Source organism: Sus scrofa, chromosome 1 (genome assembly GCF_000003025.6).
Source record: "Sus scrofa isolate TJ Tabasco breed Duroc chromosome 1, Sscrofa11.1, whole genome shotgun sequence".
NCBI lineage: Eukaryota > Metazoa > Chordata > Mammalia > Artiodactyla > Suidae > Sus > Sus scrofa.
In genome coordinates this window covers 23,702,224-23,990,581 of record NC_010443.5, presented here as the reverse complement: position 1 = coordinate 23,990,581, position 288,358 = coordinate 23,702,224, and the positions used below count along the sequence as shown (strand labels likewise).

Below are 288,358 nucleotides of genomic sequence, written 5' to 3'. Positions count from 1 at the left end.
TCTCACTAGATAGAGAAAAATATTTAATTTTAACACTCATTTACTATTACACATACACACACTCATAACATGCACATGCCAACACCAAAAATTAAGTAACAGAAATCTCATAGGGAACTGAAAACAGAAAAGGACCGCTTCCTAGTAATGGGCTCTCATCAAAACCTACAGCAAAGCAATATACTTAAAAGTAAGATAGAAGCATCATGGTTTTATATTAAGAAAGTAAAGAATACTACTATTACATACACTGTTAATGAGTACTAAATAAAGGCATATAGAAGATAGCTATGAGAAAGGAAGAAATAAAATTTTGTACTCATAAACCACTTACACAGAAAATTCAGTGTAGCTGTAGGTCTAATAGATCATGTTAGAAAATTCAACAATGTGGCTGGATAAAACTTAAATGAGTAAGAAATCAAGTGTACACCAGCTTAGACTATTTCTAAGATACCTTTTTTAAAATAAAGACTTAATAATACTAGCAAAATATACAGTACTCATGGGGGGGGGTGGTTAATGTGATTAGGAATCTTAAGAAAGAACATGATAAAAATTTAATGAAGGGTGCAAGTCAATGCAAATGGATTTAAAATTTTGAGGCAGTTTCCATTGTAATCACTATAAAGATTTCTGCAGAAACAGACATTTTTAAAACAAAGTGTGTGAGGACAAATAAAGAGAAAAAGGGAAGCAGAAAGACTACATTACAAGATCTTCCCATTTAAAATATTTTAATTGTTAACTATGGACCCAGTGTTGTAGAGCAGATCACTAGAGCTTATTCATCTGCATTCCTAAAACTTTATACCTCTTGATTAGCAGCTTAGTGTCTTAATCAGGTGGTTGTGGACTGCCAAATAAGTTGGAACTAAAATTTAAAGAATCCTCTTCCTAATATAGTTCTAGATTAGAGTCAAGAAAGAGAGAGATTAGGCTAGATCTGGAAGGTGGAATTGAAGTAGCAGCCACTGTATCATGAAGGCTATCTTAGGGCATGAGGCATGGTTTCAGGGATTGTGGACATGCTGCCTCTGCTCTTGAAGCTCTTGCCAGCTGGTAAACCAAAGTACAAATGGGGAGAATATATGCTAAATCTTATATAATGAAATGTGAATGTGGAGAAAATCTAGAAAATGTACAAAGTAGATTTCAACAAAAATTTCTCAGTTATAAAGCAAAAATGGCAAAATGTTTATATTTCATGTATCTCTGTGGTGAGATAAATACATTGTACTATTCTCTACATTTCTATGCTTAACAGTTCTTTATTTCAACAAATTATTGAAATAGAGAGATGTGAAAGAATATGAAAGTATATAATGGCATGAAACTAAAGTTATAAAAAGAAAATAGTTACGAAATTTGAATTCATACAAAATATGTCAGACAAATCTTCACAGTATTAAGTACTACTATCGCACATCTCTTGTATTTAAATTTATAAGCAATATATAGCCTAGATGTTTTTTATTCTTTAGCTATTAAATTGAAAATTGTATTATCTGTATATTATACCTTGTTAGCTTGCTCATATTCCATTAGAATTTTCCATCAATACATCAAGTAAACAAGAGTTTGGGATCTCTGTTATTGGAGTGTTGATTTTAACCACAAATGAAATGCATTTACTAAAGCCTATTCGTATACTGTAATTTTTTTTTTTCTTTTTAAGGCCACACTTGTGGTATATGGAAATTCCCAGCCAGGGGTTGAATAGGAGCTGTGGCCAACACCATAGCTTATGGCAACACTGGACCTTAACCCACTGAGCAAGGCCAGAGATCAAACTTACATCCTTACAGAGAAAACGTTCGGTCCTCAACTCACTGAGCCACAACAAGAATTCCAAGAACTGTAATTTTTTTTTAGGGCTGCAGCCACGGCATATGTAAGTTCTCAGGCTAGGGGTTGAATCAAAGCTACAGCTGCCGGCTTGTGCCACAGCTACAGCAATGTAGAATGCAAGCCACATCTGTGAACTATACCACAGCTCACGGCAATGCCAGATCCTTAACCCACTGAGTGAGGTCAGAGATCAAACCCGCATCCTCATGGATTCTAGTCAGGTTCATTATCATTGAGCCATGACAGGAACTCCCAGGCACTGTAATTTTTAATATAGATTCACAATATTATTTTATTTAACTTATTTGCATTTAATAGTAATTCATTAACTAAATAAGGTATGTATGTATTTTTATAAAATATATGTTTCAATATTTATTTTTACAATGTTATATCTGTCAAGTCCTGAGATGATTAGAGTTACTTAATAATTTGATGATATAATTCTATATTAAATATTTAAACTCCACTCAATTTAAGTGGAGTTTAAATAACTATAGCAACAATTTACAACTTGTAAGTTATGCTTTATATAGTCATTTCACATTTGTTTATAAACACTGAAACTAATATAAGATTATAATTGGCTTAGAAAAATCCTCAAACACCTGTGCTTTGTGTAGATTTTTGCCCAAAGCAAAAATCCTAGGAAAGTCAAGTCATCAAATGATCTTACTTCAGTTTTAGAAAGATGAAAATACCTCTGAAAGATCTGAGGGTTTTTAATTCATGGTATTTGGCATCCATTGCCTAGGTCATTCTCACCATTAAATATCATCTCGAGTTCATTATATACAACTTAGAATGCAGATAATCAACCTATTTAGAATCCATGACAGTGGTCCCCAAGTGCAAAGTTGGTGATGAAAAAACCTACCATGTATCTGAAGAAATGTGAGCTAAAGGACACAGTCCTCATGGAAAAGTTTAACATGTAAGATAAGCACTAGAAAGTAGCTGATCTGGAAACATCTTAGGACCTATGATATGAAGAGTAAACTCAAGAATAGCTGGAAAATCAGTAGCATCAGTAAGGAGTTGGTTAGCTATAATCTCTGAGCTAAGGCTGCCTGGTTTTTCCCTTTACTTACTCTCTTCCTATTAATGTACTGAGTTTGGTGGCTTGCACTCAAATCCTGACAATTTCTGCACATCTAGGAGGAGGTCTATGCACTTCAATAAAGTTCTAGAGTACTTTTAGAAATTTTGTTCAAATGTCTTCAATTTCAAGGAAATAATAAGATAACCCCCTCATCCATTAGTCTCTTTTTTAGGCATTTAAAGCATATCTACTTAATTGATGATGAAAAGGATATTATTAAAACACAACTTCAGTGTCTATGTAGGATGATTCTTTCTAGGATGGAAATTGCATGGTGAGTTGAACTTTGCATAGAACTTTGATGCAAAAAACCCTTAAAGTGTGGAGTTCCCACTGAGGCTCAGCAGTAATGAACCCAGCTAGTATCCATGAGGACACAGGGATGCAGCTCAAATCCGGCATTGCTGTGGCTGTGGTGTAGGCTGGCAGTTGTAGCTCTGATTCCACCACTAGCCTGGGAACTTCCATATGTGGGGGGTGTGGCACTAAAAAAAAAAAAAAACAAAAAAAAACCTTAAACTGTATTATAAAAACTATATAATGTACAGGCATTTAGTCAAGCCAGTACTAATCTTAAAAAAAAAAATTATTTAAAGAACTTGAATTATTTCCAACCTAAAATTTTTTTACATTTATTTTATTGTGGTTAGACTATAGTATTAGATCTTCCCTCTTAAAATATTTTAGTTGTTAACTATGGACACAGTGTTGCAGAGAAGATCACTAGTGCTTATTCATCTTACATTCCTAAAACGTTATACCTATTAATTAGCAGCTTATCATTTCCCCTATCTCCCCCTCCTATAACTACCATTCTGTTCTCTGATTCCATAGTTTGATGATTTTGGCTATCTCATATAAGTCAATTATTTTAGATATAAAATTAAGCTGATCCAGTGCTCTCCTAGTAAAAGGAATTAGCTCTCTTGACTTTAATATATATGGAGTATAATGGTGGGGTGATAAATTCAGTGCCCAATTAAAATTCCTTTAAATTTGCATTTTTCCAAAATGGTAGAGTCTGAATTCATTGAAATGGTCAACTTTTCCCTGGTTGTCTGCTTTGTATTTTCATTTTGGAACATTCCTATGGCAAAGGCATTTTAAAAAAATGGGAGTGTTTTGATTTCAAGTGAATAGAATTAGTGACTAGAAACTGTGCCTAAGAGTTACTGGCCTCAAATAAACTTATGATTGAATTCATTCATAATCTTTAGCCTAGTCCAACATTGAAATTTGGGGGTATTAGTCCTTGACATCTTTGGCCTCTTCACCATGCTGTCCTTCCTTGGGTACCTAACAATTTAATAATCTTTCTTTTCCCCCTCTTTACCTGGTATCCTATGTTCTCAGAAAAAAAAAATTAATTTATACTACATTGCAAAAGACTCATTTGAACTTGTTGTGTTATCCTCCTCAGGGAGATGCGCATTTCATGAAGTTCATGGAATAGAGCTTTAACAGTGGCATCAGTAGTTGGATAAGGCATTACTTTGAAGCAATGATGGCTTTTCTAGTGCCTCAGCAATAATGGCTTTTCTAGTGCAGTATGTCCAGACCTGGGGTCTATTCATGAGGTGAGTGTTTCTTAGCATATACAAAACTATTGGACAGAAAAAGACATGTGGGAGAGTAAGAGGAAAAAAATAAAAGCATATACATGATTATGATGGAAACACATACATTAAAAGGGTTGCAACACAATGGAAAAGGGTTTTTTTCAGTCTCAAAATGTTTCCTTTCTACCTAAATATTAACAATAGCATGTCTTGAGTCAAAATGCAAGATTTACATTACAATTGTCATTTTAGGAGTTCCCGTCGTGGCGCAGTGGTTAACGAATCCGACTAGGAACCATGAGGTTGCAGGTTCGGTCCCTGCCCTTGCTCAGTGGGTCAAGGTTCCGGCGTTGCTGTGGTGTAGGTCGCAGACGCGGCTGGGATCCTGCGTTGCTGTGGCTCTGGCATAGGCTGGCAGCTACAGCTCCGATTCGACCCCTAGCCTGGGAACCTCCATATGCCGTGGGAACGGCCCAAGAAATGGCAAAAAGACAAAAAACAAAACAAAACAAAACAAAAAAACAATTGTCATTTTAAACCTCAATTGTTTCTTTTCAACACTCTCATATAAAATAATAAAGTATTGGTTTTCAACTTTGTAAAAGAGTATTCAAATAAAATTTTCTCAAAGCACTGCTATTTAAAACATGGATTTCCTTTGCAGAAGGTCCTTGCACTGTCACAATTTTAGAGCAGTTCTAACAAATCTTTCCTTGTTTTCACACAATTTCAGAGCTCTGTGGAAATTGCACATCTGGCTCTTTGCCTGTGCACCTGATGTTATCTCAAGAGAAATCATATAAATTAAAGACAGACATTAAAAGTTTTTTTTTTGACTCAAAGCAATTTAATATATATCAAAGACAACAAAAAAAGTTAGAAAAAAAAGTCAAAGGACATTACCAGTATTAAGCTAGGAACTAACAAAATGATAACAATGTAAAATGAATGTTGTTGAAAAGAACAATTAAAACTATATAAATTAGAGTGATAAAATACTTTGTATGGGCCAAAAATAATATTAAAAACATTTTCTTCCATCCATATGTGAAATTTAGCTCATTAGCTTTTTCCTATCTTATTTTAACTTTTAAAAACAGTGAGAACTTGGCACATTTGCCAAAATTGTTATCTTTGTTTTATTTCTACTGTTTATGTATTCTGCATAATCATGCTTTGTCCTGCAGATTTAGGCTTACTCACAAATTTCTGAACTGACTATAAGTGTCAGGCAGATATACAGATAGATGTAGATATGGATATAGATATATAGATACAGATATGGATATCTTCTCCCATGTCATTTCCGCTTTCCTATCACTTGACCCACTTTCTCTAGATCTTTTTGGAGCTAAAATTGAAATTATTACTTCACTGCAAGAACCATACCTTCTGATGCGCCATGCTATAAGCTACTTGACAATAAACAGCAGATCAGGATCCAATACGAAAGGTATACCAAAGTGGAAAGCTACAATTATGAATCTTGGACATCACACTTTTATCATACCAGGGGATATGCAGGTTATCTCTTAACCATGAATACTGAAGTGAATAAATTAGGCCATAGGCTGGGATTCTGCTATCTTATATTGCTTTGGGATCCCAGTATCCATGATGCCAGGTAAGGGTAGTGTTCCTTAATCACGCAACCTAAAAGCCTCATAACCAAGGTCAGAGTCTTTCCAGGGTCTAATACCCAAGCCTGCTAGACTCTGAGAGCTACATCAGAATACAGTGGCAATGAAGAGCCCACACATCTCCCGTATGTATGTTGTTTGGTTATTTACACTGACTGCTTCATTCCCCTCAATAAAGTAGCCTCCTCTCCCGATTACACTAAAGGTATAATTACACATAAATCCTTTAAGTGACATTATTTTCTATTGTCTCAACTTTCCATTACTTCATTCCACAGTATGATAAAGAGATATGTTTGCTTATTTCAAAAAGTTCATAATCATAAGGACCCAACAGTTGAAATATCTGTATTCCAAGAGTCTTATAATGTAATACCTGTAAGGACTGGAAAATCATTTAGTTCCCAGTCATATTAACAGTGAGAGGTACCAAATAGGAGAAGCTCAAAATGTGTCCCACTCACTGTTGTGTGTACTTCTAGCAGAGACAAAAAAATTTATCTATTGAATTAATGATGAATGTGAATATTTCTATCTTAATTGAAAGGTGACCTTCTCAATAAAGACCTTAAAATGCATAATGCCCAAATGTTCTTATATGCTTACTTGGTATGAAACTGTATTTCTCCTAAAAATTATCTTATTGTTAGACCTTGGTCCTCTTCAAAACATGATAGATGCTTAATTAATGTTCAGTATTAACTGAATCCCAATACTTTGCTCACCATTTTGTTTGCTTTCTGATTATCCACTTTCTACATCTTCACTCACATCCCTAGTGTTCATAATGACCATCTCACCACCAGTAGTTTAAAACAACACAGTCTATGGAATAAAAATATTCTCAGTAATCATTATTTTTTGTCATTTTTTTATTGCCTACACTCAATCTATTACCAAATTCTCTATATTCTATATACAAAGTGCTACATGAATCCATCTACGTCTTTGTAATTCCAAGATACAATATTATAGCTTTGTGTTTTTTATTGTTTTGTTTTGTTTTGTTTTTCTTTTTATGGCCCACACCCATGGCATATGGAAGTTCCCAGGCCAGGGGTCAAATCAGAGCTATGGCTGCCACAATGTGGGATCCAAGCCATGTCTGCAACCTACACCACAGCTCATGGCAATGCCAGATCCTTAACCCACTGAGTGAGACCAGGAATTGAACCTGCAACCTCATGGAGACTAGTTTCATTTCTGCTGTGCTGCAATGGGAACTCCCTATAGTTTTGGTATGATCAATTCATGTTACCTTTACAACATCACTTAACTGACCTTTCTGACTAGACTCTTGAACTAACCCCAGAATACAACCCATTTTAAAAGTTTTTCTTTTTATGGTAAACTATTTGCATTTAACTATAATACACACATTGCAAATAAAGTGCAAATATTTTAAGTCCACACTTTCATGATTTTAGCCAAGTGAATTCTTGATATTCTTGGTATCTATTACATAGATCACAAAGTAAAGTATTTGTATTTTCAAATAGTTGAGTTAATGGCCTAAAAACAAATTTCTCCATGTAGCATCCACAAACTACAGAGATCAACCAAAAGAACAAAAGAAACAAAATGCATTCTACACCTGCAGCACAATTAAAAAAGAGAAAACACTAAATACTTAAAATTAATTTCAGTAGAAAATGTGATACTGAAACCTGATAGAGATAGCACAAAAACAAAATCACAGATCAGCATCATTTACGAAAATTTATACAAAAATATACTGAAAGATATAAGCAAAAAAATTAAAACACATTTTAAAAAGGTGTGCCATCCAAAGTGGATTTATTTCTAAACTGCAAGCTGATTGGATGTTAGGATATCTAGTAATATTATACTCTGCTCTAATAGATGTAAGCACAAAAAATATCCATAGATACAAAATCTCATGGGAACCACAAACCAAAAAACTACAATAGACATATTCATTAAAAAAAAAAAAAGAAAGAAAGAAAAAAGAAATCTGGGCATTCCAGTTGTGGCTCAGCAGGTTCCATTGCTACTAGCATTCATGAGGATTCGGGTTTGACCCCTGGCCTCGCTCAGTGGGTTAAGGAGCCAGCATTGCCATGAGCTGTGGTGTAGTTCACAGATACAGATTGAATCTGGCATTGTTGTGGTCCTGGTATAGGTCGACAGCTGCAGCTCCAATTCGACCCCTAGCCTGGGAATTTCCATATGCCACAGGTGCAGCCCTAAATAGGAAAAAAAGAAAAAGAAATCCAAACACATAAATATAACCATCAAATCACAAGAGAAGAGAACAGAAAGGGAAGAGAAGAAAAAAGCCCAACATTAACAAACCCAAAACAATTAAGAAAATGTCGATAAGTACATATGCATAAATAATTACTGTTAATGTAAATGGATTAAACGCTCCAAGCAAAAGACAGAGACTGGATGAATGGATACAAAGATGAGACTATTTACAAGAGATCCAGTTCAGATCTAGGGACACACACAGACTGAAAGTAAGGGGATGGAAGAAAATATTCCACGCAAATGGAAATCAAAAGAAAGCTGGAGTAGCAATCTTCATACCAGTCAAAAAAGACTTTAAAATAAAGAATGTTGCAAGAGAAAAAGAAGGATACTACTTAATGATCAAGGGATCAAACCAAAAAGACAAAACAATTGTAAATATATATGTACCCAACATAGGAGTATCAGAACATAAGGAAATTGCTAATAGCCATAAAGGAGAAATTGACAATAACACAATAATAGTGGGGAAGTTTAACACCTCACTTACATCAATACAGAGCATTCAAATATAAAACCAATGAAGAAACACAGGCCTGAAATGACACATTAGGCCAGATAAACTTCATTCGTATCAATAGAACATTGCATCCAAAAGCAGCAGAATATACTTTCTTATCAAGTGTACATTCTTCAGGATTGATCACATTCTGGGCCACAAATCAAGTGTCAGTAAATTTAAGGAAATTGAAATCATACTAAGCATTTTTTCTGATCACAATGATATGAGACTAGAAATCAACTACAAGAAAAGAACTTCAAAAAACACAAACACATGAAGACTAAACAATATCCTACTAAACAACTAGGTCACTGAAGAAATCTAAGAGGAAATCAAAAAATACCTAGACACAAATGACAATTTTTAAAATATTTAATAAACAAGAATTAATGGATACATTCTTTTTTTGGAATATATATCCTAGTCATAAATCCATTATCTTACTTATAGGGAATTTTAGAGGTATGGCCACAAAAGTTAGAAAAAGAGCAAGATGTCCACTATCTCCACTACTTTTCAACACTGTACTGCTTATTTTAGCCAAGCAATCAACATAAGGGAATTAGAATCATAAGAATAGGAAAGGAAGATCTAAAAAGATCTCTCACTGAATGTTGCCCTAGATTGTTTTTTTAGAAGTTAAACATAGATGAGATTTGTATTTAGGATGTTTTGGAGGGAGTGTCTTTGGGATCAAAACCTATCAGGAAGCACAATACATAGGACTGTGTAGAGAGAAGTATGGAATTATGAAGCAACATAGTCCTTGGCTGATCCTATTTCTGTAGGGAGACCTAGAGCTGAAGTGGTGCTTCAGAGATGGCCTTTAAGCAAAGGGTACTGAGGCCTCATTAACCACATGCCACAGTCTTCTAATATGGGGTATCACCAAAGAGAGTGTGACTTAGGATAAGGCTTTTCCCTTTGGATGAAAGGAATTCATGGAGCAGGAGCATCTGCCAACACTCCCAGCAACTGGAGTAATGGATCCTGAAGGGATAAATCTGAGAGGTGTGCCAAGTATCCGCCTCATAGATAGTATGATGGTATACCTAGAAAATTCCAGAGAATGAGTGGCTTAAATTTTTTTTAAATAATATATTTTAGTAAGGTAGCAGGATATGAAATAAACATTTTAAAATGGTGCAATGCGTTAAGGATCCAGGGGTTGTCACAGCTGTGTGTCTCAGGTTACTTCTATGGCATGGTTCAATCCCTGGCCCAGCTCAGGGGCAGAAAAGAAAAAAAGGATGATGATATTCATCATTATGGAAGTTCCCTTGTGATGCAGTGGGTTAAGGACCTGGCTTGGCCTCAGCTGTGGAACAGGTCACAACTGCAGCAGTTTTGATCCCTGGCCTCAAGAACTTCTACATGCTGTGGGCACAGCTAAAAAAAAAAAAAAAAAAAAAAAAAATCAATGGATCTTTCTATACGTAAAAGTGAGATAGAGAATATGATGTAGAGAATTCCTCATATGAAGTAGCAATGGAACTAAAATTTTGGAAGTAAATTTAAAAAGAAATGTGAAAAACTACATAAGTATGGCTATAAACACTCCTGAAAGATACAAAATAGACTGGAACAAATTAGAAGACTCCCTTGTTCCTGAGTGGGATGACTCAACATCACAAAGATATCTGTTATCCCTAAGTAGATTTGCACAGTCAACATACTCTCAATAGAAATAACAAGTCTTTATGGAGATATAAAAATAAAATAAGCTTAGAAAAATAAATTATCAAAAATAGCAAGGAGAACTTTGATGAAGAAAAGCTAGGAATATTAATACTGCCAGAAATTAAAATATTACATAAAGCTTCTATAATTAAAATAAACTGATATTGACATGCTGATCAGAAGAAAATAATAGAGGTTTATTAGAAAGTTTTTAAAGGAATCATAATTATTGGGGTCAAAATAGAATTTTAAAATAAATAGTGCTGGGAAAAACAGAAGGATATTGGATTAAAAAAGACAAAATTTGTATACATGTTACACAATACACAGAAACCCCAAATTGATAAGAGCTATGAATGTAGTCATACAAATTCTAAAAGAAAACAGAATGAATCCCTCCATAAATAAGATATTAAATAAGAAAAGCTTGGGAGTTCCCGTCGTGGCTCAGTGGTTAATGAATCCAACTAGGAACCATGAGGTTGCGGGTTCGGTCCCTGGCCTTGCTAGGTGGGTTAAGGATCCGGCGTTGCTGTGAGCTGTGGTGTAGGTTGCAGACGCGTCTCGGATCCCGCATTGCTGTGGCTCTGGCATAGGCTGGTGGCTACAGCTCCAATTCGACCCCTAGCCTGGGAACCTCCATATGCCGTGGGAGCAGCCCAAGAAATGGCAAAAAAAAAAGACAAAAAAATAAAAAAATAATAAATAATAAAAACTGGATACAATGTATTAGTGAAAAAACTGATACATTGAAATATGCAATTAAGATTGCATATAAAACAAAATACCATAAATCAAAAGACAAGTTGGAGAAAAGTATTTGAAATATAAACCACAAATAAAGGAATGGCAAAAATAACCTATAAAGAACTCTTAAAAAGTGAGGAAAATTTTTTAAATTCATGATTGAAAAATTGCTAATTACAGGAAAATGATTAATAAAAATAATAAAATTGTAAAATTTAAAAAAAATGTTAAATATCAGTAATAATAAGAGAAATGTACAACACAATGGAACTGAGATATTATTTCTCCCCCATCAGATTGGCAAAATTGCAACTTTCACAAACATTTTGTTGGTAAGGCTATGAAAAAAACAGGTACTCCCATTCTGATGAGAATGCAAATTGGTATAACCATATGGAGAAGAATTTGGCAGTATATAAGAAAAATCACATTTTATCATTTTTTTTTTATTTAGCAACCTGCTTCTAGGAGTCCAGCTGATATAAGAATACATATGCACAAATTTATTCACTAGGGCATTATTTGCAATTACAAAACATTGAAGAAAAAAAAAACCCTAAATGCTTATAAATAGATGACACCTTGGAAAAACTATGGTTCACCTACTCAACTGTATACTATGCAGATGTTAAATTAAGAAAGGGGGTTTTCTTTATGAACATATATGGAGTGATATCAAAAAAAGCAAAATGCAAGACATTTCTCTAGTTTTCTAGTTTTTGTGTAAAAATAAAAGAAAAATATAAAAATATACATGTAATGGCTTATTTTGCCTAAAGAAACACAGGAAGCAAAGACCAGAGATTAAGAAGATTAATTTGGGAAGGATGTTGAAGGAATCAGGAAAGCAACTACTAAGTATTTTATTTTTTAGTGTGACTTTAATTTTTAGAACTATTTTAATGTTTAAAAAATAATATAAAGAGGTTTTAATATAGAATATGAACATAAATACATATATTTCAAATGAATGAGAACAGAACTAATCCAAATATCTTTGTATACTTATTTTGACTATAGAAGAGACTAAAGACTAAAAGAACTGTAAATAATATTAAACTCTAACTAGTGTGTTCATTTTTCACCATGGTATCAGCTTGTCCTTGAAACTGTTTGCTGTGTGTGCTAAGAAATAGACAATAAAACCTGAGAGCCATACATTTTAACCATTTGAGAAGTGAAATTATATGAAAAGGAGACTTATGGTATTACATTGAACTTGGATCAATTTCATAGGTGGTTACAAAAATAGATATAGATATATTTCCTAGCTCAGAATGCTGAAAGAGCCTAGAAAATTATTTAGGTGAGGATGAGCACACACAGGACAAAGATGCTGGTTTCTAGAAACCATACTCTGCCAGAAGGAACCACAGCTTCTTGAAAATGGGTTGATTCAAGAGCGGGTACAGAAAAAGTACAAAATAAGATTGGAACATCTCTTGCTAGGAAGCAAGTTAATGTTCAAGGGATGATTGAATCATATGAAGAATATACAGAAGTCTTCTTAAAGGGGATATGACTGAAACAAATTCAGAAAAATTTTAGTATCAAAATAGTAATGGGTGAAGGTCTTCAAAAGGTACAGACTTTCAGTTACAAGATAAAAAGTCCAGGGGATATAATGTACAGCACTGTGACTATAGTTAATAATGCTATATTGGATATTTGAAAGTTGCTAAGAGCATAAATCTTTAAAGTTCTTATCACAAGAAAAAAATTATGTTGTATAACAAACTAATATAATGCAATATGTCAATTTTATCTTAATAAATTTCAATTCAATTAGAAATGATAGTTATTTAATCATACCTTTTTTGAATTTACGAATCTATATTGATATCAATCAATCAACTAGTAAGAAGGAAAATATTGTCCACATAGTAAAATGCCATCCAAATCAGAGAAGAAATGGTGGTTGATTTAATAGCACTTCTTTTGGTACTAACTGATTAAAATCATTCGCCTCTTCAGGTTCCTTCTTTCAGATATTTATTTCTATTCCTCCCACCTCCCTCCCTCTATAGGTGAACATTTTAGTATATTTAATATACATCTACGTTTTTTCCTTTCTTTTTTTCCTTTTTTTTTTTTTAGGGCCACACCCATGGCACATGGAGTTTCCCTGGCTAGAGGTCTAATCAAAGCTACAACTGCCAACCTACACCACAGCCACAGCAACACAGGATCTGAGCTGTGTCTGCAAACTACCCCACAGTTCATGGCAATGCCGGATCCTTAACCCATTGAGAGGCCAGGAATCAAACCCAGAACCTCATGATTCCTAGTCAGATTTGTTTCCTCTGCGCCACGACAGAAACTCCTAATATATACCTACTTGATTTTTTAATCGCTATAACAAATTTTAAATTGTTTTACATGTATTTTTAATTTATTAAATGCTATTGTCAGAGATCTATTACTTTTCTTACTCCATTCACCACCATATCTTTAAGAGTTGTATTCTGTGTGCGTTCGTGTGTGCGTGTGTGTGTGTGACCTATCATTTCTGGCTTCTGAATTGTTCAATGTGGTATGGACTTACTATATTTTAAGCATGTACTCTCCAGGTAATGAACACTTAATTTGACTGCAATGCTCCATACCATAAATGATGCTTCAATAAACAAGTATCTTCCAGCTCATTCTAGGATAGAGCATGGTGAGACATATTTTGAGATACTCCAAAGTAGAACTGCTGTGTAATAGCAAGTGGGTATATTTAATTTGATGAAATAATGCATGATTTCCCCCACTGAATGCCTGGATAAGTCTATGTGCCTATAAGGGATGTATGAGAATGATTACACCCTATCTCCCCACTAACAGCTGGCATTATGCAACTTTCTAGTCTTTAACATTCTAAGAAATGTAAAATAATATCCTATTCTTTTTTTGCCTCATTATGCATGGAAAACACCTTTTTAAATTCAAGCAACTGCAAGTAAATTAAACATAATTATAATATAAATTAAATATAATAAATACAGCAAATTCTATAATCTGTTTTAGTAAGTGAAATTAAAGACAATATAGACAAAAAAACAACACTACAAATAACATTGTTTTAACAGCTGTTTGAAGGCAATATTTCAATGATGCTTATTTTCACATACTATATAACATTATAGTAATTTTTCATAGGAAAATTCTCTCACCTCTAAGAAAGCTTTAGATAAACATGACATTCACACAATATACACAAATATATATATTTAAGCAATATTCAGCTGTACTTGGCTTATAAGAAGTATTTCTAACCAAGGTAAAGATGTATTTTTATATATAAATGCTAATGTTTTGCTAACAGAAAAAACAGAGGACTTGTACCTAGTAAGTAAATCATTATATTTAATTAATATACATAGCTTAAAAGAATCAATTTTAGGATAAGCTTTAAATCTCTCAGTCTTCCCGTGGTGGCTCAGTGGTTAACAAACCCAGCTAGGATCCATGAAGACTCTGGTTCAATTCCTGGCCTCGCTCGGTGGGTTAAGGATCCAGCATTGCCATGAAGTGTGAGGTAGGCTGGCATCTATAGCTCTGATTTGACCCTTAGCCTGGGAATCTCCATATGCCACAGTTGCCACCCTAAAAAAAAAAAAAAAAAAAAAAAAAAAAACAAGAAGAAGAAAGAAATGGTGAGAGAAGTAGTGGAAATGGGTTTGATATAGGGAATTACAGCATTGGAATCAGTAACCAGTCCTCTGGAGGTCAGACATGTTCAGTTGCAACTGTGGGATGGTGAAGAAGAGCAGGAGACACAGGTCTGAGGCATCCATGGCCTCTTTCTCTAGTGCTGAGTCTGCAGTTCAGCTGTGATAGCAGTCAGAAGAAAGAACTCAAACAGATCCAGAGAAAGCAACGGAAAATTGTATCTAACTCCCAGGAGTACTGTCAGAGGATAGTGGCTAAGTTAAATTTGTTCTTTTCCTGTTAAATTTTGAAGTGAACATGCATTTATACAAAAATCACCTGTAAATTGAACTCCTTATCAAGTTTCCCTAGTTAAATGGGCATAGGGAACTCCCCTTGAGGGAAGAGAGAAGGGAGGTAATAAAACTGGAGGAATCATGGGAATGTGAGCCACTTATTCAAACTACACCCTTGTGCCTTTTGAGAACTGCAGAGCCCAATTTGAATACAGCACAATAATAGTTGATAAAGAATGTTGTGTTTGCCCAGGCTTAATGTTTGGTAGATCATGTATTTACAGTGTATGAAAAGCACATTGGGTCCTATGTTAATCTGGAAATTTGTGTCTTCTGTCTTTCAATCTTTGTTAGTCTCACTCAAGGTTTTTTAATTATACTGATGTTTCCGAAAAACATAATCTTGGTTTCATTTTCTTTCCTGGTTTCCTGTTTTCAATTTTAGTGATTTCTGTTCCTTATTGTTTTCTCTCTTCCCTTGATTTAGATTTATTTTGTTCTTCTTTTGCTATTATCCCAAGGTAGAAATATAGATTATTGATTTAAGACCCTTCTTTTTTTTTTTTTTTTTCCCCTCTCTGGAAGTTCCCAGGCTAGGGGCAGGGTGAACTGGAGCTGCAGCTGCTAGCCTATGCCACACCGACAACAATGCGGGATCCGAGCTGTGTCTGCATCCTTTACCACAGCTCACAGCAATGCCAGACCCTTAACCCACTGAGCAAGGCCAGGGATCAAACCTGCATCCTCATGGATCCTAGTCGGATTCTTTTCCACTGCACCACAATGGGAACTCCAACCCTTCTTTCCTAATGTAAACATTTAGTGCTCTAAATGTCCTTCTTAGCATTGTTTTAGCTACATATCACAAATTTTGATTCATCTGTTTTCATTTTCTTTCATTGCTATGTATTTTTAAAAATTTCTTTGAGAGTTCCTATTTGACCCCTGGATAGCTTAGAAATGTGTTATTTAATATGGGATTTTTTTGGAAAAATTTCTTATTGTTTTTCTGTTACTGATCTCTGGTTTGATCCTATTATGGTCAGAAAATTTATTCTTATGATTTCAATTCTTTTAAGTCTGTTGACATTTGTTTTATGACCCAGAATATGATGTATTTTGGTAACTGTTCCACGGATGTTTGAAAAGAATGTGTATTCTACTGCTCTCACAGGGAGTGTTCTATAACTGTCAATTAGATCTGTTGTTTTATGGTGCTGTGAACTGGAGTTTGGCACTTCCCATATGCCTGTACATGGATTAAATTATACGCCACTGCAGCTGCCAACCTGCAGCACCCCCTGAGCAGAACTCAGGGTGGAGACTCTGTGCTCTGGGAAAAATGGAAGAACAGGTCTTCAGATAGATATTTTTAGGAGAAGACATTATGAGCCCACTTCTTGCATCTCCTCATATCTAGAAAAACACTAAAATCTGTCAGTGATGACTAATGTCTGTGACTAGTAGTAACCTTCACGAGACCTGCAGCGAATTGTGTAAAATGCATGCATGGCTGCATGCACCTCCACCTTCACCTTTATCACTTATATTTTGATATTTCCCCTTTTTCCTTTGGGGGAGTATTTCAGAGCTATGTGAAATACTCCCTACTTGGCTGTAGTTCAGGAACAACAAAAGAGGTTGTGGTCATAAGTCAATGCAGTCACTCCCCAGGGTGGGCCTGTGAGCCCTGAGGGAACTCAGGAAAGAAACAAAGAATACTGACCCACAGCTGAGGTGCTTATCAAAGGAGTGATTCCAGTAAGCCCAGACCTTTACATCTTCCAAAAGAAAGTAGTTTTCTGTAAAGATGGTTATCTGTAAATTTTTTTTTTTCCTAATATTTTCCCTTTGCTGCAAAAACTCTTATATCCTAGCTTCCTCCCACACCTCCTTGGAGAAGTTTTTCAGGACTACCTGAGATGCTGTCCCCCAGGCTTGAGTCCTAATTTTGCCCCAAATAAAACTTTTAGGTTGTGTGTTTTATTTTAAAGTCGACAGTGTTGTCTCCTCCATAGCTTCACATGGAGAGCCTAAGATTGTGAGGTTTCCATGTGGGCTGGTTTGAACTTTATATCAGCCTGAGGGGTAGTTGTGATAGACTGAATGTCTGCATCCCCCTAGATTTCTATGTTGGAGCCTAATCCCCAGTGTGATGGTTTTGGAGTTGGAGGCTTTGGGAAGAGTCTAAGTGATAAGGACAGAACCTTCATAAATAAGTATAGTGCTCTAGGAGATCCTGTCCTGGCTCAGCAGAAACAGATCTGACTAGGATCCATGAGGATGCAGGTTCAATCCCTGGTATTGCTCAGTGGGTTAAGGATCTGCCTTCGAACTGGACCTTGATTATGCTTTTCAGTACATTTTTCAGCATAAACTCTAAATTTTTCTGCCTATATTTTTGCCTAAAAATAGATGTGCATGTAGATAATGAATTATTAAGTTTACTATAAATAATTTAAAGTATGTCTTTTTGTCAAAAATATTTAGAGTTGAAAATCTAGCTATAACGTCTTTGAAGGTTATCAAGATAAGATTAGTTTTAGTGAAAACATAAGGTAAAAATCTATGCATTTTGAATCTGAGAGATTAGAGAGATATGAGCGATTCACAATTCTCCTTAGCAGAAGACTAGAAATAACTGGATGATCATTAATTGAGGACTCATTAAATAAACTAAATAATATCTAAACAATGAAATCCAATGCAGTTAAAATTTTAAACATGGTGAATGTATTTACATGTTACCATTTATTGATGCTCCATAATGTATTGTCCAACATGTATACATAAGGGCAATGTGAATGTGTGTGTGTGTGTGTGTGTGTGTGTGTGCTCATGTGTTTGCTTAAATGAAAAACATTTTTAAAATCATAATTTTTTGTCTTTTTAAGGCTACACCTATAAAGGCTAGCCATAAGTTTTTTATATACATATACGCACAAACATAAATATATATGTGTGTATATATATATGTGCTTTTTAGAGCCATACCTGCGGCATATGGAAGTTCCCAGGCTAGGTGTCAAATCAAAGCTACAGCTGCTGGCCTATGCCACAGCCACAGAAACACAGGATCCAAGCCATGTCTCTGACCTACACCACAATTCTCCTTATCAGAAGACCAGAAATAACTGGATGGTCATTAATTGAGGACTCATTAAATAAACTTAACAATAACTATCATGGCAATGCTGGATCCTTAATGCACTGAGTAAGGCCAGGGATCAAACCCACATCCTCAGTCAAAACGGGAACTCTTATATATATTTTATGTGTTACATTTTATAAGAGATATATACATGCTTTACAGTTATAAAGACTGAAAGCAAAATAAAGCAAATGAATCAACAAATCAAATTGGTAGCGCATAGAAGGGTACCACATGACTTTAAGACATTAATTAGACTGGATAGCTTGAGTAAAATTTACTTATAGGACAAAAAATGCAAAATATTTTATCTGTTCTCTGATCATAGTTGATGTTATCTTTATTTTCATCTGAGAATAAAGAGATTGAGGATGCATTATGGGAAAGTAAATGAGTAATTATACTTTTCTCATTAAGACCTACAATTTATGAATGAGAGAAAGGTTATAAAGATATAAGATTGATAATTAGGTAAAATCTCTGCAAAAGCATGAACACCTAATTTATTTTCTCCTTTAAAAAAAGAAGAACAATATTTTCTAGGTCTGGCCAAAAAAATTGTCCAGAAATGACTAACCTGGTAGCACTGAGCAATCACTGGATAGTAAGTACACAAAACATTCTTCAAACAACTTGTCATTACAGAAAGCGAGGAAAATAGAAAGCTATCAGAGAGAATTATGTAATGTTGTAGAGAATCTGTATAGAATTTGAATAATCTCCTTTCATCAGCCAAAGGCAGAATAATTTGAACATCAATATGAATTATAACTATAATATATTAGAACACATCAAATATACTTAGATCCATGAGTTCATAATAATATACATGTACTTTAAGTCACTTTGAAAGGTATCCTCAATAATATCTCTCATTCCACATGCTTTTCTTACAATTTAACTTTCTCCTAGGAAGTGAAGTCTATGTTTCCCTTTGATGAAACTGGGGGAGGTGGCACTTTGTGACTATCTCTACCCATGGAATGGGGCCAGTGTGATGCTATGTGACTTCCAAGGCTATCTTCAAAATTCCACGCATGACCTTCTTTTTCCTCTTTGAACACTTGTTCTGGAGGTAGTTCAGTTACCAAGTAAACATTTTGACTGTTACCATATACTGGTGGCTAATAGACCACAGAAATTTATTCTCAGAGTTCTGAAGGATAGAAAGCCCAAGATCAAGGCACTGGGAAAGTCAGTATCTAATGAACTCATTCATCCTGCTTCACAGATGGTTGTCTTTTTGCTGTATCCTTACAACAAAAGGATAGAATGAATTATCTGGGTCTCATTTATCAGGGCTTTTTTTTTTTTTTTTTGCTCTTTTTGCTGGCATGTGGAGGTTCCCAGGCTAGGGGTCGAATCAGAGCTAGAGCTGCTGGCCTGTACCATAGCCATAGTCATGTGGGATCCAACCACGTCTGAAACCTACACCACAGCTCATGGCAACGCCTGATCCTTAACCTATTGAGTGAGGCCAGGGATCAAACCTGCATCCTCATGGATACTAGTCAGATTCGTTTGCACTGAGCCATGGTGGGAACTCCTAGGGCACTACTCTTGTTTATGAAGGTTGTGTCCTTTTCACTTAAATTCTTCACAAAGCCCCCAACTCCAAAACCAACACAATGGGAATTAGGCTCTAACATAGAAATCTGGGAGGCTACAGACATTCAGTCTATAGCAACTACCCTCAGGCTGATGTGAAATTCAAACTCGCCCACATGAAAACATCACATGGAGAGCCTAAGTTTTCACACACAGAGGCAAGTGCCTGGCCAACCCCCAATTACCTAACCCCTGCTGTTTATAGCACTCTGACTCTAACAACATTTTAGATTTCAAGCACCACAATCACCTAGCTGTGCCCCTCCTTAATTAATGACCCACAGAAATGTTAAAGGTTAAAAAAAAAAAAGATTGCCATTGTTTTAAGCCACCAAGATTTATGGTGTTTTGTTTCACAACAGTGGATACCTGGAAAAATCACATTTCGATAATGCTAGGGAACCAATACTTAAAGGAAAAAAATAAAGTTAGATAAAGGGAAATAATCAAATATACATCCTACAGTATCTCTTCAAACTATATTTCATGTAACCAGTTAATGATGAAAGTTTTACATCATAAAATATTATGATAATAACTGAAGAAGTGATAGGATTTTATACAAGTCTTTTCAAAACCCTAGTGTATTGATGCATCTAGACAATGACTATCAAGCAACTATATGTTAGGTATCTCTTGAAAAAGAATTCAACAGGAGTTATGAAGAATTATTACCAAAAATTAAAACAGAAGAAAACAAAACCAGTCTGATAAATCCTCTAGATATGAGTGCAATTTATAGGGATGATAGTAGATATAGGATGATGCTAACTGTTGGAAACTAGGGACAATCAATTCTTCTTTACTAAATAACAAGTGAAGAAATAAAGAGATGGAAGAGAACACATATATAAAAGCATATGTAATGAGCACATCAACTAGTTTGAACTTATGGACCTTATTTGGATAGCTGATTCATACATTAAAAACAAAAATAAAAATGCTTGAGTTAATTATGAAAATTTTCACATTGACTGTGTATTTGATAATAGATTATAATTCACATGTGTTATGCTGATACTGTTTTTTAAATGTTTTTATGTTTAACAGATATAAGTTGAAATATATACGTACTAAATAATATTATATCTGGGATTAGTTCCTCAAAATTTTGAAGGATAAGTGGGGGAGAGTAAAAATAAATTAGCCATAAGTTGGTAATTGTTAGAGCCAAGTGACAGTGCCTTACAGTGTTTTACCATATTAGTCTCTCCACTTTCATATGTATTTGAAATTTTCATAATAAAAATGATGGGTAACCCTATGAAATGTACATTATCCTCCTAATAAAGATTAGCTTTAATTGTTACAAACATTATATATACATTCATTGTTATAAAGATATGTTGATACCATAAAAGGCATTTGGTCTACTTGGATGTATTTTCTCTTTTTATTGGAGATAGAAAATGAATTCAAATAAACAAGAAATTCCACATACCAAAATACAATTTTTTGACCTAGTGCTAATTGGAAGGGGAGTTTATCTGTTCCTGGAAGGCAATTTTTATAATAAATGTCTCCTGTGTTTTCCTCACTAGGATTAAATGTCTACAGGGAATCAACATCAGAAATTCAGAACATAAACTTTTTTCAAGAAGAAAATAATTTCATACATTATATACATATTATAAATATGTGTCTGTATTCATACATACATGCATATAAAATTTTGTGTCTATGTGTGAATATACTTTGAAGAAATACATCTTTAAAACCCAGCACTATATTTTATATGGAAAATTTATCTTTATATTCTCCTGATTTCATCTTTTTGTTTGTCTTTTTTATTCATTGGTCCATTCAATATCATTTTGATCCAAGTAGACATTTGGCATGTATAAGCCATCATTTTTATTCCTACCTGGAAACAGTTTGTCTTTGCAACTTAAGTATAATTATCTGTCAATTTCTATAAATCTCTTTTTGGTTAGTGACAATCAGACTTAAGAAAAATCATGGTTATAACACTTTTCCCAATAAAGATGTTTTTATCATCTTATATATTAATATATATCTCTTTCTCTTCATCTTATATACTCTATACAAACAGATAACTGTCAGATACAGAAAACTACAGTAAAATATTAGCATAAATGGGAGAGAAAAAAACTCTGCTATTTCATGTGGCTTCTGTCAGTGAATGGTGAACTCAGTGTTTAAATCTTCAAAATTTATTCTACCACCAGTAAAATGTTTCATTCAAGTATTGTATCCCTGCCCCTGGGAATGAGGCTTTTCTCTTGAGAGACCCTCAACAGAGGGCTTGGGGAATTGGGTGCTCTTCCTTGGGTATTCACCAGCTCAGCTTCAGGAACAGAAATACACTGTGCACAAGCTAAACAGAGGTCATTCAGAGGTGAGTAAAGTTCATAGAAAGGTAAATAAATAGAATGTGCTCTGGAATAAATCATAATGAATCTTCAGGGAAGGTTATATTGTACCCAAACTGACTACTTACATCCTAGAACTGTAATCAACTAGTGGTTTCCCTTTGAAACAGTGAGTGCTTGTATTTATACATGTTCAAAATAACACAGGCTAAGTGAAGTGTTCTAGAAAATAAATTTAAACTTTCTCATTAAAATACTAAATTTGCACATGTATCTTACTCAAGAGGAAATTTTAGCTGCCTTATGGTAGAAATTATAGATGAGAGATCATGTTCAGTGAACACTTTTCTAAAAATACCTTCCTGAGCACAAATGTAGTTCATTAATAAATGAATGGAATCAAATTGAGTACCATGGTGCAGCTGTTACATTCATATACTATGTGTGGGAAAAAAAAGCAACTGTAGCAAATACATATTTAAATTTCAAAGATAATAAGATATGAAACAATAACCTACACTTACAGAGATTTCTAAAAGTAGTCATTATTGGGAACTTCTTAAAAACAGTGCACACACACACAAAAAAAACTTATTAGAAACATGGGAAGATAATTCCAAGTGATAAATCTCATTTAATATTATTTCTGACATAATTTTACCAAAATCTTATAATAACTCATAATGGTTTAAAATATTTTTATATTTCAAATAAGTTAATAAAATTTTACCATATCACAAGAACATTTAGAATTTTAGTAATTGTTAAACTTGTTATTGATTATTAATACAATTCCCTACCTGAAGATGCTGATTATCTATGGATCAGTCAAGCTATATTCAGTCTAAGGAGAGTGCTTTGACTTGAAGTTTGTTTTCTAAGCAATTGTTTCATCCATCAATATCTAGTTATGTTTACCATAGGAATTGGAAAGGTGACTCCTTCAATCTCCTCTTGGTGATCATTGAAAAAGTGCTGTATAGCACAGGGAACTATATCTAATCACTTGTGATGGAACATGATGGAGGATAATGTGAGAAAAGAATGTATATGCATATATGTATAACTGGGTCACTTTGCTGTACAGAAGAAATTGACAGAACATTGTAAATCATCTATAAAATATTTTAAAAACATGAGGAAGGAGTTTCAGAAGTTTGAAGATATTTTTTACTTCAAGCTCTATTTTTGGTAACTAAACATATTGCCATACTCCATTAGACTTATATAATCCATTAGACTTGCTAATAGCCTTCAGGAGGAAAAGTAACATTTCAAAGAACAACACAGCAAAAGTTTGTATATTGCAAAGAGAATCAGAGGTCACTATGATACCATATACATTCATTTCAGTTCCTACGAGACTTTACTCTTGGCATCTATTTTTGATCAAATAAAAACATAAATCTAAACCTATGAATATTATCCATTTCTACAATTAGATTTTTAAGGCATTTTTATACCTAGTTTGTTATATATGTCTACAAATTGACTGGCAAGTGATAAAGAAAGTATGGCAAGATAAATTCAAATACCGTACTCCTTCCTGGAGAAGATTTTTGTAAACAAAATCATTGTAGAGAAATATCTAACTCTCTCATGTGCTCAAGTTCAAGAACCTCAGAGATACTCTATAATAAGAAGGACTTGCTAAAGCAGATGCATTTAGAATAGATTAAACTTTCATTTCTATAAAAATATTTGAAGGCCTTCTATGAAAGTTGGAAAATGAAACATTTTCATCAACATATTTGATTTGTTGAGTCTGTAAGATATACATCCATTGTAAGAACTGGAATGCTATTTTTGATGCATGTGAATATTTGTACTCTATCTTGTATACACCAATTTGTTTCTGTGTTTCAGATATGATTTTATAAAAAAGCGATAATAGGTTTCCTATTAGAACTCATTATCATGACAGATTATTAACTACTGACTACTGGCAAGACATGTATTTAGTTGCTAGTGTTTGACTAAATAATTTGTGATATATATGTATATATACGAGAGTGTATATATATTTATATGTTATATGTAAAATCATCTTTATCATATTTATATATGTGTATATGTCTTCCATGAAGCATATATCTTCTAAAACAACCAGAATTTAACATCTTAGCTGGTGAGCCTAAAGATAAAATATCCAAGATGTTTAAGACATATGAAATTCTTTAATTTGTTTCTTTTGGATATTTGTTACTGAATTTTCTCACTGAACTTCATCAGTTAATTATGGATTACCTTACTATTATTTTTGTTAATGTTACAACATCTTTAGATAATAGGCAATAATTTTACTTTTTTTATTTTATGGCTTTATTCATTAGCATCCTTGCTTTCAGATTTTTTTTTTTGCAATTACTAACAATAAAACTGTTCGGTTTATTGGGCTTCTGCTTTCCACCTTTTTAGAGTGTCACCTTGTTTATTAATTACTCATCTCATTTTTTTGTGTGCATTCAGAACATTACATTTATTAAATTTTACTTATGTATGATAAACTATATGTTACCTATTAATGAAACATATATTAATACTTTTAATTAATTTTAAATCTGAATATGCTTTAAATAATAAATGATTAATTTGCTAAGAAACTGAAAGCTCATTATTATATAAAATTGAATTATATTCCACAAAAAATTTAATGCTATTGTGAGGCACTTAAGAATTTTCTCTAGCTCATGTTGAGAGATCAAACATATTACAAGATGGTTTAAAAATAATTAGGTTTAAGAAATGAGGCACACAACAGCATGATATATTGGAGAGTGTTAATTATGCAATAGAATAATATACACATGCATGCGTTCCTCTATTGCCTTTATATTGACTGAGGGATACTACATAGGTTGTTTGATTATTCTCTGTGATATACTATACTCGAATCTTCAAGATATAAAGCAGTGTGTAAATAGTAATTGTAAGCATCAAACTCTCTGTGTCCTTTGAACACCTTCTCTGTGCCTTTGGATTATTTCCTTAATCTTGCTAGACCTCAATTTTCTTATCAGCAATATTGAAAAATATCTAAAATCACAAAAATGTTGACAACTGATATCAAGCATATCTATGTTTAGTATTAGTATATATCAATACATGTTAATTATGATAATATAATAATAGTATTAATATTTCTGATAAATTATTGTACATCATTGTACAGACCTCATACTTTCAAAAAGCATTCTGCTCCCTTACTATCAAATAATGGTCATAAATGATCTTTCCCTGAAAATCTTTCTTAAGCCAATGTCAGCGATTTCAAACATAATTGTAATGCCATTGTATTCAATTATTGTGGGAAAAGTCACACTCAGATGTGATGAGTCAAAAATCAACTCTATTGTTGTAAGTTATTATCACTAATTTGCTTTCTGTCAATATGCTTGCTTCCCCTTACCTAGCACTTTTCAAAGTCTAGACATTAGTCTATGCTCCTGTTCTTTATTTTATTTTCCACCTTATTTCCTCGCTTCCTCACTGTGAACCTCACAAATGAAAACTGCATTTTTTTTTTTTTCAGAAGAATAGCTGAGCCTAGAATCCACATGAAGAAAAAGCTATGTGGTTCTTTAAGTGTCAAAAAATCATCCCAGATTTCTAGGACTTGGAAAAAGACAATTGATATTATCAAACTTGTTTAAAAACTTTAAAATTATAAGTTGTATCAAAACAAACCCAAAGATTCATTTACTAAAAGCAGTTGTGTGGAGTTACCATTGTGGCTCAGTGGTAATGAACCCAACTAGTATTCATGAGGATGAAGGTTCAAGCCTTGGCCTTGTTCAGTGGGTTAAGGATTCAGCATTGCCACGAGCTGCAGTGTTAGGTCCCATATGCAGCTTGGATCTGGCATTACTGCAGCTGTGGTGTAGGCCTGTAGTTGCAGCTTGAATTCCACCCCTAGCCTGGGAACTTCTACATGCCACACATGCAGCCCTAAAAAGGAGAGAAAAAAAAAAAAAAAAAAAAAAAAGAGCTGCAAAAGACTTAAAAAAGAAATGCTGTAGCTTCCATTCTCCTAATTTACCAATGTTATTAAATATAACATTCTTCCAGTCCCAAATTTTGTAACACTATTAGCTTTTTTCCAAGTAAATTCTGTTCACCGAGAAATGATGTTATCCTTGCATTTCTTTTACTTTCCCAGAATTAAAAATAAAGGAAACAAACAAGGAAATTAAAAAAATAAGGCAATGAAACAATTGTATCTTAAAGGGACCATTCAAATATTCAAAAAAATTACTTGATTTATTTAGTAAAACATGTTATATTTTGGAAATGGAAAGCTAGCAGCCAGCCAGCTGCAGGGCTCTGAACTTGTAGGTATAAGGTATCATGAATTAAGAAATCCTGAGTTTATCTTAAACAAAAACTTCAGAGGACTAAGACTTTCCAGAGTTTCCAGACTTAAAGGATATACTTTTTTCCAGGGTAATTTTTTTCATTGATTATTTCTGACTAAATTTTTAAAAGATAAAGGACAATATCATAGACTCTCATAGTAATCTCTATTTTTAATACATATCACCAGATAATTAAAAACTGAGCAAATTTATTGTAGGAGGCCTACCTTACAAGAAATACTGAAGGAAGTTCTTCAGACTGAAAGCAAGTTAATCTACACAGAAATTTAAGTCCATACACCAAAAGCAAAGAGTTACCCCAGTAAATGTGCTTATATAAGTATAGAAGGTGCTATAAGTGTGTTTCTTCTCCTGTCTTCTCTTAATTGAATACAAAACTATATGTATATTTGCACTATTGAACCCATAACATACATTAATTAAATATATTTGCCCAAAACAACACTAAAGAGACAGGTGGGAGTAAATCTATATTGGGCTAAGAAAATGACTCCAGATGGTACTCAAATCCATAAGAACAAAAGAAGAGAAACAGATATGGTAAATCAGAAGATTAATATAGCAAAAGCTGTAAATACTTACTGGCTCACTTTTCTCCTCTCAGCTTCTTTAAAAGATATCAAATTATATATTGTGATAGTTATAACAACGTATTGTTAAGTTTGTAATATTTATAGATGTAATATGTAGAACAAAAATACCACAGAAATGAAAGAAAGAGGAGTCTATTGGAGGAGGAGCATTTATAAATCTAACTGAAATTAAGTTATTATAAATCTAAAATTGATGTTGATAGGGTAAAGTGCATATAGAAAGCCCTAGAGGAACCACTAAATAAATAACTGAAGATATCTAATGAAATAATTAATAGAGAAATGTATATGCTACATTACAAAATATTCATCTAATATAATAAATAGGTAATTGTAATGAAGGAATAAAGGGAAAAAAGGCACAAGACGTAAAAATAAACAGTAAAAAGGCAACAATAGTCTGATATATCAATAATAATGTTAAATGTGAATCTAATCATCCAATCTAAAGTCAGGAATTGTCAGACTGAATGAAAAAAAAACAAAAAACTAAAAACAAAAAACAAGATCCAACTCTTTTTTTTTTTAAGATTTAATCGGCTTTATTCGATAGTTCATAACTTGGGCAGCATCCCATCTAGCAAGTAGAGAAGAGATCCAAGGAACTGCATAGCACACTCCTAAATCACTAATGAGTCAAAGAAGAAATCAAATAGAAAATTAGAAAGTACTCTGAAATGAATGAACATGAGAGACAATATAGCAAAACTTTGAAGAGGCAGATAAAGCAGAGCTTAAATTTAAAGCTATAAATGTCTATACTAGGAAAGATATCAAATTAATAACCAAATCTTCTACCTTATGGTGCCAAAAAAAAAAAGCAATCAGGGTAGGAAAATAATAAAGATTAGAACAGAAATTAATGAAATAGAGAATAGACAAACAATAGCAAAAACCAATGCAAAACAAAACAGACAAACATTTAGCTCAATTGACCAGAGAGACAGAGACAGAGAACATAAGTCACTAGAATCACACTAGCAATAAAAGACAGGACATTACTGCTTACCTTAGAGAAATCTATGAAAAAGTGTATGTCAGTGAATTAGATTAGCAGAAATGAAAAAAAAACTTAGATGCAAAATACCAAAACTCACTTAGAAGAAATACAAAATATAATTAAAGTATATTAAGTGAAGGCATTTAATTAATTATCAAAACACTATGAAGAAAGCCCAGGTCCAAATGGCCTCCCAACTGAATGCTACCAAATATTTTAAAATAGAAAAAATACGAAGTAGTCACACACTTTTCCTAAAAAATGGAAGGGTAAATAACACTTCTTAACTCATTCTATAAGTCTAATATTACCCTCATGCCCAAACAAGACAACATCACAAGAAAGCTACAGGCCAATACCTCTTTTAAAATATGGGCACAGAGGAATACCTGCCATGGCACAGTGGGTTAAGAATGTACTGCAGTGAGTCAGGTTGCTGTGGACACACAGGTGCAGGTTCTATCCCTACCCCAACACAGTGGGTTAAAGGATCGGGCATTGCCATAGTTGTGGTGTAGACTGCACCTGTAGTTCAGATTCTGTCCCTGGCCCCAAAACTTCCATATACTACTGCAGTCCATAAAATTAAAAATGGAATAAAATATGGGCATAGAAATCCTAACAAAATACTAACAAACTGAATCTAGCAATACATAAAAATAATTATATATTATGACCAAGTGAGATGTAAACAAGGCCAGTTTAACATCAAATAATAAATAATGTAACATATAATCAAATTTTTAAAATACAAGATTATCTTAATATAGAAAAAGCATTTGGCCAAATCCAACATGCTTTTATGATAAAAATACCAAACAAATCAGGAACTGAAGGGAACTTTCTCAGCATGATAAAAGGCATCTGTGAAAACCCCACAGCTAACAATATACCTAATGGTGAAAGACTGGAAACTTTCCCCAGAAAATCATGAAAAAGACAAGGACCCTTCTTACCACTTCTATTTAACTTTGTACTAGAGGTTCTAGCCAGGGAAATTAAGAGAGAAAAAAAATTAATTCAAATTGATGTAAAACTACATATCTTTACAGATAATATGATATTTTATATAGAGGACTCTACGGAATCCACTAAGAAACTGATGAGTACCAATAGATGAGTTCATCAAGGTTGCAGGACACAAGTTCTACATACAAAATTCAGTTGTATTTCGACACACTTCCAATGAACAATCCAAAAATGAAATTTAAGAAAACAATTCCATTCACAATAGCATCAGAAATAATAAAATATTTAGAAATAAAGAAATGTACAAAACTTATACACCAGAAGCTAGAAATTCTGCATCATTCAATAAATTAAAAATGATCTAGGCGTTCCTGCTGTGGTGCAGTGGGTTAAGAATCCGACTGCAGTAGCTTGGGTCAGTGTGGAAGTGAAGGTTTGATCCTTCACTTTAATTTAACAACATTAAATCTTTGGATCCATTAACCTCAGATGTTTCCCCATTTATTTAGATCTTTTTTTTTTTTAATGGCCACACCCATTAAATGGGGAAACATCTGAGGTTAATGGATCCAAAGATTTAATGTTGTTAAGATGCCAGTATTCTTCACTATTCTGCAGATTCAACCCAATCTCTATCAAAATCCCCAATGACTTATTTGAACCAATAGACAAACTGTTTCTAAAATTTATACGCAATTTCAAAGGATTCATAATAACCAAATATATATATATTTTAAAAGAACACAGTAGGAGAACTCACACTTCCTGATTTTTAAAACTTAATACAAAGCAATGGAAATCAAGATAGTCTGGTAATTGTCCAAAAAATAGATATATAGATCAAAGGAATAATGTTGAGAGTACAGAAATAAGTCCATACATTTATAGTCAGCTTGTCACAGGATTCTCATACAGAGAGATGGGACACCAAGGCTTTTTGCCAGGAAGTAGCATTTATTTGTTCCAGCACTGGCTCAGCAGATTCATATCCAAAGGCTGAGCCCTAAACGTGGTGGGGTGCTGTCTTATACACCCTCCGTTATTTTTTCTTTTATACTTTGATCCCTTTGTCCCCCTTATAAGATAACATACATTCTACAAGTCCTGGTTGGATGGTCTATGTTACAAAGTTGCATGTCTATACTAATTATGTCTTGCTACCACAGACTTGCGCACATGCGCATAGGTGCTGGTTGTGCGCATTGCCTTCCCTTTGTTCTGGGAGGGCCCTTACCACAAACTGAGTTACTAAGAAAGTGCCAAGACCATTTGATGGCGAAAGTATACTCTTTTGACAAGTGGTACAGAGACAACTGGATACCTACATGAAAAATAATTAATTTGATCTATCATTTTACACAAAAATTAACTGAAAATGGGTCTCTTAAAAGAATACTGAAATAAACATATGTCCATTCCTTGTCAGATTCTTTTAGGTTATTACACAGTATTAAGTAGATTACCTTGTGCTATACAATAGGTCCTTGTTGCCTATTTTAGTTATATGTATACAATTTACTTTGCTATATACCCATAACTAATATAGCTTTGTAAATTAATTATAGTTTATTTAAGAAAAAATACTGAAAGAGAGTCTTTATGACCTTGGACTTGGCAACAGAGTCTTAGATAAGCAACCAAAAAAAAAGATAATTAGATTTCATCAAGTTTAAAAAAAAAATCTGTTTAACAGACTCTAAAAAGAATGTGAAAGACAACACAAAGAAAGTTTGAAAATATTTTCAAATCATATATCTGATAATGATTTTATTTGGATTATCTTAAGCACTCTTATAAATCAATAATATGAGGTCAAACAATCCAATAAAAAATGAGCAACATTTGTAACAGACATTACCCAAGGAACATTTACAAAAGGCTAATGAGTTTATGAAAGAATCTTGACATCATTGGCCAACAAGGAACTGCATATCAAAACCATAATTGGTTAGCACTTACTACCAACTAAAATGGTATAAATACAGAGTAAGTGAAAACGTGTCCACACAAAAAATTGTACAGGAATGTTCAGAGCAGCAGTATTCATAATAGCCAAAAGAAGGAAGCTCAAATATCTATTAATTGATGAATAAAAAGTGGTATATCCATATGAAGGAATAATATTCAGCCATTAAAAAGAGGGTAATGATACCCTCTATAGGCATAGAACCACAGTTAGACTTACATTTATTATCTTTATACCTTTATTATTTCTCTTATAACAGAGACTGTTTATATTTTCTATTCCCAATGCTTGTACTCTGTCAAGCATAATCTCTTCATAAATTTCTTCTTCAACAAATATCTGGCAGCAGTATTACTGCATATTTTTTAGGAAAGTAGTTAAGAAAAGGGACATATATTTTCAACTATCCAACACAGTAATTCAAGCATGGTGTTTAGTTCTATTTTTGCCATTTACTATTTGTTGATTTTGACATGTCATTTACCTTTTTATAAGACTTGGTTTCTTACCGTAAAATCAGTATAAATATATTAAATTCTCAATATAATATATATATATTACATATTAAGAATATATATATATATACATATAAGGATATGTTTATATTTTCTTTATGCACTGATCTTGGGAAGATATGGATAGACAGAAGGGGAGATTCTGTATTTGATAACTTCTTTCTAGTGTAAAGATAAGATGACTTTTTTCTTTTTATTATCAATCATTATTGAGATGTTATAAAGCAATTAACTGCATAATGGAAACTTCAGTGGTTTTTTTAATTATTATTTTTATTTTTTCTGGTTTATATCTGGTTTACAGTGTTGTATCAGTTCCCTACTGTACAGCAAGGTGACCCATTCACACATACTATTGCCTTTGGAATGGATAAGCAATGAGAAACTCCAGTTTTTTTATTTTTACTTTTTTTTGCAAAATTAGAATAAATGACTTTAATTATAACCTTTTAGTATTAATCTGTAGCTAATGTGAACACCATAATGATTACTCATTAAATTTATCTTTTCTATATACCCAACTCTAAGCAACTAAATACATTTGAGGATAAAAAATTAAAAAAATGTGGGGGTTATCCAGGGCTGAGGGGATGGGGAAATGGACACAAAGTTTCAGTTAAGCAAGATGAATAAGCTTGAGAGATTTGCTGTACCACATTGTATCAACAGCCAGACATACTGCAGAGGTCACTTAAACATTTAAAGGTTTGATCTCATGTTAATTGTTTTTACCACAATAAAAAAAAATTTAAAAACAAGGCTAAATGGCAATTTTTCTTATGATATACTTATCACCTAAAACTTAAACATTTTTCAAATATTAGATTTTGTTTCTGAGAAAAATGTGTCCTTAACCTCTAAAGATACTAGATAAGATATTTAAGTATTTTTTTTTCTTATGGAAAATAAGTGTATGTATATTTGCCATTGATTTCCTTGATAACAATGCATTTTGTAAAATATCTGTAATTTATAGACATTAAGGATTGAGTCCATTAAATTAGAAAGAAATCAACAATTATTATTAACCCTCGTTGGACCTGATGTAATGAGTAGACATGGATATGCAGTCCTTAAAATAATAAGCATATTATATTTTTCAGGTTAACTATCTTTTTGATCTTGTAAGTTGTTCTTGACTGGCATAGTAACATTTTATTCTTCTTAGATCATAGAAAGGTGAACATTCCAGCCCAGGGTTAATAATCATAAATTCTGAAATTCTGGAGTTTAGATATTCTCAATTAAACGTATTCTCTATTGTTCACTTTTGTAGGGCTAGCATTGGATTAGGATTGCTTAGTTCAAATTTTAACACGTGTCTATAAATTGTTTCAACACAGTAGGAGTGCAATTGTGTTTTATTACACCCCTCTTGACTTCTTGCTTTCATGTCTCTCCTCCTCTCAATAAATATTAGTTGATGGTAATTCCACCATTAAAGATCTCTCAAATGGCAACATTATTTATCCTGTAATATTAATGGGGCACATCAGAACTATGACACGTAACTCCAACTTTTTATTTCAGCAATTTTCTATTCTATTTACTTTAACTGGCACGCCTAGAGTTACAGTGCTTTATTGGCTTAGTTTAAGTGTGCTATTGTTACTTATGGGTTAAGCAGGTAGGCTGATTGCATTAATAAAAATTGATAAGTAGGCAGGTTATCCTTCCTAATTTATTTCCATGGTAACAGACAAGCAACTGTGCCTTGTTTCTCAGGAGCAGAATGCTAATAACCAAATGTGCTTTACCCAGATGAATATATAACACGGTTTACTAATATAAATGTCTCGACATGTGTATATTACTGAAGAGAAATACACATTAATTCTGCATCTAAGTTGCATGATGGATATGCTCAGGAGAATGAAAAACTGAGAAAGTTCCTCTGAAACATCAAAATTGTTCATTAAAGTAATGTATTTTAAATAGTGTGTACCATGACAATTTAATTCTCTGACACTCCTATTGTTTATTTCGGGAGGTACTTAACATTACAGAAAAAAATGTAGTAATGCATAGTTATTTTGACATCTCAGAAAATAATGGGTCCTGCACAAGAGTTCAATTAAGCAATAATCCCTGGGAAAAATGGTCATTACTAACAGTTAATGATTGGTTTGTTAGTTAATGGCCCAAGGCGAAGCTGAGGGCGGTTAAGACTCTAACAAACGAGTTGTGAATTGTAGCAATGGCTTGTGAATTGTAGCACTGAGGGATTTTAAAGGATTTTTTCCTCCTGGTTATAAACCACCTTTAATGGTTTATGATAGGAATAATGTGCTCTTAAAAACTGATTAAAACAGTATAGTCTCTGAAAACAACTGATATTTCCAGTAAATTGACAATTGATTTTCGTCTGATACTTCCTAAAACTATAAATTTGCAGGTGTGATTTTTTTGGCTTAGAATATAGGCAACTACATTATATATTTTTTCATTTGTTCAAAATAGATGTAACATTGGCCAAGCTATAAAGAGTATTCTCATATCCTGATTTTCTTGGTTACAAATATTGTGTGGCTTCCTATTAGTGATATTATTTATTTTACATTTTTCTTAGGTGTTCTGCTGGCAAGTTTTGACCTGTGCTATTAGTTTACATTTATCTTGAAATAAGACCACCCACAGAGTTATTACTGAAAAGACGTTAAGACCATAGAATGGGATCTTGAATCCCTACACCCCCACAGCTCCCACAGGAGGAAAATGCCATTGATTCTTAAGACCTACAACCATATTCTCATGTGTTCACAGTAATTTAATAGAACAAATATGCTATATTCAGAATTTCTTTTTTCTTTCTTTTTTCTTTTTCTTTTTTTGGTCTTTTTAGGTCCACATCGATGGCATATGGAGGTTCCCAGGCTACAGGTCAAATGGGAACTGTCGCAGCATCTGTGACCTGCACCACAGCTCAAGGCAATGCTGGATCCTTAACCCACTGAGCAAGGCCAGGTATCGAACCTGTGTCCTCATGGATACTAGTCAGATTCGTTTCTTCTGAGCCACAACAGTAACTCCAATATTCAGAATCTCTTTACCTAACATCAGCGATATTGCTTTTTTTTTTTTTTTTAAATTCTGTGGGAAATTAGACTTCATTAGTTGGGGTACTTGCCTCACAAAACTACTTGTAATGAAATTATAATAGCTTCATTTGTTCTTAGAAATAAGACTTTGTACTCAGCTTCAATTAAGTTTTGGTCTTAACTGACAACCATTGGTCAACAGGTGAATTGATAGGAAGAATCAATGAAACCAATAATTCGGCTTGCAAGATATATTTTTGAAAAAAAAACACAAATTGATTTCTTTTAAAGTGAGTTTTTCAATTCATTGAATTAACATTTTGTAGTTATCAGCTAGAACTTGGAATTGACTTCAGTCAAGTTATGTGGAAGATGGATTAGTCTAATTCTATGTACATGCAGTAGGCATATATTACCAAATTAACTTATTTGATTAAAATTGTTCTTTAACACCGCAGTATCTTATTAGTGTTCTACAACAAATATATGGGGATTTACTTTTGCCCAAAGAATATCCCCTGAATACATTTCGATCTAAAACAAAACAATAATTCCTTCTCTCTCTTTCTTCCTCCTTTGTCTCCCTCTCTTTCTGAATCTCTTGTCCAACAACTATCACTTGGACAACGATATTAACTTTACACATGAACAAAATGAGAATCACACAGATAAAATGACCTATACAATGGCACATAGGTATAATTTAGCAAATCTGGGATTTGAAACAATTAGGTCTGTGCATTGCAAATTCAAGTCATATGTTTGCAGGACATTAAATATCGGAGGAAAAATTATATTGCAAATATGATTCTAAACACAATTTAAAACTCTTGTAAAACTAAAAAGTTTGAATATTTCAAAATGTAAAATAAATGATTATATTACTAAAAACTACCCACTATTCTAAAATGTCAGTATTAAAGATTTTTAAGTGATAATAGTTTTATTTTATGAATATTCTAAACATAGTAAGAATCTCTACATGCTCCATGATACATTTTAACTTCAGTATCAAAGAGAGAGCAATTAAGGTCCAATAAACTTGGTTTTATCTTTGGTCAGAGTGGGCTCCAGAGGGACTGTCAATTCATACATAGTATTGACATTAAATTCATTTAACACATCAAGGTGAAACTTTGGGTATTTGAGAATTCATCAATTTATGCTATAGGCTCAAATCTCATTCCTATTTACTAAATCAATCTATTATTTATTGGTATTTTTATTTCTTAATAATGCATATTTGTGTTCATCAGAAACAAAATACTTGACATTAAAGAATTGATGATACGTAAATAATGAGTATTAGTCCAATAAAGACATGCTGTCAGCAGAATATCTTCTATCTCTTTCCAACTTAATTGGGAATGCAATGCAGTGTGTACATTATGTTGCTCCAATTAATTCAAATCATTCCTAATTGGGATCTCTTAAATAACTCCCTCCTGGGTCTAGAGAGGAAATTGAATCAAGCATTAAATCAGGAAGTCATCTCTATCTTTAAATATACTGTTATTCATAATCAAATATGCTTATGTTGATATTACTAAAGATCAAGAAAAAATCTTTTCTTGTACTTTATAAGTAAGAGGGAACTGTTTAGTTAAAATTATGATTAACTAATAGTGGTAAAAACCAATGAACTATTAAATGCATATTCACATCTGTGGCAACTGGAATTATTTGAAGTACTTATGACAGAGAATCAGCGATTCAAATACAAACCTAGCAGAGGCTGATTTAACTGAGTTAGAATAGAATTCTTTATTGGGAATGATGGTGCAGAGATAGTGTTAAAGAGACAATTTCAGTAGCAAATACAATGGAAAAGGGGTTTAATTATTAAATAATAATAATAATCCCATGAAGAGAAAGAGCGATGGCTTTTCATGGGCAACTATAATGAGAGTAAAAGAAGTAAAGGAGCTTGCATATCTCAGGATGGGGAGAAATCCTAATCTACTTCTCGGAGCACATTTGGGAAATTCAATTTCTATGCACCATAATTTCCAAAGGTATTCAGGACAGTATTTACTTTCCATCAGGCATTGGACTCATGTCATAAGGGACAGGTAAAGGGATATAACTTCTTAGTGCAAAATATAGATTATGATAGGATGGTCATTTTCAAAAATGTTTAAATTTATGATTTGGAAGAAGAGTTACATTTATATTATCCTTTCCTACTGATTTTTCCCCACACTGCTTGGGGATGCTGAGAGCATCTCCTGCTTGAAGAGGGGTCTTGAAGAGTTCAGAGCCAGGTTGGGGAATTTTGATCTGAGACAATACCCAATAGCCATCATTCCAGCATAGCTGTTGAAGTCTAGAGATAGGCTAAACTTCAATACTTCATCCTTAGGTGAGGAGGAAGGAGAGAGAAGTAAACCAAGGCAGAGCTTAAACCAAATGAGTTTCCTGCGGGGGTTTTTTGTTTGTTTGTTTTTTTCCCTCCTGCCTGGGGCAAGTGGCATTTCCCAGGCCTGGGACCTAACTTGCACCACAGCAGCAATTCAAGCTGCTGCAGTGAAAAAGAGGGATCCTTAAAGCGCTATGCCACAAGAGATAAGAGAACACCTCAAATATGTTTCTGAACCCAATCAAGGCACTTCTGCTTCTGCTAATTTTGTTGCTAGTCACTTCATGCCTTTAGGCTCCATTTCTTCAGTATTTATGCCACCCATGCCTATTTGAATTGGCTTGAGTGTATCAGATGAGATATTGGTCAAAAAATTGAAGATAACAGAATAACTATGTGTGACTCTGTATTTACACACTTAAAGGTGTAGAGAATGTGCAGCATTCTACTCTAATTATGCACACTAATAATCTCTGTTTCTCAGCATTCCTGAAGCTAGATCTGATATGGAACTGAGTTCTAGTCAATATAAAGATAGCAAAAGTGACATATGACATGCTTCAGCCAGGTCCATAGAGTCTTTGCATGTAATCGTCTTTACTTTTTTTCCCACTCTGATGGATAAGTGGAAAATGATCCTGGGGGAAATTTTGGAAAACAAGTCTCAAAAATGGTTGATGCTCAAGATGAAAGGAGTCATTTGGAAGAGAAGAGTTCATTTATTATCAATACCCATTTATGAATTAATGTGAGCAAGAATTAAAGTTCTAATTTATTAATTCACTGATGTTTTGAGGTTTACGTATTTTGAGGTTTACGTATTCCTATAGTTGATGTTTTTCTAAGTAATATGGAAACCAGAATGAATATGGTATTGCTAAATGAAACCTCAGTTATAATACTGACTTAATCATTGGGGTGCAAATTACACAGGAGTTGATACTGGAGGATGGAAAGATTAAGGCTCATGTAATGTGGTGGCAAAATACTTGGTAAATACGCATCCTTCAATAACTTACCTCAGATGCTGTTCAGATTGAACCTACAGGTCTCAGTACTAAATGCAGAGTTAGGAAGAGTTAGGCTGAAATGTGCATCCCTCAATATCTGATAGAATTTCTGTCATATTGATATAAGAGAAGTTAATAACTTGTAGAACATAGATAAAAGTAAAGTGACGGTGTGGCATGATTTTGATTATTACCTTTGTTTTTAACATACTAATTTATTTAATTTTAAGTGCATAATTTATTATTTAATAATAGCTGATTAAAAAATAGCTTGTACAATTCCTGAAAATTTACTAGTTGATTCTTATGATCGGGTATGAACCAATATGAATACATAACTATGAATTTTGGACTCCTTAAAAAATAAATGAGTTTCATCTGTTTTAGACTACTGACATTTGGGGCTTTATCTGTGACCACAAACAGCACTGACTTAACTAAGGCATAGGGCTACACTCTTTATTCCAAAATGGCATGTGCCTTCAAGTTATTCTCTGCTCTTCTGGGTGAGAGGGAGTCCTTTCACAAAGACTATGCTTCCTGAGATCCAAGGATCTTGTCTGGTGGGTGATATTCCCTTCTGCTCCAGTAGGAACTTTATCACCTGAGGCAATGGGCTGTGCGTTTTGAAGGTAGGAGTGTGATTATCGAAATCCAACTCTAGTAGTAAAACCAGTAACCAGTAGGGCAAAGTTATAAGGTTTTAATTATCACAAAGCAACAAGACCATAATGCCTAAATTCTTTGAAAACTATAAACCTACATAAATCAAGAGCACTAGAAAGCAAATAAGACTGCTGGTATATACACCATATATATGCCCCTGAATTATTCACGTTATTAAAAGGTGTACTCTTAAATTGAACAATGCACCTTGATATGACCATTGGAAATTTCTGTAATATTAAATTTTAAGCTAGAATCAAAGACTTTTCAAGTTGAAAGTCATCCTTCTGGACCTGGCCCTGACAAAGATCCCATTTATCTGTGAATCGCAACCAACAAGATCATAAAACCAAGTCACACATAGGAGCAGGCATTTTAGGTTATCTTCTTTGCCCAGTTAGTTTTCTTCTTTCTTCTGTCTCCCTTTAGTTTAAAAATCCTCTTCTGACTCACTTACCCCTTTAAAAGTAGAACAATAGTATCCATTGCTTTTGTTGACCCCTCCTCATGTAACTATTTAGTAGAGGAGGGTCCTCTCAGAATGAAGCTCCCACCTTCTGCCTACCCTCCCATAAGATTGAGGACCAGATCTATTTTCAGTGGAAACAATGGCAATAAGAATAGTCCATCTCTATGAAGGAGTTTAAGGGGAATGTTGGAAACATTGCCCTGTAGCTGATTCAAAGCTTGTATCAGTGTCTCAGTGGGTGGCTATGTGCTTGCAAGAACTGTATATTTTCCCATTGCATCAAACAAGGGACAGTCCCTGTTGACATTTTCTCTAGGAGAGGGGTAGGAAGGAGGCAGGGGTCTGATATGCTGCTCTTGATTACAGTCCCCTTCTCTCTCCTACTTGCAGTTTCATTGTCTCTGTAATAGAGAAGAATAAATCTCACTCCATACTGGATCTGTTTCTTTTACTTTAACTTTTGTATTCTATTGCTTTTGCTACAAATTAATCACTGAAGATATGTTGCCTATAAATCTAAATTATGCATAAAGGGCCATCTCTGAGAACTCTTCCTCCCATGTAACAAGCATTAAACTAAAATACCTTTGTTTAGCTCACAGGAAACATCTTGATCATGCCTATGAATGGCTGCAGGAAGGAAGAAATTAACACATCCCCTCTGGGGTCTGACTGGAACCCAGACTTCATCCCCTCCCCTTTTAGTATAAAAGAAGTCTGAATTCTAAGTCAAGGAAGATGGTTCTTTGGGATACCAATCCACCACATCTTGGTCTGCTGGCTTTCCAAATAATGTCGCTGTCCTTTGCCCCAGCAACTAGCCTCTGGATTTATTGGCCTGTTGTGCAGCAAGCAATATGAACTTGGGCTCAGTAACATTTCCAGCACCAACATGCACATCTTGAATGTTTCTCCTGCTTTGCAGTGGGTATTCAATAATTTAATATGCAAATCTATGTTATAAATGTTTGCTCAATTTCTTGCAAGTACATAGCCACCCACTGAGACAGTAATATGCCTTGCATAACCTTATAGGGCAATGGTCCCATTGTTCCCCTTAAACTCTTTCATAGAGATGGACCATTCTTAAAAGAATCCTATAATTTTGTTCAAACCCATTTTAAAGTCTTTTGATGGATGTCTAAACTTCTGAAGATATCTGTAGTTTTGATACTGCATCATATCCAGCATAAGCTTTAGAAGTTACACCACTGTCTCTATTGAATAATTTACTGTTACTTTTGGGTATTTCATGCAGAAATCTGGAGACATGGATAAACATTTTAACAACTTAACACCTGTCATAGGTGTCCCTTCAAGTTTGAGAAAAACTTCTTCAACCCCAAGGTTTTCGTTTTTATTAGTTTATTTGTTTTTAAGTTGGTTTCTATAAGCAGGTGTTAACTCCAACTTTAATGCCAAAGACCACTTCCTGAAGAAATTACTACTTATCCAGTTGTAGACAGATCATATAAAATTGGCTAAGTCTCAATCCCTGAGTGGTATGTAGAATATACCACCCCTCCAGAACTTCTGTGCCACTAGGAATATATTTTTGATAAATTTTGTCTGTCTTTATCTCACATTTCTCAATTCTGCTGACAAATTAGCCATCCTAGTAAGGGTCCTCTTTTGGAGCAAAGAGAAGTGAGCCATGGAAACACCATCCTGATAAGCATGAATGTTTACAATTAGAAAATATAAGGGCCCCCTCCTCTGCTCTGTCTATATAAATATGTAGCCTGCATATATGTAGCCATAGTAGCAGATAATGAAAAACCTATTATTTCCTAGAGATAAGTCATATATTCTTTGGTCTAGACTGCCATGGGGTTGCACTACCTTCTTCTGAGCATAAATATTCAAACAAAAATGTTAAAGGGATTTAGGCACTAGTTTCTTCCTGGATCCTCTTTGGAGCCATCTGCTTCCTGAAAAATTATGCTGCCTTATCATAGCTCTCTTTGTTAACTGGTAAAACCTCTCTGGATCTGGGCCCATACCAGATCTCTGAAGCAAGATACCACTCTACTGGGATGCTGAGGTTATGACTCTGTACCAGCCTTCTTCATTTTTATTTACGGTCCTCACATGTGGACATCAGGGAAGGATTTCCCTAGTAACCATTTCTTCCACCCCTTCTACCTCCCAGAGGCCAATCCTCCCACGTCCCTAACATTTTCTAGTCGGCCACTTCCATCCAGATTTCCCCATCAGATTCAATTCAAGTATTGTGTTCCCTAATGAAACTTTTGAAATACGAAGGAAATAATTGAAATTGTCAGTGGGTCAAGCTGAAGAATTCAATTCTCTTTAATTGGGTTCTGATGTTTATTTGAGGTAGCTGTAACTCAGTGATTGAAAACCCAGCTTTATTTTGAATATGCCTTTTGTTTAACGCTACAGAATGCATTTTCAATGACAGAGAGGTTTAGAGTGAAAAGAACTATGTCTAATGGCTATTGAAATGCAATTTCACAGACATTCTTGGAACAGTTCCTCTAATAATATTACTTTGCACTTGAGTAATTTATTTGCTTAATGTGAAGTTAGCAAGAAAACTAAAATCAGAGAAATAAAAAATGTATAGGCCATTTTCACATGCAAAATATCAGCAAAAATAAACACACACAGATGCACAAAATCTGGCTTGCATCTTTTGATCAAAATAGATTTTAGTCAACATGATCACCACACAAAGAAAATTAGGACTGTTATTTGAGAGATTATTTTGAAAGGTGGATCAGCATCACAACATTTCCTGTAAGTACTTGTTTTATTACGTCAGTGATGCAGGAGAGAGTAAACCATTAGAGACTACTTACAACTATAAATAGGTCACATGTTCATATACATAACCTTTTTCTTACAATTGGGAATTTAAGCAAATAATTTGGTTTATTTTTATCACAAGGAAAATATTCAAGCAGAAGCAGAGGGAAATAAATATCCTCTAGAATTCCAATCCTAAAATGGAAAAACCCAAAGCTTTTCTATGAGTATTTAAGTAAAATCTTCTCAATATTGCCCACTAGGTCATGGGGTCATTGCATTACTTTGAGTTGTGGGAAATACTGGGATGATATCTAGACCTTGAGAATAATAGAACCTTCCTTTTTTCCTACACTACAACAGTCAAAGAACAATATTCTTGACAAATAAGTTAGAGAAGTATAGTCATTCTCTCTTCAGCTAAATATGTTCCACAAAATGCGTAGAGAGGAGTTGATAAAGTAGGCCACTTACTAGTATGAGTTCAGCTAATGTGTTGTGTTCTAACTCAGGCCAAGTTCTCAAGTGGCCTGGATACTACAGAAAAAATGGATGTTTTGTACTACCCAATGCTCATATGAAGGGAAATTTTATTTTTACTATCCCAAACTCTATAAGCATTCACCTTCAGACCCAATTTACTTAGAATTAGATTTGGCAGTATTTCATTGGTCCTCTAGCCCATGTTTTTATTTATGTAACTTATTTTTCCATTGGCATTGCTACAGTGTTATATCATTTCATCTTGAATCTTGTTATCAGCTACTTCACAAGGTAATATATTTCATTAAAGGAAAATGCAAACAAGTAAAAAGTTTGCCATGGTATTGAGCTAAAGTCCGTCACCATATTGTATTTTCTGTAACATTTATCACCCACTGCTCCAGTTCTTTTAAGTGCCTCTGTATATCTGTACATCTGACATTCTAAGATAAATATTCTTCAGAAATTACCTCTTGAACACAGAGAATAAAGTCTCAATTATTTACATTAACCCAGATATTATATTTACAAGTGTACCTTAAGCCAGTGTTTGCTTTTTTAAACTCATCACAGTGTTAATGTGTATTGAACTTGTCTCCTAAATCTCTAGACCTTTTTCAAATCAGTTTTTGTTATCTAGGTATCCCATACTTAGAAATGCATCATTGATTATGCATATGGTACATTTTTATTACAGTTTTGATATAGTTCACATAGAATTTTTTCTCTAATATAATTCATGTGAATCATCTGTCAAAGTTTTGTCTCTCTTGCAATTTTATAATCATTCTTTGTATGTCTTCCTCCGGAAAAAAGAACAAATATCAATTCACTTAATCTAGTTTTGATCAACTGATCAAGAATCAACCAAACTGTATGATAGTGTAACCTGAATTTTAGTTTGCGAAGAACATTTATTAAAGCATTTATTAAAGGGAAAAGAAAAGTAGAAAACATTTAAGCAAATATCATCACCTTTTAGTTTATAAAATTCTCAGACAATGAAATGGCTCTCTTTATATGGTTAAGCATTTGATAAAAGCAAGCTAGATCACTTTATTTGTAGTTCTGTATTTTAGGGGAAAATTCTCATAATCTTATATTAGATTTATGAGTTATATAAATTATGATTGCTTATTAAATTATATTGACTTACCTAGATAATAGACAATGGAGCTAATGAGAATTTTATAGCTATTCTTTCTTTGAAAGAAGAAATGAGCAATACAAACACCTTATTTTCCCCTGCTAATTACCGTAATGTTTATGACAGAAATATGCATCATTTCTTGATATTCAGCATTAAGAGAGGGTGTGCAAATATCAGTTATAATATTTTTTTTTACTTGGTACTTGGACATCAGTACATGAACTCTGGGGTATCTCTCAATTTCAGAGCATTCTGAACTCAGAAACGGCTTTATCATAGTATTGGCTGCTGACTTAGTTGTTGGGATAATTGTTTTGTTAAAGTTGAGAGAAGAAGCAAAGAAAAGTTCATGATTTATTGATCTGTTTTTCTAGCTGGCTTGAAATAAGTGCATTGGTATCAATTTTCTGTGCATATATTGATTATTGTATAAAGGACCTATAAAAGGGGCAGTTAAATACTGTTGAAAGTGGCTAAAAATGTTTCCTGATAAACCTTATGTGACTTCCATTGGGTCAATTTTATTTGAGCACTGCATTCTTGTTTTCGTTATCCTCAAATAAAGAGAAAGCTAATTTAAGTCAGGTACAGCTCTTTTTACTTGTGAATCCAAAGGGATCCATGATCCTACTGGGTTGACAATGAAGCTCTAAATTGAAAACTACATTGGCCAATTCAAATTTCATAACTAGTATCTAATTCTCATAAAGTCTTAAAGTAAATTAAATTAAAATTTTAAGGATTGTTGTTCCACTAAGAAAAATTGAAACCACCATGCTGTTTCCTTCATCTGAATCTTTCTTCTCATTGCTTTTTAAGTGTAAGTCTTGCAAGCATTGCCAGTACACACATGGGGATAACAAGGTGATTATGGCCTAATATTATAAACGCTTAAAACATAGTGGTTATTTTCAGAAATCCTTTTCAGGAAGTATTCCTGACTAGTAGGATAGAAATAAATAGAATTCACTTTTTTCTTTCTCATTTAAATTAAAAAAATTTTTGATACGTTTACAGGCAGATTTGACTTTATTGTGCTTGGCTTTACTGAGCTTCACAGATATGTATTTTTTACAAATTGAAGGTTTGTGACAACCCTCCCTTGTTAGAAGATGGTTAGTATTTTTTAACAATAATTTTAATTAAGATATGTACATTGTTTTATTAGACATAATGCTATTGCACACTTAATATACTGCAGTATAGTGCAGACATAACTTTTATATGCCAGAGGAAACCAAAAATATTTGTGCAACTTGCTTTATTGTGATATTCATTTTATTCCTGTGGTCTAAAAATTAAACTACACTATCTGGAGGGATGCTTGTACAAATATTAAAAGCATAGAAATATATGAAGTATAATGGTGTGGCCAGAAGATCATACTAATACATATACTGAATGTGAATCTGGCAATGACAAAAAGACTAGTTTAGTTTAGAATTAGTACCTCAACTGTGAGGGGTAATATAATTATGTGACTGCCATTCATGATATGATTTTCCTTTAGGTAAAGTTTCAAACAATAAAGTACAATATTCTCTAAATTTACATCACATTTTTTTTTCTGTAAAATTTAGTGTAAATTAAGACAGTATAGGAACTGTGAGTTACATAAAATATAGCTGGTTCTATTTTCAAATAATAGAGTCTTCTTGCCCCCATCTTGCATGAGTAATTGGTGAGATGAAAGGTCTTATACAGGAAGAGCTTTTTCCTTCATTGTATAGAAAGTCCTATGCATTGATGGACATCTACCATCCCAGGCACCCTCCAATGAAATGCCTCTGGTATATCACCGTAATTTTTACAACTAAAGATAATCCACATACATTTCTAAAATACTCCCTTGGTATGGTTCTACTCCTTGTGAAAACTGTTGCTTATATTTTATGCTATAGATTAGCTACTACATATTATATGAGGTAAGTGGATGTAGTCACTGCCATAATAGCAACATGAATAAAACTAAGAACTGAGACCTTGGAGTAGAACTCAGAAAGCATAAGACAGACTGAATACTTCCAGAATGTAATGTGCTCCTGGTAAGGAGAAAAATTCAGCAAAAATGAATTACCCTATAGCAATTTGACAAAAACCAATTCTTCCAATGATTAATTAATTGATCAGATTGCCAAGAATGAATTAATAGAATATTTTCCAAATTTAACAGGTTTTGTTATTAACTCACAAATTATTACTTTTATAATAATTTATATTATCTGACATCACTCAGTTATCATTTTATTTGGAAAAAGAGAATTTCTTGTGCATTTTGAATTGTGGGTATTGTTCATATCACAAGGTCAAGGATTTTATAAATAATTGGGTGTGTTTTATTTCCATAATGTTTTCATTCTCAACTACATTTGTTTTCTTATTGTGTTGATTTACAAGTATCTAAGCACATGCTCAATGATCATCTGTCTAGTCTATTTCAGATGGAATTTCTGCAGTTTACCTGTAAACTGACTACAAGACCTGTCATATTTCAACTAAATTCATTTTCTACTATGAGTTATTCCTTTTAGTATTCTTGGTAATTATTTAAACATTTCCTTTTCTTATCATCTTTTTGAATGATGACTGAGGAGTATGGCCATGTCTAATTCATTGAATACTTAAGATTGCCTAAAATCTATAGCTCCTTGTCTATAAGTGCTCAAAGAATAGCTCTCATTTCACTCATTTATATCTGAAACTCGAGCCTGAAACACATTTGGCAGACCATGACTGTGTCTACCTGTTAGGAAAATAACCAGCTGGGTCTGGTCATGCAGGGAAGGGAGTAACAAGTTCATGTTCGGTGATTACTATCGTATATGTAAAATAACCAGCCATTTCTCCTTATCTTTAATTTTCCCACAAGTTGCATGACTGTCATGTCACTGGACTACTCAATGAATCGTTTTTAATGAAGTGGTCTATTTGAAACAGTATCCGATTCAAAGTCTTTTTTTTTTTAATTTTCCCAAAGAATCTAATGCTTACTGGAACTGATCACATTGTCAGATAAATTTAGACAGAACCAGCCATAGCCTGTGTTTCTGATATCACAACACAGATACAGAAAGGAAAATAAGAAGAGCCAGCAGCCCTGATAGAGTGGTCACTGAATCTTTCTCTTTTTCTTTGCTAATTCCTCTTTTTTCTATGTTCTATTTATACTTCTCCTCTCTTTCCTTTTTTCTTTCTTTCTTTTTTTTTTCTTTTTCTTTTTAGGGCCGCACCCACAGTACATGGAGGTTACCAGGCTAGGGGATGAATCAGAGCTATAGCTGCCAGCCTATACCACAGCCACAGCAATGCAGGAGCTGAGCCCCATCTGCAACCTAAACCATAGCTCAAGGCAATACTGGATCCTTAACCCACTGAGTGAGGCCAGGGTTAGAACCCACAGCCTCATGGTTACTAGTCTGGTTGTTTCCACAGTGCCACAATGGGAACTCCTCCTTTATTTTCCCTTTCTCCTGTTGCTTCCGAAAATTGAGAGGTGAGTCTCTTAATACTATATTCACAGAATATGGGGGAAATAAGACACTACTGTGAACCCCTATCCTTGCTGCTGCATCAGACACACAGCACAGGAGAATCATAACAAGCATATATCAGAGGAAGGTAGTGACTTTGTAAGGGTGACCATTTTCTTGTTCATAAAGTACCTCAGCGGTGCTTATGCAGAAATTGAAGTATTTTGTTTACTTAACACTGGAAAAATCCTTTTTTTATCTTTAGAAGGTCAGCATCTGAGGAAGTGAACTATTGAGCTATTAAAATTTATTGAGCTATTAAGATTTAAATTATTCTTCTCCTCAAAAAACATTGAAGAAAAGAAAAAAAAAGAAAGGTATTGTACTAGGATTAGTAGCCGGGGTTGCGGGGGGGCAACAAGAAAAAAAAAAATAAGGTTTTTTTGTTTCTTCCTATTTGCTTTTTTTGTTGGTTAAAATGCCCAAATGAAGCAATTTGCATGTCATGTCTTTCCTAATGTAGAGAGAATAATCAAGCCCATTTTATTTTAGCCACTTGTGTCTCTTGCCTGTAATTTTTGGGATTTTGCACATTCTAAATATACGTAAAAAACAGAAGTACCTATCGGTAAAAATTGCCTTCAAAATGCAGTTCTACACAGTATTCTAGAACACATGTGTTTGAGAAACTGAAAGATAAATTGTCTGACAAACATTTTTATAATTTCATTTTTCAATAAAGAAGCAAAAAAGCCATTTTTGAAAAACAGAATATAATTTTAATTCATATTGCCTTAATGGCTAAAGACCAGAGGCAAAATAAACCAAACAGCAAGAGAAAATAGTCCACATGGGTAATGTGACTTGGAAAATGTTAGTGTGGAATCATAACTTTTGACTTTAATAACTTTAATATGATTCAATTTTCAATTTTAATGTTATAATGACTCATATTCCTAATTATCACATTTTTCAGCACATCACATTCCTTGTTCTTGGGATTGTTGCTAGCACTATTTCCTGGTTAACACATTTACTTTATTTTTGTCTCTTAAAGACATTCAAACATTTCAGTGCAATAATTTTCCAGCTGCATTTTGTGTTCACTCAAAAAAAATATGTTTTTAGAAAGAACGTTAAAACTTCCAAATATTTTATATCTTAAATATGTTTCCTCACATTTATTTATATGGATTTACAATTTATCTTAAATGGCCAATAAAATCAAAATGATTAAACATATTAAAGAACCTGTCTTTCTCTCCCAGTCTGTTTTCCTAAAGTTTGTACATTATATGTCAAGATCCATAAACCTTAATTATCTGTGCTATATGAAGTAATCACATGGATTATTTGAAACCATAAATAATCATCTAATCTATTTTAAAGTTAATATCTGAAGTACATTAAATAATGTCTCTGCATCCCATTTTCCTTCTTAAAAAATTCATAAGGCAGAGTGTTAAAATGTTTTTATTAAAGTGGCAGAAATACCTATTATATCAAAATCTTACACAAGACCCTACTTATGAAAAAGATCAGAGTATAGTTTCTTTGGATAAATCGATCGGCTATATTCTGCTATGTAATTTTCTACTTTTCTCTGTAGCAGCTCATGAAAATCCAAAATTAATCAAATGTTACACAAAATATTGCTGGAAAATAAGTCTGTTGTCAAACTTAAAAAGAAAATTGGATTCCTGTCTTATAAACCAAGAAAAGAAGCATTGTTTTTCATTCTTGCCCCTCACCTGCTTCCCAATTCATTCAATTCATACTAGTTTCCCACAATACTTTGTACTTAACTTCTCACTACTCTCATTATATTTCAGATTTTATTCTTTATGTTTCTTTCCACCAAATTTGGTCTCTCCATAAATTTGGAGGTAGTAGCCATCATAGTTTTTGTTTTTTTAATATTTATTTATTTATTTATGCCTTTTTAGGGCTGCACCCATGGCACATGGAGGTTCCCAGGCTAGGGACAAATCAGAGCTGTAGTTGCCTGGCCTATGCCACAGCCACAGCCACAGCAACATGGGATCCAAGCCATGTCTGCAAACTACATCATGGCTCACGGCAATTCTGGATACTTAACCCACTGAGCAAGGCCAGGGATCGAACCCACATCTTCATGGATACTTGTCAGGTTCTTTGCCACTGAGCCACAACAGGAAATCCCCATCATGGTTTTTATTTTATTTTATTTTATTTGCTTTTTAGGGCTGCACTCGCGGCATATGGAGATTCCCAGGCTAGGGTTCCAATTGGAGCTATAGTTGCCAGCCTACACCACAGCCCACAGCAACACCAAATCCTTAACCCACTGAGTGAGGCCAGGGATAGAACCTGTAACCTCATAGTTCCTAGTTGGATTCGTTTCTTCTGCACCACAATGGTAACTCCCCATCATGGTTTTTTAAATCCCTATTTGCTAACACCATGTTGGATAAAAAGTACTCAAAAAATTTTTGCTAAATGAATGAACTGCTGAATGTAAATAATTGACTAAATACATAACTAAAGAAGAAATAATATATAAATTGATAATTAGTATAAGAGACTATTCAGTAACACTAATTTTCTGCTATTAATCCACTTATATAAATCAAAACTAACATCATTTTGGCTTACACATCTGTAACCTCAATAAAAGGTCTTCTTTCCACATGTATAAATAAATGCCTTCCCCTCTAATTTAAATTTGCCATCTTTCCATGTTTGCAAGAAATTGTCTGTTATAGATTATTATCCCCTTTTCCATTTTTAATCTTTCCTCCATTAATTATTCCCCTTCAGAAAAAAACATACTCAAGTTTGTCTAAATACACACACACACACAGAAACACAGAAAATATACTCAAGTTTGTCTAAATACACACACACACACAGAAACACAGAAAATATACTCAAGTTTGTCTAAATACACACACACACAGAGAAACACATTATTACTTCATTTCTCATCATTCACAGGCAACCATTGTCTATTCTATTTCCACAAACCCACATTTCATATATTCAACCCATTGTATGTGTCTTACCCATTATCACTACAATGCATCTGTTGGGAGGCAGATATATTAAATACTATCCTCTGAACTGTGAAGGAACATAACACCAAAATCCGAAACAATTTCAAAAATCAAAAGCAATGCCATACAATATAATTCTGAAGTTTATTGTGGGTAATTTGCATATAGGCAGGATCAATTAGGCAATGCTGATCCAGAGGGATTTGTAGATGCACTCTGCACATGAATAGGACTTTTGTACAAAATGAAGAAAATCCTGCCGTTACAAGACCTTTCATCTTGCCATCATGCAAGATGGAGCGAAGAGCCTATATTATTTGAATTCTGCTAGTGTGAAATTCTTTTTTTTCCTGATGGGGGAATACTATTCTCCAGCTACATGACACTAGTTCCATTGAGTTGGAAGATGATACTCCGACCTTGCCATTTTGTACACCTTATAACAATGACTCCAAACATAGAAAAACGGGTTTACCCTTCTGGTTTGGTTGATTGGTCACAATTATGAAACAAATGTGCAGTTTTATGATGGAGGGATAGAGGAATATGTATCGGACCCATGGGAGTATCTTCAGTACCTCTTAGTACTTTTATATCTAATAATTAAGATTGGTAGGATAAGCAGAAAAAAAAAAGAGATATTTTGAGAACCCATTTGCTTCAGAATGACAGTTTAGTCACCCTATGTACTGAAATCTTATAGGCTAATAAGATAAAAGCTTGTAAGCTAACATATTTTTTTCCAGAGAGCAAGGAAAGAGGGAAAGGTTGTAGAAGAAAGAAAGAATAAATATTAATAGTGGACATGACCATTTACTGAAATATGGAGTATAGTTATTTTACATAGTGTCCCTTTGCATGTATATGTATATAATTATATACATGTAACTATGCATAGTTATTAGTATATATTAATTTTATTTTCTCTTTTCCTTCTTTTAATCCTATATACAATATTTAAGAGGTAAATTTTAAAATTTAGTCTTCAGATAACAGAATATTCAGTGGAACTGTGACTGGATTTGATCAGTGATTAATATACCCAGTAATGGCTACTGGACTGTAGATCTCATAATTTTGGTGAGAGGGAAAGGACTTCCCACTGTATAAATAACAAATTTTTATTACATGGAATCATGGAGTTTTTTTTATTAATTTATGGAAATTCACACTATGGGAAGGGCATGTTTGAAAACTGAAGAGCCAAAAGGGTCAACTGTGTCCATTATTAAAAATGCCTCTCATTTCATAATTCATCCTTCTTCTTTGTGGTACTAGAACTAGACCACATAGATATTTCACCTTTGTCAGAGGATACTTGAAAGACACTGTAAACCAGAGAAGTGAAAAAGTACTTCCTCCCTATAGCTGATGTGCTGTTTTTCAACCTGACAGCCAATACTGCGGCATGTAGGAAGTCTGGTAGCAATCACTTCAGCGATCCTCATGGAAAAGTTATGAATAACATCTAGGATGTTTCTCCATCACCAAATAGGTCACTCCTGCAGAACAAATGTGGCTATGTCCTCCCAAAAGATTTTCTATCACCATGTGGACTTGCTTATGACCTCCAGCAAGTTTCTTTACCAAAGCATGCCTCCTGCATGCTTTTATGGTAACCATTTCCCTGCTAAAAATATCTGAATCTCTGCATTAGCTGGGGCTCCATCTAAGTTTTTAGTTCCTTCCTTGTTCACTCTCCCTCTCAGATGCTTTCTATGTTTTCTACTTCAGAACCACTTAATATTCTTTTATTACTTCTTTTAGTAGTTAACAAATATTTACATTAAATTCTTCCTGCTTCAATTACTAGTATGCTTTCTATTTACTAACTGCAGTATGACTGATACAAATACTATTTATTTCTCAGGCAGAAACAAATGGTCCCTTAAGGAAGCACAGGAACCAGAAAGGAATGAGAAGCAATGAGAAGGGTACATATAATTGTTTACTGACTGCATTGCAGTGTCTGGAGAAGTTTTCAATATACAACACAATAAAAAAACATGGCAATAATAGCACAAAAGGTGGAAGGAGGATTAATGCAGTTAAGTGATTCTTCATTGTTGGATTTCCCAGGAAGAAGTACTGTTTTACATAAGATTTTAATAAGATGCATACTATTTTACAGAAGATAAATCTTAAAACAATAGTATACTTATGTATAAATAAGACACTATTATAGAAGAAACACTGAATCTACTACTACTACTAAAACCAATAATACTTGTTTATTACAGAAAAAAACTGATCAAATAGTGAAACACATCAATAGAAAGACAAAATTGAGAGGGTGTTAGATATAAACTCAGATACAAATATTAAAGTATGTTAAAATTGAAATAAAAATAAAATAACATTCTAAATACACTGTAAAAAATAAAATTTAGCAGATTTTGAGACTTTAATTAAAAGGCAAATATCATAATATCATTATATTGGAGTAAAAGAAAATCAAACCCGTCTATACCGATTCCTTTAAAAATCAGGATACAGAAATACATAGAGAGTTAAAAAGAAAAAAAGAAAAGAAAAAGAAAAAATAAATAGACAACAATGGTATCCAAAATAAAGCTGAAACATTCAGCCAAAATATGGTGCATTTTGAAATGATAAAAAATTCAATTCTTCATTAAAATACTATAGACCTATTTACATTTCATTAAAATACATAAAATAAAATTTACGGAACTCTGAAAAAACTAGGCAAACCCAATCCTATAGTGGAAAAATTTTAAATATCACTCAACAACTCAAAAACACAAAACCCAAAAGACTCAATTGAAAAATGGGCAGAAGTTCTAAACAGACATTTCTCCAAAGAAGACATATGGATGGCCAGTAGGCACATGAAAAGATGCTCAACATCTCTAATTATTAGAGAAATACAAATCAAAACTACAATGAAGTACCACCTCACACCAGTCAGAATGGCTGTCATTAATACATTTACAAATAACAAATGCTGGGGAGGGTGTGGAGAAAATGAATCTCTCTTACACTGTTGGTGGGAATGTAAACTGGTACAACCACTATGGAAAACAGTATAGAAGATTCCTCAGAAAACTAAATATAGAACTACCATATTATCCAGCAATCCCACTCTTAGGCATATATCCAGACAAAACTACAATTCCAAAAGATACATGGCCCCTATGTTCACTGCAGCACAATAGCCAAGACATGGAACCTTCCTAAACATCCACTGACAGATGAATGGATTAAGAAAATGTGGTACATATCTACAATGGACTCCTACCCAGCCATAAAAAAAAAAAAATGAACCAATGCCAACATGGATCCAAATAGAGACTACAGCAAGAATGATGCTTGCTGCATTTTACATACACATTTTACCAGTTCAAAGAACTTCTATCCTTAGTTATCTAAGAAAAATTTCCTTTTCTAAATCATAATATGTATTTAACTTTGCCTGCATATTTTGAAGTGATCATATTTTTTCTCCTTTAGTTTTTTTTAATGTAGTAAATTCAACCATTGGTTTTTCATTAATGTTAAATCAACCTGGCCTTGTATGAACCCAACTTGATTATTATAATGTACTACTTTTTAATGCATTGATGAGTTACTTTGTTAACTTTTTATTATACTGTATCTATATTCACAGATGTCATCAGCCAATATTTTTCTTTTAGTGTCTTTATATAACATCAAAATTCTCCTTGTCCCATCAAATGAGTTTAAAATTGTTTATTTTCCTTTATCACTTGGAAGAATTTGTGTGAAATATAATTGAGTCCTTCAGTGTTCAAAACGAGTCCCTAAAAAGCTTTCTGGACTGATGATTTGCTTCTAAATAAATTTTTAGTAATTAATTGACTTGTTTAAAGGATTATCAAACTATCTGGTTTTTTAAATTTCCTTTTGAATAGGTCTTTGTAAATTGTATTTTTCCTGAAAAATTAATTAGTCCTTTTAACTATTAAAACTAGTAAAAGTTATTGTAACATTCTATTATTATATGTCCACTCTTTGCCAATTTTAAAATTTATACACCCTTTTATACCCATAGTGATAACTTTTATCCTTCTCATTTGTTAATTTTGCTAGAGTTTTGACTAATTTTTTCATATTAAAGAATGAAAATAATGTTGCCTGTTAAATCATTATTGTATGTTTTTCATTCTGTGTTACTCTTTGCTCTTAAATTTAGTGTCCTACTTAGTTTTACTTATTTTAAATGCTTTATGTTATTGCTGAGCTCACCAGTTCTGAGCTTTCCTGCATTCTATACATTTTTACCTAGTATTTTTATTTCACTCAATTCTCAATATATTCCAATTTTTATTATGATTTCTTTTTCAGTTCATGAGCTTATTTTTATTACAGAATAATACTTCTGAATGGATGGATATTTACAAATTTCAATTTACAAATTTCAATTTACAAATTTAAACATCCATTTGACTACAACTTAGAACAATATGTAAACTACCTGCAGTTCCCAGAAGCTTCCCTTATGCCTCTCCCTAGTCAGTCTCAAAGCTCTCCCCACTCTAATAAATAATTTTTTTTTTGATCTGACATTATTTGCTTCTCATGGCATCTGAGATTCATCCAAGTTGTGGGTAACAGTAGTTCAATCTTGTACCTCACTGGAAGAAGGTGCCACAACTTACTGATCAGTATTACTGTTAAGAAATATTTGGATTATTTCTAGTTTTTGGTTCTTAGGTATAAAGCTTTTATGAACATCCTTGTATCTTTCTTTGATAAACACGTGTTCTTTTTTCTTGGGAATATAACCCTAAGTAGGAATGGAGTTTGGGAATTTTTAGAACATAGAATAGGAATGTATTATTTATATGATATGTTTGTGCTCAGACTATACATTCTATCTGTTGGTAAGCTTATTTGACAGTGTTGATGCTAGCTTTATGGACTATTACATTATCCAGTTTTCATAAAAGTTCCTTGGATGCTTTTTGATTTTCCATGCTTTCTAATTAGTTCAGAGTTATTAATTATGCTGTTGAACTCTCCTAGATTATTTCTGATAATTGTCATCAATTTTACCTATCAATTTCTAGGATATGTATTTAAAAGCACACACTAAATTAATATATTTTATGATACTTCCTTGAATTTCTGGTAAATTGTGCTTTAAATATTTTCAAGTTATATCATTAGCTGTATCCAAATTTAGGATTGTCAAATTATGAAATAAAACTTTAACCATTATATAGTGATCTTTTCAAATTTTAGTCAACACAGTATACTTGTGTGATTTTTAAAATGTGATGCTGATTTATCTACAGCAGCATCTTTTAGTTTTTTCTTGACATATATCTTTCTAACCTCTGAAATTATATGTTTTAATATCCTAAGTTTTAGGCTTGTCTTACATTTAGAGTACATTCATAGATTTATACCATTTTGAACTTCAATTTGAAAAACTTATATTTCATTTTCATTTATTTGATTACTGATCTGTCTCATTTAAATATATTTTAGCACCCCTAGCCGGACTTATCAAGCAAAAAAGAGAGAGGACTTAAATTAATAAAATTAGATATGAGAAAGGAGAGGTAACAATGGAAATCACAGAAATACAAAGGATATAAGAGACTACTATATGCAACTATACACCAATAAAACGGAAAACCTAGAAGAAATGGACAAATTCTTAGAAAAGTACAATATTCCGAGACTACACCAAGAAGAAATAGAAAAGATGAATGGACCAATCACAAGAACTGAAATTGAAACTAAAATTAAACTGTAATTAAAAACAAACACAAACAAAAGTCCGGGACCCAATAGCTTCACAGGAGAATTCAACCAAACATTTAGAGAAGAGCTAACACTTATCCTTCTGAAACTATTTCAAAACATTGCAGAGGAAGGGATACTCCCAAACTCATTCTATGAAGCCACCATCACCCTGACACCAAAACCAGACAAAGATACCACAAAAAAAAAAAAAAAAAAAAAATACAGGCCAATTTCACTGATCACTTCATCGATGCAAAAATCCTCAACAAAATACTAGCAAACTGCATCCAACAATACATTAAAAGGATTGTACATCATGATCAAGTGGGATTTATCACAGGGATGCAAGGGTTCCTCAATACCCGCAAATCCATCAGTGTGATACACCACATTAACAAACTGAAGAGTAAAAACCATATGATCCTCTCGGTAGACACAGAAAAAGTCTTTGACAAAATCCAACACCCATTTCTGATTAAAACCCTTTAGAAAGTGGGCATAGCGGGAACCTACCTCAACATGATAAAGGCCATATATGACAAACCCACAGCGAACATCATTCTCAATGGTGAAAAGCTGAAAGAATTCCCTCTGAGATCAGGAACAAGACAAGGATGTCCACTCTGCCACTACTCTTCAACATAGTTTTGGAAGTCCTAGCCACAGCAATCAGAGAAGTAAAAGAAATAAAAGGAATCCAAATCGGAAAGGAAAAAGTAAAACTATCACTATTTGCAGATGACATGATACTATACCTAGAGAATCCTAAAAACTCTACCAGAAAACTGTTAGAGCTCATCCACGAATTTGGAAAAACCGCAGGATACAAAATTAATACACAGAAATTGATGGCATTTCTATACACTAACCATGAAAGAGCAGAAAGAGAAATTAGGGAAGCAATCCCCTTTACCATCGCCTCCAAAAGAATAAAATACCTAGGAGTAAACCTACCCAAAGAGACAAAAGACCTGTACTCTGAAAACTATAAGCCACTGATGAAAAAAATCTAAAATGACACAAATAGATGGAAAGACATATCATGCTCATGGACTGGGAGAGTCAATGTTATCAAAACGACCATACTACCTAAGGCAGTCTACAGATTCAATGCAATCCCTATCAAATTACCAAGGACATTTTTCACAGAACTCGAACAAAATATTTTAAAGTTTGTTTGGAAGTACAAAAGACCCAGACTAGCCAAAGACATCCTGAAAAAGAAAAATCGAGCTGGAGGAATCAGGGTCCCTGACTTCAGAATATACTACAAAGCAACAGTCATCAAAACCATATGGTACTGGCACAAAGACAGAAATATAGACCAGTGGAACAGAATGGAAAGCCCAGGATTAAACCCACACACCTACAGCCAACTAATCTATGACAAAGGAGGCAAGAATATACAATGGAGAAAGGACAGCTTGTTCAATAAGTGGTGCTGGGAAAACTGGACAGCCACATGGAAAAGAATGAAATGAGAACACTCCCTACCACCATACACAAAGATAAACTCAAAATGGATTAAAGACCTATATATAAGACTAGACACTATAAAACTCTTAGAGGAAACCATAATCCAAACACTCTCTGACATAAATGACAGCCACATCTTCTCAGATCCACCTCTTAGAGTTTTGACAATAAAAACAAAAATAAACAAATGGGACCTACTCAAACTGAAAAGTTTCTACACAGCAAAGGAAAGCCTAAACAAAATGAAAAGACAACCCACAGAATGGGAGAACATCTTTGCAAGTCAATCAACTGACAAGGGATTATTCTCTAAAATTTATAAACACCTTCTGCAGCTCCATACCAAAACAAACAAACAACCCCATCAAAAAATGGGTAGAAGATCTAAACAGACAGTTCTCCAAAGAAGATATACAGATGGCCAACAAACACATGAAAAGATGTTCAACATCACTCATTATTAGAGAAATGCTAATCAAAACACTATGAGGTACCATGTTATACCAGCCAGAATGACCATCATCCAAAAGTCTACAAACAAGAAGTGCTGGAGAGGGTGTGGAGAAAATGGAACCCTAGCACACTTTTGGTGGAATTGTAAATTGGTGCAACCACTGTGGAAAGCAGTATGGAGATTCCTCAGAAAACTAAACATAGAACTACCATTTGATCCAGCAATCCCACTCTTGGGCATCTATCCAGAGAAAACCACGACTCGCAAAGACACATGTACTCCAATGTTCACTGCAGCACTATTTACAATAGCCAAAACATGGAAACAACCTAAATGTCCATTGACAGAGGAGTAGATCAAGAAGATGCTGTACATATACACAATGGCATATTACTCAGCCATTAAAAGGAACAAAATACCTGCATTCTTAGCAACGTGGATGGACCTAGAAATTATCATGCTAAGTGAAGTCAGCCATACAATGAGACAGCAACATCAAATGCTTTCACTGACATGTGGAATCTGAAAAAAGGACAGACTGACCTTCTTTGCAGAACAGATGCTGACTCACAGACATTGAAAAACTTATGGTCTCCATAGGAGACAGTTTGGGGGGTGGGGGGATATACTTGGGTTGTGGGATGGAAATCCTATGAAATTGGATTGTGATGATCTTTATACAACTACAGATGTGATAAATTCATTTGAGTAATAAAATAAATAAATAAATAAATAAATATATTTTAGCAGCCATTCCCAATTTTTTTCTTCCTAGGAAAGAATCTTGAAAAAATTTACATGACTCAAGGGAATTCTACATAAAAATTATTATATCTGCTCACATTATGTAGCATGATTACTAAATCATAGATATATTAATCTAATAAGAGTTGTCATTTCTTTTTCAATAGAGAGCAATATTTTTTTCTGTAGCTCTGTTTCATTATCATGATTTTTGTATGGCTTTTCCTTTCTACTACCAAAGCAGATAATGTAGATAGTAGGTGCTCCAGTTTTTCTTCTTTTTTAAAAAACTCAACTCCCTAATTATTTTTTAACCCAATCCAAATTGGCCTAAAACATTTGCCATAAATTTCTGCTGTTTAGAATTCTAGTCTAAGATATGAACAAGAGCTTTTCTTCTTTCTTTCCTTTCTTAAAGCTAAAAATGTCTTCAACCAAACTTTCTTGAAAAACAAAAGGGAAAGTATTAAACTTAGTGTACCTTTTTGAACATTAATTTCTTTCCTTTTCAATATTTTATAATTCATAAAACAAATATTTGAATAACTTTTAATTTGATATTATTTAATTTTACTACAATATGTAATGGATTGATATGACTGAACAGTAAAACTACTAAAATCTTAAAAAAGCCGTATGATTAAAATTACAGCCTAAGTTATAATTTCATACATGTGTTTGGAAAAAAAAAGGGATATTATCAGACTTAATATATCAGTTGTACAACTAGTATTCGAATTTATTGTTTAGATGATCTTTTTAATAATTCTATATGTAAGCAGAAAACTTATTTTGAAATCAAATATAAAGAATAGAACTTACATACTAAGTATGAAATGTGTGCTTGTTATTTGCTGCATAGTTTATTCAATGCTGGTTCAAACTTACAATAATTTAATTTTTTAAATGAAATGAGATAATTTCTGTCTTTACACTCAATAACTCTTAAACACTTCTTAAATGGATGAAGGCAGTCAAAAGCTATAAACTTCCAGGTATAAGATAAATAAGTAGTAGGCATGTATGTTCAACATATAAATATAATTAACACTGTTGTATGTTGTATATGAATACTGTTAAGAGAGTAAATCCTATGAGTTCTCATCACAAGAAAAAAATTCTTTTTTCCTTTTTTTCTTTGATTTTGTATCTACATGAGATGCTGGATGTTTACTAAACTTATTGTGGTCATCATTCCATGATGTAATTCAAATCATTATGCTATATACCTTAAATGTATACAGTGCTGCATGTCAATTATAACCTAATAAAACTGGAAGGAAAAAAAGCTGCATCAAAATGCTCAGTGCTTTCTTCCGACATGATCTTCTTCTTTCACAGATATATAGAACTTGTCTAGAAGCAGATTAATAACTCTAATCTTGAGTGTCTGATCAGACTGCAGCTCACAAAATACTTTTTTTCCAATTCTTATTCTGAACAGAACTGACAGAAAAAGGGTTTATCACTCTGTCAAGTTTTTGGGTTGAGAGAAAAGAAAAATCCTGTTTGTTGTTCTGTAATTCTCCAGATGTTTTCCAATAAGCTTTGGACCTTGCTCCTATTTCTTCCTCACTCCAAACCCAAGCAGCAGTGAAAATATTTCAAGATTTCTTTTTGTAACATGATTTTGTAAATACAAATGATTTTTCTAAATACATGATTTTTCCAATTTTAAATACAAAAATCTTGTCATTCGAAGTAAAACAATTTGCTCCAGGAATTGTTAAACTGGATCATGTGATGAAAAATGTCTGCCAGTTAGGCTCATTTCTGCAGCCATTTTTCATCTTCAAAGCACTCAGCAAAATCTGGCCTACAATTTTCTTGAAAGTGCTCCCATAATTTCCCTTTCAGCTCAAACATCCTATTGGGAACTCTTTCTCCATTAAACCACTAGATTCCCTTTTTTTTTTTTTTTTTTAAACAGGGTGTGTGTGTGTGTGTGTATGTGTGTGTGTGTGTGTGTGTATGCTCTTTGCCCAGGTTTTTAAAGGTTTCTGAGTGAATTGTTCTTGATGAGTGAGTTGTTCTTGGCTTAATAAAACTGACCATATTTTGTGGCATCATTCTATTTATTAGTTCATTTTCATGAGATTTTTTTTTCCTATAAATGAAGAACCTTTCTGTAAATGAAGCAGAATTTTATGATAAAAACTGGGACTCTGGTTTTATTAGAGATGCGAAATCTTCCAGGAGTCAATCATTGATGGGGTACCTAAGTGCATATGCCAATGCAATTCCTCCAAGGCAGAATTTCTGTTCAAGATATGAAGATCAACATTAGATACATGTAGCCCTTTGCTTCTTTCAGACCACTCTGCACAGGGAAAATTACTGTAAAATTCATTATCATTTACTAATATTACAAATGCTCGAATGGCTTTACTGGTGAATTCTGTTGACTCATCAACCTGAATAGTGAAGCTCTTGTTTTCCAGTTTAATACACAAAACATTTTCAACAACCTATGACATATCATCAATATACTGATGATCATAGTCCTTGAGAAGGGGGCCTTTTCAAATTTTCATTCAGCTTTTTGTCTTAGCAATTTCCTCACTATAATTTTATATGTTGGCTTCATTAGACTTTTGCCAGCTGTGTGACTTACCTTTTTCTGGACAAGATTCTCTGCTACTAAATAACTTTGTTCCTTTTTACAGGATGAACCTTTTAACAAAACTTTATTTTTAGATTCTAAAAGTCATGTATAGTTGACCCTTGAACAACACAGATTTGGATTGTATGGGTCCACTTAGATAAGGATTTTTTCCAATAAATTCAGTACCTATATTTTCATCTTACATATCTTTAAATTAGTTAAGTGGGGGATGGTTTGTTTGAGTAAAGAGCACATTATGTGGAATCCAAATAACTGCAGTTTGAGTCCTGATTCAATGGAAACTACTTCAGCTTCATGTCCTTGTGTGAATCTTTTATCAATTTCAATTCTTTTATCAACATTTTTGAGGCAGAGATAGCAGTTCACAGATTTTTGACTATGCAGAGGTTGGCGCCCCTAATTCTCACATTGTTCAAGCATCTACTGTACAATAATCTATAACATTGTTTGTCAAATGACTAATAAAATTAAAGCTTCTTTAATTTTTCTAGAAATATTGCTGCATTTTAAGTTGCTACAAAAGATAAAGAAAGAAATACGCTAAGTTGGACTGTCAACCCATGTAAAACCTGCCGATACAAAGCTTTCACCATAAGACAGATTTTATGTACCCCTTTTCACACTGGTGTATGATGCTGAAGTCTGCAATTCTTTACCACTAACCTTATCAGAATTGTCCACTGGTCTTGGATCCTCCTCTCCATTTCATACCTCATCTTCACAGATCACCACATTGGTTCATCAGACATAACTGTAAAACAAAAGAGCTAATAAAATACAAAATAAAATGGCATGATATAGAACTAAATAAATGAGATCACTGATAAAAAATAAAGCACAATATAATTTATTTCTAAGCTATAACTGAAGTTTGTAATATTCTCCAGGAGAGGATTTGTACTTGTTTCAACCAATTGTTGAATTTCTTACTAACCTGAGACCATCCAAATTCTCCTATTAAAGATTTTTTGACATGTAGTCAGTGTTCTAGTTAATTCTGTTACTTGAGTCATATTATATTTTCTAAATACGGCCACAAATTCTAGGTTTTTTAAGTGTGGCTCTCACTGTCTTATTTCTCTTTTCCTTAATCCTTAATTGACTCACTCCTGCATAACCCCCGAGTGCTTGCTGAACATAGCTTTGACCAGGAACCTTGTCTAGTATCTTACCTTCATCCTTCCACACCCTTATCTCCACTTGTCCTCCCCTTAGAAACTTCCCCACTTAGAGAAAAAGCCAAAATTCATCAAGTCCGCTTTGTTATTTAACTGTTTCCCCAAGCAGAAAACACATCTTTGAGGATTAAGTCACTACATATTTATTCAGTATTTTCCCCTAGATCCCAGCATAAATTCATAAATATTGAAATAATTGAGGGCTGTGTGACATAAATAAATGAAAGTATGTTAATAGTTTATTACTCATTATAGCCCAAAGAATGGGCATGTGTGTGTGTATGTGTACGATCTATAAACTAAAATTGCTGCTCATGTAAGAATAACTTTAAAAACATTTCCCTGTCATCATTATCAACATTGAAAATCTTTAAATTATTTGTTCAGGGATAACATTTACAGAATTTGTGCTTGTTGATATAAGCTTATCATTATTTGTAATCTTGCTTTGTATCAGACTTTTATCAGATTTAAACATTTATTATAATTATATATAACATAGTTATCATTGCTTATAATCTATTTGCTCTATATCAGAATATTATAGTCCAATTATTGCCATTGATTTAGTCAACATATATATTTATACATTTATGTATAAATCTACCATATTGTATGCCAATTGATTTTAGTCTTAGGGCCAACAATTGCCCATGTTCACATTATACACTATGAACAAACATAACACATTCAGATCCAATCATGATTTTTTTTCTCATTATTGTATGGAAATCTACTATGTCACTTCTCTTTCTATGGGGGCAATTTTAAACAGTGTTTGTAACATTTTCTTGTTATTCTGAGAAAGTCCTACAGGTATGTTCATTCTAGGAAAACTCTGATTTTGGTAACCAAATAGCCTTTTACTGGTTGCATATTCTTCCTTCCCTAGACATAGATTTTTCATCAAGCTAGAAACTTAGAATTAGGGATGCTATCAGTTTCTTATCCTTTTCCTAATTTTGTGCTAACACTGTTCCTGCTATTGCTGTACTTCTTTGTCCTCATCCCTAGTGCTCACACCAACCAACAATGCTGCCCAGAGTCCTCTGGGAGAAAAGACATAGAGCACGAGTGAAGGAAGACAAGCCAGAGATATCATAATGAATGTCTTTGAACATCAAGAACATTAAATCTCTATGCCCATTAGGAAATATAGGTGGTATAGAGTAAGAACAGTGTAGCGAAATGGGAAAGAGATTTTCTTATGGAAAATTGTATTTATATGTGTCATATTTTTTGCCTAATTTTGGCAGGAAGAGATTTTCATTTTATCACTGCTATACTCTCCTTCTCTTGTCTCTGCTTTTCTCTGACTATTGGCTTCATTATCAGAAAATGTGTTCCAAGCTGCAACTCTCAAATCTCACAACAAAAATATTTACCATCAAAGATAGATCTCAAGCATGCTCTACTTGAGCTCAAGTACAAAACTTATAGCTTAGTTGCATTGGTATTGTACTAGATATAAATCCTGGGAGCAATAAACTGTGAAGAGTGAAATATTTTTGAAATGTAACTTCTATTTGAACCATATATTTGGAGAGAAGAAATGCTATTACACAAGAGAACTGGATGGGTATGTTAGGAAATTTTAGCAAGCAAGTCAATATCTAACCATTACATGGTGGTGGAAGTAAAAAGAAAAAAGATTTCCCTTGGAAAAACCACTACATTGTTGGGTAAAATTTTGTTGTTTTTATTAGCTTTGGATGAAACTTATAGAAAAAATACAATATGCAATGGGTCTCAGAGATCTAAATCTTTATAAAACATGATTATATTGAAATAAGTAACACATCATAGTCGTTGGAAACCAATATTTTTACTTTAAAAAGTACTAGGACGATTTTGATTGAAACTCTCAGAAATCTCTAGGCAATGCCTAAACAATAGGAGATTTGTATTTACAGTGTTTAGAGTTTGCACAACCTCCAGTGTTAGTGTACTTAGGGGCTTCCCTGCTTGCTTGTCTTGAAATTGGCTTTTTCTCAAAGTGGTGGCACAGACATTCACATTATTCCATAGAAGGTAGAAGTGATCAGAAGGAAGCTAAGGAGTTGATTTCACTATGTTTCTCATGTAGGTATGAGAAATATAAGAAAATGTCTTACATGCCTTGGCCAAAATTTGTTTGCATGCTTATTTTTGATCATGCAGTAGCAAAGGAGATACTATTATGTTGTCCAAACCCTTACGTCTGAAGTTAAAGGGCATTTATGAATCAAATTTAATATATGATAATAAAATTAAATATTTTGGAATTCGGGCTATGAATCTTATTTTTTAACTGATTAAACACATACTACAATAAAAATTTTTAAATGTCTTCTCAGTTTTGTTCTTACTGATTTTATTATGAGATTCTATTTCTGTTCTGAAATAAGAGAGTTGCTTTTAAGGTTGATGTGAAAATAATAAGTTGCCATTTCCCCCAAATTAAAAATTTAACATTGGTTTATGGTGCTTAGTCATTCTTAAAGATCTTTCTCATAACAAGCACAGTAATATTCCAATACACCATCAAAAATAAATTAGGCATCTACAATTCAACTCATAAAATTATAAAAAGCCAAAGGAAATTCTGAGATTAAAATGTAAATCATCTAAAATCCTAATAGAATATTTAATCTAGGAATAATTTATAAATAGCCAAAATTATAAAATGTTTCCTCTTTACTATTAAAAATATGTCATGTATGGTTCACTGGAAATTTATGTCTAAATAAGCTAAAATTAAAATACCACAAGTTTCATGGGTTGGATATCTAAACCACTTTGCTGCCCTTAGGATATTTGTGAGAAGGGAAAAAGTTGGCACTTGTAGATTCACCCTTAACATTTTATATGAAAATTTGGTTATCATTATAAAGCAGAATGCTTAACAAACATAAGTTTTTCCTGTATTACAGCCATATAAATAAATGGTAGAAACAGTGACTATTATTCTAGCAATTTGCTTGTTAATTCAAAATGTATAATTTCAAGTGCATAAATATATTGGTTATTTTAGTTTTTCTGCCCACCTCTGTATCTGATAGGGGATACATCCAACTAAAAACAAAAAAAAAGCCAAAAAGCTCAAAAAGCCCCCCAAGGATTAAACAGTAAAATGCATTTATATTTAATGGTAAATAAAAAAATTCAAAATCATATAGTTTGTATTGAGTCCTGTAATACATATTGTTTCTTACTATTTTATATTACCTAGTATAGATAAACAACCATAAATTCACAAATGTAAAAATAGCCAAGAGATGGTCAGTGGCCTGCATCTAAAGCTCAGGACTCTGGAAGTTCCCATCGTGACTCAGTGGTAATGAACCCGATTAGTATCCATGAGGACGAAGGTTTGATCTCTAGCCTCACTTGGGGGTTAAGGATCTGGCATTGTGGTGAGCAGTGGCATAGGTCGCAGATAGAGCTTGGATCCGGCATTTCTGTGGCTCTGGTGTAGGCTGGCAGCTACAGCTCTGATTCGACCCCTAGCCTGGGACCCTCCACATGCTGCAGGCGCAGCCCTAAAAAGACAAAAATGAAATAAAACAAAACAAAACAAAACAAAGCTTGGGACTCTCAATATATCTTATTCTTAGATCATTTTGCAGAATCTACTTCTCCACCAATCTGTTTGACTAACATTTTCAGCTTTAAGCTTTCCAGCATAACTGAAGCATGTTTTAATAGAGCAGACTGCACTTGTTCCATGTGTCTCAAAGATCAGGATTAGAATATGTTTTTCTTTATCAAATAATAGATATGTGTTTGGATGTTTTTGGAGTCAAATACTTATTGAACATTAAACTTGCCATGAATTATATAATCACTAGAAGAAAACAGGATTTGAGCAAGCCATTAAGAATTGTCCTGGATGGGAGTTCCCGTTGTGGCTCAGTGGAAAACAAATCCGACTAGGAACCACGAGGTTGTGGGTTCAATTCCTGGCCTTGCTCATTGGGTTAAGGATCCGGTGTTGCTGTGAGCTGTGGTATAGGTTGCAGATGCGGCTCGGATCTGGTATTGCTATGGCTCTGACATAGGCCGGTGGCTACCGCTCCGATTAGATCCCTAGCCTGAAAACCTCCATATGCCGCAGCAGTGGCCCTAGATAAGGCAAAAAGACAAAAAGACCAAAAAAAGAAAAAAAAAAAAAGAATTGTTCTGGAAAGATTTGAAAGTCATTAATTCAATCTTAAAATGAGTTGTGAAGTAAAAGATTAAGTCAATGGCAAACAAAATACTGTTAAGACAATGTTAAATGGAATTATTTTTGCAAGTTGGTAGAGAACTGAGAATGTGAAATCATAGACAGTTGATTCTCATTATTTGAGGCTCATTATTTGATTCTCATTATTACAGTTTTGTTCTATAGTGGCATGAACAATGAATTAGCAAATACTGAACATTTTCTCAAGAGAAAATACACAGTAGGTTCCTGGGAACCTCTGGTCACAACATTTCCATAAACCAATAAATACATAATCTTGTTTTATGAGTGTTTCTGTTTAAAGACACCTTACTTAATATATAGTGCTAATTCATAAAGATTGTACTCACAGTTAACAATACTAAAAGCCATGCCTGAATGAAGCTTATTGGACACACACATTTTTTCCATAAGACAGTTTTTCATACTTTCTTGTGCTTAGGAAGAAACTACAGCTCTTTAATACTATGATCAGGGGCCATTTAAGGAGTAAAACCACCAAAAAAAAAAAAGGCTCAAAACGCAAAAAACACATCACCAAATAGAACATGAAAGGACACTTGTTTATAGTATGAGAGAGAAATGAGATGAGAAGGCAGAGAATTCTATGCTTGATCTCAACAGGGAATAAGTATGTTGGGCAACTCAAATTTTTGCCACTCTGCACATTATCTGTTATTGTCCACAAGATTGATTCTGGAGTGACAAATAAATATTAGCAAGTAGACCAATGCATAAATATGGAATTCACAAGTAGTAAGGATATACTGAACATGGAAGAGAGACCCAAAAAATGGTCTTAATTTGAACGTCCCAAAAAAACCAGTCTGGATTTCAAACTAATCATTACTGTCAAAGACTGACATGTAAACTATCCTAAAGCAACAACCCTGGAAAAGAAATCACTCTACATATTACTTTGAGTAACCTCAAATCCCTATAGGCTTAGCCCTGGTGATTTGGACTTTCCATTGGTGTTCTGATTTTAACACGCATCAGATTCTCCCAGGGGGCTTGTGGAAACACAGATTGCGACACCTCACTCCCAAATGTGGAGGGACCCGAGAATTGGCAGCTGTCAGGTACGGTGTTGTCCTGGAACTACACGCTGAGCAGTGATGGACTAGGTTAAATATGAGTCAGGAAGATGCTTTCTAACTTGGGAACATTTATGCGGCTGAGGCTCAAAAGAGACTACATGGCCCTCTTTGGCCCCTGGGTTCATCCCTCCTTATGAGATTGTTGTTTTCATGTCAAATACAGAAAAGTTAAATAAAAATAAAGGAAAAGTCAGCCAAAGAAAGAGCAATTTTATCCAAGTTTTGTAGCAGAAGCCACTATTCCTAGGTTTTGCCAGTGCATGGGGTTTGTGTCATTTGGAAAGTGGTCCTGTTTTACTATATCAGATTCATGGTGATATTAAGAAAATTCATAAAAGGAAAAAGGAAATTAAATTGCAAAGTGGCCAAATAGTGGGAAATCAAAGCTGAAGAAAAAAACAAAATTAACATGCCTGTGGACTCAAGAAATGTTATCCTCAAACACACTGACATTTCTAATCGTAAATATGCTAAAACTGTGTTTTCATCTTTTTTTTTCTTTCTTTTTTTTTTTTTTTTGGTGGTGGTGGTGGAACTGAGGCAGCAATTCTCAAAATCATGCAACAAAAGGATACAAAATAAAATCAATTTATTAAGTTTAGGTTGGAAAATCAATAGGTTATTTAAAAATATTCCTGCAAAGAAGTCGTAAGTGAAGGTAATTATCTATACTAGAATTTCAAGAGAACAAGAAAGTGGTACATGTAACACATCTTCTTGTGGTATGACCCATTGCCAGTTATATAATTAAGTAAAAATGATGATGCTGTCCATAAAGCAAAATCAAATTTTCAATTTATCAATTTGATAAATGGCTACAAATATAACACTAATAAAGAAAATTGCCCTACAGGTATTTTGTCCTTTGAGCTATATAACCATCACAAATAGAAACATAGTAATTTTTTTTTTCTTTTGAGGGCTGCACCTGCAGCATATAGAAGTTTCCAGGCTAGGGGTCAAATTGGAGGTATAGCTGCCTGCCTATACCACAGCCACAGCAACACAGGATCCAGGCCCAGTCTGCAGCCTACACACAGCTCACGGATCCTTAACCCACTGAGAGAGGCCAGGGATCAAACCTGCGTCCTCATGGATACTGGTCAGATTTGTTACCACTGAGCCATGACAGGAACTTCCAAATATTTTAAAATTAAGTTTTAGGAACATAAAGACAAATCTATACAAGCTTTTTTTTTCAACTGATATTTTAAACCTAATGATTAACAAAAAACCTGGCTAACCATGACAAAAGATTTTGATACATATAAATGGTTAATAAGCACATGAAAAGATGCTCAAAATCACTAATCATTAGGGAAATGCAAATAAAATCAAATATACAATGAGATATCTTTTCCAACTGTTACAGTAGCCAGTATTAAAATCAAATAAACAGGTAGAAAAACTTAAATAGCAAGTGTTAAGAAAAGCATGGAAATATGGAAATCTTGTGCCCTATTAGTGTTCCTTAACTTCTTCACATGCAAATTCTGGATAAAAAATTTTACTGCATAATAATTAGAAGTGTGTTTGGGTCAGAATAACTGGTAAACTCTGCTTTATTCAATAGGTAAATAGGTAAATACTGCTTTATTTTACATTGTCACAAATTGATTAATACTTCTTCTTTCCTGGTTTTCAAATATTCAGCTTTAGATAAATACCTGTCTTGATTCCCAAAATAACGGCATGGGTAACTTCTAGTAAAGAGAGGAAAAAAATCCACTCACGCCATATATATTTTCTTCGATTGTACCTTTGGGTTTTCTCTGTGAGACTAGAGAAGCTCATTTCTGATAACACTGTCACAGAAATCTTTTTTTGTGCCACAGGGTACTCATGGAGCAGCTGGGCTTCTAATGCTACTAGGAATCTGGATTACAGGTCACCATGGCGATAATGGAGTCTTGGCAAAACCCTTGGCCTATTTAATTATCAAAGGTTCTCTCCATCCATCAATTATAATAGAATATAGATAATTTCATGATTATGTGAAGAAAAATAGAGCATTTGTTATCACAAGAGACAATTTTACAAGAATAAGTTTGTCTATGACAGGTTTTTGCCTCCAATCTTAACTCATCATACACGAATTCTGCCATTCTGATGGGAGTTGATATCTTGCCTCTGATTTGCAACTTCAACTCATGCTTTGGTAATAGAAACACTCAAGTATATGTGTGTGACAATGCTTGGCATGAAAAAAATATTGCAATAAGGACAAGAGACCCTAATATGGATGACTCAGAAGATAAATAGTTTCCTAGATTGGTTATTTATTTATTTATTTATTGGCCATGATATGTAGCAGCTTCATTTGGCATTTCAGTTTCCAGGCCAGGGATTGAACCTGGGCCCAAGTGGTGGAAGTGCCAAGTCCTAAGCACTAGACTACCATCAAACACCCCTAGGTTATTTTTTATAATAATCTTTTTAAAAAGTGATGGACTGATATCACAAATAAATTGTAAATATACACAGACTATGAAAGAGAAGGAGCAATTGATAGCTATCAATTAGGTCAAAAGGTAAGTGGTTAAGTTTAGATGAGAAATGTAGAAATATGGAAAGATTACAAGAAATTTAAAATGCAATATTTCATTTAAATATATGTGGAAAGCAACAAATAAAACAAATCTTGTCAAAACATATTTTTAGTAATGTAAGTCAGAAAAAATATACACAGTAAAATAATAAATATATTAAAAGATAATTATGGATGGCAGAGAATAGAAATATATAGTAAGCAATACAGACGTCTTTGAGAAATAAAATATTTGAAAAAAGAAGCATCTTAAAATCTCTAATAAGCAACCAATTATAAATATTTGTTTGAAACTATGACTATGGATTGTTCTGCAAATTACTCCTTTCATCGAAGATATTACTGTCTCAAAATTTAATTTTATAAATAAACATTGCCTCTTGGCTTTAAATTTATCTTTATTCTAATTTATCTTACTTCATGTTTTCATTGTCAACTGTTTTTCTCATTTTCTTGCACATTTCTGGTAAGAAATACATTGTTGGACTTCACTTTTTAAGCTCAGTCTTACAACCTTCGATTTAACCATGAGTTCTAACTAATGTACATTTGTTGTCATCTTAATATATTTCAGAACATTTATTCACGTTTATCTTTTTTCAAGGTATTATTTTTATTATTTGCTATTGTTTTCTTTTTTACTTTTTGCTGTTGCCTTTTTTACTTTCGCCATGAGGTTTAATTTTACTAATAGTTATCTCAAAACCAAAAATACAAGTAAAAACATATCAATAATTATTACAATTAAAACCAAAAGTGTAATTGCCTGATTTTCCCCCAAAGAAGTTTAGTATAAGTAACTATCCTATTTCTCAGTATCTACTTTCCACCTTTGTTAAAGTACTGAGGTTATATCTTAAAAGATTAATATACTTGGGTTTTGTCCAAAAATTCATAATTCATAAATCTTATCTTTTAGGCATCTATATTAACTCTAGACGTATGGTTCTAGTATAGGAGATACTATACTAAAAAAGAAAAAGTCAGTATTCACACACACACACACACACACACAAAGAAAGTCAGTATTCACACACACACACACAATTTCTAAATTTGGTCATGCACTGAGCTTCTGAATCCACTATAAAAAGAAGTCTAGGAGTCCCCGTCGTGGCACAGTGGTTAACGAATCCGACTAGGAACCACGAGGTTGTGGGTTCGGTCCCTGCTCTTGCTCATTGGGTTAATGATCCGGCGTTGCCGTGAGCTGTGGTGTAGGTTGCAGACATGGCTGGGATCCCGCGTTGCTGTGGCTCTGGTGTAGGCCTGTGGCTACAGCTCCGATTTGACCCCTAGCCTGGGAACCTCCACATGCCGCGGGAGCGGCCCAAATAAATAGCAAAAAGACAAAAAAAACAAAAAAAAACAGAAGTCTACCACCAGATAAAGGAGGCCGCCACAAAGGAAAGAAACAAGTTTATAACCAATTAAAGACTGGAAAAAAATATATGGAGGACAGTTCCTTGCCTCTACCCAGAGAAGACCAGATGAGGGTCAGCTACTTTCGGAGCAAGAAGACTGTTGCCACGTGACTTTGAGGAAAGACAAAGATTAAAGACCGACAGGCCAATCTGTAGAGATCTGACTGAAACAGGAAATGAAGTTGTTTCTTCAAGGAATTTCCCTCTCATATATGAACATGACTTCATTTCCTGTTCATCTATTTTTTTTTCACTTTATTATTATCCTTTTTTTTTTCTTTTTTTTTTTTTTGTCTTTTTGCCATTTCTTGGGCTGCTCTCGCGGCCCATGGAGGTTCCCAGGCTAGGGGTCGAATCGGAGCTGTAGCCGCCGGCCTACGCCAGAGCCACAGCAATACCAGATCCAAGTCGCATCTGCAACCTACACGACAGCTCAGGGCAACGCCGGATCGTTAACCCACTGAGCAAGGGCAGGGACCGAACCCACAACCTCATGGTTCCTAGTGGATTCGTTAACCACTGCGCCACGACGGGAACTCCCACTTTATTATTTTTTATTGTTATTTCCCCAACACAATTTTTTCCTCCACTGTACAGCATGGTGAGCCAGTTACACATACATGTATACATTATTTTTTCTCACATTATCATACTCCATCATAAGTAACTAGATGTAGTTCTCAGTGCTACACAGCAGGATCTCATTGCTAATCCTTTCCAAAAAGCAATAGTTTGCATCCATTAACTCCAAGCTCCGAATCCATCCCACTCCCTCCGCCTCCCCTCAGGCAACCACAAGTCTCTTCTCCAAGTCCATGATTTTCTTTTCTGTGGAAAGGTTCATTTGTGCTGTATATTAGATACCAGATATAAGTGATATCATATGGTATTTGTCTTTCTCTTTCTGACTTACTTCACTCAGTGTGAGAGTCTCTAGTTCTATCCATGTTGCTGAAAACGGCATTATTTTGTTCTTTTTATGGCCGAATAGTAGTCCATTGTGTATATATACCATATTTCCTAATCCAGTCATCTGTGGATGGACATTTGGGTTGTTTCCATGTCTTGGCTATTGTGAATAGAGCTGCAAGGAACATGCGGGTGCATGTGTCTTTTTCATTTTTTTTACTCTTCTATAATTCTTAAATAGTTTATCGCAATCTTTTTACCAGTATCATTACTTTCTTCCTCACTTTCAACTTCCTTTTTTTCCTTTGCGTTTTCAACTTAAAAAAAGTTTATCTTGACTTATTAAAATGGCTCTAAAATTGTCATGTAGAGTCAGATATAAAAGACTTCAGAAATGAAACAAGCAGTGGCAAACTGAGTAAGCTCAAGAGGTGTAGAAAAGTATTCGTAAGATTTGTTCAGATAGGAAATGTCATCCAGTCAGATCAAACATTAAAAGATAAAACCAATTATAAAATAATTTCTTAAAATAGTAATTGGCTAAGGTTAAAACTTGAAATATGTCCATGGAATTTGAGATATAGGATATTAAAGGTCAATGAAAGGCTTGGGATTATGATCCAACATGCACATAGTAGACAAACCTGAAGTTTAACAAGCAGTTCACTGCATTCAATAGTGTCATGAGCAGAATATTTCTGCAAGTATTTAGAGTGTGGCTTCCAATTTGCAGACAGAAATTTAATCTCATACATGTACAATCTTTTGAGCCACTTGATTTAATATTGTGCAAATGACTCTATACCCCAGTTAGACACATATTAAAGCATAATAAATATATAGTAGATGGTAGGATCTGTAGATAGGTAATAACATACACACATACATATATGTTCATTCCATAGTATTAATTACATTCACTTATATTTAGCAACAGGTTGTGTAATTTTTAAAAAATAAGATTTTGTATTTTAAAATTTTCTAATATTTAAAAAAGATCATGTACATTATACTTTATATCCTAGCAAGTTGATTTTTTTCTGTTTTAAATTCACAATGAAGTTTAGACAGGAGGCTTTAATTTGAAGAATATAAGACAATATGACTCAATTTAAAATATTTTATACTAATTAGGAAAACTTGATTTACTACATGTATACAATTTTAGTAAATAAATGAAATAAATGTAACTATTCTGTTTGTGAGAATATACTGGCATGTCAGAAAGCTGCTTGAAATAATCAAATACATTGAATATACAATTATAGTAACAATAGTTTGCCATTTACACTTTAGTTTCACTTACAAGCATCATTAAAAAGGATTCTCTTCTTAAAATTTACGTAAAAAATTCTCCCTCTTTTTCCCCCATTCTAATATTCTCCTCTTCCTTCTCATTGGAGAGCTTTTCTGTTTTGGCTTCTAGGTATGGTACTTGGTTCTTTATCCTCCTAGACTTATAAACTTCTAACTTTGGTGTGCTCCACTGTGTTCACAATCCTGCTTTTATGATTATTCCTTGATAATCCCTGGATGGTCCAAGGCCAGGTTACTATTTTTTACTTTGGTTTCCCATTTATAAATTGGGATAACTAAACCAATCTTAAAGAATTATGTGGACTATTCTTCTAAATGTATATTAATTTCCAACAGAGACTAATTTCATGAAACAATGTTCTGGCCATCTCAAAAAAGAATGTTAAGAGGAAAAATGTGAAATGTTACTCCTGAAATTCTGGATCAGAGGGAAATCTGATTTGGAGGTACTTATGCTATAACAGCCTGGAATTCCATTTTTTAATTCTTAATATTTCCTACCTTAGTATGATGGGATGACCTTAATACAAATGTGAGGTGTCCAATTGCAATGATAAATCCTTGGAGATGACTTTTCCAGTGCGCATAGGCTGTTAAACTCTCGGGTCATATCCTATTGTTTTAAAGTATAGACATTACTACAGGTTCCTTTATTTAATGCATTTTCTTCATAGCTTTACACCAGACAAGTAGTGTGACTCTCCATTTCTATTATGAAAATCCATAGAAATATAATAAATAAGGGGTGTTTATATCTAGGGATAGACCACTTATGCACCCAAAAGTTCTTAAACCATTGTTTCAAAATTTATCCTAAAATTATTGTAAATACAGTTATATACCAGGCAAATATTCATTTATCTATTTAAAGCTAGATGGATTTTTCAGAACATTAATTCATGTTCCTTATTTTAGTGACTCTCTATTGAAAACATGTAATAGTATGTAGTATATACATTTGATATACCTTTATAGATTTTTTAATAATCCATGCTCCAAAATAATCCTGCAGATATTCCAGAAACTTGTTTATTCATCTGGCTCCTCAATTTATATTTTAAAAAGGAATATAATCCCGGTGTTTTTTAGATTTCTTACATTTAGAATTTCCACATGTTTTCTGAATGAGAAACTTCTAATTCCAAAGATTGTTGACAGAACTGACTCAAGTACATTGGCTCTTGCATGATATGTCATCCCTTTTTTGGAACTGTTTTTCTTCCTCTTGTGGATGTTTATTTGATGATGAATAGGTCACTCTTAGCGGGAGAGCTCTTCACGTGACCTCCGGATACTGAAGACAGATGAGTCAGTTCCACACAGACTACAAATTATGCATGCTGGATAAATCTATGTTCATATTTGCATTTGACCTAAGTTTCAACTTTAAAAATAGGTTTAACAGAAATTATACGGAAATTCTAAAATTGTTTGGCTAGGAAGCAAACAAGTTATGCAACACAATTTTATAAAGGAATGTTCCTCTGCTAGAAAGAGATCACATTAGCAGTGAAATACTATATGTCAGCCTGAGTTTAAGCCCAAATTCAAGAACATATTGTACACAAAACTTCTGAAATCTATTTATCTGCTATGTGATTGATAGCTACTGCTGCAGTGTGGAGACCTTAGGGCGGCACTACCTTTCCATCGTTTGTCATCATAGAATATTCTTTGAATGGAAAGTTATATAGCTTTCAGGGCCAATGGAAAATTGCCCAGATTTCTGGGGGCTAGTTAGAATGTAAGAACATGGGCTCAATAGGCAAGGAGCTAGTTTAAAATCCTAGCTCATCTACTGACTTGATTACAGGTACAAATGATAACTCCCTAAGTTTACTTATTTGTAAAACATGGCCAATCATGACACCTGCTTCAAAGGACAAAGTTCAGGTGTGCCTCATCTGACACAGTCTTTTAAAGGACTTAAAATAGTGTCTGGTATAAACCTACTTAAGACATGCTTGCTGTGTTTTTTATTTAGGTCTTTTTTAATGCACTGCTGTGCCATAAGCCTATAGTGTACAGACTGTGATTTTTGCAAAATTTTATTATGCACCCCAAGATCTCAGAGATACTTCTCCTGCCTCTTTTCCAAGTATACACAAAGTTTAAACATAACCTGCTTTTAACAAGGAGCTGCATCAAATTAAAAATAAAATTCTGCAGGAAACACAGATACAAAGCTGAGTTCTACGTTGGATCTAAATTCCGTTTTCCTTGTTGAAGCAATGGGAATTGCTAGAGTAGGCACTGAAAATGTCGCAATTTGGAATTGTCACTTTGATCCTTTTAACTGGCAACCTTCAGTATTTTCTTCAAAAGTCTTAGATTTTAGAGAATAAGCTAATCTGAGCTTTAGAAAGAACAGAAGATCTGTAGAGGAATAGCTGGATTGGAGTTCCCATAGTGGCTCAGTGGATAACGAATCTGACTAGCCTCCATGAGGATGCAGGTTCAATCCCTGGCCTTGCTCAGTGGGTTAAGGATCCTGCCTTGCTGTGAGCTGTGGTGTAGGTCACAGACATGGCTTGGATCTGGCATTGCTGTGGCTGTGGTGTAGGCCAATAGCAACAGCTCTAATTTGACTTCTACCCTGGGAACCTCCATATGCTGCAGGTGCAGCCCTAAAAAAAAAAAAAAAAAAAAAAAAAAAAAAAAAAAAGAATGGTTGGATTTAGAGATTATACATATGTTTCTTATTACTTATTAATAGTAATAACCAATAATTTAAATAATGTTACACATTAATTCTCACAGCAGTTCTATGAATTAAGTAGAATTTTTCTAGATTCACAAAGGGAAAGTAAATTGATACTCAGTAGTTCAAGGATGCTTTTCAGGTTTTCATAGGTGAAGGATTCCATATAGAACCCATGTGATCAAATGACCAAACAATATTGCTCATAGAAGGAAAAGAAAAAGTTTTAATCAAAATGCAGAGCCTGACTTTTCTCTATGGGTTTCTTATAGGCAAATCTGAGCAGGCACTAATGCTGTTGATTAATTCTGTCTTTTCTGTGATGATATTAAATAACCAGAAAATTCACCCAAATGTGGGCATGTTGCAGTAAAGATATCTGGTTTAACATATGGCAATTGCATAATATCATCTGAACTGTCCCCTAGAGATATGGAAGCCTGTGCCCCTGAGGAGATAGGGTTTTCAATGGTCAGAAAAGACCCAAAACAAACAAAAAAACCCCCTATATTTAAGAAAATCATCTTTCCCAGAACGTTCTGTTCCCCGTGTCAACTGTGAGGATACTCAGTTAGTGGAGGCAAGATGGTGGTGGCTACACAGTGAGGGACCTTGTAGGGAACATCAAACTGTTCTAGAATCAAATAAATATTTTTAGTCAGATTATCTTGTTATATGCTATTTATGTCTGTTACCAAGTGTAAGTACCATCTAGCCCTATCATATTTCTTTCTGTCATCTAAGTTCTGTTGCCTAAATACCAGAAATCAGATTTAGCTAGGCTACTACAGAAAGACTTTAAAAAAAAAATTTTTTTTTTTAGTTTATTAGTTCATTCGGTTCAAAAAAAGTGGCAAGAAAGTCCCCTGCATGACCAAAAGTGGAAAATCTGAAGTTGATTTTCAAAATAAATTATAAATTTTATCAACCTTATCAATTAAAGCACTGTTTCTTTTAAACTCCTGTTGCATTTTTCTATGTCTTATTTCTACTATGTGCTATTACTTGTTGTAGTATTTTTGAGGTGTATTCTGTAATCTCTTTGTTCAAATTCTTGAGACATTTCATTTTTTCCTTCTTAAATTCAGACAATCAATGTCATAAATCTCGCTCTTAATTTATTTTCCCTGATTTCTGCTAGCTGAGCTCTGTACCATTTTTGTTAATATTGTACCTGATTTCCATAATGATTCCTTCTTTGATCCATGATTTATTTAAGAGGATATCTTTACTATATTTTCATTAAGAGTTATTTCTACTATATCTTAATTATACCATTGTCAGATAAAGCATTCATCACAATAATTATTCCTTAAAGTTGGGAACATAGCTTACAAGCTAACATATGTTAAATTATTTTAAAATCCCATGTGCTCTTATACATTGATAGATTCAGGATCCTATATGTAGCCTAGCCCTTAAGTCAGGCCTAATAATGTTATTTAGGGCATCTGTATCCTCAAGAAGCTTGATCAACCTATTACTTGAAGAGGGGTATCAAAAATGTCCCACAATATTGGTGAATTGCAAGATCTTCAGGAACTGTATTCCTTTTTGTTTTATACATATTTAAGAAAGACTATGTTATTATTATTTTTTTTTTGGCAGTGTCCATGGTGTATGGAAGATCCTAGGCCAGGGGTCAAACCTGTGCCACAGCAGCAACCCAAACTATTACAGTGACAATGCCAGATCCTTAACCTACTGCCCCACAAAACAACTCCTAGACTGTATTACTGTGTAATGACAAATTTAAAATTGTTGTTTCTTCCCAATGAATGTTTTTTTAATGTTTGCAGTGACCTTTATATTTAGTAATAGTTTTGCCACTTAGTCTATTTTAGCTGATCTTGCTTTTATTTAACATTATTTGATATTTATTAATATTACTATTACATTGTTATGTTATCATATATGTATTATTTTCTTGAACTTCCTTTGTTTTAGGTGTGTTTCATGTAAATAACATATTTTTAAAAATTATATCTACAATTTTCCTTCTGGTGAATTAAGTTCATTTGCACTTCCTATAATTATTGCTATGTTTGGATTTTTGCTAATATCTTTTTTAATCTTGCTATTTACTCTGAATTTTTCCACATTCTTTCCCAAATCTTGTTCCATTTCTGCATCATTTGGAGCTTGTCTTAATTCTCCCTCTAATGTGTTGGACATCATAATTTATATTTCAATTATCAATTATTAAATGTTCATCTTAGTAAAGTTTACAGTTAATATATTTCTATACCTCTTTTTCCCTGAATAATTCTAAAACATAAGAAATATTTAACTTCAATTTTCACTCAATTTTAATATTACTACAAATCCATATTTTAGTTCTACTTTATTTTTACCTACAAAAGTTACCATTTTAAATTTGCTTTGTTTTATTTAGTCAAACTTTCTTTAGTTTTACTCATATATTTACAATTTTGTTGTTGTTTTGGTTAGCTGATCATGTTACATCTTAGTCCTTCTTCTGGCTTTCATTTCCTCCATCCAAAGTACACACTTTGGAAATTTCTACATAAGAGTCTTTTGGTAATAAATCTGTTTTTGTTTGCCTAAAAATGTTTTTTATTTTGGCTACATTCTTATTTTGTACATGATTATAAAGTACCATGTTGACAGATATTTCTATGTGGTAAATTTCAATATATTATTTTACACCCTGGTTATTTCTTACTGTTGTCATTTTAAAAACATGCTGTCAGTCTAATAAATGTGTGTGGAGGGTGTGGCTATATTCAAATATTATTTTGTCTTTGTGAGTTCTATAGTTTTACTAAGATTTCTCTAAATGTGGATCTTACAAAATTAATTTGTTGGCTTAAAATATTCTGAGAACATATATAAATTCAAGCCCCAGATTTTCATGAAGATATAGTTCTTTTGGTTAAAAAATATGACCTATAACTATTTTTACCCCACTCAGAGGCTAGGCCATAAAGGATAATTCCCTATTGTCTAACTTTGGCATTTTTTTTTTCCTTCTGGCCCTCTGTTAAAGGAATCTGACTTTGAGTATTGCTATTTTACACAGGACACTCAATTACAGCACTCCAGCTCTTTCTGTGGATCTCTTAAAACTCAAACTTTCTGTTACCAAGACTAGCAGATGTAGTATCTGATTACCCACTTTATTTTCTCCTCCCTTTTCTTTTTTAATCTCTGAAATGTTATTTATTGCATTTTATCCATGATTTCTAGTGTTACTTATTGAGGTGTTTTGCAGGTTATCAATTTTACTATATATATTTGCTATATCTATTGCAGGTAAAATTAATATCTTCTGCATGTGATTTTTATTAAGGTAGCTTGCAAGTGTCTTCCTCAGCTCATTTTGGGGTGTTGAATTTTGTATTTAGAATGCTTTTAACACCTCTACTCAATGTTATCTCCAAAAAAAGAAAAGAAAGAAAACCATATAAGGATGCTTTTAAAGAAGGTGAAATGGTTAAAATATATATATATATACTTAAACAGAAAACACATTTTGAATACTTGGCATATGTGTCACCTACATAATGGAGTTTATTAAATACTACTTAATAACTAAGACTAAAAAAATTGGTCAATGAGTAAATTAAATTGCATTTCATACTGTTAAGAGATGGATTTATGTTAAGATTTAATTGATGAGGGAGCTACCAACTGGAATAAGATGATATGTTCTCACACTAACATAAGTTCTTAAAATATGCATTCTGACTAAATTTGCTTTATGATTCCAAAATTTATTGTATAATTTTAAGCCTAAATGTAAATTTGGTCTTAAAAAGTAAAATAATATTATATTTTTAAAGTAACTATAAATAGAATTAAAACATATTTGAAGCTCTTCATTTTTTCCCACATTTACTGGGTAACCTTATCTAATTATCATAAGCATATTTGGACATGCAGGTTTTGAATGAAAAACAACTGATTTAAAAACATATTTTTTCACTGAATCATATTTCTGCTATTTTCATGGTTAATTTTATAAAGAATAAAGGAAATATTGAAATTAGCCAGTCTTATTCATAAGTTAGGAAACTGGGGATACACAAGCATAAAAATATTTTTAAAATATCCATTCTTATAATGAGGTTAAAATTATCTATTTTCTGCAAAGAAATTCATATACATATAATTAAAATTCCTGATCAGTGATAATCATATTACATAAGGTAATATGTATGATATCATATTGGTATGAAATTTAGTCACCTGAAGAGTGGTGACAGTTTTCAGTTTCTACAAATTCAACCACAAATGACTGAACAAGTCATATAACAAAACCAAAATATTCATAGAAAATAACAATGTGACAATATTTGTTAGGATGGGAAAAAACACTCGAATATCACCAAGACCTTTGTGGTACAAGCTTCTCTACAGGACAAAGTAGAGGGCAGGTAAAGAGATTTCTAGTGCCTTGAGAGCTAGAAGACTCATAAATCATTCAAAGGTACTCACTGGGTGATATAGTAAAAAGGTTAAATGGGATTTTCCATAAACAATTTGTAGTTAAGTGCAAGAAAGAAGTACAACTGAGTGCAAGTCAAATTGATGTTGCTGATATTTTCTGCTATGAAATAACACAAATAACCAAATAGTTTCCTTCCAGGCAAAGGTTTATACTGTGGAGAATTTCTTAAGGTAGAAACCATATTGACAAGACTAGAAATGACCAAAATGTACATCTATAGTTACTAGTTGAATAAAGTATGTTTCTTTCACATAATAGAGAATTACGCACATATACATGGAATAAGGAATAGCTGAATAGATTATTACCAAATCTTTAGGATATAAAATTCTGTGAAAAGTCAAAAAAGATAAAAAGTATACAGTGTGGTATTTACCTAGTTATAGAAAGATTTAAATATGTTTGAATTTGTTTGTTTCTTTTGAAAAACATACATTGAATGATACTGTTATTTACATGGAAGAGGAGAGTGCAGGATGAGTCAGAGACAATAGCTTGTCTTTTCTGCTAGACCTTGTTTTTCAGATTTCATACTAGAATCTTGTAAATATTTTACATAACTGAAAAAATTCAGATCAATATGGAAAGATATAAAAGCAAGTGAAATGAAGTTTGCATTGAGTTGATAGCTTAGATAAGCAGAAAGAACTTATTTCAAGTGATCTAAAAACACAGTAAGTTGACTGAAATACCTAATAAGGAAACATAAACTAAGAACAAAAAAGAACTGCTAGAAGTTCCCGTCGTGGCGCAGTGGTTAACGAATCCAACTAGAAACCATGAAGTTGCAGAATCCATCTCTGGCCTTGCTCATTGGGTTAAGGATCTGGCGTTGCTGTAAGCTGTGGTGTAGGTCGCAGACATGGCTAGGATCCTGTGTTCCTGTGGCTCTGGCATAGGCCGGTGGCTACAGCTCTGATTAGACCCCTAGCCTGGGCACCTCCATATGCTGCAGGAGCCACCCTAAAAAAGGCAAAAAGACAAAAAAAAAAGAAAGAAAAGAACTACAAAAAAGCCTCTAGAACTATGTTCATTAAAAACTATTTGGGATGATAATTTTGGTATTTTTATTCATAAACTAGTATACGCATATAATATATAAACTAAGTTATTATTTAAAGTCATTAAGAATGAAGATATTCAACCAAAGAGAACAGAAAAATATTTATAAAAATGAGGTAAAATGCTAAAATATTTGAATTGAAAATATCAGTATGAATCTGTGATGAAGTGTCTATTAAAGAAACATTATCTCACTCTAAATGTTTAAAATGCAAAGAAATAGAGAACAAATCAGTAACCATCAGGAACCAGAACAAAGGCTGTGTCTCTATTGTCCTTGTGCTTTTTGGAGATGTGACTAATTTCAGTTTTGCAGTAGCAGGAGGAAAATATGAGCCTAGACACCATATTACATCATAAAACAAGGAAGTCACCCAAACTACTCCAGTCTTGTCAAAAATGCTCAATATTGGAAATTCCCAAGTGGGGTGCAGCAGGTTAAGTTGCCATAGATGTGGCACAGGTTTGATCCCTGGCCTGGGAAACTCCACATGCTGTGGATATGGCCAATAAAAAAAAATTTGCTCAATATCAAAAAACTGCTGGAGAGATTTGCATTGATGATATAGGGCAAAGTTTGAACTTTAATAAGATTATAATAGTAATGATTTAAAGAACATTAAATATGTAATAATTTTTTATTTAAAAAATGATACTAAAGAACACAAACAAAAAACTTCTCTACACAGAAAGAAGTTACAGAGCTAACTAATTTTCCTGAAAACTGATAAAGAAAAGGAAAGAACAAAGCATCTCCCTGGCTTCCCTCTAGGAACTGTACCTAAGGTTAACCATAGGATGATGAGGAGAATTTTCTTTCTACAAAGGAATCCAGCTAATAAAAAGATAAATGATAGTAGTAGAATGTCACTGTTTTACAAACACCTGTTGAAAAGAAAAAAGAAAAAAATAGGATCTTGGCAATTTCCCTTAATGGCCACTATAATCTCACAAAAATAGAAACAACAAGATCTCATGTGGTTCTTGATGAAAGTACACACCACCACATACACTGAATCTTTTCCAAAAACCCTTGTCTTCATCAGATCGAACATCTAGAACTATCTACCAGAGTTCAGGAAATATAGGGACAGAGAAACGTTTCTGTTTTTATTTTCATTTTCCTTTATATGCCAGAAAAAAATCAACAAAAAACAGAATATGAGAAATTATAAAACTACCATAGAATCCACTGTAGTTTAAAAGAATATTTTGAAAGAAAGGAAGTAAGAGAGAAGGATAAATTATGTATTAAAGGAGACTGAAGAACAAGTTTACTAAATATAATATTTGGATCTTAATCTATTGGAAAAAAAATAATCAGGAAAACTTGAAAGTTTGTCCATTGAAGACTTTTAAGTTAGGTAATGGCTAGTTGTTAGGGATGATGCATGAATAATGGGTATCTGTTTTTCAAAGTTTACTTATCTTTTGGAGGAGTGTATTGAAATTGTTATGATTTTAATACTATGTTTGTCAGTGAACATGAATAAAAAATAGTTGTAAGAAAAAAGTTATGATTATTAGATCTGGGTAATGGCTTCAGATGGCTTATTTCGCCACTGATTTTTCTTTGCATATATTTGATATTTTCCATTAAAAAAAATCTAACATGAAACCATAGAAAGCCTCATCCCATTCCGGACAGAACATGCCTAGCCTTCACATTCTTTTTTATTGTGTTATTTCCCTTAGCCTAAGAATAGTTCAAACAAGTCATCTAGTTGATTGGTGATATGAACTGATCAAGTTTTGGAATCAAAATCAGAACTTAATCTTTAATATCTGTCTGTTGTTCTACTTAGAATGAGAGCTTGACAAGGACATAACTACATCATATTTTTTATGATAACATCAAGGCTTATACAGCATCTGGAACTTTTAGTTATTCAGTGTTTTTATTAAATTAGAAAGTTCATTAACACATGCACAATTATTTTTAAAAGGGTGTTTTGATGAGTTTAACATACTTTTTTTCATTATTTTAAGTTTTGCTGAAGTATAGTTGACTTATAAGGTTGTGATAATTTATGCTGTATAACAAAGCAGTTCAGTTATACATGTACACACATCCAGTCTCTTTCAGATTCTTTTCCTACATAGATTATCACAGAATATTGGGTAGAGTCCTCTGTACTATATAGCAGGTCCCTGTTGGTCAAACCAATTTTTTTTATTATGATTAAACTTGAGACACCTCATATGACTGGTCACTCTAACACTTTTTACATATTTTGAAAGATTAAAATCTCAGAATTAACTGAATTTACAATTTGTTTTCATTGTTTTAATAATATCATATTTGTTTTGAGAGAAACACTTCAACAATCTTGGGAACATATGTTGATAAGTATTCACCTGCTCTTCTGTGGGAAAACTGAAGAGTCTTCAGATAATGTCTTATTTCCTTCTGATCGGTAAACTAATAAAATCATTAACTATTTTATGATATTAGATAATAACAAACTCAAGAATTTATTTACAATCTTGTGGCCAAGAAATTTAGGAAGCGTTCAGGAGCAGTAAAAGTGAATACACTATGATCTTAAAAAGATATAACTGGAGTATAATTATAGGAAGGAAAACCAAATAGTAATGAAATAGAGAGTATTATGTTTAAAGGAAAAATAGTAACCAATCATGAGGGTTAAACTGCATTCAATTGTGAAAAAGGGTAGAGGTCAGTGTGTCTATAGTACCAAGCAGGTGAGAGACAGCTCTATAGAATAAAAGTGCCTACTTGACAAGAATATCCCCAGAATAAAAGTCTGAGTTTCATGATTCAATGACAGTACTCAAGATCAGCCAGGAAAATAAGAGAGAGAGACTGATTGATTGATGCAACTTTTTAAATGAGAACTATTAGAAAAAAATCACCCTGTGTTCTTTGGGTTAGCAAAAAGAGCAAAGAACCTAATTTTATATATTAACAAATAATTATCCTAATATTAAGCAAATATACTTTATAATAATGATTCCTATACATTATTTTGTCTTTATTAATAGGGTTACATTATATTCATTCTCATTCTTGATATCAAAAGTCTTGAATAAAGTGAAGTCATGCTAGAGTGGTCTGTTTAATGTTCCAAATAACTAATCACAGTGATTTAATGTGTAAGCATTGGAGTCATATCCCTTGGGTTTGAATCCTAAATCCTAATTGGGTTTGACTCAGTAACTGGCTTACTGTCTGTGTGGCTTTGTTTAAAAACTCCACTCTGTCTTATTTTGACCATTTATAAATTGGACTTATTAATAATTTTTATTAATAAAAATTACCTCAAATTATTATTACTATGTTATGATTTTTCCTTTTACATCTGTAGCATCCATCACTTATCATTATTCATGATGCATTTAAGCCAACAGACAAAACACAAACCCACACAAATAACTTTTAAGATATTTTCTGCATATAAATTATTTCCTTATATAAATCTTTATCAATCATTATTGCTAAAAATAATATATATACTTTAAATATCTTTTCCAAAAATATTTTTAAAGTTTGCATGGATCAAAATATTGGTTAAAAATGACCTAGAAAATTAGCTGTCAAAAAGCTGCCATCTGAAGAAAAACATTTTATGGGAATTTTAAGGAAAAATAAAGTTCAAGGGAAATCTAAAGAAAATTTAATTAAGTCTGTTATTAATTCTTGCTTATTGTATAAGCCTGTCATAAAATTTTTAGGGTAGATATTATTACCATCTTTCCTTTACAAAAAAAATATAGGCTTTGAGAAGAGACTGGCCTAAACTCATATAATTCAGTTAGTGGCAGCTGGGACCAGAGGCAGGCTTGATACTTGGTGGTGGTCAGAGCCCTGTCCACCAAGTTGTCTATGGCATATCAGAGAGCAATTCCAGAAGAAAAAGGGTAGTTTTAAATACGTTTAGGACATTCATATGTTGAAGCCCTAAACCCCAATGCGACAATATTTGTAAATAGGGCCTTTAGGATATAACTAAGATTAAATAAAGTCCTAAATAGGGGCCTGACTGATAGGATTAGTGTCTATAAAAAGAGACACCAGAGCTCATTTGCTCCACCCACCCCTCAACCACTTTGTGGGACATGGAAGAAACCCACTGAAAGCCACGAGGAGAAGCCTCCACAGGGTTTAATGCTGCCAGAGCTGGATCTGGGACTTCTAGCCTCTGGAAACATGAAAAAATAACTTTCTGTTGTTTAAGTCATCTGATCTGTGGTATTTTGTTGTGGCAGCCTGAGCTGACTAATTTTGAGCTTTGCTCCCATTTTCAGAATCATCAACTGGAATTGTATAAAGTATTATGTAAAAGACTTGCGAATTTCATCCAGACAAACAAGAGTATTCTCCTGTATTCTGTCTGATACTAGTCTTTCTTGAATCTTGCATCACCTTTTTTATGTTCCCTGGGTCTTCAATTATTTAGTTTCTGGGTACAGTTTTACACAGGATATTCCACAGGTCTAGAATTGTTCATTTTTCCAACCTTACATTTCTGAGCCACTATGGCTATGCTCTCCTTACATTTCAGTATTTTGGAAAAGCCTTCTGTTTTTATCATTTGGACATAGTGCTTGGTGATAATAGACAGGCTATGATTTTTTGTCTTTCCTCTGAACTAGAATTCAAATGAAGGATATGCTAAACACAGCTGTTGCTGTGTATAATGACATTCAGTATGTGGATGCTGCATCCAGATTCCATTTTAGGGCAGCCATCTGTCCGTTAGCTGGCAAAATAATGGAAGATTTATACCTTAATAAAACCACATGCAAAATGCAAGCTACACTCCTTCATGTGCCCTCCAAGCAGGTTCACATTCACTGGTGAATTTTCTCTAAGCTTTTTCTAACTTTAAGACTATCTGGTGGTGAGATTTTAGACCTGTTAAGCCTGAATATGAAGATTTTAGCATAATATATTTTGCACTCAGCATGGTTTTCAGTAAATCTTCACAGGTTGACATGAATATCATGAAATTTAAAAGATTAACAAACAGTCTCTATTTTTCTAGGTCTATACAAACTAATATTTGTTTAGCATGGCAGAGCTTATAAAAGCTTTTCCTTTCTTTTAAAATGTAATATCCAGAGCAACCTGTGGGGTTGCTCAAGGTCACACAATTCATTAGGGAAGAAACCAGGACTCCAAAGAAAATGTTATTTCTCCAAATACTGTGCCCTTTTCATCACCCCTCATAGTTATCTATTTATCTATACACTGGTTTATTGTATATTACTTAATTATACCTATAATAATGATAATTTGTTGAATTCATTATATACTAGGAATTTTACTTGCTCTAAATTGATTATTCCATTCGATTGTTACAAATATACTGATGATGTAGACACCATTTCTTAAAAACATCTTACATAATTACTTAGAAAAAGTAGTTGTTTACATAGAGAAACATATATACATTCTCCCTAAAGTACAAATGAACAAATATTTTATGGTTTTTGGGGGGTGTGGTAGTGTCTACTACTACTTCCTCACCCCTAAATTGTTTTCCTTCTTTCTCCTGGTTGAATTTAGTTAGGATTTTCCATATTTAAAATTTTTATAATCACAGAAACCCTATTTATTTGCTTATTAATTTGTCTTTATATATATAATAAAGACTGTCCTAGTCTTTTGACCTCCTATTTACTCTAATATATATTTGACTTTCATATATGTTTTCCATAATTTTGGAGCACAAGATGTACATTTGTTTTCTGTATGATGATACACTTCAATCAATTAATCATTTCTCAATAAAATTATAATCAGATGCTTATCGTGTGATAAGCCTTTTATCTGCACCAGAATCATAGTGGAAAAGATAGATAAAACCCCCTGCTCTCAGGGGTATAGACCCAGTGAGGGCATCTACTTTATGCATTTTTGTTCTCTTTTCTTTCTAAGAAAAGCTTCTATAGCTTTCTGTCAGTGTCTTGAAGTATGATTTGGGGCATTTATAAGCATGTGTATGCTGCAGCTCTGCTACTCAAACTGTGGTCTTAACACCACCAGCAATGGCATCATCTGAGTAGAGATATCAAGCTCCTGGCCCACAAAGGTCTACTGAATAGATGCCAAGGTCATATGCATTTTTACTGAAGTTTAAGAAGTGCTGCTTTATATGTGTTTAACAAAACTGCTTTCATCCAAGTTATCTTTTCCTCTAGGTTGTCTTCCACTCCTTTGTGCTTCAAAAGCAGTAACGTTTCCCTACAAATGCATGCCCCACTGTGTCTTCAGCTTGACTGCAATGTATGTGAAAGACAGACTTTCTCTGAAAAACACAAAAAGCTAGCAACCAATAATTTTTTTAGTTAAATGAATAAATGAATGAATGATCAAATGGATACAATGTATTTTTAAGAAAAGTCAATTTAACATTTCTGAGTTAATACAATATATTGATAGGGAACAATAGTCTGTGTCTATAAAATCTTTGTTTTCTACAAACCAGTGGAGCCTGAAATATATGTATGGTAAAACTGAAAAAAGTTAAGCATTTTTCTCAACTTAAAAAAAATGTATAAAATATGTATGTACCTGTCTCCATGTATTTCTTGACATTGTTAAATAAGGGACAGACTTTTTTCCAATCACTACTTCTGCAGAAATTGACATGCAATCAAGAGAAATATATTCATGATTTGCCTTACCTTTCACACTCCACATACCAAGCAAACAAAAACTGCACATATTTGCACTAACAGTTTTTGCATCTATCTATTCTGAGGACAGAGAACTCCATCTTTCTCTCCACACTGAAGGGGAACTGAACATTTTTAAGTAAGTGTAGTGCATTAATCTTGCTTATTACTCAAGGATCTACACAGATAACTGTTGTATATTGAAAAGGTAGACAAGAAATGTTTTCTTCTTCAACCTCAACATAACTTCAAACACAGCAAGTAACTTACCTTAATTGTACATTTCTAACACTGAGATTGGACATTCAGTTTGTCTTCACCAGTCTATTAATATGATGAAAAGTTTAATGATTTTTGAATATTGAAGCAACTGTTCATTCTTAGGATGAACATATTTGGTTATGATCTATTAAAATTTTAATATTACCTATTAAAATTTGGTCATTATTAAAATGTTTTTGGACTTGATTTTCTAAAACTTTGTTGAGAATTTCTGTGTGTATTGTCACTCACTATAGATACTGGTCTATAGTTTACTGAAATGTGTTTTTCTGGTTTTAGTAATATGGTAATATTGGCCTGATAAAATGAGTGGGACATTGCTTCCTCCTCTTTTTTATTCTGGAAATACTTGTGTAGAATTGGTATTATTTCTTTTTTTTTATGTTTGGTGGAGTTCACTAATAAAACCATCTGGGCATGAAGTTTTCTCTTTTGGAAAGTTTATAATTACTAACTCAACTTTTAAAATGAAAATAGGATTATTTAGGTTATTTATTTCACCTTTAGTGACTTTTGATAGTTTGCATCTTTCAAATGAAATTAATCTAAGTCGTCAAATTTAAAACGTAGTATTATTCCCACTATTCCCTATGTGATCAATAGAGATGATGTTTTATTCATGATGCTGTGGCTTCTTTTTTCATTTGGTAAAACCGACTAGAGGCTTATCAATTTTATTGATCTTTTCTGAAGAACCAACTTTTGGTTACATTAATTTTCCCTATTATTTTCATGTTTTCAATTTCTTTGATTTCTAAATATATTTATCATTTTTTCTATAGCTTTAGAGTTGAATGGTATTTCTTTCTCTAGTTTACTAAAAGAAAGTGTGTATTTTAATTTCTTTTGAGATTTCTTCCTTTATCTGTGTGTTGTTTAGCAATGTGTTGTTTAATCACCAAATATTTGGGATTTTTCTTTCTATTAGTGATCTACACTTTAATTCCATTGTGGCCTGAGAAAGTATTTTGTAGGTTTTTTATTGTTTTAAATTTACTAAGATTCATTTTAGGAACCAGAATGTGATGTCTTAAGTAATGGTTCATGTGAACTTGAGAAGAATGTATAATCTCTTGATAGACGGAATATTTATAAACATCAATTATGTCACGATAGTTGATGGTGTTATTGAGCTCGTCATATCCTTACCAAATTTCTGCCTACTTCTATGAATTGAGAGAGAAGTGTTGAATATTCTAAATATAACTGACTTTCTTGCTTCTAAAAATCCTATTTTTGTTTCAGACTATTTGAAACTCTACTGAAACATTTAAGATTGTCATGTCTTTTTGAAGAATTGGTCTCTTTTTCATGGAATAATGTTCTTTATTCCTGCTAATATTCACTGTTCTAGTGTCTATTTTGTTTGATATTAATGTAGGTTGTCTGATTTTCTCTCGATTATTTTTAATTTGGGGACTTTATCATTTACATTTTCACATTTTATGTACTTACAGTTAATGTGGTTTTCTTGCAGAGCATGTATCCACTTACTTATGCATTTTAATCCTATTTGACAATCTTATTTTAACTAGTGTGTTTAAAACATTGACTTTGAATGTCAATTTTAATAGAGCTGGATAAAAACCCACTACCTTGGTATTTATTTGTTTATTTATTTTTTGTTTGTTTTTTGGATCTTTATGTCTTTTTAGGGCCTCACCCATGGCATGTGGAGGTTCCCAGGCTAGGGGTCTAATCAGAGCTGTAGCCGCCGGCCTACGCCACAGCCACAGCAATGCCAGATCCAAGCCGTGTCTGCACCCTACACCACAGCTCACCCCAACGCTGAATCCTTAACCCACTGAGCAAGGCCTGGGATCAAACCCACAACCTCATGGTTCCTAGTTGGGTTTGTTCCCGCTGCGCCACCATGGGAACTCTGGCATTTATTTTTATTTGTTCCCTTTCTTGGTTTCTTTTTTCCTTTTCTTCCTTTTCATGGGTTAATTGAAAACTGTTTAAAATTATAGTTTATTTAACTCCATTGGCTTACAGCTCTTTTGATACAAACTCGGTGCCATCTTTAGGGTTTACAATATACATTTAAGTTAATCTGAGTCTATATTTATATAAATTCTATTAGTTTATCTATAGTTTAAGTACATTACACTACTATACTTTCAATTGCTCCTCCCACATTTTGCAATATTGTCATATATTTTAATTTTACTTTTGTTATACAAATAGAATGTATCATTTATGGTTTTGCTTGAGAAAACATTCATCTTCTTTTTTAAAAATATATTCTTGCTGGATATAGAATTCAGGTCAGATTTTGTAATGTTATTAAAAAAATACTCAATTTTCTTCTTCCTTGCATGAGTTCTGATGCAAAATCAGCTCTAATTCTTAACCCATTCCTTTCTGGGTAATGTGAGGTTTTTTTGTTTTGTTTTTGTTTTTTGATTGTCTACAAAAATGTTCCCTTTGCTTTTGGCCTTTGTTTTTTGGCTATCTCAATGTGATACATTTGAGTTTTTGTGGTGTTTTATTTTTGTCTGTTTTTATTTGTTGTTCTAAACTTACTAAATCTGCGGTATTGTGTCTGACACTGACTTTGCAATACTCTCAAATTGTAAAATTTCTTTAGCCATTTTTCATCTTTTTCTCTCTGGCATTCTACGATGTGCATGTTAGGCTACATGATATTGTCCCAAAGCTCTTGGATACTCTTTTGTTTTATTTATTTTTTTTCTTTTCCTTTCTGTCTTTCCTCATATATTTCATTTTCAATAATTTCCGTTGAACTATCATCAAGTTAAATGGCTCTTGCCTTGGCTGTGCTGAGTTTACCTAAAGAGCTATTTGAAGCCATACTTCATCTTTATTACTGAATTTTGATCTCTAGATTTTCCATTTGGCTCTTTCTTATAGTTGTCACATTGATGAAATTATCCCTCTGGTCTTTCATATTGTGTACCTTTTCCATTAGAACTTTTAACATAAAAAAGTTACTACTTTATACTCTCTCGGATTTTTTCAGCATATGTATCTTATCTGAATACTGTGATGATTTCTTTCACTCTTTAGTTCTATTTCTTGACTTTTAATATGCCTCAATTTTTATTAACAGCCAGATCTTGTTTAGGATTCTAGAGACTAAGAATTTTATGTTTTAAACAAACCGTTTCACCCACTAAATATTTACTGAAGTGTTTGTTTGTTTCAAGAGTTGGGCTGAAGTTGAGATTCACTGTTACTGTTGTTACTCACATTTTTCTAGTAACCCTTCTCTCTATGCTGCGGACTGCTTTCCCAGAAATTACTTTCTGAGTATCTTCTCCTCTAGGCTTTGAGTCTTTCCATTTCAATCTGTCTCCTGCACCCTCAAAGGTGCATTCCCCTGTTGTTTTTATATAAAACTTAATAGCTTGGAGATGGAAACAGAAGATGAGGCCATTCTCTAATGTTCTGTTCAAGCCTCTATCTTAGGTACGCACTATATTCCTGAATTTCAATGATGTAGCCTTTAGAAGTATACCTGCCTCTCTTCTAACTAGGTGCTAAGACTAACAGGTATTTTTGCCTCTCCACAGGGGTACTACTTTTTTCTGCACAAGTTCACTAAAGCCAATTGTTGTTGCTCTTGTAGATTAATGTGTTTGTTTTGTAGGGGAGAGAGGGGATATGTATCTGGAAAAAATTTCTGTAACGATTGCTACTCTTCTCCTCAAGCAGTACCACAAGAAAAACTTGTTAGGATTCTACCTGACTTCTCTGTGTCATGCAAGAGAGTTAAAGACACTTTATATCGTAATTCATACTTTTACACTAGCTAGATGTAGTAGGTTGAATAATAGCTTCTCAATTATGCCCATGACCTAATCTCCAAAACTATGAACTTGCTAATTATATGGCAAAAGACATTGTTAATAAGTTAAGGAGATTTAAATGGGAAAATTATCCTGGATTATCCAGGTGGACCAATGTAATCACAAAGGTCCTTACAAAAGAAAGCAAAGAAAGTAAAAGGAAGAGACGGAGGTGTGATAAAAGCAATGGAGGTTGGGGTGATGAACTCTGAAGATGGAAGAAGGGACCATGAGTCAAGGAATGCAGGCAGCCTGGTCTAGAAAAAACAGGTTTTCCTCTGGAGCTTCCAGAAGGAATGTAGCTCTCTTGACACCTTGACTTTAGCCTGTAGGACTCATTTTGGACTTCTGATTCCGCAAATTTTAAGATAATAAATGTGTTTTGTTTTAAGCTGTCAAGTTTGTGATAAATTGTTTCATCCACGAAAAGAAAAACTGAAAACATCTGTTTTCACCTTTGGCAGTCAATTTAAGAAAAAGAAGAAAGTATCTTCCCCCTTTGGTGATCACACATTTGTTTTATGTCTGTAAGTCTGTTTCTGTTTTATAAATAAGTTGATTTGTGTGTGTGTGTATATATATTTAGATTCCACATATGAGTGATACCATATAATATTTGTCTTTCTCTGTCTGACTTACTTTACTTAGTATGATAATCTCTAGGTCATCCATATCACTGCAAATGGAGCTGGGAATTAACAGATACACACTACTATAGATAAAATAGATAAATAATAAGGACCTTCTGTAAAGCACAGAGAAATATATTCAATATATTACAATAACCTATAATGGAAAATAATCTGAAAAAGAATATATACATACATATACACCTATATATACATATACACACATATATGTATAACTGAATCACTTTGCTGTACAAAATTAACACATTGTAAATCAACTATACTTCTATTTTTAAAAAGTATCTTTTATCAGTTAATATGGTGTCCAAAAATTTCTGATCAAAATAAATAAAGACTTGTTTTCTGATGAGTCCAAGGAAGTAACTACTCTAAATTTTCTTCTGGTTTTTCCTTGATATAAGGATGGAAATGGTTTTTCTTCTAGCTCTTCACATTTCAAAGTTGAGATAATAAGTCTGCCATATCTATTTTTAGCAATATCATCAACTAGTAGCATTCATGAGATTAAATTTCCCTTTCTATTTTTTGATATGTAAGCAGAAAAAGGTGATAATTTAGGAAATCATATAACCTGATTTCAATTTATAATCATGTGTAATGTATTACAAAGTTAATCAGATATATGCAAACCTCTTTTTCTTTTATAAAAGATGTAAGAAAAATAACTATGTCAGTTTATAAAATATGTTTATGAGTGCTACATTTTGTATTTTTGGATGTGTTTATGAAGTAGCTATGGAATTTTGTACTTATCCCTGAGGTATCTGAAATAATCAGATTAAACATACTGTACTTTTGGCAAAACCAAAAGTTTAACTGTTATACTTTCTTCTCCTAGATCATCTGGCTCTCATAATTTATGTCCTAAAAAATTAAGTCAAAAATATTTTTAAATAATTTAAATATACAAGTTCATAATATACAAGGCAAACTATTCTATATTTCACTTAAAATAGCTAATATTTTATTTTTATGTCCAGAGTAATAGCCTATATGTGTTATGTGTTTTTTAAAAAAATATTGTTTTCTTTAAAAAAATGCATCTTACCCTTTGGAAAATACAATATTTGACTTTTATCTTTGATATAAAAATTATCTAAGTTTGTTATTATTCTTTCAATAAACTTATCTTTTTTTTTTTTGCTTTGCTTTTTTTTTAAAGGGCCATACCCATGTCATATGGATGTTCCCAGGCTAGGAGTCTAATTGGAACTACAGCTTCCAGCCTATGCCACAATTACAGCAATGCCAGATCCAAGACACATCTGTGACCTACACAACAGCTTGTTGCAATGCTGAATCCTAACCCACTGAGCAAGGCCAGGGATCAAACCCACAACCTCATGGTTCCTAGATGGGAACTCCTCAATAAATTTATCTTTATATAATAACTATTGTTGAATGTTGTTACACAGTAAGGAGAATTAAAAACAAATAATCTTCGGGGTAGAATATTCAGAGAGATAACATTAGCATGTTTTATATTTTAATTTTTTCCTGTTAAATATTGGTGATTAGTGCCACTGAATCTAAATCTAGGTCACAATATAAAAGATTCTGAATATATAAGTTAAAGGGGAAAATAAATGAACTAATGCTTATTTAGATATTCCAGACATTCAGTTTCTACATATAATATATGTGCTATCCAAAATGGAACAATTAAAGATGTAAAGACAATCAAACCTGGTTTACATTCACCTTCATAACCAACAATTTCTACCCCTAACACACTATACCTTGTATTTTGAATTGCCTTTTTAAAAAAGACTTAATATTACTACATTTATTTTCATACTATCTTTCTACAATTTAAGCTGATTAGCGGGTATGATAATGCCAATGAAAATATTCTGCACAATGCACAGAATGTGTCTCTGAAAAAAAGTCTCTAACCACTTTTTGGAGTAATAGCTCTAGGCTAAGTTTTTTCCCACGTTAAAATTTGTTTTCAATTCCTTTACTCTCCAGTATGTGTTTAAATAATAAAATACTACTACTACTACTAATGCTCAATTTTAATAACTCTAAGATTAAAAACAATTTCTTAGTCCCAAACAATCAACCTTCACTGATAGAAGTGCAGTAATATCTGAAAGAGGAATCCCTATAGAGCTTTACATCACAGATGATGGGTCTACCTCCTGTCAGTGTCACTGGAACGACAGTAATGCTGTAGTACTACTGAACACCTGTGAAGTCCCTTCAAATTAGCTTAAACCACAGAAGTTGAGATAATCAAAACAATCTGTTTTAATACTGTATAGATATCTACAGAAACACAAAACCATTTATTTAAAAACAAACATATGTGTTGAGAGACATAATATTGACAAAATAAATCCAAATAAATATTTCGGCCAAAGCTTTTGGCTTACGGTAAACGTCTGATATAGATTACAGCTCAAAATGTTTACTTGCAATATGAATTTTAAAAGATTGATAAAACTAGATATATTTGAGTTTTATTGAATTTAATTGAATGACACAATGATAGATTTACCTTCACTGAAGTAAGAATGAAATAAGAATGAAAAATGAGATATAATTCAGCCTTGGTTTCTCTGATAAGTAGTTGTTTAAATACACAGTTTGAAACATAAAAGATGAAAACCATAGCAAAGTATTGAAACCTTTGTATAACAAACTAGTGAAAAGTCTGTTGGTTATATTTTATGGTTTCAAAGAAACATTATCAGAATGATAACTTTTTTCAGAAAGCAATGTTTTTCCAGCAAAAATGAGTAATTATAATTAATGTGTCATACTGTATTTATCAAGACTTCAGGTAACATTGAGCTGATCTCTGAACAATAACAAAGATACTAGAGAAACAAAAATTGGCCTTCATAGATAAATAATACACAGATGAAAATGATGCTAATAATACTGAAGGACATGCCATTCTAAATCCAAAGGATACATGTCCTTCTGAATGCAGAGATGAGATCTGTGCCACAGTCCACCAAATACACTAAGTGCAAACAGTGAGGAGTTACTGTTCTAGGTGCTGGAAATGTAGGGATGAAGAACAAAGCAAACTTGCCTTCAGTGATCTTTCATCCTATTGGCAGGTCTAAAAGTTAAAAAGGTATAAAGGAGATGATATGTCAGAGAGTGATTCAGGGAAAGGGAAACAGCTTCAGCAAGGAGTAGAAAAGCTTCCTTTAAGGAGTTGATACTTGAGTTAATCTACTGATGATAAGAAAGCAGCCATGAGAGGAGGTGAAAGAATATTCTGAGCATAAAGAAGATAAAGTTAAATGTAAAATAACTCTCATAAATACATGTTAATGATATTTGTAAATTTAGGAGCCACACTGGAAAGAATGTGCCATGATTTAGTAAAGTTAAAGGTATGTACCCATCCTATAACCTAGTACTCTCACTTTATCTTTTTAGATAAATAACAAGAATGTTCACGGCAAAAAATTAAAAATAAAAAAAGAATAGAAAATCATTCAAATGTACATCAATACTAAAATGGATAAATTGTAACAGAATCATACATACAAAACCTGAAAAGGAGTTAAAATAAAGCATGGATGTGAATAAACGAATAAAGAAACAGATTTTGAAGCATAAATAATGTTTTGGAAAACTACATGTAGTATGAGATCATTTATATAAAGTTTAAAACTAGTAACACTAAGTAATATATTAGTTAGGGATAGATGCCTATGACATAAAACTATTAGGAAAGGAAAAGAAATAGACAAAATCCAGAATATGGTCATCTATGGTGAGAAGGAGAAGAATAAAATTGAATAAGACGCGATGGATTGGTAAGGTTCTATTTTTCAAGTGAAGAAGTAAGTAAATGGTTATATATTACATTACAATTCTCTAAAATATACAGTTAGTAAGGATTCCCTTTTATCTATCTATCTATCTATCTATCTATCTATCTATCTATCTATCTATCTATCTATCTTTTCTAGGACTGCACCTGCAGCATATGGAGGTTCCCAGGTTAAGGGTCTAATCAGAGCTGTAGCCGCCGGCTTACGCCAGAGCCACAGCAACATGGTATCCTAGCCAGGTCTGCGACCTACACCACAGCTCACATCAACACTGGATCCTCAACCCACTGAATGAGGCCAGGGATCGAACCTGCAACCTCATGGTTCCTAGTCAGATTCATTAATCACTGAGCCATAACAGGAACTCCCAGGATTTTCTTTTACATATGACTTTTCAAACAAATTGTTTAGGAATAAAATTCAAGATAAATAATAACAAAAAGAATTGGGTTAAAAGTAACAGCACAGTAAAATGTCATCTGTAGAATAGATCAGAACTCACACTGAATTTCATTGACACCACTGACACTTGGAGTCTGTAGCATATACCATCAATTATTTTCCACATAAGTATAAAAATTTAACAAACGGAAATCACTGATAATCTTTAAAACAATTTTCTAAATCTTCATCATTTTTTTTTATCATGATACCTTTAAGCCATTCTAAGGTATAAAGCACACATACAAGAAGATAATTGTCAAAAATAACGATTCCTGTGTGTGCAAATATATAAATAGCATTGTAGTTTCAATTTCAAATTTCAGTTGTTAATTGCAGAAATGTACCTGGTATCTTGAAACCTTGCTGTAATCACTTGTTAGTTCCAGAGGTTTTTATTTATTTTTTAAAATTCAATCTACATAGATTATCATGTCATCTGCCATCAAAGACAGTTTTATTTCTTCCCTTCCCTTCCCTTTCTTTGTTTTGTTTTATTGCATTCGCTGTAACTTACTAAAATAGTTTTGAGTTTTTCTTACCAGTAAGTATCAAGTTAATTGTAGGTATTTTATAGGCATTCCTTTAAGAAGTTGAGGAAATTCCTCCTCTATTTAGTTTACTGAGAGCTTTTACCATGAATGGGTGTTGGATTTTGTCAAATGCATTTTCTGCATCTCTATTGAGCTATCTATATAGTCACATGATTTTTTTTTTGCCTGTTGATAGGATGGATTACATTAATTGATTTTTTGAACACTGAAACAGGCTTGCATACTTGAAATAATTTGCACTTGTTTGTGTTTTTTAATTCTATTAATATAATGCTGGATTAGATTCACTAATATTTTGTTGAGGACTTTTGCATCTATGTTCATCAGGGATATTGGTCTGTAGTTTTCTTGTATTGTCTTTGTCTGGTTTTGATACTAGCGTAATGCTGGCACTATAGAGTATTCCTCTGTTTCTATCTGAAAGAGATTGTAAAGAATTAGTATAATTTTCCTTAAGTGTTTGGTATTGATATGATTTCTATTATTTGTAATTTTGCAAGATATAAATACAATAAAAGGTAGAAAATAATGTCATTTTTGTCCTAACATAATCCTGTAAGAATGGTAGTGTTAAGAAATGTTGCTTATGTCAACAAAAATGTTAATTACATTCAATTGTTTTTAATGGTAGACTGTTTTAAATTTAACTTTCTAGTTGGTAATTGTTTTTATGTGACATTAACTGACTTTAATTAACATCTGAATTACACAGTATATACCTAACAATAAACTGTGAATTGGCTCTTTTTGAGGTGAAATGTTCTGGATAAAAATCACAACATTAAAAACAGCAGAAAGATTAAATTAAGATGTTGCTGTTAAGAGTTTAAGCTTTTTTTTTTTCTTATGAGCAAATTATTTGGAAGAGAATGAGAGTATTTCAATTATTTCCTAGAGGGAATATTTTGCTTCATAGTCTCTAAAAATATGTGAATTTGGAAGACTGACTCACAGGCAATTAGAAAATCTTTAATAATATGTAATTTCTAATTATGAGGAAATTACATTAAATTACCACATTATATTATGCAAGTTTATTATGTATAGTATATAAAAAGTGACTACAATGACCACTTTCAATATAATAAGTTCTCTATTTCTGACCTTATTTCTCATCAGAGACTGACGATTCTCTATGGGAAACTCAACAGATCAATTAGTTGCATGTGTGCTCTGGTTATTAATGAGGATTTAAGGGCTGTTGAAAGTGAAACTGATATAGTAGAAATGAACAGAAGAAAGGGCATAGCTATATTTTTATATATTATAAAAGTAAGTTAAATGTAATACTGTTTATTCCTCTTTTTCTCATTTCTAGAAAATGTAACCGAGCAGGACCCTGTGGGGCTCCTGGGCACAAAAGCCCTTCTGTGTCCCCCATTTCTTATTCCTAGGAAATGGGCCTACCTTCCCTGAGTTCCTGGGGACAGGTTCAGACAACTGATGATAGGGGAAGGAAGGGGATGCAAAGACAAAGGGGAACAGTCAAGTGACAATAGTACAGCCTTGGGGCAGGATCCTGGTTCTTCCCTCTCAAGGGATACATATAATAAGATAATCATCTTATACACCTAAGAGAAAAGTTATATTCCTTATGCTTCTTTTAGAAATGAATACTTTACAACTGAACAGCTTAGAGTCCTTCCTTCTCCTTCTCCCTGGGTTTACTTACACCCTAAACACAATCGCCCATAAACTAAAGATTAGGCACCCTGAGCATAATTGCCTTTGGATTAAAGATTATTAGCACATGATGTTTTTCAGGAACTTTCCTAGTTCGTTCTAATCTCTGGTCAATATACGCTTTTTGCAAGTACTGTTATTCTAGACAATAACCCAGAAGACCACCATCACGATCATGCCAAGATCTCCTGACTCCAGCTTTGATGACTAAGATTCCCCCAAAGAAAGAATGCATGTTTGTCCCAATCCTGATTCCCATCTTGGAAGCCTGTTTTTCTCCTTTTTATAATAAAAATCCTCAAAATTCTTTCCAGTTGCCCAGTCTTTAGGGCATCAGCCTTCTTTGACCCTCCTTTGCCTGGCAAAGCAATAAAGCTATTTTTTCTCCATTACCAAAAACTCTCGTCTCTGTGTTTCAATTTGGCAGCTGCAGACAAAGGCTGAATATCAGCAACAAAAACATGCAGAATTTTAACTAATGCTATTTTTCAATTAAAAACAGAAATCTAAATTTATTATTATTGTTATTACAGTAGTAGTAGTAGGAATAAATATATGCATATAGTATTTTGTCTCCCAAGAAATTAACTTTTATTTAAAAATATATGCTTGCTTTAAAACAATAATTTTTAAAAAGAGATATAAACTTCTGCATACAATCTCTCTCTCTGATGCAAGGTCACAGTTTTAAGCACATTAACAAAATGATCCATGTGTGTTACTGATAGGGATGGAGTAGGCACAGGTAGTTGTAGAAGTCCCAGGAAAAGGATCATAGATAGAGAGGTAAATCTAGGGGATGTTAAGAGATCAATGTAAGTTAATAAATTGCTCAAAAAAGCCATCAGAACAAGGCAGAGCTTCCATGCTTGTCTGCTTGCATCTCTCACAAGTGTCCTATCTTAATAAATCTATTTCTTGCCTATTACTTTGATTCTTGCTGAATTCCTTCTGTGCAGAGGCATAAAGAACCTGAACCTCAGTGAGTCCAGACCCTGGGTGAGTGATTCTAATTTAAAACCATGAGTTTATGTCCCAATCTGGGTTGAGGCTGGACTCAAGTCCTGGCATATGTGTTTAAGTCCCAATCTGGGTTTGGGCTGGGTTCAAGTCCTGGCACATGGGTTCAAGTCCTAATCTGGGTTCTGGCTAGGTTCAGGCCATTAGTGCTGTCAGTTTCATTACCATCTCCCTGTATTCACCCCCACCACTTCTAGATCTCAAAATTTCTGAATTTGTTAGTAGTGAGTTCTTGGTTTTTCAGCCCTTACTTGTATTTACCAGTTAATAAATTAAATACTAATTACTTTTCTTACCATACTAAAATTATTTTTTTCTTCAAACTATTAAATTGAAATATTAACCAACTCTTGTTTTAAAAAAATGAGAGATGGGGAAAATGTTAGTCTTCCTCTGAATCCAGTCAGGCTTCTTACTTTATACAAACAGACATATTGTAGGATATAATTCACTGAAAGGGAAAATATAAACTGTTATTTTTAGCCTAGAATATATATTATTTAAATGGTATTTTCCATTTAAATGATACTAAAATTTTCAGAAGAGGAAATCATGGGGGTGAAGAGATCATAGCTAGAGTTCAGGAGATTGAGAGAATAAATAGAATTTTTAAATCTTTCTCTGGATAAAAAGAAAATACTGAGAGCTAAGTGTGAAAGAAAGAAAGGACTTTTCTCATTCACTATGGGACTGTAATAACGAGGAAAACCTTAGTTCTTTAAAAATTTTCAATCCAATGGTGAACACAAATCTTTCATTTAGACAGCTTTCCAATGGTATACAAATGCATGGGTGTCCCTTTAGAGTATACATGAATCTGGGACAAGCAGCTGCTAGGGTCCTTCCTCCAACTATGGTAGCCTAAAATTTGTAACGTTGTTCTCCAGGTAGTCTCTGAGGACTACTCTGGTCCTTTCTCTGAACTTCCAGGATAAGGAAGATGGATTCCTACTCACCATCTGGGTAATCTTAGCATCAGTGATTGTGCTACAGGTTTGGTCAGCTCTGTCCATCTATGGATGGATAGCTGGTCATCCTGGCCAGGAAAGATTGGGAGTTGAAGAAATTCAGCATGACCACTAATATGTTTATTATTGGTTTTACTACAAAAAAATAACAAAAGGAATCTAGTTTAAAATATCAAGGGAAAATATTATCCATTTTAATAGGATTTAAGTTCTCTCAATCTTAATCAGATTTTAAAGATAAATATTATCAATAACCTGTAACTGCTGTGAATGCAGATAGTTGGGAAACTTAGAGTAACAAAACATCATTTAAATAGAAAACAAATCAACACTAAGAAAAATCTGTTTATTTATTAGAGTTCAAGTAGTAAACTGTATTAATACTATTTTTAAAGCAATCCTGTATTTTGGCATATGATTGAAATTTATCTTAAATGCTGTAATGGCTAAATCTAATTGGATAACATTCAATGACATGAAGAAATGAAAAAAACACATTTTGGGAATCTGTTACTTAACTAGTACGTTAAAATAAGGTAAGAAAATGTAAGTGGAACAAATTAAATAATTTCATTCAAAAAAACAGGTGGACGGAAAGTAGTGTATGTCCCTAGTGGCCTTGACAGGAATGTGGGATAGAAATGTGGAATAAACCCCAGAGAAAAACAATGGACTACAGCCTTAAGTCAAATTACAGAATGATCCTTTCCTTATGAATACTGTATGCTGTGTTTTTTAAGGAAATGGCAGAAAGATTATATTGTCTATATGTAACATGGACTAAATTACATTGTAATAGACTTCAAAATAGTGCCCACATATTTTAACAGTATGGAAATTGCTTTTCTTCTTCCTTCCTTTTCTGTTATTTATCTAATATTTAATGTCAAATAATTCAACTGTGTTAAGAGCCTAAAAATATAGATAGGTTGCCATGATATTCTTTTCAATTTTTTCTAAGCATAAGTTTTATATGCTTTCAAATCTAAGAGTCAGCTTCCTCTAATGTATTTTGCAAAGAGGAAGTTTTATTAGGTGTTTTCTTGATGTATCAACACCACAATTCCTCTTTATTGTAGGTCTCAACCTGTCCAAGGGAGTGAGTAAACCACATTACTTGCCCACCTACTACTCTGGGGACACAGACCTTGTGTGATAGGTTTATCCCTGTGTTATTCAGTTTAAAATAGTAGCACAGCATAATCCAAGGTGTACTTTGCTACTCCCACTCCTGTCCCTTTCCAATGTTATCTGACAGTTTGGGGAGATAGACGATTAATTACTGTTGGTTGGCTAATAAGCAGCACTTACATCATACACAACAGCAACTAAACACGCACGCACACACACACACACACACACACACACACACACACACACACACACCCCTGAGGATACTGACAAGTTAGAGAAAAAGTCTAAATCTACATTATAGATGAGAAATTGTGATGGAACTACAACAAAATAAGCACTGCTGTCCTGCCCTGGGAAGGCACGATATCACCATGCACAGCAGCAGCTACTCATGGGTGACCTTTCATGGTTTCACATTCCAGTTTTGGTCCTATGATGGACCCATAGAAAATCCCACATACCTGGATAGTTACTTCATAGCTTAGAGGCAAGAGAAGATTTAAAATTGAAGCTTATCTTTATTTTTCATGCCAGATAATTCATATATCCTAATTATATGTGCAAATACATGTACAGTATTAATATATGTTAATTCATATATACTAATTATATATGCAGCGCTATAAAAGCAAGGAACAATGCCCTTTGTCTCCACAGAGAAGAGAATAATGACTTCTGCCAAGATAGACTTTTCAGAGATTACACATAGACCTTGAAAGAAGCGTAGAATTTAAATGCTTTTAAGGTGGGAGAGAAGAGCATATCATAGGGAAGAGAAGGAGTTAAGACAGAGATATGAGATAGCATCTGTGGTGATAAGCAATGAGTCTGGAGTGGCTGTGATACTACGAGTGTAGGGCAGAGGATAATAACAGCAGGAAGGAGAGATGAAGTTAGAAGCATAGTGACCTCTTCCAACAGATGAGTTTTCTCTTTTAATTATTAGAATTAGCACTGCTCAAAATAAATACTTCATCAGCAATAGCTTTCAAATAAGTTAGTCACAGAGAGGTTGATACTTTTACAAATGGCTTGGTGTAAATATATAACTCTATTTTTCTTATACTTTAAGAATGATTCATCATTAGCAACAGATTCACTTTTTAAAAAAATTTATTACACCTTCATGTGCATTCACTTTCTATAAATTCCATTGCAAAAGAAAGAGAGAAACAATTTACTGAACCGAAGTTAAATTCCATAACCGACTACCTCAAAGGAATTTCTCTTATTACACAAAATTGCTTTGGGTAAAATGGTACAAAGGTCTCATTCATTTCAATGAGCTTTTGCTTATTAAAAATAATAAGCATTTATAATATGAGTTTTTGGTTTTTTAACATGGGGATACTTTTTAACATTTCCAGAAATCGTACTACTTACTTACACATTACGTTTGTTATACTTAAACAACCTTATTTTCTCTACTTTAAAGTTAAATGTTACTGTGAATTTTATTGACTAAATTTGTTCCTGCAGTAAGATGTAATGAAGAGGGTTGATAAATTACCTGTACATTATGTCTCAGTTTTTTCAGAAACAGATTGTCCTTATGATAGTCAAATTAAAGGTGTATGTGCAAGGTTAAGGCAGTAGTTTTATCTTGTCTGTGGGCAAAAAGGAGGTGCATTTTAAAAAGCAACTTTTAAAATAGTAATATAACTAAAAGCTGATCTGTTTTATATTTACACACTGTACTGCCAACTCTAAATATTATCAGTGATAAAAAACACTATTCCCTAAAAAAGCTCTTATTGCTCTAAGTTAATATATTTGCTGTGACTACTGCAAGTTTTTATTTAACTATATATACTATAAAGGATAAATTATATAAAGTATATGAAATAAATATATATTTCACATGTATAGATGTGTGTGTATATATTTAAATACACACGGAGTTCCTGTTGTGGCGCAGTGGTTAACGAATCCGACTAGGAACCATGAGGTTGCGGGTTCGGTCCCTGCCCTTGCTCAGTGGGTTAACGATCCGGCATTGCCGTGAGCTGTGGTGTAGGTCACAGACGCGGCTCGGATCCTGAGTTGCTGTGGCTCTGGCGTAGGCTGGCAGCTACAGCTCCGATTCGACCCCTAGCCTGGGAACCTCCATATGCTGCAGGAGCAGCCCAAAGAAAGAGCAAAAAAAAAAAAAAAAAAAAAAAAAGATAAATACACACACGTCTATACACGTGAATTTCAAGAAAAAGAGAAAAGGAGGATTGAAAGATAGGAAACAGTGGAAGAAATAATGACAGAATTTCTAAAAATTGAATAAATAATATCCATCCTTAGGTTGTAAAGATCTGTAAGATTCTAAATATAAAATGTTGCTGAGGGATTAACAGATCTAGATAGCATAGTGAAATTTAAGAAGAGTAAAGCAAAGAGAAGTTTTTAAGTCTATAAAGATAAAAGAAGAACACCTTCAAAAAGAAATATATCATTGAACAAAATTAGAATTCCTGATTGCAACAATAAATGCAAGAAGGTATTGATGGATTTCTCTATTCTATATTGCATGAAGTAAACTATACATTTCATATCAAGAACACCATTTAAATGAAAAATTAAAATATTCTTTGCTATCACACATTGACCTTTCTCTGAAAAACCATCTGAATAACTCCAGCAAAAAAAAACATTGAAGTGGTGAGATTTATTCCATAATTAAGAATAAATAAGGAGTTGCTGTTGCGGCGCAGTGGTTAATGAATCTGACTAGGAACCATGAGGTTGTGGGTTCAATCCCTGGCCTTGCTCAGTGGGTTAAGGATCCGGCGTTGCCATGAGTTGTGGTGTAGGTCACAGACGCGGCTTGGATCCCATGTTGCTGTGGCTCTGGCGTAGGCCGGTGACTACAGCTCCGATTCAACTCCTAGCCTGGAACCTCCATGTGCCGAGGGAAGTGGCCCTAGAAAAGGCAAAAAGACAAAAAAAAAAAAAAAAAAAAAAAAGAATAAATAAGACATGGAGTTCCCTCTGTGGTACAGTGGGTTAAGGACCCAGCAGTGTCACAGCTGTGGCTGGGATCTAGTCCCTGGCCCAGGAACTGCCATAGATATGGCTAAAAAAGAAAAAGAATAAATAAGACATAAAAATATTTATCCATAATAATGAATATATTATTGCTAACACTGAATCTTTATTATTTGCAAGGAGCAAGTGGAAATAATATAATACATATGAATATTCACAATTTTTACTCCACAACACTCCTATGAAATAAGTACTATTATCATGCTCAACTTAAAATCTCTTGATTTGGTACTGAAATTTCAGATTATATCAGTTTAGGTTGAATGGAAAGGATGAGGAGAAATGAATTATCATTTGATATTTTACAAACATACATGTTTGAGATTAAAATAGAGACATTGTTCAGTTTTAGATATCAATGAGAGAAAATTATGCTTAGAATAGATTATACCTGGAGTTTCCGTCGTGGCGCAGTGGTTAACGAATCTGACTAGGAACCATGAGGTTGCGGGTTCGGTCCCTGGCCTTGCTCAGTGGGTTAATGATCCGGCGTTGCCGTGAGCTGTGGTGTAGGTTGCAGACGCGGCTCGGATCCTGCGTTGCTGTGGCTCTGGCATAGGCCGGTGGCTGCAGCTCTGATTGGACGCCTAGCCTGGGAACCTCCATATGCCTCAGGAGCGGCCCAAGAAATAGCAACAACAACAACAACAACAACAAAAAAAAGACAAAAAAAAAAAAGAATAGATTATACCTTGAAGTACAAGAAAACAGAAAAGTATAAATTCAAATAATAGAAAATTTTGACCTTCCACTAGAAGTTAGGAAAGGAGAAATTTAAGAAAAAAGGAAGACACAAAAATATCTGTAGGTTAGGAGTGAAATGTCTTGATATAAAAAGTAATTGTGATCCTTTTAAATGAAAGATTGATATGTGTAAATTAGCAACTTCCTCCTGAAAATAATTCAGCAATGTACTTTCTACAAAGTGTGCTTAAAAAATAATGATGCAGAAGTATTAAAAATAGGATAGAAAAGTAATATAATGCACATGCAGATTAACAAGTGCTAGATCAGAAAATATAACATCTGATAAAATGATTTTAAATTTGACAGGTCAATATAAAGTTGGCTACATACTAACAATGAAACAGTAGATCAACTCTTACTATAACAGTGATATTGTATAGCCATAATATAGACTTGAAACTGGCATAGAAACAAGAAGTGATAAAAGGAAGAAATGGATAAATCAACAATTGAAGTCATGAATTTTAAAATACCATTCCTGAAAATTAATAGAGAAAATTTACAGAAAATAAACAAAAGTAAAAAGCTGTGAATATGATTTATAAACTTGATATAACATGTGAATTTGCATATCACCAAAGGCACTTTTTTTTAAGCATTACAGTTGATCTTTATAAAAAGTCACATTATATCCTAGCCACCAAGAGAATCAATACATTTCAAATAATTAATATTATTTTTTTTTCTTTTTTGGCTACCCCTGTGGCATATGGAAGTTCAGGGCCAGGGACTAATCTGAGTCACAACTGCAACCTATGCCATAGCTGTGGTAAAGCAGGATCCTTAATGCACTGTGCTGGGCTGGGGATCAAACCTATACCTCAGCAGCAACCTGAGCCACCACAGAGACAACACTCGATCCTTACCCTGTTATGCCACAGCAGGAACTCCCAAATAATTAATTTCTTAAAGACCATGTTCTCTGACCATTATTTGAACTCAGAAATTAATAACCAAAATAGTGCCAAGATCCCCATATGTAACAAAACTACTAATACCACCAGTACATATGTGAGAATACATTTTATCTAGGTAGATAAAAAGGCTTAGCCCATATCTTTGGGCAATGAGCCTGGCAAATACAAGCAGAATATCAATCCCAACTAATTGGGCTAATGTGAAATTCTGTCCTGGGTGCAGGTAAGGGAACTGGTCAGGTCTGGTGTTGTAGGCATTGGACCAACCCTGCACAAGGGTCTATACACAAGGATATGGGTGCTGGAGCCACGGTAATCTCATCCTAGAGTCTTATCAAGAGGCTCTATAGACAGGGTCTCATTAGATACAAAATCACTTGTGAAGACACGTAACGAACAGGAGTCAGTCAAAAGGTCGTGGATTGTAAAGAGTCAAAATTTGTCCCTTTTTTTTAAAATCTGAAAATCAGAGTATCTCCTGTATGAAAATTCCTCAGTAGATTCACTTGTGATGAATTGGGATAGTAAAAGCCCAGGATGTAGCACTGGTGCTATATCTATCCAAAATTCACAAAAATAAGAAAAATCAGTGATTATTGAGGCATATCCACTCTTCATTCTAAGCATTAGCAAAGAAAATAAAAGGAAAACATCAACTTCAACAAAAGTTTTTATCTATTATCAATTTGTCCTACAATCTTGGTGTGCTTTCCAGCTTCATGGCAGTCAAAGAAATGACACCTTGATTTAGTGCTGTTATCAGACCAAAGGTGAAGTGCTCTTGCAGCCTATGTGCACAGATTTTCCTTGTCTTATATTCTGCACTTTTCAGAAAAGGAACTCTTTTTTTTTTTTTTTTTTTTTTAATCAGGGGCTCAAGTATTTAAGAATGAAAGAAATTAAGGAGAGTCTTAGTAGGGTTATCTACAGGGTATAGCACCATGTAAGAGAGAAACGTAGAGAAAATATAGATTTCAAATCAGTGCCTCATCCATTACCAATGTGAAAATATCCAATAGCCAAAGACTACATTTGTTTTTAATGAATAATTCTGATATAGTATAAAAGAGACATTAAAAAAGAGAAGATTTTAATGAAACTATCTCATTCAAAGAACACCAGAAAAAAAATCACATACTAAGGTTTGATATCTTCCCATCTAAAATAAAAAATTTAAACAGAGAACTAATCATGTATTTACTTGCTTTGTGGACCTAGCTTTAAATAAATTTTAATTTTACTTAAATGTTCAAAATACCACCGGCAGGGGGAAAAAAATTAGCCAATCAATGATTAAAAAAATCAACTCTCAAATGTGATAATGTCTAAAGTTATAGTAGTAATTATAGCAAGTTTTTATATCTGAAGTCAGTGAAAAACAATGGAAGAAAATATTTTAAATTAAAATTCCATATGAGTAACTTTTAAAATGTGCATTGATTAAATAATTGAGCATGAATATAAAAAGTCTGCAGCTACTGTAGATATGAATGGGGCATCTCCTACCCCATGTGTTGCAAAAGAAAATAACATGTCCTTAGATTTTGTTCCTTCTTCTCTTCTTGAAAAACAGTAAGAAAAAAAAAATCTTGTTATTGTTTCTAGGTGAAAATTTCTAAATTAGTCATTGTTTACAAATTGTATAAAATTATTTACAGATTCCTATAATTGGATAGTATCTGCTGCATGGAATCATCTATTTATTAAATGCTTTATGAACACACAGAGCTTTCTTTTCATTCATAGTTGATTAAATTTGTTATTTAGAGACAGATTATTTCTGAAATTATTACTGGCATTTTATAAAGCTCCAAAGGAGCTTTCACATTTCTTTTAAAAAATCTGTATTTGATGTGAGGTCAATCATTAAAGGGAAACATAAAGGATTCAAGGGTTATTTTTTCTCACTTATTTGTCTAAAGACTCCAAGTCATATAGGAAAAGGAATAGGGTCATAAAGCATATATTTTCCTTCTCATCCCTCTCCCCAATATCTAACAATACTTGCAATAATAATGCTGCTTCTGTAAATAGAATATGGAATTCATTTGTGAGTAGTGTTTTTGCTCTATGTAGTACTAGTGATAGAAACATCTGGTTTGAAGCCAAAAGATACTATTTTCAGCTTAGTATAATTTTCCAGCTGTTGTTGGGGAAAGCATGTTACACTTCCCCACCCATTACACTGACATACTCGTCTCTACATTTATATTTTGCTGCTTTTTCAAATCACTGATGCAGCTGCCACAATATGCCTCCTCCGTCTAGCAGGTGGGAAATTATTCTCTGCATAAAATGACATCATTCCCTGTCTTGCAGAAAACATGCCCTCTGAGCTGAGGAAAGGGCAGAACTACTATGGAAAAACAAAATTTAGAGGAGTGTATTGTATTGTACTTCGTGAAACTACATCCTATATTTTAGAGAATTAACAACTAAAGATAATAAAATCAAGTTATTAATAACATTTGAAAAATAATCAGTAAATAATGGTTCAATAATTAAAATATTAGTAATATTTTGATGTCTTTAGAATGAATGTTAGCGTAAACATAACTTGTTTGTGTGACCCTACTCCTGTCCTACTTCCTCCGTAAAGGGGGGGGAATTTATATTATACAAACATAATTCCTCAGATCAGAAGGTTACATTTATCTGATTATTGTTTTTACAAAGCAAACCCATAATTAAATTTTCTATTAGACTGGCTCAAAACTTTTTCCTCTCAAATGAAAACTTTCTAATAGTAAATAAAAATGGCTTTTGGCAGACATTCAATTTCGAAATGAATAAATTTTTTTAAACCAAGAGAGAGTAGGAAATAATGTCAGAAAATCAGAACCAATTAGTCTATCCAATAATTTACTGTAGAGATGTGAGGCTATAAATAAGCATTTGAAATCATAATACTTTACATGAATTAATAATTCCTTTCATAGATATTTAAATTATCTCACATAGGTAAATCAACATATTTACACATTTCATTATGCATATTTTATACACAAATACCACAAGTAAATTCATGTTGATGTATACTTTTTAGCATTTTCTTTTGTAAATATGTTCATCTCTTAGTCATCTTTAAATATAAAAAGAGTAGAGTAAGAAATCAATAATTCTAGCCTCTACTTTTAGAAAGAAGACCTCTTAACACTTTCGTGGGTTTTAGAAAGAGCTGAATTTTCAGCACATGAGGTAATGACTGCCTGTGTGCATTACTTCATGTATAATAAAATTGTACCTGTAATAGGAAGAAAATAATTTGTTCAGAAGTATAAGAGATCAGTTTCAAATTCATACTAGTGTTAGGAAAAAATAAATGTCCCCAGTAAAATGAAACGAACAAATAAAAACAGCATTGGAAATGATTGGCAAGCCCGCTAAAGCTATGAAATATACTTGTTGAAGGTCTACTGTACAGGCTACAAGGAGAAGAGATGATTTTATGGTTTTACTGGAAAGCTGTTGACTTATTTTTGTATTTCCTTTCTCGAAGATGATATAACATGCTATGAGGAAAACGTTTCTAATGCTGAACAGTTTTCTGTTTTAAGACAGGCCCAAGAACAGGAGAGATAATAGATGGCAGTTAGCTAGTATAAGGAAAACCTGGCTCTAATTAGTCTCAACACAGTGTTCCCTGTGAGTCTTTACTGAATGACTACAAGAATTGCACCACACTTTTTAAAAAGTTAAAAGTAATGACTCTTTCTACTAGGCCAATAATTAGCATGTGAATCAAATGTTGTCAATGCTTTAAAATTTCCAGAAATTCTGTGTAAAGATCAGAGTTAGATTATATTAAGTAGCTAATAACAGATATGTTAGGAGTGATGGTTACAATGTATACAGAAAAAAGTTTAATGCAATGGTAATTTTGCCAGCAGCAAATTTAAAATATTCACATAAACAAAAATAAGAAAATAAGATCTTCCATGGGTTCACCAACCAGATGTAACCATCATTATCATGTAATGTATATTCTTCTAGCCATCTAGGTACATGCAACTCGAGTTTACAGTTATTGGATCATAACATTAAGAGGTTTTATTTTTCCTTATAATTATGATAATCATTTAAACTAACCCTCTTCTCAACTAACACATAACCAAAATACTCCTTTTTTTGGGGGGTAGCACCTTCATTAATGGCATCTTGCTCTGATTCCATAATTTCCAGGCCACTAGAATATTATATCATCAGGAAATTATTATTTGAACTCAAAATTGATCCAAAGCTTTGGTTCCTGTATTTCAACTTGGGCAGATCCATGACCCTGCTTCCTAGGAGTGGAAGAGAAAGGTCACATTCTTGCACTGAAATGCTTCTTAATTTTCCCTCTTCCATTTGTTCCTGAAGGTTTATCATCTCTGAGTGAAAAGGTGTCAAGTTCCAACTGTTGCCAGTTCATTGGTGACTGTGTGAATTTAGAATACTTGGTTTGGTACTTAGCAACTTTGTGAACTCAGCTTTGTGCCTTTGGCACAATACTGGAACAACAGATATAATTGTACTTAGGCATACATACACACAGCTATATATTTTTTTAAAACAGGACTTACTATTCAGATTACTTTCTGACTCTTTTTAACATACATTATAAACATTGTTTCATATTAATCTTCACTTATGAAAAATTTCATCTTTTCCACATTACAAGGATTATACATACTTCTTTCAACAAGTGAAACATTACAACAAATATAAAGGCAAAGGTAATTATCTTTCTTTGCTTCTCTTTACCAACTCACTGAGATAGCCAATGTTAATGGCCTCATGTATACTTTCACTTCTTTTTCTCTTACCCATAAATATTTATGCAAGCATATATTCACATATAGGGTATACAGTATTTTGTTATTAAAGTAGTATTATATGATATACATAATACTCATAAACCTTCTTATTCACTGAAAACAGATTCCCCCATAAACTAGAAATGTTTAATAGCTTTTCTAAACAGTTTACTATAAAAACAATATGTACACATATCGTTACAGGCAAATATCATTTACGTAAATTGACTTTATTTGTGCACACACCATTTTCTTTCCTTCTTTTCCCCCAGGCAGTCTGTGCTAAAAACCTAGAAGTATATACTTCTTATTTTTTGGAAACCTCTGCATTTCTTTATACACACACATACACACACACACTCTCTTGCATATATAAAATAACGTGGTTGATAGCTTCAAACATTCTTTATTGCACACTGCCTTTTTAAAAAAGAAATCAATGGAAAGGCTTGAAATGATGGTTGAAAAGTTTCAATTAAAATATACAGTTCCTTTGCAGATTTCTTGAGCACATACCAAGACTTAGGACACTGATGGTATCAATATAAATCTTTTTTCAACATGCCAAGCAACCCATAGAGTTATGAAGAGTAAGTCATCTCCAGGACTTGCAACATTCTCACTCTTACTCCTGAATTCTTCAGTTGTCCCTCAAGCTTCCAGTCTACCTAGATTCTAGATCGTGTATTTCTAAAGCAGTGATTCAAAATTATTTTGTTCAAAACCCTTTTATAATTCTAAGTTATTTGGGAGCCAAATTACTTTTACTTTTGGGTTATATATTTTTTTATATTTGGTATTAAAACTGAGAAATTTTAAAAATATTTATTTTAAAAATAATAATAAATGCATTACATATAAGCATAATACATTTTTCTAAAAGTTACCATAATGTTGAAAATAGTGTTAAGATATTACACATAATGAGACTAAATGTAATATATGTGTTGAAATTAGTATGAAAAGGTTTATAAAGTCACTTTTATGAATAAAATACTCATCCTATATTCCTAAGCCTACATTAATTTTTCAGTTGGATAATTTAGAGACATATTCTGTATTTGCAAGTATTCCCAGATAGCAAATGCTAGTCTTGCCTATTATGTAAATATAGAGAAATGACTAAGACTCAAATATTAGATAAGCTACCTACTGTCACCAAAACTTCCTAAGAGACATATAAAGTTAACCCAACAGAAGACAATCCACACTACGCATTACAATAGGACCTTAGTCCCAACCCTTTATGGAATCCCCTTGGACATGAAATCAGAATAAAATAGCTAGCATTGGCTCCCTTTACTTCTGTTTCACATACAAAACTTGGCACTTCACATTGAAGAGAAAAGATATCTAAAGATTGTGGCAGTAAGTAGCCCAGTAGAGACCCATCTCTATTCTCTCACTGGGAACTCTTGTGCATTGTAAAACAGATGGTATGTTTTCTTAGCTTTGATTCACATTAGCTCTGTGACTGTGAGTGGAGTCTGGAGAGGGTGAGTAAGTGAGCGAATGAGTAAGTGAATGAGTGAATGTATCTGTTTTGTAGGAAGACTGCTGGCAATGAGCTCCTCCTACAGGTTATAACTGCATCTTCTAATCTATGAGGTTAAAATTAAGATACTAAATACATCAGGTTTATGTATGCTCTATTTGTATACATACATGTGTATATAGAAACCACTGTCTTCAAAAGTTGGCTCCTTAAACTTTTGGATCTGTCAGGAAGTCAGAGTAGGTTAGAGCCAGAAAGGAAAAAAGTCATCAATAATATCATTTTAAAAACAAGAAAAATAACACTGATTATAGAAGACATAGATTTGAAATTTACTGGCTGTCAGAATAAAAAAAAATGTGGACATATATTTATCTTACAAGCACGATGTTCTTCTTTTGCATTTTTAGTGTTCACATGTTTTTGAAATAAAATGCTTTGACTAGATTTTATTATAGTTTTTAAATAAATGTCTTTATATTTATGGAATTGTTACAGTGATAGCACAGAGAGTTTCAGTATATTCAACACCCAGTTTCCCTTACTGTTGACAACTTACATTAATAGGGTATATTTTTTACAGTTAACAGACAATTATTTATACATTATTATTGACTAAAGTCTATACTTTATGCAATTTCCCTAGTTTTCCTTAATTTCCTTTCTCTGCCCCAGGATCTCATTCAGGTATAACATTACATTAAGTTATCCTGTCTGCTTAAGTTTCTCTCATTTATTATAGTTCCTCAGACTTTTTTTGTTTTTGTTTTTGATGACTTTGACAGTTTTCAGAGTTACTGCTTGGGTATTTTGTAGACTATTCCTCAGTAGAGATTTGTTTGAAGTTTCTCTCAAGATTAGAATAGGATAATGTGTTTTGAGTAACATATAGTGCTTTGTTGGCCTTAATGATCACATTAGAGTTTGTTGCTTATCGCCAAGTCTCCTAAGAGATGGACTTCAGGAAGAACAGCCCTTAACAAAACATGATCAAAGAGTTCAATGTTTATAAAGTGCTCAATGGTGCTTTTAATCTTTACATTTCAGGAAGTTTTTACACTCATATAAATACTGTATTAATTCATATCAGGCTATTCAATACTGCATATATATAGAAGGACAATTATCATGAAAGCTAACTCAATACCTAAAAAAGTTATAAAGTGGTTTTATAGATAAGGTAAACACTCATCTCAGTTTGGCAAGGACATTTCCAATTTCTAACTATTGTCCCATTGTCATGTTTAACAGCCTTTCCTTTTAAAAATGTTGCAGATTATATGAAAAATCAGATGGTCACAGGTCTGTTTCTTACACTTGCTGTAACAAATCACCACAAACTATGTGGCTTAGGCAACACGGATTTATTATCCTATAGTTCGGGAGGCTGAAGTCCAAAATCCAGTTCACTAGGATAAAATCTATTGGCTTATATCACTCTTCCAGCAATGACATCATGCTGACCGCTGCTCTGTCACCGCATTTTCTTATCTAACACTTTCACCTTTCTTTTATAAGGACCCTTGTGAATACTCTGGGCCCATCTAGATAATCCAGGATAATCTACCAGTTCTAGATACTTAATCACATCTTTAAAGTCTCTTCTGCCATGTAAGGTAATATATTAACAGGTTTCAGAAATCAGAGTATTAACATCTTTGGGAATCATTATTCTCCCTATTAGTGATGAAGAACAAGTAAAATATTTCTTTTAAAAAAGTTCAGCATGAGCTGTGAAAACTGAAGGTGTTAGGTGCAAGGCTCAAGTCTGCAAACTTATTTCAGTGTAAACCCCTCACCTCTCCATCCATTTCTGCTATGCTTTTGCTGCTAAAATACAGGAGGAGGAATTATGGAAATTTATGATACTATTTGGTGGTAATCTTGGTTAAGAAAAGGATGCAAGATAGGAGTTCCCGTTGTGGCATAGTGGTTAACGAATCTGACTAGGAACCATGAGGTTGCGGGTTCATTCCCTGGCCTTGCTCAGTGGGTTAAGGATCCAGTGTTGCTGTGAGCTGTGGTGTAGGTCACAGATGTGGCCAGATCTTGCGTTGCTGTGGCTCTGGCGGAGGCCAGTGGCTACAACTCTGATTAGACCCCTAGCCTGGGAACCTCCATATGCCTTGGGATCGGCCCGAGAAAAGGCAAAAAAAGGCAAAAAGACAAAAAATTAAAAAGAAAAAAAATGCAAGATAGTATGAATTTATAATTACATTTTATTTATTAGGACTAGACGCCTCTCCTAAATTGGAATGTGGACCTAAACAAAAGCAAAGAGTGGATGGAGTTCCCATTGTGGCTCAGTGGTTAACAAATCTGACTAACATCCATGAGGATGAAGGTTTGATCCCTGGTCTTGCTCAGTGGGTTAAGGATCCAGCATTGCTGTGAGCTGTGGTGTAGGTTGCAGAGGTGGCTTGGATCCTGTGTTGCTGTGGCTGTGGAGTAGTCCATCAGCTACAGCTCTGACTGGACCCCTTGCCTGGGAATCTCCATATGTTGTGGGTGTGGCCCTAAAAAACAAACCAAACAAAAAAAAAGCAAAGAGTGGGTGAATTTCTGTGGCAAAATAATAAATTTCTGAACAGAATTTCTTCTTTTTTTTTTTGGCTGTGCTTGCAGTATGTGGAAGTTCCTGGGCCAAGGATCAAATCCCTGCTACAGCAGTGTCTCAAGCTGCTGCAGGGACAATGCTGAATCCTTAACCCACTGAGACACAGAACTCCTGAACTGAATTTTATGAGAGTTCCAGGGTATCATATAACTTTTGTCAGTTTTCTGTCTTACTAATTTTGTGACATCCTAATAAAGTGAGCAACATATATTTCCAAAGTTGGAAATCTGCAATGAGTCATTTCTTGCAGAAAGCTTGGTGGATTTCCCAGGACTAAATTAATCAGAGTAAGAGTTGCCTGCTGAAGTTGCCTGTAGACAGTGGGTAGGTAATAAAGCAAAATGGAATCCTTCTAAGCATATAAGACTTTTTAAACCAATAGCAAATTACTAATAGGCTATCAAGGATACTTTCAAAATGTGCAATTCAAAATTTTCACATACATTTTAGATAAAAAGCATTCAGAATCCTTCATGGTTAGATCACTAACAGTGGGTGAAGCCTGCTTTGATGTGCAGTGGATTAAAAATGGCAACAGATATTTTGACATTCTCTCCAATGAGAGGTGAGGTCTATGAGTCCTTCTGTGTATCTGGGCTAGACTGATCTGATTGCTTCGACTGATACAGTGTAGCGAAAATAATGCTCTAAATTGGCCCTGGAATTTAAGAGAGTGAGCAGTGTTCTTCCTGGTGCACTGAGCCACAATATTAAGGTCTGATTGGCCTGAAACTACCTTGCTGTGAGGAAGTACAACCTAAAGATGAAGCATGTGGGCGAAGGGAGGAGAAAAATAAGGGGGGAGGGTAAAAGAATGTAAGAAATGCCTGATTAGCTCCCAGCAATCCCTGTTATCTCCAGCCATTCAAGCCGCCTCAGTTGAACGCATTATTTCTATAGCAGGGGTAAACCAACTTTGTTGAGTTCTGCTAAATTCCCTACTCCCAAAATTGTGAGAATAAGACAACGATTGCTGTTTTACGATGTTACATTTTAGAGTGATATTTCATGCACCAATAGTTAATCAATACACATGCAAAATCTGCCTACCTTTATGCTTAAGCAAAATTGGGAAAATCCCCCTATTAATTGGTTTCTATTCACCTTTCATAAATTTTTGCTCACTTTTCAAGCTCCTCCATTTGCCTCATAGGCAATATTCACTGTTTGGCTGATCTCTTTCAATTGATATTTGGTTTGAAATATCTGCTTAATTCTGGATTAGCATTTAACTGAGAACTTCTTCTTGCTTCCTTTTCTTTTTCTTTTTCTTTTTAGGGGCCTCACCCACGGTGCAATTCCCAGGCTAGTGGCTGAATTGGAGCTACAGCTGCAGTCACAGCCACAGCAACACAGGATCCAAGCCACTTCTGCAACCTACACCACAGCTCATGGCAACGCTGGATTCCCCATCCCACCAAGTGAGGCTAGGGATGGAACCCACATCCCTGTGGGTCCTAGTCAGGTTGTTACCACTAAGCCACAATGGGAACTCCTTAAAAATGTCTTTTTTGTTTCATCTCTTCTATGTCACAAAGCCTGACTTTCCTACATAGAAGCTGACCTCTAGAGACTGGATCTAACTGGGAGCAAAGTATGCACAACCACTGATACATTTGAGGTACAACACCTTAATTTTATATTGGGGCATATCTGGCCTACGGAGCTATGTTTTAAGACTTTTAAAATTTCTTAAGCCTTTGCTTTCAAGAATATATTACATTTTAAAGTTTAGTACATTAAATTTTAGTACATTACAAGTAAATTTTAGTTTGTTCAAATTCTTTAAAAAATACCTTTGGGGAGTTCCCGTCGTGGTGCAGTGGTTAACGAATCTGACTAGAAACCATGAGGTTGCAGGTTCGTTCCCTGCCCTTGCTCAGTGGGTTAAAGATCCAGCGTTGCCGTGAGCTGTGGTGTAGGTTGCAGACGCGGCTCGGATCCTGCATTGCTGTGGCTCTGGCGTAGGCCGGTGGCTACAGCCCCGATTTGACCCCTAGCCTGGGAACCTCCATATGCCACGGGAGCGGCCCAAAGAAATAGCAAAAAGACAAAACAAACAAACAAACAAACAAAAAAAAACCTTTGGAATTGCTCTCATTTTCAAAGTGTTAGAGGATCCAAAAATAATGATATGCCAGTCACTTTTCTAACCACTCCAATTACAATAGTGTACAAAAAAGAGACGAAGACCCTGTTCTCATCATACATAAATTGTAGTGGTAAGAAAGAGAAAATATACACATACACAAATAAATATGATATGTCAGAGTGTGCTACCTTTTATGGTAGCCACTATCACATGTGGCTATTTAAATTTCATTAAAAAATAAATGAATAAAAAGTTCAGTTCTCCAGTGGCACAAACCACACGTCAAGTGCTCAATAGTCTTAAGAGGCCAGTGTCTACCCTAGTTCACAGTGCAGACTTGAGAACTTCTGCATCTTTCAAGAAAGTTCCATTTGTTGGCTAAGAATATCAAAGCCAGGTTAGGAGAGGGACTCACAATAACTGGAAAATTGAGAGAAGCAAAAACCTGCTTTCATGTCTTTTTTAGAGCATTATATGGATCTCACTCTCTCTTTTTTCTCTTTTTTTTTTTTTAATTTTAGAGCCACATCGGGGAATGAATCTGAGCCACAGCTGCAGCCTACATCATAGCTACTGGGCCAGGGATTGAACCTGCATCTCCTGGATGGCTCAAGTGATTGAAGTTGGATTCTTAACCCACTGTTCCATGGTGAGAACTTCATGAATTTCTTTATTTAAAAAAAGCCTCACATAAAGGACTTATATGCTGAGAACTATAAAACATTAACCAAGGAAATTAAAGACGATGGAAAGAAGTGGAAAGATATCCCATGCTCCTGGGTTGGAAAAATTAATATTGCAAAAATGGCTATACTACCCAAAGCAATCTACAGATTCAATGCAATCCCTATCAAATTACCTATGACATTTTTCACAGAACTAGAACAAACAATCCAAAAATTTATATGGAACCACAAAAGACCCAGAATTGCCAAAGCAATTCTGAGGAACAAAAACCAAGTAGGAGGCATAACTCTTCCAGATTTCAAGCAATATTACAAAGCCACAGTCATCAAGACAGTGTGATACTGTACCAAAACAGCCAGCCAGACCAATGGAACAGAACAGAGAAATAAACCCTGACACCTATGGTCAATTAATCTTTGACAAAGGAGGCAAGAACTTAAAAGGGAAAAACGACAATCTTTTCAGCAAGCATTGCTGGGAAATCTGGACAGCTGCATGCAAATCAATGAAACTAGAACACTCCCTCACACCACGCACCAAAATACACTCAAAATGGCTGAAAGACTTAAATATAAGACAAGACACCATCAAACTCCTGGAAGAGAACATAGGCAAAACATTCTCTGACATCAACTTATGAATATTTTCTCAGGTCAGTCTCCCAAAGCAACAGAAATAAGAGCAAAAACAAACCAATGGGACCTAGTCAAACTGACAAGTTTTTGCACAACAAAGGAAACCAAAATGAAAACAAGACAACTTACAGAATGTGAGAAAACAGTTTCAAATGATGCAACTGACAAGGGCCTAATCTCTAGAATATACAAGCAACTTACACATCTCAACAGCAAAAAAGCCAACAACCCAAAGGAAAAATGGGCAAAATACCTGAATAGACATTTTTCCAAGGAAGATGTACAGATGGAGAACAAGCACATGAAAAAAATGCTCAACATCACTGATTATTAGAGAAATGCAAGTCAAAACTACCATGAGATACCACCTCACACCAGTCAGAATGGCCATCATTAATAAGACCATAAATAACAAATGCTGGAGGGGTGTGGGGAAAGGGGAACCTTCCTGCACTGTTGGTGGGAATGCAAGCTGGTACAACCACTATGGAGATCAGTGTGGAGATACCTTAGAAATCTATACATAGAACTGCCCTATGACCCAGCAATCCCACTCTTGGGTATATATCTGGACAAAACTCTCCTTAAAAAAGACACATGCACCCGCATGTTCATTGCAGCTCTATTCACAATAGCCAAGACATGGAAACAACCCAAATGTCCATCCACAGACAACTGGATGAGTGATGTAAGTCAGAAAAAGAGAGACAAATACCATATGATATCACTTATATCTGGAATCTAATATATGGCATAAATGAACCTTTCCACAGAAAAGAAAATCATGGACTTGGAGATTGGTTGCCGAGGGGGAGGAGGAGGGAGCGGGGTGGTTGGGGATCTTGGGGTTAATAGATACACACTATTGCCTTTGGAATGGATTAGCAATGAGATCCTGCTGTGTAGCACTGGGAATTATGTCTAGTCACTTACGATGGAGCATGATGATGTGTGAAAATAGAATGTGTACATGTATGTGTAACTGGGTCACCATGCTGTACAGTAGAAATTAAACATATTGGGGAAATAACTGTTAAAAAAGAAAGCCTCACAAATAACAGAATATACAAGGACTGATTAATTTATCTTAGAGTTAAAAGAAGGATGTGTCTTTTTTTTTTTTCTGCAGCATTTTCATTAAAGCACAGTTTAGAATTTTGTTAGTTTTCTTTTTCTTTTATTTTTTTTTGGTCTTTTTTTTTTTTTTTTCCCTAGGGCTGCACCCACAGCATATGGAGGTTCCCAGGCTAGGTGTCTAATCAGAGCTGTAGCTGCCAGCCTATGCCAGAGCCACAGCAACGTAGGATCTGAGCCGCAACTGCAACCCACACCACAGCTCATGGCAACTATTTCAAGAAGCTTGAATTTTAATATAGTCAAGTATTATTGAATAAGACAAATCAAACTTATCCCTTTGTCTAATTTCATTTTAATTGATTTTCAGTCATCATCTTCTGTCTTTGGTTTATCAAGAAACAACATACATGTACTCAAATTTTTGTGAAATCTTTACTACTTGCATATGAATGTTTCTAAATTATGATTATTTTATATATCAATTTAAATATATTTTAGGTGAAATGTTAATGAAGTGCAAAGGCTTACTACTGTTCCACTGAATTAAAAAACTAAAACACAAAATGCTTCACTGGAGATTAGAAAGTACAAAAACACATGATTCATAAAATTCAGGAACTATTTGGCAGAGAAACTCATATCAAAGATGGAATACAAGGAAACTTAGTTTTTAAAATTACTTAAAGGAATAAAAAGGAGCTGTAACAATTAGAAAGAAAACAACTATCAATATTTACACATAATATGATTATCTTCACAGAAATGTCAATACAAAAGTCATCTAGATGTCTATGCAACAAAAATAAAATTTTCAAATATCTCATTTTAGAAACAATATAATATGTTGCTTATCAGTAAAGGTCAAAAAATGATGCATGCAAGTTTTATAAAAAAGTATTTAAATATGTTGAAAGATATTAAGAAAGTTCTAAGTATATGAAAGAAAATGTCACACTCAATGATTAAAAACTCATTTCTGAAGATTTCTCTTCTTTTCAAATTAATCTACAGATTCAACAGAATTCTAACCAAAATACCTAAAAGCACAGGTGGACAAGCAGAGTTTAAAATGGAGAAGAGCCAAGATAGTTAAGGCATACTGAAGAAGAAAGTCTAGACTAAGGTGGAGAATATCTTCTATATGGAAACTTATTAAAAAAATCATAATAATTAAGAGGATATATATTGGCTTGGGGATAAATATACAGAGCAGTACGAAGAATGGAGAGAAGATAAACTTCTACACATACAGATAAGCAACCAAAATGCTACAGTTTATTAATCAGAAAATTCTGAATATCTCAGCAAATTGTGCTGTGCATTCTAGTAATCTACCTTTTTCAAAAGGGAAATTTTATACCCATAATGCCTTAAATCAAGCCAGATAAATTTTAGAATAAGAGATGGAAGAATATCTCCCTTCTTTCAGATAGGAATTTCTCAAATGAGATTCAAAAATTATGTTTTAAAGATGTTTTATACATTTGTCAACTATACTGCAATTAAGACATTTATCTAAATAGTAAAAGATAAGCTACACACTAGCAGAAGATATTTATAACATATAGTACTAGAAAAAGATAAATATTTCCTGTAAACCAATGAGAAAAAACATGACCATGCAGAAAAAAAGACAAATATATAAATCGAAAGGGGAAACATGCTAATCTGTTTTATTTTAGTTCCTCTCCTCTAAGCTCATAATGAGATTTCAGATTAAAGAACTAAATTGGCAAAAATTAAAACAGACTGATGATACAAAATATTGTCATGGAAACAAGGAAGTGGAAACTCTAATAAGTTGCTAGTGGGCTTGTAAATTATTATAAATGCTCTGGAAAACCATTTGGCAATATCTAATAAAATAGGTATATTTTCAGGAGAAATAATTTTATTCTTAGGAATGTACTATAGGTAAAAACTTTCATATGTGTTACAGAATCTCTCTACCTTGATAAGGCACCTTTTTTGTAATAGTTAAAAACTTGGGCAATATGAATATCTATCAATAATATAATGAACCGTTAATGTTGATATATTCATATAATAAAATATTACATGTGAAAATAAGTGATCTATAGTTAACCTATCAAAATAGATTACTTCCAACAAAATAAAGGGTGAAAAAGCACATCCAGAAGAATATGCATAGGATGATTTCAACTATGTAATTTTAAGAAGTTGAATAATTAAGGGATAATATAGGTAACATATATGCATTTTTTTAAGAAAAAAATTAATGATAAGGTAAATTCCATATTTGTCAACTGCCAAATTTTTCTGGTAAAAATAATTACAACAATTATATATTAAAAAAATAATTTCCTTAAAAACATCTAGTGAGTACCAAAATACTTTGGGATGAGATATAGATTCAAAAGGGAATCCAAATGGAGAAGATGTTATTTGGAGGCCTTTTTTTTTTTTTTAACTGAAAAAGTTTGCCATTTTTCAAAAGGTTAATGAGTTCTTTCACTAGCTTTTGGGGGTTAGGGATCCATCAGGGATGAGGACCGTAGTAATCATCCTCTGCTTTGTGTTGGGAATTCTACAGTGTTGCTGTTAAGAAGGGCAAAGAAGAATATAATGTCCCTGGAAGTACCACAATTTGATTCTGCGTTGTCTTGGTGCCCCAGCAGCTCAAGAGTTAAAGTGTCCCAAACCACTGACACCCAAGAACCAAGAGAGATAAAAAAATTCTCTCTAGTAGGGAAAACCATCATGCTATATATGACATTATTGAAATGAATAATTTTGCAAATACAATGAGCAGTACACAAAGAAGGCATACAACAAGAGATAAACGAGAACAATTTTAAAAAACAAAAAGACTGATGAATCATCGAGGCACTTGAAAATAACTAACATTACTATGTTTAAGCATATAAAAGCCAAACACAAAATTTTTATAATGAAATTTGACATTATATATTTGAAAAAAAATAAGGCATTCTAGTATTGAAGAATATGATAGATTAGGAATCCAATGGATATGTTTAACTATAGATTAGACAAAACTGAAGAAATAATTGGTAGCTGGAAGATAAGGACAGAAAGAATTATCAAAAATGAAGCATTAAGATAAAAAAAAGATGAAAATGCAGAAGAAAGCCAAAAATACCTTTAAGATAGTGTGAGAAGGATTGACATACAATTTAACACAGATCACAGGAGAGAAGAGAAGTAAGACAGCAAAGGTGATATTTGAAGGAATAGTAGCTGAGATTGTTCTACAACTAATGAAGGACATCAGATTCAAGAAAGCCACCAAATCCAAAGCAGGTCAAAAAATACTGTACATTGTCACATCACACAGTAAAACCCAAAGAGAATATCTTAAAGTATCTACAGTAAAAGTTGAACTTGCTTTAAAAAAAAGAGTTAGTTACGCCAATATCTGACTTCTTAACAATGGAAAAATGGAAGCCAAAGACCAGGAAATAATGTTTTCACTTGTGGCAGAAAATAATAAAGCATAATGAGATACTACCACAGCTTTATCAAATAACCGAATTTTATAAAGTGAAGATATAAAGAATCTGGAACTCTCACATACTGCTCATGGGGATATAAACAAGGATAAGCATTATAGAAAACAGTTTGGAAGTTAAATATACATGTGGTTTCTCAGAATTAAACCTGGATTTCTCCCTGTTCCTGAAAAGAGCCCTAGTCTCCTATGATACAGAAATGTATATGATATAAAGTTAATTTGCTTTCACTTCTAAAAACATTCTCACATACTGAAGGATTAGATCTATAGTTATTTGTTTTCCTAATGACAGGACTAAATTATCTGATTCAAAAGAATGATAAAAACTTCTCTTATCTCCCCAAAGTCAATGTTTACATCCAGGGACAGGCCTCTAGGTTAACTCTTGGCAAGCCATGGACTGTAAAGTTATCTTCCTACTTATTACATTTCTAGGAAGAATTTGGCCCCTGACCTTGAAGACATCTCTAGTTCTCAAAATTTGAGACACATGGGGCTATCTGACTCTAGAAGAGATTTACTTACATTCTAAGAAATTGGAGTAATGAGAAGACCCTTTCAGAAATCAGACGGACAGATGTCTCTTTCTCTTCTATATGCAGAGAAAACTTGACTTTTTTCTCTCCTGTACCTAGGGTGTGTCTGCCTACTTGTGTAGGAAATATCTCCATGAGTTCTATCAACTTAAAAAAAAAAATACAACCTGAAAATTGAGAGTTAAATTTTATTTGGGGTAAAATTAGGACTTAAGCATAGGAGATGGCATCTCAGGTAGCCCTGAGAAACCACTCCTAGGAGGTGAGGGGGGAAGCTAGGATATAAGAGTTTTTGCAACAAAGGGAAGGTAGTGAGAACAAAAGACTTCCAGATACCCGGGTTTGCAGAAGACTTACAGAAAACCCATTCCTATGGGAAGATGTAAAGTTCTGGGCTTGCTGGAATCACGCCTTTGATATGATCCTCAGCTGTGGGCCAGTCTTTGTTTCTTCCCTAAGTTCCCTCAAGGCTCACAGGTCCACCCTTGGGAGTGGCTGTTCTCACAGATGATCATGACATCTTTTTTTTGTCCACTAACTACAGCCCAGGAGGCAATATTGCAGAAGCATCACCTCTATTTCTCTATTCCCAAAGAGGAAAAGGAGTATCAAGATATAAGTCATAAAGGTGACAGGGGAGGTACATGCAGCCATGCACACATTTCACAGAAGTTTGCTGCTGATCTTGTGAAGGTTGCTACGAGTCATAGACATCGGTCATCAATGATGGATTTTAGCGTTTTTCTAGATGTGAAGAAATGCAAGAATTGGGCTCATAAAATCTCCTAAAGATATCTGACTATCTGAAAACCTGTTCTTCCAGTTTTCCCAGAGCACAGAGTGCCTCACTTCTGGTCTCCACCCTGAGTTCCACTTAGGGGGTGCTGTGGGAAGGCAGCTACAGTGGCTCATATTTTACTCCATGTAGAGACTGATGGCAAATGCCATAGTCCAGTTCATAGTTCTCATTGTGTTGCTTCAGAGATAAGCCTTGAATAATGGAGGGAGGACAATATATTTATTAGTCACTATGAGAAAAGTAAGAAATTTTTGTCTGATTCACCACACTACATATATCCAATGAGGATAAAATTAATAAAAATGAATATTAAAAATCCAAGTCATACAACTCAATAATTTTACACATTTTTTTCAAAATAAAAAACATGTATCTCAAAATGACTTCTCAATATTTATAGCAGTTTTATTTATAATAGTCAAAAGCTAAACAACCAAATATCCATCAACAAGTGAATGGATATATATATTACAGTATATCTTTATGATGGAATACTCAGCAATAAAAAGGAATAAACTGGTGATATACACAATAGTATGGAAAGATACGGACATTAAACTGAGCATAAGAAACCTGACACAATAGAGTGTATTTTATATAGATCCTTTTACAAAATTCTTTTAAAAAATCTAATATAGAGAAATATGAGATCTATAATTATCCAGGGCCAGAAGTGGAAGGTGAGGATTCACTGGGAAGGTGTAAAGGAAAACATATGGAATGAGGGAAATGTTTACAACTTGATTGTGATTATTGTAAGGTGGATTTACACACCAGGTACAATTCATTGAACTTTATATTAAAATGATATATTTATATATTTACTGCAATACAATTGATATAAATTGTGTAAAATTTGTCCTGGGGAGAAGTCTGTTAAGATCCTTACTATTCTGGAAGGAGGGTATTACCATGCACTAGCTTTCCTGTTTTCATTACTGGATTTTATTTTTAGAGCAGTTTCATTGTTTCAAAAAATAAATGAGCAGTAAGTATAGAGATTACCTCTCATCCTCCTCCCCACAGTTTCCCCTATTACTGAAATCTTGCATTGGTGTGGAATATTCGTTACAATTGGTGAGCCAGTACTGATCTGCTATTATTTAGTAGAGTCCATAGTTCACATTAGGGTTACATTTTGTATTGTACCATTTCATTGATTTTGGCAAATGTATAGTGCCATGCATCCACTATTGGAGTAGCACAGAGAACAGTTTCGCTGTCCTTCAGTCCCTATGCTCTACCTATTTATGCATTCTTCCCATCCCCAAGCTCAAGTCATCCTCTGATCATCTCATTGTCTCTAAAGTTTAGCATTTTCAGAATGTCATATAGCTAGAATAATACAATATATGAAATTTTCAGGGAGTTCCCATCATGGCTCAGTGGTTAACAAATCTGACTAGTACCCAGGAGGATGCAGGTTTGATCCCTGGTCTTGCTCAGTGGGTTAAGGATCAGCCGTTGCTGTGAGCTCTGGTGTAGGGTGCAGATGTGGCTCAGATCCTGTGTCACTGTGGTGTAGGCCAGTGGCTACAGCTCTGATTTGACCCCTAGCCTGGGAACCTCCATATGTCGCAGGTGTGGCCCTTAAAAAAAAAAAATTCAGACTGGCTTCTTCTAATTGGTGATATATATTTAAATTCCCTCTACATCTTTTCATGGCTTTATGTCTCATTAACTCATTTCTTCTTACTGCTGAAAAATGCCATGGTCTGGATGCATTGCTTTTTTTTATCCATTCTCCTATTGAAAGATATCTTGATTTTTCTTTCTTCCCCAAAGTATTATTGGGAATTATAGATGAAACTACTACAAAATTTTATATGCAGGTTTTTGTGTGGAGGCAAGTTTTCACCCTATTTATGTAAATACTAAAAGAGTACTACTGCCGGATCATATGGTAAAAGTGTTTAGTTTTGTAAGAAAGTGTCAAACTGGCTCCCAAAGTAGCTGTATCATTTTGCACTCCTAGCTAGCAAGGAGGAAGTTATTGACATTCTTGCCAGCAGTTGATTGTGTTGGTATTTTGGATTGTGGCCATTCTAATAAGTATGTAGTGATATCTTTTTGTTGTTTCAGTTTGCAATTTCCATAACAAATGAGGAATATTTGAACATCTTTTCATATGTTTATTTATTCTGTGTATCTTTTTTAGTATGATGTCTGAACAGTACTCTGATCAGTCAATGTTGGAATTATAATTTCAAGTTTAATAAAAATAACTAAAAGATAATGATATAACTGATAGAAAAAAATGATTACACAATACTCACTTCAAAATAGGGCAACAAAAGATAGTAAAAGGAAAAAAAAAGATTAAATAGGAAAAGAAAAATAGTTTATTAAACTTAAACCAAATGATATCAATAAATACGATAAATGTAAAGGTATTAGTCATTCCAATTAAAAGAAAAAACAAATTAACAAATGCCAGTGATATCCTTTTAGTCAAAGCCACTATAAAATATGATTAGTGATAACATAAAAATAGATGATGGAGAAATACCAACCTAAATAAATATGTTTTAGCCATATTAGTGTAAATGAATATACTGAAATAAAAACTCCATTTACCAGGAAGAAACATGGATCTATATATTCTTAGTAACATAACTTTAAACTCTATACAGGAAATGCTGAAAGGACTAAAAAGAGAACAAATTTGTAACCATAATGGGAAAAGTAAGAAAAATATTACAGGAATTTAAAAAAAAATAGACAAAAATGAATAAGGTTGTATAATATTAAATACTAAATAAACACACTACCAACTTGTCCCAATGGATATTCTTCAAATAGAAAACAAAACAAAAATGCCTGTTATGACTGTCCAGTATTATAATGAGAGTACTAGACACTAAAATAAATCAACAAAAATAAATTTAGGGAATAAGAAAGGATATCTAAATAAGTGCAGGATTTTTTATGTTCATGTATTATTGAGGAAACCAAATTTGCATGTTTGGGTGTGTGTATATGAGCATGTATGTATGCCAATTTATCTCCAAATTGTTTGTTGATTCAATATAAACCAAATTAAATTTTCAACATGTGTGTGTATGTGGTGCCATTTTTAAGCTGATTTGAAAGTTTAAAGATATGCAACCTCCAAGAATTGCCAATGGACTCAAAGGAGAAAAATATTATTGGAAAACTTACTCTATTGGATGCCAATGTTATTAAGCATCTACAGTAATAAAAACAGTTTATAGATGCATAAATATACAAATATATCAATGGAACAGAAAAAAGAGAGAGAAGAACAAAAAGATGGCAGTGCATATAAGTAGAGTAGGAAAATATTTTCCATAAATGCTGTTAGGACAAAATGGTTGTCCATATGGGAAAAAAAAATGGGACTAATTCTCTATACCACACACAAAAATTCCTTACAGATAGAATATAGATTTAAATGTAAAAGGGAAAGCAACCAATGACACAGACCTTAAAGTGGTTGACACTCTAAATGAACACTTGGTAAGGATAGTTTTCTTACATACACACAAAATATAAAAAAGTTAATATACTTGACAAATTAAAAATCACCTATTCATTAAAAAACTGTGAAAAAAATTGAAAATATAAGACATAAGGTAAAAGATGAATATGTACAACACATAAAGGGCTCATATTCAGAGTATGTGTGTATATTGTGTTTGTGTATTTCACTCTATAACCCAGGATGTACATATGTAGAAAAAAATAATGAATATGTCTATGTACAGGAGATATTTACAATTTTTTTAACAGCCTCATTTGAAAGAGTCAAAACTGGATACAATAGAAGAGATAAAAATTTATGGGATAATCAAATAGTACATTATCATACAGCAATCAAATTGAAAGAACTACAGTTAGAGGCAATACATTTGATAAATTCTTAAATGATATTATCATGTGAAAGTCAATACAAAGCGTGAATATTTTCTTGAAGGAAAATTTAGTAAAATTATACACAAATGCATGAAGTTATACAAGATGCTCAAAGTTCTATTTCTCAAGCTCAGTGGTGAGTCCACTGATGGTTACCGTATAAACACTATTATTATTATTACTAAAACTATTACATGAGTATTATATACTCCAGTATGCCAGAAATATTTTAGAATACAATTTTGTTTTTAAGAATCTACCAAATTGTTTTGTTCTAAAGCATAAACGACTTATAAAGAAGTAAGCAGAGATTTAAATTTATGTGAGTGAAATTTAAATTACAATTTGGTTTTTTTTTTTTTTTTTTTTTGTCTTTTTGTCTTTTTTTTGTTGTTGTTGTTGTTGCTATTTCTTGGGCCGCTCCTGCGGCATATGGAGGTTCCCAGGCTAGGGGTCGAATTGGAGCTGTAGCCACCGGCCTACGCCAGAGCCACAGCAACGCGGGATCCGAGCCGCGTCTGCAACCTACACCACAGCTCACGGCAACACCGGATCGTTAACCCACTGAGCAAGGGCAGGGACCGAACCCGCAACCTCATGGTTCCTAGTCGGATTCGTTAACCACTGCGCCACAACGGGAACTCCTAAATTACAATTTGGATCCCAACTATAAATTTTGTTACTTTACATTTTTGGTATACTACAATAGAAACCATAATTGGAATGAAACCTTTACACCATTCTGGTTATCCCTTCTAACAAAACATATATACTTAGTATGTTCATCTATTACTGTCAAAAAGAAAGGGACAACCAGCCCCTGCTAATTCTATGAGTGTGAGACAAGAATACTCATTCTCAGAGATAAATTTATAATTCAATACTGAGGAAAGCTAAGTTGACACTGAGAAATCTCATTTCCCATTAGAGATCTCTAAAAAGTGAGTAACACAATTAGAGTCAGATTATGGAAAACATTTGTTTCCAAATCTTCTGTTTTGCTTTGTATTATGAAGAATAAGTCAGCCCACAAGGTTTTGTTCCCTTATTCTGTATTTTGCCATTTATTTCTGTATTTTCTGTGCTACATTTCTAAGTCTTTTGGTAAAGTCTTCTCTCCCAGTATTATTTCTATTTTAGTAAAAGGAAGGGTCCATTATAACAAAATTTATGATTGGGGTTCAAATTATAGATATAACTTCCTGCATAGAAAGTTAAATTGTCTGTAGTACTTCTTTATGAGTCTTCATATTTGAAAATATGAAATCTTTCTCGACTATGTTTAGGAACTTCTTTTAGAAATATTGGATGATTTTCTCAATTCCTTTTAGAAGAAAGCAGTTTATAAATAAAAATACATACATAATAAAGTGGTAGAAAGTTAAATAGCCTTGATGTGAAAAACCAAATCAAAAGGCTGTCAGAATGATACCCCATGCTATCAATTTGTGTTTTATTTTAATAATTTTCTACCTCCTTTTAACTTTTCTGGTGTAAGTTGCCAGAGGAAAATCTCCCTTCTGGCTCTCATATTAGAAACTTGGAATTTATGGAGAAGGGTTTGCTAAGGAAAAGAAAAAATGGTAGATTACTGGGTTTTTGACATTGTGATAACAGTAGAGACATCTTTTACAAGACCAGAGGGGAAGTCTGGTTGGAAGTTAAAGGGTAACTATGACCTATACCTCACCTCCTGAATCCTGGAGTTCAATGAATCCTGGACAATTACATTGTCAAATAGGAACACAGACCCTAGGGTACCAAGGCTTCGAGTATGGGAAAAGGACACAAACCCTGAGCACCGAAAAGATGTCTCTGCTTTTCCTGCCTTCAAGGGGTCTCGGGGTTAGGACAACAAGCATATCTGTGGTTACACACCTGGGCAGGAGACCAGGCCTTTCTAAATGCCCTGCTTTGAGTGGGAGCCCTCTCCACTCTGTATCCCAAACTCAGAACTTTGCTCAACTCTTTGTGTGAAAGAAATCACAGTAATGGTAAAATTGACTTTCCTTCTAAACTATTGGGGAAATAGCATTCCAAATATAAATTTATTTTTGAAAAAAATGCTTTATTTCCTGCACACCTGAATTTGAGCATGTGTACCTGGAATTATATTTGTGTACTTAGAATTATACTTATTTTACTAAATCGCAGTCCTCTATTTGCATTCTATAAATATTTTAATATTTTTTCAAATAAAGCATATACTTATTTTCCTTTTCCTTAGTTCACCTAAATGAAATAAAGTCCACATGATATTCATATAACATTTAAAAAACTGTTAGAAACAATAATTTGGCATTGTGGACCTGGTTGTTGGACTAATTTCAACTCCCCCCCACCCCCGTTTTGCTAAATTCAGTGATTTCAGTCTGTTTCAGACACTGCTTGCAGCTTTTTGGAAGGAAGATACATGTTCTCATATGTTTTATATAATTTTCATTCAGCAAAGATTAAAAAAGTAATTAAGTACAGGTTTACAAAAAAGTTTATATAAAAAAAGAATAGTCAGAGAAAGCAGCTCCCTGCTGGTAATTTTGAGAAAATCATGTGAATTATGCTTTAGAATCAAATTTAATGAAATTGCGCTAGGATATGTTTCATCTAAAGTATTCTGCATAATTTTAAGCCCATGAATACATAAACACAATTATGATTCCAAGTTAAAATGTTCTAGTGTCAAACTTGGTGCTACTGCCAAAATATTAACGAAAAACAGAATATTTGGCACAGAGAATTTATCAGTATTTTCGAATAATGTTAAAATTACGGGAAAAAGACAATATTTTTCATCATGTAGTAATGTTGATATTCAGTTGTTGAAATAACAGAGAACTATAAAATGAAAATCAGTTTTCATAAGCTTTCTTTGCTGGAATTTTAGTGAAAATAACACAACAAGATTTCTCTGTATTAAGAACACTCCAAAAGTTTCAGTTCTTTAACATTCTGGTTAAGTCAGAACTGAAATTGCTGTTGCAGAGACCTTGACTTTTAGGAGAGTTCTTAGTTTCTTTAATGAATTCTATTGGGTCACATTCAAAACATTAAGATCACACATTTTATTTTTTGTTTATTCAGAACCAAGCTTATAATTAGAGTAGAAGAAGCAGCTTAAAATGTAAAGTGGGTAGACTTTTTGCTATAAATGCTCTGCTTCAACTGCAGACTGCAAAGAGGAAAGATAATTAACAAACAGCTATGAAGGATAAAAAAGATCAATAGGATAACACGTATAAAATTACAAATGCATAATAAAAACTGTAATTTAAAGTTAAAAGAATTTCATGCATCAACACCTTACCTTATCCTAGAGCAAAAGAGCAAAATAATCTCCATAACTCTAATCTAGGTCATATATAAAATTTTAGGAAAAGTTTACATTTCCAAGGAAAATAACATATGAACCTCCAAAGTTACAATTAAAGAACATATATATTCTTTTATATCCTAAGAATTACATATTTTTTCAGCATCAAATGTGTTATATGTACTTATACTGTGAAAAGGGTTTCAAACTTGTATTCATCTCTCATATCTATGATAGGAGATTTAAAAAATGGTCCCCATTTTTGGTTTTGTTTTTTGAGCTTAAAGATCATCAACAAACAACAAAGCTTGACAGAGAGAAAATCTAGTTGAATATGCTAGATAATTGATCACTCATTTATATAGCTATTTTCATATATATTTTGATATATATATATATATATGATTATTAAAAACCAGGAATATATGGTAACCTCACTAAACTTTGAAGGATATTAAACAATATTGTCCACACCAAATTTCCAAGAATCTGTGAATACATTAGATTATATGGCAAAAAGGATTTGCAGATATATTGAAATAATGCTTGAATATAATCATCTTTGATCTTTTTTTAAACTTTCTATTATCTATTATATAAAACCTTTCAGTTATCATGAAGATATATTTGTAAGGAAGGAGGGGATAAGTTTTTAATTTAGTAAATTGTTAATTGATGTGAACCTTTAAATATTTAGACATGTATTATGCAGACCTCAGTTTTTATCCCTGTACTATGCCTGGGTAAGCTTGACATTGACCTGCCAGAGTAATTAAATTGTTGTTGATGTCAGGGTATCAGCATAGATGAGTTGGAAATCTGGGAATTCCAGAAGCATGCTAAGAGATTACTGATAGATTGCAGTTTGGGGTAACAGTCTGGAGTGTAAGTATAGAACTGAATGTTTAGGGTAGGGTGAAGGAAAAGCTCACTCAAAAGAATAATTCCAGAAAATGATGACCTGAGTTATTGGGAGTATCATTTACTAGTGTATTGAAATGAGCAGGGATTTAAGGCAGGAGTTTTGAGGAAGAGGATGATGCTGACCTAGGACAGAAGAAAAGTAAATGAAGGGAAAAAATGAAGGGGTTTGATTTGGGAATCAGTGGATCACACCAAAAATGTAGGATGCTGTGTGATACATACATATTCACAGTAGATTTAAACTTAGACGACATTGCTACAGGACTCAAGACTTACCCAAAATGTTTAAGTCAATTTCTTCCATTTTAACATGATTTCTCACATAATTTAAACAAAGGGTAAGACAGTAGATAGATAAATAGATAACTTTAACTTTTCACTTCTCCAAAATACACTGACTTTGCTGTTCTAACCAGCTAAATCATTAGGAGAGGTATTTCTTTTTTTTTTTTTTTTTCCCCATACCCAGGGGATATGGAAGTTCCTAGGCTAGGGGTTGAATCAAAGCTGAAGCTGCCAGCCTACACTATAGCCATGAGCTGTGTCTAGGACCCACACTGAAGCTCATGGCAATGCTGAATCCTTCTTTAATCCACTGAGCAAGGCCAGGGCTCAAACCTGTACCCTCATGGATACCAGTTGGTTTCGTTACCACTGAGCCACAATGAGAACTCCAAGAGAGGTATTTCTTTTCAGGTGGAGGATAAATTTGGTAAATAATGATTGTAATATTGGAAAAATTATGAAAAGTGCTTTAGGGAAAAATGAGTTTTTGAGTCCAAAGTAATAAACAGAAGGAGATGTTATCTGTTGTTTTATCTGAAACATAAGATTTCAGAGTGTTGAGACGAGAAAAGACAAGAGTAAAGAATACAGAAAATAAAATTTCAGGAGTAGGAAAGCACAAAGTGTTTGTGGAATATTTACAATTTGGCTGAAACATTTGTTGGAAAGGAGTAGGGAACACAATTAGAATTGTAGGTTGGGATCATACTGTGGAGGGACTTGAATGTCAAGGTGATTCATTGTGTAATGTTCTTCCAAGTACCAATGGGTAAAGTAAATTATTTGGAACCTGTTAATCAAAATTTATACTCAAATGTTTATAGAAAAGAAATGCTGTTCTCTACATTAATATATATAAATCAGTGTATATATCCATTATGTTACTGTATAATATGTCCAAATATGTTATATTCAAATTTACCTTATTTCTAGATTCAGATAGATTTATTTTCTAAATAGAATATTTTATCCTCTGATTTGCTGCAATAACATTTTGATTGCAAGCTTCTTTTTCCTTTTTCTTTTTTTCCTATATCATGGCTGTTACTCCTTAAGCCTTTTCCCCAAAAGAAAAGAATGTAGTAAACAGGGTAAAATAAATTACAACTCAGTCCAGCTCTTAAAACTTTCTACAACAATTGTACAGCATAAATATCATGACACTTGAGACTTCTTATCTTTGAAGAATATATATTTACTTTAGCTGTTCTGCTGCTATCTTATAATATCACTTTCATCAACTACAGTCCTTATAAAGAGTAAGATCTGAAATACTCTAGGCTTAACTCTCCTTCACACTAAGGAAAATGTTTTTTCTTTAATTTACAGAGCACTCGATTGAATTCCATATTTTTTTTCTTCCAAAAGACAGGAAGAAAATACGTGAATTATGCTTTCTACAAGAGAATGATTCAGAATAAAATCTGTCTTTTAAGGTTTTTTTTTCAAAAACACTAGACTACGTGTCATAAAAATTTAAGACAATTTTAACACAAGGAAAATTACTAGTTTTCTATAAAAATCTTACATGCAAAATCAAACTGACCCTGGGAGAGAAAAACAAAATAACATCTCTGAAAGTTGGTAATCAGAATGACTACTTAATTCTCAGCCAAAATATTCCTAGACAAGAAAAATTTTTCAGATTAGTTTTACCAGTATTTAAAAAGTAGACCATCTAGATTGTATAAAAGATGTTTCAGAGAATAGAAAGAGAGAAATCTCTCCATATCATTTTTAACAGCTTTACTGAAGTATCAATGACATAAAATTTACCACACGTATCTAAAGCACATGATCTAATACACTTCAAATTTGTTTAGAAACATGAAACAGTCACCATAATCAAGGTAACAAACAAATCTATCAGTTCTAAAGCATATTCTGCCATTTTGTAACTTCTCCTTGCAACCACTTCTTGCTTATTTTCTAGGCAACCACTGATCTGCTTTCTGCTTTCTGAAAATATGGATTAGGTTTTGTTTTTAGAAATGGAATCAGGCAGTAGGTACGCTTCTTTTTTTTACTTCTGAAACTCTGGATAATTATTTTGAGATTTAACTATGTCATACGTTATACCAATAGCTTTTTGTTGAGTTGTTTTTTGATACTGAATTATATGAGCTATTTATACAATTTGGATATTAAACCCTTGTCAGTCATATATTTGTGAATATTTTCTCCCATTCTGTAGAGTGACCTTTTGTTTTGTTGATGTTTCCATTGGTGTGCAACAGATTTTATGTTTACTTATCTTCCATTTGTTTATTTTTGCTTTTATGTTATTGATTTCCAAAATTTTTCCTACTGTATTCAGAGCACTCACTTTGCATGATTTTATCCTTCTGAGTTTTTTGAGAATTGTTTTATAGCTAGGGTTTGCTCTGCCTTAATAAATGTTCTGGGTGCCTTTGAAAATCATATGCATTCTAATGTTGTCTCAAATATTCTATAAATGTCATCAGATTGGTCAAAAGTGTTCAAATTTTCTACATCATTTCTGATTTGCTATTTATTAATTATTGAGAGGGCATATTGAAATTTCCTAATATAATTGTGGGTTGGTCTATCTGGTCTTGAAATTCTACCAATTTTACTGTCATTCGAATCTCTGTTTTTAGGCACATAAATGTTCAGGATCTTTATGTCAAATTCATGAATAAATTCCTTTATCATTATGAAACAAACTTCTTTATTCTTTATAATTTTTGCTCTAAAGTCCACTTTTGATATTAATGTAGTCACTCCAGGATTATTTTATTTTCATTAATGTTGGCATAGTATATCATTTTACCTTATTTTATCCTATTTTGTGTTTTCATATTTAAAATATGTTTCTTATAGGGCAAGCGTATATAGTTGGGTCTTAGTTTTTATTCACTCCAATATTGATTTTTTTCCTTTTGTTATTATCAGTTTTATTTTTCTGCTTTCTTGTATGGCTGATAAATTTGGTACTGAATACCAAGTATTTTACATTATAACTTGTTGAATGCTTGAAATTTGAGTATCTGTACAATATCCCTGAGCTTTCTTCTGGGGAATAGCTTTTTCACGTGGAAATAGATCCTTTCTGATCTTGCTTTTAAAATGTACTAGGGGGCCTGGAACAGACTCTACATAGGGCTAAATAATCACACATCAAAAGTATTTATTGTTATGAACTGAACTCTCTTCCCCCCCAAATTCAAATGTTGAAGCCCTAATCCTTAATGTAACTGAACTTAGAGATAGGGCCTTTAAAGAGGTAATTAAAATTACATGAGGTCATAAAGGTGGGTTCCTAATCAGATAGGACTATTTTCCTTATTAAAAGAGGAAGAGACAGGAGGATCCTATGTACACAGAAAAGGCTATGTGAGCACAGAACAAGAAGGTCCCCATCTGCAAGCCAGGCAGAGATTTCTCACCAAGACACCAATGCTGCTGGCACTTTGATCATGGACCTCCAGCCTCCAGAACTGTTAGAAAATAAATTTATGTCAGTTAAGCCACTTAGTCTGAAATAGTGTTATGGCAGACCAAGCAGACTAAAATCTCTACCTAAATATCTGTAAATATGAGTTCTTCTAGTTTGTGTGGTCAGAGGAGGCATTATCATCAACCTTGAATTAGCCTCAAGTACTGCTATCTCAAACACCTTTTGATTATGCTTCTCCCACCCATGAGTATTTTCATCATGGAGAACTTCTGCAAATATCTGGAATTCTCGATGTAGCTCTCAATTTTCAGTATTCTGTTATCCTATGAACCGTAGCTGTTTTGGTCTCCTGAACCCTCAACTCTTTTTTTTCAACTCAAGTAGTTCATGAGATTCTACCTCTGTCCCTCTCCCTGCACCACAGTGTGAGAACCCTCTCAAGGCAGGAAACTGAGTCTACCATAGAGATCTCCTTGTTTGTCCCTCAAGGCCATTCTATTCATTGACTGATATCCATTGATTTGTAAATCAAAACCAGGCAAAGATATACCAAAAAAAAAAAAAAAAAAAAAAAAAGACAGAAAGTTATAGGCCAATATCTTTGATGAATATAGATGCTTAAATTCTCAACAAAATTTTAGCCAACGAATCCAATAACACATAAAAAAATTATACACCACAACCAAGTGGGACTCAGGTTTACAAGGATGGTTCAACATATACAAATCAATGAATGTCATATACCACATTAACAAAAGGAAAGCAAAACCATATAATCATCTCAACACGCAGAAAAAGCATTTGACAAAATTCAACATCCATTCATGATAAAAATTACCAAAGTGGGTATAGAGGGAACATATCTCAACATAATAAAAGCCATTTCTGATAAACACACAGCCAAACAATACTCAACAGAGAAAAGCTGAAAGCCTTCCCGCTAAAATCTGTAATAAGACAAGGTTGCCCACATTCACCACTTTTATTCGACATAGTATTGGAGGTCCTAGTCACAGCAATCAAACAAACAAAAGAAATAAAATGTATCCAAATTGTAAGAGAAGAGGTAAAACTGTCACTATATGCAGATGACATAATACTATATATAGACAACCCCAAGGACTCCACACAAAAGCTATTCAAACTGATAAACAAATTGCACAAATTAGCAGGATACAAATTTAACATTCAGAAATCGGTTGCATTTCTGTATACTAACAAGGACATATTAGAAAAGGAATATTTTAAAAATTACATGTTTTAAAATCACACCAAAAAAAAAAAATACTTAGGAATAAACCTGACCAAGGAGGTGAAAGACTTATACACTGAGAATTCAAAAGCATTAATCGATGAAATTAAAGAGAATTCAAAGAAATGGAACGATATCCCATGCTCCTGGGTTGGAAGAATTAATATTGTTAAAATGTCACCACTACCCAAAGCAATCTACAGATATAATGTGATCCTTATCATATTACACATAACATTTTCCACAGAACTTGAACAAATAATCCAAAAACTTACATGGAACCATGAAAGACCCAGAATTGCAAAAGTAATTTTGAGAAAAAAAAAAAAAAAAAAAAAGCAGGAGGCATAACTCTCCCAGATTTCAGACAGTATTATAGAGCTACAATAATCAAGAGTGTGGTACTGGTTTATAAAAACAACAACAACAACAAAAAAGAGACATACAGATCAATGGAACAGAATAGAGAGCCAAGAAATAAACCCAGACATCTGTGGTCAATTAATCTTCAATAAGGGAGGCAAGAATATAAAATGAGAAAAAAGTATCTTCAGTAAGTGCTGCTGGTAAAACGGGACAGCTGCATGTAAATCAATGAAACTAGAATACACCCCACACCATGCACAAAAATAAATTCAAAATGACTTAAAGATTTAAACATAAGACAGGATACCATAAAACTCCTTTATTTTATTTTATTTCTTTCTATATGTACTTTTTTCTACTGCACAGCATGGTGACTCAGTTACACATACATGTATACATTCTTTTTTCTCACATTACGTGTTCCATCATAATTGACTAGACAGAGCTCCCAGTGCTACACAGCATGATCCCATTGTTAATCCATCTCAAAGGCAACATTCTGCATCTATTTACCCCAAGCTCCCAGTCCCTCCCAATCCTTTAAAGAATATAGGCAAAACATACTCTGACTTAAACTGTACAAATTTTTTATTAGGTCAGTTCCCCAAGGCAATAGATATAAAACCAAAAGTAAACAAATGAGACCTAGTCAAACTTACAAACTTTTGTATAGCAAAGGAAACCATAAAAAAACCAAACCAAACCAAAACAACCCTTGAAACAAAAAAACAAAAATGAAAAGACAACCTATGGAATGGGATAAAATAGTTGCAAATGATGCAACTGACCCAGTATTAATCTCTAAAATATACAAACAACTCATAAAACTCAACAACAAAAAGAATACAGTCAAAAAAATGGGCAGAAAACCTAAATAGACATTTCTCCAAAGAAGACATATGGATGGCCAGTGGCACATGAAAAAATGTTCAACACCACTAATTACTAGAGAAGCACAAAGCAAAACTACAATAAGGTACCACCTCAGACTGGTCAGAATAGCTGTCACTCATAAGTATACAAATAATAAATGCTGGAGTGGATGTGGAGAAAAGTGGAGCTTCCTACACTGTTGGTGGGAATATAAATTGGTGCAACCACTATGGAAAACATTATGGGTTTCCTCAGAAAAGTAAAAACAGAATTCCCATATGATCCAGAAATCCTGCTTCTGGATATGATTTTCTAGACAAAACTATAATTCAAAATGATCCACCCTTATGTTCACACCAGCACAATTTACAAGAGTCAAGAAATGGAAACAACATAAATGTCCATCAATAGATGAATGGATTGAGAAGATATGGTACACCTATACAATGGAATACTACTCATCCATAAAAAAGAATGAAATAATTCCATTTACAGCAACATGGATATGACTAGGGATTCTCAGACTAAGTGAAGTCAGAAAGTAAAAGAAAAATACCCTATGATATCACTTATATGTGAAATCTAAAATGAACCTATCTATACAACAGAAACAGACTCAAAGACATGGAGAACAAACTTGTAGTTGCCAAGGGGGAGGGGCAAGGAATGGGATAGACTAGAATTTTGAGGTTAGTAGATGTAAACAATTACCTTAGAATGGATGGGCAATTCTAATGGGTGAGATCCTACTGTATCACGTGTGGAACTGAGTCCAATCTCTTGTGACAGAACATGATGGGGGATGACATGAACAAAAGAATATATATATATACACACACACACACGATTGGGTCACTTTGCTGTACAGCAGAAATTGACAGAACATTGTAAACCAATTATATTTTAATTTAAAAATTTTAAAAAAGACATAGGCACCACACTGCAAATTAACTATACTTAAATAAAACATTAAAGTTTAATCTACCTGAAAAAAAATCGTTTTCATATTGTTTGTCAATTTTTCCATTATGCTAGTTTGAGGAGTAAATCTATTCCCTAAAAAGGAATATTTACCACATAAAAGAGTGGGTAAGAATGTTTTGGGAGACATTGTGTTTAAATAAAATAATACCCTAAAAGAAAAAAGGAGGAAAATGGATTCCAACTATTTTAAGATTCTTTTATTACTTGGAAGCCTTACATGGTTTGACATACATTATGATTACACAGTCTTACACAGAATAACACAAGAAGTTTAAAAACCTAAAGTAAGAGGAAAAATAAGGAAGGTATTAAGAAAATGAAGCAGAATGGTGGTCTAAGGAACACTTCAGACCCTCTCTCCCCCAAAATAACCACTTACTTGTTGAAAATTATAACACAATATTTAAAGTCTCCTGAAAAAGCATACATTATATGAAGTAATGAGAGCATACCTAATTAAAGAATGGTCATATAATTGACAGTGCTAATGACCTTAAAATGAGAGAGAACATGATAGCCAGAATAGTTAGAAAACGTGGTCATTGATAAGCAGGGTAAAACTTCCTATTTTATAATACAAGGAAAAAAGAAAAGGGCAGATATATGAGCTTTATGGAATTCAAAGGTATTCTCATCTTAGGGTATATTTCTATTTTCTCCATTAATATGGAGTTAAGCTTAGTCCTTGAGTTGCTTGGACATATTCAGCTGAAAAGAATAATCAGTTTTGGTGAAACCTTCAAGAAAATGTACAGAAAGTTAATACAGAGCTCAAGACCAAGTTCTGAGGAACCTCAACACTTAGAGCGAGAATAATTATCTAGTACCAAGTGTCTCTTAAAGATCAGGTGAATCAGGGACAGGTATGACTTCATCAGGGTTAGTAACACAGAAGTCATTGCTAAGTCCTCTTCAGAGGGTTGGTGCTAAACCATACCAGGATAAGTAGAATAGTGATGTCTTTAATGTGGTATACTTCTGGAATATATATAAAATATATCCAAATATATATTTTATAGTTTATTAGGATAAAATAAAAACATTCAATATACTACTTTTAAAAGCATATCTTTAGGAATATTAGTCATTTAAATATTTAGTGAAAATTTACTAAAGAATTATGCACTTTACATATACTCAAAAACTACCCTAGAATGGATTTTTTGTGTGTGTCTATATCTCATAGGTGAGGAATTAAGTCTCAAATATATAACCTAAAGCTATTTAATTAAAAGGTTAGTGAGAAGTGATTTGAACTTAGTCTGACTCTAAGAAACAGCCTTTAATATTCATATTTATTAAGCCAGTATAAAGGAATTATAAAATACACCATATAATTTGAAAAGTTTTGTCAGGTAATGGTTCTGCTAGGAGCGGAAGGACATCAGTTGTACATGGATACTGGCTTCTGAAGGAGCTTAATTTGTCACAGCTTCCAGGCTTTGATTTATTAAATACAGCATGGAAAATATGTATTAAAGTTTAATCCAAATTTTAAAGTTCATGAAACTGTTCTAAATGAATATAACATCAAGTTCCATCATTTTGCCTCACAAACAATAGTATATTCAGAGTGAATTAAATAAAAATGACAGAGAAGTTAACATTGCCAACATATAGGAACAGATGAGTAAAAGCAAGGAACAGTATTAAAAGGAAAGACACATTTTGCATGCTGTGTACAAAAATTTCCAGTGATTTCTGGGCGCAGATCACAATAGATGTGTTTTGAATGTATATTTCTCCTAGAAATTTGTTGCATTTCAGATATGTTTCCTATTTAGGAATGTGAAATACTGTGTAATTATTGGACGAATAAAAAAATTGTGAATAGAGATTTTTCCTCTTTTTTGTTTTATAATTTACTCTCAAGTTTTTGTTATATTGTGTTTGCAGATAATTTTTTCCTACTGAGAATGTACAAAAATAGAGAGACAGTCTTTCATCTGAGATTATGTATTTTCCTTTCAGTACAACAGCTTTATAGAAATATCAGAATAAAATAAGACAACTCTGTTTAGAAAAGCCAAGAAGAAAACCTTATAGATCTAAAAATTAGTCACAATTTAAAATTCTCACATAAATTTAAAAATATAAAGTCCAAAACAGATTTATTTTTTATTAAAGTATAGTTGATTTAGAGTGTTTCTTCAATTTCTGTTGTACAGAAAAGTAACTCAGTCATACATGTACATACAATTTTTTCTTATCTTCCTAAGAGACTGGACATAGTCCCCTGTGCTGCACAGTAAGACCCCACTGCAAAAAGAATTCTTTCCCTTGAATTATGTCTCAGTAGAATCAAAGAAGTATAGTAAACAAGTGTTTCCAACCAGGGTTCAGACTTTCTAGGAATGGGATGGGATCCTCAAACCATGGGAGCTGAAGTGTGAGAATGGATGACATTGGAGAAGTCTGACAGCAGGGATCAGAAATTAGAATTAAAAAAAGTTGTTTGGAGGATGGTGGTACAGTCAAACTGTGATACTGAGAGAATAAAAAAAAAAAAAAAAGGTTATAGAAAAAGACATCAAGGAAATTGGAAAAGTGCCATAAGACACCCTAGTTCCATTTCAATGTATCCAAGATATGAGGCAGAAACTCAGTTCCAAGCATTTTGGGGATGTGGCAACTATCCAAGAACTGGAGACCTGAGATCAGAGCAAGACTAGCAGTAAACAGATCTAATGTCATGAGAATAACTGACCCTGAATAGTATTTTGTTTGGCTAAAAAGAGAGATAATCCTTAGGGTTCAAGTCAGCATAGAATTTCTAAGACAAAATAATTGGGATGACTGCAAAATATAAACACTGCAAAGACAAGAGGCCAATCTGTCCATTACATGTATAGTCCTATCCAGAATAAAAGTTTTATATCTCTCTGGTGTCCTCATGCTCAATTATTCACAGATTCAGGTTGAAATAATGCAGGTATATTGAGATGTTCACACAGATTCTGGTCTTGCATAAAATCATCTTTATCAACCTAGACACTCAGAAGTTCAATATTTGAAATTGTATTGGCATGTCACATCTCTAAGGATCACATTGCTCACACAAATAGAAATATCCATGAGAGAAGTCTGCATTTTATAAGATAACTAAATAATGAAAAGAAATAGATGAGAGCCTAGGCTAGGAAATTTCCATTTTAGGTAATAAAATGATATCTGAAAGTCTTGCAGGATTTTTTTTTTCCTCAGATGGAATACTCAAGGAAGAGAAAAATGAATACAGAGGCCAATGTTTACTTCATGTATTTCATGAGCCACATTGTTCAAAATGCAGTTATCTCATTTGTTTCTCACAAAGCCCCAGCAAATATTACCACCGTTTTACATAGGAGTAAACTGAAGACAATATTAAGTATCTCATCACCTAGGTAACAAAGGATACAGTTCAATTTTAAACAACATCCCTATCTTTCCAAAGTTGGCATCTTTAAAATATGTCAGACTTATCTTGCCTAATTCTAAAATTGAATCTACTAGGATCATTTGGCCATTTATATCATTTAAATAACAGGACACAGAATAATGGCTTTGAATATGTCTCTGAATAATCACATGGTGCATGTGGTTCTATATTTAGTTAATATGTTTATGCATCTTTAATTTAGTGCTAATAGTCTCCTTACTACTCAGTTCTTTGCTTGGTTCTTATTAGTGGCTAAATACACTCTAATTTCCTTTGATTAAATATTAAGTTCTTTTACAGTAAGACTGTAGGCAATTTATTAATAGTTTACACAGCAGAGGAAATACATTTTCAATTACATTCTAGTAAACACACTACAATTTCCCTTTTTCAGTACCATTTTTCCTGTTTTCTGATTTGTGTTATGGAGTGGTGTTTTTCTTATTTAATCATAGATAGAATGAATAATTGGCTTTTTCTTGGATTGATAAGAACTATTTTGTAGATGAGAAATGTAGCATTATCTCTGTATGTCTACATCTTGACAATCTTTAATTCATTATTTCATATATATGTATTCATGGACACAACTTTAATGACACACATTTATGTTGATAACAAAATGACTAACCCCTGGATATGTCAAGCAGTTTTATTTTACCCAAAAGAGTAATTGTTTTTTGAAACTTTTTTTGGACAACTTGCATCAAAAGCTTAAAGGGAATGTTAAAAATGCACATTCCTAGCTCCCACCCTCTACGACTTACTAAATTAGAATAACTGGGAGTAGATTACACATCTGAATTTTTAATAGGATATGGGGGAATTTTTATGCACACAAAAGTATGGAGTAAATGACCAGATGAAAGTCCCTGAAAGAAGTACAGACCTTCCCTGAAGTTAGAAACTCTGTGGCTAGCTCTGAAGAAGAATGCTGCTTTGAAGTAAGTGGCCATGTGGTGAAGCCAGCACAGCAAGGAACTACATGTGGACACTAGTTGCTGAGGACAATCATCATTTAAGAAAGTGAAACCTTCAGTTCTGCAGCAACCACTAAATAAATTCTACCAACAACCTGACGGAGTTTAGAAGAGGATCTTTTCCCAGCCAAGCCTCTGAAGAGCCTCCAGATCCATCAGATACCTGGATTGCCCCCTGCTGAGATCTTGAAGCCGAGAACCTAGGTAAGCCATGCTCAACTTCTGACTTACAGAAACTGAAAGATAACAAGCATGTGTTGTTTAGGCCACCAATGCCATGATCAATTCTTATGCAATGACGGAATACTAATAGAAACATAAAATTAGCCTCATATTCTATCCTACTTAATACAACACTGCTATGAAGGAGATAGATGAATATTTCCATGTTACTGAGGAGGAAAGAATTAGAAAACTAAATACTATCCTCATGGTCACATAACCAATAAGTAACAGTAGTGGAATTTGATTCAGAAGTGCCTGAGTCTGGAACCCACTCTCTTATAAAAACCCTTAGGGGACAAACTGACCAAAATATTAGTATTATCTGAGACACTGATCAGGGAGGGATTCTCATAATCATCACTTTAATAATTTTCATAACAGGAATTCCTGTTGTGGCTCAATGGTAACCAACCCAACTAGTAACCATGAGGCCATGGGTTCCATCCCTGGCCCCACTCAGTGGTTTAGGGATTTGGGGTTGACATGAGCCACAGTGTTGATCACAGATGAGGCTCAGATCTGGTGTTGCTGTGGCTGTGGAGTGGGCCGGCAGCTGTAGCTTCAATTCGACCCCTAGCCTGGGAACTTCCATATGCTGTGAGTGCGGCCCTAAACAAAACAACAAAACACTTCATAACAATTTCTATGCTGCTACATCTATAGGCCAAGGAGATTGTAGATTTAGAAGATTTCAATTAGGACAAATATAGATGATAACAGTAAGAAATTAACATCTCTTTCTGGATTAAATTGCTAAGTAGTCAAGAGCCACAAGTGGCCCAAGTAATCTGTGGTGAGGTCAAGAGTGCATAGAAGTAATCCAAGCCTCATGCAAGATGCAAAGTATCCACCGTACAACAAGTAAGACATCAATTACTACAGAGAAATAGTTGTTTTCTAAACCAGCATCTTAATTCTGAGATGCAGCATATGCCTTGTAAAGCAGAAACTGAGAGGACAAGATGAGGTCATAGAGATAGAATCTATCGACCTCTAACATCCTACCAAGTAATGTGTTTGCAAGTGCTAGACTGGAAGTCATATAGGCTAAGTACTCATTTTGGAAATTCCTGCATGAGAACAAGAATTTATGGAGTATAGACTTGTAGGGCTTAAAAATTCCATACCCCATACCCAGTCACAAGGCACACTAGGTGCTCTAGAGTAGGGGTTGACAAACTATGATCCATGGGCCCAATCTGAGCCATATGTTCTTGTAAAACTCATCAGCTAAGAGTATTTTATATAATTTTTAAAGTCAAAAAGATGGTTATTTTGTGTTATGTGATAATTTTATGAAATCCAAATTTCAGTGCCCACAAACAAAGCTTTATTGGAATATATCCACACATATTTGTTCACTTTTGTCTATAATTGCTTTCCTGCTACAACTGCAATATTGAGTAGCTGGGAGAGAACTGCCAGTACACAGAAATGGAAATATTTAGTATCTGACTTTTTTAGGAAAGGGATAGTTATTCTTACAATCCCTTGGTCAGAGATCATAGCCAAACAATATTTCCAGGCTTAGTTTACACTAGTTGAAGAGATGAAAATGAATTGGTCTAGAAGCTAAAACTTTACTTCTAGTTCTGAGGAATTAGGTTAAAGGGAAACACACTAATTGTGACCTGTATATTGAACAAAATATGCAATTTAAAGTTTTCGGGAAACTTTCCCTCTTACACAAACACACACACATATTAATAAGTGATGTACTATAATGTATACTAATTTTGAGTTAAATTCAGAATAGCAAAAGCCTATGAATATGACCTATGGTGAATTAATCTTGGTCAGTAAATTAAAATTATTCTACTTTTCCTATTTTTACAGAGAATGCCCTAGAATTGAAGAAATTACTTCTGATACATATTTAGACTTGTCTTTGAGACAAAGGCTTTAACTACTTTGTAGAAGTATTTTCTCCTTCCTTCCTTAGATTTGAAGAATGCAAATTTCACAGCTTTTGGAAAAGAAATATGTTCATACTTATGTTTGAACATCTATCGGTTTTCATTAGCAATATTTTAAAAAGTCACTTGTGCCTAAACATTACTAGTTTTAATTTTGTCATGCGTGCTTGCTCATGAAAATTATAAATATTATACATATGTGGATATGTTATGCTATCTAAGACTATACCAAAATTAGTATGTCAAAGGACACCAAGTATTTTCTATATTAAAAAAACAGCATCTTTTCATAGTTCTTCAATTGTTTACAGCTAAAACAGCATGTTGTTATTTTTTTTTAAAATTCTTTGTCTCACCTCAATCCAATTTAAAGCCAAGTCAGTTGTCTGCAGGTTTCTGAATCATAAAATTATTATTTAAGGTGTCTTTGGTGAAAAATAGAAATAGAGGTTGAGTTCCTTTGTTAATATCCCAGCTAGAGTGTCGTATAACCCCACAAACAAGAATAACTCGCTTTGTGTGTCACACACATCCTCCCGCGATACAAGTGTTCCTGAAAGACTTAAGAGCTTAGCCACTGCAAGAAACAACTAGGTTTGAAGAAATAGCTGGTTCTAGGTGAGCTTTTGGATTTTTGTAAAGCTAAATCTATAATAAATGGTAATAAGATTAGATGTGTTTGCTGAAGACAGCGAGAATACAGAGAAAATTGCAGGAAGATTCCAGCAAAGTTTTGTGGATCCACTGTTTGAACTGCCAACTATTTTATTTAAAGACCAAGCCAAATTGTGCATATTAAGCTCTATAACACATTTGTTACTGATCTCTGGGGAAATGGTTGAAGCTTGCCTCATTTTTTGGATGGCTCCTCTTTGTCAGAGAGATGTTCTCTGGGAAAAGGTGTGTTTTACTGGAAAACAAAAATTCACGTTAAATGCTCACAAATAAGGAGATCGGATTTATTTTTGGAATTATAGATATTTTTCTGGAAAAAATAATTTAAGCTTCTGGAACTTACCTTGTACTTAGAAAAATGATAACAACAAAAATAAGCCAATTGGATGATTTAGGGTTCAAGATTTTCTTTTGCTATATAGTGATAGAATTTAGGGACAAGGCTTGTGTGCCTTAAAACCAGAGAGTTTAAGTGGTCTTAAACATACAAAAACTATTCTTTTCCTGAGAGTTTGATTAAAGCTATTTGTCAAGTACCTTCATGAATATATTAACCCTGGTAAAGTGAAGTGAGGCATTGCTCACTCATCTTTTTTTTTTTTTTCTTTTAATATTAACAGAGAATGTTTTCAGCCTCAGTTCATTTTGTCAGACACATTTCTTCATTTACTCAGGTGGATATTACAATCCCAATGTCAGTCTTTATTTTTCAATACATAATGGCACTGTGAGCCAAATACTTTTGAATAATTTTCTAGATTGATTGATAATTTTATTCTGGTGATCCAACTGCTTCTATATAGTTTGTAATGCAACAGAGTATGGTCTTTGGATTCAATATTGTTTTCCAAGGAAAGTAAGAAAATGTGCTTTGCATTTAAGACCATGATGTAATGTCTCACATTTGCAGATTACTTAAAATGAAAAACAGGTTTTCACCACTTGGAAGCCTATATTTTTATTGGTGTTCATGACAGGCAGAGTATATCTGAGGCAAAAAAAAAAAAAAAAAAAAAAAATTACTTTCAAGTGGTGGGCCTGATCAGAGCAGGTGACATTAAATAATTAACAAGTTCTCTTTCCAAACTACACTCCATGCTTTAATTAATATCGTTCCTTAAAATAAGAAGTTGTTTACCAAAGCTGCCTCTGCAAGCTGATTGCTGCTCACAGAACCAAAAAAAAAAAAAAAAAAAAAAAAAAATCCTCTGAGACATGACTATGCCCAAGGGATTGCTTTCACTTCATTGTTTATAATAACTACAAACAAAGACCTGCAAAAGCTCATCTCGCCATGAGACATCCTGACAATCTGCCAGTTTAGTCACCAATAATAATGAGACTGGCACCAGCAATCAGCTCAATGCTAATCTAATGAGGGCCTGTTTCATTCGCCCATTGATATTACAGCAGCTGCTAAGCACCCGATGTTTAGGACATACAAACAAGAGGTGTGTCTCCAACCAGTTGAAAGATAATTACCCCCACAATATGGCCTTGCTAGCATACAGAAGCAGCAGTGTTTCCTTTTTCCATGAGATTTTTCCTATAGATAGAATATCTTGTCAAGATTACAAAATTAATGAGGTCATCTGCCTATGCTAAGCCTGGAAAAGGCTCAATTAGTTATTGTTGCTTGTGGGGTTTAGTGGTTCTTTTTTTGCTTCTCCCTCCCCTAAATCATCCATGCAGATAAGAACATACATGTGATTTACAGACTCGTGTATATAAGGACCATGTGATGTCACTTCCTTCACTTAGTTCCTGGGGTGAATGCAATTATGAACAGATGGGCAAATGACATGATTCCACTGCTAATGAACTTCCCTACTGAGGAAGAGGACAGTGCATTACCCTTTTATACTTCAGAATCTTAATTATCGCTTTTTTTTCTAGTGTGATTATTACATATGCAAACATCTTTGAATTTAAGTCATGTTGATGGAGCATTATGGACATCATTAACTGCCTCTGTTCTGACTGGGAAGCAGCACATGCTTACAGATGCTGTAGAGTAAGACATCTACCAGAGGCAGAACTGTCACACTGGATTCTGAATTAAACATCTACAAGGGAGGAGAGATCTTCGTAAACAGGTCATTTGTTTTTGAGGAAATGAGTGCCAGAAAGACCCTTTTCTTTTTTCCTTTTTGTTTTTCACTAGAGAAAGAAGGAAGAGATAGATAAAAAATAATATGTTCAAAGTAGGGAAATTTCGTGCAGGCTTCAAACCATGTTTTAGAAGCTAACTAATCCTTTCATTTAACCATAAGCATAATGTAGAACCACTATTATTAGAAATAATTAATAATATCCTAAACATTCCCTTTATCAAGTATAAAATCAGTTCATTTCAAGATATCATAATTACCCTGTAAGTCTAGAGAATCTGGTAATTTCCATAGCAGTCTGAGATGAGTGTTACAAAACCTGGGCTACACCTTCACCCTAAAAATCCAGTGAAGAGAGGGTTCTATAAACATAGATCTACTAATGAACATTCTTCATATATCTGAGCAAATCAGACTTTAGGTCCGCTTTAGACAATCCATACATGAAACTGATTTGAGAACTGGCCTGGATTGCCTATATTAAAGAAGAATCAAATAGATCTATAGTTTTGAGTATTTGAAGCAATGGGATGAAATTCTTTGGCCCTGCACCTTACTGACATGCTAAACCTAAAATTCCCCAGAATTGGGGTTGCCATATAAATATAGGATACTCAGTTAATTTGAAATTCAGAAAAGCAACAGTGTTGTTTTTTTTTAAGTATAGCTGATTTATAGTATATATATATATAATCTTTTTCTCATACTGTCATCCATCATGGTCGATCCCAAGAGACTGGATATAGTTCCCTGTGTTGTACTGTTGTACAGTAGGACCTCATTGCTTATCCATTCTAAATGTAATAGTTTTGCATCTACTAACCACAAACCCCTTGGGAGACAAGACGTCTGTTCTCTACATCTGTGAATCTGTTTCTGTTTTGTAGATAGGTTCATTTGTGACATATTTTGGATTCCACACATAAGTGATATCATATGGTATTTTGCTCTTTCTAGATTATTTCACTTAATGTAAGAATCTCTAATTGCATCCATGTTGCTGCAAATGGCATTATTTCATTATTTTTTAATGGTTGAGTAGTATTCCATTGTATATATGTGCCACATATTCTTAATCCATTTATCTCTTTATCTTTTTAGGGCCGCACCCACAGCATATGGAGGTTTCCAGGCTAGGGGTCAAATAGGAGCTGTAGCTTCTGCCCTACGCCACAGCCACAGCACCACCAGCAGCGTCTGCAACCTACAACACAGCTCACAGCAACACTGGATCCTTAACCCACTGATTGAGGCTAGGGATTGAACCCACAACCTCATGGTTCCTAGTCAGATTCATTTCCACTGTGCCACGATGGGAACTCCCCATTCATCTGTTGATGCCCATTTGGGTTGTTTCCATATCTTTGCCTATTGTGAATTGTGCTGCAATGAACATGGGTGCATGTATCTTTTTGAATTATATTTTGGTCTGGATATATGGCCAGGAATGGGACTGCTGGATTATATGGATAGTTCTATATTTAGTTTTCTGAGGTACCTCCATACTATTTTCCACAGTGGTTGTACCAATCTACATTCATTTTTCCACACCCTCTCCAGCATTTGTTATTAGTAGACCTATTTAATGACGGCCATTCTGACCAGTGAGAGGTAGTACCTCATTCTAGTTTTGATTTGCATTTCTCTAATAATTAGTGATTTTGAGCATCTTTTCATGTGTCCAAACAAAAAATGGCAGGAGACATAGACAGTTCTCCAAAGAATACATATGGATAGCAACAGATAATTTTGAGTATAAAAAAATTCTTTTTTTTTTTTTTTTGTCTTTTGCCTTTTCTAGGGCTGCTCCCGTGGTATATGGAGGTTCCCAGGCTGGGGGTCTAATTGGAGCTGTAGCCGCCAGCCTTCACCAGAGCGACAGCAATGCAGGATCTGAGCCGCATCTGTGACCTACATCAGAGCTCACGGCAACACTGGAACCTTAACCCACTGAGTGGGGCCAGGGATCGAACCTACAACCTCATGACTCCTAGTCGGATTCATTAACCACTGAGCCACGACAGGAACTCCAAAAATTTTTGTTAGTAAAGTGAAATAGCTTAATTCTAGAATTGCTAATATTTTAGTTCAAGATAGTATTTTTTAATTATAGTAAATCCACCCAAAAGATATTTCATTCCACTTAGCCATAAAGATCACAGAAACAATTAACCTAAGATAATTACCTTTTTTAAATTGTTTAATCTGTCAACTATTAGTTTTTATTTTCCCAGTATATGCATTGGATAAGTCATTGTATTATTAGTTTTCCTTTGTTTTGTAACGAATCACCACAAATTTAGTGGCTTCAGACAACATCTATGTATTATCTTCTAGAAGTCAGAAGTTCAACATTACTTTTATTCGGCTAAAATAATAGTATCCAAATGGCTGGATTTCTTCTGGAGGGTCTAGAAGAAAATCTGTTTCCTTGCCTTTTCCAGCTCCTAGAGACCTCCTGCATTCTTTGACTTGTGTCTCCTTCCTTCATCTTCAAGTCCAAATGTGTGGCATCTTCAAATCTCTCTCATTCTGATACTCCTGCCTCTTTCTTATATAGACCCTCATGTTTACATTGGGCCTATCTGGATAATCCAGAATAAATCTTCCCATTTTAAAACTTTTAACTTAATTGCATCACAAAGTCCCTTTTGTCGTATTATGTACTATACTAATACATTTTGGAAATCAGAATGTAGTAATCTTGGAAGGCCATTAGTCTACCTATTACAGACACTATTCACAAATTCAATCAGTCCATCAATTATTTACTCATTTTTAAATTACCAAAACCAAAATTTTTCCAGACCATGGACTTGATCCCTGAGAGACATAGATTAAAATACAGAACACATGTCCTTAAGAATCTCAGTAAAAGACTGTAACGAAGCTGACCATTAAATTATAGACAATAAGGTCTGTCATGTGATAACATTGTGTACCTACTTCAATTAAAAAATGGAATATTGAAAAGAAATAGTACTAGAAGTATTATCAGAGGAGTGTCTGAGATAAGTTATGAAGGATACAGAAGTGCGGGCTTGGTAAGCAAAGTACGGCAGGGCAGGCAACTCCCTAAAAGACAGCAGAGTGTGCAAAGGCAAGGAGACAAAGAAGTTTCTTTACTTTTTTTTTTTTTTTCTTTTTTTGGCCACACCCACCAAAGTTGGAAGTTACTGGGCCAAGGTAGGGAGTAATCTGAGCCATAGCTGTTACCTATGTCACAGCTGCAGCAATGCCAGATCCTTAACCCACTGCACCATAGCAGGAACTCTGAAACAAAGTTTCTTAAGGATAATAGTAAATAATTAAAAGCTGACTTGTATACTGGGAGGAGTGAGACTGATGAAGTTAAAGATCATGGCATTGGAGCCTAGGTGGAGACCGTTATATAATGTACTAAAGAGAAAGTACTATAAGCATTAAGGTATTTTAAAGTGAAGATTTGCATGATCAAACATATATTTAAAGAAGTGATTATTGATGCATTTATGAATGTTTTATAAGAATGAGCCAGCTGGATGTACTAGAACACTATTGATTTAAACATTCTTTCGATCACATATGAGGATGTCATTAACTTTGTCGTAATGAGTATGGAATAAAAGTAGTTTTCAGTAACGCAGATAAAACCACTTCTCAGGACCAACTGAATATGAAGATTAAAAGGTTTGACTAAGAGTTTTCATATTGTTTGCTAAGTAAAAAGAGTTGCCATTCAATGAGCTATAAAATACAGAAGGATGGATTGTGGTACAAGGATAACGGGTTTAATTTTCAACAGAATTAGGATGATACTAGATTTATAAGTCATACTGTTAAATACATGATGTCTAAAGTTCATTGTAGAAGTTAGGATTAGAGATATAGATTTAAAATTTATTTAAATATTAGTGATAGAAACCATGATAATACATAATATATCCCAGGAAATATATTTAGAATAACAAGTCAAGAAGGCTAAGTAGAGAAATATGAAAACCAGTAACAGAAGGACAAACAGAAGGCGATCCCATAAAGAAGACTGAATAAGACTGGCCAGAGGAATAGAGGGAAGCCAAATAGAATTCATATCAAGAAAGCTACAGTAGGAAAGAATTTTAAGGACTAGACGGTGGTCAAAATTATGCATGATAATAGCTATTAATGATTTAATTTGATCTAGAAACTAGAGAAAATTACCAACCTTGTCAAGAACAAGACCTGTTTATAATAAGCATATAACATAGTTAAAGAAATGATAGAAAACTAGAATCTATTATATACAGGTATGCACACACACATACACATACTCAAATGACATATAATTGCAGGAATCTGGGCCAGCCAAAAATGAAATGGCTGCTTACTTCTTCCTCATTTTCTGATACAAAAAAAAAGGCTTCTCCTTCCAATTTCAGCTTTCTGTTTCATTTATCAAGTGGATCAAGGCACACAGATGTAACGGAACTATTTCCTTTCTTCCTCCGTCATTTCAGGATATGGTTAATCATTCCCTAATTTCTGGAAATCATTGGTATATCTGCTACATGGAAAAACATGAAAAATATGATGTTCTTGCCATTTCAAAAATATTCACTTCAGTTGAAAGCACTTAGACTCAGCCTGAACATGAAGCTTCAGTCAAAATTTTATCACTGTCTTTTGATTCAAGAATTCTCTACTCCTAACACTATTCTAAAATTCTACTCTCCTTTTTAGAATCAACATTTGAAAAGTAGCAAGTAAGGATTCATTTTCAAAGAAACAGTATGTTTCGGTGTTCCTCAACTAAATGTAGATCTATATTCTTTAGATTCAGAAAAATACTATAATGCTATAACTTTCCTGCCATATTGCTCTGTGAGCATCACCTTGCAGACATAACTCAGAATTCCCTCACCACATGAGATAAAAACACATTTACCCTAAATTTTAAAGTAACTGTAAGAGCTGTTAAAACATAATGTCCATTCAAATTACCTATAATAAATGCACTGCGTTTTTAACAGGAATCCTAGGTCACACTTCATCATAGCTAAGTTTTCCCTCCATTTTTAGAACTCTGTTCTCTCTTTCGGACACTCTACTAAGGAATTTCTTATCCTCACAAAATTATCTTTATATTGGGATTGATATTTTAATAACTGATGAACGTTTAATTTAAAAAAATAAGGTAGAATTTATTTACAATGCTGTGCCAGAAAAATTTTCTTTTAATAAATCACTTTGTTAAAAAAATAAAAATAAAAGTCCATTTGAGCTTTTTGAATCATTTTCATCACCATATAGAATTATGGGAACTAGTGTCTTTTCAGGAGACAAATCTTCCTACTAAGTAAACAATATGCAGCCAGAATGAAAGGTTCTCTTCATGGCTTACATAGATTTGCTACAGTCCTCTTAGAATCTCTGATATCTTGTCAGTATATATATTAGCTGCTTAATGAGTAGATGGGAGGCATTAGCTCTAATAAGTTGAAGAAGAAAAAAGCACTTTAATAGCCTACCCTAATCAATCCTGATTCTTAGTTTCTTCCTGTTTAGAGAGTTTAATCAACAAAATCATAATTGAATGGGTTCCTTTTACTTCTCAATATAATAAAACATCTCTCTCGTACTGCATCATTTGAAGTAGAAAGAGCAATACTGCGATTGGTAGAAATCTGATTCAGAGATATCTATATCTATCTATTATTTTTCTGGAATCTAATTTTTGACATAGCTTCCATGATTATTTTCTGGTTCTTAGTATGGTATAATACTCAGGAAAAAAAACCTCTAAGATTAAGAACAATGTACATGCTGTATATAGAATAATTTACCTACTGCCTTCTAAATAACTCAAAGAAAATATTCTAATGAAAATATAAATTTCTACAAGCCTGTTTTTTAAAATATTAGAGTTTGAAATGATTAGGAGGGTTTTATGGCAAACACCATGTGTTATGAAATTCAGTATTACTTGCACTTATTACAGTAAAGTGTTATAAATATAAACTCTATATATAATGTGTTGAAATGAAAAGAAAATGAATGATATAAAGTGACTCTTCAATACTCATCAGTACGTTTTTATTGTGATCATTTATATGTGGCTTCAACACACACATGAGGGATTCAGATTAATTACATTTAAGAAGACAAATCCTTTTCCCCCCCAAACTCAGACATTCCTTCTTTCATACAACAAATATTTATTCAACAACTTTTATATAATGAGAGAGGTTTCTATTCTAGTTTTTGGAAATACAGGACATAGTGCCTACCCTCCAGGAAATTTATATTTTAGGGAGGGGAGAAAGAAAATGAAGAAATAAATACAAAAATATATAAAATGAGGGCAGAGAGTAGGGAGGGATTTCTTTTATATAATGTCTAAGAATGACAATCTTATCATCGATAATTTTATATATGAGCAGAGACTTTAGCAACCAGTTACTTGTAGTAACTATACGTACAAGCTGAAAAAAGCAATATATACATCTGAAAAAAAGGTTTTCAAGAAGAGGGAGTATCACATGCAAAGCTTTGGGGCAAGAGTATGGAGGCATGTTAGTGGATTGCAAAGAAGGATAATGGACCTGGAGAACAGCATGTGAAATGGGAAATGCATCATTTTAGAAAGACAGCTAGAGAGCAAGATCTGTTAGATTTTATATGCCATTGAAAAATATACTGAAAAAAGGCACTTTATCTAGAGTAAAATGGCAAGTCATTGAAGGATTTGGAGAGGAAGAATTTACCATATAGACTATTCTGTAAATTCAAGAGACCATTTAATTCCCTTTTAGTTCATCACGAAACATGCACTAAGTGCTATGCTACTAAAGTTTATTATTATTATTATTATTATTATTATTTACTTTTTACAGCCACTCCTGTGGCATATGGAAGTTCCCAGGCTAGCATTCAAATCAGAGCTGGAGCTCCAATCTACGCAACAGCCTATACAACTTGAGATTTGAGCCCCATCTGTGACCTACAACACAGCTTATGGCAATGCTGAATCCTTAACCCACTGAACTAGGCCAGGGATTGAACCTACATTCTCATGGATATTAGTCAGATTTGTTACTACTGAGCCACAGCAGAAACTCCTATTATCATATTTTAAAGAGTAAGAAATAACAATACATATTTACGTATCACAATGTTTTAAAAATATATTCAAGACTGAATGGCCAATTTTTTTATATTTAAATGAATTTTAAAGAAGTCAATTCTTTACTTGAAAAGTTTCTAAAATCAGTTGATTAATGATGATTCCCATAAATGTGTCATTTATTTCATTTTTCAGTGTAAATAAGCTTCAATTTTATATAGCTATATAGTTAGCTATCTAGCTACTTATTTGATTATATACCACCATTTAGCAAAATGAACATTTAAAAAATTTTAAATACTGACAGTGGGTATCAATAAGGCATATTTAATTCTGGGTAACTTTGATAATGGGGGCTACTTTTATTGAAACATCCCAACATTTCCTCCAAAAAAAGCAAAGCAATGAGATGAACAAATACATGCATGAATCTCATATCTTCAGCCTAACCAAAAAACAGGGAACATTTCAAATTTCAATTACCTTTTAGTAGTAAAATAAAGACCAGCTTAATAAGGCTCTTCAATTAGGCTCTATCACAAACCTTTTACAATGAACTAGGAGATTATCTCAAAAAATATTTGAAAAAACATTACAAGTAAAAGGGGAATTAGAATGCAACACTAAAGAACAATCACTCTGAGAAAGTCTATTCTACCTATAAAAGTACTGCGAGTCATTAGATCTGAGCACATAGTACAGGAAAAGGATTTCAAAAAGAATATAGAATTACCTGAGACAGGCTTGAAAAGGCAATGCCTCTTGGAAAACATATATTTTAAAAGAGAGAAACTCTTTGTACATTAGGCACCAAAGGGAAAATTTTAAAGTATAAGAAATTAAGATCCTACAAGAAAAAAAGAATTTAAAAACTAAAATTCAAAGGACTAGGTGACCAAGAAAGAAGAGACCCAAGTGAATGCTTGAAGGGTACATTAAAGAAAAGTAAGAAAACAATCACATGAATGAAAATGAAATAGAGAAAGAAGGTAAAATGTCTGAGAAAAAATCATTTAAAGGAAAACAGGCAAAAAAAGATCCAATATATGTACAACTTAATTCCATGAAGAAGAAAATCTGAGCAATGAAACCAAATAAATATGTAATACTATAGCCAAAAAGTTTTTCAGAATTAAGTTTTTCACATATTAAAAATTCCCACCAGGCACTTGAGAAAATTGTCCCAGAATGGTCAACTCTGGGGCATAACCTAGTCAATTACTAGAATTTTAAAAGAAAGAAAAATCTTCAGAGGTTCCATGCAAAAAGATTAAATAACTTACCAGATATTAGAGTGGCATCGGATTTCAGAAAAGCATCAGAAAGATCAAAGCAAAACTGGGGCAGAATTTTCAGGAACTCAAGGTTCAACTTAGCCAATAAATATTATTTTGTCTCAAAGATACATTACAGAGAATTAGTCATTCTATGCTCTGTATAATAAGCATATCTAAAACAGAATTTAACAAGGTAGAAATGGAGCTTTAAATTGTAATACTAAACAAAGCAAAGTTCAACCAAAAAGGCATTAATGGTTGCTTTTTAATACAAAAATCACATTTCACCATGATGATAAAAGTTGTTAAATATGTACACAAAAACAACAAAGAAATTAGTTTTATAAAGCAAACACTATAGAAATTGGGAGGGAACACAGACAGAAACATATTAAAAATAGAAGACATTAATATAACAAGGTAACTCTGATCAAGCAGAAAAAGATGAAGTCATAATAAACCCTCCCATATTGAAATTTAATAATTCTATCCAATATGTATGTAAAAGTTGAAATAAAAATCATAGCTACCAATTTCTTAAAAAAACAATGATGATAAAACCACTATTTATCAAGGTACACTGGATATATTAAAGATATATCAGTTAAAATACACATCTTAAATTTTTTAATTAGTTAAAAAAGTGAACAAAAATAAACTCAAAACTTAACAAACTAGAAAACTCCAAAATAAGCCCCCAAATCAAAACAGAGCAAATAAAAGTATGACAGAAATTAATGAGGTAAAATACAGAAAAATAGTGGATTAACAGTTCAAAATGCTATATTTTGAAATTTAAAAAAGCTTGAAAGTAGACTAGTCACTAGCTACCTTGAGAAAATGTAAAGAAAACATAAAATAATAAGTAATTAGACAGAAATAACCATAGAGAAAGAATAAATTATTTAAAATAACAATTTTCTGACTTCTATGTATATAAATTTTAAACCTACATTAAACAGATAAGTGTTTTAGTGAAAAGTTTACTATAATTTACTCCAGTGAATACTAAAAACAACCTTTCTAAGAATGATTTCCTTGGAATAAATAAAGTTATTAAGGAAATAACCTATAAACAAAGTACTACATCTGGATGATTTATAGCAGAATTTTACCAAATACTCATGTAAGCCAAATGTTACGTGAATTGTTCTAGAGTATAAGCATTTCCAAATATTTGTATGAAGCAAGTATGTTATTATATCTAAGTCTGACAAAAATAGTACAAAAAACAGACAAAAGTATGATTTTTCAACATCAAAGAAATACCAGCTTTCCCTAAACTGAGTAGTTTAGAAAACCACAAAACCACTATTTCTTTACGGAAATAAGCAAATTGATCATAAAGAGTCTACTGAAAGACAAACATACAAGAATAACTTAAAACAGCTAAGACTAGCTCTACCATTTATTAAAAATACTATAAAGTCTTTATGATTTTATATGTGATAATGACATATGAAGAGACAGACAGTGAAACAGAATAGAAATATAATAAATAGACCCAAGTATGCATGAAATTCTACTATATTAGAAAGAAGGCTATCATAATATTTGGGTAAGTTAAACTTTTTAAATAAATGCTACTGGAGAAACTGAGTAGCCACTGGAAAAAAGATACATTTAGATTCACAGCTTAACCCATAAATATAAACTCTAAATGGATCAGCGATTTTAAGCTTAAGTGTAAACAGTGATGATGGTGATAATAATAAAGACATCAAAAACTAGACTAATGGGAATAGGGAAAATTTTTCTAAATTTGACTCAAAATCTAGATTCAATGTAAGAAAAGTTTCATAAATTTTAATACATTACAAACTTTTAGATGGCCAAAACTATAGCACATAGGCAAATTTAAAAGACAAGTGACAATCAGGGAAAAAATATTACAGAAAAAGGTCTCAAACTTGTAGAAGCTCAGGCTGAACAGCCCAAATAATAGAAAAAATAAACAGACAATTCATAAGCAAAATGATATATAAATTATTCTAAAATACCAGAAAAGATGTTCGACTTTACTCATTTAAGGAAAATGCAAATCAAAACTACTCTGGATATCATCAAATTGGCAAAAATATAAAGTTTGACACAGTATTCTGTTGGACATGCTGTGAGGAAACAGGCCCTCTCCTAGTTAGCTAATGTAAATGCAACTGAGTGAAACTCTTACGGAATAGAAATTGGCAATATTTTGCAAGATTTATATTTATATTTGACTCAGCAATTCTAATAGAGTTAATTAGTTAAAAAAGTGAACAAAAATAAACTCAAAACTTAACAAAGTAGAAAACTCAAAAATACTCTGAAAATACATCCTGAGTAATATGAACATACTTCTTCACAAAATTATACATTGCAATATTTTTATAATTGCAAAATAGTGCAAACAACACATACATAGGTCACTGGTTCAATTAATTATAGTAAATACACAGTGGAGTACTATGTAGCTATAGGAGAATAAAAAAAGTCCTCTCTATATATGAAATGATACCTAGAATATAAAGAATATTGATAATATACTTTTATATCAGAAAAAATAAAAATATAGAGAATCAATCTATATTTTTGCAAGAAGAGGCATAGCAAGTATGAGCTCTAAACTAATAGGCTGGAGTGGAAATAAAGTAGAAGTAATGAGGGAAGCAATAATAATTCTCTAAGTGTACCTTTATTTTTAAATTTTATTTATTTATTTATTTATTTAATGGCCACATCCATGGCATAGGAAGTTCCTGGGCCAGGTTTTGAACCCAAGCCACAGCTTCAACCTATGCCACAGTTGCAGCAATGTTGGATAACTTTAACTCACTGTGCCAGGCTAGGGATCAAACCTGCACTTCCATAGCAATCTGAGCAGCTGCAGCAATGTTGGATACTTTAACTCGCTGTGACAAGCTGGAGATCAAACCTGTATGTGCCCAGGACATGAGCCACTGAAGTCAGACTCTTTACCCACTAAACCATAGCAAGAACTCCTGAGTGTACTTTTTTAAGCAGTCTTACTTTTGGAACCATGGTAATATTTGACCTCCTCAAAAAAGAGTAATAAATATGGGGCAAGAAAACTTCCTATATATTTTAAACAAATCAACCAATTTTTCATATAAATAAATATGTCAAATAAGCAAGTAAATATCTGTATGTCATAAAGTAATGTTCAAGAATTATAGGGAATGACCAAATGAAACAGCAGCTTGCCTGAAGGTGCATCCTCTGGCCATGCCTTGGAGAATTTGAGCATTAAAATACATAAGGATAGGAATGGTTTATAACTCATTGAATAAAAGTGAAAACTAAGGGGTTCTTACTGATACAAATTCCTAAGTAAGTATATAAGTGGAAGGAACAGAAAGAACAGTTCTTATGTATAGCAGCAGATTTTTATGATAGAACATAAAAATCACCATTCGAAACCATCATAGTAATAATTGATAGGGACAGGTAGGGATAATCAATGGATAGTAGCTACTGAGTGAAAATTGAATAAGGGAAGGGATATATGCTTACTCTCAAAGTTTCACCCCACAAAATATTTATTAATTACAAAGGGAAAAATATCAACATTATTACAGAGAAATTTGGCAGACCTCACCTTAATCAAATGATCATAGTTATTACCAGTAATGGCACAAAGCAAGTTCACTTACATAACCTCTATTTAACCAAAAGGAACATCATTAAAATATAAATTGGGAGAAATTACACAAAATAACTGGCCTAAAATCCTCAAATTTATCAAGGTCATAGTATATAAAGAATTACTAAGAAAGAATTATATATATATATTTTAAAAGACAAATATATATTAAAGCTAAATGTAATGTGATTTTGAATTGAATCAGGGACCAATTTTTTTTTGTAATGTATATTGATACAACTTTCAGTTCTATAAATTAGGTTAAAAATGCATTACACAATATTGTACAATTAAGCAATTATACAAATTTATAATTATGTATGAACATGTTTTTGCTAGTAGGGCATGTACACAGGCATCATGCTGCAAATTACTTCCAAATGGTTTAGAAAAATATACAAATGTACTTATATAGAGAGAAAATTATAAAGTAAAATAGGTAAATGTTAACAACTGAGGTCTGTGTTTAAGGTATATGGCAGGTTTATGTATTACTTTTGCAATTTTTCTCTACCTGAAATTATTTTTAAAAATTATAAAATACAGAAATATTTTATTTTAAAATAGAAGTAGTTAATTCTTCACAGCCAACCTTAAGGATAGAGAGCATAATTAAACTTTATAAGCCAAATTGCTATACAGTTATAATTTTAGTTCTGTTAATGCATTAGTTGTAATATCTCCTGAATGTTACTTCACTAGTTTATCTCAATTTCCATGTATTAAAAATAGAAATATTTTGCATGAGGCCATTATGAACATTAATTAAACTGATTTATATATTTATACATATATGGCATTCATTATATATATTGGCATATATATAGAGAGATATATATATATGCATTCAGGCAGAGGATGGCACATAATGAATGTTTTATATCCTTGTTAGATTAAAAAAATCTTATTTATTTTACCTTTTGCATTAAATCAAAGCACACATTCTTCCTTATACTTAATATCTATGATCAATATGTACAATATAGGAAACATGGTATGTTTTTGAGAAATGAATTCCTATTGAGGATAGGGCATTAATTTTAAAAGCAGGAACAAAACTAATGAGAACTAAGACAAATTAAGTAATAGAAACTCAGAGTCAGACCATCTGTTTCAATCCAGACTCTACATTAGTGTTATTCAAATTAAAAATCAGTATCTCTTGGTTTTCTGATTTTTAAAATATCTACATACCAGTCTAAATTTGGACTATAGATTTAATATTAAAAGGTAGGAATGGAGCTCTAGGATAGATTAAGGCAGAGGTAACAGATGAACATAAAACCATCATTATTATTGAAAATGTCATAAAAGCTGAAAAAAAGAGGTTCTGGAACATAAGTATGAAATCTGTGTATTGTGTTGTTTGCTATGTATGTTTTGGAGGTGGAATGCATAGTTTAGTCTGGATGTAATTTGTTTATGGATGTTTAGAAACTGTCTAGCTGTATGTATTAAGAAGATTACATGTATACATATTTATATACAGGTACTATTTCTGTTTTGGTTTTATATGGAGTCAACAAAACAGACAAATAGAGACCAGACATTATAAGGAGGAAAGGAAACATTAACTACAGTAAGGGAAAGTTTAAGCAATGATGAAAGGAATGCTTTTGAAACTCCATCACTTGAAAGGAAACAAAGAAATAGAAAAGGTATGGAGTGGTTAGAAGGATTCTGGGGAAAGCGCCCAAAAAGTATATGCTGGAATCCAATCTCAGAGAACTCGTGGACTAGGGCAGGAGGCAGGCATGTAAATGGCGGCACATCTGCATTCAATCAGTGATTTTTTTCCTGAATGCTCTATTTCTCCTCCCTTTCTCTGAAATCATCCTTCCAAGAGCCCTGAGGCCTTTGGAACATGTGTGCTTCCTCCTTGCAAAACTTCTCTTGGCATCAGGAGACCTGTCTCTGTTAATTTAACACAAAACCTAAAGTATGCATAGAAAGTGCTTTCCTCAACTTGGTTCAAGGACTTAATAATATTGATTTGAAAGTCTTGTCCTAAATTGTTGGATTTCACATCTGCCCCAGTCACTAGATTGTCTAGCTTCAACTAGTGGAAAAGCTGAAAACCACACAAAAAAAATGTATCTGATCTCATTCATGGTTGATGAGACCTCTCTTATCTTTATGACTCCTATATTTTCTTCCTAACTGTTTTTATGTGGAATCACTAAACTCTCCAACATTAAATTATGTTTAGATTTTTCATCTCTCATCTCCTACATTTATGCATTCCTGTGTTCAAATATGGGCATGGCATTAATAATGCTGAACTCATCATTAATGATTTTTTGAAAGATATTCTTCTCCAATTTTCTTTTCTATTTCTTATATGATAATTTATAACACCACATATCTAATCAGAAATAGCTATTTTCATTAAGGTCATGAGTCCAAAAATATTAAGTTCTTTATTTTTATCATTTCTGATTACTACGTTCCCTACAGATTGTCAATATTTTTTTCTTTCTCATCTGTTTTTCTTCGGATTTGGTTATCACACTTGTCCTGCTTCACCTACTATCCTTTAAACTGTTAAGCTGGTTTGATATGCATAATTCTTCCTATCATATTCTTTCTCTGATATCTTATCACTGGATAAAACTTAAGATGACTTCTGTTTCATCTTTATCTTATTTTCTTCTATATTTCTTAGAAAGTTCAAAAAAATAACTATCCACTTATGATCTTTATATGATTATTTTGTTTATTATTTATGACCAAATTCTATTCATGCAAGAAATATTCTTGAACATCATCCCCTCATACCTATATCCCAGATAGTGAGAAGGGACTGTGATACAAAAATGAAAAACATGTCCTAAGATTGCTCTCCAACAGAGAGGAAAATACAAATAAAAAAGAGAAAAACTGTGATAAGTGTTAGAAGTTTTAACAAGAAATCCATGTCCCAGATAGAAAGAATAATCTACTAGGTCTTTGAGCATAGAGCTACTAATATTTTCATGGACAATGCCAGAAAAATAGGGGTAGATGAGCAATTTAGGAAATGAGGATATACAACGGACCAAACTGTAGCTATGTGAAGTATTACACAGCAGGACACACACCTTAAACAGGTATTTTCAGTGTCATTAGAGTATAGTATGCAAATGGAGAAGATGAAATGAGAATCAGAAGAGAGATTCCCAAGCTATCTTGAAAAGGATCTCTCTTTTTTTGTCTTGGGGAATCATTAAGAGACTTTAAGCAAAGAAGTGGTAGAATCATTCTCATATTTCAGAAAGATTGCTGTAAATTCATTAAAGAAAACTGAACAGATATAACATTAAAGAACAGAGGCCAATGTAGAGACCACTGAACTATTAAGACAGACTTGATAAAAACATGGACTAAAGGAGAGGTAGTAATAATTAAGAGACGAGGACAAATGTGGAATCTAGATAGAATTATGTGGTTAATTAAATATGGATGATGAGAAGTCCATTATGACTTCCAAATCTTTATATTTGGCAATTAGATTAGCAATTGCTTCAGTAAGGATAAAGAAAACAGGGAGAGGATCAGACAGCGTCTGGGGATTAACAGTTCAAACTTGAGTTTGTGCAACATCCGAATCTATGGAGTTGACAATAAGGCAGCAACTACTAGCAGAGGTCTGAATTAGAGATAACATTTAGGCATTTCTAGCACATTTGTTATAAATTCCGATCATGGATGAGATTGTCCATGCTAAACAACTGGTATAGGAAGAAGTGCTATGAAGTGAGACAGTGATCTCTGAAATAGGAAGAGAATCATGGGAGTGGGATGCAAAAGAGCTTTCCCAGAGATAACAGGAAAACAGAAGCAAATGAATCAGTAAAGAAATACAAGGACTAAAATATGTGTACTGAATTTGGCAAATTAGGAGGTCTTTCATGAGATCATCTGGGTGATCTTTTGTGGAGTGTAAAGCAGAGACCATAAACCAGATTACAGAGGCGTAGAAGTAGCAAAATGGAGACAGAGATCTCCATCCAAGAAGCTGAGATTTGATAGAATTAAGAAATTGGGAGTGCAATATAATGAAAAGAATAGCAATGCAGAGAAATTGTTACTATTATAAATGCTTGGATATGTTTCTAGGTGGATGGAAATTTACCAGAAGGAAACATGAGAGTTTAAACATCACTACCACTACTTCCACTACTCCTGCTAGTACTAGCAGTTAGAAAAGAATAAGCAGTTCTGTTTTAGAGGAAACCATGTTAGTAAGTGGGATGGGGGAGCAGCCCTGACTCACATTAAGTAAACCAGGACATGCTAATAAAACTGTACATGTACATACTGACACGGAACTTATGGAACAATGTCTAAACCAAATAATTACTGATCAGAGAACATTCAGACATCATAACTGACAAAAGGAGGAGATTTTCAGAGCTCCCACTGTGGCACAGTAGGTTAAGAATCCAGTGTTGGAGTTCCCGTCGTGGTGCAGTGGTTAACGAATCTGACTAGGAACCATGAGGTTGCGGGTTCGGTCCCTGCCCTTGCTCAGTGGGTTAATGATCCGGCGTTGCTGTGAGCTGTGGTGTAGGTTGCAGACGTGGCTCGGATCTCGCGTTGCTGTGGCTCTGGCGTAGGCTGGTGGCTACAGCTCCGATTGGACCCCTAGCCTGGGAATCTCCATATGCCGCGGGAGCGGCCCAAGAAATAGCAAAAAGACCAAAAAAAAAAAAAAAAAAAAAAAAAAAAAAAAAAAAGAATCCAGTGTTGTCTCTGCAGCAAGGCCACCTTATATCAATTACTGCTTATACCAGTTATTCCAGACACTGATACTCTGTCCAAGGAATCAGCACCCTCCTTATCCTGCATTACTTATAACCATCTAACTTCCACTGAACAACTAACCCTCATCTACCATCAAGCCAATTTACTTTTTCCAGCTACTTTTCTTCACATTCCTACATCATTTTTGTTTCTACATCCTTGTACTTTTATCTTTATTTCCCATCCTCTTCCTTCTCTGCTCTTTGGAATTTATTTCCTCCTTTGTCAGAAAGTTGTGCAATTTTATTAAAAAACTTCAATTCTATTCAAAAAATTTATATTCTAAACAATTACGAAATAATTCTTTTTTATTCTTTTTATGGCCACACCTGTGGCATATGACATATTATTCTAAATAATTAAAAGTTATATAGTCATTATTCTTAATTATATTTTGTATTTGTGTCAATATAGTGATGGTTTATATTTCCTAATGAGCAACAGGAGGGTCTTGGTCTTAAGTATCTTTTATTGAACACTTCAAAATATTTAACTGAATATTAGAATTTTAGTAGTCACTTAAGTGCTTATTTATTGCAAATGCAATATTTATGTTAGTGTTTACCTGTTTTACCTGCTAGTAAAGTCAGATATTCCTTGTTTATTCCATATATGTATGATTTACTCTTTGACCTATACCAATTCTTGGCTCAAATGATATCTTCTTAGTAACATCTCCCTGACCATCCCAGGTGTAATCACAGCCTCTATGCACAGGCTGCCACACTCCCATCCTCTTCTAAATGTTTACCCTATGAGAGTATATATATATTTACTTACAGGTTTATATTCTATATCCTGAATTAAAACATTAATTACATGAAGGTAAATTTTTTCCCTGTTTTATTCAGTGATGTGTCTTCAAATATCGAGAACAAAGTCTGGCATGTAATAGGAATTCAATAAATACAATGTTAAAAAATCTATTTAAGCTAATTACCCACATTTCCTTCTTCCTTTACAAGTTCTATATTCTTCCCTCTTTTCATCCCTTTAGGTTACATTTTTACAAGTGCTAGAGCCACTATCTCAACATATTTATATAACACACTATCATTCTTAACTAGTTTATCAATGCTCTAAAAGATATTTATGAAGTTCTATTCATGTAAACAAACAGTATAAGTCAAATTTAAAACAGTAGTAACCTGGGAAAACATTTCTGGAAACTCCTCTTAACGAGCCTTGAAATAAGCTAGGAAAAAGCTTTAATTCTTTTGAGCCACTCTAGTTGCATTTAGTGTATTACAAGTTCAGTGGTTAAATAGTTCCTTAGTTGAAGAAAGCTGAAACAACTCTATTAGGCTAACGACAAGGGTGATTGTTTTTTTCTTTTAGAGCCAAGAACAAATTAGGTCATAGTGATGGATTAGATCCAAATACAGTATCTTTGCTTGACATAGCACAAAGGTCTGGAATTACACAGCATCTACATAGTCACAGCATCTACATAGTCACAAGTTTAACTTTACAAAGTTAAACTTGTGACTATGTAGATTGAGAGTGATGAGACTTATGGACAATCGGAAATGAAAGAAATTTTAAAATGAATCCCAGAAAAGCTAATCAGGAAAAATGATTTTTTTCTAGAGTTTTTAAGTTAGGAATTCTTTGATGCCAAAAGTTATATCTTTTGCAGAGTCCTTGAGCAAGGTGTGACTAAACATGAGCTCATGCTTTATCTAGAGCTTGCACAGGTAAGCACAAAGCTTGTCATACAGAGAAGAATCTCTACCATTCTTTAAACTCAGTGGAACTTGACTGACTGTCCCAGCAAACTGAGAGTGTAGCATTCTGAATTGATCACTAAAATGGATGCTGGCAAACTGCCCTGACTAGCTCTGTCTTTTGCTTGAGTAGTTTCAGGTCGACTTCTATGGGCCATATATTATAAAGGAATAGACACAGCAAGGCATGAGACCTGGTTCTGCCAAGGAACAGGAAACCAGGGAACTTGTGGGAAGTTGATCTTGAATTCTCTCACTTGAGCAATGAACTCTCAGGAAAATGTTAGAGTTGTTTTGAATCAGTTATTTCACTTGGTGAGCAGGCAGGAATGTAGCCAGCATTTCAGAAAGGCTTGCATTAAAAAAAAAAAAAAAAAACCAGGGCCAACAGAGTATGAAAAATCCCCAATATTGGCAAATGGTGTTTCTCACACCTGGTAAACACTTATTCTATGAGGGCATTATCTGCAGCTGTGTATCTCCTCGAGGACTTTGGAAATTTGGTAGGTTTCCACTATTGACTGAGAGTGCACTGTAATGTTTCTTCCTGTAGCTGACTCTAAAAGAAAGATTTCTATATTCTCTGCCATTAAGTAAAAGCTAAAGAAAGTTATTTCACTCTGACAGTTGACCTCTTTCTGTTAGTCAATTCCTACCCCAGTGTTTCATGCCTACACTTCCAAGGACATATAGCTAATTAAAAGTAATTTCAGGTAGATTTAGTTTTATTAAACACCAGAATATTTCTTATTTATTATATACTTCTTCTTCCTGTTTTCTCTAAATTCAAAAATGAACAAACCAAAAAACTTTAAAAAATTTGTAGCTTCAAAAAGGAGCTAACAATTTAATATTTATCTGATCTTTTTGTGACATGAACATCAGCTATGGTAAATACCTGAAGGTCAATAAAGGTCTTTAGGCTCCTGGCAGGTTGGAACCTTCCTCAGCCAGGCCACGATTGAAATAGCAGCATATACAGATCTTTTAAACTCCCACTGAATGTTACAGAATGTCTTTTGACAACAGAATTAAATTTGGTTGATAAATAGAAAAAGCCTAAATATCTGGAAATTTAGTAATTAATTTTTATAACTGATCTCAAAATTCACATATCATAAATTCTACCATTTAAAAACATATAATAACTAAAATTTAAATAACCTATATGTTCAAGAAGAATCACAAAGGTAAAGTATATTTGAAACTAAATAGCAATGAAAACACAACATATTAAAACTAGAGAATTAGCAGCTAAAGAAGTATTCATAGGAAAATTTATAATTTAAAAGTCTTAATTTGGAAAAAAATTGTTTAGTACTGTTAGCAAGTTTTTAAGCTAAGAAAATACAAAAAATTAAACTCATATAAATATAAAAGCATAAATAACAAATATTAGGGAAATCAATGACATAGAAGAGACATAGCATAAGTTAATAAAACTAAAAGTTGTTTCATTAAAATATTAATGAATTAGGAAAATGACTAGATACACTAATTTTGGGGGAAAAAACAGAGAATGCACAACCAATGTCTTATGGTATTTCTTACTAAATATTCTACAGGTGTTAATGATTATATGGTATAATTTTAAACAACTTTATATCAATAAACTAACAATTGTGGTGTTATTAAACTGATCTCTAAAAAATACAACCTACCTGACAAGAAATTTTTTAAAATTCTGTATAATCCTCTACCAGTTAAAAAGATTAGGTTTGTCATCATAAGATTTCCCACAAAGGAAACTCTTCATAATTTTTATTGCTGAATTACATCAAAGTTTAGGGGAAAACTAACACCATTTAACACAAACATTTTTAGAAAGTAAAAAACAGAAAAGACTTCACAATTTATTTTATTGATGCAGCATTATTCTGCTACAAAACTAAAACTAGGTAAAGGCATTAGGAGGAAAGTGCAATGCAATATTACTCATGAACATAGATGCAAAATTTTTATTAAAATGGAAATTAACAGAATTCATTATATAAAAAGAAAATAAAACAACATGACCAAATAGGAATTACCTCAAGAATATAAAGTTGTTTTAACTTTCAAAAATTAATCAATATAATTCACCCTATGTATAGAAGGAGGGAGAAAACACATATGACCTTATGAATAGATGCATAAAATTCAGTGATAATTCAGAAAGAAAACTGTTAGGAAACAAGGAATAGAAGAGTATTCCCTGAATCTGATTAAGGACATCTATAAAAACATCTAATGCTAACACACTTAATAGTAAAATATTGATTGATTTCCTTCAATGACTGTAAGCAAGGCAAGGATGTCCACTCTATGTCTATTCACAGTTACTAGAAGTTCTAACCTGTGCCATAAAGGAAAAAAAATTAAATATGTAGAGACTTAAAAGACAAAATAAGATGGTCTTTATTCATAGTTGGTATGATATTATACATAGAAAAAGCATATGGAATCTACATAAAAATTACTAGAATAAATCAAAGTTAAAGGATATAAGGTAATTACATAAAAATCAGTTTTATTTCCATATGCCGCATTAAATAATCGGAAAATAAATTATGAAAATAATACCATTTGCAGTGGCCTATCAGCTTAATAAATAAAATTTTAAGGTCTTTACAGTGAAACTGCATTTCTGAGAGTAATTAAACAATTATGTGAGACATAATGTATTGCTTAGAAATTCAAAATTGTTAATGACATCATTTTCACATTAATTTATAGATTTAATGTAATCTCAATAAAAGTCTCAATAAACCTGTTTGTTGAAATCAGCAAGCTGAATCTAAAGTTATATGGGATTTAAAGATCGATAAGAAAAAAATCTTGATGAAAACTGGAGGACTTACTCCACTGATATCGAGGCTCACTGCAGAGCTGTCTTAATCCAGAGAGTGTAATACTGTTATAAGGATAGACATATGACACAAATTATGGACTGACATATACAATGTCAATTGATTTTTGACAAAAGTGTGATGTGGAAAGAAAAGTATTTTAGACAAATATTGTAGGGAAAACAAAGCAAGTGTATGAGTGGTGAAAAACACTTTGAACCACTACTTTATCACAACTTTTAATATGAGGCAAATGATAAATTTAAATAAGCAAAAACTCCAAAGCCTCTAGAATACCTATGTGATCTTAGATTAAGGTATTTAATAAAATATAATAACTTGGATTTCATCAAAATTAACTTCTGATTATCAAAAGTCATTAAGAATATGTAGTGACAAACCACAGACAGGGAAACATATTCTTGTATCATACTTATCACAGACTGCTATTGAACATTTATAGACAACTCCTACAAAATCAATAATAAAAAGACAAACAACCAATAGTGAAGGATCAAAAGTTTAAAATGGTCACTTCACAGAAGAATGTATGATGTGTCCTTACGTGTATCATCAATAAGCATGTCAGAATATGCTAAATATCATATCTTGGAAATGCACATTAAATATTAGATACCATTTTGTCATTTTGCATCCATGAGAATAAATAATATATAAAACTGACATATTTTGATTTGGTTATGAAGCTCTTACCCATTGATACGGGGATGTAATGTTTCTCAGCCACTCTAAAAACAGTTTGGCAATTTCTTAAAAGACTAAGATACACCTACCATAAGACCTAGCATTTTTACCCATACTATTTACCAAAAAGAAATCAAGAATGTATCCACAATAAAAATTTAGAAAAGCAAGTTTATAGAGATGTTATTCATAATAGCCCTCAACTGACAACAACCCAGTTGTTCATTAACAGAAAAATTAAATTTTTTAAAAATACATCTGTATTCATAGCACTGAAAATACTTGAAGGGAAAAACAAAACAAAGCCATACTGACTCATATACAGCTCTCAAAAACATTTTGATGGTTCTTTTAAAAGATAAACAAAGTTGACAAACTTTTTAACTATACTCACCAAGAAAAAAAGAGAGAGGGCTCAAATAAATTAGAAATGAAAAAGGAGACATTACAATTGATACCAGAGAAATACAATGGATCCTAAGAGACAACTATGAACAATAGTATGCCAACAAATTGGATAACAGAAGAAAAGGATAATTTCCCAGAAACATACAATCTTCCCAGATTGAATCATAAAGAAATAGAAACTCTGAATAGACTGATTACTAGTCTGAAGATTGAATAAGTAATCAAAAAACTCCTAAAAAACAAAAGTCCAGGACCAGACAGCTTCATTGGTGAATTAAATATTCAAAGAAGAATTAATACCAATTCTTCTAACATTTTCAAAACAAACAAACAAAAATAGAAGAGAGAATACTTGTGAACTCATTTTATGAGGCCAGCAGTACCCTTATACCAAAACCAGACAAGAATGCCACAATAAAATTACAGACCAATACTCCTAATGAAAACAAATTCAAGAATCATCAACAAAATATTAGTGAACTGAACTCAACAACACCTTAAAAGCCATCATATACTATGATCAAGTGGAATTTATTCCAGGGAGGCAAGGATGGTTCAACATCCCACAACTCAATCAATGCAATACACTACATTAAGAAATGAAGGATGAAAATCACATATGCTTCTCAATAGACAAAAAAAGAAAAAAAAAAGCTTTTGACAAAATTTGGCATCCATTTGTAGTAAAAACTCTTAGTAAAGTGCATTTAGCGGGAATATATCTCAACACAATAAAGAACATGTATGAAAAGCCCACAGATAATATGATTCTCAACAGTGGAAAACTGAAAGCCTTTCCTCTAAGATCAGGAATAAGACAAGCATGCCTACTCTCACCACTTTTTTTCTATATAGTATTGGAAATTCTAGGCATGGCAATTTGGCTAGAAAAGGAAACAAAAGGCTCCAAATTTGAAAGAAATAAATAAAACTGGCACTATTTGCAGATAACATGGCATTATATAGAGAAAACACTAAAGGCTCCATCAAAAACTGTTAGAACTTATAAATGAATTCAGAAGAGTTACAGACATGAAAGAGTCAATAAATGGACACATAATATAGTGACTATTCAAAGTGTTGATGATGTCAAGTTGATTAAGACAAAGACCATATTAGGAAAAATCTTGGAGGCACAAAAATAAAACAGGAAAATCACCAATTTGCAGAATTATATATAATATAGAAATATCACCTATATGAATTGTGTTTAATATACAATACTAAGCTATAACATAGTATATTTCGCTACAAAGGTATCAGGCTTAATAGTATTGTCTTTAATACATTAAATTCTCTGTCTAATGAAATCAAGAACATGGCATGTAAGTCGTAGTTCATAATGTATTTTAAAGTTTGCATTTTCAGCCAAAAAATACTAATTTGTTTTTTTCAACATTGTCAGCCACATTCATTTTCTTTCTGCTTTCCTTTGCTTTACCCTTTGAATAAACTCCCTTTCTGGAGCATCAAACCACTCATTTCCAATGAGGTTGAGTCCACCTGCTACCAGGGTAGACATGACAAAACCCTGGAAGGTCAGTGATTTCTACTTTGCTGTGCTCAGTCATTATTTCCAGGTTATGTGACTGAGGTTAAGACAATAAGTGTTACTGTTGGAATTTTACCATGAATATTAAGATTAAGGCATTCTACTTTTATCAAGATTATAGGATATAAGGGTGTTGTAAGCCAGTACTCCTGGTAGTCATTTTTGTCATCATTTGGGAGAGCATTCCTCAGAATTAAGCCTAAAAGAGGAAACAGGGTAAGAAGTGTATTGAAAACACACTTACCTGATGACATTGTTTGAATCTCTAACTCAGCTGTGGCTGGAATCTATTTCATTTCTTGAATTTTCGAGTCTCATAAGTCAGTATTTATTTCTGAAATTTTGGTAACTGGAAAAAGTCAAAAACAAAAGACCCTGCTAGAAATATTTCCCTATGACTTCAAGTGTACAATTGGTTATCTGTTTGAAGAGCTACTTTGTCATTTCTTGTGAGATGTCCACTTTGGTGAAATGGCTAGTAAACTTATTAAAATGCAAATATCTGAGATCTGAGAGTGCTTTTTATTGATAGCACCAATGACTGTCATAAAGAATAATTTTCTAGGGATTAGTTATTATTTTGAATGATAATATCATTTTACTAGTATTCATTACTAGCATACTGGGGACAGGCCATTTCTTTGGGCAATCTAAATATAGATATTGGTGTCTTCTGGTACTAGGCAAATGAGATGAGAAAGCAATTCATGAAAATAATGAAGAATATATACATATATAAATAATTGATTCATCGAATTACCACAAATTAATCTGAGCATTTCCTTTAAATTATATAAAATTTTTTGATAAAGTCATTTTTATAGGAAATTATAGAAACTACCAAAATACTAATTAGAAATTGCAATAAATGCACATTTTAATCTAAAATTTATTTTTATTTTTTAAATGATTTTTATTTTTTCCATTATAGCTGGTTTACAGTGTTCTGTCAACTTTCTATGGTATGGCAAAGTGACACAGCCACACATACATATGTACATTCTTTTTCTCACATTATCTTCCATCATGTTCCATCATGAGTGACTAGATGTAGTTCCCAGTGCTATACAGCAGGGACTCATTGCTTATCCATTTCAAAGGCAATAGTTTGCCTCCATTAACCCCAGATTCCCAGTCCATCCCACTTGCTGCCCCTCCCCCCATCAACCATAAGATATAGTTTATGGATGAAGCTCAGATCTGATGTTGTTGCGGCTGTGGCATAGGCCTCAGGTGCAACTCTGATTTGACCCATGGCCTGGGAACTTCTATATACTACAGGTGTGGCCTTAAAAAAACAAATATATATATACATATATACACACACACATATGTACATACACATAGATATTACAAACACACATATATACATACATAATTTTTTAAAAATTTTTTTTATAATTTAAAATTTTTTAAATAACATAAATTAAATATGAAAGTGTCAGGAAGAGTTAATTGAAATTTTAACATATTTATTAGTGACTACTCTGAGGGAGGAATTATATGCCAAGTATTAGAATACCAAAAACTAATAAAACATAGACTCTCTCTTTAAACAGCTAATAGAAAGAGGTATGTGGAAACGTAATTGCGCTGAATATTCACAGAAGTCATGTGAGTTTATGGTACTCTTGAGGGAGGGGCAATTTCTTATATATAGGGATGAGGTCAGGATGGGTTTCATAGAAGAGGCATGTACTTGGTTAGGCAGTGCCACGGAGGTGTGGATGTGGCCCAGTCAGATGCAGTATGTGGCTTTGAATACATGCTGGAGGAATGACCCTTAACCCACAAGGCCAGGGATAGAACCTGCATCCTCATGGAGACTATGATGGGTCCTTCACCTGCTCAGCCACAACAGGAATTCCTATATTTAATTCGTACAACTATACTTTGAGTAGATATTATCTCCATTTTATAAAGAAGACTTCAAGGCTGAAAAAAAAATTTTTTAACTAAGATGTTACAGCTCAGCCTGAAGCTGATGGAATATAAATACCCTGATCTAAAATCAGTCTTCTTTCTACTATAAACAGCTGCCTAAATCAATAGATTGACCTGTTTAAAAAAAAAAAAAAGTTGTTCACATTGGTTTTCAATTATGAAGTATTTTTTTTTTCAAAAATGGAGGATAAAATAAAGAGCAGTGGGCTCAGGAAATTGAAAACCAGAGGTAACTTCTGTATCCTCTTTGTTTCAGGCTAGGGTACAGGACACCCCTCTTCCAGGGTATGAAATGTCTACGTAGGGTTTCCTATCCTCCACTTGTCTGAGGAACATTCCTTGAGAGATTTCACTGTAAACATTCATTTTAAATTAGCCTCTAAAATCCTGAAAGCTCATTGTTTTTAATACAATTTTTAAAATGCCTTTAAACTTCCTATCTTTTGCTGACTTTATTTTTTAACTACAAAAATAGAAAGAGTTCCCATTTTTTACCTTCATTAAAGGCAATAGGATCAACCAGCTTGCCAAACTAATCCTTTCCATTATGTGCTTCCCTCTCCCACTTTACTCAAGAAAGTGTGAGATAAATCATGACTTGGAACTACCTAGGAAGCATTTCCACATAATCGTTCAACTGCTCTGTTGGGGCCTTAGATTACATTAGCCCATGTCTTTGAATACTTTCAAATTTGTTATGCTTATATAGACATATATAGATATTTCTTAACAAGCAATATTTTAGAAGAATACAATATGATTCAACTAAGTTTCCTTCTTCTGAGGCATCGATCTGTACTATTTACATAAAGATAACATTTTACAAAACAATATTTCAGCTTAGACTTTTTGCCTGCAGCATTACCTAGCTATAAATTACTGTCTAATTTCAGATAATTAAGCTACATATTCAATACTATACACCTTCATCTAAATAGAAATCAGTATTATATAATAATTAGTGACTAAAGGGCTTCTAACCCAACATTATTTTATTTCCCTCAGCATGTGGAAGCATTCAATTTTCTTGTCTCTGAATTTCATATTCTGATAAAAAACAGATCTTTCTATTTATGAAAATTGACCCCATCAAGTTCTGCAGGTTACTTGGAGTATGCCCAAGCAAGACAGAAACTTCACTCAAGTTAACGTCCTTTATTTAAACTTTCATTGTTTCTCCATATTATAACTGACATTGGTCTATTGCACTTACATTGTTTTCCCACTATTGTTGCCATATAAAATTATCACCTGGGCAGCCAAAAGGCTTTACGTCTATACATACATAGGCTCGCAGCAGAGTGGTGGTAGTGAAGGCATTTGAAACAGTCCAAATGAATAATGCTCAGCAATGGGAACAGAGATCTAACGATGGAGACAGACAAGATTCACTCACTTGATATGAAACAGTGAAAGTTGCCCAATAGGACCAGATGAGATTTCTGAAGGAAATTTCAGAAGGAGATTTCTGATGCCAAGTTTCACTTGTTCCCATTTTGAAAAAGAATGAAATCCATTCAAAACTTTAGAGCAACTTCTTCTAGAACTTTTTTTTTAGCTTTTTTTATGACTAGACCTCTGTGTTTTTCTCATGTTTCCATTTTTATTTTAGTGTTTTTCTCAATTAATGTAAATATAAATATGTGTGTGTCAGAGAGCAAAGGATTAGGATTACCCAAAGAAGTAAATATATTCAGTATTTCAAAAGATGGCTAGCAAAAATCAATGTAACGATACATACAGTCAAGTAGAAACAAAATTAGGCAAAAACAGTCATATTTAGAAGGCATTAAGGTGAGGGATGGTTGGGGAGACAAAATAAGCAGATGATAAGAAGATAGACTTTGTCTCTGGCTATAGATAAAATTTAAGTTAAGGAATGCACAAATATATATGTGCACTCAGAAGGATCTGAGAGAGTAAGGTAGGTGGAGAGATGAACAGCTGACTTAGTGAGAGACTGAGAGAACAAGTAAATGTGACAGAGAAGTAACAGCTCTAGTTTACAAGACAGATTGTTGTGTTCCTTCTCAGGGGAAATAGCAGCTGCTTCTTTCTCTTAAATTTGGTTTATATAGTGCTATGTAGAACAAATTTAATTTATGACATTTCTAACATTAAATTACTGGGATGAGTTCTAATATCTGATGGACTCTTTTCTTGATAAGATTTAACATTTGTTTATCTAACATAAAGATTTTTGTCCATTTAAAGTTGGTGCATGGACTTTAGCCAGTAAACAAAGTCATCACCATCAACACCACTCTCCTTCAAAAGCTTAATATATCCAGTTTTTAGGTCAGTACTAAAAATTCCGAGTTGAATATTGATATAAAATATGGATCATGGGTGCTATTTAGAAACACTTAGCACTGATGCTAAAGAGTATTCTAGGTAATTTATTTAGGATTAGAAGTTTTGTGCTCTCTGGTGCTTTTTGAAAGGCAACATTCAAACCTAGAGTTTATCCTCTCTTCAGAAAAAAGAATAGGAATTAATGAATGTTTTCTTCCATAAACTCTTAATCTTACTAAAATCAATGACAGCACTACCACCTTTAATGTAAAAAATTCATGATATGAAATATAATCTTTGCTTTCTTATCTGTAAGAGCTCTTAATAAAATGTACATATGTGATACATTTTCCAGATTATGCCAGAATTAATATAAATTTGCACCCAAAGTACTCCATACATGAATGAGTGAACAGTGACTTCATTGTCATTCTCTATGCACTCCTGTACCTCCTCCTTCAACTTAATACTCTGTGCCCTTCTGCTGACTACTTCATTTTGCAGACTTATCACACTACTTTGTATACCTAGGTTACCTGGAGAATCATATATATATCTCCAAGATACCTGCATAGCTATCCTTCTTTTCTACTTCTCATTCTCACCTGGTCACAAAAAGAAACTAGTTTTGTTCCACACTCTCAGTCTAAATACTATGTAATTTTCACAGGATGTTAAGGCTTCTGGTGCTTATATAATACTTGTTGGATAAATAACATTTACATCTTATCTTCTGTCTCCAACATTTGAAGACAATGCCATCAATATAATAACCCTGTGTCAATTGAGGACCAATGTGCTATACTGTTAGTAGTACCATTTCCTCAGATTAATTCTAACTAAATTCTTCCAGAATCTTGCTCTTGATGGAAGGAACTGCTTAAGTTCTAAATACATATAAATGCCTATTCTTTAGGGTTGTGTCAGAGTCAACTATGCGAGTAAAAACTCTAGATACTCAGGAAAGGCCACTAGTTATTCAGGGATATTTGGTAACTGCCCATAATAAATGCAGATAATTTGGTTAGAAAGAGGAAGGGAATATCATTGCCAAACATGCAGAGATTAAACAAAGGATAATGAAAATAAAAATAAACAAGTTTGTCAAAATCAGATGATATATATCGGGGAAAAGGGAAAATACTATTTGAATTTGTGGGGACAGAGGAGGAAATGAGGCATTTGATTAGATCTGAAAACACTTACCATGAAGTTTTCCTTTTTACTCACTAGAGGCAAATTATATATTTGTGACAAACTAATTGTAAATTTTCTTACCACTCTTCAATGGACACAGATAGAAATATCTAGTGGCAGGGAAAGGAGGAATGCAGAGCTATCTTAAAATCAGTATTTCTATTTTGAAAACTTGGTTGACCTCTTTTCCTGCTCTGAATGCTTACATAATTTTATGTAACCATTGTATTTATAACTAAGTGGGGTGATAAACATAGCATATGATGTGTTACAATAAAGAGAGAGAAAAGCGAGTCCCACTGTTTATGTAGGACAAGTGCAGTGGCAGTGACATTGCCTGCAGTGGCAGTGACATTGGAAGAAATCTTTGCAATGGAAACACACACACCCACAGACACAACTATTCAGAGCCTACAACCTTTCCTAATGAGGTGCTGTTGCATAAACAAGGAAACAAGGCGGCAGTAGAGGTTCCCTTGTATTCCGTTATAAGTATTGATGATGGTTTGTAATGAGTGGTAGCACATATGGAAAAAAATAAAATGGGAAGTGAAATCAACTTTAATTTCAATAGGTCAGACCTCTGGAATTAAATATCAAAAGATAAAGTTCCAATTTGCTTTTTTTTTGGGGGGGTGCATGCACAGCATGTGGGAGTTCCCAGGCCAAGGAGGGAACACATACCAGAGCAGTGGCCCAAGCCAGAGCAATGACAATGCCAGATCCTTAATCCATTGTGCTAAATTTTAATACATTGCACTACCGAACATGTCAAGTGTGCTTTTATATATATTATTTCACTAGTATGGTTGTTACCAACATCTAGTTAAGTTAATCTGGGTTAATGATAGTAATGCATTAATTATTATCACAAAGCAAATAAGCAGAACATTGAGCCAGATACTCCTTCAACGTTACCATACAACAGAACAAATTTATGGTAAGAATCCGAAATAGATTTCATTAAATTCAAAAAGTAACATGAGTATCTAGACATAGTTCTCAATGCTATTCAGCGGGATCTCCTTGTAAATCTATTCTAGGTTGTGACTGATAAGCCCAAGCTCCCGATCCCTCCCACTCCCTTGCTGTACAGTGGGAAAATAAAAAAATAAAATTTAAAAAAAAAAAAAAATTCAAAAAGTAAAAAGCAGCTGGAAGAAGGAAGGGGTATATAAGAATAGCAGTTGACTTTAGAGATATGAGGGAAAAAAATACAAAATATAGTTGGTTAAGGGCTGTCATGTTAGTGCTTTAAACAAAAATATATTGAGCTCATTAAGCTTGTATCTGAGTTGGTTCCAACACTATAATCACTGAGTTGCTGTTCTTGATACCAATGGCTCAGTTATACTAGGCAAGCATAACATGTGGAAAGATTGACACATGGTTATAGTAACAGTCAATCAAATGTGAAGCTGTCAAATAAAGAAGGAATTGTTTCTAACATCAGAGGATTAAAAAGACAAGACTCTCAGAGGAAGAATATTACTGACCATGGTAACACCCACGCAAACACTTTATTGCATTTGTTTTCCAATTACATAAGCTTTTAATGAGGTGTGGAAAAACAGGAGGTATAGATTACACTATATTAGGCTTACCTTCAGCAGCTGTCTCTAGCCTTGAATGACATTTTATTCCTCAACAAAATTTTTCAAAGCATATGAACACATGCATGAATCTGCTGATTTTGAAAGCCCCAATCAAAAGTACCATATTTGTCATTGTTCTAATGCCTATGAAATGTACCGACCTAAATAGTACAAGGAAAATAAATTTTGAGGCAAACAAAAGCCTCCTTTCCAAGAAAAATAAGATGTTAAAAAGCAGGAGATAATATCTGGGAAGCTTAAGGATTTTTATGGCAATATGCTTTTTCAAACTAATTAAATAAGTAAATAATACTATTAAAAGCGCTGTGTCATTTTCTTCTTCATTTGATCTTACAAAGACATGCAAGATGTTTTTAAAATAAAAAAAAACACAGAATAAACTATCCCTCTATTTTTGGATATGACCAATGACGTTCCCTTTTAAAAGTTCATTTTATTCATATATTACTAAACATCTTCCAGCACAGTTCTAAAATAACCACTGTCATGCTTATATTTCTATCCTACTAAAGAAAAGTGTTTTAATTCATAGTTTAGAAAAGGAGAAGACTGAAGTTTTGAGTTAATTCCATTAGTAAACATAGAAAAATGAAAGGAGTATTATGGAATATAATATTTATATCACATTTAGAAACAGGCCATCTTAACTTGCTTTTCTTTTCCAAGATGGAATTTTAGTCTACCCCCTATCTTTAGCATGTTTAATATGCCTCTGGAAAAATAATCGATTCTGATGTCATTTGACATACTTTCCCAATAGGATTAATTTCACAAGTTTCAATGTTCTTACTAAAAAGTTTGTTGATGACTTCATAAGCACATGGTTCCAATAATTTCCTGAATATTTGAGTTATTGGAAGAACTCCAGATGCTAGTATCCATTTTTCTAATTCACATTTTTTTGGCATATAGCTCTAAGATGTAAGATTAACACTGCCTTAGTTTATTATAATTATTATTGCTTACTCTTAACTGCATATTTAGATGCTTAGTTACTTTATTAAGCTAAGCAATTTCACTACATACAAATCTGATTTTCTTTAGCTTATTTACATAGAATACATTCATTTGCATATAGGTATGAAGCAGTTTTGCTAGTTTTGATTTTGAGTATCTCCATGTGCACCTGTGTAAATCAGGAGACGAATTATGTGGAGTGTTTGTCTACATATCATTTAAGGTTGTGGGGGGCAGGGTAGAGGATGAGTAATGATCAGAGTGATTAATAAAAGCTCTGGGGGACTAAAATGTCAGGAGGATATGATGGCCCAGTAAAAGTCACTAGAGCTGAGTAATTCTCTGGTTTTGATAAAACAGAAGCATGAAAGCAGACCTAAACTGTAGTTTGGGGCTTAAACATTAAATGGATGTAGAAAATGTCACTTTTGCTAATTATTTATTTGTTAGTAATGACTTGATTGTACAGCTATATTATAAAATTACTAGGATATCCATCCTTAAAGAGATTAGAATGTAAAATGGAAGATTACCAATGATACAGGAAAATGCTTTAAAATACTTTTGTTTACACATGAAAATGACACTACCCCTTCTCAGCCCAAATCAATTTTAGAAGGAATATATAGATAGCACCTCATAACTACACCCCATGTCATTTTTTGCTGTTATTACCCTTTGAAATGATGAGTCAAATTAGCTAACAGGTAACAGAGCATATGATGGAAATAAACATTGTCAAAAACACTGTCACTATTACCCCTTGCCTTCATTAGCGCCACATAAACCAAGGAAATTACAGAATGGGAAAGATACTAGATAACAACTGAAACCTCAATAAGCAGTATATTTTAACACGAGAACCTGAGAACCATCTTACATCTATTGTTGATACTGTTGCCTTTAATACCCCAAAAAGATTATGATGGAGATCTTTGAATTGTCACATCTTTAGGCTGAGACTAGAATTGTCCAAAGTTATACTTTAGTACATGTTTCATCTATCCTTTTCTAGTTTCTTATCTGCCTCTGTTAGATTCCAGCGGTGTCTTCCTTTGATCTAGACAAATAACATTTGACCTTTAATCATATACTTCCCTACTGAAAATTTGTTTCCATACATGTTAAGTTCCTGTCCTTATCTGGGCTGTAAGGATCCAGATTAGACACTTATTTTGTCCTCTCTGCCAGTTTCAATTCATTGTTGAGCATATAGTAAATGTACTACAATAGCAAACAGAGAAATCTGCACTTTATACCTTGTAGTTTTCACAAGTTGAACTTACTCTTATAATGTGTTCCTGGGCCAAGAAGCAGAACATTTCAAGCACCTTCAGAAGCCTCTTCATATACCTTTTTAAAGTCAAGACTTTATCCTCAAGGGAAACCAATATCCTGACATCAAACTGGTCTTTATTTTTTTAATGGAATCATAAAATATATACTCTTCTGGTTTGGTTTCTCTCTTTAACTTTGCTCACAAAAATTATTCATATCATTTTGTGTAGTTTTAGGCTGTTCTCTTTCATTCATGTGCAATATTCCACATTTTAGCTATCCATTCTGTTGCTGATAGAGGTTTGACAGATTTCCAGCTGAGGACTATTACGATAAATATATAGATAAAATATACTGATTTGTTTATTGATATCTGTTTTTATATGTTTAGGTCAGCCATTTCTAAGATTTTAAAAGCATTTAATAAATTATTCAAATTGCTTATGTCAATATTTATCAGACTGTAAATATGTATTGTTTGACCCCAGGAAAGTATAAGATGAAATATTTGGATTGCTCCCTCAAAAAGCCATCTTCACTTAGCTCAAGTTTTCAGGTCCTCTATTAAAGCCTTGCATCTTAGAACAAAGATACTGCTTTTGATAAGAAGAATTTGAGGATTGATATAGCTGTTCCCACTTAACTAATTCAGAAACCAAACCAACAACAAAAATATACGAACAAGTGTCTTCATCACACACCACCCAGTTTACTCCCCCAAAAACATCTTAACATGATGATTGTGAAAGGTATATATGTACATATGTACATAGACATAAATAAATGTATGTCTATTATTTATTATTTTATTTTTTGCTTTTTAGGGCCACAGGTATGGCATATGGATGTTCCCAGGCTAGGGATCTAATCAGAGCTGCAGTCACAGGCCTATACCATAGCCACAGCAATGCAGGATCCGAGCCGCATCTGCAACCTACAAACAGCTTTCATCAACACCAGATCCTTTACCTACTGAGCAAGGTCAGGGATTGAACCCGCATCCTCATGGATACTACTCGGGTTTATTACCGCTGAGCCACCATGGGAACTCCTGTCTATTTTTTAATATAGACAATTTTGAGCAATTTTAGGTTCACAGGAAAAATGGAGCAGAAATTATAAAGAGTTCTTCTATAACCATTGCACCCCTTACCAACAGCCTCACCCAGTATCACTATCCTGAACCAGAGTAGTACATTTGTTATAACCAAGGAACCTATACTGACATATCATAATCAACCAAAGTCTATGGTTTACTGTGTGAGGTTTCACTCTTAGTAATGTATATTCTATGGTATTGACAAACCTGCAATGACAGGTATTCACCATTATCGTCATATAGAATGGTGTCACAATCACAAAAAAATCATCTTTGCTCTTCCTATTTATGCCTCCTTCCTCCATAACTCTAGCAACAAGTGATCTTCTTCTCCATAGTTTTGCTTTTCCAAAATGTCACATAGTTGAAATCAAAGATTGTCTTTCAATTGGCTTCTTTCACTTAGTAATATGCATTTTAGGTCCCTCCATGTCTTTTCATGGCTTGATAGCACATTTTTTTGCTGCTGGATAATAATCCATTATTTGAATGTATGACAGTTGATCTATTCACCCCCTGAAGGACATTTTGGTTATTTAGTATATGATTTCACTACCATTCTTACTGCCCTCTCCCACACAACTTTTGCTGAAAGCATCATCTGAAAAAAATATGTTTTTCCTAATGAAATAATCCAGGTTTTAATTTTTATTGTCCAAATTCAGACTTAATTATATTTTCTGTCTTTGAATTTTACTGTGTTGTTTCAGCATATTATATTTTGATAGTTTGACATTTTCACTAATAGGTACACATGACTTGCCAGTAGAGCTCTCTACCTAGGCAGTCTGACTGCTAAAGAGAAAGGGTAGATAAACTAATATCTAGTCTGTTAATTGCCTATAAATAGAAATTTCAGCCTTTGAAAAACCGATTTGCTGTTCTTAATTTAGCAGGGAATAGCCCCATTATTTTCATACATTTTAGTGTTGTATGAATTTTTGTCTATTAATTTTTTGTCATACTAATATTTGTCTACACATTTTTCTCATGAAATATCCTATCAGAAAATTAAGGTATGGTATTCCTCTTTAAAAGAAAATTGTGTAAGTGGCAGTAACATTTAGAAATTTAATTTTATTTTTTAGGGCCACACCTGCTGCATATAGAAGTTCCCATGCTAAGGGTCCAATCACAGCTGCAGTTGCCAGCCTACACCACAGCCAAGCAACACAAGATCTGTGCTCATCTGCAACCTACACCACAGCTCACAGCAACACCAGATCCTTAACCCACTGAGCAGGGGTAGGGATCGAAACTGCAACCTCATGGGTATTAGTGAGGTTCATTACTGCTGACCCACAACAGGAATGCCAACATTTAGAAATTTTAAAATCCCTTTGGATACACATTTTTAAGGTGATTATATCCTATTTTGTAATTCATTGAGTTATATCTAATATACAGCACAAATGAACCTTTCCACAGAAAAGAAAATCACGGACTTGGAGAATAGACCTGTGATTGCCCGGGGGAAGAGGGAGGGAGTGGGAGGGATGGGGAACTTGGGGTTAACAGATGCAAACTATTGATTTTGTAATGGATTTACAATGAGATCCTACTGTGTAGCACTGAGAACTATGTCTAGGTACTTACAAAGCAGCATGACAATGGGAGAAAAAATTATGTATACATGTATGCGTAACTGGCTCACCATGCTGTACAGTGGAAAAAAAAAAAGTGTGTTGGGGGAAATAACAATAAAAAATAAATTAAAAAATAAAAAATAAATAAAAAGCCAAAACTTTTTGAAAATTTAATACATTCAGGAGTTAAATTTCTTTAATTGCAGATACTTAAATTTGCAAAAATGTAAAGCAATTTTGTTCTATTGAAAAAAATTGAAGGGAAGAAATATCAATGGTGAATAATCCTTGACAATAGATCCTTGTTGCAACTTTTACTCTTATCTTTATTCCTAAGGAGAGGAAGCTCAACAGCTCTTAACAGAAATCAATGACAATGATTTCACATAGTCTTGTTTTTGGTGTATTACTCTATTTTGCCACAATTTATCTGTCTAAATAACCATTTATATATCCATTTATTTAATAAAAGGCAGTATAATTTGGAACCTCAACTTATGTTTCCTCTTGTTTTATCCTTATGAGAGTCAATTTGTTAAGCAGTATAAATATGTGCCTAATTATTTGTCAAACAATTTGGTAGGAATTACAAAACAATCAACAATATTGCTTTGAGATGTTGACAAGATTTAGATAGCATAAACTACTGAATACTTACACTGGATGAGGTTTTGATACTCAATCAGTACTTTCTATCCTCCAGTCTTTTTGCATCCCTCAAGAGTTACATCTTATGTTTCCCCGACAGACACACAATATGGAAGAATTAAGATATGGGATATATATATTTATAGAAATGAAAAAATATGCATATATAAATGGAATACTATTCACCCATAAAAAATGAAATAATAATAATAATTTGGACCAATGTGGATGGACCTAGAGATAATCACACTAAGTGACGTCAGACAGAGAAAGATAAATATATCACTAGTTGTGGAATCTGAAAAATAGAACAGATGAACTTATTTATAAAACAGAAACTGACTCACAGATACAGATATCAAATCTATGGTTACCAAAGGGGAAGGGGGGAGTAGGGATAACTTGGGAGTATGGGATTAACAGATGCCCACTACCATATATAAAATAAACAACAAGGAGTTGCTGTTTAGCACAGGGAACTATATTCAATATCTTTCAATAAACTGTAATGGAAAAGAATCAAAAAAGAATAGATATGTGTACATATATATGCATGATTTGATTATGCATCACTTTGTTGTACACCTTAAATTAGTGATATTGTAAATCAACAATACTTCATTTACAAAAGGTTATAGACATGACTATCTGTATTCTTTAACAAGAAAATATATTATTTGTTGATATCTAAACTTGTTATTTTCTGTCACCTCACATTTACTTAAATTCCACCATATTCAAGATTAATTTATAAAAACTAAATATATATCATATCCAAAATATTGCTAAACTGTTTCTGATTGTTGAGACTTTGGTCCAAAGGAAGATACAAACACCTGACATATTTTTTGTGCTACATAAATAAAATGATATTATTTTCCAAGATTTAAACTGTACCAACAGGTGAAATGGATTAGTATTCACAGTATTTTCTAGGTATCACAAACAAACAAGTTAACATGCTTTCAGCAGATACCATTTTAGATAATAAGTAAATAAGGACCTTTATTCTTTAATGTAGACCTACAGAGTAAATGCCAAACAAGTAACATGTACCTTTGGCTTGACAAGAAATATCACTATTTTTTACTAACTCTATCACCGAATATAACAATCTTGCAGTAAAAACATTTTTTTTGGTTAAGAATGGAGTTCTAGTTATGATGTGAGAAGATCATCATTTTCCAAAGTTATCAGAAAAATAAGATTATTTATTTATTATTTATTTACTTATACAGGTAGAGTAGTAAAATGTCTTGACAGAAAGAAAAAAATGTTGAGGAAAATTCATTTTTCTGTCTTCTTTACAAAACCTTTACTCTGTTTTTCTAACTCCTAATCTTGAAAGGTATTTACTGACTCAGAACATTCACTGTACTCTCAGGTAGAGATAAAAATAAATGTATACAAAAAATGTGGTAGTGTTCCATGGTTTTCTTCTAGCATATCATTTTCTGTGTGACTTGGCCTGCTTCTGTCCATGGCATTGACATAAACACAATTGTTCTATTGGGATCTTCACTGCCACCAATCTACTGGCCACAATGGTGAATGATGAGAGCCTCATCACCATAGGTGGTCCAGGTCTAGTTACTTCCACTGACCCTAGACCCTTGTCAGGTTTGAAAACAGGGGAAGGCATGTAATTTAACCTGGTATAAAGAAAGCCCTTCCCTGGGATTATTAGACTTGGGACTCCAAATACTGAGCTATCAACATTTATTAAGTTGTGATTGTAAAGCTCTAGAGCTATCCAGAGTTCTTACCATGTGGATACAAAAGAGGGAAAAAAATACTTACTAATATACTGAATTATAAATATAGGTAATGGGCAGAAAAAAGCAAGGAAAGCAAGTCCAAAGACAGGATCCAAGTTTTCAATAGTTTTCAACACTCATTTGAAAATCACACCTAGGACTTATCTCTGTATTGTATCCTTCTCATCCTTTTCTTCAAAATGTGGCCAATTTATGTGGGTCACTTGCAACTAAAATCGTACTGACAAATGCAAATTGCAATATTGCCGATAAAATTTTCATATTGTTGGCCATCTGTATATCTTCTTTGGAGAAATGTCTATTCAGGTCTTTTGCCCATTTTTCCATTGATTGATTGGTTTTTTTTGCTGTTGAGTTGTATAAGTTGCTTATATATTCTAGAGATTAAGCCCTTGTCAGTTGCATCATTTGAAACTATTTTCTCCCATTCTGTAAGTTGTCTTTTTGTTTTCTTTTTGGTTTCCTTTGCTGTGCAAAAGCTTTTCAGTTTGATGAGGTCCCATGGGTTTATTTTTGCTCTAATTTCTATTGCTTTGGGAGACTGACCTGAGAAAATATTCATGATGTTGATGTCAGAGAGTGTTTTGCCTATGTTTTTTTCTAGGAGTTTGATAGTGTCCTGCTGTATATTTAAGTCTTTCAGCCATTTGGAGTTTATTTTTGTGCATGATACCACCTCACACCAGTCAGAATGGCCATCATTAATAAATCCACAAATAACAAGGGCTGGAGGGGCTGTGGAGAAAAGGGAACCCTCCTGCACTGTTGGTGGGAATGTCAACTGGTACAGCCACTATGGAGAACAGTTTGGAGATACCTTAGAAATCTATACATAGAACTTCCATATGACCCTGCAATCCCACTCTTGGGCATCTATCCAGACAAAACTCTACTTAAAAGAGACACATGCACCCGCATGTTCATTGCAGCACTATTCACAATAGCCAGGACATGGAAACAGCCCAAATATCCATCGACAGATGATTGGATTCGGAAGAAGTGGTATATATACACAATGGAATACTACTCATCCATAAAAAAGGATGACATAATGCCATTTGCAGCAACATGGATGGAACTAGAGAATCTCATACTGAGTGAAATGAGCCAGAAAGACAAAGGCAAATACCATATGATATCACTTATAACTGGAATCTAATATCCAGCACAAATGAACATCTCCTCAGAAAAGAAAATCATGGACTTGGAGAAGAGACTTGTGGCTGCCTGATGGGAGGGGGAGGGAGTGGAAGGGATCGGGAGCTTGGGCTTATCAGACACAACCTAGAATAGATTTACAAGGAGATCCTGCTGAATAGCATTGAGAACTATGTCTAGATACTCATGTTGCAACAGAAAAAAGGGTGGGGGAAAAACTGTAATTGCAATGTATACATGTAAGGATAAACTGACCCCCTTGCTGTACAGTGGGAAAATAAAAAAAATAAATAAAAAAATAAAAAAAATAGAATAAGAAAAAAAATTTTCATGTTGTTAAAGCTGCTAGAATACAATTTTAAGAGTTTTCAAAAACTTTCAACCTGCTACTCTTAATATTCATTACTTGACACTCACACATACCAGAATATTTCACATCCTATATCCCATCTGGTTTTGATAGATTTGATGGAAGGGATAAGTCCAAAAATTGGACTAGGTCAATCTGAAGTTTTTGAACTTTTATTGAGAAAAAAAAAGGTATTTCTAAAAATACAGTATAGTTAAAGTAAGACTCAAATATAACTCTATAGAAGTGATAGTTATGCAATGTTTGGAATACTTTAAGCCAAATAATTTATCCAACATCAATTTGCAAATGTTTATGAAGCACTGGAATTCCCCTTATGGCTCAGCAGGCTAAGAACCCAAAATAGTGTTCATGAGGAAGCAGGTTCAATCCCTGGCCTCACTCAGTGGGTTAAGGATTCAGCACTGCCACAAGCTTAGTAGGCAGCATAGGCTGTGGCAGAAGCAGCTAGGATCTGGTGTTGCCATGGCCATAGTGTAAACCTGCAGCTACAGATCTGATTCGACCCCTAACCCAGTACCTTCAATATGCCACAGGTGCAGCCAAATAAAGAATGGAAAAAAAAATATTTATGGAGCATCTATTGTGTGTCTAGTGTTCTTCTATATGCTTTGGGTATAGTAGTAAAAATTTTAAAAGTTCCTGTTATTTTGGATCTTATACTTTAGCATAATCTAAGCTTAAATAAACCCCGAACCATTTTTACCATTTTTAATTAATGCAACAATGCTTGACAGAAAGAGAAAATAAAGTTAACACATGGGGTGAAATTTTATTTCTGTCCATCAGTACTTTTGCAAGTGGAGCACCTTACAAAGTGTTTTGGTAAATTTGAAAATATTTTCAAGAGCATTTCAGTCTGTTGAAATTCAAAAAAGGAAAAAAAGTAAAGATGATTTTCTAAAGATGATAGTGGGGAATCCAGAGGCCAGAGTTTTATATTAGATTATTTCTAATAACACCATCATCTATAAAACATATTAGTGTATACTTTTAGGCATTTTAATTTTTCTGAAACACATTTCTTTTTAGTAAAATGAGTATCATACATAGTATGTCAAGAAAAGTTCTCAGCTATTAGGAGATACTTCTTGAATTCTATTTTTGTTTTAATTTTTATGGCTGCACCTGTGGCACATATAAGTTCCTGGGCTAAGGGTCATATTGGAGCTGCAGCTGCAGGCCTATGACACAGTTACAGCGACACAGATCCAAGCCACATCTGCAACCTACATTGCAGCTTGCAGCAATGCCAGAGATCCTTAACCCACCGAGTGAGGCCAGGGATCAAACCCACATCCTCATGGACACTATATCGGGTTCTTAACCCACTGAGCCAAAACAGGAGCTCCTGACTCCTATTTTTCTTAATGCACTTTCAGACTGTACTTAGTAGTAAAAGTATCAATTCCTTTGACTTATTCTGAACTGGTGTTATAGCAAATATTTTAGGCTTAACTTGGAAGCACAGATGCTTTTCTGGTGTGTGGGACTATGAAGGAAAGATCATGAAAATATACATTTATTAAGTACCTGCTTTCTAGTATTGTTTGAGGCACTTTTGTACATTCTTTCTCCTAGTAACCCATGGTAGGTAATATACTTCTCATTTTTCAGATTAGAAAATAAATTTAGAATGGTAGAATTAAATAATTTGAACTTGAGTATTCCAAAGTACAAAATTTAGGCTTTCTATTCTCAAAATATTGTGATTATAAAAAGATGGTGTTGTATGTGCAATAAATTATTTGGGGAAAATTCAAACCTACTGAAATTTTATAAAATCAATTAAGCAATAGAGGAAAGCCTATTCTCATTATATTTTTGAAGTTAATATTTAATAAGTCATTTTAATAGTTTATTTTTTCCTAACAGCAATAAAAGTTACCTGCATGTTTCCATATTTACCTCCATTTCTACATTTACATGTTATTCTACACATTTTACAAGAAGAGATAATTAAGTAGAGTCCTATTAACCAGGAGATTGAGAGCCTCAATAGCAATATTTGAAGGTTGTCAAAATAAAAAACGAGCTAAATAGATCTTCTCTCTGCTGTTTTAAACACCTGATTACAGCTCACAATAGTTTTTTTAAGTGCTTCCCAAACATGACTGATAATTACACCATCTTAGAAAGGTAATATTGTCTTTCTTTTTTCTCTGTTTCTAATTTGATTTTGTTCTATTAAAAAAATTCAAGACCAAGCTTCTAGAGATTTTGATTTAGTTTGTCTAAATTAAAACTCACAAATTGGTAAATAGTTTATACTACTTAGGAGCACATTGACATGAATTAAGTTGTCAAATCAATTTGATGAAACCAGCTGATAAGATAGTTCCCTCCAGCAGGTTTATGGTTGCAAACAAATAAATATACTATGGGCCAAACATCTATGTTGACTGATCACACATGAACAGAGATGAGTGTTTATATAAAATAAAACTTCAGTATATGTTTCTTAGACATTTTATGTGGCCATGCTGCCTAATAATTAAAAATAAATAGTAAAATATTGTAATATTATTTATAAATGCTGTTATATCTATTTGTCTTTGAAAATGAAAGAAATGTAGCCTCACTTCTATAGGAGTGTTCCATTTTGAATGGTGGAAAAATAAATAGAATAGGGAACTTTGTAGAATTTCTGTTCTTCAGATCAAGATGGAGTAACAGGGACCAGATTTACTATCCCATATGAAAGAACTAAAAATATATATACATGAAACAACCATGGTCAGTTCCTTGGATCTGAAACTAAGGATAGTGGTCCCTGAGAGACAGAAAATATAGGACATAAGCTCAACAACCTTCCCAGCTTATGGCCTAAATAAAATGCCCAGTGTTCTGAGGTCCTTGAGACAAGTAGATGGAGTTGAGTTTCTGGGAAGACCAAGACAGCTAGTGTTCACAGAGAACAGAGATCTATATAAGGAGAGCATTCTAGAGACCTTTAGAAGGTTCTATTCTAGCATTCAGCTAAGTACTAGTGAGCCAGCACATAAGGAAACTACCCAAGAGAATCAGAAGAAAAGATTCCCCAAAGCTCACACAAGGCCTGTTCCCACATTCAGGGTAGAAGATTTCATAATTCACAAGGTAGAGTAGTTAGAAGAGTTTTCCATAGTCACAAGGAAAATTAATCCCAGGCATAATGGATGCTCTAAAATTGCATAACAAAGACTAAAAGCAATACTCAAAATAATGAAACTGAATTAGCACACACAAAAATATCAAGAATCTTTTTAAAAATATAAAAATTACCTAGCACTCAACAAAGTATGATTCATAATATCTAATATCCTATCAAAAATTAGTAGTCAGGGAATGGAGCAGGAAAATCTGATGAATAAGAAATTAGTTAAATTACCCTTCAATGACACAGATGATAGGCAAGAACATTAAACTAGTTATCACATCTGTATTCAATAATTCAATAATTTAGAGGAAAGATGGAAGAAGATACATGAAAGATATTTTTTTAAAAATCCAAATCAAATTTGGAGATTAAAAAATATAGTGCCTGAGGTAAAAAGTTTACTGATGGAATTAACAACAAATTAATCTCTGAAGAATAAAGAGTAGCAAACCCAAAGACACAGGAATAAAATCCATTCAAAATACAACACAGATAGAAAAAAATGAGTGAAAAAAAGATTAACATGGAAGTAAGAACTGGGGTACAACTTCTCTTATATTCATAATTGGACTCAATAAAGGAGGGGAAAGAAATAAATATATGAAGGACTAATATATAAAAATATTTCAAAATTGATGAAAACATACATCTAAGAAACTCAGTGACTCCCAATCACGAGCAATAAAAATGCACAAAGGCATTCCATAATCATCACAATCAAATTTCTTAAAACCAGCCATCATGGAAAAAAAAAACTTAAGTGAAGCAGAGAAAAGATACCTTATGCACACAAAGATAAAGATGATAGCATGTTTATCATCAGAAAAAAATAAAACTCAGCTGTCAGTGATGAAATCTGCAAAGGACAGAGAGCAAAAACAAAATTATCAATCTCAAATTCTTCACTCAATGATATCTTCCAAAATGAAGGTGAAATAAACAAAAAATTAGACAAAAATTTGAAAGTATGACTAACAAGTCTGTACCAAAAATGTTAAAGGAAACCATCAAAAAGAAGGAAAATATATCAAAAGAAATCTGGGTCTACAACTAGAAAGAGCACAGGAAATGGCAACTACATCATTAAATATGTGAGGGGGGGTTAGATGTTTTAAAAGACAATTTTACAAAAATAAATATAATAAATATGGTATTTATCATGTATATAGAAATAAAATGCAGAAGGATAACAGCACAAGGGCCAGAAGAGAAATTGACTTATATTATTGTACAGCATTGAATTTCATTGAATTGTACAGCATTGAATTTCATAAATACCAGTAAAGGTAGGCTGTGACAAATTAAGTATAAATACTAAAAGAACAACATAACACAATGAAGAGTTATAGGTAACAAGTCAGAAACAGAAATAAAATAGTATCAAAATAACACTAAATCCAAACTAAGCTGTATTAAAAAGGAAAAAGAATGAAACAGATTGAACAAATCGAAAACTATAAAATAGCTGGCTTAAATTCAACTATATAAAATTCATATTAAATATAAATAGCATAAGGACCTATACTAAAAGGCAGAGATTGTCAGTGTACAACAAAGTGAGCTCAAACTTTATGCTACCTACTAAGAATGCCAACTTCAGATATAAAAATAAATAGAGTATAACAAAAGAATGGAAAAATATAGGTTATCTTAGTACCATACAAAATAAAACTGGATTAGCTATATTGACATTAGACAAGTTAGATTTCAAAATGATGAAATAAAATTACCAGAGATAAATAAGATCATTTCATGATAAAGGAGTTGATTTATCTATATCACATAATTCTAAACTTTAAAGCACCTGGCAAAGATCTAAAATACCTAAATCCAAAAATCAGAATTACAAGGAGAAAAACAATCTCCAGGCGTTTTTTTTTTTTTTGTTTGTTTGTGTGTGTGTGTTTGGTTTGTTTTTTGTTTTTGTCTTTTTTGGGCTGCATTCATGACATATGGAAGTTCCCAGACTAGGGGTGGAATCAAAGTTGAAGCTGCTAGCCTATGCCACAGCCACAGCCACATGGGATCTGAGCTGCATCTGTGACCTACACCACAGATCATGGCAAAACTGGATCCTCAACCCACTGAGCAAGGCCAGGGATTGAACCCGCATCCTCTTGGATACTAGTCAGGTTCATTAATCACTGAGGCATGAAGGGAACTCCAACAATCCTCATTCTTAGTTGGATAATTCATCACCCCGTTCTCAATAATTACCAGCACAAGTAGAAAGAAAATTACTAAGGACATACATGACTTGAACAATGCTATCAATAACCTAATTTGTTAAAATTTTCACAACACTCTTCCCAAACAACAGAACATATATTATATTCAAGTGTGCATAGAACCTTTATTGGGAGAGTCAGCTCTTCAAAATACATTGTTAAAGGGAGGAAAAAGATAAGCAACCAAGAGAAACTATTTGTAGGTGGTGTGGCCAGAAGTTATTAAACTGGAAATGATTTTCCTCAACAGGTGACTAGATAAACAAATCATAATATTTCCATGCAATGGAACACTATTCAACAATAAAAAGTGAGGAAATATTGGTGCCCATAATAACATGGATTGATCTCAGTATAATTATGTTGAGTGAAAAATAAAATGAACCTTTCCACAGGAAAAAAAAACTCATGAACTTAGAGAACAGATTTGTGGTTGCCAAGGGCAAGGGAGAGGAAGTGGGATGGATGGGGAGTTTGGGGTTAATAGACACAAACTATTGCATTTGGAGTGGATAAGCAATGAGCTCCTGCTATAAAGCACAAGGAACTATATCTAGACACTTGTGATGAAACATGATGGAGGATAATGTGAGAAAAAAACATATATATGTAAAAAAAGAATATAATGTGCTATTTTATCTAAATAAAATTTGAGAAAATCAAACTGTCTCTATAGTGAGAAAATTAAATCAGTAATTGCCTGAAGACTGGGAGGTACATTTTTGGGATGGGGATGGGTGGGAAGGATGGACTGCAATGCAGCACAAGGAAACTTCTGGGGCTGGCAGACAGGTCACTTTCTTCATTATGGTGACAGCTTCACAGGTATACACATATGCCAAAGCCCATCAAATTGTAGACTTAAAAAGTATGAGATTTATTGTATGTCAATTATAACTAAATAAAGGTATTTAAAAGATGACCTGGAAAACCCATGACTTAAAAATCAACACACTAAACAAGAAAATATTTTCCAAACTCTCTTTTTATCTCTTCCTTCTTATGAGACTCTTAACCCATTAATGTAACAAAACTTGGAAGTAACTCTCAGCACAGTTTTATGCTCTAATCAATTTTTCCTAACCTGCTTTCCAGCTATAAAAGACCTGCTGCCCTGGAAACTTACCTTCGCCAGCCTCTTCTTTCTCTAGGGATATTCTCATGGACAGGAAGATTAGATATGATGCATACATAACAGGAAGTTTTTAATTTCAAAAGAAATCTTTAATAGGTAAAATTATTAAATTTTAATTATTACACTGTGTATCTGTGGTTTATTGTAAACACTGGTAATTCACTTTTGACTGGGATTAATGGTTGTTGTCTCTTTCTGTTTCCATGGAAGCCACATATTTAAAAAATTTGTCTATATAGTTGCATTAACAGTGAGTTAGCAAAAGTGGATTTCCAATCAAAAAATTTAGCTCACATTCTACTAAAAAATATAGAAACAATCACATATTGTTAAAAATAACTTCCACTTTGAAGCATTTAATTTTACATTGACTTGCAGTTTTCAATTTTTTACTTAATAAGATTCTAGAACTTACTAGAAATGAACTGGTTAATGTTATCAATTTAAGATTATCATACTTAATACATCAGCTTCACTAAAAAAAATCACCATTAAATTAACCTTGACTATATCTAAAAAGATGATTACATAACATCATACCTACTGTGTAATGTATATATACTCATGCATAGCTATGTTTTTCTCTTTCAAATACTCTATTTTTATGTCTTTTCAGGTTTTATTTAAAATAAATATCTAGTTTACCTATAAATGGTAGAATGAAATACAGATGGTATTTTTTCCTCTGTGCTTTGTGAAATACAATGATTCTAAAATTTCCATGTAACAGAAAAACCTATTAATGTTTAAGTAGAAGTTTAAAAATATGAATAGAAAATAAGCAAAAATAAAATATAGTACAGTCGCCATTACATTACAATAAATGTTTAAAATAATAATGAAGAGATGTTGTCAAATGGAGTCACTGCCCATGAGCCCAGAGTATTTTAAATCTTCCTCTGAAACCAATGGAGGATTGTTTAGGTAACATCCCTCTTCAGTACCTTTCTCTTCTAAAATTCTTGCTAAAGATGCTTTCCTGTGTCTTGAATTCAGGTGGGATTTTTACATTACCTTTTTAACTATTCAATAAAAATTAGATACATAATACTATATATACATATAATCTATAATATAAATAATAGTATTATATATTATTTATATTATATATGTATACACATATCATTAGATTATCACAAATACTCATACAATCGCCAGATAATTTTTTTTTTAATACAGTACCCCTAGAAGCCCTTTATCTGCAGCTTCCATTCTACTCTTTTAAAAGCATTTTAGGTTGAACAAAATTCTTAACTTTGATGTAGTCCAATGAATCTATCTTCCCTTGGGATTGTGAGTTTTGCATTCTATAAGATGAATATTTTCCTACACTCAAATCATGGATATATTCTATCTTTATGATATTTCAAAGTTCAGTATAATATATACTATAGATTGTTCATACACACATTTTACCAGATTATGTTTACCATTAGTTTTCTAATTATATTTTATTATAAATGACTACTTATAAATTGATGTTGAATTTTATCACCTTTTCTTGACATTGATAATGATCATGACTTTTCAATTTATTTTGATAAATTACATGTTGATTTTATAATATCAAAGCAAACTTGCAAACCTGAAATAAACCCAAATTGGCCCTTACATGTTATATTTTTATATATTACTGGATTTAATAAGCTAATATTTACTTTAGGATATTTGATTTATGAATATAACTGACATTGATCTGTAATTTTCATTTCCCATATCATCCTTGTTAGATATTTATTTCTGAGACATGAAAGTTTCAGAAAATAACTAAACTCAGATGATTTCTCTTCTGAAAATAAAGAAGAATAGGTTATAATAAGAGTAAAGAGATTGAATGAAGGTGACATTTTGATGGGATAGGTATTAATGGAACTATGGTATTCAAATATGGGCTATTTTACTTTAAAAATTCTTACATTTATAAACAATCTTTAGATAAGAATGGTTATAATTTATTGAAATCTTACTATCTGTAAGCCTCTATTCATGTTGAATGAAATGTATTTGAACATATTTAATCATTATAAAAACCCTATGAGGAAATATTTCTATACCTACTTGAAAGATGAAGAAAATGAGGCATGGAAAGGTTTGAAAGCAAGTAAAATATCTCCCAGCTGGAGACAGTAAATAAAGATCCAAAATCCAGCAGCATCTAACTATAAGAAACTGTGGTAGTCCACTAACCCCATCTTCCAACCACCCCTTTCAACCTACATCTCAGAAATGATCTATAACGTTAGTTTGATGCATCAATCAGAACTCAATCAGGAAGTGTAAAGTATATTATTTTACAGACAGTATTTAATATGAAAATATTAGCTAGGTATAAAGCACTGCTAAATAACAAAAAGGCAAAATGAATGCACCAAATTTCATCGCAGAGGTTGCTAACGAAGGGCACAACTGGGGAAACAAATGAAACACAAGACAAACACAGAGCTGAGTCGTAGACATATGAGAGGGGATACTTTTTGGCTGATTCAGAGTCTCTAGGCTTGTAGAAAGTCTCTGATGATCTGTAACCCAGACCTCCTAGGTGTATGTTGGTAGAGGAATGATGTGTGGGAGCAAGTAGCTAGTGCTGCAAAATGGATTCACCTGTTGCTACTGGAACAAACAGCTACTGACTGGGACAAGGTAGCTAGGTTTGGGCGGTGCTGACAAGAATAAGGAGCAAGAAAAAAGAAAACAAGGAATAATGCATCAATGCTTCCTCCTCCAGATGTACAGTCTCCCATTAGAATCTCTAGTGGAAAAGCTGACCAGGAAACTAGCTGGTAAAGGACAAATGTGGCTTTCAGAATGCCAGAACCAACCCACAGAATAGAATATAGAAGAGTAAGCTTAAATTGGAAATAACAGCTTAAAACTGTTACACATATCAATATTCTCCTATCCTTTTTTTTTTCTGTATGTATAATATCACTCCCTGCTCCTAAACTCCACTGCTTCCTACCCAACACATAGAGCATAAGGTTTGAGCCTAACCTCTAAAAACATCTACCAGACCTATATACTTAATGACTGCACTACATATGCAGTCTTCCAAAGGGAGTTTTATTCTAGAATGTAAAGTATATCTGCTGTGAAATTATTCTTTTGTGAACTCAAAAGAATTTATTTTACTCATTAATTAATGAATTGGACATGAGAGGATGAGACAAGCAATGATGACTAAAATTTTGGGCTCAGTAATCAGGAGGATGATATAAAGACATGTGGTACACCTTTGTAGAAGATGAACAGTACTCAAAATGACCCCTATAGTTGTCTATAGTCACACATTAGTCCCAATTCCAACACAATGAACCACTAACCTACACTTGGTTACCATAAATTTGATTTTCTGGAATGTATAAAAGTGGAATATACAATATGTTGTCTTTTTCATCTGGCATCTTTTAAAACTTAACATGTTTTTTAAGATTTCTCCATGTTAGAGCATGTATTAGCTCATTAAAGAATAGTATTCTGTTTATCCTTTCATCAGTTGGACATTTGGATTGTTTCCAGTTTTTGGATATTAGGCAATGGCTATTAGGTCATTAACATTTGTGTAGAAGACTTTATGTGGACATATTTTTAAAATTTCTTTTAGGTAGATACCAAGTGTGGAATTACTGGCTTCATGATATGTTTAATTTCAGTATCTGTCAAAGTGCGTTTCAAACTATCTGTACCATTTTACAACTCATCAGCAGTGACTGAGAGTTTCTGTATCATCATATCCTCTCCAACATTTGATATAGTCTTGTCTTTTTATTGGAGCTTTTCTATTGGATGTGTAGTAGAAGTTCCTCATGGTTCAATTTGCTTTTCTCTAAGTACTATTATTTGAGCTCTTTGTGAGTATATAAGCCATTTATATATCTTTGATGAAGAATCTATTGAAATCCATTTCCTATTTTTAATGGGTTTTCTTCTGACTGAGTTTTAGGAATCCTTTACATATTCTAGATACAAGTCCTTTACAGTAGACTTGCCAATATTTTCTCCCATCCTCTGGCTTGTCTTTTCATTTTGTTAGCAATGCCCCTTGATGTATAGATTTCTTTTTTTAATTCTGATGAAGTCTAGCTATGGACTTTTCCTATTATGGATCATATGTTTTTTTGTGTTCCAAGATATCTTTACCTAACTCAAGGGACAAGATTTTCCCCTATTTTCTTATAAATTTTTCAGTTTTAACTCTTACATGTAGGTCTATATTTTTTTTTCTGTTGGTGCAAATTAGAGGGGTAAATCCCTCTTTTTCAAGTGATTACCCAACTGTTCTATCATTTCTTGAAAAGACATTTCTTCCCCCATTGAATTGTCTTAACATCTATTGAAAAAACCAACTGACCATAAAAGAATTATATCTGGACTCTCAATTCTATACCATTAAACTATACGCTTATCCTTATATACCAAGGTATATCCTTATATACCAAGCTATCTTAATTACTGTAGCCTAATAGTGAGTTTTGAAATGTGGAAGTAAAAGTAATCCAACTTCGTTCTTGAGTTTTATTTGTTTTGGCCATTCAGGCTCATGTGCATTTCCATAGCCTGCTGAAATTGAAGATCACATTAAATCTATACATAAATCTGAGGTGAAAATGCAATTTTGATACTCAGAGACTAATAGCTCCCATTAATTTATGGTTCCTGGTGAATTGCTAAGACATGAATTCATATAAATTGAGTCCTGAATGTAAAGATCAGACTCATTCTAGAAACTGCTAATGGCAGCTCCATTTTCCTAGAGAGTAGCATATTGTTTGTCCTACAGAATTCATTAATTTTCTAACTTTCTGAGTTTTTCATGATCTTCTTGAAGGCTGAGGGATGTATGAAAATATGATGGAGAGTAGGCATTTGTGGGTGTAAGTGTGTACTTGTGTATAGTGTTTGTCAAAATTCTCAGTTAACTTTCAATTTTCTCAGTGAGTTAGAAGCTTTCTCACTGGCTAAAGAAGATTAAAAATGAGAGAATAGAGGTGTGAAATGGTCATCTTGACTGAGAGAATAAATGGACCAGGGAGATAGGGTGTGATTGCCCACACTCATTACCAACCCACTTGGGATTCCTGATCATTAATGTGAGACAAGTCAATATATTTCTGTGGGTATATGTCCGTGTGTGTGTGTGTGTGTGTGTGTGTGTGTGTGTGTGTGTGTGTGTGTGTGTGTATCTGTGTGTTCCAGTTACACCCAAGTGAATACATGGAGAACTTAGAAGGTTAGATTAAAAAGGGTTTGTCTTTTGCCAAGGACATATGAAAACAGGAATGTAGTTTAGTATGTACTGATACAGCAAATTCTCAAAGATAAAAGTTTAAGATTAAAAAAAAACAGAACTACACAGTGTAATCCAATTTGTATGAATGTAAAGTGAATGCTAAAATATTTAAAATGCACATTTATACAGCTGAGATGTTGCTAGAGTTTGGTATAGTTTTGGTAATGCGTGATGCTAGATCATCCACCTCAAATGAGCTCTGAAACAAATCACCACCACACTCTGAGAAAAGAGATATTCCAGAAATCTGAAAGTTCAAAATATTTACTATGCTATGGGGATAAAGAATTTAATACATTTCTGGAAAAGGTTCACTATCTCCTTTGTGTGCAATACTGCCAGCTTTTAGCTACTACACTACTGAAGAGGTAGGGTTGGTAGAATGGCTTTATACCTAAAAGCCATGGACCCCATCATCTTTATCAGGTTCAGTAGTTTCTTTTGGATAATGTTTTGGTTCAATAGTTTCTTTCGGATAATGTTTTGGCTTATTCTTTGTCTGTGGTGAATTTCCAGAGTTCTAAAAGCATTGATTTTAATTGTGTTCTTCATACTTGCATGGTTTTGGAGGAAGAGTGTGTTAACCAGGTTCTCGTTCTTCCATTCCAGAAGTCAATCAGAAGATAATTGGATTTTTCATAAAACATTATGGTCATATGTCTATCCACAGATAGAGTAAGGAACTTGTAAAACTTTATTACACTATCTGCTACTACTTACCTAAATGTTCTCAGGACCAGGTTCCTCAGCTTAATCAGAACCTTGTCTCCATTTCTATATTTTGATACTAAAGGTATCATCTTTAATCCTAACATTATACGATAATTTTAAACTGTTATTTAAAACACTAACAGGTTTCCTGGCAGTTGAAAGAAATTTATTTCCCTTTTACTTATTTTTTTCTAAGGATCATATTTAAGCAACTAATTTTTCTACTATGACTCTTCTTCTCTGGTTTAATATATTTCATTCCTTAACAATGACCTTTTCCACAAGAAATCATCTATTTACAAGTTCAGTCAGTGAAATCTCCCCAGCCTCCGTATAATTTGTATGTTCAAAACAAAAAAAGAATGAATCAACTCCAATAATTTAAAATGAGTTTAAATAGAATCAAACTCCAGGATGAAAAAAAAAAGATTATTCATTTTATCTTCCTGTTTATAGACTAAAACAATGTAGACAGGTAAGGACTTCCTTTCATTTTAAAAGGCTTCCAGAAAAGATAATTATTTTGTTAAAAGAAGAGAACAAAAAAATATTTATCTTGGGAAATAATGTGGATTTCTTGGTTTTATTTCTACATTGCAAAATATTTGCTAATTTTATTTAAGAGCTGACATTTGAGTCAGGACCAAGATTTTCTTCCAAAACAAATTAGCCAGAGTCATTTTTTTAAAAGCAAGTGATCAAGCTGTTCCAAGCCCAAAAAGGCTTTTACTGGACAGTCAAGTAGAGCAGCTTTGTTTTCTAACAATTATATTTTGCCAACCATGTGGATAGAATAAAAATGGAGATGCTATTTCAATCTCTCCACCTCCTTTGGAAGTGATTTTTGAGTAAAAATGACGGCAGATATTTACTAGCTATTGAACTTTTTTCCTTTGAGGAATGTCAGGCATTCCTCTGTATTCAAAATTATTTTCCATAAATTCAAATTGAGAGTTAATCAAGAATACAATAGAATATTGAGTGTCAGATTTTTCTAGAAATGTTTGTGTTCTCATTACTCGAGGTGTGATTTAATGAAGCTTATTCCAATTATCAAGATTTTTTAAATTGCACCTAAAAATCTTAATTTTTAAGAGATGCTTAAAAGTGGAGAATATAATTCAGACTTTCCCCTAAGGTAATATAGATAATAGTAGTAATAATAAGTGATACTTTTTATAATTACATGTACAGTTATATTTTTATATATATTAGAGTGTTGTGTTTTATAATTAGGCAAATGCCTGAAAGTGTTATTTGTTCATATTCTGAAGTATTGATTTCTCTGTGGTCAGTTGTCCAAATATTATGGCTTTAGAACATCACAATGTCTCATGTGAAATGCCCATATATATCGCAGACCCAAATGATAGATGATATGACTTGTATGACTATAAATGTAATAAATTCATTGAGTAATATAAAAAATAAAAAAATAAAAATTACTTTTAACTTTAAAAAACAAAAAGACTTACTTAGGGGCTGCATTATAATCCATCACATATCCTACTAAAAGTTGTTTTTTGGAACATCCAAATATGAATGAACTGAAATGCATAGTCCAGGAAGTAATAGTCTCATAGGTAATATATATTTTTTTTTTTGGAAAATACCAAATACTTTATTTCTCTTGGTAGTTCATAAACATTGTCTGTGTATGAAGGACTGAAATATTCACTAACAAAGAAAAGCATTTCACTTTGCTTTACACAATATTTCCCCAAAACTTTTTTTTTTTAATTTTTTTTCCCGCTGTACAGCATGGGGATCAAGTTATTCTTACATGTATATTTTTCCCCCGTCCCTTTGTTCTGCTGCACTATGAGTATCTAGACATAGTTCTCAATGCTACTCAGCAGGATCTCCTTGTAAATCTATTCTAAGTTGTATCTGATAACTCCAAGCTCCTGATTCCTCCCACTCCCTACCTCTCCCGTCGGGCAGCCACAAGTCTATTTTCCAAGTTCATAGGTAATATTTACATATTTTTCACTAATATTTCTAAGAATATAGGTCTTTCTTTTCCCTAGGGAGAATTAGGTCATTGGCAAAAATAAGCAACAAAATTTTCTCATTTAAAATGTCTCACTACCTGTTGGAGAGTATTGAGACATAAGTAGAGATAGGTGTGAAGAAAAATTACGATTAAAAAAGTTGGGGGGGGGGGAAGTTCCCGTCGTGGCTCAGTGGTTAGCAAATCCTACTAGGAACCATGAGGTTGCAGATTTGATCCCTGGCCTTGCTCAGTGGGTTAAGGATCCGGTGTTGCCATGAGCTGTGGTGTAGGTCGCAGACGTGGCTCAGATCCTGCGTTGCTGTGGCTCTGGCGTGGGCATACCGCTACAGCTCTGATTCCTAGCCTGGAAACCTCCATATGCCGCAGGCGCAGCCCTAGAAATGGCAAAAAGGCAAAAATAAAATAAAATTGAAATAGAGTTGACTTACAATGTTGTGTTAGGTTCAGGTGTACAGCAAATTAAATCAGTTATACATATACATATATCTATTCTTTTTTAGATTATTTACCTATGTAGGCCACCACAGAGTACTGAGTAGATTTCCCTGTGCTATACAGCAGGTCCCTGTTACTCATCTATTTTTTATATGTACTATTGGGTATATGCCACTTCCAACCTCCTAATTTATCCCTTCCCACAGTGTTTCCCCCTTGGTAATCAAATGTTTGGTTTTGAAATCTTTGAGTCTGTTTCTGTTTTGTAAGTTCTATTGCATAATTTTTATTAGATTCCACATATTAGTGATCTCATGTGATATTTGTCTTTCTCTGACTGAATTCAATTAGTATGATAATCCCTATGTCCAACCTTATAAAAACCTACTTAAAGAGGTGAAAGACTTGTACTCTGAAAACTATAAGACACAGATGAAGGAAATTGAAGATAACACAAATAAATGGAAAGATATACCATACTCTTGGACTGGAAGAATATTTTCAAAATGACTACACTACCCAACGCAATCTATAGATTCAGTGAAATTCCTATCAAACTATCAATGGAATTTTTCAGAATTAGCACATTTTTTTTAAATTCATATGGAAACAGAAAAGATTATGAAAAGCCAAAGTAATCCTAACTAATAGTTTTTGACCTATATTATAATGAGCAACACTGACTCCTTTTTTGGACCAAGGGTCTTATCAAATTAGGTAGAAATTTAAATCAGTATGAAGATAAAGTCATGTTTTTAGACAATATATAATCTTGGCAATAAATAATCACAGAGGGAGAATTCACAGAGAATGCACATCCTTTCCTGAGATTCAGAACAGCGTGGAGATAGTGAAGAGAACTTAGAACATTTCATTCTAGGAACAAACTCCTACTTCTCTGCCATCTAAACTGCTGGAATTTAGTGAAGTTCAATGATGCCAGCGTCATCACCAGCCACGAGATTGAAGACATTCTCAGGCATTATAACATCAGGTAAAATTACTTAGAAAGGGAGCGATATATTGCTGGCAGACATGGGTAGGGAGAATTCAAACTCTGTACAGAGAATTTCTAAAGTTGATAGAGACTAAAAGATGAAGGGAGTAGGGAAGAAGGGAACTGACAGCAGAGAAGCCAGGTTAAGATTGGGAATATTTATACAAAGTGAACCCATTATAAAGCTTTTGACTTTCAAACGGTATTTCCTTTAGACCTTGAAAATGCAGTATTTTTCACTTTAAGTTTCTTGCCAGGATTGGTATATCAGTGCAGCAAAGGGCACTGGAAATGTTTGTATTGTCTTGTGCATTGGCATTTGTGAAAATCTGAATAATAAGGATGTGTAATCTGCCCCATTTCTTCCTTTGCGGGTTTATCTATGAAAATGGAGTAACTTTCTTTTAGGTGGTATGTCGAGAAGTTCTGTCTAAGCACCAGAGCAAAGTGAGGGATACACAGAAGAACTAGCAGAAAAGTAATAAAATAGTCATTACATTTTATATTATTTCCAAAGATGAGTTTGGGATGTGAATGAAAAGACTGAAGCATGCATTTGGTGGCAGTGGGAAACCAAGTCTCTTACATAATGTTTAAAATTCCAAAATGTTCATCAACAGATGAATGGATTTAAAAATGTCACACACACACACACAAAGAACAAAATAATGACATTTGCCACAACATGGATACAACTAGAGATTCTCCTACTAAGTGAAGTCAGAAAAAGACAAATGCCATATACCACTTCTATGTGTAATCTAAAATACGGCACAAATTAACCTAACTACAAAAGAGAAACAGACTCATAGACATAGAGAACAAACTCGTGGTTGCCAAGGCACAAGGGGGAAGAAGTGGGATAGATGGGGAATTGGGGGTTAGTAGATGCAAACTATTACATTTAGAATGGATAAGCAAGGAGGTCCTAACTCTATAGCACAGGGATCTATATCCAGTCTCTTGGTATAGACCATAATAGAAGATAATATGAGAAAAAGAATATATACAAACAAAGAATGACCCAGTGACACTAGGTCACTAAACTGTACAGCAGACATTGATTCAACACTGTAAAACAAATATACCCTAATAAAAATAACTTTAATAAAAAAGAAATACTCTAATCCCCTGGACTGGAGAGAGGGTTTCAGGCCACCTTGCAGAACGACTTCTCAATCCTGCTTCTTCTTCCTCTATTGATCATAAGATCTTCCCTCAAAAGTATCCTGAACATTGGCTTCCTATGGAACCCCAACTCTGAAAGTTGCTGATTGGAGTAATCCAGAAAGCAGATATTAAGATGTTATTTTAGAGGGGGATCATGTAGCACAGCCTAGAACTGAGAATCCAATGATAGTGGTGGGTAGAACAAATAAATCCCTTGCAAAAGGTGATGGTACAATTGTTAATGTTCCTATAGTAAATTAGGGTTATGACTTGGTAGAAGGGAATGTACTAGCTCATGAAATGAATCAGATATTTGAAAAAAAGAATAAGAAAGATAGAATTGTATGACTTCCTAAAATCTGGTGGAGATCTAGAAAAAGATAAAATGCTGAGAGAAATCAGCATTCGGTAGAAGGTAATAAATTTCCTTTGCTTGAAGACAGTAGGAGGCTTTTTCTCAAGCCTAATATGAATTTCTCAGGACCTGGCTCCAACTACTCTCTTAGCCACTAGGCTTATAACTAGGGCTGGATAACAACAAAGCTCAGCCAGGGATGTGCTGGGCCTAAGAAAAGAGGAATGAAAATACACTTCAAAGGGGCTTCTTTTCTAAAAGCACGTCCCAGCTGTAGCTGGGGGGGAAATCTGTGGGGATAACTTCTAAAGGGTCTTGATAAAGGAGGCCACAACATAAATTTCAATAAGAGCATGATTAATGATTTAGATTCATTCCCTTGAAGTTCAGGATTCAACACCTGGAAAGGATTGCAGGATATGCTATAAACTCATTATTAGGATGGCTGGTAAATGTTAAAAAAATGATGATTTAGGTTCAATCAGATCATAGTGCTGAAATGACTATGTTAAATAGTGGAAAAGGGATTAAAAGCCTCAAATAAGTTGTTATAGAAGAAGAATATACATATAGTACTAGAAAACCCAGAAGATATTTCATGTGAAAGCCTAATAGTGCATCACATATTGAGATCATATAAACAGCACTGGTGAGAGACACCATCATTCCTAAGTATGTCAGTGGTAGTTGCTTCTATGGGCCAGTGCAGGAGACACTGTTACAGAACTACCTTCAGTGATTGCAGTGGAAATTATAGGCTCATAAAGCAAGAGAGTAAAGGTAATAGCATTTATCTGTCAGAATCTAGATGGAGGAAAAGTTAGAGTGGCTTGGTAAGGAGGATTGCCCCATAGATATTTATGGAGATATGTCATAGAATACATGATCACTACGGGTAAAATAGGTCAGCAGGCAGTAACTATATGACTCAAAATATATCAGTAGAAACAAAACAAAACAAAACAAAACATGGTTGGATATTAGGAGGTCAATGACAGTTGCTTCCGAAAGAAGTCCAGGATCACTTGCTCTGTGTCCAGTTCATAGCTAGTGTTTGGACATGGAACCCATCAACTGCAAAAGAGGTCAAGTTCCCAGAATGAAGGACACACCAGTATCTTGGCATGTATACATAAAAATGATAAGTCCAGTTTTTCCCCAATGACATATATAACCATTTATTCAGAAAACTGTACCCAGGAAAAGGAAATACCCAAACATTTCCAGGGTGGTTGGATATAGAGTCCACTTGACCTTGATACCAGGAGTGTGGAGCATCATTATGATCCCTCATTAGGTTAAAGGCAAGTGGGGGCCAGGCAATAAATTGAATATTGGCTAAGGCGCAGATCACAGTGGATTCTCTGTATTCATAGAGTAAGCCAGAATTATTTCCCTTGTCCCAGAATTTATATCAGGATAGACACACGTGGTAGTTTGTGTGATTCTCACATTGTCTCTATTACCTATGATGAAAAAACTTTAAAGTAAGGACAATTTAAAGTCTCTGAAAGTGCCCTTCCCCCTTACACACATAACCCAGTTAGTAAATCAAAAACAATATCATACCCAATTTCAAATCTTGAAGCTGTAATCTTCAAAAAGTTTTGAAAATATAGACAAAATGCTGGTATATACCTTGACTAAAACATATTTACATGTTTTTTTTCCTCATAAGGAGAATACATAAGTCTGGAGACAGAGTTGGAGGTAAAAGTGGCCTATGACTTCAATATTTTCTCCCTGTGCCACAATTCTCTGTTCTGTGTGGTTAGAGCTTCTGGTCTCAGTCAGGAAATACAGAAAGGTCCCATTACATTTTACACTTAGGCTACTGCCTGGGCACTTTGGATTTCTCATGCTAAGGGACAAAGATGCAAATTGAGAGCTAACCATCTTGGCAGCCAAAATTGACTCTGATCATTAGAATATAGGGGCACTATTATATAATGGAGAAAGTTAGGGTTAGGTTTGGTACACAGGTGATTCACTTGGGTGCCTCTTGTTAACTCTTGCTTAATTATGATGAGATATTACTGACCCAGGCATGTTGACCATGGATAAAAACACAGGTTACAATACCACATAAGCTACTACAACAAGTAGAAATGTTAGCCAGGATAGAGAAACCCTATCTGGAAGAGAAGTAAGTATTAGTTGTAGTACCAAGATCAGCTCTAAGAGGAAGGATTATAATTTGTCCCATTTTCCTTTCTCTTCTAGGTGTCCCCCAGAATGAAAGGTCCTATCAAACTGCAGGAGGAGCTGTCCAACCAATATATATGAGGGTCTGAATCTGAGTGGGGTACATAGGGTACATATAGTAGATACAATGCACCATGTCTTCAAGCAAGCATGTCGGGTCCCATTTCTTGCAAAAGCTGTCAGTAGCCATTTTTCAGCTCTGAGGGCTTCAGAAATTTCCTCAACTACAGAGATCTGCCTTGTCTAATGTCATAGATTACTAAGGGAAGCCCATATCCAATATCTGTTTAGATGAGGGCTATTCATAAGTTTGATTATTTGGGCTCAAAGGGGGACCTGTCTGAAGAGTCATTTTTAACTCCAGAGTTTCCCATGAATTTGGCTAAGACAGTCCTGTCCTGTAGCTCAGTCTTATTCCTATGTCAACTATGCTCCTCCCTTTCTTTCCACAAGTTTAATGCCAAGGCCACTCCTTAATAATCACCCTGGTCATTACACTTTATCTCAGGGTTTGCTTCCTGAAGGACACAACTGGTGACTATCATTTAAAGAATGATGTCCCCCATTTACATTAAAAAAATTATTAGTAAAAGCAATTAGCCTTCCAGAGTATATATGAATATTGTTCATTGAACAGATAGTTTACATGCCTACTATGCACTATGACCTGGTACAAGGGACACAGCAGTGAAGATGACAGATAAGATATTTGCCCTAAGCCTAGGGTCTATACAAAAATATACAGAAATTTTAAGATAATCACGCAAATAGTTGTGACCAGTTCAACATGAGTTGAGGTTATGTTTTTGAAAGAGTAACAGCATTCAAAAGAATAATGAAAAGAAAAAAAGTAATCAAGGGGCACAGAAAGCAAATATGTAACACTGATAATATCTAATAGCAGCAACAGCAAATATATGATACAACTGAAAGAGAAACTAATCTTGAAAATCTTGCCTTCCATCTGTTCTGTCCTAAAGTAAAGGCTAGCTCAGGAGAAACCTAAAAAAACCCAATTCAGTTTACTTGTGAAATTTTACTCAGGCAACAATGATTGCCATGATGTATATAGGAAAATAAACATTCTTTTGTAATATTTTTCTCCTTATTCATGTCTTCTGACAGTAATTTTTTTTTTTTGTTTTGCACATTCTAAAGCTTTTGAGTGTATGGTTTTATGTTGAGCCCCTGATTACCCACATCAAGGCAATACATTTTATGCCAGTCAAAATAACAACATTACTTGTGGGGCTTTGCGTGGACTACATCAGGAAACCAAAATGAAATTTTACCAGAGAAAATAAAATGCTCTAAATAAAACAAATATGTGGAATTAAACATTTACATAAAAAGCCTCAATTTCATCTGTGACATAAAAAAATATGGGCATGTATGAATAAGAATACAAAAGTGAGAAGATAGAAGCACACAACAGTGTTTTCTCCAAACTCAGTTAAATTTTCTAATAGTAATTAAGAAGGGATATTCACTTTTGGCAGGATTTTTCATTACCACTCAACTGAGTTTTCCTTGTGGGGGAAGAAAAAAGTAATTAAATCTTCAAAGTAGATAGGAAAAGGCAATATATATTTTAACTTTAAATGTAATTCAATTTGGGGAATAATTTAAAATACCAAATTTAAAGCTTTAGTACTTAGAGTTATACAATATCAACATTTGTAAGAAATCAAAATTTCATTTGGTTGAATGTCTCTTGGGTATCATTTTAAAGTATTTATAATATGCTAAAAAAATGAGTGTTTCCACTGGAAAGGAAATGCAATGGGCTCAATATATTCTAGGGAAAGCTTAGCACTTTAGATTGGCATTTTTGACAATTTAATGACTTTTTTTTTTCTCATTGTCTCTGGCAATGTAATTATCTTACTAGCATTATTTAGTCCAAGTTTCTTGTCAAAATTAGACCTATAAAATGCCTAGTGACAATTCTGAGTCTACTAGCTTTCCGTCCAGCTCAATTTGTTTTATAATTTTTTCCTAGCAATTGATTTAAATGCTAAGCAATTGTAATAAACTGTTCTTTCTTTGAAGACTGCTACAAATTGTTCTTATTTACAGCATCCAACCTCAAAAACTACTCAATTGTTTTTGGATCCTGCCTTTATTTTAACAGGATTCTATATTTCTGCTGCTCATTTTAGTGTTCTTATGTCTATTAAATTGCTCTAGGATTCAAACTGAGTTATCCTTTTAATTTCAAAGATCAATTTAATATTTAAAATATTCTAATGTTAAGGGTAAAGAAAGCCTTCTATACAAAAATTATTTGGGAGAAAGGATAAAAAATATTCCTTTATGAATTTTATGATAAATGTACACATTTTTATTATACTAGTATCTATAGAGGTTATAGCAAGAAATTTAGGATGGAGATTCTAGACAAATTGAGCTTACTAGCTCTTTTAAAAGATATTATAAAGAACTGAATATGAAAAGAACTAAATAAGTATCTCAGTAGTTATCTCACAGTTCTTATTAGATAAAAATTATTAGAGAATAAATAAAAATTTATTTTTCAAAATAACATCTATTTATAAAATTAAATCATAAATATTTAATTGCTTTCCTGAAAGCCCTGAAAGAATGTATATTCTCTTAAATTAGAAAATTGTCCAATCTAATATAATCTAAAATAATGGACTCTCATTTGGAAAATACAATGAAGCTCTTTCAAGACTCATTTTATTCAGAATGAAAATATATGGAAAATATACAAATAATAGCTAATAATGAGAAATTAAAGCGTACTTCACTAAGACCAATATTCTATGAAAGTATGTTATATAAATGATAAATCTAATAACAAATATAATCAGTAATATTATAAATGTGAGGAATATACACCAGAAAATTGTAGACAGTTCAGGTAGAAATTAAGTCAAAGTTAAAGAAAAAATTGTTCCATGAAAATTTTTGGAAGGAAAATGATTTTTATTACTGGATGATTTTCTGACTTCTCTGCTCTTTCTCTCTGCCCTTAAAGCAGAACAACATTGTCAAATCTAGAGAAATTATACTTAAATTAGCAAAGTATATTTATGTGTCATATGTAACACACACACAAAAAATCAAACTGCAAAGCTTACACAAGCCAGAAAATACTTTATTAAGTAGCAAAAATCTTATGTGTAGATTTTAAAGCTTAAAGCCTACCAGAGCTTCTGATATTTGGCAGTAATGCTAATTAATATATGTGAACCAGTTATTTCAACTGTCACATCTTTAATATATACCAAAACTGGAAATCATCACTCCTTCTCTTAATTCTACAACCTACACTTATTTTTTATGCCATTCAGTTGATATCCCGTAACTTGTTTTTTTAATTATACACTTAAACATATTTTATATTTATAGCTAAATTGAGGCAAGAGATCATCTTGTCTACTTTATACCTGTCTTAGTTACTATCATTACATGAATCGCATACCTATGTTTCTTTTCACTGATATGTCATGCCTCCTTGGTTTGCATGAGGAAGCCTAGAGAATAGAGGATTTTACTCCTAGTTTTCAAACCAATGGAAAGGCAAGATACATTGAAAGATTTAATATCAAGAAACATTTCCTAACAATAACTGACCGGGGAATGGAGAATAGAAAACAAAACAAAAGAAAAATTGAAAGAAAACCTAATTCTATCAGGTATTAAAGAGGATTCTGGGAGTTCCCTTTGTGGCACAGCAGAAATGAATCCGACTAGGAACCATGAGGTTGCAGGTTCGATCCCTGGCCTTGCTCAGTGGGTTAAGGATCTGGTGCTGCCGTGAGCTGTGGTGTAGGTCACAGATGCAGCTTGGATCTGGCACTGCTATGGCTGTGGTGTAGGCTGGCAGCTACAACTCTGATTAGACCCCTAGCCTGGGAACCTCTATATGCCGCAGGTGCATGGCCCTAAAAAGACAAAAAAGCAAAAAATAAAAAATAAATAAATAAAGGGGATTCTGATTCAAAATGACTAGTCTATAATTTTTGCTGTAAGTACTCTGGGTCTTTGGTGCCAACAAACCAACAAATAAATAAGGTGAGTTAGCAAGCAAAAACATTTTTATAAAGTATTATCCTTTTATGCCTGGTATCAAAGTTTGAAGTTTTCCTTTGTAACTTTCCAGCTGCTAGCATCCCTTATTTCTCTATTTGGGAATTTCATGGGCAGCATGGTACTTTGAAGTCAAAACTGCTTTTGAATGTTCTTTTCTGTATAAAGTACAGTAAAAGCTATGCTTAGTAAAATAAATAAATTAATCAATTAATAAATGTAAGAGGGCAGAAAGAAGTAATTGCTGGAGATCATAGAGACAAAACCATTCAAAGCTACCTGTGATCAGTTTATTGCTGTCTTTCTGTATCTACTATAATGGGTAATGTTAATGGAGTACTTATTTTGTACCAGGCAGTCACATTCCTATTAAATGTATAAAGCCATTTATTAACCTTCCTATAAGTTAGGTGGTATTAATATGCTTATTTTATAAATAAAGTCTTGCAGAAAGGTCAGGCATCTTGCCCAGGGTGGGGCTAGGACATGACTCTATCCTAACTAAATCATTACTGTTTCAAATTGGTATTTGAAATAAAATGCAATTCAATTAAATAAGCTTATGTTTATCACACCAAAAGTGATATTGTTATGAACCGATGATGTGTTTGAAACAGTTTTCTTGGCATTTTCTTGATCTTAACTCAGTGCATGAATACTCAATGTCCCCATTTTCTCTGAGAGTGAACATTAGAAATGTGAAACGTGGACCAGTGTATTTCTACTGCGTCAATGTTCATGGAGGACAGAAAATACTGTTGCTGAATTTTATGAATCTAAACACTTGGCTGCTTAAGTTGTGCTATCGTTAATATAAAGATTTTTAAAAAATAGTTAAATGAGTAGACCAAAGGCAAAATAATAATGGGGCCTCATAGTAGATTGTGTAAGATACCCCTGAATTTTATTTATTACCACAAAGGTATCCGCAGTAGAAATAAATTTTTTTGAACCTGACAAAAAGTCTAACCTGAAGAACAGAGCAGAAATATATTGACTGTCTTGGGCTATTATGTTTAAATCCATACAACTGCAGCATTTGTGGATTTTGCATGTAATGATTGAAGGGTTCAAAAGTTATAACAAATAGTACTAAAATTCCAGAGTGTAAAAGATACTCTTTTAAAAACTTCTAGAACTCTAAAAAAGAAAAGTGGGGAGAAGAAGAAGGAAAGATTTTCCTATAAACTGAAAAGAAAATTCATTGCAATGATGATGAAATTATTCCCACTGCTCCAGAGTTCCTGGCAACAACTATTATTGTTCACCTCCTGTCATCATATGAAATAAAAAGACTGATTATTTTATACAGTCATAAAGATGAGTATTCTAAAAAGAAACCACCTACTCATGCTTATTTTTATATATAAAAATTTCCAGGACTATTTATCTGAGGATTATAGGTGACAATTTTAATAAATTCTAGTAGATATATACACTAAATTTCACCATCTGAAGACTGATTCATATTCACTCCTTTTCAGCTGAACCTTGAAGCTATAAAAAAGAGACTTTTTGTGCTTACGTGAATATTATAAATGTACAAATTTGTTACTCTATAGCTGTAATTAGTCAATGATATAAATTCAAGTCAATAATTTTAATTTGTATTGGGTTATGTTGCTTATCACAGATTTATGTTATAAAATGCAATTGAAATATAGCATGGTATCATCACAATTAATGAACAAATTTGTGACAGATAAAAGAGAGGACAATGTTTAACTGTCAGTGTTTTGAAATTTATTTTCAAAATACATATGAAAATCTAGTGTATGTCTATAAATTAAAATGCACTGACATAAAATATTATAGCAGAATGATAGGTTCCTGATTCAGTGGTATATTTAGCTATATTTTAAAAATCAGTATTAGTAAAATAAACTATTTTATAGAATATCTAATTAATATAATTTATATTTTAAAGGTTGATTTTGAAATGGAGTAGTATGTGGCTTGATTTTAGGCTTTGAAAGGGCTTGATGTAATGGCGTAGTTCAAAGTATAAGGTGGCATTGCACTTCCTTAAACAGTTTCTTGTTTGTTACTTCAAAATGTTAGGCAGCTTACCTAAATTAATTTGATGATTAGAAAAAAATGTTCAATTAACCCTATAGTTCTCATTAAACACATCTTAGTCATGAAATTATATAAAAATTAAATTTAAAAAATTTAAACAAAATTTAAGCTGTCTTTAGCTGTGTTACAGAAGTGTTTAATTGAAAACAAATATATCTTGTTTTTAAAGGATAAATTTCTCATAGCTATGAATAATTTTATTTTAGGGCATTACTTCTCTCATCTTGTCCCTTTTTAATGGTGGAAACATTCAAGACTTTCAGGATGAAATAGGAGCCATTCATGCCCAAATGGAATAAATTTCAATACAATAGGGAGAAATGTAAGGAGTGTCAAAAAGCAGATTCTAAAACAAAGCACTATCAGTTAAAGGAATGCAGTAAGTGGTCTAAGCAGTCATTGATCAGTCAGTGAACCACAGACTAATATATGCTTCATATGGTATTTCAGCCTTGCTTACATCAGTATGAAATTTTAAAAATTTTGAATTATTTTTTCCCTGAAATATCTACAACTAGAATTAAAGTTATAAAAACTATTCGATAAATTTTAAGACATTACATTTCACAACCAGCAATGTCTACAATTGCTATTAGTAAAAAGAGAAAAGAAGCAAACAAAACAAAAGCAGCATATGAGATCACAGATATTAATAGATACTAGAAGTCAAAACAAAAACAAATCAAAATCATCACAACAGTTAGAGGATACTCCATTTTCTTTCTTGGGAGGTCAGAGCATTTGATTTCTACATAAATATTCAGTAATGATCTTTCTGAAAAAAAAATTCAGTTAAAAAGGAAGACTAGTATTGCCAAAAAACCTAAATGAATAGGAACACAAAATTCTACCATTTTAATAGTTTAATACCATGCTTAGCATATTTAATATTGCTTTGTATGGTTCTATTTTCAGATTTTCTAAATCCCTTGGGTTGATACACTAAAATCTTGAAACAACATAATGATTTACCACACCATATATTGCTTCTGGCAAAGATCCATTGCCAAGGCACTGACTTTTATTTTCTTCTTGCCATGGTAACTTCTTACTGTCTCATTCCACTCAGAAGAAGAAGGAAAATCTTTTGAGTATCAACTTCCACATGTAGTTAAAGAATAAGCAGGAGCCAGGGAAGGTCCAGACACGTTTCTTTAGACAGTATGTTGTATTGTGTTCAGCCAAGTTTGGGACAGTTGAGAATATATATCCTGCCACATCTCACTGCTCTACTAATCCTTCTTCTTTGGCTGCCACTGCTCATAGCATTCTGTGCCAACAAGTCTCAGAACTGCTCAGTCTCTATGGGTGAAAAAATCATGGCAGTACATGATAATGGTGATAATGGACTATGTTTTTTTATATCTAGCTTTCAGTCGAACCACCAATACCCTTGGAGGAAGATATATTCATCCCTATTTTACATATCAAATATCATCCCCAAGTTTACATAGCTATCAAGTGACAGAGCTAGGACTTAAGTAAAATCTGCCTGACATCAAAGCCAAGACCATGTCACCACAAACATTGCTTTTTCACAGATGTTATTTCTCTCTTACATGATGACTATCTAGATCAGGGGTTAGCAAACTTTTTTTTTCCTGTAAAGGGCTGGATAGTGAGAACTTTAAGCTTTGCAAACTGCTTATGACTATAATATATTCTTAGTCTTTTTTTGTTTTACATAGAGCCTTTTATAATGACTATTGCCAAAAAGATAAGAGAACAAATGTCAGCAAGGATATAGAGCAAAGGGAACCTTGTGCATTGTTGATGTGAATTCAAATTGATACAACCATTATGGGAAACAACATGGAATTTCCTAAAAAATTAGGACTACCCTACAATCCAGAAGTCCCATGTTTATTGCCATATTATTCAAAATGCCAAGAAACAAGAGAAAATCCAGATGAAGAAGATACGTCTGTAATACATATATACATATGTAAATATATGTATTTATATATATATATATGTCATATGTACTTCAGCCTTAAAAAATAATATCCTACAGAACATTGTAAATCAACCACACTTTAAAAAATTAAAAACAAACAAACAAGCAAACAAAAAATAATATCCTGCCACTTGGGATAGAATAGATGTCCCACTTAGGACAATATAGATGAACCTAGAAAAGAATATTCTATGTAAAAAGGGTCAGACACAAAAAGAAAAATACTGTATGATCTCACTTATATGTGGAACCTAAATAAGTCTAATACACTGAAGTGGAGGAGAGCAGTGGTGTCTAGGGTGGAGAGTTAGGGGAAATAGGGAGATGCTGGTCAAAGTGTACAAAGTCACAGTTATGCAGGACAAGTAAGTCAAGAGACCTAATGTACAGCATGATGATTTCAGGTCACAGTATACTGGACATTTGCTGAAAGAATAGATTTTAGGTGCTCCCCCCACAAAAAAATAAAGGGAAAAAAGTTAAAAAAAAAAACATACTTAGTTTTGAGGCCATATGAAAATAAACTCCAAGTCAAATTTGGCCAACAAACTATAATTTGCAACCTGTGATCTAGAGGGTGTACACACCATTTTTTTCACTCACTTTTACTTTTTGTTTGCCTGTTCATTTTTGTTTCTTTGTGTAATACTTTAAAAATAGAAAGCACTGTTGACTTTCAGGCCTTACAAAAATAAGCCCAAGCCAGATTTGGCATGGGGCCTTAGTTTGCTGAACCCGGCACTGGAGAAAGATAATGAAAAACTCCTCAGGGCCATTAATCATCAATTAAATGCTAAATGTGAAAGCCAGAAGGCCTCTTTGGCAACATATGTTTCAGTTACTCTTGCAGCATTACAGATCTCCCAAACCTTAGTAGTCCGAATCAACCATTGTACTATGCTCACAGATTTTGTGATCTGGAATTCAGAAAGGGCATATCAAGGATGACTTTTTTTTCTCCTCCATAATATCTGGGAAGACAGAACAGCTGGGAGTTTTGCAATGATTAAGTTCTGGAATCATCTGCAGGTGGCTTTACTAATATGTCTGGCACCTGAGCTGGGTTGACATGAAAGTTTGGCTCAGCTCAGAAATTGACTGTTCATGTGGACATGGCCTATCCCTGTGGACTGGGTTTCCTCACAGCATGTTGGCCTTAGGGTAATCACACTTCTTACATTGTGGCTTATAGTACCAAGAGGTAGAGTCCCAGCATGAGGCAGAAGCTGCAACTCATTGTATAGCCTAGCGTCAGAAGTGAGAGTCACTCTGCCGTACTGCACTGACTGAAGCAGATGTAGGCACAGATGCAAAGGAGTGTGATAAAGATCCCAACTCTTAGTTGATGAGTGTCAAAGAATTTGCGGTCTCTTATTTTTAAATGCCACAATCAACCTTCTTGCAACAAATTACAACTGACCTTATACAATGGGGTGGATTAGGGATGCTGAACCTCCATGCAGTGGAAAATGCACATATCATTTACAAATGGTGCCTCTGCATCCATGGGTCCTCAGTATCTGGTTCCACATCTACAGATTCAACCAACTATGCATTGTGTGGTACTGTCCTATGTATTATTAGGGAAAAAAATCCACATATATGTGGACCTGTGCAGTTCAAAACTGTGTTTTTCAAGGGTCAACTGTATTTTGATTCCTTCCATACGTAAAATGAACTTACCCCTTTCTAAAATTCACCCAAATTCTCATCTTATTTTGGCTTCAGGTCAGGCTGAAGGTACTGAATATTATCAATTCATCAGGTCTATATTACAGATGAGGCTCCTACAGTGCAGGGTTTAGGGTGAAGATCTTTATCTAAAAATTTATCCACAGAAGAGAAAAGTTGTATGCCCTATACACCCCCGTATACTATGGCAGGACAGGAAAAGGAAAGTTGCAAGTGAGTTACCTATTCAAATGCAGGAAGGAAGGGAAGCACAGAGCAGTCGCTATTCTGTGGTGATTCTAAAATTAAATAGGGCAAATGTCCAATTCCCTAGTTAGGGATCATTCCTGTTCTCTAGGACAGATTCTTCAGGGCTCTTTGTTAGGCCCTTCCAGCTCTTGGTTATCCCATTTTAGTCATCCTTCCATTACCATATAGTTGCAGCAAAATTTCATGGAATTTTGGTATCTAAAGGCCAATACTCATTCTGTATGATTTCTATCCCTTTCAGTCCAAAGAGGTACAATTCCTTCAAAACCCTTCTGGGTTTCTAATAATTTATAAATCCATTCTATTAGAAAAAAAACATACCAACTAATTTATTTAAGATGAGCTCTTGTCTATTTTGGGTTTGCTAAAGATGCTGAGTGGCAATGTTCTTAGTTTTTTTTCAGTGGGTAGTAAATAAGCATGCCATTTACATTATTTCAGTCCCCCTTTTTTTCTAACAGGCATCACATTTGAGGTACTTAGATTTTTTTTTCTGAGGATCTTACAGTTTCATCCTATATTTTATATTTTATTCAACTCTATTTTTATCTTGGAACTAGATTCTGGGAGCGCTGAATCAAAGGAAAACAAATGCAAAGCTAGAGAAGAAAATATTTATTGATATGGGAGCACTCATTCAGGATACAGCATTTAACAACCTGACAAAGATGTTGGGAGACACAGCTAACATTCTTCTAGGATAGTTCTTAGATAAAGCTAGAACACATTCTATGTGAATTTAAAAATGTCAGAACTGCTGTGACAACAAGAGTGATCAAAAGGCAGAGGGAAATGTTTGTGACAGCATGGATATGTTATGTAAGTCCAGAAAACCCAACAAATGAATCTGTTTCATAGGTAACCCCTGGGATACACTATTTTTTAAATTAATAAAGAATGTACAGATGTGGAGGGCACCAGAATGATGAAGTTCAGCAATACCACTCTCCTATAGGTTAAGGACCGATGCAAGGTGATTATAGAACTGGACTCTTTAATACAAATAAATATGAAAGGATCCTAAAATGAGGCAGGGTAAGGAAGAGGGCCTTTGTTCGTCAGAATTGAGGGACAAAAATTGCTGAATTTCTCACAGTTTTGGAGGCCAAGAGCCTGAGATTGGAAGGCAAGCATGGTTAGGTAAGGGCCCTCTTCCAAGTTAGAGCCTTCTCACTGTATCCTCACGTATATTCCACACAGTGCAGGGTGTGAGGAGCTCACTTTTATAAGGGCACTGATCCCAATTATGAAGGCTGCACACTCTCATGACCTAATCACCTCTCAAAGGCTCCACCTATCTGCTATCACCTTTGGGGTTAGGATTTCAACATATGAATTTGGGAGGAATACCAACATTCAAACCAAAATAAAAGTATTGAGTAGATGATATGCAGTTTCCAATCTTCCAAATGAATTGGGGTCTATATGAGTTGACCCTCAATTTAAAGACAAGAGTTTACATTAGAGTCCTCTCCCAGGGGTTTGTTAAGTTTTCTACCCCCTGTCATAATATAGTCCTTAGAGGTCTGAATCATTTGGGCAGCCTGCAGAATATAACTCTACCACACTCTATCAACAAATATATTTCCAGGGAGTTCCCGTCGTGGCGCAGTGGTTAACGAATCCGACTAGGAACCATGAGGTTGCGGGTTTGGTCCCTGGCCTTGCTCAGTGGGTTAAGGATCCGGCGTTGCCGTGAGCTGTGGTGTAGGTTGCAGACGCGGCTCGGATCCCGAGTTGCTGTGGCTCTGGCGTAGGCTGGTGGCTACGGCTCCAATTCGACCCGTAGCCTGGGAACCTCCATATGCCGCGGGAGCGGCCCAAAGAAATGACAAAAAAAAAAAACAAAAAAAAACAAAAACAAATATATTTCCAAAGGACTGCTTGGGAAAGTAGTGGAAGATATACTGAAGGTATTGGTAGTATGCATGTACTTGAGAGGTGCTAAATAACCCCCCAAAACATACAGGAGCCTATTTCTTCAACAAGTATGAGGGTATCCAATCATCTACAATGGATCCAGGTATTCTCTCCATTGTAATAAACAGATTATTTAATCTTGCACCTCCAACCATTAAGGAAAAACACAACATCTGATAGGATCCTTCAGAGAGGCTATTTCACACTTGTGAATATTTTTCTGATCCATATAACAAGTGATATTAATAGTTGTCAGCATCAACTGCACACTGAAATAGAAAAGGACCTAGCAGCTGCTTCAGGATGCACTAGTAGGTAGCTCTGAATCTTGGACCATATGATCTGGCAAGCCCAATACTATTAGATGTATAGGTGGGAATAAAACATGCTTTGTGGAGTTCCCAGAAACGTCCAATGGAATAACAAACAAGGCAGACTTCTAGTTCAATGAGCAAGACTGGCACGTGCAATAGAGACTTTTGAAAAACACAGATGGCATGTATACATGTGATCTATCCTTAATTTCTTGTAGTATCATAATTAACATGAATTTATTAGTCCCTATTAGAATTTGTTATCAATAGACTCATTACTCTGAGAAAAATCAAGTTTATCTTGAATTTTCTATTCAAACTTGATTACAAGAAAGCCAAAGAGATGAGGCAGTTTTATTTTTAATAGAAGAATTCTAGCTAATAAACACAGAAGGGATAATCAAAATAGAAATGTACAATTTGGCAGTACAAATAAAATAATGAAGACAAAGGATATAGGAATAAACTATCAATGAATGTGAAAACCATTATACAAAATGATAATGTAGACATTTATAATGATGACATCAGGTTAACAACAACTTGTTAAAAGTAGGACAGATTTTATGATTCATGTGATTTTATAGAGAATATACAGCAGTACCTGTAAAACATTCTGGACCCCTGGAGTTAAATAAGATGTTGAATCAAATCAAACATCTAGTTTATAGAAAACACAGAGTTGGAGGAATAAGTGAACATACCATGCCAAAGCAACCAGCCGTATCCAGAATGTGCAATATTCTACAGTATACATAACGTGGTTTCTCCAATTATGTATTCGTGTAAGTACACAAACATACACACAGCTTGCTCTAGAATAAAAAGGAGACTGACTCTGAAACAACAAATGCAGTGTAGCAATGTGAAATTTGTAGGATTTATGCTATTTCAGCAACTATAAAATTCATCTTTGAGACAACTGGGACAATTTCAATATGGACTAGATATTTGATAATTATATATTTGTTTTGGTATGATAATGGTAAGCTTTTGTTTAAACATAGTCATTATCATTTGGAAATATATATGAATGAGTATGATTGATATGACTTGCCTTCTTTTGAGATACTTTCAACAAAACAGGTGTATCTAGCAGTTACTGTTTGAAGAAGGTGAAAAATCCTTGAAACTTTGAGAATGGCATATGAGCCTTCAGTAACTTTTCCCCTTAATCATGTACATGTCTAATAATTTCTCAATAAATTTTTAAAAAGTCTTTATTTGAAAGACAAATGTAAGGATTTATAAAAACTTAAAAAATATGTAATAGGCAAGGTTTCTTTAACATTTATAGGAGATTTAAAAATCTGTTAATAGGAATCAATGACATCAGTATCAAACTCACAGGTAAGTGGAGAAACACTCAGATATATTTGCTATAAAAATGTGTATTTTCTTATAGTGCATCTTCATGCACTATCAGCATTTAACTATGTGGGCAAAGAATCTACACAGTTAAATGGAAGATCCTCTACTGTGTACTAATCAGAGACTGACCAGTTTTGAAATTGTATATGCCTTCACATCTACCTTCTTCAATCCTCAGTTCAATGTTTCATTGCACTGGCAAGTTTGAGTTTTTACTGAAATTAAGTAGATAGTCTATCTGCCTTGTTATCCACTCTTCTAACTCACCTCCCCCATGGGTTTTCACATTCTCATGTTTCTTTATCTACCATCAGCAAATCCTGTAAATAATGTCAGCAGAAACTGCAGGAGTGATTTCTCAACATCCCTGCTGATTAGGCAGAAATCAGACTGATTCTTAAATGGTTCTTATCAAAATGAGAAAGGTCATGCAAAACACACTCTGCTTGAAAGTCTTGAGTGAGAAACTGGAAATGAAGGCCATACTCTCAGAAATGTATAAAGTAGTTTCCAAATAGCTGTGTACGTTAAATTGTGTTGAACTGAAATCTGACAAACTACTTACTGGTATTTTTAACAATTCTATTTACTTGCTGAATGGCCCTGGTCCTAGGGCTCCTGGGCATTAAAAGGCTGACAGTATACTGAACAGTCATCCTTTTAGCCTTTGAATTGGGCACACGGGCGACCAACTATCACACTCTTCCTTCTGCTTCTGCTTAGCTAATTATTTTGCGGGTTCTGAGTTCAGCACCCCTTCTTAAAGATTCTTTAGCTGTACTATGCCTGCTAGTCCTTTACCTATTCCTGGGCATTCCCCTTCACCAAGAAACTGAATTACAATACATAAATTATAGCTTTGTTTGAGCCTATGACCTACCCCATTATCATTTCAATGCCTTCCTCACCCCAATATCCCTCACGAGCATAGACAAATGCACACATATAGACCAATGCGTAAATAGAACAGTATTGATTATGTTTGGGTGTGGTATATTTAAATATATAACTACTTCGTAGTCTTTGGATTAACACGGCTGCCTTAAATTCTGGTGCAAAGTGTGGTTTGAATGAAGTGGATATTTTCATGACTACAGAGGGCTCAATAAAAAGCAAAATGTATGTAGGAGCTTGAGTTAATGAAAATAGATCTACCAAATATTCATAGAAAATGAATGTGAGAAGCAGCAGCTCTTTATTTTATTCTAGTCTTTAAATTTCAATAACCTGGGACAAGAAGACAGCAGAAGGAGGAACATAACCACATTGCCAGGAGGAAAAAACATATTTTAGGTTTTTCTGAATCCTACTACATTTATTTCTCATGTGTTTAAGTATCATTATACTTTTTTGTAGTACCAAGTTGATTCTCCTTAAAAGAATCTCAACTTGGAAAAATATAATTAAATCAGAAAACAACAACTGCCAGTTAACAATGAGTATTATGTGACAATACAGATAGCAAAATGCTGAAATTAAATTTATAATCCTTCAAAAGTCCTATGGATTAAATGGCCAATAGGTAATCATGGGTGATATGTGGAATTATATAAATATGGATATAATTCTGATGACATAAAAACAATAACTGAAGAAGAAAGTGCTAAAATGCCCTAATACTTTATTAACATATGAGAGAGAATTTGTCTGCACTATTAAGTGCCAATAGCAGTAAATTCCAAGGACAGTGACTCTTCAATTAATTTTCCCCATAAAGACTTGGAAGGGCCTCCAGGCTTATTGAGACCAGGCTTATTCAGACCATTAGAATTGCTTTACAGGCCATAAACAAGAAACTGTATTTGTAGCTAATCGAAGAGAAAGTTTTCAGCTGGGAGGCTACAATGACTACATTGCTGTAAGGATCCAGAGGAATTATTTCTTTCAAATTAGTAAATGTCTCAAAATTTTAAACATTAAAGAAAAATGTTCCCTGATACAGGTATTTTTGATTATTTTTTCTTCAAATAAGTCAACAAAATACACTACTCAATTCAAAATGTCATTTTTGTTTGTTCTTGTATGCAAAGTGGCTTGGAGAAGTCAAATGATTACAGGAGATTATTTTTTAAAAGACAAAGGTTTATAATTTTTCAAAAAGTAGGCATCTAATCTTGCACAAAGTAACCCTGAATGGCTCTCCCTCACATCCCGTCTCTCTCCCACAGTAACTCTATACACCCCCTCCTTTCTCTTCTTTTCCTTTCTGAAGTCAAGCTCCTTTGCCATGGGCTCAATAACCTTCTGAATTTTTATTCTTGATGTGCCTCCTGGTTTTTTTTTTTTTGAGACCTTATCAATTTCATCTTAGTTAAAAAACAGTTTTCTATACTACATATCACCATTCTTCCCAAAAATATTCTTAGGCCTCACCTGCAAAAAGCACTCTATTTTTTTAAAGACCTTGATCTATTAATCCTACTCCCATCCTTCCTATGTCAAAGCCACTGATCAAGAGCACTGGGCTTATCTCCACTAACTCAATATCTTGTCATACTTATTCCTCAACATTTCAAAATCTGGTCCACTTAAAACATGCTGGTTCAAGAATCAACATGGCAGAGGAGACATGGAACTCACCTTCTCCCATAAACACAACAACAACAACAAAAATCTACATGTAGAGTGATTCACACAGAACATTTACTGAACACTGCCAGAAGAACTTAAACCACCCCAAAAGGACAAGAAACCCTCCACATAACTGGGTAGAACAAAAAAAAAAAAAAGGAGAGAGAGAAAGAAGGAATCAGGATGGGACTAGTCCTTCTTAGAGGGAGCTGTTAAAGAGGAAAGGAACCCACACTCTCGGAAGCCACCAAACTGGCAGGGAGATGAGCCAGGATGGAGGGACCATAAAGTTGCCAAGAAAAGCACAGCAGCTGGACTAAGGAAGGCAAAGCAGGGAGTTCCCGTCGTGGCGCAGTGGTTAACGAATCCGACTAGGAACCATGAGGTTGCGGGTTCGGTCCCTGCCCTTGCTCAGTGAGTTAACGATCCGGCGTTGCCGTGAGCTGTGGTGTAGGTTGCAGACACGACTCGGATCCTGCGTTGCTGTGGCTCTGGCGCAGGCTGGTGGCTACAGCTCCGATTCGACCCCTAGCCTGGGAACCTCCATATGCCACGGGAGCAGCCCAAAGAAATAGCAAAAAAAAAGAAAAAGGAAGGCAAAGCAGAGTGAGAGCTGCACAGATCATTTGCAACACCGCCCTGGACATCACAGACTGAGATGCTCGTGTGGGGGCTGGGCACTGAGACTCAGGCTCCAGAGGTCATTTACAGGGAGAGGACTAGGGCTGGCTGTGTGAAGACAGTCTGAGGGGCTAAGGAGAATGTGCCATGGGCTGGGGAGCAGAACACAATAGCCAAGGGAACCTGGGAGGAGGTATAGGCCCATACAAGCAAGATGCCATTGTTGGGGAATGTGAGAGGAGGAGGGCAGACTGCCAGAGGAATCTCTTTCCCTGTGCAAGTGGACTCTAAGAGAATGGAGCACCTCTTGAAGTGGGCTATGGATGGTGAGGCACCACTTGTTTAGGCTATAAGAGAATGGGTGGCTCTTGTGCAGGCTACAGGTGGCTGGGCAGCTCTTGTGTGGGCTAAGCACAGCAGGAGGCTAAGTGCCACATGGCATCTCTTGTGTGACCTATAGGAGGTGGGATTAGACCATAGTAATCTTCTCAGAAACCAGAGAGGGGACATTGCCCACCACCACTAGGGGGTTTGTGGATAGGCTCCACCTGCAGTCCCAGTCACCTCAGAGGTCAGCAAAGAAGAGGGCACTGCAACTGAGCATCACCCATTGTTGCTCTCACTCCCCTGAGAACACACCCTCCCTGCTGCTGCCACTGCCAAAAGCTCTAGGCAGTGCCCACGCATGCCTCAAGACCCTGCAAAGGAGAACCCTGTGCAGCATCTCCTGTGTGGGCTAGGCAGACAGGGTGCTTCTTGCATGGCCTACAGGTGGTGGGGGCAAACCACCAGTTACCTCTGACTCCAGTGGTGGGCATGGCCTGCCACTACTAGAGGTCCATGAACAGATACCACTTGTGGCCCTAATCACCTCAGAGGACACTACAGAGGAGGGCACTGCAACTAAACACCACTCATTGTTGCTCTCACTCCCCTGGGAACTCACATACCCAGCCACTGCCATGTGCTCTGGGCACCAGCTAAATCTGCCTGAGGCTCATTACCACTTCCCAGGGCCCTGCAACTAAGAGTAGCCTGCACCATCTTCCAGTGGATCCTTGCTACTATCAATAGCCAGCAACTAGGCACTGACTACTAACCCTGCCCATTGCCTCTTTCTCCCTGGAAACACACAAAAAACTCTATCAAGGGGCTAACAGCCAGCTCACACTGAGGAAAGAGACAGCAAATATCTAAACCCCCATGCCAAAAATAAAGTGAATCCCCACAAAATAAAAAGGGGCAGTCTTGCATATAAATAGTCCCAAGACTACAGTATTTGGTTTTCCTAAACTCACAGAAAAAGAAAAACATAAGTAAAATGAAGAAGCTCAGGAACAAGAGAGCTAATTCTCAGTTAAAAGAACATGAGAATTCACCTGAAGGAGTAAACAATGAAACAGACCTCTGCAGTCTAACAGAACTGAGTTCAAAAGGGAGATAGTGAAAATACTGAAGGAATTAAGGGTGTATATGAAGGAATTAAGAGCAGATATAAATACTAATGCAGATTACTTTAGAAAGGAACTAGAAAATATAAAGAGGAAGAAAAATTAGAAAATACTTTTGCAGAGACACAAACTTAGTTAAAGGCGCTAAAGAGCAGAATGAATAATGAAAAGGAATGAATTAGTGACATAGGAGTTAGAATAATGGCAGTCACCCAATCAGGAAAGCAGACAGAAAACCAAATGAAAAAACATGAAAGCAACATAAGAGATCTATGGGTTAATATAAAGTGGGCCAATCTATGCATAATAGGGATTCTAGAAGGAGAAGGAAAAGATAAGAGGATTGAAAATATATTTGAAGAAATTATGGCTAAAAACTTTCCAAATCTAAAGGATACTGACAGCTAGATACAAGAAGCACAGAGGGCCACAAACACGTTGAACCCAAACAGGTCCACAACAAGACATTATCATAATAAAAAAGGCGAAAGTTAAAAAGAGGATTCGAAAGGCGGCGGCAAGAGAAACACAAAGCGTTAATTATAAGGGAACTCCCATAAGGCTATCAGCTGATTTCTCTGCAGAAACACTATAGGCCAGAAGAGAGTGGCAAGATATATTCAAAGTTCTATATTGGAAAAAAATACAGCCTAGAATACTCTACCTGGCAAGAATATCATTTAAAATAGAAGGAAAAATAAAGAATTTCTCCATCAAACAATAATACTGTAAAAATGGTCACACTACCCGAAGCAATCTACAGATTCAATGTAATCCCTATTAAATTACCCATGACATTTTTCAAAAAACTAAAACAAACAATCCAAAAATTTGTATGAAACCACAAAAGACCCAAGAATTGTCAAAGCAATCCTGAGAGAAAAAACCCAAGCAAGAGGCATAACTCTTCCAGACATCAGACATTACAAAGCTACAGTATTCAAGACAGTGTAGTACTGTTACCAAAACAGACATACAGACTGAAGGAACAGAATAGAGAGCCCAGAAATAAACCCAGCCACCGACAATCAATTAATCTTTGACAAAGGTGGCAAGAATGCAAAATGGGAAAGACAGTCTCTTCAGTAAATGATGCTGAGAAAACTGGACAGTTGCATGTAAATCAATGAAACTGGAACACACCCTTACACTATGCACAAAAATAAACTCAAAATGGCCTAAAAGATTTAAATGTAAGACAAGACACCATCAAACTCCTAGAAGAGAACACAGGCAAAACATTGTCTGACATCAACCTTATAAATATTTTCTTAAGCCAGTCTCCTGAAGCAACAGAAATAAAAGCAAACTGACAAGCTTTTACACAGCAAAGGAAACCATTAAAAAAACAAAACAAAACAAAACAAAACAAAAAAGACAACCTACAGAATGGGAGAAAATAGTTTCAAATGATGCAACTGACAAGGGCTTAATCTCTAAAATATAAAAGCAACTTATACAATTCAACAGCAAAAAAACCAACAACCCAATTGAAAAATGGGCAGAAGACATGAACAGACTTTTCTCCAAAGAAGATATATAGATGGCCAAGAGGCACATGAAAAAATGCTCAACATCATTAATTATTAGAGAAATGCAAATCAAAACTACAATGAGGTACCACCTCACACCTATCAGAATGGCCATCATTAACAAGTCAACAGATATGACTTGAAAGGGTATGCTGGAGAGGGTGTGGAGAAAAGGGAACCCTCCTGCACTGTTGGTGGGAATGTAAATTGGTACAACCACTATGGAGAACAATATGGTGGGAATATAGAAAAATAAATATAGAACTACCATATGACCCGGCACTCCCATCCTCAGGATATACCTAGGCAAAACTTTTACTGAAAAAATACATGCATCCCTATGTTCATTGCAGCACTATTTACAATAGTCAAGGCATGGAAACAACCTAAATGTCCATCAACAGATGAATGTAAGAAGATGTGTTACATATATGCAATGGAATACTACTCAGCCAAATATAAGAACACAATAATGCCATTTGAAGCAATCTGGATGGAACTAGAGATTCTCATATTTTATCAAGTCAGACAGAAAGAAAAAGACAAATACCATATGACATCACTTATATCTGGAATATAATATAGGGCAGAAGTAAACCTAAGTACATAAAGGAAACAAACTCATGGACATAGAGAATATATGTGTGGTTCCCAAAGGTGAAAGGGATGGAGTGGGATGGTTTGGGAGTTTGGGGTTAATAGATGCAATATTACATTTGGAGTGGTTAAGCAATGAGATCCTGCTTAGGGAGGATACAGGGAGCTGTATCCAATCACTTGTAATGGAACATGATGGAGGATAATGTGAGAAAAAGAATGTATGTATATGTATACCTGGGTCACTTTGATGTACAGCAGAAACTGACAGGACATTGTAAATCAACTGTAATAAAATTTTTTTTAATTTAAAAATAAAAATTAAAAATGCCAGGACCTTCTACAGTTTTGTTCATATAATTTCAAAAATTAAAATATGGAATTAAAAAAAGAAATATATAAAATTGAATCAAACCTTTAAACTTGAGAATGGATATCAAAATAAATTACGTCCATATACTTCTTATTGTTTGGTCTATATATTCTTGAAAAAGTACATTAAGCAAAACACAAAAAGAGGGAAAACACATATACCAAAATAATCTGATTTTTAATTGAGCTCTACTTCACCTAGGCTTGAATATTTATTTTCACAATCACATAAAAATGTAAACAAAAAGTTAAATGTCTCATTCTTTATGCAACAGAATATAGTAGCTGAAGTTAAGTGCACTAACTTTTAAAAGGGCGAAGGCTAAGGAATAAATTCAACTATTGTTTATTCTTTGAATGAATTACTTTTATTTCTCTGTTCATGACTAGAAGCAGATCAGAAGGTCATACTGCAAAGACTATATGCAAGAATTTGTAGTGAGTTTGTTGAGCAATGGAAGTATAAAACAGACCCGAATTAATAGCCATTAAAAACCTGGCATTCTATCAAGTGGTTAATTACATTACATCTTAGTCAAATAAATATTTATTTTTTACTAGTTTTTTATTATTGTGAAGATACCCTAGGAATATAATCCACCTTATAAAATGGAATTTGGATTTCATATGTTACAATGGATTTAGTAGTTTCCTATAGAAAACTGAAAAAAATATATAAAATTGAACTTTTTCTGTACTGGTGACTTCAAAGTATTTTTTCATTTAGTTAAGCTTTGAGACACTAAGTGCCTTCAGCATTACTCATAAACTATGTAATTATAATAAAATGTAAAGGATATTATGAATGACAACTTATTTAATGTTTCACAGGAAATAAAATGCAAACATTGTAATTTTACAACATACAAAAGAGCCATGTACAAAATTGCAGAAGCATTATGGTTAAGCTAAGGTATAATATTTTCCTAGAGAAAAAAAAGCCAGAAGTGTATCCAGTAGAAGTTGGAAATATAACTTCTTCCCTACCCTCTTGAATTATTTCCAGATGTCCTTAATGTGTTTATATTATTTTTGTAAAAACATGTGTCAGCTATAAGTATTTTGGTGGCATTCACATACTTAAATTTCTACAAAATATTCATTTTGATATTTAAATAGGTAATTCATTATATCCATGATAAATTCAGCTATAAATGTGGTGCCCCATTTACTTTACTAATATTTCTCATGGAAGTAGAATGAAGGCGGTTTCTAAAATCCTATTACTTTGAACTAAATCCAAATATTTCTTCAAAGTCAAGATTATCCATGAGCTAATTATTGCTTTGAAAGAAAAAGCTATTAATTTACAATGTGATTTTAGCCGCTGAGATTCAAGATAACATACTTGTACAATAAATATCAAGAGGATACAAAATAAAGAGTGCTGAGATAAATGGCAAAATCTCCATTAAGTGACCACATTTTGCCAAAGTGTCAACCATAACCACTGGTAGGTATGAGCAATATAAATGAAGACCAATGTTAGTTTGATATGGTTATTTATATTTAAGGTTATACACATATATATTTTGTCCTGTCACAAATATCAATGGAGAAGCACCATACCCAGTAAAAATTATGAATGGAAAGCATGTTAATATTTTAATAATTATATCTTTTAGGCCAAGCCAGAAATTTGTTAAATATTGATTCTGTAAATATAAATTTTACTTTTTATATTTATTTATTTATTTTTTGCTTTTTAGGGCCACACCCATGGCATATGGAAGTTCCCAGGCTAGGGGTTGAATGGGAGCTACAGCCGCCCATCTACGCCACAGCCACAGCAATGCAGGATCTGATCCACATCTATGACCTACACTACAGATCACAGAAAGCCAGATCCCAAACTCACCGAGTGAGGCCAGGGATGGAACCCACAACCTCATGGTTACCAGTCAGATTCGTTTCTGCTGTGCCACAACAGAAATTCCTTTTATTTTTTTTTAATTTTTATTTTACATCGGAGTATAATTTATTTACAATACTGTGTTAGTTTCAGGGGTACAGCAAAGTGATTCAGTTATACGTATTCTTTTATCCACTCCTTTTCAGATGTTTTCCCATATAGGTTAATACAGAATACTGAAGAGACTTCCCTGTGCTATACAGTAAGTCCTTGTTGATTATCTGTGTTATACATAGTAGTGTATATATGTTCAAATATAGATCTTTAGATGGCTCAGGAAAATTGTAATAAATAATTTAGGAAAATAATCTATTAGAAAAACAACTCAGAGAAAAAAAAATATAGTTAACAATCATATAGGGACAATGACTGTTTTGTGATACAAAAGGAAAAGGTATTCCTATATATTCTGCATTTATAAAATATGTAATATACAGGAAGGATAGTATTAAAAGATACACTAAGTACTTAAATCTACAAGACTTGGTTATAAATTGAAAATTGAGTCAAGAAGAATAAGTCAAAGATGATTCCCAAGTTTAAGAACTGAGCACTCAACTGGAAAGAGGCTGTTCTTTTCCTCTAAGATGGGGAATGCTAGAAGGAGAATGGGTAAAGGGAGAGGCATTTGATTAAGAGACTAATCTTGAACACACTGACTGTGAAACGTCTGTAAAACATCCATGTGGGGATGTCAATGAGACAGTTCATTATTACATAAGGAACGCCATGCCAGCAAGTCCAGAGATCTGGAAATTAAAGATGAGAAATATCCAGAGTGGTATTTTCTACTTACTTTGAGAAGAAAACAGTTTGTTTTCAAAGGGTAAGAGGATGAAGGGGAATTGGAGGGGAGAACAGCACTGAAGCTTACAATCTTCAAAAGAATTAGAAATAAATTTATAGGAAGCAAAAAGATTGAGAGGATAGAGACTCTGAAGTGGAAATGGTGAATTTATAGTGCTCTAGATCTGCCACTTTGCAAAGGTTCTCCAGCCAGGCTTGGCAGTTCAAAGGCAAGAGCCCAGGAAAATGATAGCAGGGTTTTTGCCAGTGAGTGTACAAAGGGAAATAAAATTAAAGTATTAATAAGTGTTATTGATAAGGTGAATAATAAATTTCAGCTGTATAAAGAAGGGAATGAATACATGACAAGCCTAACAACGAACCAGATGGGTCATTAGAAAGAATAGCTTTTCTACATCAAAGATTGGCCCTGGTGCGATGGTTGAACAAGAAACTTGGAAGAAGAGGAGGTTGTGGTAAGAAGTTTGCATACTGGAATTCGCAATTTAGGAAACAAACAAAAGGGAATCACACAATTCTCCAGGGAAGGAGAGATAAGCTATGTATGCATGGGATGTGAAGTGTTGCTCTGATTGAAACTGTTGGAATGTTGGGAAGGAGGGTTGGGTAAGTAGAATAAGCAGAGTTTATTTATGATCTAAGAGACAAGTAGTGATTTGAGTTTCCTAAGCATACATATGGCTCAAAATCCTTTTAAAATATATGCTTGTAAAAAGAGAATATTAAAAATCTAACAGTATTACAACTTCCCTTGCTACTCAAAATTGAGAATAGGAATGTGTGTAGTCATTCAAAATAAATGGCCCAATATAAGAAGGGTATGTAATGCCTAACACCAAAAGAATAAAAAATTAGAATCACTTTCCACACGTTTATATGAAATAAAATAGGACTGTAAAAGTTGTGAAATTATTGATGTAACAGTTTGAAAGGAACAGTTGTAAGAATTAACCAGCATACCTATGATGTAATACAAATATGTTACTTTTATAAAATTTTTGCCACATTCCCTCCTTGGTAGCCTAAATGATTTAGAGCCATATCTGAGTTTAACAAACTCACAAAAGAAAAAATAAAGTCTTCTCAGGTACATAGAGGATTTTTGGCAAGGGGAGAAAAAGATTATAGCAATTTGGGCTAAATAAATGTGAATCTAAAAGTTAGAAGAAATAAAATGCAAAGGAAATGAAACTAAATAATTGGATGAAAAGATGTCATGAATTGTAAATGAGATTTGCTCTGAGGATCTGACTCACACATGCAAAGCTTTCTATGAAAGCTTGGAATAAAATTGACTGTAATTTTACTTAGGAAAAAGTCTTATTTTTTTCTAATGCCATTTGGATTATGAAAAGGACATAGTAATTTCTATACACTTCTTTGAATGGCAAGACTTTGATATTAGAGCCAAAATTTGGTTACGGAAATAATTATGCATTTTAATTTTACTCTCTCTTATGGGAAAGGTAAAGGCAATGGGTTAAGGACAATATCAGATATAAAGAAGCTGATTTATAATCTATACAGAGAGAGGCGAGCTCTCACTCTCAGCAGATGAAAAATATTTCATTCCAAACAGTTTTTATTATTCCAGAAAAAAAGAGATACTTCGACTTTAATAGATTCTCCAGACACCAGAAAGAATCCCTAAACACAGAAAGTGGAAACATACTTCCTCTTACTTCACCCCATCCTGTACATACACACATATTCACACCTATACAGGCCGTATAAACACAGGTAAATGTTCATGCAGACTCCTAAGAGACTGAATCAGAGAAAGCAACTAGGTACTGATAAGAACAACCTTGCTATTAGATGGATTTGTTCTGACTAATAAAATCCCTAATTAAATGGTCTGCTACCTCTTCAAATATTAGCCCTCAAGCACATATAATGTGCACATTCATTTACCACCATTTTCCATCACCCTCTATAGAAAACACTTTGTTTCCTAAAGAAATTTCAACTATTTTCCACTTGGTATATTTGGACACGTGTCAGGGGCTTGTTTGTTTGCTATAGGGATATACTGTTTTTTACCATCTTGAATGACTGTTATTGGGGATTTAAGAAAGATACTATGAGACATTGGTGTTCTTCCAAATAAGAAATAAAATGTATCAGATATACTGCAGTATATCTTTTATTGATGTTTTTGAGGGAGCTAACATTTCATCAAATATTTTAAAATAAACACTGTAACAAAGTATCATCAAATTGAATTGATTTCTGCTGGAATTTGCTTAAATCTTCAGTATCTATCCTGTGTTTACCTTCTCTTCATTCTATTTGAATGTGTTAAGAGCATTGAATTTAAAACTTCCTGCTAAAATTGAAGCTTTTTATAAAAGGTATTAGTATTCATTCTGTTTTCATTTGTATCCTCTTTATAAAATCCCTGCCAAGTGGTTTACTTGCTTCTACTTGATTTACTTTCTATTAATGACCTTCTTGAAACAGCTCTAATAATTAAATCACTTTTGCCAAAGCCTTTTAATACTATACATTATTTGGTACCAACCTTGTATTTTACAACCACATATGGAATAGATTTAGCCCCTCGTTTGTGAAAAGAAATCTCATGTGAGTGATAAAGTCACATAAGCAACTCTACTAGCTTTTGAGGTTCTATTTATAAAGCAGAGGATCACACACATTGAAAGTTTTCACTCCAAATATCCTGCAGCAGCATTAGAATACGGCATATGTTTTCTTGCACAAGTCCTATATCTGGATGCCCCTGCCCTCCATCATGCTCGTATTGTCCACCATCCTCTTTTCCTAGATGTTTCCATCTTCCAGTTGTAGTTTGCCATGTCCATTGGTGTTAGTTCTCCGGAAGAATAACTTCCTTCTGCATTTTGAACCAGTGGAATTTCAAAATGGTAGTAGTATTTGAAATAGAAGTAGTAGTAGTAGCAGTAGTAGTAAATATGCATTTTAAAAAATATTCTCTGGGCTTTCAACTGATGCTTTTCATTGATGTCACTTGGGATTATTTTGATAAGACTTCAATAATCTGCTAAATTCTATCTGTAAAAGGTACAACTATTAAAGGTCTCTTCCTAATAGCAACAAATACTTGTCTATTGTTCCTAGGGCTGGCTAGAATTCACCATGCCATCACCTCTGGTTCATCATACATATTATTTTAATCTTCTTCCCAAGCAGTCATAATTCTTTCTTTTTAATCACCTGAAACACATGCATACACATAATGCTAGTTGCTGAGTATAAATCTACCAAGCCTATTATTAGACCGGGTTCACCTAGAAAAATCTGAATTCCCATTTGGTACAACCAAGACCATTATAAACTACAGAATATTCTTTCATTTACTATATAACTATGTTTATGACTTCGTACGTCCCCTGCAATTCTACTAAAACTTTCTGGACATTATGCTTTATGATGTTTGTTTGATATCACTGTTAGAATGTGATTGATGCTTCCAAAATGAACACAAAGTGAGTTATAACTCATTGTGAATATATCCAAAAAAATATAGTGGCATACTAGATTAAGAGTGGGAGTGCTGGTTTCCAATTTTCTGGGATAAATTCTAACTCAAATTAGAATTGCCTTTATTTTTTGGCATTTGGCACAAGAGTAAAAAATTAGGCCCTTGACTCATGACCTGCCCTACAGTTCTTCCCACACCTTATTCTATCCTTATAGCAGGAAAGGCCCAGAGGAGGTAGCATGGACATCCTAGCCCATACATCCAAGCTCTATTTCATCAGCCCATCTCCTAAATCAGCCAGTATTTATCTACTCTCAGCCACCACTCAAGGCTTATGGCTGCACACCCTGGATGCGTAGTCTACTTTGTAGACTGATGGTGAAGCAACACGATAAGGATCATGTGGGAAAGGGAATTCTAAATTCCACAGTGCCAGGAGTATGGTCTAGAAGGGGTAGAGTCTCCAGACTGGCACATTCCTTTGCCCAGATTTCCACCAAGCAAAGTTTGCCAGAGAATGGGAGGGGGGCCTTTAAAATGCTAGGCTTAAAGTAAAAGCCTACTGTGTAAACTGGGCAACTTACCCACAGCAAGCCTAAAATTGTCAAGGGCATGACATAGTACGTGGACATAATAAGCTTTGTTTTTTTTTTCTTCCATACCTGTAGGAAATGGAAGTTCCCAGGCTAAGGGTCGAATAAGAGCTTCCGGCCTATGCCACATCCAAGCTGCATCTGTGACCTGCACTGCAGCCACTGCAACACCAGATCCTTAACCCACAGAGCAGGGCCAGGGATCAAACCCACATTCTCATGGGTACTAGTCAGGTTCATTACCACGGAGGCACAGCAGGAACTCCCTAAAAAGCTCTTATTACAAGTTATCTATTATTATTTTCATTAAATTATTCAAATATTTGACTATCACATTGGCCTATTTTACATGTTATAAAAGAAAAATGGAATAGTATTTTTATTACATTGCTTTACCTGTGTCTGCCTCATTTCCCTTATCTTACAATTTTTTTTCCACAGTCAGTGGAATGATATTTCTTGCACTATACCACCATGATGCTGAACTTAGATTGTTTCACTTAAATGGGGCAATTGAGAAAACTATAAGAAAAAAAAGAGTTAACACTTTGGTTAATTCCACTTCTACTTCCAAAATGATTTAATACCCTCATGGTTTCTCCCCAGGTAGAACTTTAAGTTTCTGAATGGTAGAAAGAAAAGCAAAATACTGGGTGTCCTAGAACTACCACATATAAAAATAGATCAGTGTCAGGTGAGTTCTAAGCATTATTCAGCAGGATTGTTTTGTCTTGGTTTTTGTTTGCATCTAGAGTCAGATGCCTCTGTTATGTCTGCAGTAGCAACTCACAATTCCAATAACCTTTCTTCCGTGGCTTTGCCTGGCACCGCTCTCCATTTTCTAATACCTGTTCAGACAGGGGGGTTACTTTATGCGTTTCCCAGTCCTGTGTCTATAAACTTATCTCCATCTATCCCTAATTTCTTTCTTACCAGATCACTTTCATATCCTTTGGTAAAATAATTCTCTCCAACAATGTTCTAGATACTGTGATTTTTGACCTCCTCCAAGATATCACTGTATATATATGTGTGTGTGTGTGTATACGTATATGTATATTAATTTTCTTTAATGGGAAAAAAATCAAAAAATAAAAACAAACAAAAACTCCCTTGATCTATAAGCTATAAGTCTATTTACTTCTTTTAAATCTAAATATTTTGAAATTTAATTTAGGCACACTCCCTTCATAACCATTTTTATTTTTCTTAAACTGGTGTTATCCAGCTTCTGTTCCTTTTTAACTAAAGTGCTCTTAATAACATCAGAGAATTTATCATTATTCTAATAACCCTTCTATTTCATTATTTTATTGAAATAATATAATGCCCTCTACAGCATTTTACAGGTTCATGATTTTCTTATATTTTCAACTTTTCCCTCCTTCAGATTTTTGTGTTATGACTTGATCTTAGCCTTTTCTTACCCTTATCATTTCTTTCTTATATCCCTCCTTTCATCTGTATCTTAAATATTGTAATTTTAATCATTTATCCTATTTTCTCTCAAAAATGTCTTTCCCTGAGTCATCTTTATACCCTCAGGGCTTCCAAAATATACCTTTGAATGAATTCAAAATTCTAACATTCAACTGCTTTTTGATTATGTCAGCCCAGAAGTAAGAAATGTACCTCGAACACTAAATTACTACTATTCCCACCAAACTGCATCCCCTCTAGTATTATAGACAATATATCAGCCACTTAGAATCCACTAGTAAATGCAAATTTATTTCTTCTTGTGTTTTGGTAAGCAAATGTTTCTGAATATAACACCAAAACATAAGGCAAAAATAATGAACTCTATATTGGAATTCATGAAAAAAATGAGAACTTATGTTTTTCTAAAGACACTGCTAAGGGAGAGAAAAAAAAACAAAAACAAAACTACCCATAAACTCAATTAAAATATTTGTTAATTGGAGTTCCCGTCGTGGCTCAGTGGTTAACGAATCCGACTAGGAGCCATGAAGTTGCAGGTTCGATCCCTGGCCTCGCTCAGTGGGTTAAGGATCCGGTGTTACCATGAGCTGTAGTGTAGGTCGCAGATGCGGCTCGGATCCCGCGTTGCTATGGCTCTGGTGTAGGCCGGTGGCTACAGCTCTGATTCGACCCCTAGCCTGGGAACCTCCATATGCCGCAGGAGTGGCCCTAGAGATGGCAAAAAGACCAAAGAAGAAAATTTTTTAATCATATCTTATGGGACACTAATATCCAGAATTTGTAACGAATATTCAAAACAAATATATGTAAATTAATCAACCCAAATAACATGCGTCCAAAAAACTTGGACAATGAAAATATCCATATCAGTAGTTTTATATATTCCTTATGATCCTTAAACAATCGTGACATCTTGGAGGAAAGCTAATTTTACTTCTTTCCAATCCTTGTGACTTCTACTTTTTTGTTGCCTTATTGCAATGGCTAGAATCATCAGTAAAATTTTATTTTATTTTTTTTTATTTTAATTTTTTTTGTCTTTTTGCTATTTCTTTGGGCCGCTCCCGTGGCATATGGAGGTTCCCAGGCTAGGGGTCAAGTTGGAGCTGTAGCCACTGGCCTACACCAGAAGCACAGCAACGTGGGAACCGAGCCGCGTCTGCAACCTACACCACAGCTCACGGCAACGCTGGATCGTTAACCCACTGAGCAAGGGCAGGGACCGAACCCACAACCTCATGGTTCCTAGTCGGATTCATTAACCACTGCGCCACGACGGAAACTCCGATCAGTAAAATTTTAAATAGAAGTACAGGTCTAATCTTTGCCCTAATCTTTTGGTAGAAGAGCTTATTACTTTACCCTTGGTAATTCGTAAGCAATTTGTGAGGATGTATTTTGAGACTGTTTCTCAAGTTTTCAATCAATTTTTACACACAATGATGATTTTCTGATTCCTCCCAGATGCTTTAGTTAACATCCTATTGTAAATACAATTTTTTACTTATTTACCTTAGTACAGATTCAAAGATTTTATTTTACAATATAAGTGGTAGACTTTGGTATAGAGTCAAATTCTAATTTGTCTATTCCTATATACTTTTTTGACAATCAATCTTACTCTTATCCTCTCCGTATCTCTATCTCTGTCACTATTTTATTCTCTCTACATATATAAATGCATGTATATAATTTGTACTCTATATATACATACATAGTTTATACATAAAATCTAATTTTTGAGTATAGTAAGCATTCACAATATCTAATTATTTAAAACCTCATCATTTGATTCACAATTTTTTTCCTGATATGTTGGCTATGAAATAATATCAGGTATTATTTTTAGATGCTTAGATAACTGAAAATTTCATACATTTTATACATACACATTTATAATTTTCTTAAAGTACTGATTTGGCATAATTTTGGAAAATCAACTCATGAGAATTGCTTAGTAATTCTTGCAATGTGGAATAGATTGTCAAGAATTATAAATCTTATAAATTATGAAGTTTCATTCTAAAATTTCTAACAAGTTACTGGACAAAAATTTTATCATTTTTAAAGAACTTGACCATATTAGCTAAGTGTACCAATATCTCAAATGGTTTCAGGAAAAAAATTATGTTCTTACAGATTACTAGATCAAATTAAAAAAAAACAACAAACTCACTTTTCCTGTTTCATGTAGCAAAGTTTTACAAGTGAATATTACTCTAAATTGTAATTTCATCTTTTATATTTATTTATGACTCTAGGGAATAACTTTCCACATACAAAACTGTCTATAACAAAATTGGCACAAATCGTCAGCTGCTGCTTTCAATACAAAATGTTTGAGATTCTCCAATAGACTATTGTAAAATGAAAATTAATTTACAATATAAATTCAACATAAAAAGGCCTGAGAAGTGTTTTTTTTTTTTTCCCTTTGGAACTATAACATTTCAAGCTAGTAAGATGAAGTTAAATATGTTTAACTATGGCAATTTTTTTTGCTTTTAAATGCTGAAATTCTAACAAATATGTTGTCAGAAATCATCAAAAGCTTATTACTAGTCAAGAGTTACAAGACAAATGCCTAACACAGTTCATTGAAAAAGAAATTAGTTTACAATCTAGCCTCATTTGTTTAGTTATATTTAGTTTATATGCTTGCTCTTTTGTTATTTGTTTAGTAAGAAGACTCTCTAGTCTTAAAAATTGTGAAATGATCATAAAAAAATTTAAATGTGTGTCTATTTTACCATGATGACTGATTTGCAAACATTTTTTTCTACCATAGTTAATCACTTTTTTTGTGATACATCTGGGATAGTATGTTAGCATTATAGCAAAGCATTTACCATGCAATTAAATTTCATTAAAGTCCTTGGGTTCCATACTTTGATTTCTAACCTTTCCTCACTCCAAGCATCCACTGGTTTATGTGGTATTTATATTTCTTTAGTTTGAAATTTAATAAAATAGATACTAAAATAGGAACAGAAAATGTAACTTGTACTTTCTTTGAAAGCAGAAAATAATGTATTCCACTGAACAGCTGGGTAACTTTCATGCTTTATGCAAATTAGTTCAAAAGTAGAGAAAATGTGAGTAGATGACTATTTCAAAGTGCAAATGAATGCAAATTTTCTACATACACTTATTTAAAAAAAACCCATTACACAATCTTTAACAGAGAACAGGATTTTTATATTTTTGCTGCATAACTATAGGAGATTCAACTATAATATATAATACATTCACCTGGAAACAGAATAAAAACATCATGAACTAGATCATTTCATGGAAAATAAAGAGCAATGTGGGATCATAGCAGAAACAAAAAACAGATTTACGAATTCCACATAGAATATTAATTTTGCAGAGAACATAAATAGGATTTTATTTGCTATTTTAATATCTGAGCCTTTCTTTATCAAACATCTCTTACTCCGAAAGGAAATAATCTTGAGGATTTCCATTAATAACTTTACTTTGAGAATTGTTAAATTCCTCATACCCTTCATTGTGTATTATAGAAGAACAGAAATATATGCAAATGTGAAAACAGTTATGATACATTTCAAATGACTAAAACTGAGATCTCCAATTGATATTCAATAATTATATTCTAATTACCTATACTTTAAAATTATAATATACCTATGTGTCACAACTAGACAAACTGCATACATTAAGTTATATCATTGTGATCTTCATATTCACATTTTACTGATTTAGATCTTAAACTTTCCTACATTGTGTTTTCTTGAGGTAAATTTTCATAAAAAGTTAGCATATTGCTTTGTAAACATATCAAGAAAATGTTTATCTAGCCTTAATATATATAGCATTTGTACTACTACATATTGAAATCCATGATAAATAATGTAGAATGAGGTAAGAAAAGCAGAGAGCAGATAAAAATTCATTTTGTATGCATTCAATGCCCCCAAATTAGACACTACCATCCCATATATCCATTTTTAAGTTTTAATTAATTTGAAATAAACATTGTTATTAAAATTAAAAAAACGGTGAGGATGCAGTCTTGCTTTTCTGATCATTCTTTGTTATTCCTAAATAATGTAAATTTCATTTTATGTTATCAATGATGCAGTCCTTGAATCTAGCAGTTATATTTTTATTGTTCAACTATTTCAAACATGCTTAAAACAAATTAGGAAACAGGATATCTAAACTCATACCAACAAAATGATTATGCACAAACCAAAATATCAAATCACATCATCATGGAATATTCATGTTTTCATGTTCCTCATATATGGCAACTTGATACAAGATTTCTGTTTGGTTTCATGTACAATTAAAATGGTAGCTCACCAACTATACATACATGTCCCAGATAACATGTCATTTTGTCTGTGATGCTTTCCCTAGGCCAAGCTGGCCATTTCAACTTTTGCTTCTAAAATGTAATACTTCTGCTTTGTGTTACATTGTGTCTATTTCTGAACAGTGAGCTCTTTCAGCACTGGGGCCAGAGACAAGTTACTAGAGACCAGGATCATGTAAAATCTACCTTTATAATTAAATACTCCCTGTGAAAATGATCTTTACAAAACACAAATCTAATTATTTCATCCTTCTGCTTTAAATACATTCAATGATTTCCCATATATCTACAGAGTTTAGCAAAAATACCTTCACTGTATTTAACTTCCTTCCTAAACCTTTGCCCATAATAGCTGTTAACTTTAGCTCTAGAACTAGCATAGCACATCAGACCCTCATGGCTCTTTCATACTTGACACAGAATTCCTGAGACCTAATCTATAAGAGGCTCTTTACTATACGAAGTCCAGTCGATATGGAAGAAACACAATCATCTCTTTTCACAGCTACCCTTTAATCTTTCTTCTTTCCTTGGAAGTATTCATTGTTGACAATTTGATGTAATTTTAAGTATATATACTTTAAAAACAAACATATATTTAAACTTATGGTTACTATTTTTGCATTATTATGAAATTTTTACCTGCAAAATATGACAAATATTGCCCATTAATTTTTGTATTTAATTTTCTTTAATGTGTATTTTGCAGTATAATTTTTTTTTTTTTTTTTTTTTTTTTTTTTTTTTTTTTTTTTTTTTTTTTTGGCATTCCTGCATGACACAGCGTGTTAAGGATCTGACTGTAGTGGCTCAGGTCCGCAAAGGCACAGGTTCTATCCCTGGTCAGGTGCAGTTTGTTAAAAGGATACGGCATTGCAGCAGCTTCAGCACAGGTCACAGCTGTGGCTCAGATTCAACCCCTGGCCCAGAAACTTCCATATGCTATGGGTGTGGCCATAAAATTAAAAAAAAAGCTTTTTCACCCTAAGGCTGAATTATAGAAATCTTTTCTTTATTGCTACTAAGAATAACCTTAATAAATTAGTTTATTTTTACTTCATAATTTTATTTAATGGTTTTCTATATAGTTTTCTATTACATTCATAGTATATATATATATTTTTTTTAATTCACAATTTTAGCCTCTTGAAGTTTTGCTGTGAAGGAATTTTTAAACAATTTAAAAAAATACTTAATTTTACCCAAGCTATTTATAAGTAAAACAACCTTCCCTCTTTGGGCATGAATATAAAACTTCTTCACAAGTTACATAACTCAAGTTATTTATCATTTCTACATATACAATTTCATTTATACATTTACTATAGTATAAAATATGCTTTCTTTCTAGCTATTGGTTTCTCCTGTTTTTTCACTTTAAAATTTTTCTTGGCTGCTAATGACCTCTTCATAAGACCTTAGAATCAATGTGTTAAGTTTTATTAAAATACATTTCTATAATTTTTACTAGGAATATACAAATTAACTTGGTAACGATTACTCTTTTTACAATACTAAGTTTCCTCTCAAGGGACACAGTCTTTTTTAAGATTTCTTAAGCACTAAGTTGAAATGAAAATATTGATAAACTTTATTAATAAAATAAAAGTTACCTTTTTCTCAATATTTGATAATTATATATTTCACATGCATATTATATTTGGATAGATACTGATGATATTGAGATATATAGAAATATGTATGTATGTGTGTATGTGTGTATATGTGTATATATATATAATCACATAGGAATATAAGTGATCAAATCAGGACTCTGTCCTGGAGTCCTACATGGAAGAGACAATCTCCCTTGACTTGCTGGAGGAAAGAGGACAAATAGAATGGTTGTGGGGAAGTCTGAGCTCTGAATGCAAGGAGCATGCATTGGTTAGCCTTGAGGTAAGGCAGAAAGAGACATCTGTTCTAGCAGCTGCCAGGTTTCCTGCACCTCATGCTCCGGCCCAAGTCAAGTGAATGTTCTGGCCCTGTTCCACCACAGCTCAAGCCCCTGTCACAATGCACACAGAGAGGCCATGCAGGCCCTGCCTGCCCTGAGGAGTAGTTTCAATAGGCCAGGAGCAGTGGATGCTGGGACAACAATCAGCTGTGAGAGACAAAGGAGACTTGCCTCTGAGACAAGGTGGACTGAGTTCTGCTCTAGTGGCTTCTAGTTTCCCAATAACCACCTCATTGTGCACTGCAGCCTGAGTTGAGCAAATGCTCCACACCTAGTGACTCCATGCCACAATATTTAAATGGAATAGGGAAAGCTTGTGCCTGACCCTCAAGACTTCTGCTCTAGCAACTTAGGATCACATGCAATAGGAGGTGAGAGCCACTGAAAAAAGAGGAAATCATTCTTCATACCTAATGCCAGCTCTAGACCCACTATCTCCAGCCCCACGCCTTACTAAGGTGATAGTTGCCAGTACAACTGAGAAAAGAAGCAACTGGCACCCACATTAAATCTGGCTTTCCCTCCAAAAGCACCAGGCATACACAGTCTGTATGGGAATATTTCCATCTAAGAAATCCCCATTAAGACTGCAATAGTTAACTGTTTCACCAAAATTCATAGACCCAAAGAAAGTTAAACAAAATGAAAAGGCAGAGGAACTACGTCAACTGAAAGAGCAAGAGAAAACCCCTGAAAAAATAACAAATAAACAACTAAAAGAATTCAAAACACTGGTAATAAAAAATGTTAACTGAGTTACGGAAAAATAATTGATGTAAACAGTGAACATTATAGCAACGAAATGGAATATATTAAAATGGATCAATCAGAGAGGAATAACTCAATAGCAGAAATAAAAACACCAGAAGGAAATAAGAGACTAAATGATATAGAAGAATGCCTAAGTGATCTGAAACAAAGAACACTGGATATCACCCAATTAGAACAGTAAAAATACAATTTTTTTAAAAATGAAAACACTTTAAGAGATCTCTGGTATAATTCTGAGTGTAGCAACATTCACTTTATAGGGGCCCTGGAAAAGAGAGAGAAAGGAGATCTAAAATGTATTTGATGAAACTGTCCAAAAACTTTCTAAACTTGAAGGAAATAATATCTTTTCCAGGTAATGGAAGCACAGAGGGTCCTAAATAAGATGAATGCAAAAGGCCCAAATGCCAGGATACATCAAAATTAAAACAGCAAAAGTTAAAGAGCAATCTAAGGGGAGCAAGAGAAAAAAACAAAGTCCTCTACAAAGGAATACCTGTAAGGCTATCAGTGTATTTCTCTGCAGAAACTTTACATGCCATGGAGTGGCATGATGCATTCAAGTACTGAAAGTAAAAACCCTGCAACTTATGATACTTTAGCCAGCAAGGTTATCTCTTCTACTATTTTAAATTATAAAGAACTTCTCAAATATGAAAAAAACTAAAAGTGTTAATTATTATTAAATGAACACTGTAGCTTTGCAGTTTTCCCAGCACCATTTATGGAAGAGAATATCTTTCTTCCAGTGTTATGTTCTTGCCTCTTTTGTCAAAGGCTACTTGACCATAGGTGCTTGGGTTTATTTCTGGGTTTTTATCCTGTTCCATTGATCTATATCTCTGTTTTTGTGCCAGGACCATATTGTTTTGATAACTGTAGCTTTGTAATATTATCTGAAGTCAGGAAGCCTGATTCCTCCATTTATATTTTTTGTTATTAATATCGCTATGGCTATTCAGGGTCTTTTGTGTTTCCACACAAATTTTAAAGTATTCTTTTCTAGTTCTGTGAAGAATGTCCCTGGTAATTTGATAGGGATTGCATTGAATCTGTAGATTGCCTTAGGTAGTATAGTCATTTTGACAACATGGATTCTTCCAATCCAAGAGCATAGTATGTATTTCCAACTGATTATGTCATCTTTGATTTCTTTCATCAATGTCTCATAGTTTTCAGAATATAGGTATTTTGTCTATTTATGTATGCTTATTCCTAGGTATGTTATTCTTTTTGATGGTATGGTAAATGGGATGGTTTCTCTTGCATTCTCTTTCTGATCTTTCATTATTAGTATATAGAAATGAATTAACTTCTGTGTATTAATTTTGTATCCTGCAACTTTGCCAAATTCACTGATGAGTTCTAACAGTTTTCTGGTCTTTTTTTTCCTTCTTCTCTGATTGTCATGGCTAGGACTTCCAAAATTATGCTGAATAATAGTGGTGAAAGTGGACATCCTGGTCTTGTTCCTGATCTTAGTGGAAATGTCTTCAATTTTTCACCACTGAGAATGATGTCAGTTGTGGGTGTTTCATACGTGGCTTTTATTATGTTGAAGTGGGCTCCCTCTATGCCCACTCTTTGGGAGTTTTTCATCAGAAACAGGTGTTGAATTTTGTCAAAGGCCTTTTCTGCATCTATTGACATGATTATATAGTTTTCTTATTTTTCAGTTTGTTGATGTGCTGTATCATCATATACAAAAATAAACTCAAAATGGATTAAAGACTTAAATATAAGGCCAGATACTATAAAACTCCTATAAGAAAACATAGGCAGAGTGCTCTTTGACATAAATCACAGCAACATCTTGTTTGAACCACCTCCTAGAATAAAGACAATAAAGATATAAATATACCAGTGGGACCTAATTAATCTCAAAAACTTTGCACAGCAAAGGAATTCATTAAAAAAAAAAAAAAAGACAACCCACAAATTGGGAGAAAATCTTTGCAAATGATGCAACAGACAAGGGCCTAATGTCCAAAGTACACACACACACATTAAAAAAATTGAAAAATGGACAGAAGATCTAAGTAGACATTTCTCTAAAGAATACATATGGATGGCCAATAGGCACATGAAAAAATGTTCTACCCCCTAATTATTAGAGAAATGCAAATCAAAACTACAATGAGGTACCATGTCACACCTGTCAGAATGGCCATTACCAAATGCTGGTGAGGGAATGGAGAAAAGATTATCCTCCTGCACTGTTGCTGGGAATGTAAATTTGTACAACCACTATGGAAAACAGTATGGATGTAATGAAGAAAACTAAATATAGAACTACCATATGATCCATTCCTGGGCATATAACCAGATATAACATTCATTCTAAAAGATACAAGCAATCCTATGTTCACTACAATGCTATTCACAATAGCTAAGACATGGAAACAACCTAAATGTGCATTGACAGATGAATGGATTAAGAAAATGTGGTACATATACACAATGGAATACTACTCAGCCCTAAAAAAGACAAACTAACGTCAACTGCCGCAACATGGATGCCATCATACTAAGTGAAGTAAGCCAGAAAGAAAAAGACAAATACCATGAGATATCACTTATTTGTGGAATCTAAAATATGGCACAGATGATCTTATCTACAAAACAGAAACAGATCATGGATATGGAGATCAGACTTGTGGTTTCCAGCAGGATGGGAATGGACAGGCAGTTTGGAGATGCAAACTGTTATATTTGGAATGGATGGGCAATGGGGCCCTACTGTACGCATGGGAAACTGTGTGTGACTGGATCACTTTGCTGTGCAACAGAAATTGAAGAAACATTGTAAATCAACTATACTTTAATTAAAAAAATATTAAACCAACCCTGAGAGATATGTTAAGGGCTTTTTATAGGTAGAAAAGAATCTATAGGAAAGGTAAAATCCCACTAGGAACGGCAAGTATAAAGTAAGGACTGAGGATCAACCACTTAAGCCAGCAAGTAGATTAAAAGATAAAAAATTGTACAGGTAATTAAAACTATAAAAAACCATTAAAGGATAAGCATGAAGATGTAAAATATATTAAAAACACAAAATGTGGGGAAAGGAGAAAATAATGTAGATCTTTTAGAATGTATCTGAACTTTAATGACTACCATTTTAAACAAATACAGGTAATTATAGGTAAACATATATGAACTCCATGTTTCCAGATGTTACAAGTAAAAAACTTACGATACGCAAAAGCTAAAAAGAAAGAAACACAAGCAAACTACTAAAGGAAACCAAACCATAATAGGAGAAACAACAAAAGGAATAAAGAAATAAAAAAATAACTGGGAAACCATAAATGACAGTAAGGACATACCTATCAATAATTACTTTAAATGTCAATTACATAAGGTGGCTCCAATCAAGAGACATAAGGTGGCTAATGGAATAAAAATCAATATGCTGCCTACAAGAGACTCACTTCAGGTCTAAATACAGACAGACTGATAGTAAAAAGATGAAAGATATCTCATGCAAATGGAAATGACAAGAACAAAGGGTAGCAACATTCCTAAATATTTTTAGGGTTTTATTATGTGAGGAGTTGATAAAGGGAGCAAGATAAAGACAATATTATACTCCTAAAATATATAACACAAAATATGAGTACCTAAATATATAAAGCAAATACTAACAGACATAAAAGTTGACAATAATGCAATAATAATAGGTGGGATTTTAACACCCCATTAACATCAGTACAAGAAGAATGTTAAAGTTCTAATAATACTAAGAGAATGTTAATGATCTAATAATATTAAAAAGCAGTTGTTACAAATTGAATGTTTATGCCTCCCTAAAATTCTTATATTGAAATGTTAGATCCCAGTATTTCTGTGGCATCTTTGGGAGGTGATTAGGTTTATATCAAGTCATGGAATGAGAGATCTTCAATATGGAATTAGTGCCTTTGTAAGAAGAGGAAGATGACTCATCTTTCTCTCCAGGAAGTGCACTTAGGAAAGGCCACAGAGGAACACAATGAGAGGAGGCTTCTGAAAGCCAGAAAATGGTTTTTCCAGACACAAAATCTGCTGGCACCTATACCCTGGACTTCCCAGACTCCAGAACTGTGAGAAACAAATGTCTGTTGCTTTTAAAAGAAATAAAGTGGAGTTCCTGTCATGGCGCAGTGGAAACGAATCCAACTAGGAACCATGAGGTTGCAGGTTCGATGCCTGGCATCACTCAGTGGGTTGAGGATCTGGTATTGCCATGAGCTGTGGTGTAGGTCACAGATGTGGCTCGGATATGAATCTGGTGTGGCTGTGGCCGGCAGCAGCAGCTCTGATTAGACCCCTCGCCTGGGAACCTCCATATGCCATGGGTGCAGCCCTAAAAAGTGAAAAAAAAAAAAAGACAGTGACAGTATTAGCTTCTCCCCTTCCCCCAAAATAAATGAAATATTGCTTTTACTCCAGTTACATTTAATATCTTAATGTAGTTTAATGTAAGAAACAACAATAGACCTATTAAAATTTAAACTGCCTTTAATTCCTAGGATATATTCAACATGGTGATGATGCCTTGTTATTTTAATATATTATCTGATTTACTAATACTATAATTCTGAACTTTGTATCTGTTTAAAAAAGATATTGCTATTTTTTTTTCTTCTCTTATGGGCAGAATTATGTTCCTCCAAAATTCCTGGGTTGAGAGTCCTAATCCCCAGTGTCAAAAAATGTGACTGCATTTAGAGATATAACCTTTAAAAAACTGAACAAGCTAAAATGAGGTCATTTAATTTGGACTCTAATACAATTTGACTGCTTTCCTTTCTTTTTTTTTTTTTTTTTTTTTTTTTTTTTTTGTCTTTTGTCTTTTTAGGGCTGCACTGCAGCATAAGGAGGTTCCCAGGCTAGGGGTCGAAGCGAAGCTGTAGCTGCTGGCCTATACCACAGCCACAGCAACACAGGATCCGAGCTGCGTCTGTGACCTACACCACAGCTCATGGCCAACACCAGATCTTTAACCCACTGAGCAAGGCCAGGGATCGAACCGGCATGGTTCCTAGTCAGATTCGTTAACCACTAAGGCAGGACAGGAACTCCTTGACTGCTTTCCTTTAAGAAAATTGTTAACAATATTGAAACTTCTAAATATGTTTTCTAAATTGATTTTCATATGCTTTATCCTTTCTTCCACTTTCTAAAATATGCTTTCAATAAAATCAAGTATCTCATTTAGCCACCTTAAGATTTTTTGAGGTTATACCTCTTTAAATATTTTTAGTGTTTTATTATGTGAATTTTATACTCATTACATTCAAAATCCAGAAGTTAGAAAAAGAGTAGAGTGAAAACTGGTACATTTGATCCCCATATACCTAATTTCCTAAATTTAGGGTGACCAAGGTTGTAAGTTAATATTGCATTCCCTAGTAATATTTTATAAACACAAACATATTTCCCCAAACTCTTATGGTAATATCCCAAAATTAAATCTATTATAACTTATTTAATGTGTGTTGGATATTTTCTATCACACATTTTTCAAAAAAAAAAAAAAAAGGAGTTCCCGTCGTGGTACAGCAGAAACGCATCTGACCAGGAAGCATGAGGTTGTGGGTTCAATCCCTGGCCTCACTCAGTGGATTAAGGATCCAGCGTTGCTGTGAGCTGTAGTGCAGGTTGCAGACGCGGCTCAGATCCTGCGTTGCTGTGGCTCTGGCCTAGGCCATCGGCTACAGCTCTGATTAGACCCCTAGCCTGGGAACCTCCATATGCCACTGGTTCGGCCCTAAAAGGACAAAAGACAAAAGAAAAAAACAAAAGAATATTTTTCCTCCCACTTTTTATGGCGACATACACTATCACATAAATCACTTGTCAAATCTATCTCAATGAACTTTTGGTGTATTTCTAATAATTTATAATTGTATACAAAGCTATAATAAGCTTGGACATATATCATTTTTATACTGATGAGTAAATTATAATATCTTTTGAGAAATTCAATGGATGTCAAAGGATATATTCACATTTAATTCAGTATTAGAAAGTCCTGGTAAGATCATTAAGGTAATTTAGGTTTTTGTACTATTAATTCATATTGAAATGTTAAAATTTTTTTTTAAGGAACACTAAATCCAATGTAATGTAAAGGCTGCAAAGGTATAGGCCTTGTAATTTTTGCTGTCACTGGAATCTAATAAAGTACCTGGTATACAGTAACTGCTTAAATAATACATTTGAATGAGGACATTGTACAGTATATGCTTGTTGTGTTGGGCACTTTGTACTCATTTTCCATACTCTTAACTAACAAGAGCATTTTGATTTCATACTGAAGAAATCACCACTCTTTGATCTTAGTCAATACTTATGGTTGCTTCCAAACACAATACCCGGGTGATAATGAAAACCTGTCATTACAGTGGGCCCAGTGATTAAATCAATGATTGGTATTTGACCCAATCCCATACAGCGAGAGACGGTAAGAATTTCTTGGACAAATTTCTCCGCAAATTTAATTGCATTTGAACATGGTATAATAAAAGGCTTACCTTGCTAAAGTCACTTTGGCACTATAAGGAGAGAACCTCTCTAAGAATGAAATATACAGAAGATGTGTGCAGCTGAGAGAATGAGAAACAAAAGGAACTGAAGACATATTAATTCTATGAAACCAAAATGCCTAAAATCAACTCAAACTCAGTACTTTTCAATTATGCGTGCTGATAGCTACTTTAAGCCATTTTGGGTTGAATTTCCTGTCATTTCCAGTCAAAGCCCCTTTAACTGATTCATTTATTCTTTAATGTAATATTTATCTCTATTTGATCTTAGTTAAATCCTCCTATATCTCACTAATACATTTTCTTTTATCTTTTTTGTTCTTGATTAATAATGCATGGTTTATCAGAGTATTAACCTTCTCAAAGTACTTTTACATTCATTAATTCTTTCAACTTCCTTCCTTATTCCAATAATTTAATTACAGCATTTAGTTTCTTGATATGTATACTTAGTTCAAAAAAGTAAAGAGATTAATTTGAAATTTAAATGCTTACCTGGGAAACTTTTTAAAATCTATTACATTGATTTTGACAAAGAGTTATGTAATGGCCATCCTTTCCTAAAAAATTCCTTGTTTTTTTTTGATTCATTTAAGTTTAGGACATATATTCTTTAAAAATATTTGCATATATTTTATTGCACAGAGATCAGTGTATGTAGCCAATGTAAGTTTTATGTTTTTAATACATTACATTTTTCTTTGTATGTGATAAATTATTCTGAATGTGATGAAGTTTACTATTGTTTCATGACCACTTAAAATGACAATATTTACTTATGTCATAACATTTGTATTTTCAAAGTAAGTATAATTTTCATTACATTATATTAATGTCATAGTAACCCACTATCAGGCTTAATATTCCATATGATTTTACTATAGCAATTATAATGTTTTTTGGAAAAAGTTTTATTGTATCAATGGTAGACTAAGTATTTCTCGGCTTTAAATTTCTCACCTGTTAAGATCTCCTTGAATACTGGTCTTCATAAACCTTACATCAGTGATTTATAATTAAATATAAAGCATATTAAAATTTCATAAGTAATAGTTTCCAGAAAAATATATGGAACATATTATGGTTTCTTATACAAATTTTGATGTATAAAGAGAGTTTTAAATAATAAATTTCTTTCCAATGAAAAATTTTAAATATTTCCCACTTCAACATTGTTTAGCTGCTATAGAAAAGTAATCATTAAAAACCTACACTTTAGGAGTTCCCGTCGTGGCACAGTGGTTAACGAATCTGACTAGGAACCATGAGGTTGCGGGTTCAATCCCTGCCCTTGCTCACTGGGTTAAGGATCTGGCGTTGCCATGAGCTGTGGTGTAGGTCGCAGACATGGCTCAGATCCCGCATTGCTGTGGCTCTGGCGAAGGCCAGCGGGCAGCTCCGATTAGACCCCTAGCCTGGGAACCTCCATATGCCACAGGAGCGGCCCAAGAAATGGCAAAAAAAGACAAAAAAAAAAAAAAACCAAAAACTACACGTTAAAGTAGGATTACTATTCATCTGTCCATAAATAGTTTCCAAGACATTTTTGTCTTGCAAAAGTTAAAGTTTCATATATAGAAATGTATGTATGTCAAATATGGTAATTACACAAGTACTGCAGGACTATAACTTTGAAGACTGCCTCATACCTTGTGGCTTGTGTAGCTTAGCCTTCACATTAGTTAATACTATAATTTGAGGGACTAACAGTGATAAAGGCAAAGAAAATGGAGCAAATACACTGGCTTGAATGGAGGCACAAAGATAGTACCGATAAAGAATAATGAAGTTTTTTCCAACAATTAATGTAGACAACATAACGGTAATAATTGAAAGAACACAATACTATAAATGAAAAGCAGCTATGGGCTATTTTAGCTTTGATTCTATGAAGAACAAGTAGTAATGTTCCAGGAGTTAATGGGGCATTCACTGATTCATGAAAGTTTAGCCAGTAGAAATGAACCACTCATTTAGCATCCAAACCACTCTGAAGTGGTACTTACGGATAAACAAAGTCATTCATCCCTGGGGCTCAAATAAGATTTAATATTGACTTTAACATACAATATCAAAAGCCATCCAGGTGAATCATGGCATGCTACTTCTTATAAAAAGGAAAACTTGAGAATCTTAACAGAAGGAGCTGGCAAAACAAACAACTGAATTATATCTCACGCATAAAGATAAATAATGTATCCTATTCTTACATACTTGTAAAAGTATAACCATGTATCTGGACTATTTGCCTGAGGTGGTGAACTTATTGAAATTCAGCTCTTCTTCCACATTTTTGGGAAAAAGATATGCATTTTCTTCCTTCTTCCATCATGCACTTTTGAAATATATAACTATATGGTTATAAAATATGCTTATGAAAAGTAACTTTAATAAGAAAATGAGAAAACTTTGAGAACACTTGAATTCCATCTAGAGGTAACCACAGTTTTGCTTCATTTTGTTGGCAAGTATACACACAGTTTATAACCATGTTCCTTACATATTTTGTAAATCATCAATCCAACCCAGTACATTAATCTTCCTTTGATGTGCTTTTACCAAGAACAAATTTATGACCACACTGTGAAACCTTGTAATTTTCAGACGTGAGCTCTTCACGAAATGATAAAGAACTGATTTTTCTGTGGCTAACAACTATGCAAATTAAGCCTCAATTATTAAATGAACTTTACTAAATCTTCAGGAATTCTGCTTACCAAGTGTTTCAACTCTAAAAATATAAGTCATCCATAAGAGATTTTTATTCTGCCATATACGAGAATAGTACCTTATGTGTGCACATGTGTGTGTGTGTGTATTTATACCTCAGCACAGGGTTTTTTTAATCAACATTTCCTCACTAAGAAAAAATGATCAAAGTCCAGAGTTAATTTCTCCCAGCAGTTGAATTGGTATGGCTTGTTCTGAAAGGAGGCTCACTCACTCTTCTTGTATGGCTTTCAGGTTCACTGCACAATTCCAGGCCTCAATCTGCATAAGAATGCTACCTTGGCGGCAGGCCTGAAATTTCATTGGAATAAAGCTCTGACATCAGCTACTTTCCCCACTCAGAGTGTAATTATGTGTTAGAAAAACCAGGCCTCCTGCTGGGGGTTGGCTCCTCACAGTCCATGTACAAAGCTTTACCAGCCAGGGATGGTCTGGTTTTTCAAAGTTTTTGCTGGTCACAGCTCCACCAAAATACACAAATCCCAGGATTCCATTTATCAAACAGCTCTATCCTGGCTAGAATCTGCTTCCATTTTTTCCTATGCTTCTCTGTAATTCAACTGTCACCCAAGTCAGAAACCTTAGAAAGGCTGTTGTTCATAATTCCTGTCTTTTCTCAGCCATATCCAATTCTATTTTCAAAATCCCTCTCTTATATTTTATCTCCCTTTAAGCACAAATAGTAGATAATAATGATCATCTGGTATGTGCTTAGTTCCTAGGTACAAAAATAATTGAAAACACAAGACTATCCTTGTAATAAATTTTAGTTCATAAACAACTCCAGTGAGTTTTTTCCCTGTCTTTTACAGTTGATCTGAAGTAAAATGTCGCTGAGGGAGCTGGAGAAAAGAAATAATTAACTTTAGAATATATTTGTTGAGAAAAAATGAAAATATAAACAAGTAACACAATACAATATCATAATAGTATGTAGTTATGATCGTCTCTGTTGCAGAGAATATGAAAATAAACATGGACTGGCAAAGTTAGAAATTAATTTTAGGATCAGATAGAACTTTTCTGAGCTGTGAAAGGTGAGGTTACTGCGAGTCTATGAAACATCAAGTGAACATCACAGTATGAATATATATAGTCATATATAGAGACAAGACCACTAGGAGACCTTCAAAACAAGATCATTACAATATGAAACAGGACAATTTCAGTAAGTGGAATTTCAGGAGTATAAAGAAGTATCTAGATTCCAGGAGAGCAAATGTGTGTGAATCTCTATTGAAATTAAGATAATGTGGGACTGGATGATGTGATGGGATGGGGAGATGAAAAGAGCTAAAGTTTACTTTATGGTTTCTGTTATTAGGATAATATGATACTAAAAAACAAAATAAGGGAGTTCCCGTCATGGCTCAGTGGTTAACGAATCCAACTAGGAACCATGGGGTTGCGGGTTCCATCCCTGGCCTCACTCAGTGGGTTAAGGATCTGGAGTTGCTGTGAGCTGTGGTGTAGGTTAAAGACATGGCTCAGATCCCATGTTGCCGTGGCTCTGGCATAGGCCGGCAGCTAAAGCTCCGATAACTTCCATATGCCACGGGTGTGGCCCTAGAAAAGACAAAAACAAAATAAGGACCAAATGTATAGCACAGGGAACTGTATTCAATATTTTGTAATATACTATAAGGGAAAAGAATCTGAAAAAGAATATGTGTGTGTTTGAGTCACTGTTGTACACCTGAAACTCTCACAATATTGTGAAACTATACTTAAAAGAAAGAGAGAAAGAAAAGATAAAAGGAAAAAAAAGACATTTGGATTAGGTTAAATTTTGAGGAAAAGCACTGGGAGAAAATGCAGTTATTTGCTTAAATAAGTTTTCTGTTTTTAGGCCACAAATGGGAAAAAAAGAAAACAGAACCATCTAATTAATCATCAGAAAATACAATGGTATGAAGCATTCATCCAAAATTTGTCTTGGGTACATTTCAATAAAAATGCTTGTTAAAGGTACTCTACATTATCATCTTAAAGCAAAAACAACCACTAAAATTGAGTGCTTAATATGCGCCAGGCACTATCCAGTAGACATAATATATTAGATTTATCATGGCAAGCCAATAAAGTAGGGCCATCATTTATTACAATGTAACAAAAGAGAAAATGGAAATAAAGGGATGTTTAAGACCTTTCAAAAGTCATAAAATTTGGGAGACACAGAGCTAGAGTTTAATCCTGATCAATCTTCAGAGTATAAGTTAGCAACACTCTATTATACCACCTCTTTTTCATACATAAGGCCCTATCTATGTATCTTTTGTTCAAAATAGCCCATTAATCTGGATTCTAATGATCCAGTTTTAATGGCTGTGAAAGTATCATTTACTTTTTGAATCAAGATAGACAAAAGGAGGAGAGTTTTCATTGTGGCTCAGAGGGTTATGAACCTGACAAGTATCCATGAGAATGAGGATTCGATCCCAGGCCTCCCTCAGTGAGTTAAGGATCCTGTGTTGCTATGGCTATGGTGTAGGACAGCAGCTGCAGCTCTGATTCAACCTGGGAACTTCCACATGCCTCAGGAGCAGCCCTAAAAAAAAAAAAAAAAAGGTAGACAAAAGGAAAGTTCGCTCATATGTCTATTTTCTATTTTGAACTAAATCCTTCTGGCCTAAATTTCAAGGTGATCTTGAAATAATCGAGCCTGACAAAATAGATAATGTTATTTGTCATTAGGCCCAGAACAGAGGATAACTTAAAGTTTTATTGATTATTATATGATTATTATCTGCAATTTTCAGTGCAAAAATAAATTTCATGAAATAATGTGGCATGGTTTTTCTTCTACAATGAACAATGGAATATTTCTGAATTCTAATAAATGAGATTTCCAAGTAAGAATATTCAAATTAGATATTTGGCAAATAGACTGTGTAAGTGGATTATTCATCATAATAGTTACAAATATAAACGACAAAATAGCCAGCAAAGCATTTGCTATCATTACATTACAAATTGATCCAGGCCAGAACAGAATAATTTCACTCTAACATTTTATTTAGCCGTGTTTGAAAGAGAGGAAGAGATAAATTCTAAGCTTAAGACATAAAAATTCTTCTTTATGCTTATAATTAATTACTTTTTCTCTTTGGTACTCTTTTAGATTTGGTTATGGCCCAACATAATATCACGTTCTTTGAATAATCTACTTCACTGAAGTTTCTTCCACACATCCCCCAAAATAAATGTTTTCCAATTTTTTGATTATGCTTTTAATTCTCTCTATACTAACTTTGAAAACATCATATATAATCAGTTAAGCCTCAACCTCAACTTTACTTTTTGTGCCAGAGACCCTCATTTCTACTTCAAGCTATTCTTCAACAACATCTCTTCAAATTTGTTTCCTAACCATCTTCTCTGCCTCTGTCCCCTCCTCTCCTTTCAATAGTTTCACCATATTCATCATTGCCATGCTATATTAGTGGACAAATATCACATTCCCATATCAAGTTCTGCAAATCCAGGCTCTACAAGTCTTAACTGCATTTTGAAACGCACCATTCCTATTTATCTGTTAGTCACCTTGCTCCCAGAATACTGAAATGTCTCCCAGCTGGGTGTTCCCTGGTGGTCCATCAGGTTAAGGATCTTGCACTGTTGCTGCTGTGGCATGTATTTGATCCCTAGCCCAGGAATTTCCACATGCTACCGGCATGTCCCCACCCCCACCCCATTAAAAAAAATGTTAACAAGAAATGCTCCCAACTGATTTTCCAATCTCTTTATATTGCTTCAAAATTCATAAACTGAACCACAGCTCTTTTTTCTAACCTATTCTCACTAAAAAAAATAGCAAATGGTTCCAAATTTCTCTCAAAATAGAAATCACTTAAGAATTCAGGCCCTCACATAACCTGTTTTCTATTGTATTTGTTATATCTATCATACATGTTTATCCAAACTAGAATCCTATTTCTTCCAAATAGGTCTCTGTCTTCATATGATTCTTCTCTTGAGCTATTCTCAATGTCAGGAATGTCTTTTATTATGTGTGGGAACTTCCAGATGCTACCAATTTTTAACTCTTGAGATTCAGCTCATAATATACCATCAGTAGAAAGGGTTTCTTTTCTCCAGCTTCCCAAGGCAATTTCTTCATCCAACACATTTTCATTTATATTCTCCTCTGACACTAAGAATGTTTAGGCTTATACTGCTTTTTTAATTCATTATTGTTAAACAAATTATTCCAAATCCAGAGGCTTAAAGCAATAATATAATTATAGTCTCATCATTTCTGTGGGGTGGGAAATCAGGAGTGCTTAATCAGCTTGTTCTGTCTCAGGCTTGTCATGAAGTTGTCATCAAAATGGCATCTTGGGGTATCATCTTGAATAGCGCTGGAGGATTCACTTCCAAATTACACTCACATGTTGTGAGGCGGCCTCAGTTCCTTGCCATGTTAAGATTCCACATAAGTATGCTCGAGTTCCCTCATGACGTGATGTATTCTCATGACAGTTTCCCTGAGAGCTAGTGACCCAAGATGTGGAACAAGGAGGCACCCAAAAGGTCTTTCATGTTCTATTGCCTGAATTGTCACTTCTGCCTTTTTTGCTAGGAACAACATGGCTACGTACAACCGACACGTAAGAATTAGGCACCATATATTGACTGAATGGAATTACAAAGAATGCACAGACATATATTTTAGATCACATTTATTTACTTCATAGCAGGCACCTTGTTTGCTTTCTTTGTATCCCCCAAGAAAGCTTTGTGCTCTGTATGTTCTTTTTTATCTATTTGTGCTAATGCACTTGATTTAATTTATATTTACATATTTTGATGTTCAGAACTCTATAAAAGGACAAGTAGTTTTAGCACAAAGAAAATATTTAAAAGTTTATTTAGCTTTTCCTTAGAATATCTAGTATTTTAATACAAGTTTACCAAATGCACAAGCTTGTAATCAGTCATATTTTAGCTGAGAGTTATGTCTTTCATAGATTAAAAAACACATATTGCATCACTTCTGTTTCAAGACTAAGGAGACTTATAGCATAGAAAAGCTGGCAGTGAAGGTATGTCACTTCTAGATTTTCATTTTCAATGACAGCCTTGGTTATTTCTGCAGGTTACTTTTCTCTTGGCATGTTATAAAACAGTGTTTTTGTTACATCTTTTAAAATGCCTCTTTTTAAGGACAAACTTACAGTTCAAGAAAGATTTAAAAGCATGATTCTACAATTCATGTCTTTTAAACAGTTTTCAATTAACAAATCATTGAAATTAAAATACCAAATGTCTAAATTACTATTCTTATACTTTCCAAAGAGTTAACTTTATATTTATCTATTTAAATATAACTGATATATATTTTATTCATAAATGTATTATTTTTATATAAGAAATATTTTGAGTAATTAAGTGATTATATCTGAATCATTGAATACAGAAAAAGTTGTACATATTCTCATTTAAAGAATGACATTTTGAGGTGAAAGAACCTAATCTTTTAAAATAAATGGCTATAGAAACCCTATTCTTACAGATAATTTGAATCCTTCTAACTATGAAAACTATTTAAGATAAAATTCTGTTTACTATTACAAAGGTTTTCACCTTCTCAATATAGTTTTTAATGTTCAATTCCTAAACTCCAATTCATTGTTAAAGATGCAATAAAAATATTCAAGACATTTTAATAATGCCTTAAGTTATAAGCTGAGTATATCATACATTTTGGGGTATGTGCTCATCTAAAAGTGACAGATAGTCATAAAGCTGTTTACATTTTAATTATCTACAAAGAGGCTGGTTCAAACATCCCTATATATTTCTTCTTATTTTGGAGTCTTGGACAACAAAATATTCATAGTAAAATCAACCCACATATAGAGTAGACATTTTCCTCCATTTCTGAAGAAGGTATAAAGGAAAACAATCCAACAAAACCACAGCAAACCATACAAAAATAAAAGATCTAGATCAACAAGCAGATGTTTCTTTGGCAGAGGTATAAGCCTGGAAGAAACAATGCAAAGGGGTCATTGGAGAAATAAATCCAGGAAGCTGAATATGCCTGAAAAAATATGGTCTAGGCCAAAGAAGACAGATAAATGTACCATAAATCAATGGAGTTGGTGTTAATAGTCTGAAATTTTGCCTGATTAAGGAAAATGGTAAAATAGAAAGTCCAACTGTATTTCCTAACTTCTTTTATCCAAGTTTTTTCTCACACTTTCTTAGTATTTTTAATCAGAGATATTAAAGTATAATTTTAAAATATTAATGGGTGACAAAACTGAATAATATTTTCCCATCTTCCCTTCAAATCTAACCATATTTAAAAATTCACTTTCTACCTAGCATTAAAAAAACAAAAAAAAAGAAAAAACTCTACTGCATGGAGTTCCCACTGTGGCACAACAGGATTTGTGTCTTGGGAGCACTGGGACACAGGTTCGATCCCTGACCTGGCACAGTGGGTTAAGGATCCAGCGCTGCCACAGCTGTCACAACTGAAGCTCAAATCTGATTCCTGGCCTGGAAACTCCATATGCCATGGGACAGCCAAAAAAGGAAAAAAACAAAACAAAACTCCACTGTGAATGATTTCTAAAAGGTGAAGAAAATAGCAAAAATACCTCGTTTCTCATCAAGAAAAACTTTCCCAGCTTTGATATTTTATATATATATGTGTGTGTGTATATATATATATGCACACATATATATACATAGTATATATGTAATATATAAACATAAACATATATAAACCGTAAGTTTAATAAGTATTCAATATGATGATTTGACATACATTTATATCACAAAATAATTACCTCCTTTTATTTTTGTATTTGTTAGAATCTCTATATGAATCAAGATATTTGCTTTTGATTTTGAAGGATTTATTTGGGACTTTTTTCATACATTGCTAGGAATACAATTTTTTTCATACAATTCTAGGAAATCTGCATAGATTTATTCTTTGGAACATGCTCCATTAAAATGGCTAATTTCCAACCTGATATCACCTTCATTTAATAGAAAAATCTGTCTTCCTAAATTTATAGAACAATTGCCCTCTTATGCCAAGTGATGTGTGTATTTTCTAGAAGGAAGAGAAAAACTGACTCGGTTCATGTCTAAACATTGCTGCCATGCATGCATGAAAACGGCAGTCTGCAGCAGGCCCAGGGTGTCTGGCTGTGCAACTCCATCATGAGAATTTCTTTTGGCTCCTCAGGATTTCTCATAACTCTAAGTCCATACACATTCAAGGAACTAAGTGGAGAATATGAATGAATATGACTGTTATATTTCTAAAATTAACCTTCACTTGTATTGAATGCCTATACATAAACAGTTTCATAGATACTTCTCTATGGAATTAGGAATCACTAGGGCAATCTGCCCATGTTGAGTGTGTCTGTATCCCAACAATGGAGTCATTTCTGTAGCAAGCAACAATGATGCTGCATTTATAAAACTAGAATACAGTAGACAAAAGGGTCATGTTGTAGTAAAGAATAAAGACAGTATTTTTTATAATCTAAGTATTAATAAAACTGTCCATGAAAAATTTAGGATAAGCTGTTTAAATAGATTATATCCTGCAGAGAAAATATTTTTATAGAAAATATTTAATTATATTGATTTTTAACAATTTATTTATAGGATAAGAAAACAGATTACTCTTTTACCCAAAAGGGAATAATTTCCTAGTTGTTTCATTTTATTTCTTTTTAATTACTAGTTGATCTTTCAAGTTCAAGGCTATAGAGAATTCATTTCCTTCAAAGAAATGTAACAATTGGTACTTTCTGTCTTTGAAACAGCAAGTTTATTGCCAATAAAAATAAAGACAACAACAACACAGAGAAAATAGAAGTATGAAAAGACAGGAAATTTGATAAGGCTGATCTGGGAAATTCCAATCCTCATTGGAATAGTGCTCAAAATACTCCCATATCAAATTGCTATATGGTTACTATTGAAAGAAATAAATATTTTCAAGAGAAAATAAAATAACAATCTTTGGTATTGTTTTGTGAGGGACAATTTTGTCAAGTATATTGCTTTTCACCACATCTAAGTGGTAGAATTCATTTTAAATGGCTTTTTTAAAAAAATCAATCATTTATTATGAATTTTACAATTCTAAGTTTTTCAGGCCAACAAAAGCAAAACATTCTCATAAGCAATATCATTCCTCTTGTTCCTTCCTTTTATTTTCCTGTCTTGCTGGAATTTAACAAAATTGATCCAAATGCTACAAACCACTTTGTCAATAAGTTCTTCTTTTTTTTTCCATTTTTTTTTATTACTCAAATGAATTTATCACATCTGTAGTTGTATAACGATCATAACAATCTGATTTCACAGGATTTCCATCCCACAGCCAGGCACATCTCCCCACCCCCCAAACTGTGTTTATTTGCTATGTCTCTAGTTTTGTTTTTTTTTTCCTAATGCCACATATAAGGTTGAATTAGTCTCTCTATATAATGCAATTAAAATTGGAAAGCATCTTTTTATTATTTATGTGTATTTTTTTCTACTGTACAGCATGGTGACTCAGTTACACTTACATGTATACATTCTTTTTTCTCATATTACATGTTCAATCATAAGTGACTAGACAGAGTTCCCAGTGCTACACAGCAGTATTCCATTGCTAATCCATCCTGAAGGCAACATTCTGGATCTATTTACCCCAAGCTCCCAGTCCCTCCCACTCTCTCCCCTATCCTCTTGACAACCACAAGTCACTTCTGGAAAGCATCTTAAAACTTATGTTACTAGCATCCTACATGATGACTTTTTAAAACATGTCATACTTGGTTATAATTTATTCATCTACTTTAGTTCCAAATCATCTTTTGAATGCAGCTAATTATATCATTAAGTTTTTCTTTATATTGATCTAACATGATGTTTTATCATCCATTTATAAATAACTATCACTTCTTTCCTTATTTTTGTTAAGAGTCAGTCATTCCTCTAATTTTGGGAAGTCATAGGAAATTTTGATTCTAATAAAGACATTTCATTTCTAGTACTTCATATACTCCTCCCTAGTAATACATTTTACTTTAGTCAGTGGGTGCGTGGGGGGTGGGGGGGGGGGCTGCTGCAGCCATGGAAACCTGAGGTGTTAGGCCTAATTTTTCCTTTTTATAAGGATACAGGCCCATTGAATTAAGGACTACTCTACTACAGAATGATCTCATCTTAATTATATCTTCAAAGACCTTATTACTTAATGGGGCCACATTCTGAGATGATGGGGGTTAGGACTTCAACATTTGTGGGGGAACCAAATCAATCCATAATACTTTCCACTATCTCTTCACTTCTTTCTTAAAATGTGCAGTTGTTAACTTTTCTCAGTCTATTGCCCATTAAGCTCCCATTTTCTCACACTTTTCCTGAATCAGTCTATCATTTCAAATCCCCATTTAAAACAAACAAAAGTGGTTATTCTCCCCTTCCTTTTTTTCTGCTATGGCTTTATTTTTTAAATTTTTATTTTAATTGGTTTAAAAAATATATTCATTAGGTTTTGGAGGGCCAGGATTTTGTCAATTGTCTTTAGATCTATCATTTTTGGCCCTAAGGCCCAATTTTAATGACATTTTAAAATGCTTTAAATGCTTTGTTAATGCTCACTAATGAAAAGGAATGGAATAAGAAATTGCTAAAGTAAAATCAGAATATTTGTCCCTTGGTATCTGCAGCTGATTGATTCCAGGACACCAGAGAAAACCAAAATCCACAGATGCTCAAGTCCCTAATATAAAATGTATTTGCATATAATCCATAGACATCCTCTCATATACTTTAAATCATCTCTAGAATACTTATAATACTTAGTACAATGTAAATACTATGTAAATAGTTGACAGTGCACATCAAATTCAACTTTTGCTTTTTGGAATTTTCTGGCATTTTTCAAAAAATTTTGATCCACAGATGATTGAATCTGCTGACAGAAAATCCACGGATATGGAGGGCTGATAATTATTTGCTAAACAACTAGTTATCTCAGTTTTAAAAGATTTTGAGTCAAATTTGTTGGCTTGTTCTCTAAGGCAACATTGTGTTTGCTAAACATTATGTTAAGAAAATGCATAGAAAGATTTTTATCTTTGAAATATTTGACCAATATCGGAGAAGCTAATTAAAATGTTAGTTTCCTCAATAGAATTCATCTTCAAAGAAAATGAAAGTGGATTTTACCTTATTTTATTTTTCATATTTTACAACTTATATTGAATTTAAATATTTTTCTAACAACCTAGAAAAACTGTTTATACTTTGGGCTATCCAGTACAGAAAACTTTTAAGATATGTGTTATATGATATTATGTAGAAGGTGAGCGAGTGTGTTTTGAAAGAAGTGAGCACTGGCATGTCCAAGTCTGAACTTCTTTTATAAAACAGACCAAAGATTAAAGCTTGTGGTGAACTCAACTTATGTGAGAAGGTACTGAATAGTATCACACTTTATAAATGCAATACACTATAATTATGATTATTTTTCATTATTTGCTTTGGAGTATCTCATCTATGAACATTGTCAGTATTCATTTAAGAGTAATACTTATATCAATTTTAAAAAACAACATTTTTTGTTTAAAAAATGCCCTTAAGAAACTTAAGAATGGCCCCTAAATCTTGGTCCTCAATCTATTTTCATATCCCTTCAGAAGTCTGTCAAATTCTTAGTAAGATTTATTTCTCAGAAAACCATAGTGGCATTATTTAGTCTCTAAGATACGCAGTTTGCCTCTTGAAATGATTTTAGGTTCTACCCTGGGATCGCAGTCAGACTTTCTTTCCGCAGCTCTCTGCTTCCCCTCTATTAACCTCTCTCAATAATCAGCAAACACACAGCAAAGCTTCAATAACATCCTGTTGGCTTTTGTCTTGTGCTTTATAATTACAAGCCTTCAACATGTTTTAATCAACATTGAGATTTCTTTGAAATGTTAGCCATGAGTTATTATTACTAAGGAAATTCATCAGAGTCCCTCCACTAGCATCCTGGATCTAAAGGTATGTGAAGAAATGGAGTGTGAGACTGAAGATACCCATTGAAGGAGATCCAGCTCATTAAAATTAAATATCATTAGGGACAAGGATTGGCATGAAATAAAAAAGATGATGGATTTACTCAGATTTACTCAGCTTATGTAATTAGAATACTTTCTTTTGACTATTAAATATCTTGTGAAGGAGTTCCCATTGTGGCTCAGTGGAAATGAATCCGAGTAGGAACCCTGAGTTTGTAGGTTCGATCCCTGCCCTTGCTCAGTGGGTTAGGATCCAGCATTGCCATGAGCTGTGGTATATGTCACAGACGTGGTTTGGATGTGGCGCTGCTGTGGCTGTGGCATAGGCCGGCGGCTACAGCTCCTATTCAACCCCTAGCCTGGGAGCCTCCATATGCCGTGGGTGCGACCCTAAAAAAAAAAAAAGACCCCCCCAAAAAAAGACAAAAAGAAATGAGTTTTATACCAGTGTTAACACATAGGAACTTAATTTTTAAAAATATTTTCATAATAGTACTACAGGATTTTGAACAATTAAGCTAAAATTGTAATATATGCTTTTTGATATGCATTTGATTTCTCCACTTTGTCTTGTTTCTGCTCAAAGAGGACATTTTCTATTATCAGGTAAAGAGCAGAATATGTCATTAAATCTACATACTGAAAGAAATAGTAGGATGACACAGCATTCATGGGGATCTAGGGAAATGTACTTTAAAAAGCACTCATGGTGGTAGTTAATAGAGTATTTGAAACTAAGCCTCCTAGTAAGAACAATTAGAAAAGCTCAACAAAATATTAAATTCTGCCTAAAGCCATCAAAGAAATATTAAGATATTTAAATTAGAGGTAATGCCTACTTGTCAAAAAAAAGTGAAAAAAATCTGAGAAAGTTGAAGATAATCACAAATCTAAACGTTGACCTGTATCCAGAGGACTTATAAATCAATCAATAGAATATAAAATCAAATTTGAAAGGACCAGCAGACTTAAGCAGAAGTTCAAAAATGGCAAAAGTTGTCCAGACTCCTTAGTCTCAAAGTAATACAAACTAATACCAAAGATAGATAGTATAGTCAACACACATGGCTACAACTCAAGTCTTAATGCCAAATGTAGCTCAATATATGAAAAACCTGCTATGGACAACCCGGCACTCTCATAGATTGCTAGTGTATAAATTGATACCATCATTTTGGAAAGCTGTTTGATTTTTTCCTACTAAATTTGAATAAATACATATTTTATGATACAGAAATTTCATATATATTATGCATGCATATGTGCAGTCAGAGATAAGTATTTTTAAGAACTTTCTGCATAACACATAAGCTAAATAAGCAAAATATCTATCAACATTAGAATAATTGCAAACTGTGAACAAATTTGAGTATATTCAAAATATACTCTAAAAACTGAAATAATAATAAACAGCCATTTCTAATACCTTGAATAACTTTTAATAATACTGAAATAAATTTTCTAGATTCAGAAGAATATAAAAACCCTGGAGTTCCCGTCGTGGCTCAGTGGTTAATGAATCCGACTAGGAACTATAAGGTTGTGGGTTTGATCCCTGGCCTCAGCTCAAAAGGTTAAGGATCTGGTGTTGCCATGAGCTGTGGTGTAGGTTGCAGATGTGGCTTGGATATGGCACTGCTGTGGCTGTGGCGTAGGCCGGTGCCCACAGCTCTGATTTGACCCTTAGCCTAGGAACCTCCATATGCCACAGGAGCTGCCTTACCGAAACAGCACTTATGTAGAGATTTAACACCTGCTAAAGTTAATCTATGGTGCTAGAAATCAGGATTAACTTTACGGAGGAGCAGGTAGGAATGGTTTTTGTGGATCATAAGGGTTTCTGGTATGCTAGCAAAATTATTTTTCTTGACTCATTAGAAGACAAACAGATGGATTCATTTTGTGATACTGTTTTATACATTTATGGTTTAAGTACTTTTCTATACCTATGTTACTTCAATTAAAACATTTCCTGCAATGTGGTCTAGGGTAATATTTTGCTTTTCTAATTTTTCACATAACTGCTTATAAGTCAACTAAAGAATATTCAGTTAAATTTTAAGATTTAAATTTCAAAAGAATATTTCTAACTTTGAAACAAGTAGGTTTAAATATGATAAACTGAATACAACTTTGAATAATTCAAATTTTCTTTAATATCATTTTCTCTCACAACAAGCACTTCCTTACCTCTTTAAGTAACTAAGACAGTACATTATTATGGTAGAGCCATTAAATGACATAAGCTTGGTGTTACATAACTGAGTTTTCAGTAGAAAATTAGCACCAAGACCAAAAAAGTTAACTAAGCCGACTCTTTTAATATTTATGCATTTTTAGTAAAAGTACCAACTAGCTAAATGCAGGTACATATATCTTACATATAAACATTCATAAATAATTCCAAGCAGTACATCATTTCATGCAGGTTTTCTTAATTTATACAAATACATTTAAATAAATGTATTAATCCTTAAAATAAAGATCAACAACTGACTTTTTATTGAGGTATAGTTGATTTGCAATGGGAGAGGGATGGACTGGGAGTTTGGGATTGGCATATGCACACTGAGGTACATGAAATGATTAGCCAGTGGGGACCTACTGTATAGCATGATGTTCTGTGATAATCTATGTGGGAAAACAATCTGAAAGAGAATGGACTTGTGTATATGTATAACTGAATCACTTCATTGTACAGAAGAAATGATCACAACATGGCAAATCAACTATACTTCAGCAAGACTTTAAAAAAATTAAAAAAACTTTTACAGAAGAGTAACATAATTTACATAATTTGTGAAGTACAAAAAGCAAGCACCTTAATTATCTTCCACATCTAGATGGGATAATAGATTAAAATTCCCTTTTTCCTTTCCATATTCTCGCTCTTCTGATCTATGTGTATTCATCAGTTTAGACATACTTTGTTCTATTCTACTCACAATTGTCCAGCAAGGCCTTTACTGTGTCATTAAAAATACATGGTAAACAAATTGAAGGCTGCCTATATCACTGCCTAAATAAAACACCTATAACCATTCTGCCATAACCATTCTGCCTATAACCATTGCCATTCTGGGCATTTAAAGGTTTTGCTAATTTTGAATAATATTTCTTAAATCCTGTTATGAAAATACTGGTGAATAGAATATTTTATTAGCACATCAAATTTTAACTGCAAATACTGGGCTAAAGTATATGGTTTATAGGCTTTTGATTGATAAGTTGTTAAAACACTCAAGAATATTTTAAGTTTACTAAGTTTGCAACTACAAGCTATAAAAATCGAAGAAAAGAGTGGCTATTTGCTACTTGTTAAATTTAAAATGTTTTTACTACATTTTAATGAAAAAACAATTTAAAATAGTACTCAAGGAGCTACCATAAGTTAATCTACCTTCTATATACCCAGTATTACTCACATCAGGTGAAAAATGATGAAGTCATTGGTGTCCTCAATTTTGAGAGAGCTAGTCTATAAACATTTAGGCCAGTGCCTTTTTTTTGTTTGTTTGTCTTTTTCCCAGGCCACACTTGAGGCATATGGAGCTTCCCAGGTTAGGGGTCTAATCGGAGCTGTAGCTGCTGGCCTAAACCAGAGCCACAGCAACGCTGGATCCGAGCTGCATCTCAGATGTAGGGATCGAACCCGCATCCTCATGGTTCCTAGTCAGATTTGTTAACCACTGAGCCAGGATGGGAACTCCTAGGCCAGAGCTTTTAAAAATTAACTCAAGATTTTTGACTTCTTTCAAGGTATTTTTGTTTTGAGAATCTCTTGTTTTTAGGGGTTATTTTGGTAATTTATGTTTTCCTAGGAAATGTTTCAATTAAAAAGTTTGGCATAAAGTTAAACAGGTTGTTGTCTTTATTTTGAGATCATACATGTGATACTTTTCCAAATTTAATTTTGTGGACAAGATTGTCCTTTTGTTAATTTCCTTGATAAAGTGATATATTTAGTAAACGCCTGTCTCATTTTTATTTTTTTTGGAGAACAAGTTTTAATTGCAAGTTTTTGCCTAATGTATATACTTTAGTTTTTATTTAATTTCGTTTCTTTTAGTATTGTAGTACCTTTCTTATTAATATGTTTGCTTTTCTCAATATTTTGAAAAATATCATTGTTAAACTAAGTTTCACTGTTACGCTGCAATATCACGGGGAGAAAATGTATATTCTTATTGATTTGCCACTGTTCTGAATGATGGAAAGGAAAATGGCTTGACAGACTGAGAAATAGATATTTGTAAAATTCATGCTTAGCCATCTACTCTAGAATTTCCTTTAGTACTGATTTCACATGAGGTTCACAAATAAAATAATGGGACAGATGATTTTATGAGCAAGAAATATTAATTCAGAATGAATCTTTGTGTGTTTTTACTCATCTTCAGCAATAAAGATCTTCTGTTTATTTGCATTTTGTTTTTTGTACTTGAAGACCGGTAGGATCTAACACATTTGAAATGACTTAGATATCCATAAAAATGACTTGTTAAAATCAATTTTAAATTGTGTCTCAATTTTTAAATAAATTAGTATAGATATTTCTTTTTTAATTAAATATTGTTGATTTACAATGTTTCTTCAATTTTTATTGTACAGCAAAGTGACCCAATCACACACAGTTCCCTGCGCGGTACAGTAGGACCCCACTGCCCATCCACTCCAAATGTCAGAGTTTTCACCTACCAACTCCAAACTCTCCATCCATCCCACTCCCTCCTCCCTCATTCCTGGAAACCACAAGTCTGCTCTCCATGTTCATGATCTGTTTCTGTTTTGTAGATAGAATCATCTGTGCCTATCTACTTATATTCCACATATAAAGTAAATCATATGGTATTTGTCTTTCTCTGACTTCATTCACTTAGTATGAGAATCTCTAGCCCCATCCATGTTGCTGCAAATGACATTATTTTGTCCTTTTTTATGGCTGAGTAGTATTCCATGATATATATGTGCCACATCTCCATCCGTTGATGGACATTTAGGTTGCTTCCATGTCTTCACTATTGTGAATATGCTGCAATGAACATATATATGCATGTGTCTTTTTGAATGAAACGTTTTGTCTGGATATATGCCTAGGAGTGGGACTGCTGGATCATATGGTAGTTCTGTATTTAGTTTTCTGAGGCACCACCATACTATTTTCCACAGTCATTATACTCATTTTCTTTCCCACCATAGGTATTTAGAAAAGATAACTATATTGCGTGTATGAACATACATCTGTTTTGATGTCTATAATAAAATATTTTAAGCAAGGAAACAAACTTTTAAAAAGTGAAATAAAATGTTTACATTTTTTCCATCTGCTGGCTTGCTGTTTTTATTTACCCAAGTATCAACACATACCTCTCAAGCACAAAAACCTTAAAAGTTCTAATGTTGTCACCATTTCCTTAATACACTTTGTCTGGGTCTCATTGTTTCCACACTTTTTGTTTTGATACTTTTCTATCTTTACTAAATGTGTTAGGGTTATTTATTTACTTTATCAGACATAAGTTTCACAAAGACAGAGTATTTTAAAAGATTACGCTTAGAGAAAAAAAACAGGACTTGCACCCAGGTGGAATCTATCCAGTGACACAGGATTTTCTCCTTATTTGGCAGGATTTCACTGTTCTCATCTAAATTAGTTGACTTTCATAAAATACTAATTTGGATCCATGCCATATGCTTCTCTTCCTTATCAAATATTTAAAAATCGCATTCTTTAATATAATTCTATTTTTCAAAGATGAGAAAGTAGTTTTTGGCAGCATGAACAAGCTCTAGGGATGAATTTTTCAGAAGAGCTGCCAAAAATTTGAAATGTAAGAGATGTATCCAAGTAGGGCAGTCAAGACAGCTAGTGTTTTTTGTTTGTTTTTCTGATTAAGGAGGGATAAGACTGTTCATTTTCACTCTATTTTTTAGGAATAAATATTAATAATAAGTGATAATATTATTTAAATATTGCACTAATGGTAAATTCAAGTTATGTTTCTAATACAAATGATGACTTGGTAAAATTACATAATCCAAATGAATAGAAATCATTTGCTATAAAATAGTAAAATTTAAATATATGTTTCATAAAATCACTAGTAAGCTGTCTCTCTCATGTGTAACTCAGGAAATGCTAACATTATCTGGAGAAGCTTGATTTGGTTTCTGATTAGTTTTTTTAAATATTTTATGATATTGCTACATAATATGCTGTGGCTTTCATTGCTTCATGTATTAAATTAGAAAAATGTAATAAAGTATATCTGACTCTAAATATTTTAAACAGAAGTATTGGTTAAATGATACAATGTGGAATTCCTCTAAGAATTAATGTATAACAAATATAAATCAATATTAGTTGTCAATTTAGCCAAATATACTTGAATATTACTAACTATAAATAGGTATTTAATAATGACTCCAATGTTGGTATCACTGTACAGAATGCAATAGATATAACAAAAAAAGGAAAAAAATCACTGCCTTCAACGTGTTCATAAACAAGTTGGATTATATACACACATGATCTGTGCAGATAAACTTGTGACATTTAAATGTGATATATCCATAATGCAACTAAAATACTATCACGGATTTGAAAATAAATGGACATTTATATGGACTATAAAGAGAGAAATGGAACTCATATATATTGATTATTTGCTCTTTAGGGTGATTATTCAAATTTGAAGATGAGGAAAATTATATAGCAAGATGGGGGAAATGTATTATAGAAGCCTCCATGGAAGAATTATAAGCAGAGCCGAAGGATATGAGTAAATAGCACCCAAGTGAAGGAGACAAAGTTTACTGTGAGGTCAAAAAATAAAGGTGCTTAGGTCAAATGGTTTACTTAAGGGAGATGTAAGAGGTGAAAAATTCTGGAGTGTTGTCTTCAATCCTTCTGAGAGAGAGACTAGAGCATAATAATGGTGGTTTTGGGCTCTGGTATCAGGTTTCTGGGTTCCATATCTCAGTCCTGACATTAATATCCATTATTACCCTTCCAAAAACATAAGTCCTACCACTTATTGAAAAGTTACTGCATACCAGGCACAATTGAAAGCATGCTGAATATACTAATATACCAAACTCTGAAAAAAACTTTATTAAATAGGTGTAATTATCATCTACTTGATTAAAAGTAAAGAAACTGGGGCAAAGGGAATTAAGAAGCTAAAGTCTATGTCATTAGACACTATGTACACTATTTTATTTCATTCAGCATGAAATGCAGGTATTAGTAGTTGAGGTTTCCATGGATTTCTGTGATGAATATGTAATAATTACTTATAAATGTTAACTGTTATATTAAATAACTACTAGACAGCTCCTCAAAATAGTTAGGTTTTTTTGGCTATTGATTGCTAGGATAGAGAAGGTAGATATTATCTTTCATTCAATGGGAGTATACTGAATATATTTTATACATTTGGAGTTTTCATATCTGGAAAGACTAGAAGTTATCAAAACAAGTTTTTGTACTCTCTTACTTAACAGGCACTAAGGGCTAACAAGACTTACAGGAAAAATAGATTTGATGCAAAATATGGGTCTAACTGGCATCAAGGATGAAAAAGTACAGGGGAAATAAGAAATTCTCTAGATCGCAGGCATCATATAAATACAGCTTTAGCACATACAAATCAAAAAATAGTAGAAGTATTATTTTGGAATGGAGAGTACAGTTTTGTTTTTTGTTTTGTTTTGTTTTAATAGGCTGCGTTTAAAATGGATATACATTTGCTAGGAAATAAATGGTAAATAATTTGTTTCAGGTATTTATGGAGGAGGGGCTGATGGGATTTTTTAAAAATGGTAGCTATCCACAAAAGTTTTAAGATATAAATAACAAAACTTTTAATTTCAGTATAATTCATGTTTACTTTTGTGCAAAGCATGATCCAATGACCTTGCATGTATTTAGCTATTAAATCCTCAAAACCCTACAAAGTAGGGATGGTTTTTAGCCCTGTTTTATAGATAAATAATTCAGGCATAAAGTTTTTTTTAAAAAAAAACCCTGCATTAGATATCAAGTACCTATTTTAGTGACTAGATGGTAATCCATACTCAAAAAACATAACTACAAAGTCCAATCATTTATATTAAAAGCATTACCAGAAACATTTTATAATTAGAAAATAGCACATCTGCTTGGAGCTAAAAGTATATTTCTATGTAAAATATATTACATACTAACAAACTGTATAACCTAGATGAATAAATTCCTAAAAACATGACCCACCAAGACAGATTCATGATGAAATAGAAAATCTAGTAATCTAAACCAATTACTAATAAAGAGATTGTGGGAGGTTTTTTTTTTTTTAAAAAAGTCTAGAAGCAGGCAGTTTCACTGGTGAATTTTATCAAGCATCCAAATAATACCAATCCTTCTCAAACTCTTCCAAAAAAATAGAAGGAACTCTAAATCCATTTATGAATCCAGAATTACCCTGATGACATTAGACAAGGATGCCACAAGAAAAAAAATTACAAGCCAATATCCCTGATGAATATAAATGGAGAAATCCAAGAAAATACTAGGAAACATCATAAAAACAGATCATAGACCATGATCAAAGGGAGTTTATTTCAGGAATGCAAGGATCGACCAACATCCACAAATCAGTCAATGTGATACACTACATTAACAAGATGAAGTACAAGAGTCATATAATCATTTCAATAAATGTATGGGAAAATGACAAATTTTAATATCCATTTGTTATTTAAAAACTCAATAAAGTAGTACCTAAACATAATAAAGGTCATATGTGACAAGAGACAGCACTGAGTAGTTATGCTGTAGGCCACAGGGAAGTCCAATGAATAATAAAAGGTCAGAAAGAGAAAGTAGGGAAACAGTTCCATTTATCATCACATCAGACAAACAAAAAGTTTGAACTAATAAATTCAGTAAAGTTGTAGGATACAATAGCAACAAATAAAAATCGGTTTCATTTCTATACACTAATTATGAACTATAAAATAGAAATTTAAAAAACAATCCCAGCAACAATTGCATTAAAAATAGTAAAATGCCTAGGAATAAATTTAACCAAAGAGTTGAAAGACCCATAAATTGAAAACTGTTAAAGACATTGATGAAAGAAATTGAAGTCACAAATAAATGGAAAGACAGCCCATGCTCATGGATTGGAAAAATGTTACAAAGTCCATACTACCCAAAGCAATCTATAGACTCAATGCAATTCCTAAAAAAACTCCAATGGTATTTTTCAGATCAGTAGAACAAATATTCCTAAGATTTGTATGGAAACACAAAAGACCCTAAATAGCCAAAGCAATCTTAACAAAGCTAGAGGTACCACACTCTCTGTATGGTATTATACACACACACATACATAAATCAGTGTAACAGAGAGCCAAACTCATACATAAATGTTCAAATTATGACAAAAGAGTCAAGAATATTCAATAGAATAAAAACACTATCCAATAAGTAATGTTGGGAATATTTGGTTAGACACATGGAAAAGAATGAAACTGGACCACTATCTCACACCATACACAAAAATTAAATCCAAATGGATTAAGGACTTGAACATGAGACGTGAAATCATAAAACTCCTAGAAGAAAACATAGACAGTAAGCTCCTTCACATAGGTCTTGGCAATTATTTATTGACATTCAAAGCAAAAGCAATAAAAGTAAAAGCAAATTAAGTGTGACCACATAGAACTAAAAACCTTCTGCACAGCAAAGGAAACCCTTAATAAAAAAGTAATCTATTGAATGAGAGGAAAATATTTGTCAATCATACTATCTGATAAGGGGTTAATATCCAAAAATATTAAAAAGCTCATTCAACTCAATAGCAAAAAATAAATAAATAAATAAAACCAAATATGGGCAGAAGATCTGAATGAACATTTCTGCAAAGAAGACATAACAGATGACCAGTAGGTGCATGAAAGTTGCTTTACATCATTAATTTTTACATCATTGATCTTCACCTGTTACCATTTTGCTAATGACTATTATAAAAAAACTAGAAACAGTTCTAATGAGGATGTGGAAAAAAAGGGATCCTTTGCACACTGTTGGTGGGAATGTAAATTGGTATAGCCACAGTGGAAAAGAGCATGGTTATTCCTCAAAAATTTAAAACCAGAACTATCATATGATACAGCAATTCTAATTCCAGATATTTATCTGAAGAGAAACAAAACACCAATTCAAAATTTATGCACCCTCCCATTCACTGCAGCATTATTTACAGTAGCCAAGATATGGAAACTATGTATACACTGACAAATGAATTGACATAGAAAATGTGATGTATATATAAATACATACACACATATGCATAGTGGAACATTATTCAGCCATAATGAATGAAATCTTGCCATTTGATATAACATGGATGAACCTTTGAGGGGATTACGTTAAATGGAATAAACTAGAGAAAGTCAAACACCATATGATTTCCTATATGTAGAATCTAATGATGACTATTTTCTCACACACCAAAGCCAAAAGAACTTTGAAAAATATCTCAAAAAAAATCTCATATTCTATAGTCATCACAAATATTCTACAAAAAGTAAGAAAAATAAAGACATCATAGTTGAAAGCAGTCACCTTCAGAAACCATACGCCATTAGTATTTTAAAATATTTTTTAGGCTAAAGGAAATAATAAATTGCAAACTAAAAGCATGTGGATTCAAAAAATATTTTATAATGGATCTTATCATGTATGAATGTGTAATACATTTATCATCAATAGCAAAAGAACAATGTGAGTTCAAATGAGATTTTATTCTTAAGTTTCTCACATTTAAAAATAACTTACACATTGTCACTCCTAATTAGTGTGGAATAAGTTAATGTTCAAGAATAAACACTAAAAAGGTACAAAATATAAAACTATAATTTCAAGTGAGGAGGTTAAGATGGAATATTAGAAAATATTTAAAAATCCAGAATAAGCAGAAAAAGAGAAATAGTGAGCAAAAACTATTAGAATTAAACAGTCATATTACTAATTACATTGTATGTAAATAGACTAAAGACTCCAATTAAAAGACAGAGACAGGATAATAAAAAGTAATATACAACTGCATGCTGCCTACAAGAAATATAGATCAAATGCTAAGCACAAAGATGTTGAAAGCAAGAAGACAAAAGATATAGTATGTGAACATTAAACACAAGGAAGCTACTCTGGCTATGTTACTTTTGACAAAATATACTTTGAGACTCAGACTATTACCAGAGAGAAGTGAGGACATTTTATATTGATAAAAGGGTCAATTCATCAGTAAGACATAACAATATTTTCACACTTAATGACAGAGTGTCAAAACACATGAAGCAAAAACTGGCTTAAATAAAAGGAGCCATAGACACATCTACATACATAGCTGGATATTTTAATGACACTTACTTTTTAAATGATAGTGAGCCTAGTCAAAATTTATTAAGGACATAAAATATTTGAAAAACAGCACAATAAAAATTTCAAGTTTGCATAGAAAATGAAGACAGATCATAATGTAAACCATAAAATATATATTTCGAAAGGTAATATTATACATTCTCTGACAAGTGTGGAATTAAGAATATCCAGATATTTGGGAAGTCAATAACTGATTATTAAATAACTAATAGGTCAAAGTATTACAAGAGAAATTAGAAAATAATTTTAAGGGCATGACAATGAAAATAAAACAATTTGTAGATTGCTGGTAAAGTGATACATGTATGACAATGTACAGCTTCAATGCTCCTATTAGGGAGAAAAAAGGTGTATTGATGAAAGCTATGAATTCAAGTCTAGAAAATGAGAAAATAAAGCCCAAAGTAAACAGAAGGAAGGAAACAAAAGCCAATACAATTAAAATAAAAAAAAGTAATTACAGGACAAAATTGGCGTTAAAAGCTGTGTTTTGGTATTTTTTTCTTATGGGTTATGTAAGTTTAGAAATCCTTGGATGACTGTTTTAGAACAAAAGACAAAGCTCAAAATACAATATTAGGAGCATGAAGAAATATTAATGCAAATTTTACAGACCATAAAAGGACAATGAGACTATTATGAACTTTATGCTAATAAATCTAATAACTTAAATAGACAGATTCTTTAGAAAACACAACTTGTCAAAACTGAGGAAAAGGTAAAAAAAAAAAATCCAATTAATTCTTATCTATCAAAGTAAATTTTAATGAAAAAGATGTGGTAAATATATATATATATATACACATACATACATATGTGTATTTACATACACACACATATATTTTATATATATACAGAGAGAGAGAGAATATTACTCAGCAATAAACAAAAGAACAAAGTGTTACCATTTGGAGAAACATAAATGGACCTAGAGAATATTACACTAAGTAAATGAGACAGAGGAAGACAAATATTATATGATATCGCTTATATGTAGAATGTAAAAAATATAAATGAATCTATATACAAAACAGAACAGATTCACATGTAAAACAAACTTATGGTTACCAAAGGGGAAAGGGAGGGAGGGAGTGAGGAAGGGATAAATTGGGAATACGAAACTAACAGAAACAAACTACTATATGTAAAATAGGTTAGCAATAAAGATTTACTGTATATCACAGGAAACTATACTCAATATCTTATAATAACCTATAATGGAAAATAATCTGAAAAAAATTCATACATGTGTAACTGAATCACTTCCCTACACACCTGAAACTGACACATATTGTAAGTCAACTATACTTTAATTTGAAAAAGAAAAAAACACAGAATTTTCCCAAAAAGATGACTTCAAACTGCATTGGTACACTGTTGAATTTTCTAAAATATTTAAGAAACACTGATATCATATAGTCTTTCAGAAAATAAAAAAGGAAGTAAAATTCACAACCCATTTTATGAGTCCAGCTTGAACTTCATATCAAAACCTTGCACAAGCTTATCAAGAAAGGTATAGACAGCCCCCTAACAGATACTGACACAAAATTAAATTCATTAAAAAGATATTAGTAAATCGAATGCATATGTTGAAAGATAATATCTCATTACCATGTGAGATCTACTCTATGAATGTAAAAATGTTTCCAGGTTCAAAAGTCAGTATAATTCATGATTATTACTGGGAATGCAAATAAACACTACAATTAGATACTATTTCAAATGCTCTAGCATGGTTAAAATAAAAGAGACAGAAATATTCACCTCAAGTGTTGGTATTAGCAAGGATGTGGAATATCCTGAGCTCTCCTCAAACTATGGTGAGAGTATAAAATTGTGCAACCACTTGAGAAAACAAGTGGCTTTTTAATTTTTATTAAAGTTCAATGTATTCTTCATTATCTGGCAATTTTGCTTTTAGCTATTTAATCAAGAGAACTAGAAATATACACACAAAGATATTTGTAATAATTAAAGACGTAATTACGATAACTCAAAAAAACCCTGAGGTCCAGCAACAGAAAAGTGAATATATTGCATGCCTACCATACATCACTACCAAGCAACAAAAGGGAATAAACTACTGATACATGCAATGACATACATGAAAATTAAAGAGAACTTAGTAGAGTAGCAAAAGCCAAAGCTGTATATACATAAGATAACACTTCAGTTATATGAAGTTAACAGACAAAACTAACCTACCTTAGGAAAAAAACTAATCAGTATACTGGTTGCCAATGCTGTGTTGGGAATAACAGTAAGGAGAAGCACAAGCAAAGTTTTTGGAGTGATGTGCATATTCTACAGCATGACTGAAGTGTGCAGTTATATAAGGTTATATGTAAATCAACATTCACTGAATTTTACACTTAGGGTGTATATTTCACTGTGTGTAAAAGGGGGCAGGAAAAAAACGATATTAATTGTCTGATACAGTAATTCAGTGGTTTCAAATTTTAGTCAAATGAACAGGTAACATCTTAAATGCGGTGGGGCTAAAACAGACTGTTCTGTTTTTCTTCTGCTAACAGACATTTTAAAATATACTCACTCACAGTCAAGTTCTGAGAAATCTTTGCTCTTTATAGGAAAGTTTTTGAAAGGTTATTTTAACACTTAAAAATGTATGACTGAAATAGCTCTGTTGCATACTTTAGAGAATAACATTCTTTAAGTATCATTTGCAAATACCATGTTTATGTTCTACTATTTTATATGTTTGTTCCCTCCCTATATTGTCTACAGATATACTTTATAATGAAAATATATGCTATTGCCAATAATTTCAACATGTCATATTCAGAATTTACATTAGGAGGCATTACTTTTGCCTCTTAGATTCTGATTTCTGAGGGAAATAGATCATAGTAAAGATTAGAAAAAAAATTAGATGGCTGTGATTAAATAGAACACAGAAGTAATTTCCAAGCACTATATCTTTTTTTTTTTTTTCTTTTTCTTTTTAGGGTCGCAGATACAGCATATGGAAGTTCCCAGGCTAGGGGTCAAATTGGAGCTGCTGCTGGCCTATGCCATAGCAATGCTGGATCCAAGCCACATTTGAGACCTACACCACAGTTCACGGCAATGCCAGAAATCCACTGAGTGAGGCCAGGGTTTGAACCTGCATCCTCATGGGTACTAGTTGGGTACATTACCACTGAGCCACAAGGGGAACTCCCTTGCATTATGTCTTGATGCTTCTCTCTTATTACTAAGGGTATAAAGAAGTTGTATTTCTTGGCCTAGTGGTATTTTGAAAACCCACGGGGATATGAGCAATGTGTCCTTGGAAGGCCTTTAGAAAATAACAAGACCAATTTTATTTAGTGAAATCAATCCCAAGTTGGGCCTTCCTCTGGGTTCATCTCAGTTCAAGTAGCTTATATCCTATGTCCCACTAACATAGGGCCACATGGGGGATTAACAGTTCATGTCAACTGACAATTTTAAGGGCATCAAAGTGGACATAAGGCAAGACAAAGACAAATATCCTCTCATCCAGCCTTCAGACAATAACACAGGACCAACAGGCCACTGCTACATCCTCCTCACCTTGACCACTGCCAGAGCTTCTTTAGGTGACCTTCTCTCTGTGTTACATCTCCATTTCATCTGATATTTCTCTTCATATACCAAACCCTACATAAAGAAGTTTGTCATAGCCCAAGACACTCAAAATACCTTCTTTGCATTAGCATACATTCTCCTTGTATCTAGATTTTTCCTTTCTTTTTGAAATGCAACGGCCAAAAATGACTTATTTTTAAGTTCTGAGTTTTGTATGTCACTCTTTGAGGTAGTTAGTATGAAATGTCCTATCTTACTGGCCTGAAAAAAGAACCATATGTACAATAAATCAATGTAGATATAGCATCATAAACAAAATTCCCAAATATTAAAAAGCTGAAACACTGTATCACAATATACATCCTATATATCCTTCAAATAAAGCATGAACTAATCAGAGCATATAAATACCTTGGTGGTGGGACTCCCACATAACTCCAACTCTACTTCCAAGTACTCAACTCCAGAATTACTGATCTTTTTCAGTCCTTAAATAATCTGAATGATTTTCTGCTTTCAGAGCCTTTATACATCATTCCTCTACCCGGAATGCTTTCCACTTCTCAAGCATACTAGCAAATCTCACATCCTTCTTGATACTGAAAAGAAATTACCAAACTAATCTATACCATTTTTGACTTTAAGTCCTTCCACCTTTTTTTTCCCCAAGCAAATATCAACAAAGAAATTTCATTTAAACAACAACAAAAAAACCTTTTCTGTGAATTGTAAAGAATATGAGCTTATGACAGCAATTTACTTGTTGTCAAGAAAAGGTTACCATTTAAATAACAAGTGTGGGGGTCTATCTCTTAGGCATTTAGGGGTTTTCAGAAGGACTTCAAAGAAACAAGTTTCTTTCTTCCTTCAGCTAACTATAAAAAAAAGTCTGCAGAAACTTCCACAGAAATAGTCAAGCTTCAATACTTGTCTATACAGGTCTCTTTTATTTTGGAAGTCTCCTCACACCGCATGCCATAGACAATTTGTCGGTGCTTTGGTTTCTTGTCAAGATCTGCCTTCTCCTTTGGAAGGATAAGGCCTCACCTGGAGACTTTACCAGTCCCTTGGGACTTGGAATGAACTTTCTCTCAAGTCATTTCTAAAACAGTGTTCAAACAAAGTTGTTTTTCATGGAAATATACCCACATTATGATTTCTGTATATATCGTTGAAATAGACATATGTTCACAACATTAAAATATTGGTTTAATGCCATCACTTGATTTTAGGGGAAATCACAAATCTATAACATATCAAGGTTGCTATCAGGTTAATTTTTCAATTACAAATAGTCATTGCTACATCTTCAAAATGCAAACAATAGATACAGTGAATTGCCCATGAAAAACTGCATTAAAGAACACAAATTTTATTGGAATGAGCTTCCTAATGAAAGTGTTCCTAGTTTTCAGTTAAGAATGTAGAGCATGTTTCAGATCTTTTCTGTGATTAAGAGGCTGATAATCTTTGAAAGAAAATACTGAGAAACAATTTTTGATTTATAGTGAAATAAATAGAGCAGTAACAGACATTTTTGGGGTTTTGAAATTGGCTACTCAACGACATGGCTCCATAAAGACAGAGCCTCATAAATTATTGGGATAATTTCATTCAGAGTTCAGGTTTATTGCACTGAGGACAATATACTGGATAAAATCCTTAGGAAAACAATAGCAATCTGTCCTGTCTTAGGAATAAATGGGAAAGCAGGTCGGGAGCAATTTACCAATTCACTCAGCAGTAAAATAATTACTGTTTTTAATGATAATGTACTACAGACAGATCTAATTGGTTCGTGCCTCATGTTTAAACTGTCCTAGCTTAATAAGTGCAAGAACATTATATTTACTTTGCTTGGTCTAAAAGCACATGATATTGAAAATTGACCTTTAAGTGATCCCTAGTGTAGTTCTGTACTATTTGTTTTGGATTATTGGAAGTCTTGAGTATTTTTAGCTAAAATGTGTACTTGTATTATATATTTTATGGATCCTAATTTTCTCTATGTTGTGCCCATTAGGACATACAGAATACATTAAGAAAAGCATGGTCCTGAAAAGCACACACCAGAAAATTAAAAAGAGAGGACTGTTTAAATTATGTGAATTAGAAAAACAGGGTCAGAAAGAACTTGAAGCTTTTTCAGTTAGATCTCTTTCTAAAGAACAAATGAATTTCATTTATTTTTTTTTCCTCCATCAATTCAAATGAGTGCTGTGTGACACAAACTGTTGTATTTAGGGTACCAAAACTGTCATGCTTGGGACATGTTTATTCTCATTTTAAAATAGGTAATCTTTTGAGTGTCTTCATTGTCTTGCTGAAGAAATTATTTTTTTTTAATAGCAATAATTTTGTGCTGTTTTCTCATTAATACTTAAGTTCCAGAGGGTACTGAGAGCACTGCCAAGAGCCTTACTTTTTTCTACCACCAACCTAAATGCTGGACTGAAATTCATTTTCCCAGCTGTTGGACATATTATCAGATAACACATTGCATTTCATCCCCCTTCATAAAGATTGCCCTCAGCTGAAGGAAGGTACTTCATCCAAGGTCAGATCAATTTTCTGATGCATTACATATCCAAAGACTGATCAATATGCATGATATTGAATGAGCATACTATTTGCCTCAATTCAGGCCAATTTTGCAAGTCTATTTTAGCTCTAGAACTCCATTGTGACATTAAGTTTTGTTGTTTTCCAGTGACTCCGAGATGGCCCATATTATCCTTCTCAACCTTGCTTCTTTCACTTGCAGACAATTACTGACAACTTGAACCCTTCCAAATTAACTTTCTGCATGCACATTTCCTCCATGTAATTATCCCAGAGGTTGTTTCCCAGATGAAAGCTACTTGATTTTTAACATTTCAGTTTTCTAGATCAGCTTTTTAGTTTTGTTTTTTATATTTACTTTGTTGATTGACTGTCCTTAACTATGATTGATATTTACTTTGTTGACTTAATAATAATATATATTATTTCAATACATATTTCTTATTCAACATTTTTAGCAGTGGTTCAGATGAAGATTATGTACCCGTTGTCACAACTAGGTCAATATATGATATAAATAAATATTTCAATAAAAATTGAAACATTAAAATTAACTTTCATAGATTTGAATTTCTATGTATCTTTTATTTGCCACAGTCATATTTTAATTTATAGTCCCAAGTTAACTATGATCTATGATTTGTTGGCAGGACTTTATTTTTTAATCAGAAGAAATTCAAGCTCTAAGTGAAGAAATTAAGTATGAAGAGAAAGGATAAAACGGAGCTCTCGCTGAATTTTGAGCTTTGAATATATAATCTTGGTGACTCTTCTAATAGCAATATATCATTATGATAGTTGTGCTAATTCATATATGCAAAAACATATTTGCTTGAGTTTAATACACAATCTTACAGTAACTGCCCCCTGAAAACTATCTTAACAGTTTTCTTGTTTTTAGCCAGTAGATTTTACTTTGAGTAATATACCTCCCTAATTAAACTGGTGTAATTTAGGTAAAAGTGTCTCTACTGCACCAGTGGTTGAGCTGTGGCTATAGCTCCCTCTAACTCATTAGAATACTCCATTCCTCAAACTCATTGCAAGTGTAGAGAAGAACATGTGATCCAAAGCAACCAAAAGCACTCTGAAAATTGCTTCTGTGACTGGGAAGAGGTATTCTCTTCCTTTTCTATTAACCTCAGGGCATTGGCTCTGAGGTTAATAGGAAAGAAAAGACTGGCTCCAAGCCACCTTGCCACAAAAATAAAAAAATATATGAGAAGGGATAGCTGAGCCAAGATTTGGAAAAAAAAAATTCTTATAATTATCTGAATCTCTGTTTCCATTCAAATCTGAAATTATAATCCCTGGATATTCTATTATACTTTTTTCTTTCTTGAAATGTTATCATTTATTTACCTTTTCAGTATAATAATATATCTCATCATAGACAGTTCCTGAAAATTATCTGAAATAATGTATTTTTATTAGTTGAACATTTATCATCTCTATAATATGTTCAATAAATATAGATTTTCAGGATTGTTGTGCTTGAAATATATGATAGAGTAGACACTCAGGGAGTCATATAAATTATAAAAATCTGCCTCTCCTGCAAACAAGTTGGTCTTGTCTTTGAATCCTTGTTTCTGCTTCTGTTTAAGTTTGGAACATAGGAATTAAGGATAGGGTTGAAGTATTAAGAATGTGCCAGCCCCTTAGGTTGGCAATGATGAAAAAGGATGGAAAAGAAAAAAAACACAGTGTTAGTACTACTTAATGTTTTTTCTCCCAATTTACCTACCAAATTAGAGCAGAGCAGAGCTTATTAAGCTTTTTATAACATGGTTCACAACAATATTTTACAAACACTGTGAATTTTATTATAGTTTTCTGAAATGCTATTTGGTTTTCCATTCCAAGTCAAGAGTAAAACATGCTGATTGATTTTTGGTTCTGTATATAAGAAGCATAGAAGCTCCCACTCAGTCTTACCCACATACAAGTAAAATTCTTATTATTAATCTGAAAAAAGCAACACATCTTAAAAGAGCCTGAAGAGAGGTTAGGATGCTGGGCTAAAGGAATCTCCCAAGATTGAAGAGACCAACAGTCATATACAAAAAAATAAAAACTTACCTGAACAGAGACTCAGGAGCTGAAACCAGTGCAGGGGAACCATTGCAGAGTAGGAAAACAAGAACTGTGATGAACTGCTGAGGCTCAGCATGGATAAATCTGAGATTTAAGAATTCCAGGGGGGGACCCAGTTTCGTGAGAATTATTTCCAAGAGCTCAACCAAGTCCTTACAGTGAATATCAGAGAAAAATCCTCTCTTACTTCCCAAAGAAGATGGGAAGAGAAACCATTTTGAAATATGCTGGGGCATTCCACTCTTCTTAAGAAGCCTCACCCTCAGGAGAAATTAATTAAGCAGAGCCCAACTGGCTGGGATATCATGGAAGTTTAACTCACCTGGGGGGAAGGAAATAACCATGTCTAGTCAGCTCTAGTCTTCTATCTGGCAGAAGAGAATTTCTCACATATAGCCCACCCTAGCTATCCTCTTCCACTTAATGTGAGAGAACACAATCAAATACAGTTATAAGGTTCACAAAGGCTCACTAAAACACTGAGACATAATTACAGAGATATGGAATATCCCCTCCCCCAACATTTCACCATCACATAACTATAAGCCCATTTAAGGCAGTTCCTTTTATCCAGTATGTCATGTCAAGAAAAAAATTACAAGGAAAACCAAAAGAAAAAAAAAATAGAAGAGACAGAGAAAACATTAGAACCAGACATTGAGGAATCTTGGAATTATCTGAGTGGGAATTAAAAACAGGTATGATTAATATGCTAACTGTTCTAACTGATAGAATGGAGAGTTTGTAGGAACTGATAACAAAGTCACTAGAGAGATGAAAACCCTAAGAACCAAAAATGAATGCTAGAAATAAAATAAAATAAACAAAAAAAAAAACAAACAGATTAAAAAAAAAAAAAACCACTGTAACAAAAATGAAGAGTGCCTTTAACAGGCTCAGTAGTAGATTAGACACAGCTGAGGAAAGAATCCTTTTGTTTGAAGGTATCTCAATAGAAACCTCTAAATCTGAAAAACAAAGAGATTGAAAGAAAAGAGAGAGAAAAAACCCAAAAAACTCCAAAGTATCCAAGAACTGTGTGACAACCACAAAATGTGTAATACATGTATAATTTGAATAGCAAAAGGAGAAGAAAAAGAAAAAGCATTTTAAAACAAAGACTGAGAATCTCTAGTTCCATCCATGAGACTCTCATACTGAATGAAATCAGAAAGACAAATACCATATGATATCACTCATATCTGGTATCTAATATACAGCACAAATGAACCTTTCCACAGAAAAGAAAATCATGGACTTGGAGAATAGACTTGTGGTTGCCCAGGGGGAGAGGGAGGGAGTGCGATAGATTGGGAGCTTGGGGTTAACAGATGCAAACTATTGCTTTTGGAATGGATTAACAATGAGATCCTGCTGTGTAGCTCTGAGAACTTCATCTAGATGTTTACAACGGAGCATGACAATGGGAGAAAAAGTTATGTATACATGTATGTGTAACTGGGTTCCCATGCTGTACAGTGGGGAAAAAAAAGTGTATTGGGGGAAATAACAATAAGAAATACATTTAAAAAATAAATAAATAAAAAAAAAAACAGACTGAGATTTTCCTAAGTCAGATACCATACCACAGATCCAAAAATTTCAAAAAAATACCAAGTGGAATAAATGCCAACAACTTACACCTAGGCATATCATTTTCAAATTACAAAAAAATAAAAAAAATAAAAAAACTGAAAGAGGCACAGGGAAAAAAATCATCTTATCCACAGGGGAACAAAGTTAACAATTTTGTCCTACTTCTGTTCAGTAACCATGCAAGCAAAGGAGAGTAGAGTGAAATATTTAAAGTGTTGAGAAAAAAACCTCACCAATCTATAACTTTTTACCCTGAAAAATTCTCCTGAAAAAGTGAAGGAGAAATAAAGACTTTGCAAACAAAAATTGAGAGAATTTGTGGCCAGTATATTTCCCTTACAA

At 33.5% G+C, this 288,358-nt stretch overlaps 1 long non-coding RNA gene across 2 annotated transcripts; it reads right to left on the bottom strand.

Annotated features, from left to right (window-relative positions):
• On the bottom strand, window positions 59,391-287,175 carry LOC106508831. 2 transcript variants are annotated; one of them, XR_001305904.2, is made up of 4 exons: window positions 286,406-287,175; window positions 175,001-175,105; window positions 61,950-62,037; window positions 59,391-60,919 (listed from the first exon to the last, which is right to left on the bottom strand). It is a non-coding gene; the product is annotated as an uncharacterized LOC106508831 (long non-coding RNA). The 2 variants fall into 2 exon arrangements; XR_002342540.1 differs by lacking the exon at window positions 175,001-175,105.